The 278,087-nt window shown below is 39.8% G+C and overlaps 3 protein-coding genes and 2 pseudogenes across 8 annotated transcripts; 2 read left to right on the top strand and 3 right to left on the bottom strand.

The window, feature by feature from the left end:
- Positions 1–104,442: 104,442 nt before the first annotated feature.
- LOC118604922 lies at positions 104,443–104,561 on the bottom strand (annotated as a pseudogene).
- Positions 104,562–113,668: 9,107 nt separating this feature from the next.
- NHSL1 (NHS like 1) lies at positions 113,669–240,049 on the top strand. Of its 6 annotated transcripts, none has more exons than XM_036222087.1 (8): positions 113,669–119,799; positions 183,910–184,062; positions 201,082–201,209; positions 218,835–219,024; positions 223,236–223,367; positions 229,035–232,283; positions 232,799–232,931; positions 237,252–240,049. In XM_036222087.1, exons 1-8 carry the CDS (start codon positions 119,598–119,600, stop codon positions 237,970–237,972), a joined length of 4,908 nt encoding a protein of 1,635 aa, XP_036077980.1. In that variant the 5' UTR covers positions 113,669–119,597; the 3' UTR covers positions 237,973–240,049. The 6 variants fall into 6 exon arrangements, with proteins under 6 accessions (XP_036077980.1, XP_036077988.1, XP_036077999.1 ...); XM_036222106.1 differs by lacking the exon at positions 113,669–119,799 and adding an exon at positions 140,626–144,443; XM_016132681.2 differs by lacking the exon at positions 113,669–119,799 and adding an exon at positions 167,134–181,112 and having other exon boundaries at positions 229,065–232,283.
- On the top strand, positions 209,069–209,187 carry LOC118605219 (annotated as a pseudogene).
- A 9,528-nt stretch (positions 240,050–249,577) lies between the features above and the next one.
- HEBP2 (heme binding protein 2) lies at positions 249,578–253,356 on the bottom strand. The gene is made up of 4 exons (XM_016132684.2): positions 253,180–253,356; positions 252,476–252,611; positions 251,587–251,767; positions 249,578–250,147 (listed from the first exon to the last, which is right to left on the bottom strand). The coding sequence occupies exons 1-4, from the start codon at positions 253,279–253,281 to the stop codon at positions 249,949–249,951; spliced, it is 618 nt and encodes a 205-aa protein (XP_015988170.1). The 5' UTR covers positions 253,282–253,356; the 3' UTR covers positions 249,578–249,948.
- Positions 253,357–263,614: 10,258 nt separating this feature from the next.
- Positions 263,615–267,945, bottom strand: SMIM28 (small integral membrane protein 28). The gene is made up of 2 exons (XM_036222081.1): positions 267,734–267,945; positions 263,615–264,247 (listed from the first exon to the last, which is right to left on the bottom strand). The coding sequence occupies exons 1-2, from the start codon at positions 267,842–267,844 to the stop codon at positions 263,864–263,866; spliced, it is 495 nt and encodes a 164-aa protein (XP_036077974.1). The 5' UTR covers positions 267,845–267,945; the 3' UTR covers positions 263,615–263,863.
- Positions 267,946–278,087: the final 10,142 nt, after the last annotated feature.

Raw genomic sequence — 278,087 nt, 5'->3', positions numbered from 1 at the left:
ATGATTAAATGTAAAAATGCATATTATTTTATAGTTCATTGTGCTTTCATAAAGTGTTGTACATCATCTGGAAAAGAGCATATTGATATATTGATACATTTCTCTGTTTGATACAGTTTGTATGGTAAACTCGTAGATATGTTATTGTTCTAAATAATTTCCCTTCCCGCAAAAGGATTATGCATCCCTGCCCGTTACAATTTGCAGTGCCTTCTGTGGCGGGAGTACACATCCTTGCTCCTTTGATGTTGATCTTAACCGTATGGCTTGTTTGGGCTAGTGGCATGTGAGCAGACATGACTTACAGTAGGTCTAAATGGGAGTGTTGCTTATCGTTATTGTTTCTGCCACCCTCTCTCGCTGTTCCCTTTGCTGCGAGAATAGCATGTCTCAGACATTGAAGGCGCATGTAGCAGGAGAGGAGCCGCCATCAACCCAGGGCTGATGAGCAACGTGAGTGAGAAATTTTGTTTTAAGCCACTGTGATTTGGGGGTTGTTACTGAAGCTTTACTAGTAAAAGCTGACTAATATACCTGTCGTGCTGACTGTCGGTAATCCCGTTTTGACTGCAGTTATCAGTTGGGTAGATCTAGTTCAGAAAGATATCTTTTTATAATAACCCGAATAGTTTTTTAACTCAGGAGTCTTTATAGAGCAAAAAGGTTAATTAAAATAACTGGGACCTCACTATGGATGTGTACCACATCCATTTTACTCAGCAACTGTCTTAATTACAGTCAAGATATAAAGCTCTTAAGACATCTTTCAGCAAAGTCTAATAATGATGATAGTTATAAAGATATCTTTGGCAAAAAGAGAGATAGAGAATCAAGACCAACAGATAACTTAAAATCTGACACACATCTGAAGCAATACAGGGACAGTTAGGCGTGGTTACTCAGTGCTCTGATATTAACAGGACTGTGATACTCTTGCCCTGTTTCTTTTAATGTCTTTCCGCCACTCTTTTTGCCACCATCTGGCTTCCCTAAAGTCTATTCTGTACTTTTTCTCTTCTTCATTTCTTCTCCATCTACGATCTCTGGTTTTTCATGCCTTCATTTTGCTCACAAGTTTGGTTTGTTCCTGGCTCCTTCTGGGATACCTTTGAAACCTCAGCTCCCAATATTAGTTGCCTCATCTATACTGTCCCATTTCAAATTCCTGAGAGGATGATTTTGTTTGACCCGGCTTAGTAAAGAGTGTCCCCCCAAATTCATGTCCACTCAGTACCTCAGAATGTGGCCTTATTTGGAATAAACATTTTTGCAGATGTAATTAAGGTATAGATAGTGAGATGAGATCATCTGAGAGTAAGGTGAGCGCTGAATTCAATGATGACTGTCCTTACAAGAGCCAAAAAAAAAAAAAAAAAGACATAGAGACACAGGGAAGTAAAGATAGACATAGAAATTAGAGGACAGCGACAAGCCAAGGAATGCCAAGGATTGTCAGCCACCAGAAGCTAGGAGAGAGGCATGGAATAGACTCCCCCTTCAGAGCCTCCAGAAGGAACCAGCCCTGCCGGCACCTTGGTTCCAGACTTCTGGTTTCCAGAACTGTGAGGAAATACATTTCCGTTGTTTTACGTCTTTCAGTTTGTAGGAATGTGCGACGGCAGCTGTAGTAGTTCCCCTCCTCATCTGTGATTTCACTTCCTGCGGCTTCAGTTACCTACAGGCAACTGCAGTCTGAAAACATTAAGTGGAAAATTCCAGAAATAAACAATTCATAAGTTTAAAATCGCGCGCTGTTCTGAGAAGCTTGATGAAATCTCACGCTGTCCTTCTCCATCCTGCCCGGGAAGTGAATCACCCCTTTGTGCAGCATCTCCAATGCTATACATGCTCCCCGCCCCTTAGTCACTGAAGAGCCACCTTGGTTATCAGATCAAATGCCACCATGTAGCAGTGTTTGTGTTCAGTTAACCCTTATTTAACTTAAGAATGACCCCAAAACACAAGAGTGGTGATGCTGGCAATTCAAATATGCTGAAGAGAAGCCATACAGGGCTTCCTTTAAATAAAAAAGTATGTGTAAGAGAAATATAGTATTTACAGAGTTTGGTACTAGTCTCAGTTTCAAGCATCCTCTGGGGATCTTGGGGACCCTGCACATAAGGGGGCACAACTGCATAGGAAACTAATACTTCCAGCTCCTCTCTGATGGCGTTTAATGTTCATAGGCCATTTGTTAGGCTGTGTATTGCCCACCTGTTGGTGATGTGCTTAGAGGTGGATCATCAGCAGGGCTGTGGACAGGGTGATTTTCTTTGAAAAGACAGTGAACATGAGAGACATGTAACTTGATATGTCAAAAACAATTTAATGCTTGGCTGCCAGGCATCCATAACTCTTCTTCCTTTATGGATCAAAATGTCTCACCTGATGTCATTCAGCTCTTCTACATAGAACTGCATATGTCCAATGGGATGAATATCTGGAGATGTCACATAGGCATTTCAAAATTTATTTGTCATCAGAACCTGCATTTTTCTGGGCAATGTCCATTTCTTCTTTCTTTAATTGAAATCCAGCTTGGTGCTACATCTTTGCTATTCAGTATCCTATAGATGAAATGGAAGTTTTCAAATATGAGTGTGATCTACTTTAAAAGGACAAGCACTGCTGGAGACCCTAAGTTTTGACTTAAATCATTTTAACAATGCTACTTTAAATATAAAACTAAAACTGTAGGTATAAACCTTGAAAGCAGAGTTGGCGAAGTTTTTGTCAACGGATCAGATAGCAAATATTTTAGGCTTTGTGGGCCATATTTTCTGTTATAACTATTATAGCATGAAAGCAACTATAGACAGTATATAAATGAATGCATGTGGCTGCTCCTCAAACTGATTTATTGGGGATGCTGAAATTTGTATCTCTATAACTTTGACATCATAAAACATTCTCCTTCTTTTAATCCCCCCCCCACACTATTTAAAAAATACAAAAAATATTCTTTGCTAATGGGTTATATAAAAACAGGCAATGGAACATATTTGGCTCATGGGCCATAGTTTGCAGATCCCTGCCATAGAAAATGCTCAATGTCCCCTGTTCACTCAAAGTCACCCCTTGTTTTGGTAATCGGACCCTAATTTTATTTTGAGAATCTTTTCTCCACCCCCACCTCTCATTGGAAACTGTTGGTGTATGCTTCGAGTTGTTCTGTAGGAGCATGTGGCCTTGGTTACAGTGACTGGTTCAGTCAGACTGAACACTACAGTCATATGGCAGTCTCCATTCTTTCCTTTTTCCATGGGACCTTATAGCAATGAGGAAGATGTGAGCGTGCAGACGCCAGAGGCTGCCACATGAATCTTAAGAATGAAGCTGACACGGCAGGAGGCCGAGCCAAGAAGCTAAGAGAAACTGAATTTTGATTACATTTTTGAATCTTCTGGATCAAGCCACTCATGACACTAAACAACCCCAAGCTTTTCCAATCCATAAATAAATAAATTTCCTTACTAGTGAGTTTGAGTTTGGGTTCTCTGGCACAACAAGATGCTGAGGTGAAACCTCTTACCTCTGAAGTTTATTACAACTATAAAATGAAAAATTTAAAATTAGATGCCAATATAACTACTAAACCAGAAAAGTTCAAATCAACAATGTTATTTTTTATTTTACTGAAACTAAATTCCTTCTCCTAATGTGAATATGGCATTGGCTAACAGGTTGTGGGTTTTTCTGAGTTTTGCATACCTACGTGCCCTACACATATGGTGTGTGCTATGCATTGAATTATGTCTTCATTGCTTTTCTCTATTTGAACTATTGCAAAATCTTCATTCACAGAGCTTGCTGTGAGAACATTCAGCCTTCTCTTGATATAAATATTTAATTTACATAAGTCTGCCTCTATACTTTCCTTAGTCGCTAAAACAAAGATCATCATTGTGCTTGCTTTCAAATTATATTGATGCCAAACTTAAGTTTCATTTTATTAAATTACTTAAGCCAAAGACTTTAATCTATGAAAATATGTTTCAATTATTAATTGAAAAGAGAAGTTTTGTATTTTTAATAGGACATGAATTCAGCTGTGGCGATTGCGTCAATTTGGCCATTGGGACATAACTCTCAGTAATTAGGCAAACCTGTGATATCCACACCTACATTATTTATTTTTGGCCCTGACTCTATACCTTTCACTGACTCCCACCTGTGTCTCATAATGCCTCTTACTGGTGTGGTCTGTTACTTCTGTTGGGGATTTTTAATTAATTGCATATTTTTTTAGAGTCTTGTCTACAATTGTGCTAGAGTCTCCATACTGTTTTTTAGTTTGAATACTATAATCTGTACATGTACTGCTTATTTTAAGTAGGAATGTGAATTAGTCACCTATTGGTTCAAAAATCTGGTGAGGAGATCTCAAAAACACTGTGGCTTATAACATGACGCATTTATATTCTTGTTCACAAGTCTGAGGGTTAGCAGACTGCAGGTCAGCTTGGCTTGGTTCTTGTAGGACAGCCCATGGCCCAGACTGAAGAGAGAGGAAGTAGCTGGCACGTGCCCTCTTAATGGCAGTCACAGGAGTGCTAAAGATTGAGCCAAAGGATGTAAGAACATTTAAGTCCTTCGTGCATGTCATGTTCACCGACATCCCATTGACCAGAATAAGTCACATGGTGCAACATCAATAGAATGGGGGAATACACCCACCCACTCTAGCATGCTGTAGGTTTACATGGCTGAGGGAGGGAGGGAAGAATTGTGAGCAATCCAATCTAGTACATATGGCTTCACTTTGTGTGAACTCTGCCTCTGCTCCTCCAAACCTCTGATCTCAGTTTCTATTGCTAATATGCCCTGTGGGAGTGAGAGGGCTTTCTATAGCTAGTTTGCATTTGAAAGAAAGAATGGTTTCCAGATAGCTTATTGGCCATAAATCCAGTAGCTGTTGCAGCTGAGTTACCTTTTTGGCTCAACCTTCTGACTTCTTCGTTGCTTAATTTTTTTGATAAAATATTTTAAATATAGTAAGCTTTAATTTTGTGTTTTAATGCAGTAAAAAAATGTACATAATTCTATCATATGATGTATACTTTATATAAAGTAACTAGTAAGAGGTAAGGGTCTCATTCACTAAGATAGTACTGGACATATAGCATATGCTTAATAAATATCTGTTGATTGAAGTACATCATTTTCTTATTCACTAAGCTAATGATTATTACTGATCCACAGATAGTAACTATTGCCTGAATAGACATTTTCTTTTTAAATATAATGATGTGTTTGTGTGTGTATATATATATATATGTATATATATATATATACATATATATAATCAATATTCTGCAACTTTATTAGTGTCTGTTACCCACACCAAAAAGATTTTGTTAAATATAATTTGATGCATAAACAAGTGATAAGTTAAGTTGGCGTTTGCTCTTTTCAGGAAAAATACAGATTTTTGGTTGCCATTTTTTTCAGGTTTGTTTTTAAAATTATTGCTTTACATATGCTTTTAATGTGCTAAGGGTCCTTAGAAGAACATCTAGTTAGAAATGTGTATCAGCATAGGCAAAATCTAATTATCAAGTTTCAGTCAGTGAAAATGCCATTTAAAGTTACTTTTAAAAGCATTTAAAATTAAAATTATGTATGATATAGATATAAAAGGATTATAATGCATGAAAAAGGTAGTAAAAAAGAGTGCTATTTGAAAGATTATTTCCTCCTTAGAAGGAAGTAAGTTAATTCCTAGAGTTGATTTTATGAAAACTAGCATTCAGGCTATTTCCTTTGCTTTCTTATGGGAAACATTTATTATAGCTTAAACATGTACTAATGTCTTAAGTTCTAATCATCTTGCCAGAGATACTTAAGAAAGGAAGGAAACTAATATTCATGAAGTCTCTATTCTATGCCTGGTAAGGTGCTAGAAGCAAAGACTTGTTGAGATGAGAAATATTCTCATTTCAGGAACTAGGCTTAGAAAATTTCAGTGACAGGTTTTTGGCTCCAAAATCATGTTCTTTGGCATGCGTCAACCCCTCCCACCCTCCCCCCCCAAAAAAAACCTGTTCATTTGATAGTGTAGTAAACTGGCATGAACTCTACTTGCAAGTTCAATAATTACAGTGTAGTAAAACCAAGTTTTATTTAGAGAAAAATAAACAACGACTATGTACATGTGTTTTGCAATAGGCAAATCACAGTGGTCCAAAGTCCTACAGTGGATATTCCCCAATGCCACAGAAGAGGCCCCCAGGAATGTTCAAATATGCTCTACCCCCTAGATGCTCCCCAGTCTCAGGCTCGCATTGACACGTTGACTCCTCCTGGCTGTAATTTCTCCCTGTGGCCATTCCTGTAGTGTGTGCAGCACTGACCTATCCCTAGCCTCTAAGTCCACTTCCTCTTCTGGTGGCATCCTGTTTTTCTCATGCTTCTAAGCCTACTTTCCTAGTCTGGTGACACCTCCAGACATTATTCTTTGACATTTTTTCTTCTATTCTTTTTTTTTTTTTTAAGAAATAATTTTATTTGGAATTTATTTTTCATTATTGCAGTATTGATTTTTCCTTTCATAGGAGCATGTGAAAGGAAGTATTTCATACAGATTTCAAGTTCTAAAATAGTGTAAGGAATTGTAATAAACAACTTATATACTATCAAATTATAAATTGTATAGATTACAGGAAACTCATTTCCCTAGAACGTCGTATTTTAACATTTCAGAATGATACATTGTTTAAAAAACTTTTTATTACGTATATTGTCACATAATCCATAATCCATGAGGTCGGAAAGAATAATGTAACAAACCCACATGTACTTATCCCTCAGCTTCAACAGTTAACAGTGCTTCGGCATGAAGAACATTTGACAGTGTCAGGTAACTAAGAGGTAAAGAAACTCCAATAAAGATATTCTTGTTATTAAAATACATCCAAATAATACGAGATTGTGTAAAGTACAAATGGAATACCCATATTTCCAATCATTTGTCGGTAATCTTTTTAGTAAGGATGCTGTTATCAGTCAGGGCTTATAAAGTCACATGGTGTCAATTTAATGAATGATGGCTAAAAATTCTGGTCATTTGCTCACTGGACATGGTTCTGACATATCAGTTACACAGAAAATCCCATCTTTTCCAAGTGAAACCCTTTAGCCATTATTCTATTTTAGATGATCGTAATTTACTTGGTTTTTTTTTGATAGAAACGGATTACAAATTTTACAAGTTTCTGTAGTTGTTTTCATAGCTACAGAGGGAAATAAAAACATGCATAAATATCTAAATAAATGACTATACCTGTGTTATGAGATGTTTGTATTCTAATGATGATTTGGGTGAGGGATTACAAATGTGACAAAAAGAAACCTCATTATCTCCTAGTTAGGTTCAAGGACACCATCTTTCTGGATGAAAAGTGATTCTGATATACACATTTAGTACATTTCTTGATTTATAAGAAGGCATCCAAATTCCTTCTAAATTAGGCAGGAGTTATCTCTTTCACCAAATACTTACCCCAAATAAGAGGATCCTCCTTCTGAGTATCAATCATAAACATTTAATACGTGTTTGTTGTCTTTACAATCTGCTGCTTATCTGTCCATCCTGTTCTCAAAGAACTTATAATCTACCTAAGGAGAAAAGCAATTCCCATAAAAATAAAAGCAGCCAAATGAGAGCTACAGAATAGAAGAGTGAGCGTTGCAAGACTTCATAGACAGGACGGATGAACATGGCCTCTGGGGTTCTGAGGGAGTTGAGACCTGAGGAGGCCTTGGAAACTGGTGTTGACCACAGGTCCTCCACCACCCAATCTAACATTCTGCTCTGGCCAGCGTTAAAGGACACACCAAAGATGCGAGGAGCGCAGTGGGGTCGCCATTCTGGGGGAAAAAGGTCATCAATATACTCTTTCTCCGATGCTGAGTCGTCTTCCCTCTTCCCTGAAAAATTTTCTTCTTGGCCCATGACTTCACTCTGAGAGCCCTGAGCTTATGAGAAAAGAGGGGTTGGCTGTGCTCTGTGCCTAAATGGGAGACATGCCTGTGCTTTCTGTCTTCTTTGGGCCAACTCACAGAGGAGAAACCCTGGTCATAGGAATAACAAATGTGCTGTGTCATCCCTAGAGATCCTTACGCTATGCTGAGGCAGTATGTATAGCAATTAAAAAAGATAGCTAAGGGCTGACATTTGGGGATAAAAAAATGTTGTCTCTATAATAACTGTTCCAAGTACAGCAGTAAGAGTTGGGAGAGGTTCAGAGGACTTCAACAGAGCTAAACACACAATTTGGAAAAATACCAGGTTTCTCCAGGATTAAGTTGATGGCGCGCTCAGTGCTCAGCATACCTGGGATCAGAGGTTTCCGTGCTTCTAGGTGCTTCACACATGTTCTTGGGAACGAACACCTGGTGATGAGGTAGCTCTATTATAACAGGCTAGAGAAGTTAATTTGCCCACATTTATGAAACTATTAAACACTTGTCAGGATGTGAACATATTTTCATGGATTGCACTAACTTTTTTTTAATGCAATTGAAGAATAACAACCTGAGAGTCAAACAAATAGTTCCAGACAGCTCCACTGCTCCAGTTTACTAACTTAGCTAAATTTGAATGTGTACAGGGAGGCAGATGAATTAATGTTACCCCTCTGGTAATATATTTGCATTTATAATTGGCATTAAGATGTGCCGTAATCCAGTTATTTTTTTAAAAAACATAAACTTTCATTTAAAGCCACAATTGAAAACTTACTTTGAAGATTTTTTTTTTTTTAAGGTGAGGCAACCCTTGGTTGACCTCACAGATTGCAAGGACCTTGTCAGTTTATGATCCCTTATTTATTTATTTTTAAAATTTTTTTACGCCTATAGCATCTGGTCCTCCTTTGGGGTCTCCCATCCAAATACTTAGTTTAGCTTCCGAGATCAGATGGGATCGGGCTTGTTCAGGGTGGCATGGCCGTAGACCAAAGCTTCTTTAATAGAAGTTCCCAAAACATAGATGCTCTGGCTCAAACGTGATAGGGTGGGGGAGGTGGTGGACTTACATGGTCTTTACTTCCTCCACTTTTTCCCCCAAGGTAGACCCTGAGCAACCCCATTAAAACCCTGTGTTCTAAATTATACATGTGATGACCGACCATTCACTTAATCCCAGGGGGATGAGAAATCCGAACCGGAAGATCTAAAGAGGTTTTCGAGTAACACCCACAGGTAGCCACCAAGCCCTTTCATGGCAGCTAACCTTTGCCTATACCTCCGAAACTGTTTCCTTCCTTTTGAAGAGATTGACCGAATCTAGATAGCAGGAATTTTCCTTCAGTTTAAGATCCAATTATGTCATTTTGATTATAAAAATTAGAAATAACTAAGACATGTCTCTAAAATTCACATCATCCCATGGGTAGGGGATTGGAGAAGGGAGTGGTCGAGGTTGAATAATATATTTGTTTTTGAGAGTTGTGCATGTTTACTTCATCTACCCCACCCCACTCCCAAAATGAAAAACATTATGTAATTGTTTTGTTGTGATCTCAACTTAGTAATGAAAAAAGTTTTAAAACATTTTCAGGAAAAGAGAACTGAAAAGATGACTCTACTATATGTCCACAAGTTAGAATTTCATTGGTATTCTTTAAATTATATATCTATTCTCTATGAAAATGAAACTTGAAAAATGTTTACTTTTTTTTTTTTTTTTCAGTAAGTCGATCCCGGTAATAATCACAGGGAAGTGAAATTCACATTGCACATCAAGTAAATCAATTTCTCAGATATTCCTAATGCAATTTGATAAGACGTCTTTTCTGAGGTACTTTTGTAAGTCATAAATGTGTTTGCCTACAGGCAACTGAGAGCCCAAGCAGGAGAGGTGTAAAGGAGTAAGGGATTTACTCACTTTGAACAATAAGCTATCTGGAGACAAGCTTCCAAAGCTGGGATAGTGGCTTAGAAACATCTTCATGGGGCTCTCATTTTTGTGGTTGAAAGATAGCTTCACGTTGGGCATCATGTTAGTGTTAATGTTAGGGAAGGGGAGGAGGAAGAGGAAAGGCAAAGTATAAAGGATGTTGGCAGCCAGGCATCCATTTATTTATTTATTTATTTATTTATTTATTTATTTATTTATTTATTTAGGCAATCCTTGGTTGACCTCACAGATTGCAAGGACCTTGTCAGCGTACAATCCTTTATTTTTATTTTATTTATTTATTTTATACCTATAGCACCTGGTCTTCCTAGGCGGTCTTCTATCCAAGTACTAACCAGGCCCAACAGATCAACACACTTTCTTAAGCACCAACACGAGGCAGGCTGTGCACCAGCCAACATGGAGATGTTGGGCAGCCAGGTCTTGTAAAAAATCTTTTTTAGAAGCCTCAAGTAGTAGACTTCTGTTGACACTGTATTGGCCAGAACTAGACGAGATGCTTGTCCCAGTTCCATCCAACGAGTCTAGGAAAGCAAGTATCTCATTTTCCAACCTGCCTACTACAGTAGAGGAGGCTGGTTGGAGAGGGGAGGTGGGTGGGGAGGAATCCATTGTGTAACATCTGCCACCACTAACTGGGAATCTCTCTCTCTCTCTGAAAATTCCTTGTCATGTGGAATATTTTCAACAAACAAAAAGTGTTCAGTTCAGAAGTTCTAGTTTAAGAATACAATGTCCTCACCACTTATTTCCTCTTTAAAATGATAGATTTGGGCTGTCCTGTCTCTAAATAGCTACTTATTGTAGCTTGTGTTTTGAGAACAGCATATCTAAGATCAAATGTCAAAATGAAGGGAAACATCTTGTGACCTTTTTGGTTTTAGTCATTTGGGATGTATTTATTGCCAGGACAGACAGTTCAGCATTTTAAAATATTTTGGTGTTTATTTGTTCAAGACCAAGACAGAACCATCATGAATAATGAATATGTAAAAAGAGAGCCAAACCATGAGATACACACTTTTGAAATTTACTTGCGTCTACTGAACTAAGGCAGTTCCCATTAAAAAACGAATATCGTTTTCTTTGGCAGCAAAAATTTTAATTTACATGGGTGAAGTTCTTAAACTCTATTAAGGACAGCTAAACATTATTGATCATTAAAATATCTAATCTTAGTAGCAGACCCTTCTATAATTCTAGTCATCAGATTATTGCAACTCAGAGCTTTAAAAATATTTCTTACAATTAGAATAAAATACTCTCAGAGAAACTGTAAAACTAGAGAAAATCCCTTTATTCATTCACTATTACAAATAATTAACATTTGATGTATTTGTTTATGAATAGTAAATAGCAACAGCCAATATTAATTGAATACATAGTTTATGCCAATAATTTTAAGTATATTATTTAACTTAATACTCTCAAAAACTCTAGGAGCTAGGTACAGTTTTATCCCCATGGTGACAGATTAAGATAGATAGTTATGGTTAAGTAACTCGCCCAAAGTCACATGGAAAGTAAGTAGCACAGTTGGAATATGAACTCTGAACGTCTACAAAACTTCAAAACTCTCAGGACCGGAACAGGCAGGGTCCAGTATCTAGGAGGCCAAAACAGAAAGATTCCAGGGCTTGCTGGTGCTTTTCTGTCCTTTTATCACATGATTCAAGATTCTGACTTCCAGGAAAGACTGATGATGGCTCAATTGTCTGTCTCTAGCCTAGATCCAAGAGCCACCTTGGTTCTTGTTCTTCCTGGGGGCTGAAATTTCATGTCTCTTTAGATTCTGTGAGCCCCTCTGTAGCATTCAATAACTTTTTGCCTAATTTCCAGAGTATTTCTGATGCTTCCTAACAAAGAACACTGATACAACAGTGTTTTGACTTAACTAGGAAATCTAAACACTTTTTTTCCATGGGAAAGTGCACTGAGTTTCCAATAAGAAACCTATAGACGAACTTAAAACTGAGCCATTAGAGTGTCAGATATTATGTTCCTTCTATCCTAATCAACTTTTTTAAAAAAGGTCTCTTTCTTAGTACTACTTGGTCATTTTGTTATTGTAAATTATATACATAGGCCCCTAATATGTTGACCCTAAAATTGTGTACATTTAGCCATTTCTATTTGGCAGAGGCCTTACCTATTTTACATAACAGCTAATACATTGTTTATGCTCAGTAAAAATTCTTCATACGTTTTCATTTGTTTTAGATAAACAAGTTCTAGTAAGTTTCTTCATGTGTAAAAACTTCAAGCAAAACCAAGTGAAAGGCTCCTTTTAACTCCTCCCAATCCTCATCCCCTCTCTGGAAATGAACTCGATTATCAGTTGGAAGTGGAACCTTCCAGTTTTTTCTATGCATTTACTTATATCCATGTCCACATATAGAAATATAGAGGTTTGTGTTGTGTGTTTTATTTTTAAAAACTTAAATATGCTCATGAATGAAAATGATTTTCTTGTTTCACTTAATAATATGTCTTAAGAGTTCAGTACGAATAGATCCATCTTATTCTTTAAAACTAATGCCAGTTATTCCATGCTATGGATCTACAATGGATTATTTAACTATTCCTCCTCTGGTGGACAATTAAGTTGTTTGCAATTGGTTATTATTACAATGAAGCTGTGGTGGATATTCTTTTAATTATTTATTTGTTTTCATTATTCTTGTGGTGGATAGTCTTATACATTTCTCCTTGTGCACATGTGCCAATATTTCTCTAGGGTAGACGTTCAGTAGTCAGTTTCTAGAGTTAAAGTATTTGCGCTTTAAACGTTTTGATAGTAAAATGTGATCTCATAGCCAAATACATGATTGTGTACCACTAGTTCCTTGTGATCACACCACTCTTTTGTTTCTTAATAGCTACTTTTGCAGAAAATCATGTTTACATCCCCACTTTCGATTTCTTTCTCTCACACTTCCGTTCCTTTAAATGACTCATATTAAAGATGTATTTTTGGTTGCAAGTAACAGAAAACCTAATCGAATCAGCTTAGACAGAAAAGGTAACTAATTGGTTCATGTAACCAAACTACGGGGAAGGGCCCAGTCTAGCTGTATCGCAGAACGACCAGCGCTTGAAGCCAGAACACTGCCGGGACTCATTTCACTTCTCAATTTCACTCTTTTACTGCAGAACTTCTTCTTTAAGAGTTCTCTATATTTCGATAGATGTACTTTGTTAGATATATGCTTTGCAAATATTTCAACCCATCCATATCTTATCTTTTAATTCTCTTACCAATATCCTTCAAAGAGCAGAAGTTTTAAATTTTGATTAAGTCCAATTTATTAATATTTTTCTTCTGTGAATTCTGATTTTGGTGTCTGGCTAAGAAATCTTTGCCTAACCCAATGTCCCAAAGGTTTTGTTCTATGTTATTTTCTAGAAGGTTTGTAGTTTTAGGTTTTACATTTAGGTCAGTGATCAATTTTGAGTTAATTTTTTGTATATGGTGCAAGTTAAGTATGGAAGCTTACTATTAATAATTTTTTTTTGCATATGGGTATCTGATTATTCCAGCACCGTTTGTTAAGAAATGATCCTTTCTCTGCTAAGTTGCCTTTGCACCTTTGTTGAAAATCAGTTGTCCGTTTCTGTGTTGGTCTATTTCTGCCCTCCCTATTCCGTTCCACTTCAATACCACACTGTCTGGAATATTGTACCTTTATAGTTAAGCGTTGAAGTCAGGTAGGGTTAGCTCTCCAAATTTGTTCTGCTTTTTTAGAATGTTTCAGCTATGTCAGGTATTTGGAATTCTCTTGTAAATTTTAGAATCAACTTGTCCATCGTGACAAAAATAACTGCTGGGATTTTTTTAAGTAGATTTTTTTAATTGAGATAAAATTCATATCACATAAAATTTGTTTTAGGCATTCTAAAGTGTATAAGAAAAGGCTTTTAGTGTAGTCACAAGGTTGCACAACTATCGCCACAATTTAATTCCATATTTTTATCACCTCAGAAAGAAACCTTGTATCCATTAGTAATTGCTTCTCATTACCCTGCCACCCCTTCCTTTCTATGGATTTGCCTCTTATGGAATTTCATATAAGTGAAATTGTACAATATTTGACTTTTTGTGGCTATCTTCTTTCATCTGGCATAATGTGTTCAAAGTTCATCCATGTTGTAGCATGTATCACCTGCTGGGATTTTGATTTGGATTGCACTGAATTCATATACCAATTTGGGGGGACTTGGCATTTTAACAATATTAAGTGTTTGGTATCTGTCCATTTATTTAGGTCTTCTTTAACTTCTCTCAGCAGAGTTTTGTAGTTTTTAGTGTAGAAGCCTTCCGCATATTTTGTCAGATTTATCTGACAATATTTTATATGTTTTTGATGCTATTGTACATTTATAAAATTTCAGTATCCAATTGCTTGTTGTTGATATATAGAAATACAATTGATTTTTATATGTGAATTTTTTTGATTTTTCTCCATTGTATTTATGCTTCCTATTTCTTTTATTTCCTCTTTAATCTTAATTATTTTCTACCTTCTTCTTCTATCTGCTTTTGATTTGGTTTTCTTTTTCTAATTCTTTAAGGCAGAAACTGGATGAGTGATTCAATACCGTTTCTTTTTTTTACTATAGGGGCTAGTGCTATGAATTTCCCACTAAATTGTGTTTTAATTTTCGTTCAGTTAAAAATATTTTCCAATTTCCCCTTTGATTTCTTGTTTTACCCATGGATTATTTAAAAGATTTAAATATAATGACAGAAAAATTATATAATTTACCCGTGTAGTTACTATCTGCAGTGTTCTTTATTCCTTTGTTTCGATCCATTTTCCCATCTGGTATCATTTTTCTTCTGCCTGAATGACTTCCTTTAATATTTCTTAAAGCGTGGGTCAGCTGGTGATGAATTCTTTCAACATTTGTAAGTTTCAATAACAACGAAGTTTGTGGTTAAAATTATTTAGTCTTTTTAATTAGTCTTTCAAAATTTAGTTCGAAGAATTTATATAGCTCGCTTAGTGACAAGGATTATTTTGCCAGTCAGGGTTAGTTAACAATTTATTATGGGTTCTAATGAGGAATAGAAACTTATTTATGTTTATATTTGTATTTTTCAGCATAATAATGTTTTACTTTTCACTTGGAATTTTTTCGTTTATTTTCGTGCCTTCAATGGGCCAGGCTCTGTTCCTGGGTAGAAGGCCTGTCTCAGAGCACTGGGAACAAACACCACCAGTTTCTGGCTGTAATCCAGCCACAGAATTTCACATTCGATGCATCCAGCTCCCAACCACCATTTTATAATAATTATGCCTAGATTCCCCCAAGGTAACATTTTTCATTTACATGCTGAGAAACCCACATGAAGTTATTTTCAACTTTTCTCCATTCTTTTCTTGAAATTTGGTATTATTGAATTGTTATTTCAGTATTCATATAAACTCTTTTGAATTCCTAAGGTGAAAAGCTCTTGAACAAAAAACATCGGAAAAACAGAAACATGTCAGTCTTCGCAGCGCAGCCTTTTGAGGTGTCGCGGTGATTATGCAGTCCAGTCTGTTCTGAGCCGTCAGCTGACAGCAGCTAGGTCTTCATGGAACTTTGTTTTAGCAGAGCAGCTCATGGTTGTTAATCTGACTTACTGTCAGAATTTCAGAAACTCGAAAGAGTTTATATGGCTCACTTAGGGACGATTATTTTGCCAATCAGATTACCTAGTACTAATTGAATAAGTGAAAGTTATTTGAAAATATATACTAAGCAATCCAGTTTGCCCATGTTACCTATCGGAAGTAAATATACAGCTTTGTTTTACATTTGCTCAGTTAGCTAATACAATTTTTAAAACATTTTATTAAAATATAAAAGCATCAACATTAAGCATATTATAAAACTTTTTAAAAGTTGTTCCATTAAAAATGGAGATTTTATTTTAAAAGTCCATTTCATTGCTGGATTTTGGGTACCTGTGGCTCAGGGTACTGGGTGAGTGAGAACCGTGACCTCGGGTCTGAAAGCTAGACTGGAAATGCAGGCTTGGATAGAATTAGGGCTGGACAAGAGCAGGACAGAGTTAAAAGATACAGAATTTTGTAATAAAGCAATCAAAAGGGAAAAATGGAATGGGCTACTGTGTGAAGCACCGAGTTTCACTAGACGTGTTCAGCAGAAGCCGGGCAATAAGAAATGTCATCGGATATAATGGCATTAAGGAAATGTGACTTCTGAGATCCCTCCCCATTTTAAGATTCTTTTATTTTAGTGGTACTACATGTTATAGCAAAAAGCTAGAAATAATACAAATGCCCAGCATCAAGGAATATACTATACAATGATTTATGTGCATTTTAGAAAATATAAATTTACAAGTCTACAGGCTAAAGCATTAATGACAAGTTCTGCAAAAATTATCTTTAAAAAGCAACCAAAATCACAAGTTTATATTGATCATAGTAGTATAAAATATATTTATTAAGTATTATTTAAAGAGACTATGAAGTAATAAAAATTGATAACTAGGTGAGTTCTTTGATTTTAAATAACATCCTTTAGAGTTTTAGAAATTTCATTTTAAAGGAGAATCTATGTATTTTCTTTGACAAACCATCATTTAGTGCCCAGGTATGGACTAAGGATTAACTCAATAATCATTCCAACAATGCTAAGAAGTATTATTATTACTATATGTTTTAAGCAAAAAAAAAAAAAAAAAAAAAAAAGGTGGAGAACGCTACTACTGTTAAAGAGTATGACACAGATATAACCTTGTATGTGTTCCAAAAGAAAAATTCTGTCTTTGTCTCTTTCATCCTTTCTCTCTCTCTCTCTCTCTCTCTCTCTCTCTCTCTCTCTCTCTCTCTCTCTCTCACACACACACACACACACACACACACACTCACACACACAGACGCACCTGCCTCTAGAGAAGGGAACTGGGATTCAAGATGAGTTTAAATTTTTTTTTTGTACTATGTAATTAAAAAAACAAACAAACATTCATATGAATTACTTTAAAATACTATATGAAAAACAAAAAACCTTTGGTTCTGAACTTGAAGTCCAGGAAAAGGGTCTAGTAGCATGACCAGAAGTCGGTGCCCGAGATAGGTGAAACCACATACTTGAGCAATGTTGTAAGGTTCAAATAACAATTGAAGATGCAGACAATGAAACTAGCAACTAGATAATGAAACAGATTAGGACGAAATAAGAAGTTTTAATTAAATTAAAAGTCAAAAATCAGAAAGGAGAACAATTTCTAGGTAAATGCTGTATCAGACTTATAACCCCTGGGTGGTTGGACCTAAAGATGGTTAGGAATTTCACAACCACCAAAGAACAGAGCGTCAAGAGGACTGGAAGTTGATATCTGTAGAGCATTTCATGCAGAAGCAGCAAACCTTTGGTCCTTAGACTGGTTCCTAATGGAGACTCAGGAAACCATTGCCTTTTCTTATTGAGGCAAATGGCCATCCCCACTTGGCAGACACACGGCCTTGCGAGGGACAACAAGTCCCAAAGCATGTTCACAGGGAACACCCTTCATCATCCATCCACTCTCCAGATGTGTACTGAGCACCTACTATGGACCACCAACATTTAAACAGGCAAGGGCTAGCTTATTTCAAAATGGAGGAAAAAGAGTGCTGCTAGTCTAACTCGTTTTATAAGCAGTCTGAACCTTGGGTTTCTAGGCAGATGTTGTAACAGTCCCATTTGCCTTACCTGTCATTTGTGGCCTAGCAAACATCATAGGTAAATGTGTTAGTTTCCTGTTGCCACTGTAACGAAGTGCTGCAAACTTAGTGACTTAAAAAAACATAAATTTATCCTCTTACAATTTTGGAGGTCAGAAGTCCAAAGTCAGTTTCAGAGCCTAAAGGCAAGGTGTCCACAAGGAGCCTTGTGAGAGCGACCCTTGGAAGCCTCTAGGAGAGAGTCCATTCCCCGGCCTTTTCTCCTCCTAGTCGCTGCCACATTCTTTGGCTTGTGGGTACATCACACTGACCTCTGCTTCTGTTCTCACATCTTCTCTGACGCTCTTTTCTCTTACAAGGACCCTTGTGAGTACATTGTGCCCATTCAGCAAATGCAGGATAATCTCTCTAGTTTAAATTCAAGTGATTAGGGACTTTAGTCACATCTACAAAATACCTTCACAGAAACACCCAGATTAGAGTTTGATGGCATAAGTACTGACGATAGCCTAGCCATAAAGCTCATCATCACATTTACTTAGTATTTTTCTTTAAATATACTCGCTACTTAAGTGTATATACTGAAAAAGAAAAAATTGTTTTATGACATAATGAAAACCCCATTAAAAAAGTATATGAAAATAAATACCCTGAAGATATTGTTAAATTGCAGCTAGATACCACTGCCTGCCCCAGCCGAGCTTGCCCTTGGTCTCACTGTTTACACAAGGGGACCAGCCAGGGTTAGAGAGCTGTCGAAGATTTAGCACCAAACCGAGTCTTTCTCCTTTACAGGAAAAGGATTGAAAGACCTTCAAAAGAGCATGACTTTCTCAATATTTAATGAAGCATCTGTGCACCAAATAAAATTCTATTTGCCAGAGATCCTGTTTCAAACTCTGGGAAACACTGGCATAATGTTTCCAAATGCAAGCGCTCGAGTCACGCAGGCTGAGTTTAAAGCCAGAGTCTCTCCTTCCCTCACTAGTTCTTCACTGCTACGGCAACTCTGTTTCCGTACATGTCAAACAGCAGTAGTAATGAAACGTCATTCATAGGCGTGTTTGTAAATGCTTAAATGAGATAATTCGTGTACAGGCCTCGGCATAATGCCCAGCACATGATATCTACCTTGAAAATGTCAATCAGTTTTAAAGCAGGAAGTTACTGTTGTAACTCCAACATCAGGACACAGTCTGCTGTTTTCAGCTCTCAGCTCCCCCCTCTCCCTCCCTACCCTGAACTTGAGACACTGGGCCTTGACTTAATCTCTTCAATCTCTTGGTGCAGGAAACAAACCACTGAAACTTTTATTTCGACTTCGGAATCAGTGGCCACAATTCAAGTCTAAGTGACTTTGTGGAAGGGGCACAGAAGTTGATCCTGGTGGGGACTGTGGGCAGGGTCACCTGAGCAAGAGATAGTTAGTACTGGTTTGCCGTAATCATCATGGCGCCTTCCCAGCAGATACTTAGGGGTGAGCACCTACTGTGAGGTGAAACTCCATGACAGCTTCAGTTGTATTATGCTAGGTGGCTTTTGTGAGTTTTAGGTGTCTGTCTGCAGCATACTCTGAGGGGCCACCTGTAAGCTGCGCATCATGCACAGACGAGCCCCTTTACAGCCAAAAGGTACGAGCCACAAGGAATGAAATTATAGCTTTTTCACAATTGTACTGTACATTTCCCTTTGGCTGCTTGTTTGGTTCTCAGTATAATTTGAGGTGTTGACTATGGACCAGAAAAATCTAGGTGGTTTTGGGTACCGAGCCCTTTTATAAATTACCTTTCTTCCTGATGCTTGCCAAGATTAGCAAGCATCATTTAGAGTTATAATTGCTGGATTTAAACTAAAGAAAGAATGTTCTTTGATGTAAGATGCTCATATTTAGTAAATGTTCTGACTTGATAAAACTATAGTCTCCTTACCAATGGGTCATAATGGATATGTAATTTTTATGGTTGTAATGTTTTTGTTTTTGTTTTTGTTTTTTAATATACTTTGGCTGGAAGGAGAAATGCTAGGAGAGACACTATTTTGACTTTTTATGGGCACAGATTCTTAAAAATCTGGTCATGTCTATGAAACCTTAATTGAATGTTGATTTATTGCCAAGTTCTCCAGTTTATTTGGAAATGTGTTATGATTACATTATGAATAGACATTAAAAGCAAATAATTGAAATTATAGTTGGACTTATTTGAATATTTAGAAAGCCATTTTTTTCCAAATCGTATTTCCATTTTACTTTTAAAACAACCTAATATAAATGATCTACATAGACATACATTCTTTCTCGGTCTTATGCAATTAAAACAGTATCTTACAGAAGAGCTAGTTTGCTGTAGTTAATCTTACTTTATAGAAAAATAAGCTGCTAAATTGCTTTTCATTGAGATGAGGCATAGGTCCAGGTTTCATGAAGCATAGGTCTGCTTATGCAATTTTGGAGTCCCTCTTTGAGAAAAAAGGATATCGAACAATTGACTTTTGGAAAACTTTACAAAAATACGTGACCCTATGAACATAATATTATATACATATATTAGGTTTAACTAGTGGTTGAAAATGAAGAAATTAGAGAGAGTAAATGAAGGAGCCTAACTTAAAATAACTTCTTCATGACCAAGAAAGAACAATTTTCCTCACCACACCTTTCTTAGATCTTCATGATCAAAAAGAAGTGGACAATTTAGACACTTACTGTACAAAATACAATCTCTGTAGATACTTCTAGAAAAAATTTTTTTCTCTTCAGAGCTTCCTGAAATAAGAAAAGAATGTCCTTAGTTTTCCATTGATACTGTAGAGAATTGGTCTTTGAATTATTTCTCGTCTCAGGTAGTACAATTTTAAAATAGCCTCGTAGTAGTTGCCATGTTTTCTCCATTTCTTCTTTTTGAAGACGAAGAATGAAATAAATGGCCAGCAGAGGGAGGAAGGAGAGGAAAGAGGCATAGAATTAAGATCCTTAATTTGAAATTGGAGAAGAAAAATAATATGAATTTATTGAAAATTCATCTGGCCCACCTCATCATCTCATGGAACTGTGTTTAGAGCATAACACTGGCAAAGAGAAAGGCCTACGGTTTGAGATGATGTGACACAGCCAGGTGGGGCAGGACTTCCTTGGTCTACCCAGTCTGGGCAGGAGGGTGGTCACTGTAACTGTCATGTGGGCTCACTCCATTCAGGTGCCTCCCCTTGATTATGCGTAAACTATGTGTGACCTTAGAACATAAAAAATAATAAGAAGAATTAATTGGGAATGATGGCACCCATGTTAAATAATTAATTCACTAATAATTTAAATTTAATGCATACCTCACCTTTTTCAACCAAGGACTTGAGGCAGCTCACTAGATGTAAAAATATTTACACGCAAACACAATTACATTAAAAAAACTATGGCCATGGAAAATAGAGTAGAAGTTTAACCACTGTAGCAGTCATATTGGGTGGAAATAGAACACGTACATCCTGGCCAGGAGGCCAGCACAGACACTGCAATAGGACAACAAATTTGTCTTTAAGCTTCATAGAAACCAAAGTGAAAAGGGAACTATAGTCAGGTAAAAAATTTTGATTTATCATGAGAGAAAAAAAAACATACTCTTCTGGGAAGCAAAGCTTTTCCTAACATAAGTTTTAAAAGGGGTTTCTCAAATGAAGCTGCAGTTACCAATCTTCACAGCAAACAAAATAATGGGTTTCCAAGCTCTTTCTTGTATTGTCAGTTGATGAAGGTCAGCTGGGTTTTCAAAAAGCTGCTGGGTAAAAACAGCTCTGCAGAGAGTAGTCCAAACTATGGAAAGAACCGGATACGGTTTACTAAATAGTTAACCAAAGTATAAATATGCAAACAACAAGGTAAAAATACTATGTAGAAGAGGAGTGTTTCTGAATCAGGTTTTCTCTTATCTTTGCCTTTGTTCTTTGCAAACTTCATATGTTATAGTTGAATAACTATAAAGAATTTGTACCTGCTTTGGTTGAGATTTTAATAGATATTTATTTCCTGCATTTTATTCTCGATAGCTATTTTCTCTCTCTGAAACAGAGATACTTTTTGTTGTTGTTGTTGTTAAAATAGTTACTTGTAGAACAGAAGAATGGAAGCATGATTTCAGTAAGGCATTTGTTAGACTCCCATGATATCCTTATCGAAAAGATGGAGGAATATAATTTGGGTGGTGGATTTATAGCCAAGTGAATAATTATATCCCAAGGATGTTGACAGATAGATGGCTGACATTCTGGAGGGAGGATTTTGTGTCATGCCTTACAGCCAGGTAGAAGATTAGTCCAGGTGTAAGAAATGTGGAAGGAAGAACAGCTTAGGATGGTAAGGAAAATGAGCTCAGTTTTGGACATTTTTGTGGGACCTTCGGGTTGAAATGTCTTTTATCAGTTTAGTAAATTGACTTAAGGGAGGGAGAAAGAGGTGGAGGGGGCAGGCGGGGCGGGGGAGAGAGAGAGAGAGAGAAAGAGAGAGAGAGAGAGAGAGAGAGAGAGATCCAGTTATATAACAAATATGTATTAAGTACTAACCTACTATGTACCAGGCAATGTCTAAGCACTTTACATGTAATTCATGTGAGTCTCACAACTATATAAGAATTAATTATCTTATTATGATCTCCATTTTACAGGTGAGGAACTGCGATCAGAAATTTGAGAGGGGAACTACTTGTCCCAAAGCCACACAGCTGGTGTGTGGTAAGGGCTGAGATGTGAACCCTGATTAAAGACATAGAGTTGGGGCTTTAACCAATAGCTAAAGTCATAGGCATGGTTGAGTTGCTCAGGGAGCCTGTGTGAACTGAGTTACATCGATTCTTCAAGGATCTATGTGTTGGCTTAGAGGTTCAGGAAAATAAGTCACACTTTCTGTGTATGCACATGTTGGATATGGCCACCTGGATTATCTGCCAGGAGGTATTATTATTTTATTTCTAACTTGATATATTCACAACTCATCTATGATGTCTTCCACATCTTAGATCATTGGCGAGCCCCTCCTCCTACGCCCCATTTTCCCTGGTGGCAGTCACTTCTTTTTCTCCTCATCTGTGGTGGTTATTTTCTATTTGCTATGTATCTCTCCCCTCCATCCTTCATGCCCCAGAGGGCCGATTCCTATGCAGCACCTCTCAGTCTTCCTTGTTAACTGAATTGTCAATGGAAGTCCTTGTCCACAAGGGGGGAAAGAGTCCTCTGCTAGAGAACACAGCCATGGTTTCATTAACTTGGGAGCTAAGACTACTACTTTCTTGGTTATTTGGGGCTCCTCTTGCCACTGCGTGTATTGGCCGCTTACTAAGGGGAATTTTGTTGTTGCTACACAAGTCAATGGAACATTGTTGTCCTCAGGACTCAGATCTTGGAGGAATGAAGGCTCGTTTCACCCCAAAAGATGCTGACTGAAGGTGAAGAGAACGTGGAGTAGGTGGTAGGAGAAGGGAACTGTGGTTATGAGCTTTGACGAGTTATAGAGGTGGGTGCGTGACTTAAGCTAATTGATTTTTTCTTTAACCTCCCACTTTTCTGCTATCTTCTACGAAGTTCCAAAGGTAGTTAACATTACCATTTAGGTCCTGCTCAGAATATGACTGAATCGACATCACCCCGTGGCCGACAGTAGCCAGCATGTTGGGAGGCAGAGTTTCTTTATCTGAGGTAAGAGCAAAATGGATGCTAAGGGGCGAAATGTGTGGACTGCTCTGAGCAGTCTCCACTTGTCTCTAGTCCCCTCTCCTCACCACATCTATTCTCTAATCTGTTCTACCCAGGATGCTGTGGCTCACACCACCCAGTGGCTTTTACCAATGGGAAGCACCGGCGGGGGATCAAGAGGTGGGAGAGGGAGGTTTGGGCATTTCTTCTCCACTCCCTCCCTGCTCAAGTGCTACCTACATATTTGGCAGTGAATGTGCTTCTTTGTGCTTACAGGTAACCTCCTTCTCCACTGGCTCCAGCTCTTATGGTGCTTAAGTAAAACTTTCTTCCCCTTGGCCCTTTTTCCAGGTCAGGTTCTGTGGGAACAGACTTGTGTACTGTGCCTGTAGGAGCTCCGGGGAGTGCTCTGGGGTCACTACTTGGGCCAAGGAGGTGCAGGAAGCAGGACTGGGCAGAGAGAGCTGGGACTGCAGTTAGCTGGTGCTTGGGGAAGGTGTTTTGGACCTTTATACCTACTAGACCAGTTACTGGATGCAGTTGCTACTGAGAAGAGGATGTCTTTGGTGAGGAAGTTCCCTTCCCTTCAGTGGAGGACAAGAGAGAGTTAATTAATACTTGTAGGCCACCAGCACCCCCAGCTGCGGGTGGTCGAGTTCAGTTCTGGAGGAGATTGACGTGTGGCTCCCCTTACGCCCTTCACACTGAGGGGTCCTCAAAGCTTCCCACTGCTGCCAGTGTGTCTCCGCATCCATTGTTGGTTCTCTTAACCTGCTCACACCTCTGTACACAGCTGACCCTTTACCAGCACGGTTTGAATTACACAGATCTACTTATATATGGATTTTTTTCAATGAACACCTGTATTGTTTTTGACCTGCAGCTAGGAGTCCATGGGTATGAAGGACCGACTATGTACATTGATCTACACCATTTTATACGAGACTTGAGCATCTACAGATTTTGGTATCTGCGGGAGTCCTGAAACCAATCAACCACAGATACCAGTGAGAACTTAAATTTTTGGGGGGGTAAAAAGTTAGATGTGGATTTTTCAACTGCATGGGGAGGTGATCGGTGCCCCAGCCCACTGTGTCATGCAAGGGTCAGGTGTGTTGTCTCTTTGTTAAATTCTCTTAATGGAACCAACTGAGTGAATTTGTTTCTTTCCAGGGCCCTGACTAATATAGTATTAATTTAAAAATCATATAAATATATAAATGTAAACTCAAATCCTCATATGTTCAAGAAGAAGAAGTACAATCAGTGTTTAATAACAGGGAGACCCAATCTGGCTGGGGAGGTAAGGCCAGGTTTTGTCAAGGAAGTGACATTTGAATCAGAACCTGAAGGGGGAGCCAAATTAATTATGAAGTGTTGAGGGGAGAGAGATTGGGACAGAGAGAGAGAAGAGGCAAGGACGGGAGGGGAGGGGAGAGGAGGAGAGGAGAGGAGGGGAGGGGAGGGGAGGGGAAGAGAGGAGAGGGGAGGGAAGGGGAGGGGAGGGGAGGGGAGGGGAGGAGAGGAGGCAGGAAATGGGCTGGAGAGAAAGGCAGGGACCACACCCTCTGAGTTTATGGACCGTCAGCTAAAGGGAATGGAAAAGCCTTAAGGTTTTTGACCTGAGGAGGGACACAATCAGATTTGCATTTACAGATCTCCCTGGCTAATCAAAGACCAGTGTTATTTTTAATTTGGGGAAAGTTGCCACTTGCCTGTCTGTTTATTAGAAGCCAAAAAGACTCTGGTTTACAGAAATCTCAAGTCCAGCTAGATACAGGTTTCCATCACTTAGCAAATTCCACGTGCAAGCTCTAGTGTTTCGTGGGCAGAAGTGTTGTGCTGCACCCCACAGTACCTGTTGCATCTTTTTCAGGTCATGATAATTTGCTGCTTCCCCCCACCCCGCCCCCCACCTCATTCCATACTGGGTAGGATAATAATAACAATGCATATGTATATATAATATATCAAAAAGTTGGAAATGCTATACTTTATCAAGGCTTCTTTTTTTACTTCCTACTCGTTTTTGGATCTTTACAAAATATGTAAACTTCTACAACTGGGGTCTTGGAACTGATTAACTAGAATTTCCCTTTATTGTCTCTTCAAGTATGCTCAGGAAAGAGTGGGAATGGGGGGTGCTGGTCATCATTCATATGCAGATGCAGCCTAGGACCTCAGGCTTCCTTTCTTGCCTTCTCAGTTCTCGATGACTATTGAAGAGATTAACAGAGTGGAGGGGACGGAGCCCAGCCACTTCCTGAATTAATGAAATGTGGAGGAGCAACTCTCAGGAGTGACAGGACCGGAGCCCAGAACACGCGCATCACCCAGTGTTTCTGCCCCGGCACTCACACCCCAGCACCCCCTTGCCTAACCCAAAAAGGTCCAAAACCAGGACCAGGGAGTAATATGCCATTGTTTTTTCGCCTTTAGTAATTTGAGCACGTAGAGTCTCTTGATCTAAAGTAATTAACCTAAAACAGTTTGTTTCTGTCGTCTCATTGGGTTGGCATTGTTGGTTGAATAGTGGTTCCCAGAAGGTATGTTGAAGTCCTATCCCCCTGTAATTAGAATGTGACCTTATTTAGAAATAGGATTTTGGTGGATTTAGTAAGTTAAGATGAAATCTTACTGGAGTTCTTATAAAAAGTGGAGAGACAGAGACACATAGGGAGAAGGTGGTGTGTGACAATGGAGGCCGAGATTGGAATGATGCATCTTTCTTTAAGCCAAGGAACAACAATGCCTGTCAGCAAATATCAGAAGCTAGAAGAAGCAGGTTTTGGAGGGAGCGTGGTCCTGCTGACACCTTGATTTTAGACTTCTGTTCTCCAGAACAATGAGACAACACATTTCTGTTGTTTTAAACCACTCAGTTTAAATTGCTAGGGCAGCCTGAGGAATATAGTTGGCTTCAATTTTTATCATAAGCCCTTGATAAGCCCTATTATCATTCAAAGTTTTAGTCATTTTTTTTAAATGATGATTATCGAGTACTAGAAGAAAAAAAAAAGATGTATTGAACACTAAAAAAAGTATTTTGTTTCAAATGGAATGAAATGTTTTATTTCTTTTAAAGATAGATTTTAATTTTTACCTTTTGGATAACTATCAAGAATACGTCAACTATACATCTCCTGGCTAGTCGATGTAGTTTGCTTTCCTTTCTCATTAAGAATATTTCTTTTTTCAACTCGCATAACCATAAGTCATTGTTCTGAGATTTCAGATTTGGTGCCCCCTTTTCTAATCACTACGTTCTTGCCGATTTTTTCGTTTATTTCTCTACAGCTGCTAAATGTCTGTTTTCTTGGGCCTTCTCAGGACTGCAGGCTTGGAACTCTCCCACTCTGCTCATGCCATTGACTCACTTCTGTTCCCTGTATTCTTTAATGCCCCTCATACTCCCCAGTTAGCCTTTGCGGGTTGGTCTTAATCATGACCTCGATCCACCCTGAAGTTCCCACTGTGTTAATGTGCCACCATTTGCTATCTCTATTCTGGGGCTTTTAGGGTACAAGAGAAGTTAGATCAATGGCCATCTGGCCCCCTCCTTACTCAAGTTGTCCAACTTACTCGAACCCTTCTTATTCAGTAATTCTTTTATTCACCAGTTATTGAGTAGCTGAGAAATTCCTCACCGTTTTCCTTTTCTTATATTCACTCCACACAGATTTTGCTCTCTCCTTGCTGCGGCCAGGGCCACCTGACAGCTTCGGTTGTGTTCTCTGTCTCATCCTTCTGCATTCGTTTAATTCTCTCCAGAATCTCCCAATCCCTCCATCACTTACTGCTTCTTATCCTCATAAATTCCTATGTGTTTAACTATAAATAACAGAAAAGCTCAACTAACAGGAGTTTAAACTAGTGCTTCTCAAACTGTAAAATAAATATGAATTAGTTGGGGCGCTTTTAAGACTAGCGGTCCCCAACCTTTTCGGCACCAGGCATAGCTACTCCTATAAGAATCTAATTCTTGATGCCTGAGCTGGAGCTGAGGCGGTGATGCTAGCGCTGGGGAGCAACTGCAAATACAGATGAAGCCTCACTTGCTCTCCTGCTGTGTGGTCGCATTCCTAAGAGGCCACAGACCAGTACTGTCCACAGCCCAGAGATTGGGGACCCCTGTTTTAGAATATAGATCCACATTCAGTAGGTGTATGGCGGGGCAGGGGCTGAGAGTCTGCATTTCTAACAAGCTCCCAGGTGATGCTAACATTTCTGGTCCTAGACCACAGGATTTACCCCTTAAGTACATGTGGAGTTATCCTTATGGGGTAAGTTCAGCGTTTACGTGCTGCCTTGATTCTCCTGGTCTGCCCCTCTTGGTCTCAAGATCCTGGCGTAGCTCCAGATGTCCCATCCTTACCCCGAGTGCATCCAAAGGCAGGAGGAAGGAGTCTGACCAGAGATATGGGAATGAGGGAGCCTTTCTCCTCCCTTTCTCCCCTCATCAGAGAGGTGAACGTTTCTTAGAAGCCTCCTGTGTCCCTTTACAATTTCATTGGCTTAGAACTGGATTACACCTGACCCAACACTGTCAGAACAGAGTGAGATAGAGGAATGGTGATGTATCTCAAGAGGCTAGACATACTGCTAAACAAATTGAGTTCTGTCAGCAGAAAGAGGGAGGATGGCCCAATAGGGTAGGCAGTTTCAACCATATCTGGTTTTCAAGCACTCTCTTGAGGAAAAAAAATATGTTTATAATATTCCTTCACCTAACCAGTTTTTGAGCTTCTTTTTATGGCAGTTTTTCTATGAATGTTCCAGTTCTATTATCTGTATATCCTCTCTGTTCATTTCACTGAAATCTGGCTTCTGCCCCTACTGTCATAATGCAGTTGCTCTTTTGAAGGTTGCCAGTAACCCCTTCGCTGCTTGCTTCTGTCTGCTTCTATTGGCCACTTTCTCCATCTTGAGGCTCTCTACCCCTCAAAATGATGAAACTCACCACTCAGATTTCCTCCTCCTCTGTTTTCTTCAATGCTCTTTTCTTCTCTTGCTCCCTGGCTGGGGGCTTTCCCTCACTTGAGCCTCAGCTGTCTGCTCATCCACCCTTATACTCATCTATTGTATTAGTTCCTAGGATATCTGTACTCATGGCTTTAAGTATCACATCTATGGCTCCCAATGCCAACCTGAATATCACTCTCAGATCTTTACCTGCCCATCAGACAGTTCCAACTGCATGTCACACCAAACCTCTTCTCTCCCAAACTAGTTTCTTTTCCCCTCCCCTTAACTAAGTAGGTGGCATTAAATTTCTCCTTGGAATCTTAACATGTTTAGTTCTGTTTTATATATTATTCCACAGGATGTTAAATGGGAACTTGTGACTGATGCGCCAAGGACAGATACCAGATACCAGAATTAGTTGTGATGAAGACTACAGTGTGGAAGTTTCAAAGTGAATGGTCAAGGACTGGTTAGATACTCATTTATTCAGAGCATACAAAAGAGTCAGGTAACAGTCAAGAGGGCTTTGGGAGGAGGATTTTTAGATAGAGCTGCACTGGGAGTCCTGCCCTCACCCCACAATGGGCAGAGGCACTTGGCATCTAATACCAAGCCGAGTGAGAAGGGCTCCTCCAGGACCTCTCAGAGAGCTTGGTGCATGCTCCTGCTGACAGTGGATGATGCCAGACTCCCACCTGAGGAAGGTATTGCAACCTATGACATCAGAGTAGAGGGCTATGCCTGGGAGGAAATTCTTCTCCCTTCCAACCATGAGCTTTTAAAAGATGTGCGAAATTCAGAGACCACATGTGAAAGTCTACAGCAGGAAAGTTGGCCCTGAATCATTTCAGAAGGGATTTTGCCTAAGAGGTCTCACCAGGAAAGTTGATGGGACCCCCAACAGCGAGTCTGTATGAAGTGGGCAGAAAGAAAACCAAGACTGAAGTAGAATAAGTGGTTAGAGAGTGTTGCCTGTGTCTCACGAAGTACGGTCAAACATCCTCAGTAAGGGGCCACAAGCGTTTCTGAGTCAACTTCAAATATCTCCAGGCCCAGGGAGTGTGATGCCACTTTATCAGAGTACCAGTGCGGTACCTCCCTGCCATCTCCGTTCCTCCCTCCCCATAGTATGGTTAAGCAAGCTCCTCCTTCCCCATAGTATGGTTAGCAAGCTGGTGGGGAGGGTGAGATGGAGTGGGACCAAAGTCTTTTGCCTTGACTTCTAACCACAGAAAGCCCCTGCTGAGAAAGGGGCCAAGGTTTATTTACAGATCGTCCTGTACTTAGGATTTTTCAACTATACAATGATTTGAAAGCAATATACTTTCAGTAGAAACCATACTTCAAATTTTGAATTTTGATCTTTTCCTAGGCCAGCAATATGCAGTATACTCTCTCCTGATGCTGGGCAGTGGCAGTGAGCCATGGCTCCCAGTAAGCCATGTGATCAGGAGGGTAAGCAACCGATACTCTACAGTGTAGTATGAAATGCATTTTTGACTGATATTTTCAATTTATGATGGGTTTATAGAGAGATGTTATTATCCCATTTAAGGTGGGGAGCATCTGTACTAAATTGAGAGCATGTCTTACCTCTTAAAGTAGCAGTGGGGTTTCTACTACCTGAGAGAACAAAATAGTTATAAGACTGCTTGAGTTGTCATTCAGTGGAAGAGGAAGAACAACCTCATCAAAGAGGTTCTTAACAGGACAGTAGGAAACAAAAATTAAGTTGCTTTTACAGGTATACTCCATGAATCCTATTATCCAATGTTCTGGTTACGTATAGAGTTTAAATTCAGCTTCTGCAGCAGTGAAATCATTTTATCAAAAAATTCTGTTTGTATTGCCCCAGAATTACAAATTTACAAAAAGTCCTTGCTCTCCTTTTACTGTATTTATTTTTAGACCAGAAGACAGTCTCAAGGGATGAGGATGAATCCATAAACTAAAGAACAATGCTTAACCACAGCAGACTGTTGAAGCAGTTAGTAATTGTTATGCATGATAAGACATGTATGTAGTATAAAGACCTATTATTTTAATCAAAAGCCAGTAATATAATTAGAAAAAGGGCAAAGGATCTGAACAGACATTTCTCCAAATGTATGCCATGTTCTTCCAAAAAAGTACACAAATAGCAGATAAGTACATGAAAAGATGCTCAACATCATTGCTATCAGGGAAATATAAATCAAAACCACAATGAGATATCACTTTACAACCATTGAGATAGCTATAATCAAAAAGACAGATAACATGTATCAGTGAGGACATGGAGCAGTTAAAACCCTTACATATTGCTGGTGGGAATGTAAAATGTACAGGTGCTTTAGAAAACAGTATGGAAGTTTGTCAAAAAGTTTAACACAGTTGCAATATGATACAGCAATTCTCCTAAGTGTATACTCAAGAGAAATGAAAATATGTCCACACAAAAACTTGTACATGAATGTTCACAACAGCAATATTCCTAATAGCCCAAAAGTGTAAACCCTAATATCTATCAATGGATGGAGGAACGGATATACAAAAGTGGTATATCCATACAGGGTAATATTATTCAGTCATAAAAAGGAATCGAAGTACTAACATATGGTACAACATGGGTGAACCTTATGCTAAGTGAAAGAAGATAGACACAAAAAGGCACATATTTATATGAAGTATCCAGAAGAGGCAGATACATTGAAACAAAAAGATGAATGAGTACTAAACTTTTTTAAAATTTTTATTGGGGATTGTAGGGGAGGGGGTGATTGAAACGTTCTAAAACTGATTATATAACACTGTGACTACACTAAACACTGAAATGTATCCTTTAAATAGGTGAATTGCATAGTACATGAATTAAAGATGTTTTGTGTGGTCCACTAGACTCGGAGCCCCATGCTGGCAGGGATGGACCCAGCTTTGCACATTATTTTCGGCCACTGCCTCACACACAGGTACTCAACAAATATTTGAGGGAACAGCACCGTTTTATACTGTACCTGATGTTTATACAGTGCTTCATTAATGTCAAAGCATTTTTTCATTGATAGCAGCAGGTCCTTCGTGCCTTGTAACAATCACTCTGAAGATGGTCCTCGGAGTGATTATGAGAGATATTTGCTCATATTGTGAAAAATGATTGGCTGTGAAACGGGGGAAAGACCAAAAAAACCATTTCTGGCTAAATTTTGTCCTGAGATGCTCACTCGGGTCTCTTTGTCTTGCATTTCTCCTGCCTCCCCGAGAGAGGGAATCCACCTTGTAGCACAATCAGCTCAGCTTTGGGAGACCGATTCCCAAACTACAACCCAACAGTACAGCAGTTCAGGTCACTTGGGGGGCAGAAAGCAAAGAACTGAGAGATTCCTTTTCTGAGCAAACATAGCAATGAGGTCAGTGGGACTCTGGCTTCGGGATATTGGACTCAGTCTCCTCAAATACTCCTAACCAGAAGGTTTGAGTTACGGGGGTGTCGTGACCATGCATTTAGCTTAAACGTCTCGCAGCACCGAATTCAGGGTTCTAGGTACAGGTTCCACCCCCTCGCCCCACTCACATGCTTGGAGTTGGGGTGGGGAGAAACAGATTCGGCACATTTTGGCCGGCGGTTTCCAGTTGGCGGGGAAGGGAGCCACTTCGTTAAGGAAGAATTCTCCTCTCCCCCCAAAAGAGGTACTTAAAGGTTTCTCCGATTGGGACGAAGACTCCCAGTCGGCTACGAAACCCCTTGGCAACGGAACGGTTTAATGTCCTCTTTTAGGTCCACCGAAGCGGCCCGGAAGTCTTGGCCGCTTTCCAAAGTGGCACTGGGATAGACCCGGGGGACACACCGAGGCCCCCGCACCCCCGCCGGCGGTTCCCGTGGGGCGGGGCGCGCCTGACTCACGGCCCAGCGGGCCAGAGCGCAGGTGAGCGACCCCGCGGCCCCCTCGCTGCGTCCCGCCCCGGCCCGGGGAGCGGGCGAGGGCTCGGCCCGCCAGCTGGTGGGCTTGGAGGGCGAGCGGGGGCGGCGACGCGGGAGCCCCGAGACCGTGCGGCCGAGCCCGCCCCGGCAGGGTGCGCTGAGGCGCTGGGCGCGGCGGCCGCGGGAGCCGCAGGTGGTTCCCGGGGCCGGCCCTTTTCTCCTCCCCCTTTCCTTTCTTTCGCCTCCCCTCCCTCTCGCCCGGTGTCGGCGGCACTTCCCCCGCTTCCTCCTCCCTCTCCAATCGGGAGGGAGGGAAGGAGCCGCCGGCTCTTTCCTGCCTCCCTGCAAAACTTCAGCGGGACGCGCGTCTCCACTCGCCGCCGCGCGCCGCGCCCCCCGCCCGGGAGCTGCTCCTTGAACTTCCTCCCGCCGCGCGGCCCGGGCCCCTCGCGGGCACTCGGGCGCGCTGCTCGGCCGGCCCGGAGCGCTGCCCCGGCTGCGGGCTGCGGGCTGCGGGCTGCGGGCTGCGGCTGGCTCCCCTCCTCGCCGCCCGCCCGCCGCCGCCGGTCCGTCCTTCCTGGCCGCAGGCACCAGCTCCCCCTCGGCGCCCCGCCGCTGCCCGGACTGCTCTTTGTGTTGGATGCGGACTCGCGCCCCGCGCCGACGGGGGGCGGCTTGAGGGCTCCGCCGGCCCGCGCGGCCCGCGCCGCGCCATGCCCTTCCACCAGAGGACCGTGGAGCCCGCGCGGCTGCGCGGGTCCGGGGCGGCCGCGGGCGCCGACGCGCCGCTCTTCCGCTCGCTGGAGCAGGTCAGCTCGCACACGCTGGTCTGCCTGCTGGCGCAGCTCGCCGACCTGTCGCGCTGTGCCGGCGACGTCTTCGGCCAGCTCGAGGGCCAGGCGGCCGCGCTGGGCCGCCGCACCGCCGCGCTGCACCGCCGCCTCGACGCCCTGCACGCCGCCGCCGCGCGCCTCGACCACCGGCGAGTGAAAATCCGTGAGTGGCCGGCGGGTCGGGGGAGGGGAAGCCGGCGGGAGGCGCCCGGCGAGCTGCTCCCTCCCGCCCCCTGGCGGCCCCGGGCCGGCTCTCGGGCCGCCGCGCGGAGCAGCCCGCGCCGCGCGAGTGTGTCGGGCTCTCGGGTGGGTCACCCCGGTCCCCACCGTGCAGGTGGCAGGAGCGTGCGGCGCTCTCTGACTCTCGGATCCGGGAGATTCTTGGCCGCGTCCATGCAGTGGGCGCGGAGGGTGGGAATTGGGCTGCCCCGTCCCACTGCCCGATCCTTCCCTCTGTGTGTGTGGGAGGCTGAGAGGAGACCCCGGGGCGCCGTAGACAGAGGAGGAGCCAAGGTCCTGGGCAAAAGGTCAGGAGAAGGTAGCTTGTTTCAGATATGAGTATATAATGATTACAGTTCTTGAGACTTCGGGAGGATCTGTTTGTAAAAGTCTCTGGGGATCTCAGCGAGCGTTGGGGCTGCTCGCCACCTCCCTGCCCACTGGGTGCCTGTGCTCTTACCTACGAACAGAAGCCTGCAGACTTACTTCAGGGTTTTCTTTACTGGCGCTAATTTTTGTCTCTCTTCCCCTGCTCCCCGCTGACCCAGCTCTTTGAGATTCAGAGGGCCTTGACCTTGAGCTGACTCTCGAGTCCCATCCATCTTTGTCCGACCTCCTCCAACCCTGAAAATCAAGTCTCTGCCCTGACGTGCTGATCTTCTCCAAGCACCCATTTCATTTCAGCAGCTTAACTAGCTCCAGTGAATGAAGTAACTGGAATTTCCTGCTGGCCCAAAGCAGAGAAACTTTCGCCGTGATGTTTGTGTGGCTTCTCGCCTTTTTAGAACATGGACTTGATCATAATCCTAAGTGTAAAGGGTGAATTGGAGGTGGTTAACAGATTGCAGGGTGGGAGGGAGGTGGTGTAACACACGGAGATTTCAGTAGCTCTGGATGAAATACTCTCTTAGAATCACTTTATGTGCACTCGAATAGCTGGTTTTCCATGTTTTTCCTTGCTAGAAAAACAGCTATACTGTACCTTACATTCGGAAGAGTTCAAGTTTTCAGTGCTTTAATACCAGTGACATTGCTTGCTGTAATACCTTGTTCTTCAAGTTGCGAAGTTATCATGTGATGGTTTTACATTTTACAGTTCATCTATTTGATCGTGCTGTCAACACTTCCTTATAAGTTGTGGACAGTTCCCAACCAGGGAGAGTCTCCCTGCCCCCAACATCAACCAAAAAAAAAAAAAAAAAAAAAAAAGTCTGGAAAAAATCAAAGTGATCTCATAAAGTTATTGGACACAAACAAACAAAATATAACTGATTAATGTGACTATTGACTTCATGCATCAAAATGGTCTGTCCTAATCGAATGTCACAGTCGTCTAGGTAATGGCAAGTTGCTTCTTTACCTTTTCTATGTAGAGTATTTCTGTGTGGGTGAAGGAGAATTTCACCCTTGAGGAATGATGTGATGAGCTGATCTGCTAGGTGAACTGATTTATTGTGCGAATTAAGGAAAAAGAAAAAAAAAACTCCCTGAAGGTCAAGAACTCCTTCTTTTGCTAGTTTTGTTTTACATTTAAACATATCACTTTTCTCTCTTTGTATACATATGCACCAATAGGCTAATGTCAGTCCAGATTCCCCAAATTCCCCTAAATTAACTAAGGTTGTCCTAATGAGTGACTGCAATAACTTTTTAAACTTTTCACAAGTTGTAAAATCTTTTGAATCTTAAATGGCTTTGGTTTTGTACCAGAAAACCTGGCTCATCATTTTCTTTTTTATGATTGAGAAAGAAGGTTTTATTGAATATAATTACTTCTGAGTGTAGAAGTGCACATATAGAGGAGAAAGTTGAACTATAAAGACAGTTTTTGTGGTTTTTCACTTTCACACACTTTTTTATATGCTAAGAAGCAAAAAACACTTTGTATTCATTTTATTTAGTTCCCGCTAGGATTCTTTTTTAAAAAAGATGTGTCAAACCTTGTTCCTGGGTAAGAGCTACATTTTGAAGTGATTCTGGTACCTTTTTAGGCAGGTCTTCAGAATAACACTCCATTGGAATGGACGTGCAGACTTTTAGTCTTGGAGTTGACTATAAAGGCCCTCTATTTCATTAACTCTTAACAAGAGGGAAAATCGAGTCAGAGAGTTGAAGCGATTTACTCCAGGTGATGTGGTAAGACAATGTCACAGCCAGACCTAGAGCCCAGACGTCTGATTGGCTTACCTGCTGTTCCACTGCGTATATCCCTTCCTTTAGGATGGCTTTGGAAATGGAAAACGAAATTCCAATGTATTCCAGAAACAGTCCCAAGGAGTCTCCTGAGGAGCAAGTAACAAAACTGAGCAGCTTACAGAAGTTGTTCAGTGGCAGACTGCATATTTCATTGTCCGATGAGTCTCTACCAATAATAGAGAGTGTGATTGGAGCTCTTTAAAAAACCCAAAGACTCTCTCTTTGCACTTCAGAAACAGCATTTTCGTCCTGTGGGCCAGCCCTGCTGGTGTCAGTGATTCTAAGAAGTGTTTCATTGTTTGCCATTCTTCAAAATCTTGTAGATAGAAAGTCACTCAAAATAATTTTTTTTTGTCATAAGTTGGGGAGAATGCACATTACTATTTTTCTCCTACTCATCCTTAAATGCTTCTCTCCCTTCATGCTTTCCCTGACACTCCCAGGTTGGAGAGAATGCTCCAATGGCATCCAGGATGGGCATCAGGTACGCCTCCATCACTGCATTCACCAGTGTAGACCAAAATTGTGTATTCACTTCTGCTCCCCTCTGCTAAATAGCAAGCTCCTTGAGGTCAGCGATGGCTGCATCTCTGTTTCACCAAAGCTCACAACAGTGCCTGGAATGTGATAGCTCAATAAATATTTGAACTGAACTAATATGTAGTTTTTTAGTGCTCAGTGTCAGGAAGAAGAACTACAAAAATTTGGGGGAAAGGTCTGCTATACTGAGTGCTTGCTGCAAATCTAAATGAGCAAGACAATTACTTTAAAAACACATGAAAAATACAACTTTTAACTTTTTAAAGATTTTTTGCTTAACCACTAGTCTACTCCTTTCTATAAAAGTCAAACTTCATTTATTTTATTGACACAATAAGTTCTCACTGAAAATAGTGACAGTAGCCAGAAATGTGGATAATTACATCTCAGCTCTGTAAACAGTCAAAACAGACTTTGTTTTGCAGAAATCAATAGATACCCAACCCAATAGCCCTGTTTGATTTTTAAGCACATGTTGATTTGCTTCTTTTTGTAATTAGTAATAACACTATACTTATGTAGTGCTTTTACGATCGAAAAAATATTTTCCATATTTGTTATTTGACACAAAAACCTTGTGAGGTAGTAACGCCAGGTCGTATTATGTCCACTTTACCGACAAAGAAATGAAAGTTCTTGGACTAGGAAGAGGCACACAGACAGACATTGAGTCTTCTGATTTCAAGGCCAAAACTCTTTCCACTTTACCTTAAAAGTACTTCCTGGAAGAATATGAAATGTAATTGTTGAAACAGTATATTTATAGGAGCAAAGATGACCTGCTAGCTCTTTTCCTTATGGTTCCAGAAAAGCAGATTTTTCCCCCCCTTAGATTCTTGAAGTGTTCCAAGCGTAGCAAGGTTCGTTGTGTCGCACAACTGTAGGGGGCGCCATTCACTGTTTAGTGTGTGTTAACAGTGCTTGCATAGAGTTGATGTGTTCAGCCTGTGTACCTGTACGTGATGGCCTTATTAGAAGGTGAACAGTTTTTATAGGTGAGGTAAATGGTGTTCAGGATAGCTGATTGGCGGAAAGATTGTATGGGCACCATCTTTGCATAAATAAGGAATGAGTTTATAGTGTCTGTTTAGGCAGAGAATATAGCCTTATACTTTCTGGGTGGTGCTCAAGCTTCATTGTTCTACCTCACAAGGGACTCTCTCTTGACCCATCCAGAGGGCTGGCTGCTGTTAGAGTATTTTTGCTTCTTCCTCAGAATGAACCCTTTATGCAAGTGCTTGTCAGAGTTCTAAAGACAGAGTGACAGAGTAGAGATCACTACACTTCTAAGAACAGGTTGTGTTTGTTTTCTGTGCCTGCCCGCCTGCTGATAAATGTTTGTATTTCTGGTGGAATTGGCCTAAGACTTGCTTTCATTGAACCATACCACATACTAGGGAGGATGTTGGCGTGGGGATTTGGTCTCCACCCATCTCCAACCCCTGAAGGTCCCTAAGGGTATTGACAGAAACTGACAGCTGTGGGGCCAGATCACACCTCAGGTCAAGAGGCCCTGTGAGATGAAGCAGTGTTTCCCATACTTGCTTGACCTTAAGAGTTGCCTGGACCTCTGTTAAAGTTACAGATTCCCAGACCCTTCCTAAGCCCCGTTGAGCCAAGTCTCCAGTCCCTTTAACCAGTGCCACCACCGTGTCCTTGAGCACTCTGTGGAGCATTGGATCAGACAGGAAAGCTCACCCGATTCAGAGTGAGGAGCCTTGAGTCTGGCTTGACCTCTGCCATTTTCTAACACAGATTTTGAGTAATTTATTCAACACCTGCAGGCCTCAGTTTCCTTATCTGTAAAAGAGAGACTTGGACTAAATTAACCTCTATTGGCCTTTCCAGTTTGGGCATTTTGTAATTCTGATGAGGGGTTACTACTGTTTCATAATAGCAGTAGCTCAGATGACCTTGTAAATATAACTTCGATCAATAATCCTCAGATTATTATTATTAGGGATAAAAAAAAAGTTTCGGGTCTGAAATAAACTCGTCATGACTGTATGGTCTCTTTCTACTCACTTTTTACTGACATGGAGTGCATGGAGCTTCATGTCTTAGTCACTTTCCAAACAGATCAGGCAGGTACTTGTTTCAGGTTTATGTATATCCTGCCCACAGTCCATTCATACCTTCCTCTTTATCTTTAAAAAAGTGCAAACATCTATGGAAAGAAAATCATTTAAATGTACTTGCTATGTGTCAGATTTCCAAAAAATTGAAAGTTATTGTTTTAAATTTTGAGGGTGTATCATTTGCGCCAAAACAACAAGTTACTCATTGACTCTTGGGTATTGAAAATATAATTACTTGGTTTATAAAGCTACATTTAGGTTGAAATGATTTATCTAGCAATAATCTAGTTTTCCTCTATATTAGAGGAAAATTTCAACTGTTCGTATTGTTTTAGGATTGAGACTAGCAAATGAAAAAAAATTTAATGAGAGAGAAATAGTTGAAATTATTAATATTTTGGAAGAAAATTCAGGATCAGTAAAATAGTGCAGTATTTTTCTCTGGCTATCATTTTAATTTCTTTAAAAATCAAGTTTCAAGTATAAATAAAATAAAGTGGTTTGCATCTAAGCAGGCACCTAGTAGTTGATTTACTTATTTAATTCTGTGTCTCCTCAAATAGATTCCTGGAATGAATGAATTCTGTAGGGTTCGAAGTTCAAAATCAATAAGAAAGATAGTGTCGATGGCCGTCTTCCTTTCACGGGTTACATTTGTTAGCAGCACTTGAGACAAATGTAACAAAAGAGGTGGAGCTTCTGTTTTTGAATTAGGGCTCTTCTGAGAAAAGGCCCTGGAGGGCCCAGCCATAGTCCCTTGCCTTGTGGATTAAATGACATATCTGTGAAAGCATTTAGTGTCACTCAAACAATTATTGACATTACCGATATCAATATCTAGGCCGCAGTCAATTTCTGTTTCTGGTATTGGGCTTTCTTTGGTGACTTTTTATTCCCTGATAATATGAACAGCTAATGTTGACATGTTTGCTATAGGCTAGATACTTTAATACCTACAACAGACTACATGAGATGGATACTGTTATTATTTCTGTTTGACAGATGATGCAACTGAGGCACAAATAATGTGTTTGCCCACATTCACAGCTAGTGAGTGACGGAGCTGGGATGTGAACCCAGGTAGTCTTATCTCCAGAGCATGTCTTGATGGTTCTATGGTACTGTCTCTCTTCGAATTATGTACTCAGATGAGGAAAACCAATGCCAAGAAAATATGGTGAAAACCTGTTAAATATCTGAAAGAAAAAAACCCTATGTCTTTTAGTCTTTTTCCTTTTTCTTCTCTTTTTTTTGGTTTTGAAACCTCTCAAACTACTAGCAGATTGCCAAGAAATTTGTTGAGACATGCATTTAAAGTACTTAGTATAGTGCCTGGCACCTAACTATCATTCATTTAACATTTACTGTTGTTGTTTAGTTGACAGAGAAGGCTGAGTTAACATCTGTGTGTACGTTGATGTCCATGTATTACCACAGATGGCCCAGTCTGTGTAAGACTGCCCAGCTGAAGCCTGGGAAATGAAAGCTGACCAAACGCAGAGGGAGAGCTATGTCAGAGATAAACATTCTTATTTGAAAACCAGAGAGTCCTGTCCAAGGACTCTAAAGTATATCCATAAAGTGTATGTAGTTCCTGACAGGAATGTGTGAAGAGTGGTTATTTCTTTCTACCTCACAGAGGTTCGGCTTGTGGGGGTTGGGAGAGCCAGCCCTTCTCCTAGGGCCTTTATGTAGGTAGATGTCCCCTTTCGCCTCCATTTCCTCCAGGAACTGCAGACCTGGCTCACTTGCTCACCTTTTTCCTCAGGTACCCAGGGGGCTGTCAGAGCCTAAACCCCCTCCTGCCCGATTCCACGTTCCCACGTGGAACCTGAATGGCTCAGCTTAACCTCTGCTTTCCCTGGGCATCTTGGGACATTGATCACACTCTTTCATTCACCTTGTGTTTCCCACAGTTTCTGAATCATCAGATGCACCAGGCGCTCGGTTAGAAACAGATTCCCAGAGCTTCTGGAGATTCTGAGTCAGCAAGTCTGGGGTGAGGCCAGGAACAGGCCTGGCTAACAAGTATCTCAGGTGATCTGATTAACCGAGGTTTGGAAACACCAGGGCATTGTGTGTTTGGTATCTTGTCCACTAAGGGCGGCAGGATCTTCCTCTGTTCATGAGGTATACTTTGAGTTATTCTGCTGGTGTTGAGTTGTAGGGATTACAAACCGAGTAAGACAGGGTCCTTTCTTCAGATATTTTACAGTTTTGAGTGGATGATTAGATATGTAACTAAACATCAAGGAATAGAATTAACCATTGTTTATAACGTTATTTCTAGGAGGAATTCTGTTCTGAATTCCAACTTGCCAATTTAAATCGAGTTTTTAGAAGATATCTAATGCTTAAGTTCCGTCTATGTATTTGTGGGACAGTGGCAGTCCTACACTGATTTCAAATGTTTATAGCATATTTTATCTAAAAATTTTATTCTAAAAAACAAACACTTTTGGCATAAGATTTTTTTTTCCCTCCTGTGGGATCGTGGAAATTTCCTTCGGTTAGTACTGCTTTATTTTCGCTTATTCTTCTGACTTGTTTTACAAGAAATTCACCCCATGTAGAAAAGCAATGTCTTGCTTTGGGAGGACAGACAGTTGTTTCAGGTTGTTCCTGTAGGAAATCCCCTATTAATGCTTGCTTCTGACCACCCCCCCCCCAACCCCCGCCCGCCACCTTCTGATTCAAAGCTGGTAAACGTGTTATCAGTAAAATGTAAAGAACTGTGTAGTAATTGGTTGATTTAAATTTCAGTGACACGTGGTAAAATATAATGGGAGCTTTCTCTCTGACACTATTAGATATCTGATAAAATGTTCTGAAGACTCAGATGTGGAGCAAAGGAAATTGAATTAAGCAGGGGTTCTGCTATCTGTGCATAATCAAATTATGCCTGACTGTGTTGGCATCTGAGAATTACCATGGAGATGCTCTGTGGTTTTTTTCCACCAGTGGTCTGGCTGCTGTGACCACCATGTAGACAAGGACCCTGTCTTCCGTCTCTCAGAATGTAACAGTTGCACTCATTAGCTAGCTGGTGGCATCTCAACACCAGGCAGCCTGACTACACAGCCTGGGTTCTTTTACCTCTACATGATGGTGCAGCCTTAACAATCTTACATAAATTTTCATTTCATTTATTGGCAGTGCATTTACATTGTTGGAAAAAAAATTATAAAAAGCTATGCAGCAATGTCTCACTTCTGCTCTGTCCCTATATGCATTGCCCTACCCTCATCCCCAGAATAACCACTTTTAATAGTTTCTCCTCATTCTTCCAAAGTGCCTTCATACAAACATAAAAGCATTAATTTGTGTTTTTTTCCATCCATTTGTTGGACACATATAATTTCTGGATTATCCTGTTGCTCTTCTTTATTGGGATATGTAGTCCAGAGTGGTTATTTTCATGATTTTTCTATATGTCTTTTAGCTGATTTCTTTTTTTATTTGTGAAATCCCAGTAAAATATGTGTGTGTGAGAGAGAATGCAATCGATTTGGGAAAAATAAAATTAATTTTGAAGTGGATTGTTAAGTACTTTTCTTAATTTTTTTTACTGACTATGTTTTGATTTAGCTTTATTTTAAATCATCTCTTGAGCTTCCCAAGAGATGATTAAACTTTTCCTGTATTAAGAAAGGAAAAGGGAGGAGGAACTTCTGTTAAATGTCTGTAACAACACTGTGTAAGTTGAGTTTATTTAAAAGCTGGCATTTTCTGCCTTTTATCTGAATATCCTGCATGCTGAATGTGAATTACTTCCTGACTTGGGAGAGGTCTATTATGGATACAGGGCTGCATTTGAATTTCAGTGTGGAATGTTTTACTCAGATAGTGACTTCATTAGCTAGCTGGATGAATATATTTGATCATGAGGACTGCTTGATATTTTAATTTCACTGGGTTGGTCACTACTACTTTGACTGGTACCAGGTATGGTTTGGGAGTGCAGTAACATTGACAGACAATTAAATGAAGCAGCTGTCATTTGAGTTATTTTTTTCCTGTTTGCTGCTACCTTGCTTAAGACCACAGGTTGGTACTGAATTAGTATGGAAATGACTAATTAAAGCACTATTCATGAATGTAGACTCAGAAACGTAATCATTGAATTACACAGCCTACATTATAAGTTTTGTGTAAATAAAAGTATATTAAACGTTTTCAGCCTTACAAAGTATGTTATAAAATCGTTCTGATGATAAAATTAATGTACGTTCATCATAGTTTTTGAACTCGTCAAGTGCATAAAAAAGACAAAGTGCCATGACCTAGAGAGTGTCCGTTTCCTCTTTTTATTTTGGTTGCTATGTTGATATATATGGATCCGTGTATATGTAACGATAGCAATCGATAGAAATTTTAACCGAATGGGGGACATCCCTCTCTGTATATAGTTTTGTGTCCTGATTTTTAAAACTTAGTTTATATCCAGAGGCTGTTTTAAAGAGGAGAGGCATTGGGTGCATTACCCCGACAGGCTCTTATTTTGCTGCGGCTCCCAAGTGAAGTCCTTTTGATGTTCTCAGTAGCCTGTGTGTGTACGCAAGAGTTAATAAGTGGACACAAATTTGTTAATTCTTCTGGAGCTTCCTTCCCCGAGGTTCCTACCCCGAGTTTAGTTATTTGTGAACTTTTCAGTTGTGCTTGTGAGGTAGCCTTGGAGAAGATGTGTTGGAGGTCTGCCCGGTAGTTCAGTAGATTGCTAAGCCTTTGATGTTATCTCTGTCTTCTGGAAAAATGAACCATATTTTATATCCAAGATTGTTTACCCACAGTGACAGTTCTCTGTATCTTTACAGCAAACTGATCATTGACTCAGAAGATAGTGGTCACCTTCCTTCCTTATTGAGTCCTTAGTTGAGCAGTGTGTGTTGTACTAACTGTGTTGCTTTTTACCCTCTGAAGTTACATTTCTTTTTTTTTTTTTTTTTTTTTGCCACTTAAAAAAACACACAAAACAAATAAACCCTTCCCATCTCCCTTCATCAAAATGGCAATCAGACATCTGTCTCAAGGTTTCTCACCTTGACTGGTGCCTGCTCTTGGCAACATATGGGTTTGTTTAGATTGAGCGCAACAAGATTTAAAAACAGAGGTGTGTTAACTATCTCTTGCTGCAACTTTTGTTCTTGTTTTGTGGAAACAGGAACATGATCATGAGGACTGCTTGATATGTTACTTTTATTCTGAATGTTGGATGGTTTAATTGAAAATATATAGTCCATAGAAAAATTGGGGGACTGAGCAAATTCATCCATGATAATGGCGATGGGGGATGAAGGTGTTAAATGGGGGGAAGGGGAATGTCTTTTTGAGTGCCATGAGTACTTTTTACGTAGTCTAAATATGTTGTTTGCAAATTGCAAGGTCTGCTCAATAATAATCTTAATAATAATTTATACTAACATTTATGGGATATTTATAGCTAACATTTATAGACTACTTACTATGTGCCAGTTTCATTTAATCCTCATAAAAACTGTATAAGAGAGACATATTGTCACTCCCATTTTGCTGATTTTTACTGAGTGGCACAGAGAGGTAATTTACCCAAGGTCACACAACTGGTAAGCGGTAGAGCAAAATATGATACAGGTGAGTGCTGTGTTTAAACACTTTATTTGAATAATTGTAATTTTTGTGAACTTTGAAGTTTGTTTTAATATTGAACAATTTCTGAGTTTGGTTAGGGGTTGATAGGTGTTTTCTATTTTATTCTGGTCATTTTAAAAACATTGTGCTGCTAGCCCAATGGAATGACATTGTCTGGTTCTTCAAGATGCACTGATTAAAGGTACCTTAGTCTCTAAATACAAAATCTTTTTGTTAGCATTTGCCATCATTCTGGCCTCTTTTCAGTGTCGTAAGTTAGATGATATATGAACAAATCGAACTTCTGGCTTACTTTTATTTGCTTTGTCAGAGGAAATTTTCTTCTTTCCTTTTCCCTCGCTCCCCAAGCTTGCTATATTTAAATACTGGGACATTGTGAAATGCCATCTCAAGCCTGTACCTGCTGGACCTTGCTTAGGTAGTGATGGAGGATGAGAAGCAGTGATGAGCCTCGCTGGCTGATATTCTACTCTCTGGGACATTTTTACCTTTATTGTTAGAAAATACCTTTTATTACTGGTGCTGGCTGGAGGCACTAGCCAAGGGAATTGTGACTCATCACCATTAACTTATATCAGCAGTTCTCAAAGTGTGTGATTCCTGGGCTGGGAGCATCAGCAAATCCTGGAAACTAGCTAGAAATGCAGAATCTTGGCCCCTCCCCAGACCTCCTCAATTGAAGACTGCTTGTTAACAGCGCCCCCAGGTGATTCTGAAGCTGAAGTTCGAGAGTCCGTATTATCAGCCGGCTGGGGGCCAGAGGAGTGAATCTGCTTAGGGACCTGTAGCCTGTGCTGTGCCTCAGGTGGTGACCGGGGCTGCCAAAACTAAATTCCCAGAGGGTTCTTTAAAAAGCTTCTGCCTCTGGTCCAAGACAGTACAGGTTTAGGAACTAATGCTTCGTTACCGCACAACAATGAGAGACGGGCTGTAAGGGCCTCTGAGCCCCTACCAGTTTGTGCTTTAGAAGCACACTTGCTAGTGGGCCTTCACTGGTTGGAGGTTAGGAATCTGGCCCCTGGAATTGTTCGTTGTCCTCAGGGCTAAGAACAGCCTCTCCGATTTCCCTTTTCCCAGGAACTTTAAACAGCATCCAGAGAGCAGAGAGGTGGACTCACCACAATCATAGGGTAGGGACATACTTTCTAAACAAACTTCGAGGAGAAAGGATTGTTTTTTCTAAATACTGATTACATAAAACCCCCACTTCTATATTTTAGTGAGTGCCTCCTGGAAAACGTAACTAGGAAAACTTGAGGCAGACATGGGAAATTTTACTTGTGGATGGGACATAAACGTTTGTATAAACATGAGAAAAATGTGCTAGCGTGAACGTACTGAGCAGTTGGTGTTCTGTTGCTGGTAGCAGCATCCTGCTTTGCTTTACCCAGTATAATTCAGTGTTTCAATTGATTACTTTCTTATTTATGTAATCTGTCCATAAAGTAGCTGTTGGTACAGTATAATCCACTATAATTTGGAGGAGTCAAAGACAATTGAAGCAGTTTGATAAAAGGAGGCCAAGATTTATTAGCTATGTGACCTCGAATAAATTACTTAATCTCTCTGTGCTTAAGTTTTCTCCTGCTGTAAAATGGGCAGATCAAATGTGGTATATAGAACAGTGCCTGTCCCATAATGAGCAATAAATTAGTTGATACATACTTTGGAATGGCCCTTACTAATTTTTAAACTTGTTTTTACTTTTTTCCCTGGGTGTATTATACAATCTAAATGTAAATGAAGTTAAGACATTGGAATAAAGGATTGGACTTAATCATTTGATTGGACTCTAACAGTGTAAAGTTCCCAATGAGGGTGCTTGTATTCTGGTTAATTGAGTTTTCTAGATAGCCGATGGTTAGATTTCATAATTGGGTTTATTATGGGACTTCATTCAGGTCATCGTTTTGAACATCATGCTAATTCAGTTCTGAAGGTCTAGAATATTGGATTAATTTTTTTCAGCATGTTCTCTAAAAACAGTGTTTTGATTCCATCTCTGATAATAACTTTGTTTTGATGTCATTTTCCTCTTTTAGAATTGAGATCAGATAAAATTAAGTTAGTTACGGGTTTTAGTTTGTTGAGTTCCAATCAGTTGGTTTTGTCACACATGTAATTTCTAATTTAGAAATCCATCAAGTTATAATAGTTAATTTGTAAGTCATTTGGAACTTGCAATACATTTTCTCTTCTAAATCATGCTTCAAAAGCATGACCAGGCACAGGGCAGCCCCCTAAAAACTGAAGTAGAGATACCCAGACCTATGGGGCCACAGGGTCTAACCATCATATAAGAATTTTCTGTTGGAAAATGGTTGATACATGACAACCAGGATACAGGGTCACATTTTTCTGCTCTCTCAACCCCTTCCCTAAGTCGTGTGACCCTGGCTTCATCTATAACACGAATGATTTGGATCAGGCTTCCACGTTCCCATTTTTTGGGAGGAAAGGGGTGTGGACTTTGATTTCATGATAGCAGAATGTGAAAGTGGAAAGTTTTGAAGTAAGGCATAGGATAGTCTTCAGGGTGCTTGGGCGTATGAGATGGAGCACTTTTAGGCCCTGTGCTCAACAGAATCTTGGCTGAGGATATTCATTGCAGGCGAGCGTTCCAGGCCAGGTGAGGGGATGTGAGCCACCAGCACCCTGCAGGTTCATGAGGGGCAACTGGCAACTTGTATGCAAAGTATTTATATCTGTTCGTAAGTAGGGGGCTGCTCGTGGTGCATCTAAATTTTTTTCTAGGAGAGTTTAGGTGGCTGAAGATCTGTTTTATCAGTTTTAAAAGCCCACTTAATTTTTCCTTTTTTACTTTTACTTATGTCTCTTTTGTATGGGCATGTATTTGCATTTGATTTCTCTTTTGCAGTTTTTATTAAACAAACAATATGTAAAGCATTAAAGATCCTTTCCACTTCCCCTGTGTATTCTCTGTAAAAGGATCTGAACTGTTTATGAAATCCAACAAGCTTTTGGTCAAGTACATGTTTTTAGATCGTGTTGAACATGTAAAGAAAAGACAGACTTGAGCTTGTTAAAAATTGTTCCTGTCAAGTCCCATGTAGCTTCACTTGTCAAACATGACTTGAAAATGTTTTCCCCAAGTGTCCATGTCTTAACAATTTATGTTCTTGAGGGAGTTCCTTGGAAGGCATTAAATTCTGGGAGGTCACATTTTTCTTTCAAGTTTGATTTCCAAAGTGAAAATGAACTTCTGTTTTTTAACTTCAGCCTTGAAAAAAATTCAGCGAAGAGCTTTTAGAACTGTGCAATGATTGTGTTATATGGAACTGGGCTTCCCCATCTTTGTAGCCAGAAATGAATCTTGACAGTTTTCTTTGTAGCTATAAAAATGGAGAGAAAGGGAAGAGGAGGTAAAAATGCTGAGTGTGGGAAAATGTTTTAGTCGCTTAAATCTTAGTGACATAAATGTTTGTTTATATTAATAGGGCAGGACCAAGTAACAATAGTCTTTTTTTCTAGTGAAATATTTCCCCCCATGGGAAATGACTTTGCAAATGCTTCAGACTTTCTCATGTGAATGGCAAAAATGTAATATTTAGCATAATTAGGAAATATACAGTTTTTACAGTGAATTTGCAGTCAGAGTGGTATATTTAGTTAATCATTTTTTTCTTGATTATTTGGGCTAATGGAAAGAGGCAGTAGGAACAATCTAGAAATATTTTTACTGTACTAAGTTTTTAAAGGGAATAAATTTCATGTTTTGAGTCATAATGTAGTACTTTAAGTTGATCCATGGTGAATATCTGTTTTAAAAAGGATTGGAAAGTGTGTTCTGAATTACCTATTATGTCCCTTTGGTTAAAGTATATCTTATACCCTGTTTCATATTAGAAATAGACCGTACCTCCTCTCAGGTGGCATTGTGGATCCTAGACCAAGGTGAAGTGTTCTTTTAATATACTGTGGTTTTTATTTTCCTGTGTTAGAGATAATATAAAATACTTTTAATTTTTAAGTGTTATTGTTGAGTGGTAGGTGATAAGAGGAAAAACTGTGAAGGGGGAAGAAAATCATTAGGAGGTGGCACCGATAAAACTCTTTATTGACTAATAGTCATTGCAGCACCTTGAAAAGTAATGTATTGTCCTAAGTATTCAAAGAAGTAACTACTAGGGGACTGTTAAACTACCTTTTTTGACTTTTCTTTGATGTCTGTAGAGGATTTATGGTGATTCACGTCATGCTGTATACATTTTCCTGGACGATGAGCTGGCTTAATGGCCATAGAAATGAGCCATATGGATTGGCTCATGTGAAAAACCTATGGACATGGTTAGTCATTTATAATTTTTAGCTCATTTTTAAGAAATTTACTTTCATATCTCTAAACATCATGCTGGTTTTGCTATTCTTTTTTTTTTTTTAGGTTTAAAGTATTATTTATTGTTTCTTAAGGTGAGGATTTAACTCTTTATCCTTAGCCCCTTCGAACCCCCACAATCCACATTGACCTCCCAGCCCACATTGTTTAGTTCAGCATTCAGTTTTTACATTGACAGTAGACGCCGTTCAGAGCAGGGCCGTATCATCAAACGTGAGTATTTTTCCTTTACTATATACACTTTCTGTTTTCCCTGGCAGTAGCAGTCCTTTTTGATATATGTTTTTTAATGTGTTTGTTTTTATCTCAACTTCAAACTTTGCCCTATCAGTATTTTCTTTTTACCTTAAGATTTAAACCAATTTCATCTGGTTTTTAAGAGGTTTCTCCCAGAGCTGTCCGATCTAATCTCATCTAGGCTGGTTTTTCTTTGTGGCTAGTGTGTGGCTGTGCCTCTGTGATCTCCCTTACCATCACTCTGGAAATTTCCTCTCTTCTGATGTCTGTCTTCTCTGATACCTTCTTGATTTACTCGCTTTGGGTGGAGCTCTGCCTCTGGTCTGCTTTTAGGGTCAGCTTTTTAATCCCAGTGTTCTGAAATTTCACATTTCCAATGGCGTGTTTGGTGTCTGTGTGTGTTTTAATTAATATTGTTGGGTATTTGATGAACTGTTTGAATCTAGAACTAGAAACTCTTTAGTTCTGACAAAGTTTTTGAATTAATTCTTAACGTTGGATCTTCTGGACCGATCGTTAAACGTTTTATCTTTTCTCTGTGCTTTTTCACGTCATTGTCTTGCGTTACTTTCTGGGATATTTCTTATTCTTTCTCTTCCCGTCCTACAGAGCGTTTCATTTCTTCCAACAGGTCTTTAGTTTCCAAGAGCTCTTTTGTTGTTGTTCTGAGTGCTTTTTTATGTAATACCCTGCTCTTAGTCCATCACTGTCTCCTCTCATCTCTTTGAGAGTATTAGTTTTATAAGTTTTCTTCACCTTAAATAATGTTTCTTCCAAGTTGGGTTTTTTTTTTTTTTTCTGTTTTGGTTTATGTTTTCGTGATTTTTCTGAGGTGTTTGGTAGTCTTTGGTTGTCTACTGTTTTCTAAATGGGGGAACAAAAAGGCTGATGGGAAGATCTGAGAGTTGGTGAGCTTGTCAAGGGGGTGGGCAGACTTTGTGGAGGGAACCCTGCTGTTAGGTCATGGAGGGCTGGTCACATTCTCCAGAGAAAACTCTTCTAATCTCTTAGCTGGAGGGTGCCCTGGCTGTCAGCTTTCCTGGGGCTGTGTGAAAGGAGGCTGGGGGTCTGAGCATTCGGAATGCATCAGTTTACTTAATCCTTCTACTTTTGGTAGGTTCCCAAGATGCCTTGTAGTCTCAAGCCAGAAACTCTCTTTTAACCTCTTCTGAGAATTAACCTCTAGTTTCCTGCCAGGGCAGGCGAGGGATGGTCACTGGTGGCTTGGAGAGTAGGGTGGGGGAATGCAGGGTTCAGACTGCTTCAGCAGTTTCCAGCCAATCCTTATTTTATCTGTTCTCCCGTTTCCAAGACAATTGGTTCACCTCCACGGCAGAAGTGTTCGTTAGCTCCATTGCCTGAGCGTTGGGAACTCTGCGGTGTAGACGGTGTCGGTTCTTAGCTTTCCTCCAAGCCGCTTTAGGATCGGCTTCTCCAGTCTCCCGGCCCGTGTTGTTAAATCTTTGAACTATTCCAGCTTCTAAAAATGTTCTCGTTACCTTTTCTCCCATTCTCCCCATCTTCTTAAAATTCCTTTGTCGTAGTTTTAGTGGGACTTTGAGAGCGTTCTGGATTTGATGCTTGTGTTCAGTTCTCCCCCTTTGCCTAGAATCCCTGGACATTTTTTACATGTATGTCTTTCTCAAACAGAACACCTTTCCCCTACTGCTTCCTGTACCTCCCGTGCCCTGTTAGGAATCCTTTTAGCCATCAGGACAGAATGTAAGGGTCAGCTTTGACTTTTCCTTTTCCTATGCTTCCCGCCTTTTATATCCAACCAGTGAACAATTTCTTCCTGAACATGATGGTCTCTCTTATTCTGTAGTATGTGTCACAGGGCCACTGTGTTCCCGGAAAAACTATAAAACTAGCAGGCTGGACAGGGGCTGGATTAACATCCTGTCCTCATGAGCCTCGATCCATTCTTAAACAAGATACCTTATTTGGAGTGCCCTGTCTGGTCCCAGGAGAAGAAACAGAAGCTGGGTCTTCAGGTTCTCTCATTTTTTCTCTCAGGGCTGGATGAAATGGACTCCATTGAGGGCTGATAGAAGGGAGAAAAACTCCTGTTTTTTTTTTTTTTTTTTTTTTTAATGTCACCACCAAGACTAGCATACCACTCACAACGTTTCTGAAACCAAATGCGTGGGTTAAGCAGTTCTGCCACGGACTACCTGGAGATGGTAAAGACCCCACAGGACTGGCTCAGTCCCTCAAGGCTGCCTCCCCACTTCAGATGGCTGTAAATCGGGGTTTCTCACAGCTCTCTCCTCAAGTTTGAAAATTTGCTATAAGCTCACGGAATTCGGGGAAATGCTTACTTAACATTTATCGATCTATTATAAAGGGTATAATAAGAAGTAGAGATAAAGAGGTGCACATGGTCCCAAGCGCTGGAGCCCCTGCCCCTGCGGAGTTAGGGTGAGCTATCCTCCCAGCGTGTGGATGCGTTCACCAACCAGAAACCGTCCAAACCCCATCGTTTAGGGTTTTTAATGGAGGTGTCATTACATTGGCACAGGCGATTAAATCATTGGCAGTTGTTAATTGACCCAAGCTCTGGCCCCTCTGTTTTTCCCGGAGGTTGGGGTTAGAGGTAAGAGGAGTGTGGTGGGGCTGAAAGTTCCTGTCCTCTAATCTTGTAGTTGGTTCCTCCGGTAGCCAGTTACCTCATTAATATAAATTCAGATATGATTGAAAGGGGCTCGCTATGAATAACAAAAGATGCTGCTCTCACCTTTATCACTCAAGAAGTTCCAAAGGTCCTGGAAGCTCTGTACCAGGAAGCCAAACCCAATATACGGATATTCCTTAATCATCATGTCAGAACCAGACACAGGCCTCAGTATTATACTTAGCCTAGGCTTTGTCATTTGGGGACCCCATCCTTTCAGTGGTCTTTCAAGAATTTTCTCTCTTCAAGCATGTCTTGGTTCATCAAATTAATCTTGCACTTTGCTTCCACAATGTTCCTGAAACACTCTTCCATCTGTCACTTCCCTAGTTGGAAACTTATGACCTGCGAAATAAAATCTAGAGTCTTGACATACAAGGCACTTTCTAATCTGATATACGACCGTTCGTGCACAGCAGCTAGGCTTCTCGGTCCCATCCCTTTGCTGACTGTGTGACTGGGGCTGGGTCCCTCACCTGTCCTGATTTCCTGCTCTGCAACATGGGAGGATTGTTATTTCCAGCTTCCAGAGCTGGGTGATGATCAATTGAGCTAAATCTTATCAAAAAATTTTATGAGCTGAAAGTCTTAGAGAGCTAACTTATTTTTTATTCATATTACTAAATGTATGAGTTTGTCTCTTTCTCTAGCATTAACCCTTTTTTCTCCCTAGCTAGGCTAGTTTGTGACACTTCTCTGACTATAACTTGCTCATTTTTGCGCCCATACTTTCTCTTTACGCACTATTTAGAACTGATAAACAGCTGGATTAGTGATCGATTATTTAAGACTGACATTTGCTCTGATCGGTTAGGGCTTCGAGCTTGGTGCCTGTGCTGAGAGTATTATTGAATGTTAGAATGATGATTTTGCTTATATTCTATCTTAGAACGATCTGCCCTTTCTATACTTTGTGTCTAAAATGGTACCTGTATTTCTGGGCAGAGTTCAAAATCCCTTTATTTCCAAATGTCTTTCTTTTCTACTTGAGTAATAATAAAAATTAGAAAATGGTTTACTTTTCATGTTATATATATATCTCTGAGTTCTAGCTAAAATAAAATACAGACTCCTTAAGAATGAGAGCTGCCTTACACTTAAAATTCTTTATGTGCACACACTTACCAGTGTTCAGAGAGAGATACAAATGTAGTGACAGTGAAGGAAGTTGAGAAGTGTTAGAGTTTTGAAGATTTTACATTCTAGTGTTTGACACTATGACACTTGGATAAATTGTATCACCTCTCTAGGCCTCTGTTTCCTCATTTGAAAAGTGCGTAAATGAGATAACATGATATCTAGAACCCAAAGTGAAAAAAGAGGGGTTTTGTTTGTTTTTAAATTCTTAAGCAGCTACCCAAGATGTGATAGTATGAATTGACCTTAGACAGACTGGATGAATAGGGTAGGAACTGAATTTCTGGTGATTTCATTCTATAGTTTGGTTTCATTATATATGACTTTGGTTATGGAACACAGCCGACATTTCTTTATTTTGGGTAATAAAAGGAATTATATTTTCCTTGGAGTCCTGCTTAAAGTCTAGACTGTCCACGCTGCTTTAATATTTGCCATACATGTCCATTTAATGAGTTCTTTCTGAGTGGTCCTAAGTTTTTCAAGTTTTTCACACAGTCTATAACAAAGATATTAGAATTTTTTTTTTCTGGTTTCAGAGGAAGAGTTAAATTTTAACAGTTAAAATTGTAGAACTAGAAGTAATGAACTTCAAAGTCCTTTTTCACAGATATAACTAGTTTTGACAGTTGATATATAACAAAAGGATTTGAAAATCATAGGTGCTTGCCAGTTATCAATACCTCATTTGACATTTTCCTTTCTAAATAATTATTAATGAGTATGCGGAAAAAATGTGAAAGTAGAGGAGATAACGAATAAAATAAAGATAACATTCCTTGAACAGGCAATTGAAGGGTCTAAAAATCTTTCTGTTAGCTGTTTTGCATTTTGACTTACTTGGGATTTGGTGAGTGAATGAAATTCTAGACAAGAACTGAAAACATTGTGGTTGACCAAACACAGACATTTTATCTGCCTTCCCCCCTGCCCCCCCCATTCTTCAGACTAATGTCTGAAATATATGCATTTCCATTCAGTTCTTTCTAAGAGAAATTATGTGGTGTTGAGTGGTGTTCATGCTCTCCTCTTTAAATTTGTATGTGCATTCACCTGGATGTTTTCTGCATATTTCAAGTTATGATATAACATGAAAATCCAGAATATTAGTGTAGACTAGAAAGAAATTCTTGGTGTTGAAGTTCTGTGTTATTTCAAGCTGTCTTTTAACAGTGCCAAAGTTGTTTCATTGTTTTATTATTTTTCCCCCCTTCCTTTTACCTCCTATGCACATCATTAGAAAGGAATATTTTTAATTTCTCTGAAAAGGACATTGTTATATGGTAGGATATTCCTTTTACTGTCCTAGAAAAAGCCTTCAACTAAAGCATTTATGTTCTAAATTGTTACTGGGCTTTGAACTCTGAAACAGCCCAGGAATAGGCATTTTAAAATTCTACTTTGGTTTTTCTTGTTATGCTTGTGCTATTAATTAAGTTCAGAGATGGGACTCTGCTTGCCTGATCCTGCATATTACCTCTGCCTGGGGTTTAACTTCTAGTTCTTTGCCTTTGCTAAGGAACTGTATTAAAGGGATGTTGACAGCAGTAGTAATGAGGGCCCCAAAGCTTCCCATGGGACTCAGCTCGGAACCCTAATGGTTACAAATAGAAAGATGCATTTGGCGTTAAAAAAACAACCAACAAAACGAAAAACCTGACATAAATATTTTCTATACATTTCAGTGAAAGTATTCTTTTTGAAATAGTCATGTTGAGAGAGTATGTGTTTAATCCAGTGTTGCTGATGTTGCTAAAAACATTGCTGAATTTTTTAAAAAACTGAATCTGGATTCTGTTAGCACATTTATGTTTTTGGTTTGTATTCATGTATTAGCTATGTGATTAAATTTGCCTTGAAAAGATTCCAATGTTACAGATTTTTATTCTCCACAGTTACCAGACCTACTCCCCTCTTCAGAGTTAATCACAGTCAACATTCAACGTTTTGTTATCTGTCCTCACAGCCTCTGTCACATTGTTTAGTCATCCTATTGATAGACATTTGGGTTGTTTTTCAGTTTTTACTGGTATATTCTAATTTTGACATAGAGTCTCCAGACTTATTCCTGGAATAAATGCCTCAAGATTATCAAGTTGAGAGATGGTATTGATCTATTGACATATCAGTTGACATGTATCGATATATAGGTGGTGCCTACGTGTTTAATTCATCTTCTTATTTTATAATTGACCATTATAGTAGCTATGGCTTTTGAATTGTGTTTAGTCTTAACAAATGATTTTTCTGAACTTTTAGTTAAATAAACATACTTTGATTCCTCATTTTCCTCATTGTTTCCTACAGCTTGTTTTACTAACCGAATCTACCGGCTCTTCTAGGGCAGTGGCATTTGGCAATGTTGTGAACTATTCTGGCTGCCCTGCGCCTTACCATTCTCCTGTGTTCTCGAGAGACCCTGTACCTGCCCATCTCTGAGCATCTATACATCATGTCCGTTCATACTTTATGGTGTATGTCCTTGCAGATCAAGTGCCTTCAGAGCTGACAGCTTCAGGGTTTTACAGCTCATTTCATCCCCAGGGAGACACAGTGTGTGTCAAATACATGACAGAGTACTATAGTGACTATAGTGAAGATAACTGCAAAGAGCCTGGGGCTTAAACTGGGAGGGACTTGGTCACTAGGTAGAAAAGCCTGGTACTGAATTTAGTAGGCAGTGGGAAACTAAAGCTGTTTAAATAGAAGGGTGATTAGGATTATATCTCTAATTAAGAAGATTAAGCGGCAGTAATATAAGGGATGAAATGGGAAACTGAGGCAGGAGTTGAAAAATAAGGAAATGATTAAAGCGATTTGGCTTGTCATTGATGATAATAGAAAAAGAAAGGAAGTAGTGTTTTGGAATGGAATTTACCACTCATTTGACAGCTCATTTAGGTCAACATTCACTTATTCATTCAGCTAACTTCTTGCATAGCACTGGGTTCCAGGCATTGATGGTAAAAGGTACAAAGGACTCCAGAAGTCAAGGGTGCTGAACGTGTTTGGAGAGTAGGTGACCTGCAGAATGATGGTGGCGGTTACAGATGTTGTAAAGCCAGGAAGGAGAAACGATTTCTTTGGATGGTTTTGTTAGCCTTTGGACCCCTAGAGTTTGGGCTGCCAGGGGATACTCAACAGAATGTTGGCAGTGTGAAGTCTTCGGAAGTAGAGTTTGGATTCGATCTGTGTGGAGGTTATCACAGAAGTGAAATATTACAAAGAATTAGATTTTGAGTCGTTAGGAAGTGAAGTTGATCTAGGTTATGGCTCGGCGTAGAAGCCAAGAATTTCCGAAAGCCCTCCTTCACTAACAGAAAGGTCAGCAGACACGAGGACTGAGAGGTGAACACTGAATTTATGTGGAGGAAACAGAAGATGGAAAATAGGCAAAACGAAGACGAAGGGCTGAAGAACTCCCAATTTTATTGCATCTGTCTCTTATTCCACTTTTCTGACTTGGCTTTGTGATGGTTAAGTTTATGTGACGACTTGGTTAGGCTATGGTGCCCAGATGTTTGGTTAAACTCCAGTCTGGATATGGCTGTGAAGGTATTATTATTATTTTTTTTTGATGTGGATAACATTTAAATCAGTAGGCTTTGAGTAAAGCTGGTTACCTTCCCTAACGTAAGTTGGTAGGTCTCATCCTATCAGTTATAGTTCTTAAGAATAAAAGACTGAGGTCCCCTGAGGAGGAGATTCTGCCTCTCTACTGCCTTCAGACTCGAGCTGCAGTATTACTTCCTCCCTGGGTCTCCAGCCTGCCCGCCTGCCCTGCACATTTCAGACTTGCCAGCCTTCTCAGTGCATGAGCCAATTTCTTAAAATCAGTCTCTCTGTCTATAAAGTGACACACACACACACACACACACACACACACACACACTCACACTCTTACACTTGGTTCTGTATCTCTGGAGAAGCCTGACGTAATATAGGTTTCTCTGGAGTCAAGTTGTATTTTCTATTTACTGAACTCGTTCTTCAGCACTGAGCTTCATCTAGCTTCTTTGAGTCTTTTGACAGACAGTTCTCCTCTTGTCAGGCAGTTATTTGATTCTCTTTTGCTCAGTAAGTTCCCTGTACGTACCTCTCTTGTGCCATTATATTATTATAATGGCTTGTGTGCCTGTTTCCCCCAAATGACTCTGTGAGCGTCTTGCAACCGAGGACTTGCTCCTACTTAGCTTGTATAGCTTGGGTAACCAGCCTGGTTAGCATGGAAGAATTTGTCATTATGTGTCTATTGAGTGAGAGTTTAGTTCTGATCCAGTACTGGAAAGAAGTTGAAAGAAGTACTAAATGGAAAGTGTGACCCAAAAACACCAGAAGAGATTGGCAGCATCTTCGTACTCGTGGTTGGCAGTGGTGAAATATATTATGGTGGTTTGGACAGCACAGTGAACCATTATCTAATTCGTGTTTGTTTGTTTTTAAATTTGTCAAACATTTATTCAGATATGACTTCACTAGTCATGCCCAGATAAAGCTAGTCTTTAAAATATTCCATAGAGATGCTTTCAAGAAAACAGACATGTATCAAAAAGGAAAAAGAAATGCTTGTAATCTCATTTCCCACAGGTAACTATGAATATTTTTTTGGTAATGATCAACCTAGAATTTTTAATATATTCAAACATATACAATAATAGCATATGGTATATGCTGTTTTATTACTTGCTTCTTTCAAGTAAACATGTCATGACATCTTTTGCTATTATTAATTGTATATTATTTTTAATACTTGTATAGTATTCCATTACAGGGAAAGCTATATTATTTAATTAGTCCTCTTATATTTGAACATTTAATTTCTCTCTCTCTTTTGCTATTTTAAATGTGGGTTCAATGAACATATTTGCACATGTGTCTTTATGTACTTGGCTATTATATCCTGAGAATAAATTGTTAGAAGTAGAATGTCTGGGTCACAGGTAGCCGACTTTATTTTTAAAGGCAGTTTTTGCTATATGTTACCTAAGTGCCCTCCATAAATGTTTTACCAATAAATCTTAATGCCAGCGGTGTACGAGAGTTCCGTGAAATGTGTTTTTAAAACATGTACAGGTATATGACTGATTGATTTTTTTTTTCTAGGCCAGATTGCTTTTTCTTAAGTCTTGAATATTCTGCAAAAAATCTTGTTCAACCTGTTAAACCTTTTAGTGATTCTACCAGGATAAATTAATAGTCATCATGTATCTATGCTTGTTTGAACAAAATGCTCAAGCATCCAAAATATGAGTAGCTAGTCTTGCAGCATTCATCAGTGACTCATTTGTTTGTTTGAAATGAGAAAGATGGGAGGAGGTAAGTCAAATGACTGTGAATCTTCTTTAAAGGAACCGTAGTATAGAATGAAAGACCAAAGGAGTATCCCCAGTCTTAACTCTTGGGAGGTAGAATATATAGTACATTAAATCATGGTAGAGCATCTTAAAATTTCGAACTACATCAGGCAATATAACTGTCAATTAAAAACAATGGTTTCCCAAAGACCAGATCATAACATTTCATTTCATATCTTAATGTGTCTTTGGCAAGAAATGTTAAAAAAGTAATATTGTAGCCTTAAACTTTTTTTCGTGTAGGTCATAATTAGGCTACACTTATAACATTATTTAATGATAATCCAGGAATCTTTTAGAGCAAAAAGGAATCTATGAAAGCTATGGTGCTTATTTTTGTTTGTTGTTTGTTTGTTTGCTCATAAAGCTAATTTTATTTAGCATAAAGGATTATCGTTTATTCTAAGATCATTTTACTGAAAAAAAGATTTATTCTAGGAATAAATTTGTTTTCTCATATGAAATTATTCAAGACTCTTTTTTTTTCTACCTAGATTTAATTTATTCTCAATTTAGCTCAGAGATATTCTAGGAACTTCAAATTTCTAGCCAGAAAATGAAGACATGGTTTCATGAGTCAGTCCTGGGATTTATCTCTGTGTACTGCTGCTAACTAATGGAATAAAAGGTAAATCTGATAAATTGGGAAATGAAATGTAAATTTTTCTCATAGTTAAACATTTTCATTTTTGATTAAATATTATTAAACAATTATTGGAATTTTGAAAAAGTATGGATAAACTTAAAGTAGTTCCCACGGCATCTATAAATTAAGGAAACCTGTGAGAATGAATAAATTTGTCTTTCCGTGTCTTTGGTTTGGTCACAGTTCTCTCCTGGAATCCAAGGGAGGAGTACTTTCATGAAAACATTTCTGTGTAACCAAGCTTGTGAGTTCGATTCCTTAAATATGCAAATGGAAGTACTAAGATACACGCTAACCTAAAATTTAGACTGTGCTTAGACTCAAGTTATAGATCATTGAAACCTTAGATGTTCCAGTGTAGACTAAGAGGAAGAAGAAGTGTAAAAAATGAACAAGTGAATCTAAAACATAGTACTGATGCTGGATGTGCTTGTGCAGAAGGGGAATTACGTGGGTGTGGTTCCTACTGTTGGTTGGAGTTAAAACTGCTGTGTTAAAACCCCTGGGGCTCCTGGATCTTCAGTTGTGCAGACTTTTTACAAAAGATGTAGTATTTTGAATCGGCAAAAAAATAAAGAATGCCAGGTGTTATGTGAAGGAAGGACGTTATACAAGTTATATAGTTTAGAAAGGGTGTGGTCGGGGAAAATAACTCTCAGTCTTGTAATTATTAGCTTGTTATGTTAGTTGCCTGACTTCAGATTATATTCAATTAGCACATTAAGTCAAAATGACATGTGTGTAAATGTGAGTGCATGTTTCAACCCTACCTTGGGACAAGTATAGCTCAGTTTGCTATGCTCCAGACATCATATGTATGGGAGGACAAAGGTATAAATGTAATCTTAAACAAAACATTTTGAAATTTTTTTCTTCCTGCTCCTCCAAGAGGAATCCCTTCATCATTAGAGTGGATTTTGTCCAAAATTAAAAATCTTTGAATTCCAATTGAAATTTAGAAGACGACCCTGTTACAGCTCAGTGATAGCTAGAGGCTTCAGTTTTAGGAGATGACCGTATATAGCAAAAGATTTTTGACAAGGTAGTTTTATGATTTCCTCATCAGATACTCTTTCTTAAACCATTTGTTCAAGAACTTTTTTCTTTTAACATTTCTAAATATATCTCAGAACTTTTTTTCCCCCTTGAAGTTTTCTCATTGAAATTTTTTATGGACTTTTTTTCTTACTTAGATTTTAGTTCATTTTCCCACATAGTTCAGGGACATTCTAGAAACTTCCACCTTCCACATAGAAATTGAATACATGCTTTCGGAAACAGAGTGGATCAGCTGTGGTGTTCCTTATCTCTCTCCTCCTCTTAACTAATGTAATAAAAGTTAAGTCCTTTTGTAATACAAATATGAGAAACGAAGTTAAATTTTTCTCATGTTTGATAACTTGTATGATTTTGAACATTGGTTTTAGTGCTGACATTATGCCAGGAGTTTTGCATCTTCTAACCTGCTTGGGAATTGGCTTTGGTTGGTTGGAATGATTTTCCTTGGAGGAGTAGGCTCCTCTTTACACAAGAAACTTTGTCCTTGAGTTTCCAGCGTCATCCAAGGCCTCAGACAATTTGCTTATAAAACGTTTCTGAAAACGTATATGAATTCTTTTAAAATTATAGAATAGATGACTAAAATATAAATTAAAAACTCAATAACCTAATTTTATAAACTTCGGTTTTCTGACAGAACAAAACCTGTGTTGATTTTTCAGGTACCTTGATATAAATATCTTCCCGTTGTTGTTTTGGTAGTAATTCATGCAAGTTTCTCAGAGTGACTCATTAGCGAGTGTGGTTGACCAATTATGCATTGGTGTGGTCAGCATGGAAATCCAGTCCAAATAGTAGAAGAACATGAACTATGAGTTGAAATTGAAATGTAAACGTGTGTGTGTGTGTGTGTGTGTGTGTGTGTGAGATGGGGGCAGGAAGGAAGGAGGTGAGGAGGGCAGGAGAGAGAGACGGACACATATATACACAGACTGTGTGTATGGGGTGGAGGACAAGGCTTACAGATTAAAGCAATACTAAGGCTGAGATTCTCTATAAGTGAGAATTGATTATTGCAGCTGATAAATGTGGAAATGGGTAATTAAAACATGGTATGTAAGGAAACAAAGTTTTCTTCATAGGTGTCCTCTTTGGATAATTTGCGGTATTGGGAACGTGCCTCAGGTTTCTTAATAATATATTCTTAACTGGCTAATTAGAATGTGTTACTGATGTGATCCAAAAAGTGTTCAGCTCCAAAACAGTTTGCCAAATGAGGGGAAGCCTAGGTCTACACAAATCTGGAAATGGAATGCTGATTTTATTTTGGGGTGAATGGCAAAAGTTGATCGCTGGCGTACCTGTGTGCAGCATCACAGTGTGCATCAGCAGCTTTGTCTCCTCTTGTTTATATGTGGTTTTGTCCCCCAGGAGATCAGATCTTCCATTTCACCATATTATTCCAGATCCTGTTGCAGTCTCAGGACAGGATTCAGTGCCGAATGTGGTGCTAATCGCCCCTGCTCTCCCCCACCCCCTTAGATAATATATCACTAGGAATGCTTTTGTCTTTAACGGAAAATCCCTGCACTGGGGTAAACAGACATCTATTTTTCTCAAGTAACAGAAGGTCTGGCAGGTAGGCAGCCCAAGGTCATGTAACTGCTCAGCAGTGTTGTTAAGTAAGCACCAGAGGTCTCTTGGTGGGGGTGGGGGTGGGGGTGGGGGAGCGTCTTTGTCATGTAGGTTCCTTCTCAGAGTCACCAGTTGGCTGCAGCATCTCCAGGACTTATTCACAGAAAGAAAGGGAAAGAGGGAGGGCTTTCTCCCTGATGAGGCTTTTCTGGGAGATAATCTCTCTCTGGTCACTTCTTGCCTATGTTACATTGGAAGACCTGCGTATATTTACCAGTAGCTGCAAGGGGGTCTTGGTCTTGTGTTTTCATTTGGGCACATGACTGACTTGGAAAGTAACTGGTGTTGTGTTGATAAGAAAGGGAGGATGGGCACTGGCAGTGGGTGCCACAGATGCTGTTATTATCCCGTTGATTTTATTTGGGTTTAATCCTTTTAATCGTTCACGCAAAATGGGTACTTCATGGGGCTTTGCTTAATTCTTTTAGTTTCAAAGTAATTAAAAATGCAAAAAAGCCCTTAGTATTCATTATGTTAGAAAGACTCATTGTAATTTCATAATCGTTTTCATCTATTGCTATTGACCACGATCTACTTTTTTTTCCGACTCATGTCAATAGTATAAACTAGTGAAAAGTCATGCCACGTTAGGTATTTGTTTCACAGATTTTTTAAAAAACCACATTCAATAGCCTCTTCGTGAGAAGCAATTCTTAGAGGTAGATTGGAAGGTGGTCATGGATGGGACCAGACCTTTGACCTCAGAGAACTTCTGATCTGCGGGGGTGGCCAGGTAAACCAGCTTCTAACTCCAACAAGAGGGAGCATTGAATACAACTGGATATGGAGTTAGAGGTCATATTTTTCCATGTATAATGGAAAGAGGGTGACAGTGGGGACTTAAAAAACATAAGTAGCGTTACTATTTAATTTGCACATTTTAAATTGTCTTTTTATGGGTGTTTAATTAGTAATTAAATAAAGATCTTATCATTTTTAATAAGGAAGGAAAAGGACTCTTATGACTCAAGCATGTCATTAGAAACGTGCTCTTTCCTCTTATTCCCTGTCTCTCTTCGTTTTATAGCTTTTTCATAGGCACTACCCAATCACAATCCTCAAAATAACCTTTTAAGTTTGTGAACATATCGTGGATTTAATTTTCCCAAATAAATATTGTTAACCTAATAAAATGAAAGCACGAGTACAGATTTTTTTTTTTTTTAAATCAAATAGTATCAGAGCTTATAGAGCAGAACTTGTAAACCTCTCTTCACATGCCGCCCAATTCACTACATTCACAAGCACATACACCAGAGTGTGGTTGATTTATGTTCACATAATCACAGTCATACTGTATGCATTGTTCTGCAACTTGCTGTTTTTCCCCTGTAACATCTTTTTTTGATTTTTTTTTTTCTTCACAGTACACATGGAATAGTGGTTTTTTCAATCAAGGATGGTACCGCCCTACCCCAGGGAGTATTTTTAAATATGTGGGGCCATTTTATGAAGAAAGAATAGCCTGCCCAGAATGCCGGTAGCCTCCCACTGAGAAACAATGATATAGAAATATTTTGTCTTTTAAACATTTTTATATATAATTGAAAAAATGTGATTATACTGTAAATAAATATTTGCTCATCGATGGTCAGCATCTTTAAACATATATCTGTGCATCTGTAAAAGCCTAGCGTAAATTACTAGAAGAATCGCTGGGTCAAAGGATATGCACACTTAAAATGTAGTTACATGCTCTCGAATCACCCTCCAAATAGGCTCTATAGAATTACAGTCCTAATAGCATTGCATACATTTCCCCACATCATTTTCAACACTAGAGAGTATCAGTTAAAAGAATTTTGCCTACATAATAAGAAAAAATAAAGTGTTATTTAACTTTCTGTTTTTCTGTCCAAAAAGTCCTGTTATTAAGTACTTTAGTATAGTGATAGGTAAGCACTTCGCTTTTAGAGATGAGCAGTTAGTAGGCATCTGCTCTGGATATCCTGCTGCCTATTTTATTCATGTTTCAGGCACAGTCCTGTTTCCAAGTCAGTCACCTCTTCGGAGTGTCTCTTCAGTCTCATCTGCAGGGAATGTCATATCAATACCGATTGGCAGGGGTGATTTTATGACGAACTATGAATTGGTATTTATGTGGAGGGAGCTGTGCTTTTCAAACTCTGGAGGCTGCCCAATTAGAGGGTTGGTAAAACCAAATTAGGGATCATGAGCAGCTCAAAAGAGAAATAGCACAAAAAATATTGGAGCATCTCACGTATAGTAAAGGTAAGACATAGTTTATGAAACTTATTTTGTATGCATTTTCATGTGTTTTGAATATGTCTCTCTGGATGTGTATGTTTTCGTGCATATATAATGTGTTGGAGTGCTGCATTGTGATGTAAAATATATCTCTGTGGGTTGAGGATTGCTGGTACGGAGAATAGTAGCTTTACAAATTTATTCAAAGCATAGTTTATTGCTGTCCTAACTGAGGCAGCAGTTTCACACTTGGTTGCAGCATTAAAAAAAAAAAATGGATTGCCAAGAGTGTCAATATGTGGCAAAATGTTAAAGACTAAGGCTTTCAGACAGCTTAAATGCTTAAGGATAGATGTCACCTAATTGGACTTGGAGGTATAGTGGTGTGAAAGCCAGTTGGCTTGGGAGCAGGATGAAGAAATGATGAGTTACACCCTAACTAAATGTAATTTCTCTGAGCAGCATAATTTATCTGTGTTCTAGTGCAGTTCCCACACTTGACTGTAGTAGCTTTGTCTCTGCCCAGGCAAGAGAATGCAGAGGCAATCTCGACGCCCAACGGTTTCTCTCTGCGGGTAGGCGCATGTACAAATGATCATCCAAGATTGGTGGCTTGAACTAATTTCGACTATTTAGCTCTCCTCAGTTCCAATGCTGATCTTACATTGCTTAGAAAATTACCTGTTGGTGATTATAATAAATGGTGGTAATTAAAAAGAAAAAGCCATGGAACACTCTGCATGTGGGTGTATTTAATTACCTGGCAGGTGTTCATATTTCTAGAGTGTGGAACTTATGGGTAAACAATGGTCTTTCTGTTAGAAATTATACCCACACTTTTGTGTTTCTTCCCTTTTATAGTTGGGTATTTTTCATCACTTAGAGAGCGGTAGTGATGATTCCTCTAATTTGTGTTGTACTGTATGTTTCCCAAAGGTCTGTTTTTTATTTGTTTTCCCTCAACTAATGCTATTTTTTATTTGAATTATTCTAATTCAATAATTACATCTTCATAAAAATGAATGGAAACATAATCTTCTGAATTTGTAAATAACGATGTTCTTTTAAAGTTTTGCGATGTAACTATAAATTAACCATAAATTAATTTCTTTCAGATTTTATGAGGTTTATGAGGAGGTATTACCGATAAAGTGTTGGCAAGTATAAAAACTAAATAGTAAATATTACTTCACAGACCAAAGAAGATGGAACTGAAAGTTTTTTAAAGACTGTCAACAACTACATAATATTATTGGATGCTAATATTCTATATTGTTAATATGAAGCAGAAAGAGGCAGTGTTGACATTGAGTATACTTATTGTGTTACTTTAAGTATAGGTGAAACCATTTAACCTCCCCCAATTTTATACATATTCTTATTCAGTCTCATCCTGTCTATGAGATGGCATTCTGGGGACCGAGCATGAGTTTCTCTGTCCATCTCAGTGTTTGCTCAGTGGTACCATGGTATCTGATAAACTGTTATGATTTGGGATCAGCATCTCCTATACACAAAACAAAGAGCTAGCTTTGCAAGTCTTTTGTGTTCTTTGCCAGTGGTGAATATAATAACTGGCATTTCTGCCAAGTGTCTTATGAAAGTTTGTTAAGTAAGGAGATCTTTCGGGCGAGTTTATAATTATTCTCTAGATCCATGTTATTTTTACTCTTCCTCCTCTTTAAAAAAACACCCTTTCCAGTCACCTTTTCATCCAAACAAGCTGTAGCCTCAGGAAAGAGAAGATAAGGTTAGATAATTTCTGATTGAGTGCTGACCTTTCATTGTTCCTACTTCAGGCCTTCTACTTAGTAAACTTGTGTCATAACTTAAAATGTAAATGCTGATTCAACCAATTGGCTTGATGAAAGAATCTTGCACACTGAAGAAAATATTATTAGTGGATGTTTAGAAATAAAAATGAAAGCTAATGTTGTAATGTGCTATGCTCCATATGTTAAATTGAGGAAAACATATTTTGTGAGTTTCTTTGAATAGAATTATTTGTGTTCCTCAACAACCTTTTAACTTTTTCTCTTCTTTTTCTATGATAGGCCCTCTCCAAATTTAAATAACAGATTAAAAGAAACATTTCAACAATTAGAAAAACTGAAGAAGTGCCAGTAAAAGTCAGTTGTGATATATATGATTTTTTTCTTTGAATATATTAGATACTAAATTAAATTGGTTGGCATGTGTCATTGTTTAGGCTTAACAGATGCATTTTATGGCATGTTATCAAAATATGAGGCAATTAAAAGAACTGTGCTACAAATCTGACGTGCACTAATTATGTAAGACCTACACAAAGCCTTTCGGAAATAGAATTCCATGGTTCCTTTCAATGGCCTTATAGAAGGAAACGATGATCTATATCATATGTAGGCCTGATTTACGTACAATCCATACAGAATCAAGTTTCAGAATGGGTTCATTGACTTGAGAAAGTAAAGCTACTAAATAGAAATAGTGTGTGGACTGAGGGTATTCTCTGCCTTTCCCAGCGAAGGACTATATCTATATGAAGCCTCCAGAAGCCACACCCTCCCAGGGTACGAGCCAGTGATATAAAGGCCGAGCCACTGTTTGCTGTTGTTTCTCCACTGATTCTGGTTGTTAGCCTTACGTTCACCCTAATGGCCAAAGAGGGCGTAGTGTATATATTTTCCGGTAATAACTTGATGTGTCATTCTCCTTGTTCAGCTAGTTGAGGATTAGCTATGTGATGCATAATAAAATAATGGTTATGCTTCTATGTGCAATTCCTTAATGTTAACAGTTTAGCAATTTAAAAATATATTTAGGTACAGATTTTTATACCAAATCAGTTCAGTTATGCTATTTTGTAGTTGGCAGTAAGGATTTTCACCTTCCCTTCTAACCCTTCCGGCACCCCAAAATATCTTTCAAATTCTTTGCCTGAAAACTCTTTTTATTATTTCTTCTTCCACGGCACTGACCCCAAGAAATACAGTATTAAGTTTGGATGGAGGACTACAAATTGCCCGTCCTGTCTGTTACATTGGGGAGCTCCAATAAACTGTTCCTCCCCATATTCCCATCATTGCGTGGGCCCCCCTTCCTCTGAATGCAATGTGGGTTGGACAGAATCAGCAAAAATGGCACTGCACGTTCTAGGCCTAAGCCTTACGAAGTCTAGACATGGCGAGAAGTCCTAGGACTACTGTATGGAGAGAGAGCAGTCTTGTCCCTTGAGTGCCCCAGCTGGTTCCTGCCAGCTCAGGGTAGCCTCGTGACAACTGGCAGAATGAGCCAAAGGGAAGAGCTGCCTCGCTGAGCCTAGCCTAGATTGCAGAATTGTGAACAAACAAAAACGATTGTTTTTAAAGCCACGAAGCTTTCAGGTGGTTTGTTATGCAGCAATAGATAAACGAAAATACCCCTAGATGTACATTGAAAAATGCTTTTTAATTACTACTTAGCAATAATTTGTACTTACGTGCTATGACATTAAAGTATAAATGTTTGCAAATTAGCTATTAAAATCAATTTATCAGTGTATTATGTGCGTTTACCAATGTGGTTATATCAAGAGGAAAATAGCCATCGAAAAGATTTCAATGTCACTTGGTTCTGTTATTAAATATAAGCTTTCCCATCACAACTTTATAAAGTGGTGATGACTTTGAACATTTTGGCAACATTTTATTTTATTTTTTTAGATGAGTCAACCCTTGCTTGACCTCACAGACTACAAGGACCTTGTCAGTTTACAATCGCTTATTTTTTTATTTTATTTTTTACACCTACACAGCACCTGGTCTTCCTAGGTGGTCTCCCATCCAAGTACTAACCAGGCCTGACCCTCCTTCGCTTCCAAGATCAGACAGGATCAGCCTTGTTCAGGGTGGCATGGCCATAGACATCTTGACAACATTTTAGATTACAGAGTTGGAAGAGAAATGTATATAAGAAAATTAAAAATATTACATTTTGATAGGATTAGTTTTTAAGTTCTCTTTTGTCCCAGAATTTTTTTTTTTTCAATTGATGTTTCAAGCTAAATGCCTCTGTAGGTCGACTGATTACAAATGTTTTCACTCAAGCACACTGGCTTCTAAATCTGTCTATACGCTGCTTTCTTAAAAAAGTGAATAAGCTTAGGAAATAATTATTTCTCAAAGTGCACAAAACTCCCGAGCAAGCTTTTGTTCTGTAGACAGATCTGATTCATTGAGAAACATCAAGATAATTGTCACGATTTAAATTTTTAAAAGAAACCAAGAAGCCTTTGGCTCAAGTATAAAACTTTCTGCTGCTTTCTTGGCATGATGCCTTGAGTTGAATATTTTATGCTGTATGTTGCTCCATTTTTTTTGTTTTGTATATTTGCCCCTGGGACAGGAAACTGCAGAACAAAATACATTCATTTCGGTAACCAATGCTGGTCCTTTGGTGACTTGCTATGCTTGAGTGATTACTACAGAAAGGAGAGGCTGACACTTGAATGCTGCTCCCTAGTGGATGCCGATGATGAGCCAAGATTTTATTCTTTCATCACTGGTGTTTTGTAAAACTGGGAATCACTGTTGTGACATAAGAACAACATTCGCATTAAAGTATTCCATGGTTCCTTTTCTGTCTCATAAAGTATTTCTTTCGGGCGATAGTGTGTTCTGTTTAAATGAAAATTCTTAATGGGTTCAGGTAGTTTACATTTAAATACATCAGTGTTCCCCCTCATTTGGGATTAATCTATGTGATTGTGTAAAAGTAATTTTATTAGAGTAATGTTTTCTTACAAGATCATAAGCATCACAAGGACAGAATCATGTCTGTCTTGCGCGAAACTAAAACCCAGAATCTAGGACACGTGTTAGCATTAAAAGTCTACACTCAGATTAGTTTTTGAATTAATACATTTAGCTTTTAAATCCGCTCCCCCTGCCCCCCGTAGTTGCTGGTTAAACAGAATGGTAACAATTCCGGATTGCCAGATTATGCTGAGAGGAGTCATGTTTTCCAACTACTTCCTCAGTGGATAGGCACTGATCCTTGTCTACCTCAATTCTATAAAATATTGATAATTTTAAATTCAAGTATCTATAATATGCTGTTTCTTTTCAATATATTATTTCTGATCCTTACACCAGATTATTTGGATTTACGAGTTTAAACTAGTGGTATAGTTGATTTCCTTATAATTGTCTATTGAAAACCTCTATAACAAGGGATTTATGTGGTATGTTTAGAATGTTTAGATGTTTCTGGAATTACCGAGTTGGAAGATGCTTGAGTAAGAGATGCAGTGGAAGGGCTTTTATACCCTTATAAATATATGACGAGAGAAAGTTCTTGGGAACTTTACTAAGATTCTGTGGTAACTGCTTGTATTTAAATTTTCCCCAACCTAAAAAAATATAAAGAAATTTTGGTTCTAAGTTTATCTTTTTGCTCAGATTGTGTCATATTCTATATTATTCATTTTTTTTTTTTTAAAATTTAAGTACAGGTTTCCCCTGCTATCCGTAAGTAGAACATTTCTATAAAACCTTTCATAAGGCAAAATGCAGTAAAGCCAAGAAGCAGTTACCATTAATTTATGTGGAAAAAGTTTTTGAGTGTTCCCAGACTCAGAAAATAACGCACAAAAGGATACCAAATAAGACATAAAACCTAAAATAACACTAACATACAATAAAAACAGTGCCACTCTCACCGCTTGGGGTGCCCAAAACAAACGCTGAACACTGTTTTTGTATTTTACCTGTTTCCTTAAGAGCAGAAATCCTCTTGGGATTTCTTTCAGTTAGCAAGAACAGGTACTAATGTGGGTCTTTTGTAAAAGCGAAGTAGCGTAATGCGCACTTTTGAAAAGCGGGGGATATCTGTCATATGTATTGAACACTTATGTCAGATACCCCTTAAATTCTTGAGGTACCTCGGTGAACAAAAAGACCAAAATTCCACTTTGGGGAAGTTTGCATTGTAGCACAAGGAACTGATAATAAAAATAACAATAAAAATTAGGTATTATAGTAGATTATGAAGAGAATCCGATGGCAAAAATAAATCAGGGTAATGGAAATCAAGGAGAGAGTGAGTTATAAGTTTAAGTAGGCCGCACAGTCTTCATTAAGCAAAGCTGGAGGAGGTGCCGGAGTGTCAGGAGGGTGCTTGGTGGGAGAGCCTTCCTGGCAGAGGGAAGGATGGGGAAGCAGGGAGAGGGGCAAGGAAGGGCCAGGGTCCGGCCCAGGCTGTCTGATGCCTCTGAGGAGGTTTTGGTGGTTATACTTGGTCCGAACTGCTGCCAGACCTTGGTGGTATTTATGAACCTTATTGAAAATCATCATTGTCTATCACTGTATTACCCTATCATCAAATCATAAAATAACACCCAAAAGAGAAATTACTAGACTAGAACAACATAGTAAAGTGTGATCTTGAAACATTTCTGTTGTCCTTTATGGTTTTGAGGGCCCACATAAATCATAAAATGCCTTAGTGACAAGTAACTATTCTAGAATTTCTAATCAGGCCATAGAGGCCTTGAGATGTTTAGGGTTCAAAACTGTTAACTTTGTATTTAAGGTTAGAAACCATATAAATCAGATAGCTAGAATGAAAGGAGTTGGACTATGTAAAATTCCTTAAATCTGTGCTTATACATGTTGAGTACTCTACAAATATCAATTGAATCTAGAACCAGAATTTTAAACTAGAAGATAAATTATAACATTTACATACCTATATAGAAAACATGTCAATTTTTAAGTTAGATTTTAAGTTAAAAAGTACTATCTTTTAGCTGTATTTTTTCTTATCACCTATTTCCTTATCTTACAGTCCTTGCTCCTCCAAATCAAAATCAGATTTTGAAATAATAACAATAATAATAACAATAATACCTGTGTCTTCTTTTTGAAAATATTGTTTTATTTTTGTGTTACATATTTTTTGGCTTTTCAGTACAAGTGGATTTTCAAATTAGCAACCTGATACTTTTGGGGGAATTGCTTCTCATTGAATATTATAATAAGAAAATAAGTGTTTTTGAGAAATTTTTGCTCTTGTTCTATGATTTCCTTTTAAAAATGATTAATACCTGTAACTTGAAAAATAAGTTTTATCTTTTATCAAAAGTGTAAAATTTCTGATTGTTAAAATAGTACCTAATGATACCATAATTAGGTACTATGACAGATATTTATTTAATACAGATATATCCCCATCTTATGCACTCCATGCGGTTTTTATTTTTTATTTTTATTTTTTATGGTGACAGTGGTTAGCGAAATCTAATAAATTTCAGCTGTATGCTTTAACAGTAAGGCATGTATATATATATATTTACACTGTGTGTTCACCTCCCATAGTTAGACTATGTAGTTTTTAAACATATGTAAATGAGCATGGGTTTGCATATTGGCCCTACCAATTTTAAAGATGCCCTTATTCAGGTTATTTACTTAATTCCGAGGGCCTCAGTTTCCTCATTAGAAAAAATAGAAGTGCCACATAGGTGCTAGAGTAATGGGATCACTTCGTGGATTGTATAAATGTCAAATATTAAAAATTAATATTTAATAAAAATAAATTAAAATAGAACTAATAATATCTGCATCTTCAGAATCGTGAGGAATACGGATGATGTCTGCAGAATGGCCAGTGTTATACTTGAAACATAACAAGCCCTTAATAAATGGTTGCTGCTGTTAATTTTTTAAAAAGTCATCATCTCATTTACTAGCTTTTAGTTTGGCTTGATTTTTTTTTTTTCATTTTTGAGATACCATCTACCTAAAATTTTAAGCTTACCTATCCCTACTCTGTTCTTCAGCCTTTTGAAAATAACCACTTAAGTGTTTGATGCGTATGTTTATGAAGCGGGTCCAATACTTAAAAGAATCTGAGAGCAAAATAGTTTGAGAATGATTACTCTTTAATTATACTGTGTGTCTTTGAACTCTTGAGTTTCCTTTTTATCATCTTTTTTCCTCTGTGACCCACAACCCTTATCTCCTTGTGCTTGGCCTCTTCTTCCATCTCCCCTCTAATTACTACCTCCCTCCTCACTTCTATTTTACTCTCTACAGTGTTGCCAGACTAAATTTTCTAAAATACCACTGTACCCCTTCTTTTATTTTCAAAATTTTTACATTGGCCATTTGCGTGTCTTTTTTAGAGGAGAGTCTGTTCAAGCCTTCTGCCTGTATTTATTGGGCTGTCTTTTTTTTTTACTGCATGGTAGAAATTCTTTCTGTTTTCTGGATATAAGCCTTTTGTCAGTCAGTCATATGATTAGGGATATTAGCTCATATTGGTTTTTTGTTCCTAACTCAGAGGCAACAATTCTAGAGAGCTGCTACAGCTTCAGACACTATATCTTTAAGGAACTGTGTAAAGGCAGAAATCTGGGTGGAGGGTTAGAGGCCAGGCAGCAAGAGAGAATGTACATGTTCTCTCCTTTTATCTTCTGAGAAATAGTTCTTTCTTTCCCAAAGACCTTTGCCCATGGTCCCCTAGAAGTCTTCTGTTTTATTGATAAGAATTGGCTTACTTGCCTATCCCTAGCAGCAAGAAAGGCTGAGAAAGTGTCTTTTTTTTTTTTTTTTTAATAAGGTATCTATGGTGGTAGATGATTGAGTGAGAAGGGGGTTAAGAATGCTTATAGTATGACATATCTACATGTCAAAGTCAGAGTATCTCAGGAATACATATTAAGCCCTCATATATACTCCAATATACTAGGTCTTCAAGGGTGTGAGAGCATAGCCTGTCCAGGGCGCTGGTGCTATTTTGAGAGAAAAATGAGTTTATTGTTTGAAGAGCCTTCGTGGGTGTCTGTTTGAATGTGCTGGTAGTGGTCAGTGGCCAGGACATCTGAGTTGGAAATTCGATTTGGAAGCACTCAGTAGATGGTACTCAAAGCTATGGTGATGCTAAGATTGCTCAGTGAGAGCTGATAAAACACAAAGAAATGGTGGAATCCGGGCCCTGGGGAGAAGTTACTTTCAGGGGCATTCGAAGGAAATCGATCTCCAAAAGTTGACTGAGAGCAACTGGCAGAAGAGGGGATTGTGTTAATGGGCCATAGGAGGAGTTTCAGGAAGGAGAGAGTGGTCAGCGGAGTGGAAAGTCCCGGAGAAGCCACGGCTAAGGTGTCAGAGATGTCCGCTTGGGTTTGGCAGTTAGGAAGATAATTATGGATCTTCTCACAAGCAGTTATTTGGAGTGAAGGAAGTAGACACCAATTGGAAAATGGGAGGTGAGAAGGTGATGACATTGAGTTACATCACTTAAGCTTAGCTGTAATTTCCTTTTTAAAAAAAACTTTTATATGGAAGGAAGGAACATTGAAATGGTTATAGAGGATGTTCATACAGGAGAAAGGGAGGAGGTGATGGCCCACGCCCCTGAGGAGGTGGGAGCGAAGAGTGAGGGGTTGCCTTTTGGGATGCGGTAGGAAGGGGCTTCGCTTCTCACAGCCTAGAGGAATTTGGCAATAAATAAGAGACACTACATCTTTAAAGGAAGGATGGATGCAAGTATTGGGGGAAGGTGGTGATGGGTAGTGGGTGGCTCGGCTGGGCACGCTGGATGCAGAAGGTGTCCCCTGACTGCCACTGTTTTCTTTCTAGTAAGGACAGGAGAGTGCTCTTCAGCCGAGAATTGGGTTTGGGATAGATAGGAAAACTGTTTTATTTTCCTTTTGCTTTTCAATTCTACTTTTGACCAGTCTGTAATATTTTGGACACGTCACTTACCAAATGGAAACATTGCGCATTGATGTCAGCAAAGCTGATGGTTTGTATGTTCGGAGAGTTTAGTCTGTTAATTCACATATCATCCCATTTGTGTGGATGGGCTCGAGATTGAAGGTGGCTTTGGTTTTATCAACCAACAAATATTTTTTACAAGTCTATTATATGCTTGACGTTTTGCTAGGTGCTGTGAAAATACTAAGGAATACTAAGTTATTACAGAATAAATTTTGTTGTTCTGTTATTCTATTCTATTCTTTAATTCTGTATTCTCTTCCCTAGCCTGAAAGTCAGTACTAGGTCCCTTTCACTAATTAGCTATGACACTTTGTAATGTAAGGGAACATTTGGGCCTCAGAATTTCCTTATCTGTATAACGAAGGGTGTGGACTAGATGAGCACTAAGATGCCATAAGTAGTGAAAAACAAGTAATAGATATTTGATATAGACCTATTAAGAGAATAATAGATACTTGATAGAGACATTAGGAGATAGTAAGAAGGGGAAAATATAACAAAAGTGCCTGGCTTACCATTTGCGTGGCAATACAAAATGTTCAAAGATTGGGCTGTTTAGAGTTCTCCATGAAATTACAGTCTGTGTAATACAATGAGTCTGACTGATGAGAACTTTGAAATGCTAATAGAACTTTATCCAATATTTATGATAAAATAGAGCATTCTGGACAAAAAGTTGAGTTTCTTCAAAAAAAGTTGGTAAATTAAAAAAAAATTCATTTGTATATAAGGATAAGAAGATTGTATACATCAGTATCTTAAGCAGATAATGAGTAAAAGTTATTACATGGCAATTATCTTGTGGTGAATGAAGTATATGTGTCAAATTCTCAAGTTTTCGTATGATTTTTACCCTGAAGATATTTCCAGGGAATGTCCTTAGCTGCTCCTGGGAGTAGGTGGAGAAAAGAAGTAATTTGACAGTTTCCAGATGGCCATTAAAAAAATAATAAATTTCCTTCGAATTCCTGATTATGAACACTGTGAATATTGTTGTATGTCCTCTCCAGACAAATCAAGTAATTCTGATTGAGTATGAATCGGCTGTAACCCAGATTTAACTTTATGAAAACAGATGGTACAAAAGAAGAAGAAAAGTCTTTTACCATCCCCTATGGGCAAAGCTCAAACTTATTTATCCTCATCCAAGGGCAGCTTCTCTCTGTTTTGGCCTGACTTCTGGGAGCCCAGAACTCTTAAAAGATGTTTTCTTGAAATAGTGAGCTCTTTTCTTGTCTGTCCTAGTATTCTTGGCTGAGCTTCCTATATTCCGGCTGCTTTTACTCATTAATATTCAGCTTGATCCATAGTGACTGAGAAGGCTGTAAAGGGCTGGAAGTTAGTGAAAGGTCCTATGAGGGCTTTCTGAGGAAAGATGCAAATGTCCCCAGGAATAGTGTAACCAAGTTTCATTTTCTCAAGTCAGTTAAATGCTTAAGGCTTTCAACTGATTTAAATAGGAAGGTTTTTTTTTTTTCCTTTTTCTTTTGATGTAGTTTCAATTAGGATTTAACTTTTCTGCCTTCTTTACTGTAAGTATGCTTTGCTTGTTGAAGATAAAGTAATAAATCAGGTTTAGGTAAGCATAACATGTTTCTTAGCTTAAGCATATTTATGTAGATTGACAAACATTAAATTGTTTAGGAATTGCTGTCAGCAGTATGGCTGAGATGAAATCGATTATAAAAAATGGAAACTGAATAACTTCAGAATGAGTTGTTTCCCTTTCAGCATATTGAAAAAAACACATTTAGCTCCTAATCCAAGGATATAATTATTTCTTTCAACGATGACTTTGAAAAGAGTAATCAACAGATATCATTTATAAGGTTTTACAGTGTAGAATCTTTCAAGAGAAATTTGATTTGTTTATTTTTCAGGAGAAATTGATTACGTTCTGTTGAGGAAAATCTGAAAAATACTTAATGAAAGAGTATGTTCATTATTTTCCCAAACTAGACTACCTTTTTATGAAGCCTGCTTTCATAGAAATCAAATTCTAATTATTGTCTGTTTGCTTATGAAGGCTTGACACTTTGTATAAAGTTAGAAGGAAATCCTATTTAACCACAGATACATTTGTAACAATTGCCTCCACAACTAAATCTGTAAACCTGTGCATTAAAAAAAAAAAAAAAAAAAAGTTCTGGCAGTCCTCTTGTTTTAATGTAATAGTGATAAAAGAAGTTATTGGACAACAAATAAATTTGGTACTTTCAAGTTATAATGGGGAATTGGCATTTGAAATAATTAAGGGCGAAGATGTGCTACATCATTTTCAGATTGTTCAGTTGTCCAACGCTAGCAGCTTCTGGGCAGGGCTGACGGGGAGGGAAGTAAAAACCATTCTATCTCCTATGGAGCCTTTTATTCAGTCACTTTATTAAGAGAATATTCCTCCATGTATAGGCAGTGATACTTCTTAAGGTTATGGCAATATTGAACTTTTTTTGAGGTTGCCATCAAAGATAACTGTTTTATCACTGCAATTCTGCCAGTGCCTCTCAGAGGCCGATTTGGGCTGATTGGAGGTGGTTAAGCTCTGTAATTGTGTGTCTAATGTTGTCTTCTCACACCTGTCAGTGTTTGAGAAAATGTTGATTTTATTGAGCATTCATTCATCCATAAATATTACTAAGCACTCAATTATGTGCTGGGGGCAAAAATTTCTTGCAGTTATTTGACTTCTGTAGTAACAGTTTCTACTAACTAGTATGGCTTCAGTTGACTTCCTTCTTGGTCACTGGCAACTGCGGAAAAGAATGGAGGAACATTCTTTACACAGAAATAAATAATTCAGAAACAGTATTTTGAGTTATATATTAAATAATTCTTCTTGGGGTAGTCAGGGGAAATTAAAATTTTGAAATGGGACTTAGCCTAAGCGGGGTAGGATGTAGTATTACAAAGTGTGAGGATAAAACTATCAGTCATCAGCTCCCCATAGCAACTCATGTATGCCTTGCTATTTATAATGCTGAACATTAAAATGCTCTGTAATATACACATACCAAGGTTAGGGTATAGTGAATTAATATTGATCATTACAAGTCATTGTATAGATGTTTATATCTTTGTATGTGTGTATATTTAAAATCTTAAAGTAACTTTAAGCTCTTCCAGATAAAATATGTTGACAAAAATATTTTAAATAAGTATTAGAATGCATATAAGTGAATTTCATTTATTTAGTATATTACTGATATATTCTGATAAATGCTATGAAAATTAAGACTTTTTTCCTCTCTGATGAAGTGCTCATTCAGTTTATATATTACGTCCTAGTAAAAAGTCAACTGTATTAATAGTCAAACCACTACCATATAGTAGTCTAAGATGATATAGAGTGGGCTGTGTTGGTATAACTTGTTATTAACGGCTTTTAGTGTCCCATGTATAGAGAACCCAGAGGAAGCAATTGGGAAGAAATTGACAGACTGCACAGGGAGTAGTTTGAGAACTGAATATTCTAGATGTAGAGTTTTATGGCCCTGTGTTCCTCCTGGGAGAAGATTGCCTATTAGTTTGGTAATTTTGCAACTACGAAGGTTGAGTAGAGGACTTTCTCATCAACATCTCGTTAATCCCAATATTGCCCTTAGAAGGAAAGAAATAGCAAATCTTCCTCATTTCTCTATGGCAAAGGTAGACTTCATATTGTTATAGGTATTTTATGTGGAACAGAAATTTAGATTTTCAGAAGTATACTGATGGAGTAAGACTATATATCATACACACTAATGTTTTCATTTAGTTTTGATTATTAAAAGTGATAATTTAAAAAGTATGTTTATTTGATTATATAAATATTATTTGCTAATATTGAAAATTGGGAAAATACAGTAACCTATCCCATGGAGTTGGTGTATTCTGTTATGTTTTGCCTTTTTTCTAATGTTACTTTAGATTTTGAGGGGTAGTTGAGATTTACATGTCTAGACTATTATGCATTAATGTCTAGACTATTATAGTTCGATTTTTTTCCTCCTGTTTACCATTATCATGAACATTTCCTCATCTGTTTTTATTGTATTTGTCAATGGAAACATAATATTCTATCATATGTATGTACTATAATTCAACCATTTGCCTGTTGGTGAACATTAGGTTTTCTTTAAGATTTTTGTATTATTAATTTGCTATAGTTTGTCATAATCTTTAGTGGGCACAGTTGCTTAATTCTTTGATAGAGAGTAATTTTGTTGTATTTGTCTATTGTGGTAAAGTTTGTACATGAAATATGTATTTAACTTACCATTGTTTAATTGAAATTTTAATGTGTGTATATACACACACACGTTCACCACATGGTTAATGTATTTATTTATTTTTTGAAATTGTGACTTTATTCTGAAAAAATACTACTTTGAGCAGAGTAAAAGATTTGCTAGGTACCATTTTGCATTGTTTTATTTAACTATTTAATTTTTTTATTAGATGTAGCATTAGATATGATTGTCATTATTTTACAAAATAAATATTTCGAGATGTCTAAGTTGCTGAGAGTAGGAGTATACAAGGAGAACATTGAGGGGATAAGTTTCATAGTAGGAATATAAGAATGGGAAATAGTGTCTGATGAACCCAGGAAATGGGGAAGGTGGGTCCTCAGTGTTCTCATTCCCGTGTTTGGCAAGTTTGTAACTTGGCAGAAGCAAACATTTAAATTGAATATTGAAACCCTATGTGTCAGTTAATGAATCTTTAACACAGGGTCTTTAATGCAACATTCAGTTCCAACACTGAACAATTAGCTGTCTTAAATTCTCTGGCAGCAGGGAGCCATCTCTTTATTCTTCTCTTTATATCACCAGTATATACCATATTATTTTCTTTGAAAAAAAAAACCTCTTATGTTTCAAATTATTTTTTATTTAAAAAGTTTGTTGGACATGCTTCCTGTGCAATGATTTTTAAATACGCCCTCCCCATACCCCGGCCCCAGCTGCGTCATTACTGTGTGAGAATGTAGTTGATCTTTGGGTTATTTTTTTCTATTTCAGGTAACATTGCTGCTTACTTGTCATGCTTGGGGCAAGCAAAGCACAACTCTAGAGAGGAAATTTGGGATAATGGGCCAAGAAGGGCTAAGAATAGCTCAAATAGCTCCACAGGGGTAGAGAGGGAATATTTATTACATAGAGTTAAATTGCCAAGACTAGAGACTAGGAGATAGAGCCAAGAGCAGGGATGCTTCACTGATTTCTGGTCCCTCCCGAGACACACACACACACGCACACGCACACGCACACGCACACGCACGCACGCACACACAGAAACACAGACCCTGGGATGGAGAGACATTTGGAGAATAGAAGGAGTATTCTCAACATCTAGCTGCCCCTCATCCTATTGAGTTGTCAAGTGCAGTAGGGAAAAGAGGAGTATTTTTCTCAAGTGGTTCCTTTTCTCCCAGGGTCACAGAGAAGAGAAGATGAGCTGAAACCCCAGAGGACTGCTTGTTGCAAAAAGGCCTCGGTTTACCATTTAAATGTGCCCTTGATCCTAGGGGGCTTGGACAGGAGTTGTTAATTTTTAACACTTAGTTAAAGCCTTGTCTTCACAGGTATGTCTTGTATGTCAGTGATGTGGCAAAATTTATAGATGACAGAATCAACCCATCTGTGGACCTAAACTGTAAGAAAATGATTTTAGCTTTTTTGAGACTCTACCTTCAGGAGGAAGAGATCTCTGCAGTAACAGCCTACCTAAAAGAGTTGGTTCTAAACATTGAGTAAAAGTCTTTAGATTAAAATAAGTGGACCGATTAGGCAGGACTGGGTGGTTATTTCCAGATCTTTCTTTCCCAGATCAACATTGATGTGTTAGCTAAGAAGTCACATGGAGTAATTTGGACACCTCAGTGCCAGGGCCATTTGATAAAATTAAAAGCAGGCTGCGTGGAGACAGCCTTCTTGATTCTAACGATGGATTGCTGTAGCCGCTTGTGCCCCCATGCAGGGACAAGAAGCTGAACTGATGCCGAAGGCAGGGGAAAGCTCCCTACCACTCCACAGTAATTTTCCATGGAGATAAGCTAAGGAAAAACAACATTCATTCAACAAATATTTTTGAGCTTATACTGTATTCAATGGCACTGTCTTCTTTCCCAGGAATATGGAGAGGGAAAAAGGAAAATCCTACTCTTAGGGGTTACAGAGCAGTTATATTCAAAGTCGTAGACTACAAGTGTGAAAAAGATATGGACTCTGGAAAAGAAATGTCTGGCCATTCTTCTGGTCATTTATTCATGTTTACCTGTGAGAAGAAAACCTGTAATTCAAAATAGGAGAGACAGTAAAGATATTTTAGAAATTTGGTCCTAGGGGCTTGCCAGAGTTTTTGCGAAAGCCCTTCTGCTGTCAGGCATGGTGATAAGCAAGTTCTTTACTAATTTTTTCAATCCTCCCAGGAACCTCATAAAGTAAACAATACCTTAAAATTCTCCCTTTTCTCTACACAGTTTGAAGGCAACAAGGACTATCCTTAACTGGAAGTGATGACACCTTATTGCTGTTTCATTTTTCTTTATAAATGGCTCAAAGTATTTCGCCAGAAGGCACGAGGTTAAGTTGTGGTTTTAAGTATATGATCATTAGCACTTTTAGACAGACACTTGCCTCACTGCATCACAGTTTTCCTCCAGTGGGGTTTATAGTTAGAAAGGCTAATGTTTACAGCCTTCTTGCCATCTACTAAGCTAAATATTGTATGATATAGAATCTCCCCTGTGAATCTGAGAAATCATGATTGTTTTTCCTTATGTGAAGTCCTATTGAGTTTCTGATTTTATGTCAAAATCGAATATGGTTCATAATTTTTCTTCAGTATTTGGGATCGAAATAATATTTTCTCTAAATTAACATTTCAGCTTTATCTATATTTTGTAATTATGATAGGTAGAGTGATTATATTAAGTGAATTAAATATAGAATGGGATCTGAAAAAGTGTGCTGTTATCATGTTGGGACTGACTTTGAAATTAGAACTGTAAACATGATGCTGCATTGGTCACCTTAATTATAGGGATGGTTTGTTTTTTAAATAGTGTCACATTTTTCCAGTTAATTCACTTGAATTTTTCTTGGGAAATGGAATGTCTTAAGTTTTGCAATTTCTTCTTTATAATATAGATTTTCTTTCCATTTATAGAAATTAGTGATATATTTCCAGTTCTTATATCTTTACAGTTTTATTCCTTCTTTCTAATTTTATTTTGTTCATCCTTCTTAGTTTGAAAGTTATTATTTATGAATCGATTGTTAATTTTCTAAAGCTTCATCTACTGGTTGTAAATTTCATTGCATTTTCTTTCTCTGCTATGTTTGTTTATTGGGTTTTTATTTTGGTTTGTGTCTTTGTTCCTCTTCTAAGTTCTTTATCAAGAGGCTTGGTTTATTATGCTTCTCTTTATTCTTTTAATTTTGTTACCAAAATAATCACTTAGTCTTAGAGCAGGAAATACCTGTACCTCAGTACTGCTTAGCAGGTTTTCATGCATTTTGTTTCGTTATGTCATTTATTAAAGAATATTTTATTCTGAATTTCTTCTCAAATTCAGTCTTTAAGATATTTTGGTTTTTAGTTTGCATATATTTGAACATTATTCAAGACTGATTTTTAAAAATGTCATAATAACTACTAATGTAGGTCACATTTTTTTTTATTAGTGCATGATCGATTTTTATAAGTGATTTGGTTACAACGAAGATAAAGTATGTTCTCTTTGTCTTTGTTCATTTATCGCTATGTGGCAGATTATTCAAGGCGAATTTCATTGTCTGCGTGAGTTGTCTTGTTCTGGCAGTGGCCTTTCAAGTCTCAATTTACAATTGTAGTTCTCTCTGGCCACATCTCCCTTGCGTTTACATTGCTGTTAGCTTTTTATTCATGTTTACTTATTTGCTGGTAGACCAGAACATTTAAAATAGATTTATTTTAAAACACTTCTAGGTGCTTTGTTTGATTCCCTAATAGCTAGCGTGGTTTGAGCATCTGTTGCGCACTACAAAGTCACTTTTACATGCCTTATCTCATTCAGTCTTCACAAGATCCCTGCAAGTTAGATGGCGTGATTGCATAGGAAGCCGCTGAGGCATTCAGAGGCAGGACATGTTTCTGCAAGTCATATGCCTGGTATGAGAAGGACCCAGCAGACCCTCGGCCGTCTCCTATGCATGGCTTTGCTGTGAGAAGGGATTGTTGTTCCTCTGATCTGCTTTTCGTGTACACTGGGTACCTCGGAGAATATCCCCTAACTTTTAGTCCGCATGCATTTTTTGGTAGGTAATCAATTACATTTAAAAATTCAATGGTACTTTAAAAAATAGGGAGTTCATTTTACATGTATTTTCTTTTGTATTTGAAACATTTCATGAGAAAAGCCACCAGATGTAACTGAGACATCTGTGCTATTCTCTACCATTTTTATATGTTGTTGTTGTTATTATTATCATTTTGCTTTTGTCCTTCCGGAATAGACTTGAAATTTTGATTTTTCCAAGGAAGTAAATCGGGAGATGATGATACATACTTATTAAATACATAGGCAACTTCAAACTCTCCACATATTTGACTTGTGTATCATTGTACTGTACTTAACCCTTCTTAGCAATCTCTTTATTCAGGATTCGTTTTTCAGATGTCTTATCTTTGATGTTAGTTTATCAGCAGTGACTCTAGGGGGAAGCGGCAGAGGGTGGGGGCCGTGCATGTTGGTGCTACTACGGCCTCATCTGCCCCACACTCCCCCTCCCCCCACCCCCAAAACAAGCTCCTTGGGCTAGTCGGGAAGGGCTGCTCCTACAGTGATATCCCCTGCTCAACCCATCTGTCCTCCCTAGCCATGGCTCGTGCATGGAACCAGGTGGAGTTGTCCTTAGGTCTCCCACCGCTGCTCCCTACTTCCGCTCTAGATACCCAGCACATCCGATGATACATGAGAATTGGAGATTGGTTCACAGGGTCATGAAGAGGAGGGCACCTGGGAGATTGACCTGCTTTTCTCTGAGACACTAGTCAACGTTGCCATGAACTGCCCAGGCTGAAGGAGGCTGTGCTTGGTGGAGCAGTAATTAGGAATACTGTTACTTTTTTCTTTTGGTTGTGGAATGCATTCTTCTCAAAATTCAAACGTATATTAGTTCTAATGTTAGATGTTTGTGTTTCAACATGCTTTTAGAATAAATAGCATTATAGACAAAAAAAAGATCCTTAGATATGCACTTTTCCATTAGCATTTGTAGTAATATTGTTTAAATTTGTTCCACCTTTTTATATTAGCAACTACCATCTTGATCTCTTTTCTAGAACTGATACGGAGTTTAGCTTTTCGAGTAAGTCATATTCCATCATTACTGTAATGGACTCCTTCGCGAAGGTCTATTGTTACTCCTTGCTCTTCTCAAAAACAATCTGCTGATGTTATCAGCAATTATATGCTAACACTAAATTCTTGGAGGGTGGGGGACGGGAACGTGAGTGTCTTTCATAAACTCTCCTACTCTATTGCTTTTGTTGTGAGTGTCTCAAGTGTTGGGCTTGGGGATGATTGTTTCAGATCATTTAGGTCATACAGCACTTTCCTCTATCTTAAAAAAACCCTAGGGTTGTGCCTCATTTCTGAGCCTGTGCTGATAATGTCTTTTTGCAGATTTTCTTTCAAGCTCTTCTTTCTCTTCACCTAAATCTGAAGGTTTCTTTTCTTTGCATCTTAAATGTTATCTCATCTTCTTTCTTGGCAGCTACTAAGGAGTATCTTGTTTTGTATTTGTGTGTGTGTGTGTGTGTGTGTGTTTTAATACAGTTTAAAAACTTGACCATTACGTTATGGTGGTTTTTGTTTGGGTAGCTTTGACTTGAAGATTGCTTCTTAATAATTTATGTACTGGTACTCTTTAATTCTTAGAAACTAAAAAAATTATTTCCGTGGTTTTGGTTCCTATCGTTCAGTATCTTACACCTTTCTGATCGGTGTTTTTTTTTTTTTTTTTTTTGGCCCATGAAGTTTTCTTGCATGGTTATCGTTGAATTCGTACGCATTATACTAGTATATTTTCATATCATTTAATTCTTTTCTTTTTTAAAATTTTATTTATTTTATTATTTATTTTCAAATTTATTTTACTATTTTTTAAAATTTAATTCTTTAATGTCGCCACATATTTGACCACTTTTACCCCATCTACCTCCCTCCTCCCACAACTCCCTCTACCCTGGTTCATTTAATTCTTTGCAATGGGATATGATTTTGATTTTTTTCAGCTCATTTATACCTTTAGTTTCTCTCTAGAGAAGTAGTTCTTAAACTTTTTGAAATAGTGGACTCCTTCCTGTGCGTGGACACAATTACCGATGAGTGTCTTACAGAAAAATTGAACCCCTTCCTCAGAAAAAGGGGAATATGTAACTTTAGAGCTTCATGGACCCCAAGTTTTTACATGATTCTCTCCACCTTTTAAAACACTCCACAGAGAACATAGTACATATACAGTGCTTGAATTTGGTTTTTCACTTAAACATGTATTATTTTTGGCAAGTTCTTTAATTAGGTGGGAATGGCAAGTACGAAAAGTAACAGCGGATCAGCCCCTCCCGTAACTGCTGGAGTCAGTGATTTTTATTCTACTCGTGATTAAACTCGCTTTTAATAATCACAGTATTATGTTCTTCTCTCTGTGAAATAGATGCTTACCTTGGGGGAAATTTTGATGGGCCATTTGGTATCTACACATTCTTCATTTTATTTTCTTAAGTAACCTGTGTCTTCCTTTCTCACTCTTTCTTATAGACCTGGGCAATGCAGAGAAAGTGGTAGGGTCTCCTGAGGTAGGTGTGGTAGGGACACCCAGACCCAGAGGCTAATAAGGCAAAGGACTCCGGAGGTTGAGAGGGTCATGACCCATGGACACTGGCTTCTGAGGTGGTAATTTATATGCATTTTTATAATTCGTTATTTAAAAAGTACCCCCTCAGGTTCCCCCCAGCTTTATTGAGATATAATTTACACACGACACTGTGTATATGGATTTTTACTATCAAGCATTAACAATGAGACTTAACACACAACTATTGCTCAACTCTCCACCAGGTGTCAAACAGGCCTCCTGTTTTGTCCAGATGTGATTGGAATGGTCCTTCCTTACTGGCAGGTCACTCTGTGCAGGTCATTATTTCTTCTCTGCAAAAGTGTTTTAGAAGAGCATATAGTTCTGTAGAGGGCGAAGAAAGGAGGAAAAATAGTCTTCCCTGCCCTAGTGGTGTTTCTTCAGTTCCCTCTACGCTTACTTTTTCTGAATATTATAGTTAATGTGTTAGAATGATTTTATATCTTGTTAAGATAGTTTATGCCTCTCAGGCCATAGTAAGCAGGTGAGTGGTTTTTCTGCAGTGATCCAAACAGCTAGTCAGCAGATGTGTCCAGGCAATGCTTTGCTCTCAGCTCGGTGCGTTTGTTCTTTGAAAAGTGCTTCATCTTTTGAATTGGGCAGGACTTGAACACGACTGCTGTTGGGGGGTCCTGCAGATTGCCCAGAGTGTTCTAAGTCATTCAAGACCACGGTTTCAAATTAGGGATTACTTATGTGCTGGAACCAGGCAGAGGAACTGTTTTAAAATATACATGCCTGAGCATCACTCTCATCCCAGTGCGTCAAAACCAGGCTTTGAGGCCCAGGCATGTTGCTCTGAGCAAAATGCCCTTGGGTGGCTGATGGATGGCCTTGACTAAGAAATACTTTGCACCTAGGAGAGCAGGAAGATCTCACAGGTGTTCTTCCTCTAGCATAACCAAGAACGTCTGCATACCTTTTCCCTATAGGAAGAAGTCTCTGTTATCAGTTTTATAAATTAGCACTTTTAAATAGTGGCATACAAAATCATATCCATATAAAAGTACCCCTAAACCCTTAATTAATGAATTTTCTAATGGATATTTTTTATTAGGGGGAACCTCTCGTTAGCTCTGTCTCTATATCTACATAGTTTTTGTCAAAACCCCAGAGTGGGCACAGAGATTGACCAGCAGCGTTTGGTGGTCAGAGTGCAAACTTGTGCAGCATGACAGCCACAGATGCGCGTGTGAAGCTGTCGTCACCTGCAGTTTACTGTGCTCCACCGGGCGCGAGGCAGCTCGAACAGCGTCAGACTATGCTGAGATCTGATAGGGAAGGGGGTGCACACCTTTCACGTTACTTGGCCGGTCCTCCAGGAGTAATGTGAAGATGGTACCTGCACTTCTGGCGCGTTCCCGACATACTCAGAAGCTCTGTAAAGCTCTGGTATCTTAATTTTAAAAAAACTTGTTCTGTTTTTCATTCTCTAATTGTTTCACCAGCATGACCTTCTCTTCTTAATTGTTCTCAACATGGCAGACCAGTGTCCGAGGGAGTAGTGTTTTCTCTATTAACAAATGGTGGGAGGAGGGTGGAAGGAAGAGACAAGTAGGTGGAGGAGTGAATGAAAGGTGTGCTTGATGTCCGAATGGAGAGGAGGGTGGGTCGTAGATGGTAGGGGGTGGAAGAAAGAGAGCAATCGACCTATCGTTAATCTTTCCAGTGCGTTTAGGAGGTGAATGGATTTCATTAGGGTGGGAGTTGGTAGTTGATCTTGTTTCCTGTGAAGTTCTTGTAAGAAGCCAGAACACTAACCTGACTTCATAAACGCGTCGCCTGCGTGTCTTCCCTGGGTCTGAAGAGATCTCCCTCCTGCTCTGGTTAGCCAGCGGTTTCCATCGTATGTCAGTCTCGCCATCACCACGTGCTCAGCCCTTTCTCTGGATTCTCTAGTCTTCCTCCTCTCCCGAGGTACCCTGGTATTTGAGAGGTCCTGCCCACTTTTGCATTTAATTATGGTCTCCTTGTTTCTTTATGCGAGCGAGGTAACTTATCTTCCCCCCAAAATGGTAACCTTGTGAAGAGCCGCGCTGAATTGTGGGTCACTTCTGCATCCCTGCCGCACCTGGGAGAGCAGTGCTAGTGCTTGCAGGCCCTGCACAGACCCGCCCCAGGAACTCCCGGGACCGCTTCCTTTCTGCTTGCGGCTCGGTGGACGGTGGACGGATTCACACCTCTGCTCTCCAGACTGGATCAACCCTAAGAACAGTGACTTGTGTGACTTGAATTCATTGTGTTCTTTTGACCTCATTCTAGCTGACTAGGCTGTTTTCCTAGACATTTTACTCCCACTGCTAATAGTCTTGGTGGGAGGAGGGGCAAAGAGACTGGTTTCAAATTTCCGGAAGAGCTAGAAGGACCTGTTCTGGGTTCCACCCCTGGGGTTCAGGTTGTGAAGTGAGCCCTGTGGTCTGGTTTATCCAGACCTGCAGGAGCACCCCTGCCCTGGCTAAACATTGACCCACATACTTGGGTGGGAAGGTACACTCAATGAACTTTCTCCTCCGATGTCTCTCTGTGTCTCTTCTTCCCTACTCCCTCCTTCTTTCTCTCCCTTGTCCCCAAACCTCTCTCACGAAAGAAGTTGTAATATCAAGAGTCGGCTTGGGCTACCTCTGCTATAAGTTGTACTACTCAGTAGAGTGGCTATTCTTAAATTAACTGTTGTTCATTGACTGGTATCTTTGTGTTCAAGAAATGTTAGAGCTAAGTATCTAATACTTATGAAGTCACACTTGCAACTGTTTTTTAACTTTAGTTAGCCAACCGAACAATAGTGGTAGTATCTGTGCTACAGTGTATAGAGTCTGTACAAGTCTCTTCACGTATTTCAGAAACAACATTGATGAGAAATCAGACTTGTGTATGAATTTATTTGCTCTGCTTCAGAAAACAGCAAATCAGTTTTTAGGTTCATGATTTCGGGGACTTTGCTAAATTTGATTAGAGCAGATATTTTGAAATAGTCTGCTTCGACATCAGTAGAGACAACCAGGAGTCGTAGGTGTTGGCATAACCTTGGGCACTGCACTTCCAGTCAGTGGACATTAGCTTGGATTTGCACACTCCTCCTCTTCTTACTATTATTTTTTAATTCCATTGTTATTTTTTAAGGGCCTGGCTTGCTTGCTTCAGTTATTTCTATATCAAAAAGTTTTCTTAAACTGGCCACCTCCACTCATATGTAACTTGAATGTCTTTCCATAGTTAAAGATGGTGGTTGGGAGTATGTGTATGAATAGAAACATCCTTTTCACCAACAAAGTAGCTACATTGACAAGAAAGGACTAGAAGGCAACATTTTAAACATATAGTACAAAGGCTTTGATCCATGCAACAACACAGTTTTTGTCGGGTTGCTGCCTGGAGGGAATGAGTGGGCCGGAAAGCTCTCTCGGTTGTGGAGAGAAGGTGTGAATGAATTGCAGTTACCTGGCTTACACTCTGCAGCAACCGGCTGGGGTCTGGGGGCAGAGGCTGAGACTTGGGGAGTGCTGGGCTTTCTCGCTCTCTCCCAGAGCCCTGGAGCTATTCTGTCTAAACTCAAATCCCAGCTTTGCCATTTTCTAGGTTTTTAAATCTAAGGTGTATTATTTAAATTTGCTGTGTCCCAGTTTCCTCAGCCGCAGTGGCGATGTGGATAGATAGTAGCTACTTTGTGTGGGTATTGAGAGAATTCAGTGAGTAACTCACTTCAGAACAAGTCCTGCTGTATAGCAAGCACTCATTTCATTTAGTCATCAGGTAGCTACAAGTAACAGATCCCGAATAATGGTGATTAACAGATGTGAATGTTTATTATTTTTCTCATGTAATGAGAAGCTCATAAGTGGCAGCCCAGGGTTTATATGGCGGTTTTATGAGGCCATCATCACTCTCCACTGTGGTAAACTTAGTGTGTGTGTCTGTCACCTCATAGTCTATCATGGCTGCCTCATCTCAGCATCTTTCTTAGGCTCCAAGCAGGAAAAAGAAGAAGGGCAAAGGGCAAAAGGTGGGCACCAGCTGAATCGTCTCATCTTATAAAAAGACTTTTCCAGGACCCTGACCCATCAATTTCTACTCATATCCTATTGGCCAAAATTATACAAATAGCCTTATCTGTAAGGGAGGAGAGGGAATGTAGTTTTTAAAATTGGGTGCATCGTCATCCCCAGCAACACCGGGGTTGCTATTGCGAGGAAAGAAGATGTAGGAAATGGATGTTGGGTAGGCAAACCAGCAGCATCTGTCTACAAACAGGAACCTTGAAGGGGAAAGGTTTCAGGATCCTGCCTAGGAATTATGGAAAGATGCAGGCCGCATGCAGCGAGGCAGCAGATACATTTCAGCCAGTCCCCGATGGGAGGCTCGCACCGACCCATCCGACGTCTTCCTCCTGCTTTCCCAGCCTTGCCTGCCTCCCTCCTCCATTACCTGCCCAGGGACTTCAACGCCCTTACCAGGCATTTCCCCATTATTCTGTTACCCACACATTCCAGGGTCCTTTGGGGGAGCACCTGGAGGCAAGAGCAATTTGGAAGTCCCGCCAGTGCGGAAGCCAAGGCGCAGGGCAGCTGGTCATCCACAAGGGGATGGGGGCCGGCAAGGAGCATGCCTTTGGGGAATTTCCCAGTGTCCAGCTCTGCTTGCTGTGCATTTTTCCTCCTCTAATACAATTCGTAGGCCTACGTACTTCCTCAGTTTTATTGACATTCCATTCCCATGCTGAGTGTTGATGAAATGGAAAAAGAGCTTTGGCCTGAATTTGTCAGCAGGGGAAAACTTGGCTCCGGCTCTTGGACCCAGGCATGGTGTTTCCCATCTGTGGTGGCCGTCACCGAAGTGACTTGCTTACAGCGCACATCAATCAGTGGTTCTGAGTACGGGGAAGGGCAAGAGGCCAGATGTCATCATCTAAAACTCTGCCTCAATCAGAAATAATAGAAGATGTCTCAGCATGGGAACCACTACTTAAAGCGTAGTCGTGGGCTTTGTTGCAGGCTGTTTTGTTAATAGCCAGCACTTTGGCCCGCATTGTGTTCAGCGCGCAGTACCAGCCAGCATTTGCGCAGCTTTCTGTACCTGTTTGCCGCAGTCTCACTTCCCTCCAGAACCAGCAAACTTTTCCTTTAAAAAAAAAGGAGTTCGAGCTGGTGTGGTGGTTTCTCTGGATTCGCTTTAAACCTGCTTATAATTCCGTTCGCTCTCAGTAAAGAGCCAATGCAAATGCAGTTAAGGACAGTTCATTGTGGAGGCATAAATCTGCCGTGTAGTCAGGCTGAAACTGAAAGTGGCATCTCCAGTGCCCTCTGCTTTAAAAAAAAGGCGTCCCCTCCCCTCCCTTAGTCAAGTGGCTTGTAAATACAGCGGATCAGCGAGGGACGTTAATTTTTCAAAAGTGTGTATTTAATTTGTTTAATGCCGTTTAAATTCTGCAAACCCGCTCATTTAGTACAGTGAGGATAGCTCTAAAGCCCGTTAGTAAAAGATAAATGCTACTGTGTCAGACTAGTTAGTTACAAAGGAAGATGGCTGAAAGACTTGTATGTCAATTCCATTTATATATATATGTTTACATATAAATATATATATTTCAATTCAATTTATACATGGAAACCTCTTAGCAAATTATTCAAACATTATAATTCTCCTTGACGCCCTCCCTTTCCTCAGAGGTAACCAATGTTTTCGCTCCCACAGAACCTTTTATTCTGTCACTTTATTAAGAGAATGGATATTCCTCCATGTATAGGCAGTGGTACTTCTGAAGGTTATTGCAGTACTGAACGCTTGTTTTGAGGTTTTATTACAATTCTGCCAACACCCCTCAGAGGCTGATGTGGGCTGACTGGAGGTGGTTAAGCTCCGTAATCATGCGTCTAATGTCGTCTTCTCACACCTGTCAGCGTTTGAGAAAATGTTGAGTTTATCGAGCATTCATTCGTCCCATAAATATTACTACGCACCCAATTATGTGCCGGGGGCAAAAATTTCTTGCGGTTATTGTTTCTTTAATGAGACCTAAGAATTCTATTAGAGGAGGAAAAACCAACGGTTTCGCTCTGTTGTATATCTTTCCAGACTTTTTTGTACGCATTTACATTTATTTACCCATGGAAATGATCCTTAAAACTGCAGTTAGTAGTGCAGTGTAAGTTAATACAGCTTTCTGCTTTTTTTCAGAACAATGTATCTTTTTAAATTGAAATATATTTGACATATGACATGTTATTTTGATACTTTTATACAGATATATATATAATAATATCATGTCATTGTAGCAATAATTAGCACCTGTCTCACATTACATAATTATCATTTCTTTTTAGTGGCTACAATAATTAAGTTCTAGTCTCATAGTAAGTTTGATCAGAACACTATATCTCGAATATTATTATATTCTAGTACCTTTATACTTGTCTCATTCTTTTTTTTTTTTTTTTAGATGTACCATAGTTTCAGTCATTCCTGAGTGATTGGACATCTAGGTTGTCGCCAATATTTTTGTTTTTAGCTTTGGGTGTGATAGACTATGATGCAGTTCTTATATCTGTCTTCCTGTACATATATGCCAGGGCTTTGCCAGGACAGATACTGAGAAGTAAGATATTTGAGGCATAGAGCGTGTGCATTTAAAATATTAACGGATCCTTCAGAGTTGCCTTCTAAAGCGGCTGTACTAATGACCCCTCCCAGCAGCATATGATAGTTTAAACATTATTACATGGCACTTCTTTTCTGTTTTTAGGCAGTCTTTAGTGTTTGGCTTTTGTACACATTTTTTTCATATGACATGTTCTGGGGCTACATTTAGTACATATGTATATTTAGTGATGCTTTTAATTAGAAATGATGGAGAATATGAAATCACTCTTACTCCAGTGACGCAGCAGCAGGACACTGAGAAATCGTGTTGCTCTTAACTCCCTCTGCTTTAGTAAGGTGTGTATGTATAAACAACATGTTAAAATGTACCTGTCGATTGCTATGTACGGTTGGCATTGTTAGTTACTTAACCAAGCATCTGTCCTCCTTATACTTTTCTTATTAGCAGAATCTCTTTTCTTCTTCTTCAGAAAAGTGGCCCCAATTCAAGAGTAAATCACTGAAATTCTATTCTTGCCACTTGAGTTTAGGTGTAAGCTCACAAGATAAGGTGAGACACCAGTTGAGGGCCTTCTGAGAAGGATTTCTTCTTTTAAAAGGGAAGACACAGGAAGAGGAGAACTCTTATTTCATGTGCCTTATTCCTCACTGTGACACCTACGACAGTTGCCACCACCTCCCAATCAGAGCAACGTGCTGAGGCAGGGAAGAAATTGGGTCCTCGCTCTGCCAGATCAGTTAGGAAGGCCGTCAGCTGCATATGACACAACTTCAGCTCAAGTGGTTTAAATAGGAGTTTTATTTTCCTCCTTTATCTTGGCTCAGCGTCTCAGCGATGCCATCAAGGCTGAGGTTACCTTCCATATGCTGACTCTTCCCCTGAAGCTGTTATTTCCTGGTCACAAGTTGGCTGTCTCGGCTCTAGGCAGGAGGCACCCCCATTTAGTAGGAAGCAAGGGTCTCTCAGAGGACTGGCTCTCCCCATTATTGCCAGCCCTAGGTCAGTGGCTGTCTACCCCACATGCTAACTGGGAAGTCAGATATCAAGTAAGTATAGGGAAAAACAGTTTTTGTGATTTGCCTGTTAGATCAGGCTTGATTGATCTCCTAGTGCAGTTTTGCACTAGTCATATAACAAATAAATTATCTTTCTGTTTGAGCCATTTTGGATTGGGGTTTTGCCGTGTGTAGCCAAAACAGTTCTAACAGATACAATTCAATGGGACCGTAATGCCAGAATTACTGTGCTGCTTCTTTAAGGCATGAATCTAGTTATGTGTTCCTTTGATGGATATGTGTTATTTGTGCCTTTTTCTACATTTTCTGTTAATAACATCTTTATTTTCTTTTGGGAGACCGCCTGTCACATTCTTGGTTTCTGTGGCTTTGGGGGCAGTTGAGTATGTGGGCCCTTGCCCCAGGCCAAGAACAGAATTATCATCTGAGGTTCACTGATCCAGCCAGAATCAACCACTGAGTCTTTAGCTGGAACCATGAAGGGAGGATGAGACACAAAGGAAATCGGAGCTGAGAGGAGACGGAAAGAGTCCTCTTTCAATCAGTTTATTCCTGGGCACTTCACTTTTTTCTTTGAGTTGTGTTTTTAGTCATCGCTACTGAATGCCTAACTAATCTCATCTCCAGACCTAACTTTTGTTTTTTCTTAAGTCTTAGTCGTCTCGAAAATTTGTTTCGGGCCCTTTGGGAGGAGACATTGGTAGAGTCCTGTGGGAGAAACATCTCAACTTGTCTCTCGTTGTCCAAGTCGAAGCAGGTGGGAATGGCATGGGGGAGAAAGCCGGGGATGTCCTGGTGAGTCCTCAGGTCACATATATGATGGGGGGAGAGAGACAGGATGCCAGGTGCCTAAGATACGTTGTGCAGCTGAGCATATCTCTTTCTTACAAGGGCCGTTCCTGGGGGTGCTGCAGGGGTGTATGGCAATACCCATGGTAGTGATGACGATTATAATTCCTGATATGCATGTAAATTCGCATACTTTCATGAGTTCATAAATTTTCTGAAAACCATCATTTCTCTTTACATGCCTGGCATCTTGTAGTCACTGACAAAGTGGATTCGCAGTGCAGTGGGGTTGAACAAAATGTACCTGTCATGCAGTTATCCTTTCCTGTGTTTAAGATTTCTTCCTAACCCCCTGGAAGGCAGGGATAGTCTCAGTATCCTACTAAATGTATATTATGATGTAACTGACACAGTTATTTATCTTATCAATTGTAGTTTTGTTAATAGCGGCAGTTGGGGGAGACCCCTCTTGCTTTATTTTTTGCCAAATTATCCTTGTTCTGAGTGGTGACTGTGGTCTGTAGTCCATAGTAAGAGACCAGGAATTTTCTTTATGGAAAGTTAACAGGAATAAGAAAAGTTAGTAGAAATAAAACTTTCAGTATGCGTACCAAGTTTTATCAAATTTAATAGGCTTGAGAAATGAGTTTGTCCTACAGACGTATCACAGTATAACAATGATGCCTTTTTAAAAGAGAAAACAGGAATCTTGGATTGAAACTTGTATAAAATTTCCAGTTCTGCTCTTATCAGTTTGAGTTGACTTGCATTTATGGAACGTGCAAATGAGCTAGTTTTTTGAAAAACTGCTAAAATTCTGTTACATGTATGAATTATAGCTTTTGTGTTTGGATTATTTGTGCTAAGTTTATAAAACCTTGAGACCATTTTGCTGTTGAAAACTGACTTCCTTTATCCCAGAAATTATTCGGGATGAAAAACACATCATTGAAACTAGTTTCCATGATCTTCTGACAGACATGTGAGCGTACCTTTCAAACAAACAAAAGCCTTCACTTAATATGATTTCTGCTCTTGTGAACTAAAATATGTGTTTGGACAAAGCAGCATCTTTGGTCTAGAATTCTTTTGTTGGGGCTCACTGTTGTAGAACAGATTTCCCTGCTGAGCGGCTGCTGCTTTGCCCTGTGGCCGAATCCTCTGTAAAGCTGGCGGGGTTAAAGGTCATTGTGGGAGGGCTGGAGAGGCAGCAGCTCTTCTGTTAGGATGTTTAGGTCAAACCACAGCCTCTCCCAAGAGGACCTCCAAGGTGCAAAAGAGGCATACAGTGTTCCTCATTATCCAAGGTTTCACTTTCTGCGGTCCAAACGTGGTCCAAAAATATTAAATGGAAAATTTCGGAAATAAACAATTCATTAGTTTGAAATTGCGTGCTACGTGCTGTTCTGAGTAGCGTAATGAAATCTTACATTGTCCTTCGCTGTATTGCCAGGGAGGTGAGTCACCCTTTTGTCCAGTGTCCTCACCCACCCCTTAGTCAGTTTGTAGCCATCTCCATTCTCAGATCGACCGTAAGTGGTATCGTAGCGCTTGTGTTCAAGTAACCCTTATTTTCCTCAGTAATGGCCTCGGAGCGCAAGTGTAGTCATACGGGCAAGCCAAATGTGCCAAAGGGAAGTTGTAAGTGGTTCCTTTAAGTAAAAAGATGTGTATGTGTAGGAAGACACACGGTATATATAGGGTTCGGTGCTGTCTGCAGTTTCAGTCATCCACTGGGGGACGCATCCTCCATGGATAATAGACTGATGTACTGCCTCCTCTTGCAGTCACTTACTGTCAGAGTCTAGACTGAGGGACTTTTAATTTTAATTTATAGTAGGCATGAGTTTAAAGGCATTACAAAGCATCTGTTTGATCTCCCAGAGTATGTTTCCTTTGAATACTTGTCCTTCAGAAACAGTCGTTAGCATTCAACTTTAAAGCCATGTGGGATGCAGGGAGGCGGACGGGGCACTCCGCTCTGTGGTCATGACTGCTGACGCTCCTTGCGTTGATGAGGCATTCATCACCGCTTTTGTTCTGTGCAAAGCACTTTGTTTTTCTGGAGTTCCCCAAGCTTTTGTATACTAAAGAAAAAAAAAACAGAGCATCAAAGTTTTAATCCTGATGATATCCCATCTTATTTCCAACTCAACTTCAAAGAAACTTGCATGATTTTAAGGAGTAATATGTAAATCGAAAACCATATTGCTGTAAGATTCTTGGCTTTTTTTTTGCTTATGGACCAGATGAGGTGTTTTTGCCTTTAGAGCTGTTTCAGGGCTGACCTGTATGAACATATCTTTTTTCTTTTTTTGTGGTTTGTTGTATTAGATGATGGTATATTTAGAAATAATGTTCATTTTAACAATGTCATGAACTTAGAAAAAGGGAGACTATGGCTGATTCATCTCTTTGTTCAAAACGTTAACACTGTGGCTGGGGTTCAGTGAATGGATGAATTTAATGCTTTGGTGCTTACCACAGGTCAAGCATGATGCTCATTTCCGGGGATACAAAGTTAATAAGGTACCGCTGTTCTTTATGAGATGGAAGAGAGAGGTGAAGAAGAGGACGTAATTTCTAAACAGCGTGGAGCTCTACAGGTAGGTGCACAGGGTGTATGGTAGCACCGGACAGCACTTTATCCCACTCTGGGCACCGCCTCTGTGTGGACGTCCTACCTTAGCTGTTAAGGAAGTAGCACAGGTAAGCAAGAGGAAGGTGAGCAGGGGCGTGAGTCACAGAACCCAGAGGGGCAACAAACAGCATGACTTGTGAAGACGGTGTGGGGCTCACTGTCTGGAAGCAAAATCATTTTGGTTATATGATACCTCACTTTCATGGGCGATTTTCCTTTGTGGTTGTGCTCATTGTCTTAGAAATATCCTTCAGCTCAAATAATAAAGCCGTAGTGGGAAGGTAGAGTGAATGGAACTAGAACACCGCTGAGAGAACTAACACCTTTGTCCTTTTCCTGCTCAGTAGCTACTTGCCACATCTATTAATATAAAGGGCTGATAAAAATCCGTTCCGTTTTTGACTGCTGCAGTATTTTAATTCTGGCAAAGTCTTTTTGAGGCGCGAATGTGTTTATATTTTTATTTGTTTACATACAAAGGTAATTGGAAGAGCACATACCAAAAAAATGGTGATATCCAAGTTAGGTCTGCGGTCTTGTTAATTGTGTTGAGCCCATCGGTTTCCTGTTTCTTGTAATGTGCTATAGTTACGTAAGATCTCACCACTGGGGGAAGGTTGGGTGATGGGTACGCTGGTCTCGTTACTATCTTTGCGAGTTCTTATGGGTCTATAATTATTTTAAAAGTTTTAAAAAAGATAGAGAGGATGTGTCCGTAAAGTTAATATTAAGAAAGTCGGGTAGTTTCCTTACGTTTGAAACATTGGGTACATACAACCAGATCATAGCACAAATAACATTCTTGTAATTCATCCATTCACCGGTTCTTTACTGAGTTCTTTACTTAGTGTCAAGCATTATCCTAGGTGCTGAATAATGGAGACGCATCCTTCTGCAGAGGGTTAGCTAGGAGGAGCCACAGAGCCCTTTGGTTTCTGCATAGTGGAGCTGGGGTTCTAAACCTGAGGCCCATGGATTTCAGGGGTAACATTTGCATCATGTCCTTCCTGCAAAAAGTGTCCTTAGTGCTCATCAGATTTTCAAAGTTTAAGGACTGCTGCCTTGGATAAGTCTCTTGTGCGGATTTCGAAAAGAAATTTCGATAGACAGGAAAATCCTGAATGTAGTCGGCCTCTTGCTTAGTTGTCTTTGGGGAGCTTCAGCTCCGTAAGGGTTCTAACAAACTCCCCTATGTTTCTCTTTAGTTGACTAATAGGGAAAGTGTCAGATTCTTAGAAAAAGATGATCCCCTAACTAAACTATTTAGAGCTGTTGAATGAGCTGTTGAATTGATCATCTTGACTGTGAGTCTTGGGGTGGTCAACTCATTTCACAAAGCCTATTTAAATAAAGGAACTTCCGAAGTGTTTCTGAAGGAGCTTTGGTGTGCCACCTAATCCTGAACACGGTGTTGGCTCTGAATACCTTTCTGTTGCCCTCTTGTTCCAAGTAGCCAACTTCCTACATATCTCTGCTATTCAGGATCTGTGTGGGCTTTTAAATTAGTTCCAGGTAATGCTTAAAATATTCACAATATATTTTACACGTTCACTCTTCTGCAGTCGTGTGATCGGTACAGTCGTGTGGTTTTCCTCTCACAAGTTAAAATCGATCTGGAATTTACGTTGAACTATATTGCCCTCCAACCAGCTCTGGCCATGCTCCTGGGTAGCACTTAGTGTGAATGACATGTTCCCATTTTAAAAGGGGTGAGATGTTCTTAAAATGAGAAATTCAAAGTGGGGGAAGGGGATTTTGGACTTAAATAGGTCTGCTTATACCTGTAAGAATTTATAAAGGTAACCCTTAAGCCAGCCTCCTGTCTTTAAACCGTCTTTAAACTTGAGGGCAGAGGTCGAGCTCAATCATGTTGGTTCCTCAGCTCCCCATGTGGGCTCTGGCACACAGTAGGTGTCCAGTAATTGTTTGATAAAAGACCTTCTCACTTCAGCACCATTTCTACTGTGCAGGTGCCACAAAGAAGCTTGGGAGCGCTTCCACAGGATACAGAGGAAGGCTGTACACTGGCCACAGCATTCTAGGGCTGGGGCACCGAGTGGTGTTTAGTTTTTTAAATGTTCAAAATCCTCAAGTGGTTTTCCCCAGAGGTGTATAAATTGTTATTCTTTTCTCAGCAAACGATTTCATTTTAAAAGCCTAAAGCTAATAGTTACATTTTAGCCAGTTGCTGAAGTAACTAATTTTGAGAGAATAAGGCCTCTTTCTTCTTTCCATAAAAGGAAACTGAAGCCAGAAAATAACAATGCGAGCTGAGTTAATTTTTGTTGATGTTGGCAGTTTCTCTTAGTTTTTGGAGAAATTTCTCTGTGGGTGCTTCACTGTGCTTTACTATGATGATGTCCATTGTAGATTTATGAACTGTCTAGGAAGGAATTCTGTTTTAATTTCTCACAGCATAGCAGTGTCTTAAATGCATGGATTCTCAATGCATCCGATGATGAGGGTGTATTTCTAAACATTTTCATCTGCCGATGATGAAAAGGACAAAAAGCATGTCACATTCAGTTTAAATGAATTCCTTTTGAACTGCTGTATTCATGGGAAATGATTAATGCCCCAAATTGATGGAAAGATTTAAGATTAAAATGAATAAATATTTAAAAACCTATCAACATGGAGAAATCATTTCCCCTTCTATGGAAATTGAAATTTAAAATGCAATACCTTTATTTGCCCAGAAGAAAATAAAATAATAAATGTAAACATGTGCATGATCTCTATGCTGAAGATTACAAAATGCTGATGAAAGAAACGAAGACGTAAATACCTAGCGAGACATACTATGTCCATGGACTAGGATAGTCACATAATAAAGATGTCAGTTCTCCTCCAAATTGATCTTAGATTTAATGTAATTTTTATCAGCGTTTAAGCAATGTTTTTGTAGAAAGGTACAAAGTTATTCTAAAATTCATACAGAGAAAGCCCATCAAATAGTCAAAAGAACTTTGAAAACCAAAAAAAAAAAATGGGTCTAATTACTTTTCCTGATGTTAAGGCCTGCTACGTAGCTACCGTAATCAGTGCATTGTGGTATTGGGGTTGGGTAGAGAGTAGATCAGTGGAACAGAATAGAGAGCTTAGGAGGAAATCCACATACATATGCTCGCTTTCTGACAAAGGAGAAAAACAATTCAAATGAGGGGGAATAGTTTTTCAAGAAATGCACTGTACCTCCGCAGGCAAAAAAAAAAAATTGCCCTGTGACCTAAGCCTTACACCTTATACAAAAATTAACTCAAAATGGATCATAGACTTAAGTGTAAAACATAAAACTATAAAACTTCTAGAGAAAAAAAAACAGCAAAAAATTTTTGGGACCTAAAAGTAGGCAAAGATATGCACAGACATTTCACTGAATAGGATATAGAGGTGATAATAAGCATATGAAAAGATGTCCAACATCATTAGCGAAACACAAATTAAAACCATAATGAGCTACCACTATATACCGCTCAGAGTGGCTGAAATAATAACACGAAATGCTAGTGAGGATATGGAGGAACTAGATCACTCCTGTTTTGCTGACATAGCCCCTTTGGAAAATAGTTTGCCATTTCCATTTAAAACTAAAAGGGACTTGCTATATGACCCAACAGTTGCACTTGTATATCCCAGAGAGATGAAAACTTGTGCATGATTGTTAATAGCAGCTTTACTTGTAATAGCCCCAAACTAGAAAGTACCCTTCAGTGCTTGAACAAACTGTGGTATATCCACACCATGGCATTGATACTCAGGAATAAAAAGGAATGAACTACTGATACACACACAAAATCTTGGCTGAACCTCAAGGAATTATGCTGAGTGAAAAAAAAATTCTCAAATAGCATAATTATAGAGATGGGGAACAGATTCATGGTTGTCAGGCATCAGGGATGGGGTAGGTGTGGCTGGCTATAAAGGGGTAGCAGGAGGGTGCCTTCAGGGCTGTTATACTGATTGCGGTGGTAGTTTTACAAAGTGACGTATAGTAAAATTGCATGACATCGCGCGCACACACACAACAACAACAACTCCATATATAACTGGTGGAGTCTGAATAAGATGTATGAATTGTACCAGTGTCACTTTCCTGGTTTTAATATTGTACTATAGTTATGTAAGATGCTAATGTTAGGAGAGGCTTGGTGAATGGTGCATGGGATTTTCCTGGACATTTCTTTGTACCTTCTCATCGATCGATAAACACATTCAAAATAAGTTTTAAAAAATAAACCTGATGCTTCACTTTCACATCCCAAACAAAACAAAACAAAACAAAACAAAAGCATCTAGTTTAATTCTTAGTCATCATTTTTTAGTATATGCATGGCACTGTCTCGTTGTCCTAGGAATATTGATATACTTATTGTGCTTTAGTGGTTTGTAATTTGATAGATCTAATGGAAAAGTTAAAGCATATATATTTCCTTATTCTTTAACATTGGTTTTTGTTTCAGTTGTTAAAATAAATGAATTCCTGAGTTTTTAGAGTGCCTTTGACTGATTTGAGAAGAATGTCGATGGTCGGTCCTAGTCGTCATTTCACGTTTATCGAAGAGTAATTTTTTTAAAGAAGAGTCTTCCTCATGTCTTTTTTCTGCGTGACAGGTGCAGTTGAGCAGTAGCGACACGTGTCCAGGGATGGAACTGGATGTGCGACTAAAGGTTAAAGTGTTTTCCAACAGACTACGAAGAATGTCTTACATTTCCTTAATGACCTAGGTGTTGGTTTTGTTTGACATTGGGTGTACAGAAAACTGGAGAACACAACAGAATTTTAAAATAACAGTGGATACAGTTGCCGTGTTAGAATGAAAGAGTTAAAAATCAGGCCAAGGAGTATAATCAAAAGATGCCTAACAATCCTGGTGAAGTTTACTTTAGATCAAAGTTACAGGATAAATCGTTTAGATTTATAGTGGAACCAGATTTAATAGTCATTCTTTTCCAGTTAATCTAAATTCTATCATGTACATTTAATATCTTTTAATGTAAACGAAGACACATAATAATGAAATAGAATCTTTTGTCCTCTATTGAATTTAACATTTTCATAATTATCATACCAAAATACTTTCAGATGGTTACAAAGACTTAAAAATGAAGGCAGCTTTTTCCAAGTAGATATTATATTCTGATGCACAGTGACACATGTACACATATCATGTTGCAGAATGTAGTGGCCGTTTTTGTGGGATGAATTTTCTAAACACATTTTGAAATATCGAAGGTTAGGATTATTATAAAACATAATTTTCCCTTTCATAAGTTAAAAGCTTTTGGTCCCTAGAATTGCCAAACATGAATTCTAACGAGGATATTAAGGTCTAAGTGTCTGAATTATTTTCTTTTTACTAAAAACATTAAGAAATTTTTAGTAAAAATCTGGATTTTAAAAAACACCAAAAATTATTTTTCCATTTAAATTCACTGTAATTTAAGAAGAAACAAATAGTCTGAGCCCAAGAAAGCATGGATTGCAATTGATTTTGCTTATCAGTATTCTCTTTTAATTAAAACGTAAAAGTTTAAAAACATTTGGAAAGAAAGTTCTTAGATTTTTTCACTCAGTAACCTAGAGCTTAATGACCCTGTTTAGTCTTGATAAACAGTCTTGCAGTAGGTTTTGCTAATTCAAGTTGGAGGAAGGCAGCAAGAGGACATCAAGACACCTCTGTATTGCTTCACTTAAAATTGACTACATTTTTGTCTGGGTATTGAGAGTATTATTTCCTGAAAATTTTCAGCACTAATCAACAGAGGGGACACATAAGATACACTGGAGTTACTTTCTCGTTTCTTCTAGAGGTGCCACTATCCTAACCCAACCCGAGGCCTTGCCTTGAAATCAGATTGGACCAAGCTGAACATCTGTCATTTGATAATCTCACGGTATCTCAAGCACTCATCGAGAAAGTAGAGGTTTCTAGGGTATCTGGGTTACATACTGGTTAGATAAGCAAATTGGAACTTCATTCGCACCATTATTTGTGCATATATTATACCAGAAAAAAGAAGAATTTAAAGAGTTCCAAATCTCTTTCATATAGTACAGGTTACCGAAAAACATCATGTTGTGTAGAATTTGTTTTGAAAACTATATGACAGAATTCAAAACAATTCGGTAGCTTAGAATGGTTCTTTTTTTAGATTATAACATACGAGTCCCTGTGTTGAGAAGTAAACAAATCTGATCCTAATTTTACAGCTGGATAAACTTGAACACACACTGAGTAGGTGATCTGCTGATGATCAAATGAGATCTGACGCAAAGCCGGACTCTGAGCTCTGAACTTTGACTCCTGCACCTTTTGCAATCTAATGATGGAAAACACGAGTGACCTGAATTAAAAAAAAAATGTGCATAAGGTCATTTACTGTAACTTCATCTTCATTGTGGCGCTTAGAGCGTGAGGATGCTGTCCTCCTAAAATGAACCAGGGGCAGGATTGAGCATCGGTAGAATCCCAGGTTTTCCCACCGTACTGCAAGGAGAAGCTGCCGTCCTTTTAGTCCGCTCAAACAAATCTGAATTTGTGAGCGCTGTCAAGAAGGGCCCCTGCTCTCAGGGGTTTTGAAAGTAGTGCTTAGAAGAAAGACATGATCTTTATGAAGGTGGCAGATAATATTGCCCTGTGATTCTTTTTTAGGAATCATCAGGAAGGTTTGGAAGAGTAGGACAGGCAGCCAGCTACACTGAAGTGTTAAGAAAATGAAGAGATGATGGTTTTCATTTGATAATTTTAGGTACTTGATCAATGATTCACTAGCTCAATAAACACACTCTATTTTGTTTCTATATCTGGAGTTGGAAAGCTGAGGAATAGGGAATCTTAAGTTTGTATTAGATTTTCACATTATTAGAAATGATGTCTGTTATCTCTTGACTTTAGGTTACAAATCTGTATTTCTCTTCATTATTTTACTTGTAACCCAAGACGACCTATTGGAAAACCTTTATATTTAAGTGTCACTTTGTCAAATTGATACAAGACTGCACCGTATGTTACATAAGAGAACACTGTTATGTATTTTACAAATTTATTTTTAACTTTTAATCAAAGGATAACACACATACAGGGAAGTATACATATTTAATTGCTTTTGAACTTGTGGATGTCTTTGGTCTTTTGAACCGTTTCACGGTAGAGTTGGTTTGTCCTGCTTCTTGTGCTCCCTTTAATGGGTCACAATGTTCATTTCTGGGTCTCCCTAATGGGCAGTTGCAAGCAGGGCAATTTTAATATTAAAATAACAACACAAAAAGGGAACGTCGTTGACGTAGGGCCCGGTAGAAAGAGGGCACCTTAGTCCTTTATAGTCTCAGTATTTGGAGATCTTAACTTTTTTATTGCAAGGTGGGAATCCTGTGCACTCGAAACTTCCCTTGAGAGAGTTTTTGTTTTTGTTTTGTTTAGTCAAACTGAACTCATGCAAGGTAGGGATAATTTGCTGGTGCTGCCTGTACAGCACCAGCTGTTTTAAAGAGTTATCTCATTAAAACTTTGAGCACCCCCATTGCCCCCCTCCCACCCCCCACCGCCTTGAATCTGGGACCCTTGGGAGCAGCTCTGCTAAAATAAATTAACTGCAACAAGCTCCTCAGGATGTCCTTTTGTGGTGCTGCTAATTCTTTCAAGAACCTTGGACATTCTGCCAAATGTCTATTACCTCTTTATAATCATAAGCATTTTAACAAATGAAATACTGTGCAGTTTCTTTACTTGCTTTTAAATGTGTCATGATAGTTCAGCAATCAACTTAGCCCATCAAAATCCTATTTTTGCTTGTCTATGTAATCCTTTTAGTCTATTTTTAGATTTATTACATGCTTTTCATGTAGTTGATGAAAAAGCTTTCATTTAAAAAATTATTTCCACATGACCCTGGCGGCCTCCCGTTGTAGTTTAACAATAGTTGGGATGTTGCATTGTCTGTTAAAACTGCGAAGTAGAGTCAATGCTGGGATATCAAGGAACCCTAGGCTCAGAGCTAGGAGAGCCTCAGGGGTGGTAACTTAACCTCTTCATTTTACAGTCAGATGCCCAGAGTTTCACCAACTTATCCAGGCTTCCTCCACTGGTCAGAAAATGTCAGTTCTAACTCCTAGGTCCTGTTCTTTTGCCTACATCAGTCAGATTGACCCTTGACTCCCTGAAGACTTTCAGATTTTTGCCAAAGAAATGGCCTTCTACTTGCTTTGCATAAGAACTGCAAAGGAAGAGGTACTTCTGATGTGAATATGTTTGGTTTAAGCTTTCCAAGAGAGGCAGTATATGACCTTACCCCCCACCCTGGGGTTGGGAAGAAGACAGTATTAAAGAGGAAGGAGACCCAGAAATGCCACCATGCAATTGATAGGGAGTAGGAAGGCAGACCATATTGGAACTATGTCAGTTACACACATCCTGTAGCTCGTGCGCGTGCACAGATGGTGTGGCAGCCAGGAGCCTTGGCAGCCTCTGGGTGCCTCCCTTTCTCTTACCATCTCCATCAGGACTCAGGGTTTTGTTTCCTAACCATTTCTCAACTCTGCCTTTATGTTGGACTATTCCTACCCATTCGATGTGCATAGGTAACTTTTTTTGTGCTAATTAAAGACATTCAGAAAAGAAAGAGGGAAAAATTCTTTTTATAATCTCTTCCAGGGTCCCCTATTGTATTGAAATTGATTCTTTTTTCAAAGAAAATTTTCTGTCTTTAATTTTAACTCTCTTTCCTTTCTTCCCTATTCTGACATACTCTGCTTAAGGCCAGTATGTATAAGATAGGTTAAGTAAATGTAATGTAGGAAGAAAACTTTTTTTTAAAAAACTGCCTTCAATCTCACATAGGTGACCACCCACTTATGAGATCCCCACCAGAGGCCCACGCCCTGTGCTGTGTATCATACAGTAGTCTTGGCTTTATTTAGCACGATGAACATTTCTGGTTTTGAATTTCTCAGGTGACCTCCAGAGATTCAAGCCATGTAATGAAATGTTGAGCCTCAAATTAGGGTCATATGATGGATAGGCTGTGTAGGGGAACTTAAACTCATGTGTGAACCAGCAGACACCCAGCTGTAATCATTGCACTTGAACGAGCTTTGTGGAACACTTTGTTCTAAGCACTGTAGCTCCTCTCAAAGTAATACATTTTTGTGAAAACAGCCCACGAGAAAAAAGGCCACCTGCAAATGCTATTGATTTGTCTGTAAACTTGGGGACTCATTAAAATCTTTTTCTGTAGCCCTTCCCTTTTTTATATCAATGTGCCCAGTTTATGATACATGCACAATCAATTATTTGTCTATTGACCTCATCTTCCTAGGAAGCAGAACAATGGTTTTTCAGCTCCGGCGGCTGCTCCTTGAGAATCATGTTGGATTCTGTGGATTTGGCATCAGGCCCAACATCTGTAGAGATAAGCACTCCCTAGGTGATTCTGAAGTACAACCATGGTTACAAACCATTGAAACAGACTAGAGCACGCAGATCAGAGTTCAGGGAACAGAACGCAGCTCCTCTGAGTCATTCTGCAGGAGCAGGTATAGGGACTGTTTTTGCTTAGAGCCAGGGGGAAATTGGCAGTCCTGTTGGCCTTGAGAAGCTCTCAGGGATTTAGCTCGGTGGAGGGCTCCTCCTCCCAAGTCCCATTTGAACTAATAGAGACTCCACCTTATCCTGAAATTGTCCTGAAACTAAAGGTCCGAGAATACAAGGTGAATTCATTCATTCATTCATTCATTCATTCATGGCGAGGCAACCCTTGGTTGACCTCACAGATTGCAAGAACCTTGTCAGCTTACAGTCCTTTATTTTTTATATTATTTTTTATTGCCTACAGCACTGGGTCTTCCTAGGTGGTCTCCCATCCAAATACTAACCAGGCCCGACCCTGCTTAGCTTCCAAGATCAGACGAAATTGTACTTATTCAGGGTAGCATGGCTGTAGACCAAGGTGAACTTAGAAAAGCCCTTTCTCCACTCTGTCGTTTGGAAGCCACTGAACCAGCCTAGTGTGTTGCTCGCATTTTATTCCCAGCCCTGGTCCCAGATGATAAATGTGATCAAATAAACTGAGATGCCCGTCCTTGGAAATTTACATCATCATTAGCATATCAAAGTCTGGGAAAGTCCTGTGGTTACCAAAACACACACACACACACACACACACACACACACACACACACACACACAAACCCTTTAGAAACTTTAAGTTAAACATTTGCATAGGAAGAGACTTTTTGCTCCCATACCTACAACTGAGCAGTTTTTCCCTGACATCATTTTGGGAAAGACTGGCCAAGTCACTTTTTGATTTGGTAATTTTCTTAGGGTTAATTTCTGACAGCTGAACCCCCTTTTAAAAATCCTCTTTGAAGTTGGACTGAATTAACAAATGGAAGCCTTGGCAGAGCAGTTTACTAATTCATAACTACATCCCTCTGCTTTCTTTGTGTTGCTAAGTACTATAATCTTTGACCCGAGAGGAAGAATACTGCTAACAAGTAAATATTTAAAAGGCCCCATGAAGTATAATGTTCATGAGTTTGTGCCTGGGGAGCCTGTCCACTGGATGAAAGAAATGACTCACTTTTCATCTCCTAAATAGGCTGCTGTTTTACAGTAGGTTGAAAGGAAGTACTTTAAGTGCTAAGGGTCAGATTTCTTTTTATTTTTAGATTTAGTTAGCCATTGGCTTCACTGATTCGAAGGTGGCGTGGAAAGTCGTAATTCCCAAGTGTGTCAGTGCTCTGGACGAGTGAGTGAGCGGTACTGTGAATGAATGAACTCTTGCTACCAAAGATGACTTGGAACAGTGCGAGGAAACGGAAACATGACTCACTGATGTACTTGAAGAGGATCAAGGGGCCTCGCTCAGTTCAGAGCCAGCCCTGACGTGTGATAGAGCAGGCGGAGCCCGGAAGGGACCCCGGAGATGAGGGTTCTAGTCCCCAGGGCGCCACCGACCCCCCTAGGTGACAGCGGTCTCATCACTAAACTTCTCTGCCTTTCTCTGCGTAATGGGAGGTGTGAATTATTTCTTGCTAGGATAACTTCCAGATTGAAGATTAGATGAGTCTTTGAATTCTGCTGATTTTTCTGGTTTCCGTGGAAGTGGGCGTGTGTTTTAATGGCCTTCAGATGGGATTCATCAAGGCTCCAAGAAAATTTTAAAATTTGAAGGGAATCGCTATGACAGAGTTTGACTAGGGGAGTCCATAACAGAAAATGAGGAAACAAGTAAAATTTGTAAGCCTGTGGGGAACTGATTTCATGTGGCTAAGGCAGTTGGCATCTGTGGTGCTGCTGGAGAAAGGTTCATGATTGTCTGCAGGCCAAAGTCTTGCTCTATCTGGATTTCTTTTCGAAAGCTATAAAATAGCTCCTAGATTCCATGCTTGACATACTCTACTATGTTCTTAGAAAATATTTAGATCATCCTACTGAAATATACTAACAGACATTTTTCCTTAAGAATACCAACTTACATACATACCTGCTACCTTCCAATTTTTAGTGTTTGTAGTCAGTCTTGTGTAAGAATAATCTGTGTTCTGTTATCTTCATTCAGCGGTCTTTTTTCATGCAGGCTAGATTGACAGGTACCTTAAAATATCGATGCCGTGCCTATTAGAAACTGCTTGTGTATTCTTTGAAAGTGATAATCTGGCTTATTTACTTTAATGTTTTGGGGAGCAGGGAGTAACGAGGATCATGACTAATTCTCTTTAGTGTTATGGCTATGGGACTACATTATCACAAAGTAATTATGCAGAAAATCTCCAAAAACATTTTCAAATGGTCACTTTCAAAGTTAAATCATATTTGAAAGTTTCTGTAATTTTATCCTTTTATCCCCCCTGTGGCTTATGCCACAGTGTAACATTTACTACCGGTGTTTTTTTTTTTTCCCCTTGAAAAACTGGTAGCAGAAGTCTCTTACCTATTCCTTTTTCTAATTATATTTTGCAAATTCTTAGGTTCAAAAAGATATGTCTGACAATGATTACATATCGAGAGCCTCCTACAGTGTTATGGGCTTGACCCACTAGGTGGCGGTATTGCTATTCTTGTTTTGTGTGTGTGCGTTTTTTATTTCTGTGGGGAACTGGGTTCAGAAGCTTGACCAGGATCAAAGTGTCAATAAATATGTGTTGAAATCAAGACTGCAATCCAGCTCTGCCTGATTCAAATTTTGTGCTTTTCTCTATGTTTTACCAGCATGTTTTTTTGGGCGGAGTGGGGAGAGGAAAGTGATAAAGCCTTATTTTTACATTATCAAATAAGTTTTTACCTAACACCCGCAGTATTAAACTTTTCCTTCTCAAGGAATTTGGCCATCATTGGTGGGCAGGAGAAGGGATACTGTGGGGTGGCTAGATAGATATTACTTACCTAAGTAAGGCAAAATAAGGAATCCTATGTGACCAGCTTCATGGTGTCGCGAGAGTTCTCAGGATGGAGGGAATAAGTAAACATGTGGAAAGTCAGGAATGATGCTTCAGGGCAGGGGTTCTGAGATGAGGCCAGAAGGGCAGGTTGGACTCTATTGTGGGGGCTGAGAAGCCTGAGTTTGATTAGCAATGGTGGCTGGTGAGCCGGTGGACAGGATCAGGGCTGTGGTTGGAGGGCGATGTGGCAAGGTGTTTAGGCCAGGTGAGGTGCAGAGATGGGTCAGTCTGAGTCTGGGTGCTGTTAGCACTTTCTATAGAAGGAAAAGGGAGAAACGGGGAGGGATGTTTTGATCTCAGGCTTGTTCAAAGTAGGGTTACCTTTGAGCTTGGACGTGAAGGTGGCCGTAAACCTGAAGGTTTAGACCAGCCAGGAAGGGAAGAATAGAAACCTATAGAACAATGAGGGCAGAGTTGGGGCGGACAATGAAATGGGTGGTTTGGCTATTTTCAACTTTTAGGAGGAGGTTAGGATTTAATAGAAGGATTAGAGCCAACGTCAAGTTGCAAGGAAGAAGAAATGCTGAGCCTGGACTGTCTCGACTCCTGACAGAATTTGTACTGAGGAGCGGAGTGATTGGCAGGAAACATTTCATTATTTGAAGTAGAAAGGATCAGAGGGAAAGGGATTGCCAATACAAAGTAGGAAGCACATGCATTCATACTGCAGACAGCCATCAGGAAGCAGGAATGAACCAGGAGAGGGACGATAGGAGAAATGGGGTTTCCAGGTAAAAAGGAAAAGTAGGGGTGCAGGTGGGGTGCCTGGCAGGTTCCCCAGCTGAACAGATATCCTGGTGGGCAGCGGCAGGTCCCTACCCTATGTCAAACAGCAGGAGGTTGGTTAGTGCTGCTTGTTGCTCACCTGACCAAGTCTTGGGAATCAGTTCCTGGCATGTGGGCAAGCTATGATGGTGCCCACCTCAGGACTGGCCACAGGTGAGCTTGTTGAGTACCTGCAGGACCACACAGTGTCTGACGAGCCCCCTCGGCGACTGATTTCCTGTTCCTTTTTTCAGACATTTCGTGCATCTGGGGTGGGGCCCTGGGGTCTGTATTTTAATGGTCACCCCCAGGACATGTTGATGTTCTGGAAAGTTTATGAAACACTGATGTTGGTGCCTTTGGTGCCCTGAAGTCTGGACACTGCCCTCTGATGCTTCTTCAGCACCTCACCCACGCTAGCCAGTGCAAGTACAAAAGACGCTTCTGAATTTTAACATGTGGGTTATTGCAGTGGGTGGATACCTGACTTTCTCTTTTATAAGATACCTTTCAGGCTCTCATGCTAGTCCCTAATCCAGTTGTGGCCAGTGTTCGAATGCAAATATTCCTTCCAGGGCACTCCACTGTCTCTCCTGTCTGGGGCTTTACTACGGAGGATGAATTGTTCTGTTCTGCCACCTGCTGGTCAACTGCAGGCGAGCCAGGTCATGTTTTGAGGATGGCCCGTATGAGACATGATTTCACACACCATTTTCAATGAGGCAGTGAGGCAAACCTCTTATTTCTAATAGAGCCATCTACTCTATTAGAAAGTGCAAAACAAACCTTTTACACTTAATGTTGCAAATCTGACAAAGTCAGTTTTCTCCTCTCTCGAGCGTTTTTCCAGCCCAGGGCTTAAAATGCGAATAACGACACATTCTGAGAGAGGAGTTTGCCCTGTCAGTCTCAGAAAGAATGTATTCTATATGCCACATGCCACGTGTCTGTTCTATGGACAAATGATTCTGGTGATTCCCACCAGTGATGAAGACAGGAGGGATTCAAACTCGAGAGAAGAAGAGTGATCTCGGAAAATTGGTTTACTTCTCTTAGGATCCATTAATTTCATTAATTTCCAATGTGGTTACATCATCATTATTACTTTAAACCGTGCCTGGCTCCAGGTCCCAACTTTGGCAGTAACTTAGGCCTGACAATTTCTAAAAATTTTATGGAGTGTCTGTTAGGCGTTGGGCACACAGAGGTAAACTACCGATATATGGTTCCTGCAGCCACGGAGCTAGCATCATAGTGTTACACACAGGCTCTCAGAGTCTATTCATCTGTAAACTGAGATTATGTGACGAGATAACCTCTAGGATCGCCATTGGTCCCAAGCTTCTGGGACATAAATAATCAGCATGAAGTGTGGGACTTAATTTTCCTAGTGACAGTGGGAGACACTATCTGTTCTGGGTCCTCTGGGTGAGCACCAGCCTTTGAGTCCTCACCTGGGCCCCACTGGCACCCATGTGTTGTATAGAAAGCTTCCGAGGAAGCTAATTTCATGCTTGGCATCTGGTGCTCTTTTTAAAACAGTTTTGAAGATTAGAATTGGAAACATGATAGACTTCTTCGTTTTCTTTTTCTCTTAAATATTGTTGATTGAAACAGAGCTAGCATTTAACTTAGCTCTAACTATAAACAAAATGTAGACACTCTCAAAAGATGAGTGGTTCTTAATTGGGGGAAAGGGACCTGCCTTACCTGAAGCTTTTAAAAAAATCAAATAAAGACCTTTTATAAAAGATGATTCTGATGTTCGCCCATGGTTGAGAATCAGGGTACGAATATAGTTGCAGTTGGGCCTGACTTGTTCTGTGCCTCTGAGCAGTGCTAGACCGTCAAATATTTGGCGACTCACAGTGTCCCAGGTACTATGCTCGGCTCTGGACTGTGGACTCTGACGAATGCTTACTGAACATCTCTGTCCCCATCACACTCTCCTACCTTTACTAGGCTGGTGGCAAAACATTTTTTTTTTGGATTATTTATTGATTTCTTCAGTTATACGTTAGTATGAGGCTATCCCCTATATTGGCAAATTAGACTTGGAACTTTACTCAGACTTCACTGTCATCATTTTGTAGAGGGCTTCTCTTCTGGAAATGGCTGAGCCTTTGCGTATGTATTAATTCCTAAGTGACTTCGGGCATGAGAGTCAGAAATAGGAACGTTCTCCCTCTCACTTGCTTGGACGAGGGGAGGTCTTGCCCTGCCCCAATCACATTGGGCGTGACCACGTGACTTGCTTTGGCCAGTGAAATGTTAGCAGCTGTGATGCAGAAGAAGCCGTGCAGGTGAACTTTGCATTTTGGTGCCATCGCCATGAGAAGGATAAGCTTGGACTGGCCTGCGGGTGCTAGGAAGGGGAGAAGAAGCACCTAGTGGTCATCCGCAGGGTAACCAACCATCGTGGTCCTCCCAGGACTTTCCCTAGTTTAAATAATTTCCATGTCCTGGGAAATTGCTCAGTCTCAAGTGTACTGGGACAGACATTTTGGAGCACAGCCACCCCAAGCTGAGTCCAGCCTAGATTAGCTGACCTTCAGATGAGCCACAGACTTGTGAGTCATCACAAATGCCTTTTGTTTTAAGCCACTAAGTTCGGGGTGGTTTCTTATGCAGCAATAGTTAAATGACATAGTTTCCAATAAACATTTGCTTATTTGAAGTGAGACAGCTCCTGGTAGTTTCGAAGGGTGAGTAAGAGCTAAATAAGTGAAGAAGATGCGAAGTGTTCCAGCAGATGCAGGAGTATGAGAGTCAAGGGCCTAGGTGCTTAGGGTATGGTGTGGCCTGGCATGTGGGGGACAGATTTGGGGAGCACACAGCTGAAAGCAGGGTGGCCCACTGCTCAGGTATTGCAGTAGCCCAGGTGAGACAGACCTGAAGGCTGTGGCTGTCAGTGGTTGAAGGGGAGGCCAAGGTTTGGGAGACTTTCGTTCACATCTCAATTCTGCTACCTAATAACTTCCGGGAACTTAGGCAAGCTTCTTTATCACCTTGATACTTAGTGTCTGTATCTATAAAATGTGTACTATGATACGTATCTCACAGGGATTTTGTTAGAGGGAAGAAACTAACAGGAAAGCTCATGGTTTCTTCATTCTGACTCTACAGGTACCTACCAAGATAAGGGGGCAATGATCTGGATAGCAAGTTGGACATTATGACTGTTGGCTCGCTTCATGAGTTTTCAGTTTTCTTCCCCTCACTTTTTTTTTTTTTAATGTTTAAATTTCTCATTCATTTTCACTCATTTGTTCCCCAAGGGAAAAGAGATACTTGGGCTTGAGGAGGTAGAATACTCTGAAATAAAGATTACTTATTACGTTCATCTACATAGTCTCAATAAATTAAATATTGCTTTTCAAATTAATGTCACTTTGGCAAAAAAAAAAAAATAGCACTTTTAATCACGTCATGATCTACCTCACACAAAACTAAAAAATATTTTCATGTGTGAGGACAGGGGTATATGGGAAATCTCTGTACCTGTCAATTTTGTTGTGAACCTAAAGCTGCTCTAAGAAGAATAAAATTTCAAAAAAAAAAAAGAAAGAAAGAAAGAAAAGAGAAAGGGAGAACTGAAAGTAATTTCAAAACTTAATTTTTTTTCCCCCAGACAACCAGAACAGACACCATTGGCTAAAACTGAACTTTTATAAAAATCTTTTAACCTTTTGAATCTTTTTTTTTTCTTATTATGAAAGCAAGGCATGCTAATATGACAGACTAAAAGATTCATAAAGTAAGAGCATAAAGTCACACCGTAAGTCTCCAACTGAGTGCCAGTTACTCAGTCAAATTATTTCTGTAAGTTGCCAATTCACGGCAATTTAGGCTACTTCAGTGAATCCCTGATTAGGCCAGGTTTTTCTAACTTTTGCTCTTATAAACAACACAATAAATGAAAAGGAATTCAAAATTTTGAAAATTGTAAGATTGAAAAAAACTCAGAATTCTTACAAAATGAACTGAAATGCTTAAAGATTGCAAAACTCTCCCTTGGTGCCCCCCTGAATTGTATTCCTATGGCTACTGTAAAATATGACCAGAAACATTGAAAATTTACTTTTTCACTGTTTTGGAGGCCCGGAGTCTACAATCAAGGTGCTGGCAGGGCTGTAGGGAAGGTCCTGCTCCTAGCCTCAGCCTCTGGCGGATGCTGACTTTTCTTGGCTTGTGGCTGTCTCTTTTTGGTCTCTGGTCACATTGCCTTTTCCTCTTCTGTCTCACATCTCCTTCTGCCTCTGTCTGATAAAGGGCATTTATAAGATGCAATAAGAGCCCTCCTAGGTGTTTCAGTATAATCTCCTGTCTTAAAGACCCTTAATCACATCTCCATACCCTTTGTCCATGTAAGATAACATTTACAGGTTCTTCCTCATTTTCATTATTAATACTTAAACAAAAAAAGAAAAGAAAAAAAAGAAGAAGCAGCAGTTGTGGAGCTATTAATTTTCTACCAAGTTTTTTTTTTTTTTTTTTTTTTGCCAAATTATCATGTTGGCCAAATTCAGTGGTATACTGCAGTTAGTGTGTATAGGCTTGAGAATCAATTCTTAAAATTTTAAGATTTTAGGAGGCTGCTCGTGAAATTGTTGGTAGCTTGAAAATGGCCTCGGTGGGTGTCTTTACACCATGGAAATACTATAAATCAGAGGTTGCCATACCACCCCCACCCCACCCCAGGGAGCTGGTTCACCAAGGTACCCCCCGGTTGGCTAAATTCTCCTGAGGTCTAGGAAATTCACCTCAGAGTTTTTTTTACCCTGAAGACTCAGAGGCATGCATCAAGGCCCCTTCTTCTTCTGTTTCCTTTTTTGTACTATCTTAAAAGTAGCTGTGTGCATATCTGTGTCCTACAATAAATTTAAATTTCTCGAGGGCAGGGCCCTATCATCTGTGCTTTAGTATCAGCATGCCTGGCCGATGATCTGGGTCAATAACTATTTGAACTAATTTCTTTATTTGGGCTCCTTCCTAACTCTGGGGATGCCTAGGAGGAATTCCATCCATCCATCCATCCATCCATCCATCCATCCATCCATTCATCTATCTATATCTAATCTCTTTGCAATTCTCTTTCCTTGTTTGGGGACATACTTGAATTGGGCTACTGGGTACCACAATACATGAATTTTAAGTACTTTATGCCCAATTCTGTTTACTCATATCTTCAGACCTAAGGTTCGGTGGAATCGTTGCTGGTATCAGCAATATTTTACATGTGTTTAGCATGGAATAACAGTTTCATAAAGGCTGGCTGAATTAATAAAATGTCTGTTAAAAGAACAGATATATTCAGTGTGCTCCATAGAGCCATAGTGAATATAGTTTTAAAGAGAGCTACATAGAATAAACCCTTTGGAAGGTCACTTAAGGTTGACTGGAAAATTCTTGGTCTTTAACATGTACCAGGAAAAACTGATATAAAAAAAAAAGTTACCCACATTGCCATAGAGCAGCTAAATTCACATGGCAGAACCCAGGTAGATCCAGCCCATTTGCATGGATTACCAGGTAGAATGTGGGCTGCTTTTCTGATGCTAGGTTCAGTGTTGATTGCCCTGCATCGTGGGCTGCATCACTGACTGGGTTCTGGATTTTCAGTGGGTGGAAGCAGCTCTGACGTCGTATATGCAGCCTAGCAGTTAATAACCCTCTTCTCAGAGTGAAGTGGCGTAGCTCTGTGAAGAGTGGAATTTGATTATGAACCCTTTAAATCAGATTTTATTTCTGTGTGTGAGTGTGTGTGTGTGTGTGTGTGTGTGTGTGTGTGTACGTACGTACGTGTGTGTGTATTTATTTATTTATTTATTTATTTATTTATTTATTTATTTATTTATTTTTAGTTTACAAATTTTACTCTCTCTTCCCTTGGCACCCCACAAATTTTATCTTTCGGAATTTGGTGATAAATGATCGCCATAAAAGTCTAGTTATTTCTTTGTGCAGGAACGTGTTAAGATCAAAAGAAAGAGGTAACATGGAAGTTAGGGGATGATTCTGTTGTTCGCTCTTTTGACCAACATTTGTTAAATGCTAGTCGTGTGTAAGGCACTACTATTAAGGGACCTAAAGGTGAAAAGATGAGGCCCCTGACCTCGAGGAGCTATAGCCCAGTACTGTGCTAACTCAAAGGTGGCCTGGGGGCTGATGTCACTCTGTCCCTTTTAAGTCTGTAGAATTTCAGGCCCCTCACAGACCTGAGTCAGACTCTGCATTTTAATAAGACCCATGATTCATATGCATAATGAAGTTTGCAAAGGACTGGTTGAGTAAGTAGAAAAAAAATAATTTCAAGGATCACTGGAGAGGCCTCGAGTACAAAGGAGATCATGATTAAAATACGTTTTTGTAATTTGGAATTTTAATCTGAGAGTAAGTTCATTTTGGTCTTCTTATATCAGAAGAATCTCAAAGTCAATGCTCAGTTTTAAGGGACCTTCTCATCTGAAAGTCCTTGGATGGGGACGTTTTCTTGGTTAAGGTTGGGACAGAGTTTGCACACTTGGTCGATGACTGTTCACTGAGCCTCTGACAGCCCACCATATCCATCAGCGCCGGCTTCTGTTCCCGGGGCGGCCTTCATGCCCTTGCAGTGCACCCTGCCCCAGGGGCCTGACAGCAGTAGTGTGCTGCCATATTGCTTCCATATCAAGTGATCCCATGGGAACAATGCGGCTAAGGCTTTAGCACATCGCATCTGTTTAGGAGTCCTTTTCAAACATGAAGACATTAAAAGGTGGGATTTAGGCTTGTGATGATGCAGAAATACATACGTATGTGTTTAACCTTTCCATTTAGGGAAACAACGCTATTAATTCCACAAAAAGGAACCTCGAAACTAGAGCTCAGTGAAAGGGCAGTGTTTTTCTTTCTTTTAAATATGGAAGCAGTGGTAGGTGAGGGGAACCCCCAAAATAGGCCCTTCCCTCACTAGGAAATTGGGGGATTGTGTGTTGTCTTCCATGCCTTCTTTCTTGAGTCAGTCAGTTGTTTAATTCCTTAGTGGGTGGGAGGTAGACGAGGAAATAGAATTTTAGTGTACTGTGGGAGTTGGCTTACTGTGGCCTTGAGGATAATTTTTTTTCTTTCTCTCTCTCTCTTTTTAGTTATAAACGTCTGGCTCAAACTGTTGACTTCTGGATGTTGAGATAAGCTTTCATTATTAGTATGTACAAATTACCTCAGAGAAAGATTGCCATTTAAACTTGCTCTTAAATTATTTATAAGCGATGACAGTTGGAAAACCTACTGTACTCTGTCCTAGAAGCTAAAGGTCCCTGTGGATCCTCTGGGTGATTCATGTGGTGATCTGATAAGGGGCACACTTGACTGCTCTTACCCGGTCTGGGCCGCTTTAGGACAGGACGCGGTTTAGAATGACTCTCCTCACCGCTGTATATATGTTTTTTTAACCTTTGCCTCTGTTGGTAAGCATTCTGTTTGTGGGTCCCGCCTGCAGCCACACCAGCCACCCCCACTGGCTTTAACTGTGCAGCATTGTTTTCCGTTGGTTTCTAACTTCAGGGTTCTGCCTCTCCTCTTCTTTCCAGACTTGAAGAGCAGGGAGGGTTAGGGCAGAAAAGGCACACATGGATATTAAGTCACAGTGTTCAACTGTGGCCTTTGAGGCCAAAAAGCTGATGGCACTTGAAATTAGTTCCCACTCTTGGCTGGCATTTTACGCAGATGGCAGGTGGAGCAATTACACGCCTGAGTGGGCCGAGGGGTTTATCTAATCCTCTATCCTGTCATGTTTAACTATTTTTATTAAATCAAAAACTTTCATTTGAGCTAAACCCTTTTTAAAGATGCAAGTATATATTAAAACATGAAATACTGTATCTTTTGGCAAGGACCTTCTAAATGCATTCAATCTATCCCTTTGACTCTTGGTAGAAACACGAATAAATCTTTCCAGATTAATGGGCATTTGACTCAGTAATTCCCAAAGAAGAAGATTCTAGAACTTCCCTTAGTAATGTATTCTGGTTCCTCCTAGTTCTTATAGTTAACTTTTCTTTAAATCATTACTTAAATCATTCCTGGAATAATACACAGTAATTTCTCGTCCTTTTGTCGGTAGTGATGGATAAGTTTCTCATGACCCTTAAATGCTAAGAACTTAATATAAAAGAGGCAATAAATCATAAGGCTGGTATAGATCCACCTGGGCGGTGTTATCCAGAGGCTGCTCCTCCAGCCACGTTAACCCTTGGGCTTCCGTCCCATAAGTTAAAGGACAGGGGTGCTGGCTGGGAGGCAACTGTGACAAAGCCCTGCTCCTAAGGCTATGTAAAATTTCACTCTGTAAGGCTTCACAGACCTCTGCGAAACATCATTTAAGCAGGATGATTTATCCGATCTCCTGATGCCGAACCTCAGATGCAGCAGAGTGGGAGGAGGGGGCAGTTATTGGCATATGTGATGGCAACAGAAGTTTCAGTTTGACAGGCTGGCAGTGAGCGGGGAGACGGGAAAGCACTACACAGGCAGGAATGCGGGCAGTCTGTTCGGCACGTCTGTGTAAGAGGTCTGGGGAGTGTATTCCATTGTAGATTTTCATAGGAAAATGGTTAAATTAAGATGTTTTATTACATTGTAGATTATAGCTGAAGCTATTTGAAAAAAAAAGAAGCCTAAGATTATATTCAAAAATAGGGATCTTCCATTGCAGGGTTAGTGTGAAGATGAGCTGTGTATATATGATGTGCACGGCACAGGTAGCCATGACTCTGCTGCTGGGAGGGGCAGGTATGTAGGGCTCTTCGGTTCATAGTCCAGGTAATTAAAATGTACGGTTCATCTTGGTTACCAAATAAATATACTTTGAATGAATGTAATGGGTTTTCAAGTAGCCCACTTACGATTTGCTAAGCTAGTTGGAATGTATATCTAACATGGATAGTTAAAATCTAAATGTTTCCTCCAAAGCTGATTTAAAATATTCTATCTTGTCCACATAGGAACTTGGATCCATTCGTGACAGTAGTTAATTTATTTGACCTTTTACATAAATGGAGAGATTAATAATCATGGCCCAATATAACAGAAACATGGAATAGCTCATACATGGAGAATCGGTTATCGTGCAAATGTACCCACAGATCTTGCGTATAATGGAGATTCGTTTTTTTTGGAAATTCGGCGTTAAGTGTTTACTTAACTTTGAGGGAGAGTTGTGAGTCTAGTCCCTGAGTTAACAGTTTCCCTTCTTGGTTGCTCGGCAGTAAATGTTCTTCCAGCCCCTCCTCTCAGCTCTTCCCCAGACTGAAGGAACAGGAGGTACCACAGAAAAACACACGAGTTATGAATGCCACCAATTCATCTGTGCCGTTGTGTGTGCCTGTGTGCACACTCTGAGCAGGCTGAGCTGGGAAAAGCATCAAACAGCTCTGACTGTAAAGAACAGCGCGAGGTTTATGTCAGAGCTTGGATATTTCCAAATTCAAAATGGAGCCGCGGCATGGGGACATCAGGAGGAGACCATTGTGTTCCTTGTTTGGGGTCCGTGGGGTGCCATGAACTTCTGAAATGGTAAGCAGCGTTTGAGATGTTTATTTTCTGGCACGATGGGCCTTTTTTACTGTTTATATTTTGATTCTCATGTGTCTTTGGCTCAAAGCATACTGGATGTTTGAACTTTGATGTTAGTCACTGGCGCCGAACATAATTCGTACCATTTTGTCCTTAGAACAGGGATCCAGGTTGAGGTATCATTCCAGCGTTACAGCTGAAGCAGATCCAGGGTGTTTGGTGATATAACTAGCATCCCCAGCAAGTGAGGCTTTCAACCCAGTGGTGTCTGGCACGACCTGGCTCGGTCACTGACTCCTCTGTGTGAGACTGGGTATGTCACACACCTTCTCCGGGCCTGAATTTCCCCATGTGGAAATTGAGGGGTTTAACTACCTGATCTCTTGAGGGCCCTTTTAGCTTTTTAAACCGAGTCCATATGTGCATGACCTGGACTGTCGTTGTGGCTTGTCCTTCAGTCCTAGTGCCTGTCCTCTGTCATGGTGTCTGTAGTAGTATGAACTATGCGTCTGAGGAACCCTTTGCAGCAGCTCTGCGTTTTTCTCCAAACGCCCCAGCCCTGGTAAGTTCATAGAGCCCTTTTCTTAAAAACCTCAGTGAATTGCAGTTGACGTATGATGCAGAATCTTGCTTTTATTATTTTTAATCAAAGTTTAAGTTTGAACATACACAGTCAGTCAATGCTGAATAAAGGAAAGCGAGATGGTCCCAGTTCTCTCCTTGTTGCTTATTCACCTTATTCTGACTAACATCTGGGGAGGGGAGGTCGATGCAAGTCCCTGTGATGGAAAGTTGCAGGGACTTTTAACACCCCTCAGATCATGGAGTCATGTTGGCCTTGGGTGCAGTGCTGCACCCAAATGCATTACAACCTGTGGCTGTAGGTAGTTTGCATGTCATGATTAAGGATTTACATAGGAGTCTGGGGAGTAGGTCCTGCAGCTAATTGCTAGTAGCATAGTTCTGAGATGATGATTCTCCCTGAGAAAATGGTCATTCAGAGCTAGAGAAGAATGAGGGGGCGGAGGCTGCCAGGGGGGTCCTCAGTCCCATCCCCCGGCTGCTGGTAGAAGACAGGAGAAGCGATGACAGGTGCAAGAATGGCTGCATTTCACCTTTGCTGAGAGCTGAGAGCGAAGTGTTATTTTCTTTGAAAAGTACATTTCCGTAGATGATGAGATTACTGAATCCACCTAGGAATGCTGGGAGTGTCTATCACCATATACTCTTTTAAAACCCCTTCTCAGAATCCCACCTTCAGAAGCGTGAGCTGACAATTAATAATTAAGTCATCGTTATCTTGTATCCCCAGAAGTCTGCGTACTGGACAGACTTGCATTTCCGTAGCTGTGCTGGAGTTGAGAAGTTTGAGCTGCCCCTGAAGTATTGACTCTGGAGGGGCGGGGCTTTCTGCCTCCAATGAGGTGCCGCCGGCGTGGGGAAAGCCTATCGGCTTTCACAGGAGTGCTCACTGTGTAATCCAAGCACTAGCCACGCAGCCTGTTTTATTGTTTGTGGAGTCCCGTGGATCCTGAGCAGCTGAGCCGGGAAAGAGGGCAAGTGGGTGGTTTAGGATTCTGCGCTGTGCTGTGTGACAAGTGAGCTGAACTCTTTGATTCCTCCCAAGTCACCTGTGCGGGTGAACTTTAAACTGGCGCCTGGGTTGACTGACGCCGAATCTCCTTCTGCAGCCTGAGCAGTTCCTTCTGTCTTCCGCAAAGGCTGGCTTTCTGCCCCTGTGGAAAAAAGATGCCTGGGAGAGGAGTAGGATTACAGTTTGGGATGCTAGGTACACATCAAAGAGTCGGAGTGCCTTGGTTCTGTTCTTCGCAAAGTCCGGACAAGTGTTCCTGAAATGAACGCCCTGCTTCCTTTTTTAAATTTTACTTGTATTTATTTTTATTTTGTGTGTGGGGCTGTGGTGATTCCCGTCCTAGAAACCAAGTACCACGATGTGGTTAGAATAAAAAAGAAAAAAAAATTTTTTTTTTTTTTGGTTTGTTAACCCCTCATTTTCCTTTTCTTCGTAATTGGGTGACATAGATGCAATCTTTTTGCATAAAGCTGTGCCCGACTCTCAACATTGTCTGAGTAAGTGGGAAGGAGCAGGCTCGTTTAAAGGACCTGGATCAAGTTAAAAAAAACAAAAACAAAAAACGATCGTTTCGTTTGCCGGGCTGTCCTTTGTCTGTAGTGGATTTTGATGTGAAAGAAGATGAAAAAGGAAAGCTCTTCAGGTTCCTTCAGACTCAAGTCAAATTCAGGTTCTCTCTCACGTGCTGCGAGTTGGATAAATTTCTCCTCCTTGTCCAGGCAGACAAAGAGGCTGTTTCGCAGTGACGGGGAGCTCTCGGTTTGTGGGCAGCAGGTGGAAGCGGACGATGAAAACTGGACATACAGAACTCAGCCCAGGAAAGGTGACTTGATCTTTTTTTTTTTTAACTTAAACATTTTTAGCAGTTTGCCATGTAGAATTCTTTGTTTCTAGCAGTTATTTCCCTTCGTGATTTTTGGAGTTTTTGTTTGTTTTTATATTGGAATTCACTGTCATTCATTCGTTTACTTGTCTCAAGTAAAAGTGCTCTTCCAGCTAGATTCAGGTTGAGATTGTGTCCTTCGGAGAAGGGTAAAATAGCTGTTGTGTGTCCTCAGCACTCTGTCTGACCCCGCATCAGATCCGCAGACAGACGCATGTGACTTATGAAAAGTTCAATGGTGAGCCACCATCAGAGAAGGAAGCTTCTGCTCACAGTTCGAGGTTAGGACGTGGAGCCTCTTTCTTAAAACAGAGCAGTGAGAAAACTTCGGCTAGTCGCCCTGCGCCTTTCCATAAGAAGATTGATGGATTACACGAACATTTGACTTACGCAGGTGTCGGGGTAACAAAGTGAAGGGGTAGCCCTTGATATCTCAGCCAAAAGGAGCTTTTGGATTTCTTTCAAGTTCCTTTTCAGGCCAGTGTTGATCTCTGCGTTTTCAGGTTTAGCATGTTTTGCCTGCCTTACAATGAAGAAAAATATCAGTCCTGGTGGGAGAGGGGGAACTATTTTCGATATTTCTTAACCTCTTTTTTACATTTAGAATTTCTGAGTTGTTGCTCTTAGAGTGTTTGCTGTAGGGATTGGATTGTTAAGCTCTAAAATGGTTTCTCCACTCTGTGCTGTGGCCAAGCCCAGCAGGGGTGCACTATTTAAATATTACAAAGGGACCCAGTCCAGACATTCCGCGTGATTGTGTTTCCTCTGTTTATCACATTTTCCCCTGCCAAAGGAAATCTCTCTAGAACCTTTCAGGGACCTTTTCTTTCCCTTCTTTGAGGGAGGTGGGGGGAAGAAAAATACTGCTCAAATGTGAGATAATGAGCTAAGCTAAATATGTACAGTAATTATATTCCATGGGCTGAGAATTAAATGCAGCCCTTCCTCATGGATCATGTGTGTTAATCGATTTGTTCTTGTCTATTCAACTGTGGCATCAGAGGGACTAGTTAATGCTCTTTGAAGATGTCAGTTGTTTATTGTGTCAAGAAGGTGGTCAATAGTGGTCCGCTGAAACCGAGCTCAAAAATGCAGGTTTTCAGTACAGATGCTGTATAATTGCCAGGCGTAGACAAGGCATTTGCGCCTTCTGGCTGGAGTTGTGTAGTTTAGTAAGTCCATGAACTTTACTTTTCTAAATCAGGCATAAGCTGTGGTTTTGGTAAATGGATGGGTTGTAATGTTTGAAGCAAACATGTTTGAAGGGTGGATACAGTAGTGCTGCGGTTGCAAGAGAGTGTAGTTTTGATTCCTTTAGGCTTTGCCAAAGGTTGTTTTGTTTTTTTTTTATTGTTTTGTTTTAAATCCACCACTGTCAGGGTTTTGTTGGGTATGTGGCTTCAGGATTTCTATGTAGATACTTCATCTAAGTTAACATTAAGGGGAAAGAGACTGTGAATTTGCATGTGTTCATTTTAGTTGGGAAATGAAGCAAATATTGTACACTTGACTTGTGAAAAATAAAGAAGTCATTGTAAAGAACGGGGGTGACTCGTAAAGGGAGGAGAGGACTTGTTTATGCAACAATACAAAAGGTTGTGCCCTTTATCTCTTAATGTAATAGGGAATACAGTAGCCTCATGAAGATAAATGGAGTCATGCATAATAAAGTGTATGCATTTATGTGATTCCTAGAAATAATTGGTCATGGATATATTATCATTTTTGACATATGGAGTTGGGGGAAGTCCTTAAAAAGCTGCCTATAGATCAAAAATTAATGGTATTATTTTATGTTTTCACATTTAGCTTACAAAAGAAAATCGACTCCCAGCTTTGACATATTGTCTCAGAGGCGTGTTGTAACAGTTGATTTTATTATCCATAATTCTTTCCTTCAGAGAAATACAGAAGTGACATTTGTTTATACTTGCAGATCAAAAGTGGAAAAATCTTTAAGAAAAATTATGTAGGATTAGAGTTTTTTCTTATGAGCATCAAATAAGCTAAACCTGTAGCAAGGATTAGCAGTCAGTGCTAAGAATGCCCAATGGCCGTTTTAGGATTTGGTCACAAATAAATGTGCATTGAGGACATATTGGTCTGATGGGAATTGTGCAGCATCTTTTTTTCTCTTATATCTCTGCCCAGACCACGTGCATCTGAATCCATTTCCTGTCAGCCTACTCCCCAATTCCTGTACCCTATATGAACATTTTTTTATTTACACAGGTTTCTGAAAACCTGCTCCCTTTCCTCCTCTCCCCCACATATAGTACCCATAAACACTACCTCAACAGGCGGCAGCCACAGGTAGGACAGTGTGACCTAACAAGTCAACTGCACTTCAGCAGTTGGTCTCCCGTGTCGTGTTCCCACCTCCCCCTGACCATGGGATCTTTCTCCCTCTCACTGCCCCATCTAGCAGCTGCTGTAAGGCCAGAATGCTTGCCTGCTCCCTGCCCACTGTGTCCAGGTCACATTGCTTTGCTCACAGTGCTTTACACAGTTAACCCACTGAATCCCTATTATGTGTGGATATTATGTTCTGTCGGATGCACGATCACTTTATGAAACAGTTCTTTCAAGTTTTGTTAAAACTAAAGAAATTCTTTTTACAGTGGCTCTCCATGCTAGATTGCTCATCAGTAGTAACATTAAAATAAAGGTTTTAAGTGGTTACACTAATGAATATCTGTCAGTACACAAACCTGTAGCTTTATATTTAATGTTGTTACTTATACTTAAGAAGCTAAAGATTAAAAAAAAAAGATGCTAAGGATAAAATTACAGTACTTTTTATAAGATTAAGATGCTACCAATAGGCTTGTTTCCAATTACATTACTTTTCCTGAATCTAAAAAGTAATTGGAAGATACATATTGATTGATATATCCAAAGCAATCACAAGTAAGCACCTGTTTGTCTTATTTTCTTTCAGCACATGGCAAGTTTCAAAACTGTCTAGTATTGACATTTGTACTCAGGAATGTGAAAACGAATTGAGTAACAGCAATGATCAATTCTTAGTGTGATAGGACTCACTATAATAGCAGGTGAGGTTTTGACTTAATTAGCATAAACATCAAAAGTTTCCTCTTGAGTATTAAATTTAGTGACTCATGAGTTGTTTTATTAGATGTCTATGTAGTAAAAAAGTAGAAGTCAGTCGTAGATGAGATGATGTGTAACTTTTCACAAGGAGTTGCGAGAGGATGTATTAAAGGAATTTTTATCGTACTGTGTGTGGGATACACAGAAACATAGCACACAGACGCAGAAGTTGTGGAGTTCATCCTTCAGTGGAGAAGTAGATAAGATATCTGAGGAGGACTTAGAAAATGTAGGATAATTGTGAAAAAACATAAAGTGAATGGCTTATGAGACAGTCTAGATAAAGATACTATATATGGAGCGTGTTCACGTTTTGCATGGTCTTCTGGCTGTTAGCGTTGATTTAAACAATATTTCATGAGCTTCTGCTTTGTTTCCAGCACTGTGGAATGTTTTCAAGGGAAACCAGTGAGTCATAGTATTTATTCCGTACTCTCCCTATCTTGCTCACTTCCCCTTCTCTTGTCAAATAAAACCAAAGGAGGTGGAATAATAATGGGGTATCCTCTTATTAGGCAGAGCATGTTTTTTGTTGTATTCCCAGCCCGCTTTTCAGCTGGGCAGAGACGTGATTGATGATCTTGGTATTGGCAGGTCAGCACATAGGGTAATTGACATGCAAAGCCTTGATTTAAACAGTGCTTTCATTCTTTTTTTTTTCCTACACTTTATGAAATGTATTTATAACATTACCAGATTTGAATCATTTGAATTTCAGTTCCTTCCCTTCCCAGGGACTACAGGGCCAGAGAATGGCCTTACTAGGTAGGTATCAAGGGTAATGGATAATCCATACGTGAGATAATCAATTGTTGAGGGTAGGATTTGGCTCTAGTTAATGTAATTTCATCCCAATGTTCTCCCTAATAAAATAGTTGCAGAAAGTAGGATCCATGTGGATAATTAAATTAGCAATGACTTCAGATATTACGATGGAGAAAAATGGCATGGAAGATGAAAAGCAGCAAGGTCAAGATCCTGTTTCCATATAAATAGCTGTGATTTATTTTTGATCATAAAAATCTTCAAAATTATGGTATTTAAGAATACTTTTTTTTTTTTTTACCTGAAACAAACGAACAAAAACTATAGCAGTAAAGAAACCTAAAACATATTGGCAAATATTTTTGAAGTTGCATCCCCAATTTGTGAGTAAAACTAGATAAATAATATTTATTTTGAGGGTTACTTTGCACATTGGAAAGATAGCTAAATGGAGTTTATTTCAGTGTCTTAATAAAAGACAGAAGATGATTCTCCATGTAGTGAATGTAATGTTTTCTTGCTTTCTTTCTACTGAAGTTGACATTCTGTGAAAGAGGCAAGCAGCGAGTGCCACTTAATAGTTTACCTGGTTCATTGAGACTGCATTATTTTGACCTTTGATTATTTTTCTTTTGAAGTTGAGAATCTGTTGTCTCACAGCCTTGTTGTACTGCAAAACTGATTTTATTATTACATTAATGAAGCCCTAGTAATGTTTTATGTAATACTCTGAGTTTACTGACATTTTTTAAAAGTTTGTGGATTCGTTTTGAGAATTATAGCTATACTTAGATTACTAGAAATATCTTAGAGTGATAAAAGCAGTAACTTATTGTCAGAGATTGTCAGAGCTTAGTTTTGGAAGTGAGTAACTTATGTTCTTTTCCATTGAAATGTCTTTACTGGGTTTTGGAAACCTTTTTGAAATCTTCTTTTCAAACAGTTATTTTTAAAGTAATGTAAAAATACCCTGCATCTTAATTAGGGTTAATTTTTATAAGTCTCTTGGAGTTACTATAGAATGTGTTATATTTTCATGTAATTTCAAGGGTTTGGGGTTTAACTAATGTTTTTTTTTTTTTTTTTAATCAAATGAAAGTTTTTTAAACTATAATATTTTCTGTGAAACACTTCAGTTGACTTCAGTTTTGTCAGCTTTATCTCCTCAAGGTCTGTTGGGTCTGCATCCACTTGTCCGTCCAAACCATGGTTCAGGCCCTTCTCAGCTCTTACCTGGCCTTCTGAATGGTCTTCCACTCTTTCTTGTTATCTTCGCCCTTGTTCCCCTTTGAGCGGTCCTTGGGTCCACACTGCAGTCACAGTAATCTGCCTAAAATACTAACACAATTGGGCCACTCTTCTGTGCATCCCCATTGTGTACAGAATGAAGCTCATGCCACTTCACATAGCATAAGGTTCTGCGCCGTCACCCCCCTCCTGTTCGCTGTCCTTTTTAACTCCAGAATAGCAAGAGGACCTATTGCTCTTTCACAACCCTAGAACTCTGCATCTCGCATTCCCTGCCATCCCCATCCGCATCCCCAGGGCCAGGTTGCCCCAGTCCCCTCCTCTACCTGTCGACTTCCTGCTCTGCCTTCTAGACTCTCTTTAAAGCTCTGAGAAGTTTTCCCTAGTACCCCAAGGACAGAGCTGATTACTCTCTTCTCCACCTTCTTCATGCCTCAGTAATTACTTTTATCATACACTGGATTATACTTATTTGTTTACTTGTCTGTGTCTTTAACTAGACTGTGAACTCTTTTAGGAGACAGACCAAGGCTTATTTATCTTTTTTATCCCCAAGGCTAAGTGCTCAATAAATGCTTGCTGACTGAGTGAACATAACTCATCTAGGACATTGTTAATAGTGCTGTTTACACTGGCCAACATGCCAAACAAATATTCTCTGAATTTGCATAAAGTGTCTGGGTTCTAGGTAGCACTGTGTGCTTACTTTGTCCATTATACTGATGAATGTAATCTACAAGTGCTCCCAACTCTGAACTTTTTTGCGTGTAGCAAAAGATAAGGTTCAGTTTGTGGGAACATAATTTTGGTGGCAGTCTGCCCTCTCCTGTCGCTCCACTCAAGCATGGCAGTGCATGTATCATGGTTTGTAGCAACATTTGATTGTGACCGTTTTGACCATTAGTAGAGTTGACTTGGTGAACAGAGATGAGGTATGGGATGGATCACGCCATTGCCTGATCAGGAGAGGCTGTGCTGTGCTATTGCAACCTTTTTAACCGGTTTCTCCGCTTTTACCTCTGTTCTTCCCCATTCCCCCCCACCCCCACCCCAAGTCAGGCTGATCTTAACACAGCAGCTTCAGAGAGCCTATAAAGCATAACCCGTAAGTCGTGTCATGTGACTTCACTACTTAAAACCCTTCGGCGGCTTTCCTTCCCAGTTTGAGAACCGGTCTTCCCGATGTTCCGTAAGGCCCTGTGTGTTCACCTCGCTCACCCCGCTGCTTCCACTTCCACATCCTCTCCACCTTTGCTTTCCCCTTGCTGTCCTCTAAGTCACACCGGGCTCTTCGCTGTTTTTAGAACGTGCTCTGCAACTTGACCTTCCTCTCCACCGAGAATCCCAGCTGTGCACATGGTTCCTCCCTGTCTCGCTTCTTTCAGACCTTTGCTCAAAAGCCATCTCAGTGACCCTGTTTAAAATGGTCACATCTTACCCTCATCCTGACCTTTTTCTCCCCGTCTCTATTTTTCTCCAAATCACTTACTGACATCTAATATACTGTATGCATTATGTTTTTATTTTTGGTGCTGCCTGTCTCCTCGAGCTAGAATTTAACCTCTAAGACAGGAGAGATTTTTTTTTTTTTTGGTATGTTTGGATAACTGATGTTTCCCCAGACTAGCCCCTAGTAAGTGTTCAGTAAATTTTAGTTGAAAGAGAATGAATGATGCAAAGAACACTAGGTCAGGAAATCTGAACGTTTCACCTCTGTCACCTGCTAATTGTGTGATCGGGAACAAGTCACATAATCTGTTTAAGTTCTAGTTTTATTTTCTGTAAAATGGGATAACTATTCATCATACCTCTGAGTATGGTAGCATATGGGTAGTAGGTACAAGTTACTCATCGAATATGAGTATATGTTTTATAGATACTGCATTAGCCTATAAATTGGATCTGGCTCTATTTAATGGAACTGTCTGTGGGGATGTCAGTCTCTTCACTGTGAAGTCAAAGATGACTTTATCTTAATATAGAATATGCTATTTTGTAGAATTTTCATTATAGAAGTAAGTGCTTTTGGAATATTTGTATAACTGAAGCAACCCAAGTGGTCCTTCAAGTAGTTTCCACCTACGTTTTTATGTGAAATTCTGAAATGATTAAAATACCAAACCGAAAGTCATGTCGGAAAATCAGTCAACCCACCCGTAAGTATTAATAATAGCTAACATGTAATGAGTACTTGTCATGGCCAGACACTATTAATAACACATTACATGAATTAACTCATTTAATAAATATTGTCTGGATACTATAATTATTCTATAAAAATAATAGTTAGTTTGATAAGCAAGGAGGGATTAGATCATCAGGGAGAACTGAGAACTAGGCAGAGACACTTAGATGAGAAGACACAGGGAACCCAGTCTAATTCTTCAGAAAGAGAAATGACACCGAAAGCACTCAGGGCATGTTGGGGCATGGACTCAGTCACTTCCGGTTTAAGGGCAGATGCTCTGCTTTGAGACTATTTGGGTATGTGCTTCGTACCTCTCCTGGGTTGAAAGTTTTTGAAGTGTAGCCTGCGTCTTATCCAGTGTCCTGCACTTGCAGAGAATAAGTAAATATTTGCTGTGTGAACACGTGATCAAGGCAACGCTGAGGGGAGACGGCACGCAGAATGGATTGGAGCATCTGGTTCTGGCACGCAGAATGGATTGGAGCATCAGGGACAAGAACCGGGAGCAGAACGTGAACGGGGCTGCCTTCATTGAGAAGAGACCATGTGCTAGGTGAAGCGGTGATACAGGCACATGAGGAAGAGCAGTTATGAAATTCCAGATTTCCACGTTAGGGTGTCTTTATGAAGAGGAGTCACAGGTTTTAATAATTACCTGTTCCTGTAGCAAGGGCACCTGTGATTTTCAAAGGTATAGTTACATTTTTTCTAGCTTTATGAAATGTGTGTAGCCTTCACCTTATATTTCTAATCTTCCTAGTTAAAGATGATATTTATGGTGATCACTGTGTTAATAAATGTGATTGGAAAACTTAGGTATAATCAACGTACATATTGTTCACATACAGAGATGTGTGTGACGTGAGGCTGGAGGAGCCGTAAGCTGGTTGCAGTGGTATCTCTGTCATCTGCCCCTCCACGGCCCTTATAGTACCTCTTCTCTCTGTACCTTCAAATTCGGCATCACAGAGTCTTCTCTGTAATTTATGGCTGACATTTGATGACTGACTAGTCATCGGAGACATTAAACCAACAATTATTTATTTAGCTCTTGCCCAACCCACCACTGTGGATGCTTCACACTTTGGCTATTTAACATGTAGGCTACGTGGTGAGTGCTTGTCTAGCCAACCAGTTGTCTAAGACCATTTCTCTGGGGTTGTCAGCTGTTGCTCTCCCTGCCAGTTCCACTCTGTACTAGATTCTTTCCCAGGATTTGGGTGCATTTCATGGGTTCTTGTCTTTTGAGAGCTCGTAAGGTACAGTAAACTCGGTATAAAGAACACCTTGAGAAAGCTACATGGGTGAGCAAGGCTCTCTCTGATTCAGAGTGAAAATGGCTTGAGTTGTGAATGACCTGGAGTGACCTGGTACACAGGACTTTCCCCAGAACAGGTACTCATTAAGGGTGCTGGAATGAAGAGTGACTACCCTGCCATTTTAATGACCTCCTATTTTTTGAAAAAGGCCATGTAAAAGGGAGTAATGAATGAAAGAAGAATGGAAGAAGGTGGCAATAGACTTGGAGAAGAAGGGATAAGATATAAAAGGAGAAATAATGAGTCTCCATCTCTCTCTCTTTTGCCTTCCCTCTGCTAACAGTTTTTTAATTCCGTCTCCTAAATCAATAAAGTAGTGGTAGTCTACTGGGATTTGGTCAAGTTTCTGAATCTGCTACTTGCATGGCTAGGTACACTTGTAATAGTTTTGGTTTGCTTGTTTTTAAGACACAGCTAACTAACGAAAGTTCCTGTGCATGATTGGAAAAGGCATGGAACAAGAATAAAGACTATTCACTGGTTAAAATAATTTTAGTGGCATAAACAAATCATCAGATTTGCATTTGATACATATTTATCTTTCTCTAAGGAAAGTTCATGTATAGATAAAAGGTGCAAGCAGTTGAGATTTCAGTAAACTGTATCGCTTGATTTTTGTCTTTTCATTAAACTGTCGAAGAGAAAGTGAGAATGAATTCTCTTCTATTCCTGAAGATTCTATTTCACCTTGTAATTAGAAACGCCTCAGCTAAAGTAGAAACTGGGTATCTGGTGTTTCTGGATTACATTTGGAGATAAATTAGAGTTCCTACCTGAACAGGTGTGCATTGCTTCAGTCTGGATTGGTTGGGGATTCTTTTACAAAGCATGCAAAAGAAAACTTGTGAATTTTCCTTGGTGACCGGTTGTGGCTGGTGCTTGGCGTGGTTACTGTGGTCATCTTGACTGGTAGTTATTTATTTACATAATCTTTTCACCAATAGAAAGTACATTGGGTGCTTTGACTTCCTGGAAAAAGAACTTTAATTTTTACTTTAAGGTAATTTTAATGCAGAATTAACATACTGTTCCTACTATAAAAATCTTTTCAGTACTTTTTTCCCTTGCTAGCTCTTAAGTCCAGTGTTTTGTTCTTAAGTATGAAAGCCTGAATGTTGTTCTGTTCTAAGGATTCTAGTTCTGTTTGAATTATAAGCAATTTTTGACACACCTGTTGCATTTGGGGCATCCTTATGTATTCCTAATGTTTTTATGAAGCTGGAGAGTGTGAGATTTCTCTCCTTCAGTATCTCTTTAGATCATCAGACCTTGGTTACATGCTGGGATATAGGTTAGTTGATCCAGTTGATTGTAACCAGGATAGGGTTAGGTAACTGCCATTAGAAATCTTAAAGGTTATGTTTCAACTCCAACTAATAAAGATTCGAACAAAAATTCAATTAGTAGATTTTCCTCTAGTTTCTGAGAAAGTTGAGCTAAGTTTCTCTACAACAAATTCTTTGAAATGGGAGAATGAGTCTTTTACAGTGGATCTATGGTGTGAATATTTTGAGTTTTTTCGTGCCTGAGGAGTTTAATTATAGTTTTTTTTTTTTTTAAAGTCAGTGACTTTCAAAAGTTTTGCCTATGTCCAGAGTAATTAATAAAGAAGGCTACATTTGTTCATAGCCCACACAGTGCTTATACACACACATGTGCACACACTTACACGTGTACACATATATGTGTAGACACATTCGCACATACAGTAAGCCCTCATTTAATGTCGTTGACAGATTCTTGGAGACTGAGACTTCAGGTGAAACAACATGTAATGAAACCATTTTCATTCACCATAGGCTAATTGATATAAACAAGAGTTAAGTCCCTACGGCATATTTGTGGTCACAAAAACATCACCAGATTTCTATTAAATAAAGACCTCAAAATCTTCTAATATAAAACATTGAAATAAATATGAGCTATACATTTAAGAAAGAGGAGTTAAAACGAGGAAGAGAATGATTTTTCCAACCTGCCGATTCCGGCTCAGGGCACAAGGTGGGCACCCCCCTTGCCGGATGGGCACCCTTCCATCACAGGGCAGATCACACGCACACTCATTCATTCAGACTGGGATGATGTAGAGACGCCAATTCACCTCACGCTCACAGCTCGGGGATGTGGGAAGAAACCGGAACACCCAGAGAAAACCCACGCAGACATGGGGAGAATGTGCGAACTCCAGGCAGACAGTGGCCCTGGCCAAGAGCTGTTTTTTTTTTTTTTTTTCTTATCAGTGTTGTAACAAAATGACATTGAACGAAATGACATTATTTGAGGACCTGCTGTATATAAAAGGAAACAAAAGCTTTGTGAAAATAATTACTTTTATTGCACGTCTGCATGTGATAATTCTGTTTTGTCTCGTTTTATTCTGTTCTGTTTTATTAGACAGAAAATGTCAGTCCTGACGTACAAAAGTGGTTTTATAACCGCCTATTAGGTCACAGCCTTCAGTTGACAAAATGGTGCTTTCAATAGACTTCACTTCTCTCAGTAGGGTTTTGTTATGCTGTGTACCAGATAGCTCCTTCACAGCGCTTAGAAGCTGCAAACTCTGGTGGCGTTTCTGCAGACGGTCTGCTGTCGCATCAGTTGTAGAAAGGCCTCCCACCAGACGTACCTGAGATGCAACGTGGATTAGTGGTGCATCTCAGAAAATCATCTGGCCTGAGGACCGTGATACGTGCGCCTAAGCATTCATTCACCGTAGTCATTCCTCTTCTAGGTTTCCCTCTGAGCCCTTAGCCCAGAACCGTGTTGATGAATAAAGCGAGATGCTTGGAAATAAGCAGACAGGACTGAGCGATTTTCCAGCATGACCCTTGTCCCCTGCTGGAGCAGTGTCACAGAACCCTGCTAAGGCCCTTGGCAGACTACTTGCACCTGCTAACCGACCCGAGGGGAAGCTCATGAGTAGCAGTGTCTGACAAATTTCTGCCCTGTTCTGGAGATTTCTCTGTCATCCTTACTGATTTACTGTTCATTCCCCATAGGGAAAATAAGTTGAGAAGTTCCATCCATTTAACTTAACGTTTGAATTGTTGGACTTTAGCCCATATGTATCAGAGAGCCTGTCTGAACTGGGAGAAAAACTGCATTTGCTGTGAAATGTAAAGTTATTGTAAAAAAATCCTGATGATTGGTTAGAGATTCTTTTCGAAATTGCGATTGTATAGACTACATATTAGTGTATATAAAATGTTAGAGGAATATGCTTTTCATTCATTTCATCCATATAAAAGAATCTTGCCTCATTTAAAATCCTCATTTTAGGATTTTGAGACAATTCAAAATGTTTTTTAAATAATTTTTTTTTTATTTTTCACAGTTGACATACAATGTTATATTAGTTTCAAGTATACAACATAGTGATTAGACAGTCACATAACTTATGAAGTGATCACCCCAATAAATCTAGTACCCATCTAAAACCATACATCATTATTAAAATATTATTGACTATATTCCTTATACTATACTTTAAATCCCCCCAAATATTTTGTAACTACTAATTTGTACTTCTTAATCTTTTCCTCTCTTTCATCCAACCCCAAACCCCCTCCCATCTGGCAGTCTCCAGTTTGTTCTCTGTATCTGTGACTTTGTTTTTTGTTTGTTTATTTATTTTGTTCTTTAGAGTCTACATAGAAGTGAAATCATATGGCATTTGTCTTTGTCTGACTTGCTTCACTCTGCATAATACCTCCTAGGTCCATCTATGTTGTTGCAAATGGCAAGATTTCATTCTTTCTTAGTGGCTGAGTAATATTACATTGTATATATGTCTAATATGTCTCGCCTCTTTATCCATTCCTCCATCGATGGACACCTGGTTGCTTCCATATCTTGGCTATTGTAAATAATGCTGCAGTGAACATAGAGATTCATATTTTCCTTCAAAAGTAGTGTTTTGGGTTTCTTCAGATAAATACCCAAAAGTGGGATTACTGGGTTATTGTGTTCTTCATTTCTGAATTTTTTTTTTAATGTTTTCTAGTTTCATTTTTATGTTTCCTATCTCTTCTGAAATTCTTGCTGAGCTTATTGAACACTTTTATAACCAATATTTTGAACTTTACATCTGGTGGATTGCTTGTCTCCATTTTGTTTGGTTCTTTTTCTGGAGCTTTGTTCTGTTCTTTCATTTGGGACATGTTTTTTTCTCCCCATTTCGGCCGCTTCCCTCTGTTTGTTTCTCTGCATTAGGTAGAGCTGCTACATCTCTCGGTCTTAGTAGAGTGGCCTTATGTAGTAGGTGGCATGTGTGGCCCAGTGGCACAGCCCTCTGGTTACCTGGGCTGGGTGGTGCAGGTGTCTTCCTTGTGTGGGTTGTTTGCCCTCCTGTTCTAGTTGAGCTCTGGTTGCTAGTATTTGCACATTAGTGGGAGAGATTGGCCCTTAGGCTGATTGGTTGTGAGGGCTGGCCACGCGGCAGTGTAGGAGCCATTGTTCGGGGGATTACTCTTACAGAGCACGATTTGCTTTAGCAGGATGCTGGTGCCTGCCTAGTCCGCCTTTTGGGCGTGTCTTCTGTGGAAGGGCTTGGGCGGTGCTCTGGTGCAGTCTGATGCCACTGGGTGTGCGGGCCCCAGGGATTCCTGGCCAAGTTCAGCCACAGCCTGTACCCTGCCCTGTACCCCAGGGATCACCTGACTTTAGTCAGAAAGTGGTCCGCAGATGTTTTTCACTCACACTAAGCGCAGAGGTGCCTGGGAGAGGCCAAGCTGCAGAATGGGGCTGGCTGCTGCTAGTGCTGGGCTTGGAGCTGCTTAGCGAGAGGTACAGGGCATGTTGAGGCCAGTTGCTGCTCGTTTGGGGTTTGTGAACCTTTGAGAGATTTTAGGAAAGTCTGTAGCATAAGCCAAGACAGCCTGTTTATATGGAAAAGCCCCTGGAAATGGCTCAAGTGGGCCCACGAGTTGGGCGGGGTCATGGTCTCAGGGGATCCCCAGGGTGGGGAATCGTTAGCCGGGTCAGTGGAGACTGATATGGCGCCTGCCTGCATCTGCATCCAGGGATTGGGGGGCAGGATGCTCAACAAAGGAATGATGGCTTCTGCCAGCACCTCTGGGAGAAAGCTGCCCCTGCAGCCCTTGCCCTGAAGCCAAACAATTCATTTCCTCTCTGTGTATGTCCCTGGTGCCTTTTGAGCTGCTGCCCCAGCACTGGCTCGGAGTGCGTCTGTCAGCGAGCATGTCCACATGTGAGCCCTTCCAGAGGAGTACCTGGGACCTCCACAGCCCTTCACTTCACTCAGCCACAACCTTCGCTGTTATTCACAGCCAGAAGTTATGGGGACGTCTCTCCGTGGCACTGAACCCCTGGGCTGGGGAGCCTGGTGTGGGGCTGGGACCCCTCACTCCTCAGGGGGACCTCTGCAGCCGAGATACCCCCTCCTGGTGTTTAGCCACCTCACGTGAGTATGGGGTCCAGCCCGTTCCCCATCTTTTTCCCTCCTACCAGTCTTCTGACTTTTTCTGTATATAAATCTTTAGTTATAGGACTTAGGTTCAGCTAGATGTTAGGTGATTCTCAATGCTGGCTGTTCTGTAATTTAGTTGTAATTTTGATGATTGTGAGACGATATAAGCACAATGTTTACCTACTCCTCCATCTTGACTATCCACATACGTATTTTTTTAATAAAAAATTTTTCTGAAGTATACTCTGCAGGTAAGAGTCTTGCTTGCAGATATTGGTTTGCCTAGTACTCACACAGGCATGGTCTCGTTTCATTGCTACGACAGCGCTACGAGATGGGCAGGATAGGTGACATTACCCTCTTGTGGCAAGAAACAGTCCCTGAAAGATGAAGTGACTTGCCTGGAGCCATATCGATACTAATGGTATAGATTGGATTTGAATCCACTTTTTGTGACTCAATCCCCCACTCTTTGTCGGCCACTGTGCAGCCTCTCTCCTCAATCCTCAGAGTACAGTTGAACCTTGTTTTGATGCCTTGGTGTCATTATGAATAGTCGTTGAACCTTGTGATACCTCGGCGATGTCCTGGTGGCCGTTGACGTCTGTAGGGATCTGTGCTTTGAGCGAAGTGGTCTGCACTGCCTGCCTCTTGCTCCGCTTGTGCGGTGAGGCCGTGAGCTGGCTCTTTTCCCTTGTGTGTCTGCAGCTGCCTCTTGTGGTCCCCACCACTCTCTGCTTTGGAGTTTCTCATTTTCTACCTTGTGTGAAGGGTCTGGGCAATCCAGTTGATTACAACAGTATTGACCAGAAGATTATAATGAGATTCTGAGCCACGAGCCTGTGAGTGGTGCCATCTGGTCAGAACCATTCTGACTTCTTGGCCATAATCTGAGTGGTTGAGTTTGTCAGAAAAGTGGTAAATGAGACGTTACTGTACTGCGTAAATATATTTTTTACGTGTTTATCTTCTATTGGCCTTTTTTTTTTTTTTAGGACATTTGAATAAAGGACATGTTCACATTAATGTTATGGAATTGTGACTATATTTGGGCATTTCAGTTCTTTTCGTAAACGTTAACTTTTAAACATTTTTATAACAAGTAAGATTACTGCATCATTTCACTTAATAAGCCAGTACAGCTTTTAAGCTTCGGTTTTACCATTAATCGTTTTCTCTAATAACACGTTGAGTTCTCACAACCCCCCTTCTCCCTCCTCTCTCTTCTCTCCCTCTGATATTTGGACACCCAATATATTTTCTTGTTTTTCACATGGGTTAAAATGCCTCATCGTTTATTCAATTTCATATCTTTTTTCCACATCATCTGCTTATAGAAACGTCAAAAAAAATTTATGAACCTAAGACATATTTCTCTAAGTAAGTCATGTTATCTAAGACCAAACTCCACTAAACATTATTGGCCAAATACTTCAAATGCTATCTGATCCTCATTAATACAAATGAGAATTATGTAACATGTGACTGGAAAAGCCGATTTGACTCTGCCTTTTCTGTGAATTTCTTAATAAACCACTAATTTCCTAATACTCAGAATTAACATGACCTTGTAATAATCTGTGTTGAAATGCTACAATTGCCGTTTTGTATCCTAGGCCCACAGTAGTTACCCAATGAATGCTTTGATTTATACTTAGGAGAGCTACAAAAAATGTTTGGATGCAATTAGAATAAATTGAAAGTACAGATTTAAAAAAATATATTTTTTTCTAGGATGACTCAAGAAATGAGGTTCGGAGAAAAGCAATGTTTTAAACAAGTACAGTTATCCTTTCTCTCATTCTCCAAACATTAGAAAATTGATAAAAGATGCTCACTCCTAATATCAAAACCTTTGGATACCCAATGTGTACTCTGTGCTTTGGTTGTAAAATCTCAGAGGTGATGACAATTGTAAAGATGTTTTTCTTTTCAGATGAAGTGTAATTTGGAAGAATTCTGACTGTTTTGTGTAGACCTAATTAGGGAAACCAGCTGTAGCAGTTATTTAGCGAGAGAGCTTGTGGAAGCAATGACCACATATTTTCCTCTCTCAGTCCCGTTTGAGAACACATGAGTAAATATTCAGATATAGTTCCTAAGTTGGAACTGTGAAGGGATCCAAGTGGCGTTACCTGATCAAAGCAAGGGTGACTCGTTAGGGCTGGAAAGAACCTCAGAGGTTAGCCTTGTCTGATCTCCTGTGTGACAAATAAGGAGTGAAGATTCAGGAAGGTGAATTAGCTTGCTTAAGACCTCACGACTGACAGTGGCCCAGTTAGGCTGTGCCCTTATGTTCCTTTCTCCTCTCTTGAATGGTATTGAGATTGTGTTCTTTTCTATTAGTTTCTTTAATTTTGACATTCCTAGCTGCTCAGTGATGTTCAAGGGACAGATTCCTTTGCTGACCTTTCAGAGCAGGTTTGAGAAGCTTTTCATTCCCTGTGTATCATAGAGAAGTTTTCTAAATAGATGTGCCTAAGACAAGCAACTTACAAGTGAGAGCAAAGGCAAAGAGGGACATGAACCCTGAAAACAGGCTCTCTGATGTCACATTATTCCACTTTGAAAAACCAAATTTATTCAGCTTTTAAAGAATTAAAGGAAAAAAACAAAATCTCTGTCCCCCCCTCCCCGGGCCCCACCCCTGAATAAAAAGCCTTAGAGCCCCAGGCAGCAACCTTTCTTTTGTATGAACTGAAGCCCTTAGAGACACTGGAATAACTTACTAGATGTATCAGAAGCACACCTGCCTCAAAAGAAGTAAGTGCATTTTAAAACTTTAAACTTAGTATTCTATTTTTGACATATAGCTTTTTTTTTTTTTTTTTATCTTTCGAGGGGCTGTAGATTTATCGTCGTTAATAGCTGAATATGCAGAGATGTGAAACGGAAATAGAACACAAAGTAAATTCTAGCCATTATTATCGACAGAATTGTAGACTTCTATTAGAACTTAACTTTACTGATATTAATTTAAGCAAGGATGAGAGGGAGAGAGAGGGCAGAGAGAGAGAAGGAGAAAAAGAAAGAAATGAGAGAGGAGGAGAGAGGGAGGACAGAGGGAAGGAAGAAGGAAGAGAGGAAGAGGTAAAACAAAAATAAAAAAGGAAAAGGCTCAGATCTGTTTGGCATGATCAAAGAGGAGGATCATAAAAGAGCTGTTTCTGTGGGAAGTTCTGTTCTCTGTGGACCTTGTAACTCTGTGATTATCATGTACCGTGGCAAGATGCCTCCCTGAAATTGGTCTGCCAATTTGAAGAATCATTTTCTTGCTTATTTTTAAACTCCTAAGAACAGGGAAATAGACTGAATGAGCCTAAACGCTGTGGTTTCCTCAAGCCATTATTGTTGTAAATCTATGGGTCCTGAAATAACTCGTTATTCCTGAAGTTTCAAACTGCCTGACAGCTCAGAGACTTGGCAGTTGAAAGGGAAATGATTAGCTCCTTCCTTTAAGCATTGTCACCAAAGTTGAAGTGGGTCAAAAGTTGGAAAATGAGGTGATTTCAGAAATAAAATACCTTTTTATGGAAATTCTCGAAGACTTTAGGGCACTTTGAGTTTTTCAAATATAGAATTGGCTTCAAAATAAAATAGTTTAAAATAGAATAACAAAAAAAAAAGTTATCAGGAACCTGGGCATTTTAACGTGATATGTCTTTCTTTTAATTTTTGTCTTTTTGCTTGATGATTAAAAGTAATTTTAGTTTGGTTATTGTCTCTGGTTATGGGCTTATGTTTTGTTAACAAGTAAATCTTGGCAGAACTTTTGTTCTTCCTGGTTGGCTGGTTCATGGTCTGAAATGATTTTGATTTGTGAGAACTGACTTCTCTTTAGAATGATTTAGGTTGATGATTTTGTGGGTGGAAGAATTACACCTGTTTCTGTAGTTTGAAGGTTGGTTATTGTCTTAACTTCCTCAGATTACTCAGATGTTTAGGAGAAAATAATACAGATGACCTCTTTATTTTAGGTGAGTTATGTTTTTTTGGGGGGGGGATGGAGAGGTGGAATTCCACTGATATGTGTATTTTAGGAGTCAGTCTCTCAGAGTGCATTGATGAAATATACAGCATGAAAGGATATAAGATTATTTTTATGTGCTTCAACCTAGACTCTCCAAAATATACAAATATTAGGCACACTGACAATGACAGAGCTTTAAGAGAATTAAATTTAGACTCTAGTGGTTTTGTTTTTCTCTTATAACACATTTCATTATGAGATCACTGAGAAAGGGGATTTGGGGTCATAATGACGTCTTTGGTATCCTCCCTCCAGCTGGACACACTGACTGCAACATTCTTGTATGGATATTTTCAGAAAAATTCTCCATCATCCTTCAAACATTTAATATAGGCTGAATAAGAGTAGGAAAAGCTGCTTTCTGAGTTTGATCTGGAGAACTTGCCTTGGGAGAGAATGGCATCTGTGTTTGTAGGCTCTTTAGGCTATTAATTTTTTAATGATGTATTTTTTTTTTTTATTGAGAAATCATTGTCATATAACCTTAGTTTCAGGCATACAACATAATGATTCAATATTTGTATATATTGTGAAAGACTTAATCTTTAAAGAAATAATGACATAAACATTCCACTATACGTTTATTAATCATCAGTAATAATGAGTTTCAGTACAATTTTATGTAGGAAAAAATAGTATCTGTTTATTTAATTTTAAGGAATCTGTTATATATTTTTATGACTTTTCATAGGAATTATTATGCTATTGGATAGATAGGTTTTATATACTTTCTATTCACTATTTGCTTTTGGATGAAATATTAAAGTGATAATAATTCTAGTTTATATTAAGAACATTGATTGTCTATTATGTTCCAGGAACCCCAAAGGGTGTTAACTATGAATGAGCAAATTCCTGCTCTGAGGAACTCCCATTTAGGTGGGCAAATAGAATTCTGACGCTATGATAGCTGCGAAAGGACCATGGAGAGATCGATCCTGCTGGGGAGAGGAGCATGGTCCAAGGAGGCTTAAGAGCAGTAAAAAAAAAAAAAAAAAAAAACCCAAAAAACAAAAAACTGGTTGTGGGGTGGAGGCTGCATTCCAGACAAAGGAAATAATAGCCTGATCAAGGATAGTGGAGGTGCAAGGCCATACGGAATATGGCACAAAGCCTATTGACGAGGCTGCGTAAGGGGATATGGCCAGAAAATTTTGGGTAAAGAACTGAGTCCAAGTCCAGAAGGGCCTTTATTACTGGATAGGGAGTTATGGATTTATCCTGACCTTGTGTATTTTACATAAGTTGGAAACATGATTTTTTTTTTTTTTTCCTTAGGTGAGAGAACAGAGTAATTGGAGCAGTTCTTTTGGGAAAATGTAGTATGTATGAAGGTGGATTAAGAGATCAAACTTGGAAAGGAAAGATAAACTACTAGAAGGTATAAAGGAGTACTGCAGCTGAAAGAAGCATCTCAGCCAGAGGCACTGCCTTTTGACGCTGCGTCAGGGCGGGGTGAATGGAGCAAGGCTGCACATGCACAGTGGAGACTCCTTCCTGCTGCTGTCGCTCCGCGGTGTGCTGTGCTCCTAAGCAAGCGGGTGGAGTTACAGACTGGAGCCCGGTGTCCTTACTGCAGTGGCGTTAAGGCAACTCTATAGTCTGCGCAAGATCAGGAAGAGCCTGTGAGATTATCTCAGCTAAGAGCTCAGGTCAGCTTGGAAACCCAATATTATATTCCCTGGGATACTAGAACCAGAGGGGTCCCAGGGTTCTTTAAAAATTACCAGATCATTTGGGTGTTGGGGGAATTAATGTGCCTTGAATGAGACTAGAGACAGTTCTCATGATAAGGGGCTTAGTGAGGGCTGCTTTCTTGGTTGTGGTGTCAAAAAGTCCAGAGTTGGCTGTGAAAGAAAAAAAAAAAATTGAAATAACCCTGAGAACTGGCTCAGGAGAGCACATTTAAAAACAGCAGAACTGCCATGATTCTGGGAAGGAAGGTAATGATGGGAATGAGGCTCCCTGAGGCCAGAAGCCATTGAATGACCCCAGTCAAGTATTTGCCCGTTACCTTAGAGTGATGTAGTTGGTTTGTGTCCAGCACAAAACGACCTGTTTCTTTAACAGGCCGGGATTCAGATGTCTCCTAAAAGAAAAGTGACTACAAAGAGAATGAAGGTTGCCCTTGGGTTCAGGTAGGTCAGCCCGGGCTCCAGGGCACAGAAAAGTCAAACAGGATACAGGGTCAGATGGTGACAGCAGGAGGAAGTGTCTAGAACAAAGACCTGTTCCACATTTCCCAATGACGGACTAAAAGCTGCCTGCAGAGATGGCCAGACTGGAGCACTAGAACCAGGATCGGTTTTAAAGTCGCCAAGGAAACTGTGAGATTAGCCAGTGTAAAGCTATAATGCTATAATGTTTCGCCTTCTTTCTCTTAGGCCCATGGTAGTAAAAATACACACACACACACACACACACCAAAAACAAACAAACCGAATCTCTCTTTTTTTCCTGAGAAATTCAGAATATTGATTAAAAAACCAACATATTTTAAAACAGTTCAGAAAATTGAAATATTCTAAAACTTTGGTAAGATGTTCAGATGGTCACGGGTGCCATTTAGCCTTTGCCACCAGAATGGCTTCTTTTCCAGAGAACTGACTTAACCTGGTCCTTCTAATCTTAAAAGGAGTGGGGATTGGGGGGCAGGCGCAGGGGGAAGGGGGTCAGCACCTCCAGTCTCTTGCAGTAAGGGAAAATGGTGATTGGGAATATGTCTTCAGTCTCCTCTGACTTGTAAAGAAGCACTGAGATACACGCCCAGAGACAGGGGTATGGAAACAGGCCTTGCCTGAAGAAATACTTTTCTAGTTGATGCAAAACATATCCTCGCATGGTATGGAAAAGGTTTTTCCATTTTTGCTTGGCCTTTTTTTTTTTTTTTTTTGCTAAGAGTCAGGATGCATAGGGAGAAAATACAGTTTGCTTATTTTTCTTGTATAATTTTGTTTTGTCTTTTACTAGGAACTAAGTAGAATTTTGAGCCCTCTAGACTCACTAATCCTATGCATCGTGTGAATCAATTCCTAATTTACCTATACTCCCACTATTTTATTGGAAAAAAAAAATTTTTTTTAGCACAGGAATTTAAAAGTACTGGAGTGGTTTGGAAGACACAAGTATCTACGAATTTGGCTGTGTGTGTGGCTACCCCTCCCTCTGGCTAAGGTAATAATGTTAAACTTTAACATGATGCTGGATGTCGTAATCCTGTGAGGGAGAAAAGCGCTTGCTGCTCTAAGGTCATCGTTGGCAAAGACGAGACAGACCTCTGCCCCGTCCAGACGCCTGTGAATTCTGCGAGTGTTCACCATCCTGGGCCCGCTCCCTTCACACGGGCTTCTCGGGTGTTTATTTTTCAAACTCAGTAGCAGTGATCAGTGGTAGCAGACAATAGGAATTTTAATGGATGGTTCTCGCCAGTTCGAAAGGTGTGCCTTCTCATGTTGTATTTCCCAGATGTTTTCACACTTGTTTGACAGTGAAAATAAGGGATTTTAAAAATAATCTCATATTTGATATTAGTAAAAGCCTATTCTACATCTACTGCTTGAGTTTAATGCTGTGAACTTTTCACATGGTGATACTTGTAATTTCACTCATTTAATAGAAGATAGTAGTTGTGTTCTTTAGAAGTGCTTTGTTAGAAGGTGCTCCCCCTCTCCCCCGCCCCATGGACAGTTTAGCCACAGTGGAGTAGAGCAGTATGGAAAATATAGGTTTTAAAACCCATGTAATCCTAAATTAAAGTTAGTTTTTAAAAGAAAAAACATCGTGCCCCACTCCTATAATTGTTACCTTGCTAAATGTAGGAGTTCCTGAGGCTGCTCTTAACAAATTAGCACAAATGGGGTGGCTTGAAACAACAAAAATTTATTCTCACAAATAAGTGAAAAAATTCCTGATGTCAGAGGCCAGAAGTCGGAAATCAGGGTGTCAGTCCGGGCCCACGCGCTCCTAAGGCTCTAGAGGACGGTCCTTCCTTGCCTTCTCCGGCTTCTGGTGGCTCCAGGTGTTCCTTGCCTTGTGACCACATTACTCCACCTTCACACAGCGATCTCTATGTCTCTGTGTGTCCTTTCCTGTCTCTTAGAAGGGCACTCTACTGTCCTTAACACCGCCCTAATCCATGACCATCTCATTTTGATCCACACTCACAGTGCATTTGCAAAGACCCTGTTTTCAAATAAGGTCACATCCTGAGCTTGTGGGTAGACAGGAGCTTTGGGGCTGCTGTTCAGCCCATGACATTAAACTATAGATGTTTTCACCTGGTTGGGAAGAGCAGCTCAATTAGACGTTAATAGGCAAGAAGCTATTGTTAATCATTATTAATTTTGTATATTCTGTTACATAACTTATCACATTGTATTATAGTTGTTTATTCACCCACCTACCTCTTGCACTAAACTGAGAAGCCAAAGATTGTTTTGCTGACAAAATGCACCTAACAAAATGCTTATATATATTATACTAATATATATATCTACATATGTCACAGCAAAAAATTAATGGAATAGTCTAGAAGGATAGAGTCCCCACATTTATAAGTCATGAACTGGTATAGAGACCTGCTAGATAATGCTACAGATGCTGCTGAAATCAGGTTCTCTTTACTTTCCATTCATTGTTCTTTCCAGCATATAGAGTTGTCTTTGTATTAAAAAGTTAGACCGTGAGTGTTCATAGAGTGCTATTAAAAGCATGCAACCACCCTAAACCCTGTGTACTAACCTATGTTCAGAAGTCTTAACTCTCCAAGGTGCAGAGTTTCTCTCTGAGCAATTTATGTGCAATTTAAGAAGTCGTATCTAACCTACAAGAATTTTTTAGGAATACCTTTGCAATTCATAAATGGCATAGAAGCCCACTCAAGACAGGAAAGGACAAGGAATGACTCTAGCCATCTGTGGGGAGGGTCATGTGATGAGATAAAAATGGCTGAGTCAGGTGGTTTGGCTTTTCTCTTGATGGGGCCATTAGTTACTTGGGCAAGACACCTCATCTCTGAACCAGTCAACTTGTACCAAATGAGGTGATCTGTGAGGCTCCTTCTACTTCTGTTCTGGGGGCTAATATCACTGTTTGTCATTACGCATGCAGAGTTTTTTTCTTTTCCATTCCATTGAGCTTCTGGCGAGGGACCTCTGATATTTCTTTGTGATCATAGCAGCTAGGACCATGACTTCCTCATGGTAGGGAACTTATTAACCAGGCACTGCTGGAGAAACTGGGAGACGAGGGAGAGAAACCCAGCCTTGGGTGTACTCAACGGTATGTTGAAATCCAAAACAGAGCAGTAGTGGTAAGGGCTGCAGCCAGCACCCCAGGACACAGACAGATAGATTGGTTCTGTGAGTCAGTTTCCTGCATCCTGTGGAGTCAAAAGGAAGACCTGCACACAGCAACTGGCCTTGTGAACAATGGCCACTTCCTGTGACCAGGACACTGGAGAGTCTGAGGGCTGTGGGACCACTCACTGTCATTCTGCACTTCCAAGCACTGTGCTCTTGAGGCCACATTCGTAGACCATTTGTCTTCAGATCCACAATAAAATTACTTCTTTTGCGTTTTAACCTCTGTTAAAGAGTTTATACAGTAAAGTTGTCCTCAACTTGCCAGAGTGAATTTCGCTTTCCAGTGGAGGGGGAGAGGTGTCGTGATCTGGTTATGGCTGCAGTGGAGTTAGAAGTTCACATACTCCATGCCAGCTTAAAGCTCTTCATCTTTGCTTCCTCTTCTGAAAACTGGCAGCGCCATAGGACTGTAACACACTTCACATTTTTATCCCAACGTTCAAGTTTATTAACGGCAGTAGTGATGATAATGGCAGTCAACACTTCCGTAGTGCTTGCTGTGTGTCCGGCACTGTTAGGAGCACTTCACATATATTCACTCATTTCTGGAGACCCAGACGACTGTGCACCAAGTTTCATATCATTATGTGTGGTGCTGATGATGCACCAGTATGTGGGTTGTTCCGTGTCAGAAAAAAAAAGAAGGCAAGTAGCAAGGGAATGGTGAAGTCAAAGAATAGCCATAATTAATAGCAAACAGTTAAACAGAATCCAGCGATTTCTTTTCTTTTTTCATCGTTGATCACATGAGGCGCTCCATCTGCTGCAGTGGAAAACACTGATAAGACCAACAAGTGGGCCTGCCTTTGCGCTGTTCTCCACTGGACGTTATGAACAGCGACTGCCCACTCCCCCTCCCCTGACTTTCCAAGATGATCCTGGCTGATTCTGTGGTGTGAAACAACATATGAGAGATAGGGAGGTGTCAGCAGCTCAGCCCAGAAAGCTAGGGATTGGGCAGTGGCTTCCTGTAATCACAGGCGCTGGCTGGCTGCCCCGCTGGCTCGCGCTCTGGCAGTGAGTGCTGGGGAGGTGGGCTGGGAGACAGCTGTGCCTAGCACTGCAGCCACATCCGACTGCAGATCACCAGCCCGTCCATGGAACTGCTTCAGAATGTTCTGCCTGAAAGGTGAGGGGGCTTTGGGTCCATTGGGGTGGTGACGTTACGGTTAGAAAAATTGTCATTTAGCATCAGAGCCTAAATCACAGTTCTAGGTCTATTAAAATCAAAGTTTAGGAGGGTTTTTTAAGGATGAAAGTGGAAAGGTCATTGTTCTTTTTTGTTGTTGTTGTTGCAAACAGGAAGAAAGACCTCTTGCTGGGGAGATGGAATTTTCTTTTAGACAGAAAGGATAGTTCTCTGTTTGGATGTGTTTCACATGTGTTTTGCCATATACAAAAGTAGTTAAAAGTTTAGAATTAAAGGAAACTTAATAAAAGTAGGAATAGTTTACAGTTGTAGTATAATCCTGTTGGAATTTTCATGTGATGAGCTGCTCATGTAAAGGATTAGAGTGACTAGAATTGAGGAGCAGTTCTATTGCTTTAAGCTTTAGTGTGTGAATTCAGGAATGAAATTAATTTTACTTTAGATATAGTTCTTGTTCTAGCTATGTATGGATGATAACACTTCCCAAGTACTAGAAGATGGTGAATATATGAGGGCATGTAGTGATTTCCTGATTAGTTGGGAAGTATTTTCTCTTTATAGGCAATTATTTTTTTCTTCAATTCTGTTTTCTCCAACTCTTTTCATAACGTAGTTAACTTAGGCATTTGAGAGTGTGTTTGTCTATGAGATTGCTGGAATTGGGAGAGTTAAAATGAATTTCCTTGGAACTGGAGTAGACTGTTTTGTTCATTTCTTTCAGTGTGTGTCATTCTGTGGATGTGAAATTCTTGACAGCTTTTCAATTTTTAGAAATAAAGTGGTCCTGGCTTGCTTTGTTGATTGCTCTTTTGTCCTCAGCCTATTAATGAGGTACAGACATGAGTTCCCTAGTCTTAACTTTTACAATTTTTTTTTGGATTAACTTTTACAATTTTAACTCTAATTTGACTGCTTGAAAAACCACCAAAGTCTTTAATATTAAACTTTGAGTTTGAGATATTTGTTGATCCAGTTGGAACAAATATGACAAAATCAAGGGGGTTAAGAACAAAAAAGAACATCCCATTTTTCTCTCCCTAAGAATTTAATTAATTCAAACTAGAGAGAATAGTTGCAGTGAATTTCTAAGGCGCTCCATAAGGCTGAAATGAATTTGAATATTTCTAAAAAAACGATGTTAGATAAAGTGTGTTATGAGCTCTTATGATGCTGTTTCTTAAAAAGTTGTCTCGAAAAAGAAATAGTGTAGCTATGAAGAGCCAACATTCAGTCTTATTGGATTGAGGGTGCATGCTAACCGTGTAATTTCCACAAAGTCGTTGAAATCCTTATGATCTAATGATAGCTAAAGTTTAGATTTTTTTAATTGAGTGCAGGTGTGGAGTTGCAGGGTCGGACTTTGCAGCTTCAACATATTTGTCTCCACCCATTCCCATAACAGCAATTTCATTTTATTAAAGAATCTGTCAATTTCACGGACTCTTAGTTTCCGTGGTAACTTAGGACATTTTAGAAAGTCAAGTGAATGGCATGTGATGACAACTGAGTGCTTTTATGCTGAAGTGTGTGTTCTAATCAGGAATCCACAATCCCTTGTAAGCCTACTTTCTGATCTCCCAGCAGCCAGGACAAACAGTTGACATTTTACACTCTTCCTGCGATTTATAACCTCTTGATTTACAGTCATGATTCTTAGGTTGTCCTTTGTGCTACATATGGGCAACCCCTTTAAGTAATGGTGAGTGAGATGCAACATGGGAATGTTAAGGCTCTTTGTGATGCTTCATTTCCTTACTGTGTGTGTGTTTTTTTCTCTGATGGAAGCGTTTTCAAAGATTTTGTTAATTGACCTGTTTATACGGATAACCGAAGTTCTAGGGGCCGTGGAGGCCATGGTTATGATTCACCTTGACTTTAAAGGGAACACGGTTGTTAAATCACGTTCCAATGTATTTCTTTTTAACTGCTGAAAGAAAACAGTCGCATCAGACAGACTTCCGTGTCAATGCAGGGTATCCTTATCTCCATTTAGACTATTTTTTTCTGAGGTCATGTCTACTCAACTTTTGGCTGATTTGGTGCTGGAAAAATGCCTTCTTGTAGGAGAGATGTCATCTTTGTCATTGCTCTCAGCTCTAAGAGCTCGTGTAGTTACAGTCGCTCTCTACTTTTTGCCATCGAAGTAGCTCAGGTATGCCTAAGTTTGTTTTGCATGAGCAATGTCTGAGCTCCCAGTCTCTGCGAAGATGTTCTCTCAAGTTCTGCCGAGGTCCCTGTGGTTAACAAAGCCATGGTATGTTTTTCCTTCATGGTGTGATCAGTGACCCACCGTGGTCTCGGAAGCGAGTTTCTGGCTAATCAAATAATATGATTAACAGCAAACTACCATGCATATTTTGTTTACCATTCATGGATTACTTTCCTCAGAAAATTAGAATAAAGTATTTTTACCACTAAAACTGCATGGAACCTAATTTTCCCTGAGACGATTCGGAATGCAAATTTCTTAATTGCAGTACACCAGCTTCATCTTTATAAATATTAATTATCTTTGTAGTACGTCTCTTACTGTGAAGACTGTTTTTTCCTTTTAATTTCCAATCTAGTGCAGACAGATTTTGTAAAACATAAAATCACGTGCTGTGGGATATTGCTACATTGTCAAACAGCTATATACAAGTTCTTAAAAATCTAATCTCTTTTCCTGGAGTAATCTTGTTGTAGACTGGTAAGCAACGCATTGGCCAACTGGCACTGCTTAGTAGACAAATCTGTATTAGCTTCCTAGAGCTGCAGTAGCACATTACCTCTAAGTGAGTGGCTGAAAACAGAAATTTCTTCTCTCACAGTTCTAGAGGCCAGACTCCAAAATCATGATGTCGGCAGGGTCATGCTCTGTCTTAAGCCTTTAGAGGAGAATCTTTTTTTTTTGCCTCTTCCGATTTCTTGTGGCCCGTGGTCGCATCTGCGCCTCTGCCATCACATGGCCTTCTCCCCTAGGAGTCTCCGGGTCGCTCTGTGTCACACGGTTTTCTTATAAGGACACCAGCCATGCTAAGCCAGTTTATGACCCCATTTCAACTGATTACATCTTTAAAGACCCTGTTTCCAAATAAGGTCACATTCTGAGGTTTCTAGTAGACATGGATTGTGGGGGGACACTTCACCCCATCGGGAATGGACCGTGCGAAAATCACACTGATCGAGGGTGGCATGATAAACATTGTATTGAATGGAAAGCTGTAAAGACAACTGTCCAGCATGGCTACTTTGGTGATGCATTTGAAACTTATGGCAATGCAAGTTTAAGACAAGGTTGTATGTATAGGTACAAATATTGAAAATGCACTCGCTATGATCAGTCATGCAAAAGAAGAAAATGTTGCCTTTTTATTTCCTATAAACAATCCAGTTTCCTTCATGAACGCTTATCCTGCTGAGAAGGGGAAAAACAAACAAAAAACAAAATTGAACTCAATTCACTGCAGTCAACTCAGTGTGGGCCCCAAATTTAAACAGTTGCATTAGCTAGCTCAGTCTGTTGGATGACTCAGTCTTTCAGAATTCTCCTATGATCCTTTTGTCCAAAGTGGATTGTGTTGCTGAGTCTCCCCCTTATTAATAACAGAAGTGATACATGGTAAATTACACCCTCTTGAAACATAGATTTAAAAATTGTAAAGCAAGGTACCTGTGTGGACTTAGTCTAAAAATAAGGTATTTTTAAAATGTCATTGCTCCTACGAAAGGATTAATAAATACATATATCCTTTTGTGCTCTTAATAATTCTAGCTTGTTTTATGAGTGTCACGAACTTCAGGTTTCTGAATTTAATATTGGATTTTTTTTTTTTTTTCTGGTCAGCATTCCCTCCAGAGATTTCAGCCTGGCTTTGGTGTGAGACTAAATTCTTTCCCTTTCTCAGCTCATATGTGTCGTCCAAGATCTTGAAATCTAGTCTCATGGGATGAAAAAGTGCTAAATTCTGTGGAGTGGGTGTATCGCAGCTGTCTGCATGCTCGGCGTGGTAGGGTCCCGTCTACGTCCTCTTCTGCTTCACAAGTTACAGATTTAGGAAAGCCTTTAGGTTGTCTAATAATAGCAGAGAGTTATGTCGGAGATTACGGTTCTGAACTATCTCAGGCATGCGCTCCTGCTCCCATGAGGGCAGTTCATGCTAGGAGCTCACTCAGCTCTCTCCTTCCTCATGGCGAACCCCGAAGCAGATCACAGGCCTCTTTCCAGTTGTCTCGTGTATGTTGTGTATGGAAGAGAATTCCTTGGATTCTTCTTTTCTTGGCAGCATTTGGAAAATAATGTCTAGAATCAGAAACAGATTTGTTATTTCTGTGCTGAAACAAGTGCATTTTTCAAGTTAGCGAGCAAGCAACCATTTGCTCGGGCAGGTTCCCCACCCCGTCTTAAATCCGGTAATAAACTGTCAAGTGAGCACTGAGCAAAGTTTATGCTATTTTATTCCGATCCTGAGCATCATTTCGAGAGACTTTAATAATTCAAATGCAAAGCGACCTTGAAAATGCTGCGCCTGTGTGAATCTGGACATTTTACTATCATACGTACAGATTTCGAGTTTTACTTGAATTAGCAGCAGCTTTTAGAAACATAATCCTGCAAGTCTTCTCTAATTCTTTTTCCTTCTTTTCATTGAAAAATTGAATATAATTGTTAGTCAATAACCTACAGCTACCAAGGGGAATTCACACTTGCTCGATCTGCAATTTAAAGTAGCACTTTTAATAAACACACTGGTGATATCATGCATTTTTCAAACTGGCAGGCAAAGCCCTTGAAATTTAATAAACCAAACCAAGCTAACCCTTTCTTTCCTTTGTGTTTCCCTTGAAAACTTTGTCATGCGTTCCAGTTCTCTTTTCTTCCTCTCACTCCTAATCGGGATCTTGCTTTTAAATATGCTGCAGTAGAAGCCAGATCGCCCTGCTGAATAGGTGATTTAATATAAACGACGAGATGCTGTCCTTAAGGAATGAAAGAGCAGCAAACAGAGCTTTGCCGCCTGAAGCGCACAGAGCTGGGGGGCTGCTCATTTCCGGAGCATGCTCCGTGCAAGGATAGTGCTCGGGTAATTTGGTGGAACCGAATCAAATGGCTTGACTCACCAAAAGCATCAGCAACAATTTCAGTTAAATTCTTCATTTTAACATCTCCTGTCCTGTTTTTACCTTTTCTTGTTTCCTTTATTTGCTGATTTTCATGTCCTTTTTCCCCCTAGTGTTTTTCTTTCCCTCTCATCTTCCTCTGATTGCCAGTTGGGGGAGCTGTATCATACCTAACCTGGATCGAACTCCCTCTGGTTACGAAGGTGTGATCAGTAGTCTGCACACGCGTTAGTAAAGGTGATAGTTAATAGACGAAGGCAGATGGATCAGTGTGATAAAGGCAGTTTACCACTCAGGACATCATGTCACCACCATCAGCCAGGCACACAGGTATGCACGGGTAGGTATTTTTCTATTTTAAACATCAGAAGAAAATACTGCTGAAAGCAACCTAAGGGTCTTTAAGCAATTAATAGCTTTTGCATGATTAAACAGCTTGGCGAGATTTTGTACTGGGGGCTCCAGGTAGGACTATCTATAGTCTTAAACTGAAACATGTCAATTGTTTTATAAAATCATAGCACTTGAATTTGAAATCAGGAGGTCTTAATTTGACAGGCAGTATAACGACAAACTATTTGTTCTAACGTTAGCAGTATTCATCCTTCATCTGCTGACTACATGACGTTTATCAGGTTTGTTAACTTAGATTGGGCTTAGAATTTTTATTGTCAAAATGTGACTAATACTGAGAGCCACTGAGACTAAAAATCATGCATACTTGAACTTGGGTTAATTGGTTGGGGGTTGTGGGGGGGTGGGGGGGTGGTTCTACGTGATAAGAAAATATGAGCACTCATGGCTACTCTTTGGAATGTCTTCGTATAACAAAAAGATATAAATAGCATGAAGCGAGCTTTAGGAACCATGGGGTGAAATGTAATTTAAGCGAATTTATAGTTAAGTGGAGAATGGTTTTCCAAGGCCAGATTATATATTCTGTGTTTGTTCTTGAGAAATTTTACAAGACAGCATTTGAAAACAAATGAGAAAATCTCTTTTTCGACGACTAGAAGAGGACATCTATGTCTTTTATTGTTTTATTTCAGAGTGAAACTCTGCGAGGTTCATTGTTACAGAAACTTTTAGTTGTAACAGTTGCCTGTGCTTTTCCAGGGGGGCTGCTGTTTGGAGTAGGATGAGGGAAGGATGGACCGTGACTTCGGAGGGGTGTTCTTAGGAAGGGGAGGCCGAGGGCATCTAGACTGGGAGGAAGGAGTCCAGGAGATGCCAGAGATGCTAGAAGATTGGCTAGGGAAACTGATTTACACCAAAAGTTAAAAGTAGTGACTTTTCTAACTCAGTGAATGAAAAGGAGACCTTGGACAATGTCTTGAGACAAGATGGCAAAAGACACTATGGCACATGGAAGCACCTAGCGCCCAGCGGTACACCATCTCTTCTTCCTTAGCCATCTCCTGCAGTGTTGGAGTTTTGCTTTATCCCAAGCCTTTCCCAGTTTTAAGTGGACAAAGGAAGCTTTTGTCCCTTCTTTTCTCCTGGAAAAGTATTGCTTTGACAGAATACCCAGTCTTATGGAGAAAAAACAAACAAACAAACAAAAAAACCCAGTATTACCCCAGAGGTGGCTAATTTACCTGTCTAGATTCATCCAAAAATACTTCTGAAGTTCACCAAATCTGACCAAAAGCTTTGATAGAATTTCGTGTGCTGTGTCCGTTCATCAGATATCGATGGGCATTTACCGTGTGCCAGGCACAGTCCCTAACCCCCAAAAGCCTTCCATCGCCGCTGCTGCTGCACTTCTCCCAGGCCTGGGGCTCTTCTGAACCCAAAGCCTCCAGCTGCGTTCCTGCCCACTTGGGCCCACATCTCGGTTCCCCAAGATTGACTTTGAGAACAAAGCAAGGCCAGAGGCTTGTAAAAAGCATTTTCCTGTTAACCATGACCCTACTAGCAAAAATAGTTGACAGGTTACTGAAGAAGATTCAGTAAATCCCAATCCTGTCCATTAATAATGCACGCTTGAGGAAAGCTCCTTAGCTGTGAGAAGAGAATCTATCCGTTAAAATATAGAAGACTGAATAATAATTTACAGAAGACGCTGGGCATTTTCTGACAAGTATATAGCAATGCTATTTAAATTTGACCTCTCTAAGTGCTTCATGAAGTTACTGATTAGACTTACTTAAGCTCAGGCTTGTGAAGTAAAGACTGATTTGTACCATAATTTGCAAGTATGGTGTAACTCTACAGTGAGAAAGGCAAGGAGACTTCTGGCTTTCCATTGCAGCGTATTTACACCAACTTCTGTAAGGTTTTCTGGAATCACAATTGTTTGAATACACCCAGATGAATACAGAGTATTATAAGTCGTGTACACTGGCAAATGAACGGTGTAGCAACACAAATGTTTTGAAAGCTGTGGAAGCCAGTGAGAGTATCCTGACACTGTTCTAACTGCTCCAGCGGAAGTGTTTGCTGCCACAGCAATTGAGACAAAACCTTTCCTTTTTGGAAATGTTTCCTGGCAGAACAAATGCTTGATAAAAATTTGAAACAAGATTAGGATTTCTCATATGGTGCCTTTTGAAAATGGTTTTATTTTCATAAAATCTCTCCCTAGCTACATAAGAGGTATGGGTGCGTGGACAGTGTAATCCTTATGTAGGGGGGAAAGTCCTTATTTGAGGTTGACTGCTGAGGAATTGGTAGTGAACTCTCCTTAATGACTAGGCTATTTCTCTTCTCACTTTATTCCTCCTGCTATGAGTACTTGGCAGCCCCTTTTCCACCTCAGAGAGAACAGGTTAGCCAGTGGAAGTGTGGTCCAGCTGAGTTATCAGTTAGTTACAATGGAAGTTTAAAAAAGTAGCGTACTTGAAAGATGACACCGTATGTTGGTCTCTCCAGAAATTCAGAGCCCATAAATTCCCAAAGGACTCAAATGCAGATGAGTGAATTTTTGACGACTTCAAGCATGATTTGCATATAAAACTTTAGTTCGATATTTGCCATCACTTTTGAGTTTGGGTTTACAAGATTCCTTCTGGAAAGACTGCCTGTTTTTAATATCCCATTGAGAACAGCTAGAGCTTTACCATCTAGTGCCTTACCCACTTCCCACAGAAAGTTAATGTCGTCGGTACAGCAAATATTATAAATATTTATGTTATGCTTTTGGCTTGTGATAACAAATTTGGCTGACAATGAATTTGTGTTGCCCCCCGCCTCTCGCTCACCTTCATTAAACTGGTGAATAGATCCATTGTTGGTGTGTTATCTGCAAAAGATAAAGTGTCTGTGAACTGAGGGGAAAACAGGAGCCCCTGAAATAGATGAGATTCCTCAGGCACATGGTATCCCGAAGGGTTCTCCCCGGCTGCTCTTTTGGGCTATATTTCACCAGACTTTCCTTATTCTAATTTCCTTTTCCCTCATTTCACCGTTGGAAAGTGACCTTCATGCTCTGTGGGTGAAGAGCAGCTACCTTTCTCTGTCTGCTGCTTGATGTTGGCCCCTCGCCACTGGGTGTGATGTCTAAAATTAGGTCAGTCTGTATGGGATGCTCTGTGGAGAAATGGGAGAACAGGCCCCTCTCTTCCAGAGCAGTGCTTCTCTCACTGCACAAGGAGAATTCTCACTTTAAAGCTAAGATAATTCTCTAGTCGATGTCAAGAGTCCTTTGCTGTTTTCCAGTAGGGGAATCTGATATTTGTGATATACTGATAACTCCTGAAGTTCTCTCTCCAGCCAGGATCTCTCCCTGAAACTTCAAGTAGGAATCTCCAGCTGTCTACTGCACATCTCCAATGTGATGTTAAGAGACTTTATGAGCCTATCGAAGCTCCCGCCCCCTCACCTTTGCCCCCACACCTGTTCTACTGCAGTCTTCTCATTTCAGTAGGTGTCAAATCCACCTTTACAGTTGCTTAAAACAAAAGCCTCGAAGTCATATGGCTCTCTTTCCCCCCCACACCCCACATTCAGTGTGTCAGAAAATCCGATCGACTCTTAAAAATCGTTTCCAGAATCCGACTACTTCTCACCGCTCCCACTGCCACTTCCTGCCTGGGTCTTCCCAGGACTGCGAGATAGCTTCCCTGTACAGCCCGTTTTCAGCCCAGTAGCCAGAGTGAGCCTTTAAAAACACAAGCGAGATCATGCCACTCCTTTGCTCAAAACTCCATTTCACTCACAGTAAAAGTGCAAGTCTTGGCAATTTCTTTTTTATTTTGGAGGTGGCAATCGCAGGCCAAAACTAAACCATAGAGGAGAGAAATTGTTGTCTAAGCTACAGTACTTGCAGCTGTGTCAAATCCTTTAGTCTGGCAGAAAAGCAAGACTTCCCTGTGAAACTCCAGTCCCAGGTGAGTCGTGTTCTCATCCGATGCTCATAAAAGGTTTGGTCTTTAATGAGACTCCTCCATCTTTCCTATGAGGAGAATAAAGACTGTTCTACCTTATCTTATTTTTCATTAAAGGTAGCAATCTTTGTACTTAATGCAACTACCATGATGTGCCTTTAGTCTTCATTAAATAAGTTTGATAAGAGTATTTCTGTTGGAATTTGGGGAAATTGATTCCCATGGCTTTTTTTTTTGGTAGGGATTAAGTGAGAACAAAACAGTAGGGAGCCTATGCAAATTAGAAAGCCAGCTAAATGTTTAATAAGCAGCTCAGTTTTCATTCGTATGCATGTGTTTGTTTCGCCGAGCTTTGATGTATCATAAGGAATATAAAAATATCCTCCTGTGATAAGTGCAAGATATTTTATTCTTTCCTAGTACCCCAACATTTTCTTTCAATGGCATTAAAATGGAGGGCAAGATCGGACCCCCTCATTCGGTGGGAGATGCATGTTCTTTGGGACATGTGCCACCTACTTGCATGTGGTAATGACAGCTGCCAGTAGAGTTTAAGCTCCTGGAGGGTTAGCCCATTATTAACCTCACCAAGAAGGAATTCCAGTCAATATGTGTGGATTAAAGGAATGAAATGCAATATTTAAGCTAGTTCCAATGAAAAGGACTTTAGCCATCAGCCTCCATGAAAATAAGTGGACTTTTCGAAAATAGCTTAAAATATAAAAGTGGGTTTTTCTACTTTCTTACTCTGCTTATTGCCTGAAAATATGCAGGCAATAAGCAGAGTAAGAAAGATTTTTAACTTTTGGAGTTCTATTTTCAATAGCAACTGCATAAAAAAAAAATCTAATGCAACGATTTCAATCATTAATGGCCTATAAGAGGGGAAGCTGATCACAGAGGAGGAGGAAAGTTAATGTGTTTCTAGAAATTCAAACACTCAGAACAAATAAGTCTAGGCTTTGTGGTGACTGGGAGTGGGGGAGGTATGTCCCAGGTACCTTCTTGTTCTTTGAAGTGACAGGTCACCATCAGGGAAATGGCTAGATCCCTGCGGGCTCCTCTCAAGCACCTTTCTGAAGTGGTTTCATTTCTCTTGACTAAAGGATTGAGGATTTACTCACCAAGGAGAAACATACTCTTTATCTAAATACTTTCTTCCCTCTTGAGTTTTCAATTAAATCGATCAATCAGTCTCTCTCACTCACATTCCCCCACTCCTCTCCAGTATATAGTTTGGTGAATGGTTAATTGAGCATAGACCCCAAAAAAAAAAAGAAAAGTAGTAAAATTATCTTCAGAAATATGGGATGATTCTCTCTTAGCAAACCATTATTTAAGTATGTGAGGTTTTCCATTCCTATTTAAATATTTCTATAGAAAACTTATTTTATTTGGTCTTCCCATCCCTACTTCTAAATTTTCGGATCCACTGGATTATTTTCTAGAGTTCCGTTGTATGCATTTCATTCTTTTTCCATTACAACCTTTGTTCCCCATGTTCCCTGTAAATATGCTTACAGAGTTTGGTCCCTGTGTTTTTCTGTATGTATTAGGTACTATGAGAACATGCTGGTTATTATTGAAGACCTTATGTCCGAGTGCACCCAGAGGTGACCCACTAATACTTGTTGAGTGATTAAACTCTTAGCTGCAGTAGGGACTTTATTCTCCCCCCTTTATCTCTGTGAACTGTTATCATTATTAAAAGTTATAGGAACTTTGACCTATAGGTTGCTTTTTCAACTCGAAAAATGCAAATGGTGGACCTATCATTTAATGACCAGTTGAGGCCTTACTAAAATGTACACTCAGGATGATGAGCCTGAAATCTTCATAACGTGATCAACCATGAGTAAAATTTCTGCATGTGAAGCCTAAAGACCCTTCGCATAGGAATCAGAGAGTTTCTGATCCTGGGTCTGTCATTTACTAAGTCTGAGGAAGGCGTTGTACAGCTCTGAGCCATTTTCTCCATCTACTAAATAGACGTGACTGCCCTGCCTACTTGAGAGTGATTTTGTGGCAATTGAAGGAGAGAAGATACCCCGAATATAGCCCGGGAAACTGGCAATCTGGCAATCGTCGTTATCTCCCATTTCCCTATGCTGCTTATCAACTTCACCTCTTTAACACATTTTAGAGGCCCTGTTTTCTCTCCATCTTCTGAGCCAGCACTGCCTCAGCCTGGTGACTATTAGCATTTCATGACTTTTTTTTTTGGCTTATCAGACTCCTAACTCCCAGATTCTAGGCTAATTGCTTTCTAATCCTTTCTCCAAACTCTATCCAGCATGCACTTAATGGACTTCATCCACTTTCTTTGATTAGCACCACCAGCCTCTCCATCCCATCCCATTGCCTTCAGGATAAAGTTAACTTCCCTAACTTGACCGAGAGGAGGACATCACAAAGGAATCCTTTCCTAACTTCTTCAGCCTCAGTTCTCACTAGCCTTTTGCCCCATTCGTATTCTCCTCTTTCGTTTTTGCTTGTACTAGGACCCTCAGCTTAGAACAGGTGTCTGTTTCTCCCATTTCTTCTGCCCAACATTTAGATTGGAGCGACGTGACTCAGTTCACATGTTTCTCTTCTTGGGAGCCCTCCATCAAAAACATTTCATAGCCGGTTTTGAGCCCCAACTCTGTGCCCTGTATCACAGTGTCCCACAACGGTCTGTTTTCTTGTGCCAGGCAGAAAGAATCTAGAAAGCAGGGAATGTGTATTTATTTCATGATGCAAAGAATCACATAAATATTGGTTGTATTTTTCATTAATATTTGAAAATCCTTAAAAATATGAGGACAAATTTTGGTGTATTATCCAGTTTAGTATTAGAGACAAAATAGAAAGCATTACTTGGCCCTTCTATAAAGTTATAAACTGTTCACACACCTGGGATAACATGGCTCATTCCAGCTGTCTTGCTAAATGATTTCTAACCAGCTGAAATGCACAGAGAATTTCAAGTAAGATTATTTGTCTTGGAAAGAGAAATAACTGTGCCAAGAGATCCTAAAATTAGATTTTACCTGGGAAAACTGTGTTTGGGATGCAGTACCACAGTATTCTGTAGGAGTAAATGACATGGTGTTGTCAACCAAAGCCAGGTATTCAGGATAAGGGCTTGTAGTATTTAGTAGTATTTATTACCTGGAATGGTTGGAGCAAACGAAAAATAATAACCCATTCGAGAAAAGCACAGGTAAACAATTTAATGATTGATCCATAATTGATTACCAAGGTAAAACCGTTTGAGTTTCTGGAATTGAGGAATCCAAATAAGGGAAAACTGCTTCTCCACTCTACCGTCGGAGACAGTCAAAGTTTCGGCTCCCATCACTTTCGTCCCCTGGTGTCATGCCTGTCAGTGTGTTACATGTGGCAAAAGGACTTCGCTGATGTAATTAAGGTTACTACTCAGCGAACTTAATAAAGGGGGATTAGCCTGGATGGTCCAGGTGGATTTAACATAATCACACAAGTCTTTAAAAGCTGAGCTTTCTCCTGGCTGATGGCAGAGGGGAAGTCGGAGAGATTCTAAGTGTGAGAAGGATTCAGTGCTGGCTCGAAGGTGGAGGAAGCCACTAGGAAACTGAGAAGGAACTGAATCCTGCCAACAACCTGAACGAGCTCAGAAGCAGATTTTCCTCCACAGCCTCTAGATAAGAGCCCAGGCTAGCCAGACACCTTGATTGAGAGGCCTGTGGGACCCTAAATAGAGAACCCAGCCAACCCTGATGGACTTTGGACCTACACACCTGTGAGAGGATAAATGGGTATTGTTTTAAGATGCCGAATTCATGGTATTTTTTTTGCAACAGTGGTAGAAAAGTACTGCACCAACACAACAAAAGAGAACAAAACAAAAATAGGATTGGGGTACAGAAAACTTTTGGTTTGGGAACCTTTCTGTTAGGAAGACTTGATTTCCAGTAGACCTTAATATTGCATGCACTGTGTCTAACAGACACTAAAATTGAATGCCCTTTCCGACAGCTGTGAGGGGTCTTTATTTCTGGCTGATCCAAGATCTTTTCCTGACCTCTGGAACATCATAGTTGACCCAAGGCATGCCTCTGCATGTGTCTCAGACTTCTAAGGACTCCAGTGGAAAAATCAACCAAGGAGATCTTACATTATTATATGCTGACTTTGTGCAGGAAAGGTTAACAATAATAAGTTGGAGGAATGAAGGTTGTTTTTGGAAGTAGAATATCAAAGGTTCATTCTCACTTTTTCCAAGTGTTGTGTAAAAGTAGGACATTTGAGATGCCGACTTCTTTTTAGCACTGTTTTTCTAACATTGCCATTATGAGAGCCATTCTCATTGTCAAAGGCCCCCTGAAACCCCAAATGCTCAAAATACACTAATCTTTTATTAACGAAGAGAGGATTTGATTTTGACTTCATTTAAGAAGTGTTATACTTTCATATTGTAATTCTAAAAGCCATTCATTTTAGTTGTGATGTACAGGACAAGCAAAGACTTAACACTGGGTTTTGCCAGTGTGGTAAATTTGTCCATATTAAATATTAAAGCAGTCGACTTAGTGTCAAAGTAGAGAACAGTTTTGTCTGCGTAGGATCATAATAGTGGAGTCATAAATAAACAGTCGATAACCTACTTGGTCACTTAACTTTGTAGAAATTGACTATTGCCTACATCTTTCTAGAGGACAAATCATGGATTATACGTTTTTCCCTCGAAACAGCAAATAATATTCTCATAGATAACTCTTTGAAGGACTAGTTAAAGAATGAAAGTTAAAAAAGACAGGCTACTGATTTGATGCACCACCACCGCCAACAAAGTTTAAAAACTCGACAAACATTCTTTTTGCTGCTTTGGTTATTTTGTGTGTGTAATGAATTTGAGATGTAATCCTCACTGTGGAAACGAGCGTTTTATTTGATCTACGACACCCATATTTCATTCAGATATTGTCTACATTTCTTGCTTCTTAACCAGTCTCTTCTCTTTGTCTCAACACATTTATTTTTTCAAAAGAAACATGTACAGTCTGAGCAAACCTACTGCACAGCGGTGTATCAAGGCCAAGGTGGCTACTAGATTGTCACTCTTTCCTTTCTTCCTTGACCCTAACGCCTGGCACAGTTGTTAATCCAGATCTGCTTCGTTGTTGTTTCTCCTTCTAAGCACGTTCTCATCCCTTCCTTCTGAACGGAAACTTTGGCTCCTCTTCTGCATTTTACCACTCTCCGCTATTACTTCAGTCATTTTCTAGGTATTAGGAATATAGTTTTAAAGTGATACAAGAAACAAAATCTTGATATTTTAGGCTTGTCATGTAACCATCTAACATTATATGTATTTTAAAAACCTTACAGTTATGTCAGATAACTTGCTTTCTCTTCATAATCCTCTCATCTGAGTCTTACATGCAATTTACCACTTCCCAGTAAATTACAAAATATAAATTGGAAAATGGCCCATGGACCTCGGAGGAGGAATACACGAGGAATAAATGAGGAAGGTTTGGCACCCCGTTCGCAGGCTTTTGTGTGGGGCTTTCAAATCGCTGTTGACTGTGTCTCTGCCGGTGGGACTGTGTGCCAGTAGGGCAAGTCGCTTAACTTCCATGGGTCTCAGCTCTTTCATCTCTAAAATGCAGATGGTAATTCCCTGACTCATAAGATTTTCATGAACTTTCGGTGGGATAACGTCTTGACTGGAACCTAGTGAGACCTGATAACTGTTAACAGCCATTTTTCTTTCTGTCACATGTGTGTGTGAAACGCTGCATAGCCTCTGCACATCTGACCGGCATTTGTCACACTGCAGCGTCACAGAGGATCTTTTCACTTTGGATTTTCAGTTTCCTAAGTGGGTTGCTCAGGGTCGCAGTAGGTACCCACTTTCTGCCGTTCCCATGTAAGTGCTGTCAGCCAGCGGCCGGACGCTGGTAATCCCACTTCACTCCGACTTGCCACTTATCGTGAGCTATAAATTCAGCCGCTATTCACGGATGTAAATGAGGGGATTTGTTTTCATGGTGCCACAAGCCTGATAAGCCTTATTACTGTTTTGTCACTTCAGATTAAGATTTTAAAAAAGGAAAGAAACTTTTTTTCCCCCACTTTCGCCTTTTCTGTTTCAATGTCCCTCCCAGACTGCTTGCCGTTGGTGAGCAAACTCAGAATGGTCGTCTAAATGTCTGTATGGTTTTTGGGGTTTCATAGTTCTTTGTTTCTCTGTAATTAATTGAAATTTTCAAAACATAATTACAAAAGAAATCCTTATCCGTACAAAATCCAGCGCAGCCTCACAGCACTGGTTCAACCTCGTACGTCAATAGGATAAAGAGAGGGAGACGAAGAGAGATGACAGGGATTTGAGCGCTGCTTATACAGCTGGCCCAATTTGCCTTCTTGTTTAAACACTGCAAAGCAAAGACAAGCTAATGTTGTACACGTGACAGGATGTATTACCTTTTAATAGCATGTCTAAGTGCAAAGAAGCAAGGATAGATTCTGGGAAACTTGCAAAAATGTACCAAGCACAACAAACTTTTTATAGATACTCTCAAGGTGGTTTTATTCAACTCAAGACCATGTGTCAGTTTATTTTAAAATTTATTAATTGGTATTGCAGCTAAAGCAATAGAAGGAAAAGAGGATATTTACCTACAAAAGCAGAGTCTTTAGAAAGTAGCGATGCAGAGAAAGTTAAATTTCAAAACCCATGGGATGTAGCCAAAACCGTACGCAGAGGAAAATTTGTAAACTTACACGTTTTTATTTTTAAACAAAAAAGAATAAAAGTCAAGCCTCTGACTCAAAGAAAGTATAAGGAGCATAGTTACTGAAAAACATAATAAAAAAAAGCGACAAATGGCAAACCCACTGGAATGTGTTCCATGTCTTATAGCTGTTCTGGGTACGAGAAGAGCGGGCAGGGAAGCGGAATCTGTAGGAAGGGAGGGAAGTGGGGGCCGCGCAGGACAAAGTCTGACGTTTTAGCTTTACGACTTGCGAACCCAAGAGACCATTTACATTTTCATTTTTATTCTTAAGATCATTTTGGCCAAATATTTGCAAATCATTTTTTTTTAAAAGATTTTTCTATCAGATCCCCAAATATTTCTCCGACACTTAAATTGCTTTTAGAGCTCCGCTGCATTCCCTCTTGTATCAGCCTAGCTAACCTCAAATTTTACTTTACTTTTTATTTTGTAATAAAAGTACATCTGTGGTTTTATACTTTCTAGCTTTGGGCGCATTAAATAGTGAGCGTATAGCACTGGGTCCTTGCTGTTTCTGACAGGCCAGAAGCAAACTCTTTTCTCTGTATCACATCATTTTGTGTCCAGAATAGATCTTAACACTTAACTAGTGTATGTCATTACAGGTGTGGAAAAACCAAGGCCCAGAGTAAGATTCCAAGTCTCCCATAGCCAGGTGAGGGCTAGAAACTGCAGTCCTCAGCCAGCGGCTGCTGTCTTCACCTTAGTGTGTAGCAAGTCCAGGTGCCACACGCACCAGCCCCTTCGCGACCCTTATAATCAATTTTTTCTTTACCTTTTATTACATGAAGCTTTGACAAACAGAGCTTCCATCATTCAGGCCCACTTTTTAGTTTATTTCTTATATTTAAGAATGGCCCTGTGATAATTTTTATGATCTCCTTCAATATTTAAAAATTCTGTTTTTACCTGAATGCCCATTTGCTTTGGAAGAAAACCTTGAAATCACTCCACTAGTCTTTCCTGTTTGGAAAACTTTTGGGCAGTATCTACTAACGCTGCGTGTTCGCATACCCTCTGAAGCAGCAAATTCCCCTTCCAGGAGTATACCAGGCGTAGAGGTATAAATCTGTTCAACAAATGAGGCATATGAGAATGTTCCTAACTGTATTAGAAAAGCCCCAAATTAGGGAAAAACCCCAAATGTCCATCAATAATGCAATGGATAAGCAGTTCTGTTACCATAAAGCAATAAGAATACACAAGCCACTGCTCCATGCAACCACATAGATGACTCTCACAAACATAACGTTGAGTGAAACCAGCCAAACACAGAAGATATGATTCTAAAAATATAATTCATAAAATTTAAAACCAGGCAGAAGCGATCTCTGGCGGTCGTGTCAGGGGAGTGGTTCCCTTTGGGGATGGAGGCATACAGGGAGTTCTGGGAGTTGGTGGCTGTCTGTATCTTGATCTGGGTGCTGGTTATATGGGTGTTCACTCTGTGGCATTTCACTGAGCTGCATGCACACTTATAATTTGTGCACTTTTCTGTACCCAATAAAAAGCGTACTTAAAATGCAGGCTTAATTTTAGCTTTATGTTCTCCTGCTTCATGCGAGTGTATGTGGTCTTGGCTCTCTCTCTCTCTGCGTAGCTAAGTCCTTAGTCCTGCTGTAGGTATTCTCAGAGGTCCTATGGAATGGTAGTTAGGAGGGAGTCTCCAGTGTTCCAGACCTTGTTTGAATTCACACCCCACTACTTGGCAAGCTTATGGCCTTTGAAGATTACTTAGCTTCATACTGAGCCTCCATTTTCTCAACTTGAAAAATGGGCATAACAGCTCAGCTCTCTCAAGGCTGTGATATGAGTGAAACAAATAATGGACATGAAATGCTCAGTTCTGAGTAAGCGCTATTAATTTCTAGCCATTATTTTAATTTTGTTTCCCTAAAGACTAGTCTGTGCTTATAAAATACAAAGCAGTCTTGCCATTTGGCACCAGACTGGACCTACAGCATAGACATGGGGTTGGGTTTCTTGTTCTTAAGTCCTCACAGAATATATTCATACTCTCAGTTACTCATCTATTCCAGGACTTCATATTCGTGATGATTCAATGTCGGTAAACCAATCAAGAATTCCCCTGTCTCAGTCCACTGTCTTTTATTCCTGGAGCTATTTATTTGCTCCAGCCTCTATCCTAAAACAGTTTCATTAATCCACTGCTTCCCCCAACCCCCTGGTTAATTTTTTCTTCGTAAATGCAAAAAATTCTGGGTGAGCTGCAAGGCTTTGTGGGCCACCTATGTCCTTTGTGAGCCCAAATGAGTGATTCTTCTCAGGAATGTTCTGGAACCTGAACCCAGCCATTGTTCATTGGCGGGAAGATGATGATTGCAAAAGTTGTACAGAGAGATTATGAAAGGGTGAAGATTGGGGGGGAGGGGGGAGGACCCTTTTTTGATTAATGAAACTCATTAATTCTGGATACAATTCCCAGCCTTTCTGCCTGAAGATTATTGTTATTCATTAACCCAGATTGTTGAATCTTGTTTTGTAATGTGAACCTAAAAAAAGGCTTTTCAGTGACCCGTGCACGCAGAAACAAATTAAGAGAGCTTGAAGAGAAACCAAAAGATTTTTGGAAAAGGAAGTTATAATGATCTATTTCAGCTTTTGAAATCACTTTCTTGATCTCACATGTCTTTCAATGCCCACCCATTTGCCTATTTATCTTCAGGGCAAAACTTATTGAACAAATAGCCTACATCTTATCTCCTCATGTTCTCACCTCTTTTTCACTTTGTCATCTACCTGAATCTGGATTCTGATCCTCAGGGATACTAACAGCTTCCACATGGCCAGATGGCAATGCTCACAGTTCTGTCTTTGCCTCATTTAATTTATTAGCATATTCTGTGGAGTTGACCTCTACTCCCCTGGCCCCCATTGAAACGGTTTTCTCTCTTGGATTTCGAGACAAAACTCCTGTGGGATATTTCTCGGCTCCATCAATGGCTCCCCCTCCTCCTCTTTCTGACCCAGAGCATTAGGATTCAGTCCTCTATTCTCTTCTGTATCTGCCTTCTTTTTCTAAATGTTTTCATTCAGTGGTTTTAAGTACCTTTTATTGCTTATTTACAAGTTGTTTTTGATCTCCAGCTCTGGCCTCTCCTCTGACCTTCAGACTCACATGCAACTGCCCCCTGTGAGATTCACCCCGGTAAGCCTAGTAGACAACCTCTTATAACGAGTCTCGATTCCTTTCCCCTCCATTTCTCCTCCATGTTCCCCATCTCAATAAAAGGCATCACCGGTCTCCAACCAGGCAGCTTAAGCGAAGAACAAGCTATCTTTGATTCCTCCCTTTCTTTGTCTTACAGCTAATCTTTCTGTTTTGTCTCCAAAACATTTCTCTTGCAACACTGGTTCAAGCCCATCATTTTGTGTTGAGTTCAGGACAGTGTCTTCGGGCTGTCACTCGCCCAATACACGAGCTGTTCTTCACAGTGGTCCCAGAGATCTTGTCGAAGCTCATGTACTTGCTGCAAAACACTGAACTCGAGGTTTAGAAATGGCCAACTTTTCACACAGATTCTGCATAGGCAGAGATGGCTCTGACATGTTTCTTTTTTAGAGATAGAACGTTTCAGTGATGCAAAGAAGTGCTAATCAATGCTATTTGAATCCTGAAATGGAGGCAATAGGAAATATGCCAATGTAAGTATTCCAGATTTTTCTTCAGCTATGCTGCTAGAAATCCCTAGCTGTGGGTGGAGGAGTATTTTCCTTCTGAATTGCTAGAAAAACTAGTACCAGACAACAGTCTGTGGATACTGTGCTTATTTTCAAAGATCGTTTACAAAATTTCCCCTGCTATCCTGCTGATCTTCTTTCGGGACCTATGTATCATGGACAATTAAAAAAACATCTTGTATAAATGTCATATTAGCCTTATAAAATTATTATCAGCCTTATTTATATATTGAGATGGCAGTAAATTACTTTCTTTGTCCAAGATGATAGCTCTGATTTTTGGAAAACTGGCTAGGAACGTAATATTTCATGCTTTACTATTATATCTGGGTGTTTATGAAGAAATAAATATTTTTGAGTAATGAGATAAATAGAAATTCCATTTGATTTTCATTTGTTTCTTGATAAAACTTTTTAAGGTCTTCACTTTATCAAAAAAATTGGATAGCAGAAGGGAATTTTTTTGAAGAATCGCTTTTTATTATTACCACAAATTATACTTTGAAAAATATTTTGAAGATATTACTATATACATGGTAAAGCATTTTTTTTTCCTGCCTCATGCAGAGCATGTTGATTTGTACATGTGTGCTCAGAAAAATTATATTTTCTCAGTAGATGCTTACCTGTGGAGTGTTTTATTCTTCAGTGGCATTTTAGAATGTCTAAGTAGGTGAGTGACTGTGTCATTGCTTAGATTGTTCACTGTCTTCTTCATAAGAGCACATTATACATTATGTAGTGGAGAATTAAGGCCAAACATAAACTTTTCTCATTTTTTCCCCTAGTTTTAATGGAGTATTCTGGTTTCCTGCAAATCATTCTTGTGAACCTTCTACCCTCACCTCTACTGCCACTATTTTTTAAATATACAATGTGAATTCGAACATCTCTTTAAGAAGAAAAAAACCTGCTATAATTTTGTTAGTTTTCAATAAAGAGAGTCCATGGAAAGAAACAACTCCTGCACTGTCCTGCGCTGAGTTGATAGTAGGTGACAGTGTGGAAAACTACTTGGTGAATTCCTGTGAGCCGCTGAGGCAATTTGAGTAAAAGAATTCTCTTTCTCAGCTTTTGATTCAGGAAGTTCAGATGTAAATAACCATATTTCTGGATTCGAATCAAAACTGAGTTAAGAGGCTACAAATCCCAATTGATTTTGGACCATATTAGTGCTTGTTCTTCTTAAAGAGCGTGGCCATAAATCCTGCAGCAGATTCTGCCATTGGCTCGCTAAACTCCCATCTCATTCTCTGTCTGGCCTGACTTCCTCTCCTATCATATTAGCTAAAGCTAATGCCTCTACCTTCCAGACTCCCTTGCAGCTAGAGTGCAACAGCACTCTTATTGAATTTGGATGCCAAAATGAGGAATGTTAGGCAGCACCTGCATAGGTTGTTTGGATCTACTAGTAAGCCCAGCAGCACTGGCCTCCTTTCTGGTACTGGTTTCTGTGGACACTTGGCATCCAGACTTGTACATGATCAGCGATGACCAGTGATGGCCAGCAGGTGGCAGCAATAGCAATGTTTCACAGCAACTAACAGTCCTGGCTGTGTGGCATGTAAACTTACCCTCTGACCTTCCTGGAGATTCTGAAAGCTCCTGAATATGCCTTAATAAATACTTTTTGCTTAATATAATGAGTAGATACTGTTGTTCGCATCTAAGTGTTCTAGTATTTCCTTCAGAGCTACTTTAATAAGGTGTTGGCTGTATTGTTTCAATCATCTGATGTTCTTTCCCTAAATACTGAGAATGGTTAGATGTTATTGTGTGTTCTTTATCAGAATTTATGCAGTATTTCAGAGTCATATTTTAATGAAGATTGGAGAAAAGGTAGCACTTTAAAAATAAATACAGAGAATATATTATTTTTTACTTATGACTTTGATTCTGACTATATAGTTAGTACAAACCCGTCTTAGAAAAAAAATCAGTCTGTCAAAGTAGGAAGTAATCAGGAACTAAAATATTCACTCATAATTGCCCAACAACATGAACTCAAAAGAGACAGTGGTGAGACTAGAGGCTAACCTGGTCAGTAGGTGGCCGACTGTATTTACCCCCTGCTCAGTGAGTGTCCTACCTGGACTAGATACACTCACTGAAGAGAGGCAGGAAGACTTATGATACCACCAGAGGTTTGGCGTGGGGGAAATCATTAGCATAAGGAGCGCAGACCATTTATCTCCCATCGACATTAGTTTACCTTGGATTTGTGGAATCTGTCTGCTTTTTAATTCAGTTTTCCTTTGTCTTTAAATTTTTTCTAAAACACGTCATCTTACATGAAAACTTTTGATGTTTAACCATTGCTCACTGCAGGAAGTCTGACCCCTTTGACTAGATAGGCCAGTTTCCTCACAACTGGTCCTGACTTCCGTTTCCAGCCATGTCACCCCTACAAACTCATTGGGCCAGCAAATTGCATCCCGTCGGGCCAGCAGGTCGTCTCAGGCAGTGATGTAAGCAGAAGGGGACTTAACGCATGGGTGTATGGTACTTACAAGATCATTGGAAAAGCTTGGGGAATAGGTCCAAGCTAAACTCCCAGAACCCCACCCTTCAGCCCCTCAGAACTGGCTCACCGAGGAAGCCGTCACCTCTGCTGCAGTCGGAAAGCTGGCTCCATTTTTAACTCCCAGACCGCATTGCCCCAGCTGTGTACCTTACTGACAAAATGAATGTCACCTACTCTGCTTACCATCCCCACGAAAGTAAGAAGTGGGCACTGAGGCCTCAATTACCGCTCCTACTGAAATACTGAAATGCCTGAGCAGTCAGACTCGGCAGCAGCAATAGCTGAAGCAGGAGTATGGACTCAAGTCCTCAGCCAGGTTCACCAGCTGCACCAACGTGCAGATCAGGAAGCCTAGGTGTAAGGGGGTCTTGGAAGTATAGTTTCCAGCTAATCGCCACTCCCGGGCAGTGCACTCTGCAAGGCGATTTGACTGGGGCTGTGAGAGGAAGGTGAACCATCGTCATACCCATGACTCAGTATTCTCGGCACACGGATGGCTTGTCCTTTTCTTTATGCCTTCGCCCTTGCTCTTTTATTTAGTTGGAATGTGTTTCATATCCTTCTCCATCTAGCGAACCTTATGCGCCTGTCAGGGTCTAGCTCACATGTCGTTTCCTTTATCATGTTTTCTGTAATATTCTTTCTTTCCAGCCCCCATTAGAAAGCACTTTCTATTTTATAATGTGTCTTATTGCCAATACTATGTGATTGTATCTGTCTTCTTCCATCCAGTGGAATTCTTTACTAACAAGAAATGGATCTTTTATTCATTCATTTTGTTATTCAATCAACTAGCTTGCTGGCATCTCTAAAGCCAGTAAAGGTGCAGTTCCTGTCTTCGAGGAGTGAAGGTCCTCGTAAGGGAGACAGATAAGCACAGTTATGGGTGGATAAGCCACAGAAAAGTGGATAGGGCTTTGGAGATGAAAAGATCGAAGAAGGCTTTCTAAGAGAGGGTTGTCTTCATCTTAATGTTTCCAGTGCCTGATGTAGTGCTTGGTGAGTAGTGTCTTTAGTGAACTAGTCAGGGCTAGAAACAGATGAAATGATTTTTTGAAATGACCTCTTCTCTCTTGTTAAAAGCTTTTTATCAGTATTATGATACTTCAACATGAGGGTTTTTTTTTTTTTTTTTTTTGTATCATAGAACAAGGCTAACTTCTCTACGCTCATTTTGTTTAAACTGTTTCTTTTCTTCCTATAATTCATTCCTATAATAAAATATCCATGAGATGCCCACTGTATATCAGATCTGGTGCTCAGGCCCGAGGCCCTCTGGATCCAGGGAGCCATGGCCTCTTTCTGTGGTCCGGATTATGTTCCTAGTGGTAGATACAGTCACAAACAAATAACTACACAAAAACAATTATTAGTGCTATAAAAGAAAAGTACCGGTGTCAACGAGAGTGAGTGCCAGGAGGTGTAAGAAATGGCGATTAATCCAAGACCCAAGGATGATGGGAAGAGAGCAGGTAAAAAGTAACCCACTGATTCTTACATAACAACCAAGAGTTTTTTCCTTTAACTCCTCCCTTTTGCCCACCCTCTTTTGTAATCATTTGATAGCCAATATACTCCATTTTTCAAGAAAATAAATTCCAATTTTAACACACAAGGAAGCTTTTCAAAAAATGACTTGCACTTATGAGATTGAAATAGCCATTATCTGTATGAAAATATTGTTTAGTATTTGTAAGCTATTAAGGGACATTTTCATAGCGGTAAGACAATTATGGCACTATAGAACAAATAGAACAAATGCTTTTAAATTCTCCAGCCTTTCCTTCCCTCGCCCATTTCACAGTGATAGCTGACTGATTATTCCCTTTCTTTGGTGCCTGTGAATGTTACATGTTATCATCTTGTATCAAATTGCAGAGCAGATGACTTTGCGTGAGCCCAAGTTTGGCTCTGTACAAAGTGCAAGGCTGGCTCTGGCCCTCCAGGAGCTTACGAAAATATCAGAGGGGCTGGCCTTGTGTAAACCGCATTAGGACTCACAATTTAAAAAACATTTTAATCAACCTAAGAGTGGATCATTGATTCGAGATCATGAATAGATGGAGGGTAGGTACATTTATTAGGAAAGCTGGAAGAAAAATTCCCCATGGAGAATGGAGGCAAGTTTGGGAAATGCCTTCTAGACAGGGCAGGCTGAGGGGGATTAGTTAATCTTCTTTTGATCACTGTGGGGATCTTCTGAAACCCATATTTTGCCATTTGCATAGACCTGAGAAGAATTTGCAGGCTACTGCTGAGAGCAGTCCTCCGCCCCAAGACTTCCAAATGATCCCCTTTGCCACTGTGATGTTTTTAGGACATTCTACACATTTTGGTTCTCTCTGAATGAAGCATTCACGTTGCCATTCAACACGTCTAGTTTGGGGCGCATTCTAAGTCAAATTATACAAGAAGCTATTTGTGGCATTCAGCAGCTGCAGTAAGAAGAGGCCGTTTTGCGGGGACGGGGGAGGGTGATGGTGTTAAACACAATTGAAATGAAGCTAGAAAGTTCAGAATATAGAGTTATCGTTGTTGATGGGCAGTTGCGATTGCACTGACAAGAGGAAGAGGGAGGAGACAGAGCGAAGAAGTGGGTTTTATCCTGTTTTGACTTGGGGTGTCCTGCTGGAAGGCGTTCTCTCTATAGATGCTCTGGGACTTATTTTGATAATGAATGTACTATATCGTCTGGAGTCTGTGGCTGATTCCTCTATCCAGTGGGGCGCAGTTGGTGAGTGTTTCTCTTTAGAAAACAGATCTAATAAAATAATTAAATTCTAGTCGGATGAGAGCTGATCGGGCATGAACATCAAGACAAATATGGGAAAGTGTAGATGTTTTAGGGCTGCCCTAGATAGCCTAAATGTATACTTAATTAAATACGGTTTGCTAATGAAAATTGATTGTGGCAGTTTCATTGTTTTATCATAGAATGACTTATGGATTGCCATTCACGAAGAGGTAGGTGTTTCAGATAAGATGATAAAAATGGATTGAGCTGACACTTCTGATACAGCTGCTATAAAAGTTGAGTTTTGAGAAAACTATTTGACATTTGAAGAACCAATTGGTTTTATTTTCTACCCCAAATATCTTATTATTATTATTTTTTTAATTCTGGTTCAGGGAAACATTGATTGCCTGTGTCTTCCTTGTCAGTCAAATTCCTATGTGACTTCTATCCCCTCCACCCATCACTTTTTTATTTTATTTTATTTTTAGTAAAAGCAACACTAAATTAAACAGTGGAGTGAATTATGAAATACTCTCACCTGTCATTACAATTCCAACCTTCATATATTTGACCGAATCTTAAAAATATTGTTAGGCACGTGAAGACGACTGCTGATCTCAATCCTTCCTAATGTTATTTGCTGAGATATCGAGAATTCCATTATTACTTTTTCTGGTTTCTGTTTCCAACCCTCGTGATGCTGACAGGGAGCTGCTAAGCGTATCATTTTTTTTACAGTTATTGTTTTGACGAGCATTTGATTTTCCTCGGATTCTGTGTGAGCCTAATTATGTTGGCTCTGCAATCAACATGCCTCCCTTCCTTCCAGCTGCGCCCTCGCTGTATTGCCCTCGAGAACCAGGAAATGCCAACAAGCATGGAGGCACTTCTGCCCTGTCAGTTCAGAAAGCGACCCTGTGAAATCCTTGCTTTAGAAAGATTAGGTTTCTAGAATTTAGAGATGCTGAGCAATATGTCTCCATACAATAATTGATGTTTTCATTCTTATCTCTTGTTCTCCTTTCTTGTTAACTTATTAAAAATACTCTTTTCTTTCTGAATTAAAGAAAAATTAATGCAAGAATATGAAAAACTGAGTTTATAAGAACGTTTTATTCATTTCAAAAGTTTTCAACTGCCTGACTTTAATGGAAGTTCGGTACTCTCTAGACCAATTCTGAACATCGTTTTATGACAGGCTGACCTTTCTTTGCTCCTCCTCCAGCGTAATTACAAAGCCTTTGCCGCACTCATGCTTCATAAGGGGCTATGGGTTTTCCGTTTGAAGAATTCTGCTGCTGTTTATTAAGTAGTTTAGGACAATGTGAATTTTTTTTTTTGAAAAAAATCTAACAGTAACCAGATAAATATTATCCTCACATAGCTCAACCTTTACCATTACTAGAAAACCAGGTAATAGTTGGAAATGTTTCTAAGTATTGCTGTCAGTTCATCAGCAAACCAAAGCAGTCTTTCTTAATTTGTCTAATTATCATTTTGCAATGTGAGCCAGCTGGCCCCTTAACAAAAGCAAGGGATAGCACAGCTTATTAATTATAACATTTATCTTAACCATATGTGAAACAATATAAGAAATCACAGGAAAGAGTAAAGAAAAACTGAGTTCATGAGATCGTTCCATTGCTTATTGATATAATTAGCTCAGATGATTCTTTTATTTAAATCTTTATACTTTATTGATCACTAATAGGAAAGAATTTAGGTGATAATCTGCTATCCCTTCAGTCATTTCAAATTAAATAAACTTTTTTTTTTTTTTAATATTCATGGACAATATGGTTTCAGAATCATCTCCTCCCGAAATGAAAACAGTCTCCTTTGGATTTCTTTATTGTTAAGATCTTACCTTTTGTTTGGAAATTAATGTGGACCTCTTTTTTTCTTAGCCTAGTTATTCAGTTACATATAACTACCTTCTGACTGATTCAGAAACGTTTTATATAACTCAGGGGTGTTTCTTCAATCTGAGCTTGGTTGCAGATACTAGGTAGTTTGTGAATATTTGCAAATTTTTCTGGAGGTATGAGATCAACTTTGTCTAAATTGAGGCTCAAGGGGGGGGGCACAGATTTATAGAGTATAATCCTTCTTTGGCGGAAGAAGATGAGAATATTCTTTTGGGGCATGAGAGTGAATGGAAGTGTGTCAAACCAGAGCCCTTCCAAGCTCTTCGGTCTGGAGACAGCAGCAGGAATCCTTCTCCAGTCAATGCTTCTTGCAGTGTACAGCGTCCCCCTGTAGGTGGCGCCCTTCCACTTCAGTTTGTCAGTTTTCTCCTGGTAGTCTGGATTTGGGAGTCTCCTTTGCTTCCAGTTTTTTTTTTCTAAGTAGAAGTCTCCTCAAGTGTGGATTCCTTGTAGATTTTGTAACACCATCAATAGAGCAGGTTCTTAATATTGTCCAATTTAAAAAGTACAAGAGAGCCCCAAATCTAAAGTACTTCAGCTAATCACATGACTCTCTTAAATTAGATTTCTAAGATTATCACATTATACTTTGGCTTTTAATTCCACAATGAGATTTTTTTTCTTCCCTGAAGGTCTTAGAAGAAAGGTTGCATTAACTCTTTTTCTTTTCAAATTTTGAGATTCATTTCCCTTTAAATTATTTTTATTATAAAGGGATATGATTATGTTAATTTAAATAGCACAGAAAATATATTTTAATTTTCAAGTGATTGAAAATTATTCTCTTCTCTAAGATGGGCTGGATCCTCAGTATGCATTCAGAAAATGTATTTTGAATGATATTTGAATTGGGAAAGGTAAAGCGAGTTAACTTTACAATTCAGCTAATTGATTTGTAGCTCTACTCATATACATTATTTCCCTCCTGAAATGAGCCTTTATATGCCTAATATAGGCTGAGTAGAATGAATTAAATGATGGATTAGGGCTGTACAACATGCTGTGAAGAATGATGGTTTCAAGTATAAGAGTTAATGAAATTATTCTCTTTCAGACAGGTAGAGTTCACTTTTGAGGAAGTTGTCCTTGAAGTAAAATGGCATTTATTTTTGAATTAAAGAATTACTAAAGCTTTGTCAAGGAATGCTTCTTAAGGAAGGTTAATATTTGCATTATCCCTTGAGAAATGAATAGGGGCATACCAAGTGGATATTAGGGATCAAGGGCAAAGACACAGATGCAGCAATCAGTGAAGGTCTCTGGAATCCTCTCCCCCCCAGCCCCCTGGCAGTGAAGGCAGAGGTATCATGGTGTATTGAAAACTGGAGCACAAGATGAATAATTAGCTTAGAAGTTGGGTAACTGTGGTCTACTGCAAGTTACTTATTTTTATAAAATAAATGGAGTGGATTTGGTACTTCGTACTCTTTTTCAGCTCCAAATTTCTAGGAACCTGCGAAATCCCCCTTTTCCAGCTTGCCCTTGCTGTACCCCTATTATTTCCGTTCACAAAGCTCTCCCCTGTCAGCCCCACCTCGTGCCCATCATCTCCAGACAGTCCCTGGACTGTCACATTCCCCGCGTTAGCGGGACAGTGCACCCTTCCATCCCTGCAGGCAGGGTGGAACTTTGAATGCTTTGTCAGCAGGGCTCCCTTTGTGTTCTGCGCTTTTGATTGGGGTTTCTTTTTCATAGCATGTTTTTTGTCTGCCTGGCCTTTCATTTGTTCAACATTTGTCACATGAATATTGTGGCTCGGCTAAACTAGTCACAGTGATAGCAGACGTTTTGAAATTGACGGAGCAGATGGTGGCAATGGTTTAGATTAAATTATTAACTAGGATCTACAGCAGAAGCCTTTAGCTTCAACACATGCAGAGTTAAGGGTGTTTCCTAGCATCAGAATTAACTGGCAAAGTGCATGTCAGATCAGGTTCCTTCTAAAGAAATGATACATTATCATCTCTTAAGGTTTCCCTTTCTACCCCCAGCCACTACCCCCACCAGATATTGATGAAGAGAGTGATTTCCATTTGTCTTGCTTTCAATATGCCATGTGATTCATGATTAAAGATTAATTCAGAAGCAAAAGAAAAGACCATTGTACCATTGAAGCTCTAGAACATTGGTGCTTTTTAATGTACTTTTGTGAAATAGCATGATTCACAGGCTAGTTAAAATAATTTTTCATGAGCATGTCTTGTCAGACACATGTTTTCATTCTGTGGAGATTATCTCTACAATATTTCTTTTTAAACCTTGTGTGTGTTTTTAAACCTCATTATGCAATTGAGAAAAGCATAAGAATGATACCTGTATATTCAAATTTCCCCACTTGTCTAAAAAAAGGCCTTTATAGCTGGTTTATCCAAAACTAGTATCCTGCCTGGGATCATGCATCTGGTTGTGGTGGTGTGATGTTCCTTAAATCTCTTTTAATCTGGCATGTTCCTATTATTATTATTTAATTGACGTATTGGAGAAGCCAGACCAGCAAAATGTTTCACTTTTAGTTTGATTATTTTCATTTTTTCCTCTAGGTCTCGTATTTTCTGTAGAGTGGAAAATTTTAACTTATCAAAAATGTCTCACTTGAATTTACCATAGATGAAATTTATACTTGTATTTCATCACAGCAGGGGTATGTAGTACCAGTTGTCCTGCTAATGTCTGCTGGATTAGGGAGATGGCAGTCTGGCCCTTCCACTGTGTGATGGCTCTAACATTCTTCTCACATGGCAGCTAACTGGCAAGTAAATCAAAGAAAAGTAGATGTTTTAAATGCTTAAGATCTTAGATTACTGAGAGATGAATATTATAATTTGTTGACTCTTGTCACAAGTGACCAACTGATCTTTCAGTTTGTTTCGAATCGATTAAATGCCAAACAAGAAGACTCTATATACAGTCAGTTCAATTCGTGTTGAATAATATAAAGTATATTTTTTCATCTATTGTGTCAAATACTTAAGGCTATTTTTTAAATATCATAAATTATAGTTGTATTAACAAATAAATTTTACTGTAGGCTAAACAAAATCCCTTAATAGTGAAATTTTGTCTATCTGAAATTTAGCTTTATCTAGGCATCCCATATTTTATCTGGCAGCCCTGTTTTTAAATTTTATTCCCTTATTTATGCATTTATTGATCATATTAATTTATCTGCCTGTATTATTGATTTGCTTTGCAGCTTCAATAATAATTATTATTTTGATAGATAAGTATTATAGGCTATATACAATTACTCTCAATGTAAAAACGTTTATAAAAACATGAAACAATTCTTTCCTCCAAAAGTTAAAGTTATAGGAAGACTTTTTCCTTAATAAATAGAAGATTGGCCTAAACTGTAAGTTTATCTACTACTAAAGTATTATTATAAATGTTTTTTTTTTAGTAGATTATATTGCTAGTTACGTTTTAGAAATTTCTAAAATCTCTTCCCACTGTTATACATTTTATTTTATAGGACCAGGGGCTTATATTGGATACTTTCTGTTATGATGTTTTCCAGTCCTCCAATGAGTCTGCAAAGTACAAGACAGAATGAGTGTGTTTGAAGATTTAAAAATTTTATTTCAAATATTTTAACCATACATAAAGATTATGAGCACACCTAAATTAACTTAGTTATATAGAGTCTTCTATTTCAGATGTTGTTTGATTTTAAAAACTAGCCTAAAATAAATTGACAGTCAGTAGAAGCATTATTTATAGATTATGTTGGGCTGAGACATTTTCTGTTTTTGAAGAGTTAAAATTCCTTTGAGAAATGCTTAAAATTATCATTTAGTGCATGACCCTAACCAGAAAAGAACTCCATTATGTCGGATTTTTCTTTTCTCTTCCCTCTCCTTCCAACTTAGAAGACCATAGTGGTCTTATCGATTATATATTCCATTTTCAATTGATGTAGAATTCAATTTTGTGTAGTTCAAAATGTGTATATAATATGCTTTGTTTCTGCCTATAACTCCTGTGTACAGTATTCGAAAATGTTTCTTTTTAGTAAATACTGTTTAACAAAGTTTGTGAAGGTTTTTTGGATTCAAAATAAAAACTTAATGCCCTAACTGCATTTAATGCACCTAGGAGGACCTGAGGTTTTGTGTAAATGGACATGGGGAAGCGGGGAGGGGAAGAGAGGGATGGAAGCCTTATCTATGAGTCCTGGGAGCCTTAGACAGCTCTGCTCTTAAGAAGCTTTTAAGTTTCAACATATAATTTTTTTGTCCTTAATAAAAACAATAAGAGTATATTTAAAGGTCGCACTGTAATGAAAGTATGAATGGTAACAGAATCATTTATTAAATAGCTAGGGCTTTTACTCTTTAGACTATTATACCTTAAGTATATAATGGTTCCTGAAACATTACAAACTGGTAAATAAAGACTGGTAAATACAGGCTGATAAGACCAAGGGAGTTGTCAAACATAACGCTTAATAAGAACTGATTCTGAGCTCCTTACCTTAGGCGTGGATTGCTGCACCAGTTCCCCAGTTTCCCTCCCAGCCCCCAGTCAAGCCCATTCAAATATACACATTGTGCATCACTAGTGAGCTTTTAAAAGATGGCAGTTTTTAGAATGCCATACAGCTTTCCTGCTTGAATGCCTTTGGTGACTCCCGGGCCCACCAACTAAAACCCACCCCGTATGGCAAGCAGTGCCCTTCGAGGTCTGGCTCCCGCCCCCTCTCTCTGCCTCCCTTGCCACTTCTGCCCACCTCAGTCTCCTGTAAGGTTACAGACCTTCGCGCGCGCGCATGTGTGCGCGTGAGTGAGAATGTGCGCGTGCGCAGGCATGCACCATGACTGTGCTTTACCTGAGCATCCCCCCTTCTGTTCTGTAACAGCTGTTTGCTTTCTGAACGAGGGACATGCCCTTTGTCATCTTTACCAGTAACAGCATGGCCTTATCTCTCTCTCTGTGCTTATTCATTATTTTATTGTACTTATCTGTTTGGGCGATGTCTCCACTGGACTATGTGACTTTCCTAAGGTCAGTGACTATGTTTGATTTACTTTTAACCCATATGCCTGACACAAGCCAGCTAATAAATGCTCAATCTAAAGTTGCATGTACTAACTAAAGATGGCTTTTCAAAACTTAGTGCTCGGGAAAGAGAACAGATCAAGACACCCAGATTCTCCTCCCAGCGGGGACATACATTAACTTCTAGATCTCAGTTTTCTCATTTTTAACTAAACATTAAATTTACCTGTCTGGTTCATTGAAAAATTGACCGTAGATCTAATAGAAATGAGAACATTCTTGATAAGCAGCTAGGGTTTGGGGGAAAAGCAAATCGTCCTAAATTGGACATTGAGTTTGAGATAATGTAAAATTCTATTAGAGGTTAGCGATATGGAACTAGAGGACAGAGAAATGAAAGGTGATAGACGGAGATGAGGATTGAACAGGGGTGTTTAAAGGCAGGAGCTTAATCCATGGGTCAGCAGCCTTTTTCCGTGAAGGTCCAGACAGTAGATGTTTTTGCGGACCGTACAGTCTTTGCCACCACTTCTCAGTTCCGCTGTCGCCTGCAGACCGGGAGCAGCCGTGGACGATACGGAAGCAAATGGGTGCATGCCGTTCCATCGCCACTTTATCATTGGACACAGAAATTGGAATGCAACGTAATTTTCACGTGTATGAAATATCCTTCTTTTAGTTTTCTTTTTCAACCATTTAAAAAAGGGGCCTGCAGGATTTGGCCCAAGGGCTGTAATTGGCCGACTCCTGCCTTACACCTGCAGAATCATTAAGGTTTCAAGGGGGAGTAAGTAAGTAACACAGGACAGAGATTTAAGGACTGGCTCTTTGATGTGTTAGGAGTTTGTCAGAATCCAGAGAAGGAGCAGTCAGAGGTAGGAAAGGAACGCTGCTGATGCTTGAATAATGCAGGGCGGGGGCGCCAGTCCCTGTGCAGTTGCAAATTCGTGTCTAACTCTTGACTCATCCAAAACTCGACTACTTACTACTAGCCAAATGTTGACCGAAAGCCTTACAGATAACAAATAGTTAATCAACACCTATTTCGTATCTTATATGTATAATATACTGTGTTCTTACAATAAAGTAAGCTAGGGAAAGCAAATGTTGTTAAGAAAATTATAAGAAAAAACACATTCACGTATTTATTGAAAAAAATCCACGTGTAAGTGGACTCGTGCAGTTCAAACCCATGTTGTTTAAAGGCCAACTGTCGTGTGCTGCAGCGTCTGTGAAGAATAGCTCAAAAATTGGGTTGTTAGCAGTACGTGATTAAAAAGATAATTAGAAAACTGAGGAGAGAAAAAAGGCCATTGGTACTAGTTAGAAGTTCGCTAGGTACTAGTTAGAAGTTAGAATTAATGCCAGAGTCTCACTGGGAATTTAAAAAAAGTGATTAGAGGAAGAATCTTTGGCTGTAGAAAAAAGATAAATGTGCGTAAAAACTGGAAGTGACGGGTTTAGAGCGGTCACTCATGGAGCTGGCAGTTGGACTCCGAGACAAGCAGAAAGACAACCGTGAGGTCTGAAGTGGACCTTCCTTCTGTTAAAACATGACTGACCCTTTATTAAGCTTAGGGCAGTTTAGCTCTCTCTTAAGATTTTATTCGTCTATCTAACAAATACTTAGCATATATATGCTTACCACATACCGGGTACCGTTCTAACAACTTGATGACGGAATATAAATATTGTTATTACTTCCACTTTACAGATGAAGAAAGCAAGGTGTGGCAAGGCGGCTCCGCACTTGGGCTCTTCACTCCTGTGCTACACTGTCGAGTTTTCCGTGTTTGGGATATTAATCAGGACTTTTAAAAACACTGTTGCTGCTGTTATAGCAAATAGGAAGTACCATGGGTTTATTTTCGGTCCAATGTGCAAACTGAGCAGTTAAAAAACGCTGGGCACTTTCATAAAAACATGGCTCTTCAGTAACCTGCGACATCGAGGCAGTGCAAATTTTAAGATGAAAACACTTCCCTGTTCTCAAGCTTATAGGCAGGATATGAAGAGATGATAAAATTACTGGGAAGAATCTTTGTAATCAATCAGCTCTTACAGAACTTAGTATGTAACACAATAAGTGCCATGATGTAGTTGGTTGCTCCCTGAAGCTCTGGCATGGAAGGAAGCCTCCTTTCTACCCCTAGACTCACCCCTGACCAGTGGTGACCAGACAGTGGCATTATCTGTACACAACTGTGGCCACTTAATTTCAAGTTTAGCATCGGATGAGAAAGGAAGTTACTCCATGCATGACTCTTACTACTGTTCATTTTCTTAGACTTCTCTAACTAGTCCTGGTGGATCAGAAAAGTCTCACTATCCAGTGAATGAATCGCCCTGTTTAAAATGAGAGCCAGTGAAATTCACTGTACAGATTTTTGTTTTATTGCCATTGCCTCAAAGTTTTTACTTTTCAGTGAGGTGTATCCTGACTCCTACTTAATAGTGCAAGCTGGCACCTCCAACTCCCATAACCCTTCTTATTCAGCATTTTCTTGTGTCCATTGCACTTACAACCTTCTAATACACCATAGAATTGTAGTTTATTGTTAAATGATGTAAGCTCCATGAGGGCAGGGACCTCACTGATGTATCCCAAATGAGTGACGCTTAGCATGCATGTGCTCAGAATTTACCTTTTTAATGGATGAATCAAAGTTTGGATCTCAGTTCTTGTACACATGAAAAGCTACATGCTGTTTTCATTCGCAGGTGTGGCATGGTGACATTTAACTTTAGAAACTTGTAGATTGTGAATAGGAGTGCTTCTGTCCAGAGCATGCTACTACCTGCACCTCTGGAAGCAGAGAGAGGTCACTCTTGCTTATAAATTTGTTTTCCTAGGGGGAACTTTGCTCACTAATTAGAGACAGCTATATCATTTAATTTACAGCCTCGGTCATTTGTTATTTGCCATCTGGCCATATAATTACTTTTAAGTAAAGCTATGTTACGTATAGGATAAAAGAACGCAAATTGGAAATCTGTGATAATATGCGTGTTAATATGATAATATGGGTTTTATTTTTTTGTTGTTGTTTACTTTTGTTGCTCAAAAAAAAAATAAGATTATTGGGGTGTGTAGGGGAGGGGGGAGATTTTAGAAGGAATCATTCCAAAGCTTTCCCTGGAGGGAGCCTCTTCTATAAATTTTATTCTTTGACTAAAAGCTTTTGTTACAAACTAAATGTTTTGAATTAGTGGGTTATTACATTTTTCCATTCAGTTATAAGTCTGGCTCAAAGCTACGAAATAAGAGGTTGTCTAATGTGTTTCAAACATTGTTTTGCCATGGAGTGGAGTTGGGAAGAGGCAGGGACCATTCTTTTCCTTTGTCCTTCTTTATACTATTAACGGATCTGTATTCTTTTCCTTTTTGTTCCCTGTTCCTTTACCCCGGAATATATTTTTCTAGTACCAGCTTATACCCCATTTCTGATTCTTCTCTCTCTATTTGTGTTTCCCCAGTTCTCTCAGGTTAATTGCAAATGAACAAAAGAACCGAAACTCAATACAGTATAATATTTGCATTAAAGAGAAACAACTAACAGGAGTGGGAGAGGGGAAGGTTGTGCAATTTTTTTATACCGAGTATTTAGATGATAAACTTAAAATACAGATTTAATTTCTTCCTCGAGACAGGGAAGTTAGCAGGCTTTGAGGTGTTGGGGGAGTTGTGACAACTAGATGCAAATAAGATCACACTTTGGAACAATTACAATGCTGGTTCTCAATCACTGGCAAAAAAAAAAAAAAAAAAAAAACCTGGGTGAAAAGACGTGGAGTACTAATTTGCACGAAAATGCAAGGAAGTCATCACGGCTCCTTGGAGACTTGTTCTATTGTAAAGTTTTACTGCTTATAAACGTTCCTTTGGTGTGGGAGGCAGAGCCTGGGGGCGTGGTTGGGGAAACAATAGTTTGGCTCTTTTTTTCCTCCCTAAATCAGTTCCAATGCTTGAATTAACTGGAGAGTCAAAGAGAACCAACAGACTTGCTTTAAGACTTGTTGGCTCCAGTAAAAAGATACGGACGTTCATTGTGGCCTGGTGAGAATGGGGAACATGTTTGCTTCACCTTGACTCCATAGAGGAAATCTGTACTACTCTGTGGACTCCAGAGAGGAGAAACTTCTGATCTGCTGTAGAGAAAACTGAATAAGTGAGCCCTGAGGCGGAAAGACTGATGTGGCTATCATGCAAATAAGAACTGTGATTGGCTTTCTCTTTCTGCACATGTTGTCACTGGCGGCTCTCAGCCTTAAAGATTAGGTTTCAGTGGGAGATTTTCAGGTCCAAGGACTGTTAATAGTTTGTAACTACCTGACAATAAGCTCAACCTCCAAGTTACATCATCCCGGGCAGATGTCTAATGATTTGAGAACAGAGGAAGAAGTTAGAATCCAAGTTAGAATCCGGAGCAGAAGCTTGCCACCTGCCTGCTGGACTGAGTTTTTAATGTGATTTAAATTTATAAGTCCTATGTAGGCATTCTGGAAATGGTGGTCTTCATTAATACAAAGATCAAGTCTTTAATTAAACTTTTTAAGAAGAAAAGTAAGTAGTTTCTTTTCTCCCTACTGTGTGTGTGTGCGTGCGTGTGTGTTTTATGTAGTATTTCATCCTTTTGAGTGACAGAATCAGAGTGTGAAACAGCATAATTGACACGAGTTAAGCTCCATTCTATACCAGGGTGTTCAAATACCTCAGACATCTGTAACTCTAGGGCAGAATTATGTGATCTCAGCATGTCTTATGTATTTATGGTTGAGATTTTAAGTGAATTTCCTTCTTTGTGCTTCTCAAAAAAAGCCTTTTGAAAAGGGTTGGGGAAAAAAAAACAACCTCGTATTTACTTTATGTCCTCCCTGATGTATGGCTTTTTGATTCTTTGCCTTACTATGCAGGGGACCTCTGTGTGATGTGTCACATATTTTTGGTGGTGATGATCTTCTGAAGCTCCCTGGTACTCTGTGTTTTGTGTTTCAGAGCTGGAGGACAAATTCAGTCTAGACTGGTCAGCCATTGTTGTAAAGTACACAGCTTTGGTGGTGTGGCTTCATTGTATATACTTACTACTGGTTTCAATTTCTTTAATCCAGGTTGTCTTCATTCCCTAGAAGTTTAATTTTTACAAATACATGATTTTGTTTTTACAAAAACAGGAACGTCCTGTGTGCTGGTTGATAGTTTATTGATTTTAGTTTAGTTTTTAGTTTTGGGACCCATGATTTAAACTGGATAAATGCGCATGAGTAGAAGCCTTTGGTAAGAGAAACTCTGAGGAAAGCAACAAAGAACCGCACTCTGGGGTCGCTTTCTGCAGCTCCCTTGCTCGAAGGCTGTCCTTAGACGGACTGATTAAATGCAGATCAAGATCCACCAGGAAAAGAGACAACGGCTCTTCTGGGCAGCCGGTCGGTAGCTGTACAGTGGGGCAGTGCACAGGCTCGAATACCATTGCTTGGATTCCATCTGTCATGGGCACATAGAGAGTTTCAATTTTCAATATTTTGCAACCCTGAAGTATGGTAATGCAATCTTTCAAATAAATGGACATCAGCACAAAACATTGTCATTAACTAGGGCTCCTCTTCGGAGGACGTAAGGTGAGCTCCGCCCTGCGCAGATTCTCAGATATATAAATAAAAGCTAAGTCAGGTCTTTGTGGATTTTATGTATTAAGATTGATAGTTACATGTACCATGCAAAACATTTGTGCAACGAGAGGGTCTGTGAAATACCAGGTGCCTGATTTACATGCTGCTTTGGTCAAACACTAAACGCAGAATGCGCACAGGACATTTCCGTTTTTACCTTGAGATCTAGTTCTCAATGTTTATTTTCCCATTTTATTCTTTGATGGAGAATTTATTCAATTGATGGAGAATGTGGGATCATTTAAGAAACGAATTATTTGGATGCAAGACTTGTAGAATTTACTAGCAGTAGAAAAGATGGTTTATAGTTTGAGGGCTAACCTGTGGCTCAGGTTCCCAGGGGTGCTCAGAAAGGCCCAGTTCCTCCTTAATGATGGTTCAAAAGTCAGGGGCTCCTTTAGAGTAATTTCACTGCTCCTACCACAACCATGCTGTAGGTGAGTTATGTTATGAGCTAAGACTTCACAAACATTAGTTCACTTGACCTTTATAATAATAGCTCTGGTAGTTGTGCTATGAGGTACATTGAATTAATTTCAAATACGTTCAGATAGAAAGGTTCAATAGGTCATGAATGCCTGTTCATTTTATTTTTAGAATCTATTATGTGGTCTAGTTACCAGAGACATATAATGTTGTAGAAATGGGTATGTGCAGTGTACACTCTATAGTACAGATAACAGTTTGGGAAGAATTGCCCCTGACTCACAATTTTAGCATCTGCTGATTTTACAGGCCTTAGACTTATCATCCCCCGTAAATGACTCAGCAGAGGGTCTTTCTCTGATGCTCCTCTCGTCTCCCCTGCCTGGCTCACGGCGGCAGATATACAGAAAGCATTACAAAGTTGTTTCATGGTGGGCTCCACTTAGTTTGTGTTTTCATGAAAAAAAAAAAAAAATGAAATAGACAAAGAGGTCTCAAGCCCTGGGGAGAATAAAGGAAAATTGTTATACAGATTTAGTGTTCACTCATGACTACCTGTCATTTTTCCCCTCTAACGTTTTCAATCTCTTTTGTGCCGGGAAAATTCAGTTGGATTGATTATGTTGGGAAAAGTCAATTACCTTGGAATGTTTAAAAAGACATTTTAATATAAAAATGTTCCATGAAAGCAAGCAATACAGGGAAAATTTTGTAGCACAAATGGTTTTCTACTCCTATTAGATATGCTATTTAAATATATTACATTGAATGTTTATGCTTAATTTTTTTAAAGTGAGTTTATGACAGTGACATTTTAAAATAATGCTTTAGAGAGGAAAGATTCGGTCTTGACCTATCAGTAAAAAAATAGTTTCTGTCTTGATAATCTAACATTTACTGATGCAATGGCATTTTACCATTGAGTGCAGATGTCTGTCATGGTGGGCTTAAGTAGGAATTGGAGTCTCTATCAGTTTTGTCAGTCCTTTTCTAACATTGGAGTAGAGGGAGGGCTTAAAAATCTGGGAAAGGTTAAGTGAGCAAACACTTCTACTAAAACATGGTGGGGGATGATGGACAGTTTCACCCATCCCTTTAGAGATAAAACACTTTGGAAAGGACCCCTGGAGTCTTAAGAATTTACTCCATTTCCCCCTCGCTGGCCCTGACCCGTGGAAGTGGTAGGCACCAAGAACTCATCTTGATGCAATACATTTGGAGCCAGAGAAGCTTAATTCGACACCTGGATTCCTTCTCTCTCTCCACAGCGGTATCCACCCTAGATGAGGAAAGTCGGTGGACCGTCCACTACACTGCTCCGTGGCACCAGCAGGAGAACGTGTTCCTTCCCTCCACGAGACCCCCTTGCGTGGAGGACCTGCACCGGCAAGCCAAGCTCAACCTCAAATCCGTCCTGAGGGGTAAGACTGCTACCTGCAAGCGCGTTGTTCTCGCATCGCTGACAGTTGGAATTGAACGCATACATCTGATTGTTATTTGTGAAGGAAGACCTGTTTATAATGAACACATAGTATGCTGTGTCTTTATGAGATGGCATAAATACTCGTAACCTAATTCATGCCTAATATGTTGGGGTAGAAACCTGCCTGTTTACAGGTATGCAGAGCCCACCCCTGTGTAGAAACCCTTTAGTGAGTTTAAACCACCAGTACTGATTTAATCCAAATACACCCCTGCTGACATGGGGAATTTTGCCACTGCCTTTTTGAAACCACTGTCTGTATTCAAAACAGATTTGTTAAGGCTGATACTTTCTAATGGTTTGTTCTGGTTAGTTCAAGTTGAGAGGAAAAGGGACCTGCATGTAGACTTTGAAGGACTGCAAATTGTTTGATTTATCAGAACTTGGGCGGCACCCAGCTGGGCTCCTGTAAGGGCGGCTCTGTCAGCTAACTGATGGATAGAGTACATTGTGCTCAAGAAGTTCTTTAAAAGAGAAAGGAGTGACTTTTAATATTTCAGACTTTTTTCTTAAAACAGCAAGCCAATGTTTTTATTCTCCCAGATGCTGCTTCTACCTGTTCCCTCCTACCGTGAAATTGGGACATAATTATACTTAAAAAAGTACTTGTTGTTTATCTAAAATTTAATTTAACTGGGGGTCCTGTATTTTATCTCTAATTGTGAAAGAGTTAAATCTGGGAGGAATGCTGTTATTGACTCAAAGGAAACCCAGTAATATTTATCACAGTTTTTACTTGTGTACATCAGTCATTAATGTACTGTTACTGTGACTAGTGACGACTAGCTAATGCTCATTAAACACTGTATGCCAAGTACCATTCTAAGCCTGTTACATGTATCATTCAGTCCTCACAATAACCATACTACTTACTATTACTGTGCCAGTTTTACAGATGAGAAAGTGGAGACGCAGAGATTGAAAGCTTTCCTATGGTCTTAAAGTTAGTAGTAGAACCAGGATTTAAACTTGGACAGTCTGAGCCTGCAGAGCTCATATTCTTAACTGCAGCATTATCTTGCCTTTAGCAACCATTTGTTAGAAATCTGTTCTTCTGGCAGAAGTGCAGAGTACAAAGTCAGAATCTTAGCTCTCAAGGAATTTATACTTTTATTTATAGTGCAAATCACAGTGTGAAAAATACCTAAGAGATAGGCCAAAAGTTGCAGTATGGGAGTTAAAGCAGATAATTTCTATGTACAGAGAAAAGGAATAGCTATCAAAGGACTCATAAAATTATATAAACATTTTAGTTTAGAAAAAACATAGTCTTGTTTTTTTCTTCCTTAAGTCTTTTATGATGCTTAGATTATCTCATATTTTATTACTGTTGTCTTACAGCCTTGACATTAGACTTCCTGAAATGAGGACATTATTGGGTTCCCTTTCTCATTAACCTGGGAACCTATATATTCTTAGTCACTGCAAGCTTAATAGGAAAAAATGGCATTAGTCAGGTGCTCTCGTGTGGCTTTAGAGTTGTCCTTTGACCTTTGCCTTCGTGGTGTTGGTTACTCCTTGTACCTAAATCCAACCAAAATTTCTTCTAGATCTCTTCCGTTCTTAGTGATTATCTTTAGTGAATTTTGACCAGGAGTTTCTCTACTTATAGCTCACCTTCATCTCCCAAATGATTCGTAAGAATATTAAATGGCACCCGTCCCAGGACAAACCCCCGAGGCAGTGCTGTTGTTAACGTTTCTCTCAGAGATCAGCACTGAGCCCTGCATGTCTGGCTTGCAGAGGACGCTCCCAAGAAGGTATGTGTGAGTTTGAATATTCAGGCCCAGTTCTTTTTGATCAGTCTCCAGGAGACTGGGCTTCCCTGCCTCTGTCATGTATTCTCAAGTATCAGATCAGAGCTTCTCTTTCCTTCCCTTAGAAAATTAAACATCTGTATACAGATTTTTCCGATTTTATTTTCCTTTTGACTATTTAGTAGATTCATATGAAATATCACCGCTGGTCTTGCCCACACTTGGATTTAATTTTGAAAAGGTGAATGCTTCGGTAATTGCTTTAATGCCCTAAAGTGGTTCATTGAAGAGATTTACCATTACTAAAATTACTAACTTTGGTGGAAAATGCTTTGAAATCTGGATTTAAATACTCCTTAAGAGATTTAAGATAAATAATAACTTTAAGAACAGCATTGAGAAAGATGAAATGAGGAAGAGCATCTGAGTTTTTTCTTCGTTTTTTTCACTTTTAATCACATACCACTTCCCCTCCACCCTGTTAGCGACTTGAGATAAACAGAACATGAGTGCAGAGTACTTATTGCCTCATAACCAATGAAGATTAAAAAGAAAAAAAAAAAATCCACGACTACATATACTAGTAAAGTTTGATGTTATATAAGGTTATTATTCTAAGTTCATTTGACCCAGCGTTCTTTGCTTAAAAATACAGAAAGGTAGCTAGTTATTCACAATGATTAATCTGTTTTCTTCCTCCTATTCTTACTTGACCTTCTCTATAATTTTAAGGAAGGAATACTATTCTTTATTGTTAAACAGATCGGTGCTTTTTCATAATCATTAAATGCTCATTGTATGAACTATAGTGTCAGTTTTTATGGGGAGTTCAGATCTCCTCTTGAGGATCATAAAATATAAAAGGAAATGATACAGTGACTTCTTCCTTAAGAGCTAAGTTTGAGTTAGGACATAAAGGCAGATAATAGATACAATTTAATAAGTATTTGAGCCTCAGTTCTGTACTATGCCAGGAGTTTTTAAATGAGTGAATAAAAGTTTGTAGGTCCCTAACTTTAAATGGCTGCCCTTTCTGTCTTGTGTCAAGACTAAAGTAAATGACAGTAGTGTACTGGGAATGTGTATGAGGTACGGTGGGCACACAGGGAGAGTGAGCTCAGTCAGCTGGGAGAGAAAAGCACTGGGACACCCCCCACTGCCCAGATCACCCATCCCCCATTGGAGAGGAGAGGGGCTTTCGCCGCGTGTAGGATGGCACGTGGAATGCCTGGAGCACGTATCTTCCATGTGCAGTTTCACTCTATTCTGGTCCAAAAAGAGCAGAGATCTTTTGTATTTGTTGTTGGCTAGTCTCTGGAGAATTAGATAGGATTTGGTGGCCATGCTCTTAGATCAAAGATTTGGTTTTGTTGATTTATTTTGTTACTAGAGATTTTGGTAGTGATTTACAGCAAATGAGGATATAAACATGTACAGTAAATTCTCACTTAATGTCATCGATAGAGTCTTGGTACTGCAGCAAAATGACATATAATGAAACCAGTGTTACCATAGACTTATTGGTATAAACAAGACAACAGAATCTACTCATAAACGTTACAATGAAATGATGTTATTGGAGGACCTGCTGTACCTAGATTTAAAACCAGTATTTTAATATTTGGTTCAACAGGACATCTGACTAGCAATGAATAGTGAATTTCTAAAGATAGATCCTATTATCCATAAAGAATTCACTCAGCTTTTTACTGAATTTCCAGAAGAATTCTACCCATTTAATCTCCATAGCTGTTTGAACCCTTCATGAACTTCGTCAGAGTTAACTGTGGTGATGAGTAACCTTTATCTAACTAAATTTTTATCTGGATAATTTTTAGGTTTATTATAAGAGCCACAGTTAAGTGGGAAATGGGGAATTAGGGGGTGGGAGTGGGTATGCTCAGGCTACTGAGAGGTTCAGATTTTATTTCTTTACAACCCGTAGACTTCATTTAAAAATTAAGAGCACAATAAAGGCTTAAATAAAGACATGTTGTTTTTAAGGCCCCATCCCCCAAATTCTAACTTGGGAGAGAGATAAACATACTTTCTCACAGTATGTTTAACAGGCAGTTTAGTTACTGTATCTGTCTGTGTACACTCCTGCCTGAATTAGTTCCCAGAGCATCTGTTGTTGGTATCAGGAATGTTCTTTAATCACAGCCCTCTTTCTTGAAGAAATTTGTTTTAGCAGGTCAGCTTGCTCTTTGCTTCTAGAATTAGAAGTGTGAGCAGAGGGAGGAATGTTGAATCTGGCCTTTGTGAATTCACAGTGAGAGGGTTACATTTACTGTATCTGGAGAGATAGCAGTTAAGGGTTTACAATGTGAAGAAATGACTGTACCAGGTGATTAAAAACAGTGTGTGTGTACGTGCGTGCATATGCACGTGTGTGTGACTGTATACCAACCTGCTCACCATCAGAGAATGGACACAACAAGTAGTGTCAGCCAGGGTTCTCTGACAATTCATGACACACACAGACTGTAAGGGTCACTGCATCTACTTTTCATTGTCAAGAAGCCACCTAGTTCCCTTTTGACTTAGACAGATATTTCTGTTCTAAGAAAGGCTGTGGGGTTCTCTGGATTTGATCGGGAGCCTTGGCTGTCTTATCTGTCTGTACTGGGCACATGGGCCCCTAGGGTATCCCAGGAGTCCTGTGGCTTTGGCTGTAGATTCTCCTCTTGGGGCCCTGTGGTGCTTTACACAGGACCGTCTGGGAGATCCCTTTCTAGGTATGGTCTCATAGATGTTAACTGAGAGCTCTGTCTCCTGGAACCGTACGTCTGCTCACCATGTCACACAGACTCAAGGGAAAGTCTGCTTTGCCCAGCCCACCTTGTACTAAAGACATTGAATTCTTCGTCTTTTTTTTTTTCCTGTCACTTTTTAAAAAATGACATATAGCACAGACAAATACATAAAACATGTACAGTTTAATAAATAATTATGAAGCAAATGTCTAAGTAACCATTACCATTACTGGTCAAAAATGGAACATGACCAGGGTGGTCACTCTGTAAGGCATATAAAATCACTGTGTTGTACACCTGAAACTAAATACAATATTGTATACCAACTGTAATTGCAAAGTAAAATTTAAAAAAAAAGACTATAACCTAAATTCCGTAAACCTCCCGTTGTCCTCGCTTTCTAATAGGAAAAGCCCAGGTTTAATGAAAAGTGCATGAGTCACATCTAGGTTCAAATTCTGACTGTTATGTACTAAGGATTTGTGATTTGAGTTGAATTTTGAGTTTGTTTTTTCAACCATTCAAGCATGTTTTCTCAGCTATAAAATAAAGATCATACTACTTGTTTATATGGAAATAAAATTAACTTATTTATGTAAAGTATCTCAAAGCAGGTAAGTATTTTTGGAGGGAAGGGTGCATTTTAAGTGCAGTGGAAATGGCTGTTGTGAATTAGCTAGTGTCTTCTCCCCCATCCGTTATACTCCAGATACATGTTATGGGGAGGAGGGATCAAGGGAGAAAACAAGGAACTTTGTCAGATGACAGTGATAGTCGCAGACAGTTGATGTTTAGGGTCCTGTCATCCACATAAGCAAGGTGCCTTTCCCCTCACTCACCATCGACCTCTGAAAGATGCCTGGAATGCTAGAGCTAGCTGGCAGGGACCCTCCAGGTCTCCTGATGAATAAATCCTCTTTTTATTTTTTAGGTAAGTAAACCAAGACCTATAGAAGTTAAGGGTTTAGTTTATAGCTACTGGGCAGTTTATAGATGACTTGTTAGGATTCGAATTCAGCCCATGCTGGCCTCTTTTGCTCTCAGACTCTGAGGACACCGAGGAAGGCCTATCCCTTTAATGCCTCTTCAGCAGCCGTCAGCTTTCAAAAAGGTCATAGGAACAAGGCTCAATCTGGGACTCTAAAGGCCCAAGGAAGTTTGGGAATTTTAGCCAGTTAACTTAGGAAATGCAAAATAGCTCATGGATACTAAAGGTGATGGCCTCACAGTTGTTCAAGAAATCTTCTTTTCACTCATCTCTGATTTTATTAAAATTCAAATAAGTTTAAGAGAAATTTTAAAAAGGCAGCTTCATCTTGGGGCATCTTGTGTGACTAATACCTAGAACCGTGTTTCAGCCTAATGGCGTTTAGTGCTGCTTACTTTTAGGGTTATAATAAGTTATTGGTATCTCAGTGGATTTTTAGAAAAATGGGGACAGGTTATAGAAAGCAAGGGAAAGAAAGATATGGGTTTGGAAATATTAAATATACCAGGGATTTAGCACTTATGGCTGAGTTTACTCCTTTCCTAGTTCATTACTCATGTCCTTTCTGAAGAATCCTTTGATAAAAATTGATTCCTGAAAGGAGAAGGTGGAATATCACTGGTTAAAGAAAGAATCTTTCAAATTTTTTGTAAGTAAGGAACATTACGTTCCTTATTTATATAGAATTTTACGTTATTTTCTAGTTTTAAGAAAGATAGGCATAGAATTGGGGGTAAAGGAGTGCTATATTATTCTGAAAAAGCCACTGACACGATAAAATATACAGATGTCAAATTATAATGTACATCTGAGAATTATATAATTGTATTAACCAATGTTACCCCAATAAACTTAATTTTTTTAAAAAAGCCACTGAACGACATCAGAAATATAGTTGTCTCATCTTTCCCAAACCCCAGTGGCACTGACATCTTGTTCCGTTGCTATTAATTATTCTAGAAGATGAAATGGGAGACTAGAATTCTGATTTCAGTGCTACTAGTAGCCTCTGGGACATTGGAAAATCACATCCCATGTTTATACTTGGCTTCGTCCTTTGGAAAACAATTTATGATCTCTAAGTTTCCATCTGAGCTCTAAAATTCTGATTGACCTCTTAGTACTTAACTAAGGGTCATATATATGTAGTGTATTGACACAAAAATATAAATTACTGCTGAGCATAAGTCCTAACAGATTGGGTTGTCTAAAATCTAAGTTTGTGTGGACATAAAAATTTCTAAGTGCCCCCTACAAGTGAGGCACTGGGCTGGATATTTTGCTGTGTCAAAGATGAATGACGTCGCTTTCTGCCGGAAGCTTAAAAGTAGCCAGGGAGATAAAGTGTATGTATGAGTAACTCATGTACAGACAGGTTGATGATGGTGGTATCATCGAGCCTCACCTTTGTCCCTGGGTGTTGTCTTTAAAACATAAATCTGATCATTCTTCCCTTTTGTTAAAAATTATTTACCAGCTCCTTGTCACGGGACAGGATAAAACCTAACTTCCTCAGTACATGAGAATCTTCATGACCTGACTCCTGTTTGTCTAACCCCATCTGCCAGATCAGTTTCTCCCCCATGCTTCTCTGTCCCTCCACCCAAGTTCTTCACCCTGTGCCTTCTTCACATGCAAAGATAAAGCCCTTTGATTTGAGTGCTAGTCTTGTCCTTTCTTTGTCTCCACTGCATGTTCTAGCTCATTCCTTCTCCCTTCTGAACCATAACCTCTTAACACCTGGCTAATTCCTGGTTGCCTTTTAAGAATCATCTTGCGGGTGCCCAGGTCCCCACAGAGCTTTCCTGGACTCCCCAGGGCAGACCTTGGGGCGCCTTCTACACTTTCCACACATTCTCACAGAACCTTACGTCCCTCCATTAAACTGCGTATACTAAGCTACGTGATTGTGTTTGCACGTTTCTCTCCCCATCTTGACAGCAAGATCCTTGGGAGCAGGGCCTTTTCTTGTCATTTGTAGGGGCCCAGCACACAGTCCAGTGTGTCGTGTTATAAATTACTGTTAAGTTTATGCAGATCCTGGAAAGGTCAGCTAGAACTCAGGAATGGAGATGGGAGCCCACGCCACAGAACAACTGGTGAGAATGCTGGAGTGAGGAGGTTAGGTAGGGACGGAGAGAGCAGGAGGTCGAACCCGGAAGGCTTTATTTTAGGGAGTTGGGAGGAAGTCGGTAAAAGAGTAATTGGAGAGGAACAAATCATGATGGGGCAGTCATCCTTGTCCTCATGGGTGCAGAGAGAGTCTGAAGAAAGTATTGAATTGGTCATGAGGCGGCCATTGGTAACCTTCAGAAGAGCAGTTGCAAGGAGATCTTTGGATTTAAGAAGCCAGATTTCATGAGATAAAAATGATTTGTATAAGCAGAAAAATAAAACAAGCAATTTTAAAAGATATAAGTAAAAGATGTCAACAAAAAGGGAAAAGAGACAATATTTTGAGGTGGTGGCAGCGTAGAGGAATTATTGCTTGTTTTAAAAACTAGAGCCTTTAATTAATTACATGACTGTAGACAAAAGGAACCCACTGGAGAGGAAAAGGTTGCAGATGCAAAGAGAATGGGAGGATGTTCCCTGAGCTGGTGGTCGACAATGAACTTGGTACACAGGCAGAAGGCAGGTTTCAGTCTTGTCTCCTAGACCTGGGATTAAGAAAATTCTGTTTTGAGGTCAAGCAAGAGAATGCTGGAGTTGTTCATTAGGTGGTGTTGGAGGCTTTATAGAAATGTAGTCCTACTATATTGCTGGTTCTTTGGTGAGAATTACTTCATTTGATGCTCTTGTTCAGTGCTTATGAATTTAGTTAGGTTGACTTTTCAAAGACAAATGATAAGGTTATCGAAGGGTCGTAAATATGTAGGTTTGGTATTTCATTAGACATTTTTTAAAAAAATTTATGTCCATAGGCAAAGTTGCCCAACCTGATGAAATGATGGATTAAATTCTCTTTCGAGAGAAAAGACAAAATTAAGGAATTGACAGATTGGAAATGCTATACAAAAGGGGCTGTTTAGCGTCTCATGTTGGAATCAATGGCTCACAAAATTTTGTATAGTGCTAACTACTCTAAGCATGGTAACCCTGAAAGAGTAGTTTACCTGTGAGAGGGAAGTCAGATGCAAGACCAAAGGAAGAATGAACAATCATTGCTTTTTCAGCAGGTAAAGAGACAAGTTGTCTTTTTTTAATGGTAAGCAACGCACAAAAGACAGAATAGCAAAGACAGTCATTTAAATGATACGAGTCTTAACAAAGCACTATGGATCCTTTAAACAAAAGGCTTTTTGTTTTGTTTTTGTGTCTGTAGCCAGTCTGCTGTTTCAGCAATTCTATTTTAATTCCTGATAAAGTGAGTAACTTGAGTTGGCCTCTACATTTCGCTCAGTGCAGCATAAAAACGCTACATTGAAGGCACTGTGGATAAGGTCTGTTATCATTCAGTGTACAACTGAAGCCTCCAGTGTTGGTTTAGAGTCTTTGCAGGCCGTTTGATATTGAGTAACCTTGGTGATGCTCCACTCCTGCCAGTGAGAGGGCATTTGCATTCTAACGTGAAATGAGATCACCTCCAGTTGACTTTGCTCAGGTGGTGCTCCGCTGGGACATGGTTAATCGTGAACATCAGACAGCTTTCACCTTAATTTCAGTCGGTTTTAGTTCTTCAGGTCTTATCGAATGAATTTGTGTATACGAAGAGAAAAAATGTTAAAATTTAATTTTCTGCAATGGCAAATAACATCTTAAGAGTCATTCTTTCCATGGTTTGCAAGGAAACCTAAAGCTAACAGTTCTATCCAGCCCTTTAAGTTTTAACATTTAATTCCTAACTTTTTTTGGAGGATTTTTTTCCCACTTGAATAGGAATTAACCATAGAAGGAGAATATTAATCAAAATGACCTTTTTTTTTTTTTTTTAACCCTTCTATGTAAAATGAGATTGCCATGTGGTGTTTAATATCAGTGTCACTGGTCCCAGGCTATGGGGGGAAAAGACTCTTTCCCATGTGTTTATACATGAGTCAGCAAATTCTTTTCCTGTTTGTTGAGCTGATGACACAAGTAATGTTTATTTTTTTCTCTGTAATAATTCACCTTCCGTATCCTGATCACTTTATTTCGCCAAACACACCGTGGAACTGGAAAGAGAAGTCATTTGGAATGATGCTAAAATAACTGAGTCATTTGAATTTGGCAGTCAGGCATTCTGTTTTCCTCCCTTGGGACAGAAACCCATTTGTTTCAAAGGTTGGCATTCTGTCACCGTCTCCTCTCTTCCACCTTACTCCTCCCCAAAACTTTTCTGGGAGCTTTCTCTGTGAATGAAGCTTTCCTGTGACATCTGTCTGAACAGAAATCCTTTGGGAATTGCCCATGATGTAGTTAGTTTTGTGATGCTGGATTTGGTCAGTTTTCTTGAAATTCTACTGAAAGTCACATTCCTTGGATGCCTTGCTTGAGCACTAAGCATTATCTTCCCTGTCTCACCCTCTCCCACATGCTCTTTGCTCATCCTCTTATTTCTTGTACACGTCACTTCTCCTATTAAATTCTGCGCCGATGCTGGCCCCAGCCCACACTCCCCAGCTGTTACTAAGTAGACAGTAAATTATTTACTCTTCACAATGACCATAAGAGAATGGGTTTATAATTACCCACATTTTACATACAAAAACCTTGAGACGCTTAAAGCTTGCTCCAGGTGGTAGAGCCAACATTAGAATCCAGGCGCTCTGGCCCCAAAGCCCTATTCTTTCCCAAAGTAACTTGCAGACAATTACAGTGCTTGTGACAAAGAGCTACCTCCCTGCATATCTCTCTGTACCACAGTTACCAACGTCTAAAATGACACTAGCCTTTGTCTGGCAAATCGGCACGTTCAATTTCAGGTTTTCGCCCCACTGAACTCTTTCCTAGAATGATGTTAAACTAGTTCTATTAGAGATTTTCCCCTACAGTTAACGGTTTCATCAAAAATATATATTAAGTACAAGATGAAATAAGTAAATGTTCATCTTAAAAAATATTGGTATTTAAGGTCTGCTGAAATTACGTTTAGAGAAGGACTGTTCTCTCTTCCTCATAGGGAAGGCAGGTCTGCAGGCGAAAACACTTCGTGTCTCCTAGGAGGAATGAAAATGTTGGCAGATGCAGCATTTTAATGTAGAAAGAAAATCCTTTGATCTCTTTTGGAAATTATTTTATAAGTCCTCAAATTCATATTAGTTACACATAATAATATATGGCGTGTAGTCTGTCACCGCTTTCCATGTCCTCCTGCACATGGTCACGGCTGCCGCCATGCCTGCGGGATGCCCGACTCACGGTGCTGCTTCCACGCAGGCTAATCACAATGCCGCCCTCCTTTGAGCTTTGCCACAAATCCTGTCTTCCACAAAGCCTTCCCTCCCTAGTCACTCAAACCTTCCCTGCTAGCCTAAATTCTTCAATATTATGAACCGTATTGCATAATCCCTTTGATGCTCTACTGTGCCTCTCATATTGTGGAGGTTCGATTGATGTTTCTGATGGAAGACTTGCAAAAAAAAAAAAAAAAAAAAAGGAGTAAGGGTGTACAGGTAGCAACTACTGCCGCAGAGGCAGGATCATAGTTACAAGGAGTCTTTCTTTAGTCCCTAAGGTCATTCTCTTCCCTCAGTGAATCATTTATTGTGATCCCAGAGTAAAGCTTCCCATCCCACACTTCTCCATTAATTCACAAATATTTACGAAGCATCTACTAACTGCCAAGCACTGTTATACACACAGGAGATTCCACAGTGAGAAGAACAAATTTCTGTCCTCATAGAGCATAATGATGTTCTTACGAGGCCACAAGAAACAAACAGAAAAGCTAGTCAACTACATAGCATGTTAGAAGGTCCCAGGGGCTAAGGAAAATAAAGCCAGGAAGGGAACAAGGGCCTGATGGAACAGGCCTCACTGAGTGGTGACATCTGAGTGAAGAAAGGGGGTCCTGTCACCCTGAGAAAGAGCTGGAGGGAAGTGCGGTTTGGGTTGAGAGAAGAAGGGGAACAGTAGGAGATGTGTTTAGACAGGTAAAGTGGGGACGATCAGAGAGGGCCTTCCGGTTACTGTAAGGATTCTGGCTTTCACCAGGAGGCTGGGGGTGGAGGGCAGCTTCGGAGACTTTGAACAGAGAAGTGACATGATCTCACTTGCACCTCTCACCTTCCAGCCCATCCCCTTCCCCAAGATGCTAGGACTCAGCTCCTGCCTCCTCAAATGTAGAATTGACATTTTAACACTATTGTTATCTTTGAACACAGGATAGTTCTTGATTTATTCAGATCTTTTAAAATTTCCTCAGCAGAGTTTTTGTGGTTTTGCATGTGCAGGTCTTACACATTCTTTGTCAGATCTATGCCCAAGTATTTCATATTTCTGATGCTATTGTAAATGATATTACTTTTACAATTTTAATTTCTGATTGTTTATTGCTAAAATATAGAAATGCAATTGATTTGTGATTATTGATCTTCTATCGTGCCATCTTGCTGAACTCTAGAAGCTTATTTGTATGTTCCACACATTTAAAAATATTTCTTGGGGAAATCGAAGAATTCCTACCACATTTTAGCATTTCCGGGTTCTCTACTATATTATTTAATTTCCTAGAGCTGCCATGACAAAGTACCACAAACTGGGTGGCTTGAAACAACAGAAATGTATTGTTGTACAGTTCCGGAGGATGGACGTCCAAAACCAAGGTGTAGGCAGGAACCGTGCGCCCTCCGCCGCTAGGGCAGCGTCTCTCCCTTGGCCTCTGGCGCATGGCTCCGGCCTCGGCCTCCGTCTTCACGTGGCCATCTTCCCTCTGCGTCTGTGCGTCTCTGTGTCTCCACACCACCCCAGTGTCTCTGTTTTCTCTTCTCACATGGGCATCAGTCCTATTGGATTAGGGCCCATCCTAATGTCCTCACTTTTAACGCGATTACATCTGGAAGACACATCTTGGCAAATAACATCCCATTCACAGGTACCAGGGATTAGGGCTTCAACGTACCTTTTTGGGGGACACAAGTCAACCCATAACATACACTTTCAGATCAAAGAACTTCTGTCCTTTCTTCTCCTTGCTTTAGCAGTTAACAGTATATTAAATACATTTACCAAGCACCTGGCCGGTGGTACTCTACCTGTGTAAAAATGCCCCTAAGTATGAGTCTTCAAGTTATGTAAAACAAATTAGGTAATAACTTTATAAATTCAGAAGTTAGAGCGTTTGAAATGTTTGAGCTGTATTTTGGATTGAGAGGAGTTAGAAATAAATAATCAGGCCATTGAGAGTGAGAGAATCCCAGTCTGAGTATCATACTATATCCTTGGGGTGGGGGGGAACAGTCTTATGATATTTAGATAACGATGTAGCCAACAGCTTCGTAAAATGGTAGAATCTTAAAGAATTGTGCAGCCAAGCAAATGCTGTTATCGAGTTGCTTACTGGCTTTTAAAAGTGGAAAAGTTTGAGGTAGTTATAGTTTATGGGGTAAATTCTCACAGCAATGACCATTTTTGGAGCACCTGTCATACGGACAGTTCTGTGAAAAGTTCTGGCTGACATACCTTTACCTAGTCTCTTGCCTCGGAGAGCAGAGCCCTCTGAAGTACATGTTGAATGATTCTCACGGCAGCTCCCCAGGAGGAGTAATGTCCCAGCTTTACAGAGGTGGAATCTGAGTTTCCAGGAGCTTACAATGCTGCCCCCTGGGTCTCATAGGCAGGAAGTGATGCCAGGCCTGTCTGGGTCCCAGACACTCAGCTGCTCCTCCATGTAGAGTCCCTCCCATGGTTAACCTGTTCCTGGTCGCTTTTCATTGCTGTTGCATCTTTTACATCCACAGCTCTCAATTTAATTCAGGGATTGGAAGTAAACATTAAATACATATTGGGCGAATGGGAGCAGGAATCTGGAAAATCTTAGATTCAGTGTTACCCAGCTCTGTTTGGAAGTCATTTGAGCTGCTTTTCAGATATTCTCACTTCTCCACTTGCTCACGAGATGGGATTGCCATTGCCATTTCTTGTCCCCTTTAAAATTAGGTATGGCCACGTGGCTTGTTTTGTCCAAAGAAACAGGAGCGGAAGTAACCCCTGGGTGCTTCTGGCAGAAGTTCCGAGAGCCAGTGTGAAATGCGCCACATTCCTAGGTGCTGCCCTGTGATTGTGCAAGCACACGCTGAGGTAGAGCATCACGCTGCCTGGTCCCTGAGTGACCGTGCTGAGCACGGCCCCTGCCAGCCCTGCCTGGACGAGGAGAACATCCAGGAACCTTCTGGTTGTGTTCAGCCGCCGAGATGTTGGAACCATTTCCAACTGCTGCATATTCTCCCTCATTGTGGCTGATGTAGCAAATTTAGGAACAAAACATAGAAAGTGGACATTCATCAAGCGCCTAGGAACGTGGCGCAGTTCACATTGGCTCTCAGAACTTCTGCCAGAAGCACCCATGGGTTACTTCCGCTCCTGTTTCTTTGGACAAGACAAGCCACGTGGCCATACCTAATTTTAAAGGGGACAAGAAATGGCATCAAGGATTTCCAGTAGAGAAAATTATTTTGAAAATAACTCTTTAAAACTTTTTGTGGTAGACTCTCTTAACATGTCTAAAATATTAAAACGGAAAGTCGAAGGAATAGCTTTAATGGAGGTTTGAAGGCCGGAGCAGTATTAAATTCATGAGGTAGATAACTGTCTAGTTCTATGATATTATTTTACTTTTTATATTTAAAACTTTGGTCTAACAAGAAATGTTTGTCCATTGTTCTTGCACTAAAGAAAATAATAGTTCGACATGAAAAGAGGAGGAGGAAATTTGTGGTTGGGAAACCAGAGGTCACAAGGAACAGTGACACCTTTATCCAGGCAGTACTGAGAACAATAATGGGGTTTTACTCGAAATTTCTGTGGCAAGAAGGGTATGTGTTAAAGCCAGATCTTCTGTTACATTTAGTGTCTCGTTTCTAGCCTGTAGTTGCTGGCATAACCTGGCTTTAAATTATGCTCCGCCTTGCAGTTACGAAGTTCAGTGTTTGAAAAGTCTTTGTCCATTCACGGCGGCGTGCACGCACTGATATCTCACTCTGCAGACAATAAACTCAGTTTTTAACGAACAAAGAAAGCCGTGGTTTTAGACACTGAGAGCTGTTGCAACTTGGCAAGAGACATTTTCCTAGATTTCACCTAGAGTTGGATGGAATAAGTGACAATGGATATTGATGAGTTTCCTGGATTTGAAAAATTTGATAGGTCAAAAATTGGTCCATCTGCCATAAATTTATACTGCCTAGTTTAATCTTAGACCCAGTCGTCATATTTCATTTGATATACTACTGTTCATTATACAACTATTTAAACACTTCTGTGACATAAACTTCCTTGTGGAACAACCAGGCATTGTCTGTTACACTAGGTGTAATAGGTGCACACACTACGAGTACTAACTATTGCCAGACTTTCATGCTTTTAATGTATATGGACAATAATTTTGCAATATTTTGGTCTTTTAAGATTTAACATCTATCAAGTCGTTTTAGCTATTTTTAATACTATTGTCAAGAATAACAGAACTAATATCACCTTTAAAAAGATGACCTAGTTCAGCAGTCTTTATTTTCTAGCAAAGGACTTTTCCAAATACAATCAGACGTGAAACCTAATACATAAAGTAGATTTTTAAAATTATAAAATTTTATAATTTCAAACTTAATATAAGGTAAATTAGTGAGGGGAAAAGACTATTTTGAACAGTAGATGGACTTAGTTTAAAAGGGCCTTGACCTTCACTTTGCATTTTGCTTTGTTTGGCAAGTATTTGAAAATACTGAATTACATGGTAAGTAGCTGCAAGTGGTAACAGTTTTTATTGGTTTGTTTTTCAAGGTTCACCCTGAATCTTTAGGAGCCTTCAGTTTTATTGGACCACAGAAAAGTTAATTTAGTAGCACAAGTTAATGAAATGTATAGCTATTGAGCTTGAGTGTTATTTTTTTAATCCGAGCTTTAAGGTAGTTAAAGAAAATCAAATAAAAAATTTACAGAATCCCAAACAGCTTTTGAAAACTACTACTAATCATGCTTTATTTAACAATATCTCTGTAGAGTGAGAGTATAGATTCTGATCGTACTATTTATTTTTTTTAGAGAAATAGTCAAATTTTGGAGAAAATGTGAAAATATCTTTCACTGAAAAGGGGTAGATGAGTATAAGTAAATCCTCATTGAAAAATAAATTGTATTCAAGAAGTTTCAGAATTTTTTTTTTAATTTCTATTTTACTCAATACTAAGAGTACCTGCCAGCCCAGCCTGCAAATTATTTAGCCTATAAGTGAAGTAATAATATTGAGATATCTTTTGATTGCACATGCATTTTTAAGTTAGTTTGGCATCCTAAAAGAACTTCATGACTATTTCCATGGGATTTAAAAAATCTAATTTCTGGTCCTGGTTTGAAAACTTTGTTCCACTGTGGAGTAGCAAAGGAGAGTGAGGGTTTTTATTCCCCAGTTGGAGAATTTTTATCCCTCCACTAAAGTAACTGCTGGTTTCCTCTTTGAAGACTAATCATAGATCCTGGTGTTAGAAAGGAATTCTGAAGATGCCCTACTTTGGTCCTGTGCCATTAGGTGCACGGTTTTATAAAGCTGTGCCAAGGGGAAACTTTTCCAAAAGCAAACACAATTTGCACTCCTTTGAGTAAGCCGGATATTTAAAGGAACCCTGTGGCGAATACTTTTGCAAGGCAGATGCTCCTTTAAGGTGGCGTCTGGGTAATCGGGAAGCTCCTAGGGCTTTAAAAAGCCATTAGAACCCTTCTTGCTGCACTTGGCCCCACCGATGAGAGTAATCAGTGCAGTGGTTCCTCCTCGAAGACAGCTCCTAGTCTTTAAGCAGCCAGTGACCCCGTTCCCCCTGTTACCCAAGGCACTGTACCCCCCAGGTAGCTTCCACTCAGTGGTACCAGGCATTTCTCTGGGGACTGGCAGGCGTCTCAGACTGCCACCCAGCTTCATATTAAATTCTGCACCCCTATTATAGGCTGTTTGTCATCAAAGTTAAATTGAGAACTAAAGATAAGAGCATCGAAAACCATGATTTCCCATGTCACTTCCAACTGATGAGTCTGGGAAACAAGCACAGCATAAGGATTGCTTGCGGTTTTGATGTGGAATTATATAATCAGTTGTATGCGTCAAAAATCATAGTAAGACCCTGGGTTCAAACGCTGAGTTCACCGCTTGCTCGCACAACATTACAGAGGGAATAATTTAATTACCCTAAGCTTGACTCAGAGGGTTGTTGTGAGGTCTGAAGGTGATCCCTTTGAAGTATATTAATATGGCATGTAAATGTGAAAAGATAAATAAAGAGGGGTGTTTTATAATGCCCTCTCTTCTCCCCCGCCTGTCCCCTCTGCAGAATGTGATAAGCTGCGGCGGGATGGCTACCGGAGTTCGCAGTACTACTCCCAGGGACCCACCTTTGCAGCCAACTCTGGTCCGCTCTATGATGACTATCAGGATGAGGATGAAGACACAGATCAAAAGGTAAGGCTTCTAAATTCAACACGAGATCCTGGATTGGATACCGGAACAGAAAAAGGACATAAGTAGAAAAAAATGATGAAATCAGAACAAAGTGCTTTTTTTTTTTTTTTTTTAGTTAATATTATTATCCCAAGTTAATTTCTTAGTACCGCATTTATGTAACATCAACCTTAGGGGAAACTAGGTGAAGGATACACACAAAGAATTCTCAGTACTATTTTTGTAACTTTTAAGTCGAAACTCAGTTTAAAAAAAAAAAATAATAATAATAATAATAATAATAAGGTAAGTTCCTGATCCAAGGAATTTATTAAAGGGGCATAATGAGTATATTTGTACATTTTGAATATTCTCTTTTGAGTAGAAGAAATAAAAGTCTTATTTCTGTTACTTTGTTTTCTCGTATGACCAAGACCCCAGGTAGATAAACAAGAACTATAAGTTTAACAGCAGAAAAATCACTGCTCCACAAGTGGTCAGTATTTTCACACAGATCAAATGCAGACTGCGCTTTACTTACTATTATAGCACTGGTCAGTCCACTTTCATGATGCCATTTCATATTTGTTTTCCTTTTTCTCCTGCCATCTATTATGATATGTGCAAACTATTTAAGACAAATATGTTTTCTCAGTGCTAAATGCATACGAAAGAATAAAAATGTATGGAGAGTTTTAACTTACATCGTTTTGTTTTTTTATTTTATTAAGTAATATTGACTTGACACCAATTGCTTAAATAATGAACAGTGGTTTAGAAAGCATTTTAAATTAATCTAAGAAATTTCAGTGGAATTAGTCAATATAGCAATATCTTATTGTTTGGAGAATGTTATTCCAAATGTATTCTCTTTCCTCAAATAGGTAATATCAGAGAAAAAAGTAGATAACAAACAGTTCATCAAAAATGGGAAATTACTATCTTAAAATTTTGGTGTTCCGATGAAGACTGGACCCAGGTTTTTATTACAGAATGTTTTTCCTATTTCTTTAAAGGTATTTTCACATGTTAGGTTAGTCCTTTGGGACTCCAAAATACACAATAATACACAAATAAGCAAATAAACAATAATAAGAAAAGCAGCTATATCCAACGTGAGTTGGTCTTTAACTTTTAAAACTTATTGTTTTTTTTCTCGTTGGCATGAGTAAGAGAAATAAAAATCAGAAAATGAATTATATAGTGAGGATTTTGCTTTGTCTTGATTTTAAAAGTTGTTCAGCTTTATCAAAGTATAATTGACAAATAAAAATTTATATATTTAAAATGTGATTACTTAACATATGTGTAACTTGTGAAATTATCATTCACATAATCAGCCTGATGACAACCAGGTTAATTGATATATCCATCACTGCACATAGTTAGTTACCTTGTATGTGTGTGCCTGTGTCTGTGTGTGTGTGGCGAGAATCCTTAAGGATTACTCTTAGCAAATTTCAGGTACACAGCACAGTATTGGTAAGTGGAGTCACCATGCTGTACCCCAGATCCCAAAGAGCTTAGTCATCTTAAAACTGAAGGCTTATATCCCCTTTAGTCAGCATCTCTTCATCTCCATTACCTGTGAGTCTGTCTGCCTGCCTTCCTTCCTTCCTTCCTTCCTTCCTTCCTTCCTTCCTTCCTTCCTTCCTTCCTTCCTTCCTTTTTTAAATCCAGATATACCTCAGCCTTTCACTGATGCTCAGAGAAGGAGGAGCATTCCATTTATAGGGGCACCTAGTGAGACAGAGGTGGTTTCTGGATCAGTGTGATTGTACAAGTTGTGAGTACCCAGGGTACACAGAGTCCTTTGGTGGCAAATTGGCATTACCAAGACACCATCCTAAGATCTTCTGGACAATGGAAGTGGAGTTTATAAATTCTTACATAGTCATTTACTCACCATGATGCTTAAATCTGAGGGAAGTGGAGTTTATAAATTCTTACATAGTCATTTACTCACCATGATGCTTAAATCTGAGAGAAGTTAAGTCTCTGGACCAGTTTCTACGCCTGCTTTGCCATGCAGCCCTCTCACAAACATGCGTGAGAGAGTGTAGACACATTACCCCTGAGAAAGCAAGGCTCCTGTCATGTTGAACATGAGCCAGCAGATAATGATGCTGTGTAAAGGAATATATATACATATAGGCACACACATATGAATGTCATCCTTTATGTGATGTGGCATAACATGTCTTAGGAAGCATAAGAAGTACCTTAGTGTGGTTTGGTAGCACTGAACCAGAGATGATAGTGAGATCTTAGACAGATCTTCTCTCGGGACCACGTGCTTGTTCTATAAAAGGGAGGCGCAGTGAGGGGCCCCCCATGGCATGTGTGCTAGCAGGGAGTACAGTTTCCTGGGCCCCCAAAGAGCCTCTCCGAGTCACAGTGGCTGGACTCGGGGCCCTCCTATGCTTGCACCCTCACAAAAGCACTTAGCTGCTTTCAAATCTTACTTTCCTTCACAGTTTTATATCCTTGGTTGAAAGTATTTTGAAATCCTTGGAATATACAGTTAGCAATATTTAAGGGGAACTATTTCTCTTCCTTAAACACGTAGAACCAAGTTGAATTATGCTCAAAAGTTTCTAAGTCGTTCAGTCCGAATGTCTTCTCAAGATAGTTTCTGTTAGGAAATTTGTTTCAGAATAAAATAAATATCACATCATATGGGTATTAATTACAAATATTATATATTAATTAAAAATCAACTAACAAATTATAGCATCATATTACCTAATTGTATTCACTTCCTTCCTTCTTCGTCTCCCTTCCTCCCTCCCAGTCTTAACGGCATGCATCTGTTATGCTACATCATTCAGTGTTGTATTAACTTCTGCAATTTCTTGGTTCCATGGAGCATCCAAAAACCCACTCACCATCCCACTGTTACATATCAAATTTGATGGTGTTAGAGCACATTCTTTATCTTTTTGTTTGTTCATAATTACTGGATTAATTACAGTGCTCTCTACCAGAGAATATGCTTTTTTTCCCCCCTTCTTAACTGCATAAAGTTAACAGAATTTAGTGCTGCTTTCAGTGACAAAGGTCCTGAAATTGATATGGAAATTAACCTTTGTATGTCCTTGTGGCTTCTCTCCTGCTTCCTGTGGGTCCCCCTCCCTAATTAGTGCCTGAATATCTTCAAGTCAAAGTGAGGATTCATTCTCGGTGCCCCCCACACAGTGCTTAGTGCATGATTGGCTGCTCAGCTGGCTCCTTCTTTCAACAATCATTTCCTGAACAGTTACTACTAAGTAAACAGTCATTACCAAGTGAATCAGAAGCTGTTATTAATCTTTGCGACCCTCACCAGCATCCACCGGATCGCCCTGTAGTGTTGATGCAGCCACCAGTGGTGGTCATCTGGAACTAGACACGTTCCTGTATCCCTCCTCAGTGTGTTCCTCAGCGGAGCTAGTTTAAGCACAGAATTATGGTTCATTTTTAAAACAAGTGTTTATTAAATACCTTCTTTGTGCCATGGACTATTCTAGATGATAACTATATAATTAACGAAACAAATAAAAGAAATCCTGGCCTTCACTGGGACTTGATTTGATGGTGAGACACTGAGAGTAAATAGGCAATGATGCTGTATTAGAAAGTAATGTGTTCGGCCGTGAAATAAAGCAGAATAAAGCAGAGGGGAGGTTGCAGTTTTAAATCAAAAGACTAGGCCTCCCTGAGCAAAGAGATGATTGCAACTAAAAGAGTGAGCCATACAGAAATCTTGGAGAATATTCCAGCCATCACTGCAATAAATATTTCTTAAGGATATATGCAGATACAGCAACATACAGAGATTAATAAAATATCTGGACTGGCCTCAAGGAACTTATAGGCCTCAGATAGGGAGAACTAATCAGAAAAAAAGTTATATATATATCATATGCTACAGTAAATATTTATCATATAGTAACATGTGAAAGAAAAATTCTTCTGGCTCAGGCAGTTGGAAATTGGGAGGGTTTAGGAGAAGATAGGTATGTAAGAAGAGTAATTACAGGGCTATTGCAAGAAGCAAGGTATACTAAGGACCTAGACCAAAAGAGTAGCTCTGTAGTTGGTAAGAAAAGGAGGGAAATTAAGAGATAAAGTTAAGAGTTGGTGGCATTCTAGGAGTTAGAAGACAGATTTTGAGTCAGCTCTGCCATTTGCTGTGTTTATTTGGATGTATCACTTGGCCCTTCAAGGAATTCATTTCCTTATCTAGAAAGGGGGAGTGGAATAAAAATTTCTCTCTGAGATCTTTTTGAATAGGCTCTTTATTCATTTACTCAATAAATATTTATTGAGCATCTCCAATATGCCAAGCATTGTTGTAGGTCCTGAGGACCCATTAGGTGAAAAATGACAAAGTCCCCGCCATCAGAGGGAACATGATAGTAAGCAAACAAGTATAACACCAAGTGGCGATGAACATTTTGAAGAAAAATAAAACAATGGTAAGGAGAGTTACAGAGCGACAGGGCTGTTATTTTAGGTTGATTTTTTTAAGAGACCCCTCTGAGGCTGCCATTAGGGCAGACCTCAGGATGAAGTGTAGGAAGCCACACATAAATATCTTTGGAGGAGTTTTCTAGAAAGACGAGATCTTACGTGCAAAGGCCTGGAGAGAGTGATATGGTTATTGTGTGGGAGGTGTAGCCCAGGACCTGAGTAGCATGCTGTAGACAAGGGGAAGAGAAGTGATAATGACTTTGGGGAGATAAGTAAGGGCCAGATCACAAAGGACCTAATCATCCGCAATAAAGACTTTGGATGTGTCGTTCCTGGGCTAGACGGAGAGACACTGGCAGAACTAAGGTGGGAAGTAACATGATTTGGCCACTGTATGGAGACAAGAGAGTTGAAGATGGACGCAGAGGCAAGTCTACAGGCTATGGCAGGAATCCAGGCAGGATACAGGTGGTGGGGGCTGGAACCAACGGGCAGTGGTGGAGGGTCTGGGTTTATTTTGAAAGTAGATCCTGCAAAATTCCCTGAAATTATGAGAGGAGAAGTCAAGGATGATTTCATCCATCTGTCCAGCTTAATCTCTCTAGAATCCCATTACAAAAATTATTTGACCCCATGTGAAATTCTCATCCGTCGACTCCACCTCCTTCGTGCCGTCATCCATTCTTCCCCAGCTTATGGGGCTTGGCCTACCTTTACGTTCCCTTCTTTGCGCACACATTCCTCTCTGCTGGCCTCTCTCTCCTGTCAGTTTCCTAGAGAAATCCCAGCATCAGCTTGATCCAACTCTCCCCCTGCCCTGCATTAAAGCCTTACAAACCAAACAAGGCCAGAGACAAACCCAAGGTTGTGTTAGCTAGTCTCACTAGAAATGTAGGACCTCGAACCTAAAGTGCTGCCCAGCAATCCTGTATTCACTCATCAGTTTACTCTTCCACTCTCTCCAATTATATTTTCCACTTTCTTCTGAAATCTTCAAACGATACTTTCTTCGCTTTAATCTCAGATACTGTCTTTGATACTTACTGCACTAGGGGTGGGAGGAAACAATTAGAAGGCATATTCTTTCATACCCAAACCTATTAAATTGCTTGCATCTGTTTCTACCAGCTAGTCATTCCTTCCTGCCATTACAGTGGACGAATGATCCTTGCTGCTTCTCTGCCCTTTTGCATCCCAAGTTCCTAGATGAGGTAGGACATGGCACATAGTAAGCCCTTGATATTTTTACAATGGAATGATTAAGGCCAGTCTGTCGAAGACTTCATACCTGTGATTTACCCCCTGTCTCTCTTGCTTCATCAATCCTCTCTCTTTGTTGCATCATAACTATCATTATATAAATATGCCATATTTTCTTTCATCTTAAAATAAACCTCCTTTGACATTTCGCCCCTCTCCAAATTCTGCCACATTTTTCAGTTTTTCTTCATAATAGAACTTCTCCAAAGAACTGTCTAGACTTGTTGTAACACTGCCTTTCGTCACAATCTCCTTTGAACCCCCTTCAAACAAACTTTTATCCCCAGCATGATACTGAAACTCCTCTTGTTAAGTCTATCCATCACCTCTACCTTGCCAAATCTAATAGTTAATTCTCAGAACTCCTCTTAACTTCTCAGCAGCATTTAATACAGTTTATTGTTCTTTATGGCTTAAAATACTTTTTTAATTTGTGTTTCATGAGGCCACACACCCCTGATTTTCCTTGTCTCTTGCCGGCTACTCATTTGCTTCTTGGTTATTTGCTGATGTTCTTCCATATATCAGACATTGTTATAACATTGTGCATCTGGAACAGACTCACCCCTTGGGTGATTTCATTGAGTCCTATGGTTTTAAATTCCACATCTGAAGTTTTCTAAATTTCTCTCTTTCGTCCAGACTCATGCATTTATCTGCTTACTAGCTATCTCTACTTAATGTCTGACAGGTATCTTGACATTATACAAACCCAAATAGGTGGCTATCCTTCTTCCAAAACAATTTTTCTTTTTATAGTTTTACCCACAACTTCAGTCAACAGCAGTAAACCACAACTTCATTCCAACAGATGCCTAAGTAAAGTACATTGGGTTAATTCTTGGTTCTTTTCTTTTTCTCTTACCTTCAGCAAATTCTATAGGATTACCAATTATTGAACCACTTCTAAAACCTCAGTTCAGACAGTACGTGATGATGAAGTCCAGGGTGTATTCCTGAGAGTGGGTGGCTGAGGCATATCGGAGGCGAGGCTGAGAAGCGCCAGAGCAGCTCTGTGGCTGTTGAGTTAACCAAGGATTCTAACAGGAGTAGCAGCGGAGGGAGGCTGAGGAGGGTCACAGAGGGACAACGCGAAGTGAAGGAGTTAGCTTTTATTGCATAACTAACAGGAAGTCAGTGACACATTTTTTAAGTACAGGATTTAAGATTAGGAAAAAAATTTATATATATCATCTTATGTTAGATGGAGATATTTAGATAATATTAAAACTGATTTTCTAATTTATGTAATATATCAAACTTGACTCGAACTCCTAGAGAGGGAAATTTTTTTTCTATTTAAATAGAGAAATTTCTATCAAAAATCACACCAAATTTACAAAAAAGTGGTAATTCTGTGAGGTGATGTAGGTATTAAATAACTTTATTGTGGTAATTGTGTCACAATTAATACATCAAATCATCACATTGTTCACCTTAAACTTACACAATGTTATATGTCAGTTATATCTCAGTGAAGCTGGGCAAAAAAAGTGAAATAGTAAAAAAAAAAAAAGAAGAAGAAGAAGTTGAGCCAAATTGAAGAAAACATCAAGCCCAGATGGTTTCACCAAGAGTTCTACTAAAATTTTTAAAGAGTAGGTTAATTCAGTGCTTAACTCCCAGAGCAAAAACAAAGAAGGAAAAGGTGTGATTTCTTCTTTAATAGTTTAACACTGCTGCCAAAACCTGACAAGACTGCACAAAACAGAAGATCAACTGGCCAGTCTCACTCATGAATATTGGCATTGGAAGTCAAAAATAAAATGCTAGGAAACATAAATCTAGCAGCTCATTACCAGACAAATTCTCCAAATCCACCTGGACTTAGTCTAATAGTAATGGTCAGTATTAGGTAATCCAGTCATATGCTTTATTATTTTTGAGGAGAAAAATCAGATCAAAACCATAGATATCAGCAAGGTAGTTAATATAATTTAACAGCCATTCTTGATAAATAACACTCAATAATATAGGAACAAGTGGATACTCATAACTTGACAAAATTTGCCTCATCACAGAATCCAACATAATTTTTAATGAGCCATTCTCATTATAATAAAGTATAATACAAAGACATTCACTGTTACTACATTATATAGGGAGACTAGCCAGCACAGTTAGAAAAGCTACAGAATATGGCATTCAAAAATAGGAAAGACTGAGTCTACAGTCATGGCACCCTGAACAAGCCTGATCCCATCTGATCTTGGAAGCTAAGCAGGGTCGGGCCTGGTTAGTACTTGGATGGGAGACTAGCTAGTAAGACCAAGTGCTGTAGGTGTAAAAAAATAAGGGATTGTAAGCTGACAAGGTCCTTGTAGTCTGTCAGGCCAACCAAGGTTGCCTAGCCTAAAAAAAAAAAAAAAAAATTAAAAAAAATAGGAAAGACTGAACTTATATTATCATTTTTTGTCCATGGTAAGTATATACTTGGTAAGTCCAAGAAAATAAAAATTTTAAACTATCAATAGTAGAATTTAATGACATAATAAGGTATGAAATTAATATATAGAAATCAATAATTTTCATTCTTACAAAGGCAAGTTAGAAGATATAATAAAAAAATCTGTTTAAAATATCTAAAGTTGACAAAGTAGAGGTAAATTGAATAAGGAAAGTATAAGATATATACGAAAAACATTTTAAATACTATAGAAGAACACAAATAAGATTTGAATAAGTCAAAAAAATGTGCTCTTAGGTTAGAGGACTCAACATCAAAAAGCTGTCAACGCTGCCCAAGTTAATTTATAAAATGAACACAATACCAATAAAACAAGTAGTCATTTAGTTTTGCTGTGGTGTGGAATTGTTTTGGGGGGATGCGAGGAGACGGGAGAGGAGTGGAGAAGCTGGGCCTGAGGTCCATAACCAGGCAGGTAGTGCGGTGAGGAGCAGGGAGGAAGACGACCTGGCCAGGCCCTAAAACAGAGAAAGTCAGGGATTACTGCAGTGTGATGCCTGATGTACAGACGAGGGGGACTGACTACTAAAAACACCACATGTAAAGTCCAGAAATAGGCCAAAACCTTCGTGGGATTTAGTGTATGATCAAGTCGACATTTGAAATCACATGGAAATCCGGTAACGGTAATGGGGCTCCATGTCAAGACTGGGACCTGTCGTTGCAATTCATGTTCTTAAAAGTCACTCTAACAGTTGGGGTCACTCTAAATACGGAGTATGCAGAAGTCAGGTTAGAGGGGAGTTTCTACTGGGAAAACCCTTTTCTTTGTATTTCCTAAGGTGGTGAGAATGAGGGAATGGCGAGGAAGAGGGTAGTGGTTTATATAGAAAAGGGACAAGTGAATAAATGCTTTGGCTACAAATGCTCTGAAATCAAAAAGGTATTTAGAATGAAAAGCCATCAAATTTGCATTCAACCAATATTAAATATCTGTTACGTGCTTAGGATAGAAGCACTGTCCTAAAATGAGAGTTGCTGCTAAGGCAAAGGTTAAGGACATGAATTAGATAGAATCAAGGGACATCTGTTCCTGGTTGTTTATTCTGGATAATTATTCTAGAATAATTGTGCAAATCGTGGGAAATATTTACCAAGTAAGACTCAAGTTTATAGTATGAAGAAAGGTATTTTGCTACTGATATTCACACATATCTTTTAAAGTGGTAGGATGGCAAGAAAAAAATTGTTTGAAATATTGCCAACTATATATGTTATGTATATCATCTAAATATTAAGCATGCTGCACATGAAATGCCGTCTGCAAAGGGATTTAGAAATTCCTCAGAATACTTTTTTATTCATCTGTAAAACCAAAGAATAAGTCATTGAAGTTTTCAGTGTGTGCCCGGTACTACCAAGAGATTATTCAGGTATTTGAAGGAAGCTCAGTCGTAGATGCCAGCATACTTCCTGTGAGTCGATAGGGCATTTCCATAACTGCCATTGTTGGAAGTTATATTTGATGATATTTTCACTCAGCCTTGGAAACATTCATAGAGGCCCCATTGTTTCAGCAAAAAGTATGTCAATCATGAATTACTCAATCTCTTGTATAAAATTCATCCTCAAACAGACAGATGAGATGGGATTATGGTAATAAATGGTTGGCTTTAATGGTATTGCTGGAAACTGAAATTTACTTTTCTATTTCCTGTTCTTTGAACTGTCATCATGAGTTCTGTTTTAGACTTTGTTGATAAGAGATATTTAAATCAAAGAAGGACTTTGAAGAAGACAAAAGGACAGTGGCCTTGCTCTGTAACTACAAATATCAGAGGCTTATATATAACATGACGCTTGAAAGCACTGGTTTGGAGCCACTTTTCCACCTGTCATACTGGGTGGCTTTAGGTAAATTGCTTCCCTCTGTGAGCTTCAGTTTCCTCAACTATAAAGCATGAAAAAGCACATGTTCTGTTTTGATCAGGACAGCACTGGCTTACAGCTGTTATCCTGTGTAATTATTAATAGCGCCCCTGCACTCTCCAAGGCATTCCGGTTTTGATAATAAATCACATGACTCAATCTTACCTACCTTGGAGGGATGTTGTGAAATTGAAGCAAATTAATGTTTGTAAAGTTCTTAGTGTGGTGCCTGGCACATAGTATATGTTCAAGTAATGATGATTAGTATTATTAAACTGTTTGGTGTTTTCAGACCTGACTTCAAGGAAAATGACTTAATGGATGTCTGTTTTTATGAAATTTGGCTACTCTCCCAATCTTTCTATAAGTCTTTTTTTCCACCCACATAGAATTTCCTGCCTAAAGCAATGAATTTGAGAGGTTTCAGCAACTACTAAAAAATTTTTGATTGTCGTATCTTCACAGGTTGCCTATATGTTGAACTGCCAGCAATTATACTAGTACTAACTTTATAATAATAGTAGAACACTGTGGAATATTTTCAGAACTTTTTCACAAATTATATCTCATTTTCCATGAGAACTGTACGAAATAGGTGTGTTAATAATTATTACTGGCATTTTAATGACCTGGAAACTGAGACTCAAAATTATAGAATAACTTTCCCCAAATCACAGAACTAGAATACATCATGGAGGACATAGACTTCTCACTTTTTTTTTTCATTTCTTTTCATTGCACATGTTGGTTAAATAAAAGGGCGAGATTACTAATTTACCCAAATTCCTTCTCATTATGCCTGCTTCTGTCATTTTTCACTCCATCTTTGCCTTGTCTGGTATTCATTCATTAATGACAATTTTTCAAAAACCATTTAAGTGTTGCTTGGTCTCAGTGTATAGACGCAGTCCCTAGTGTAGGGTAGCCAATGGTCTAGAAGACATTTATGGTGACTCTAGATGCAATCTTTTGTTACTCAGTCTCTCCATTTGAGTAATTTCAGGATACAATGGAAACACAGAGGAGCCAAAACTTCCCTGCGGTTTGTAGCACCTTGTCATTCTGTACAATCGCAGGAAAGGATCAGAAGATTGGGGCCTGTCATTTCCAGGCTGTTACACGTTCAAACCAGTGAGAGTGCCTCTAGTAACTTGTTCCAGTTTTTCTTGTTGCAAACATCCTGTTACACTGGAATAAGCCTCCATTTATGTCTGCCTTTCCTTCTAAATAGGGGGATAGCTTTCTTGTCTTGTTGATCTCTGAATTCTCAATGTGTAGCCAAGCACTTAGCACATAGAAAAGCTCAGGAGCCAGAGGCTGGGCTCAGTGCTGGATGTGAATCTATTTAATACTTATTGCAACCATGCCAGGTAGCTTGGATTGTGCCCATATCACAGATGAGGAAACCGTATCTTAGATTACATCACTTATTTAATATCACGTAGCTTTTAAATAATAAAACAGAGATTTTTCTCTGTTTTAAAACAGTGTTTTTGAGGTATAATTTGCATAAAGCAAATATTTAAATTATACAATTTAATAACTTTTGGCATATGTGTAGACACAAGAAGATCCCGTAACCGCAATCAAGATAGTGAACATATCCATCACCCCCGAAAATGGACCAGGATTTAAATCCAGAGCTGATTCCAGAGCCCTTGTTTTATCTCCAACAATTAGTGTATGGGAATTGAGCCATAGCTACAGCCCTTTCCTCCTAACTGCTCTCTTAGGAGGGTTTTAAATGGTCAAGATAACATAAAGCACATCTTTTGCAACACAATTTTTCATCAGTGAAAGAATGAATAAATAAACGTGGTATTGCAATGGAATGAATACCCCAGTGAAATCAATGAATTGCACTCTCACATAACAACATGGATGTGTCTTAGAAACATAACAGGTAAATAAGTGAATAACACTACAGAGATAATACAATTTTTATAAAAGTCAGAGCAAATCTAAACATGTAATTTAGGCATATTTATATACACACAAAAGTAAGAGTGATTGATACACAATTCAGGAGAGGGGTTACTTCTGAGAGAAGGAGGGAGGAGCATGAAGGTAGATGCAATATTGGTGATATTTCAGGCGTGGGTTTGTGATGAGTTCTTAAATAGTCATTATGTTATGTTGCATACTTTGTATCTTTGATTTAGTCTAATCAAAAGATCATTAAAAACAAGAAATTACTCTGTTAGTATAAACATGTACACTCTAATGAACTATTTTCATTATTTTGAGGAAAAGATGACTTAATATGGGGTAGTTTAAATCCAAACTACTTTAAATCAGTATGTAGTGAAAAAAAAAAAAAAAAGATTAGAGCCCTTGATAAAAGGGTCTAGGTTTGTGGTGAAGTGACTAATACACTGAATAAGAGAAAAGGAACAATTAGTTATTTAATAATGTGGACGAAAGCATGTTATCGTGAAACACATTATTGCATGAAAACCGCATCCTGGCCGTAATCATGGAGTCGCTGGTTGGGCCATAAACTATGCTTTTGTATGGATCCATTTCCACCACTCCTGGTTTTCTTTGTTGCTGTTGTGTCTGGCAGGGTTTGGTGGGGAGGGGGTAGATAGGAGAGTACAAATTAGGTCAGGATGTCTCATGTCTAAGTATATTGAAGGGAAAAGCAGTGTATAGCCAAATAACTGCAATAATTTTGCCACCTTATAAAACTATCTAAAATACTAACGATGAGCCAACCCAAAAGAGATTTAAGTCTGGGGGGAAGTAGCACCAAAGATAAGTGTCCTGCAGAAAGGACTGGAATGTATGTTGGTCTCTCCTTAAATAATGTTCCATGTAGTTTCATCTGTTCTACCTCTATTTTTATGGAATACTTGCTAAATGAATGCTAAGTTTAATTCTGGTTATGATTACATTTTCTAATTTTTAAAAGCATAGCAGATTTAAAAAGAAAAAAAAAGCCTGGGCTAATCTGTGTTCCACAGTTAAGTCCACTTTTTGGTAACTTGGCCATTTGCCAAACAGACCATATTTCAGGCTCTACTTTCCATCTGGCAGGAGCTTGTCTGATTTCCAGACAGGATCTAGTAGTCTCTGAAATGCAGGTCTTAACAGCATCCAATATCTACAAAACAACCGCTGGCATGGCAGGTGATCTTCCTTTCTGAATTAAGTAATTCAATACGAGGAACTGTGGTTTAAGTTTCATTTGTGACTGCATTCCCCCCAGGACCAGACTATGGGCTCTGGATGAACATTATTGAGCAATTAACAGGTTTAAGAACTGCATTTATGTTCTGTCAGCAAGGCAAATTTAAACTCAATGTTTGAAAAATAATTCACCGTGTACTGAGGGATTCCATGGACATGAAACATGCCTGTGCTATTGGAGGGCTCCTGTTCTCAGCACAGGGAGCTTGAGTTGCTCAAATCCTACAGCTAGTAAATGACAGAACCAGGATGTTGGTATTTACTGTTTTTTACTGCACAGTATTCCACCCACTATGCTACACTGCTGGCTTTTATAGATTTTCAAAAAAGTTTTGTTCTTACTTAGAAATGTAAATGAAGATTTTATTTTTAGGTCAGAAAACCTGGTAATTGGTTGCAAGTATTGCCAAATTGTTATTTTACACTATTTAACAGAGAGACTTTGGAGGCAGGTCTGAGTTCTAATTCCAGTTGCTTACTTGTGAACTTTCCGAAAGTAAAGTTACTTTACTCCGTTTATTTATAAAACAAAGCTAATGCTGTGAAAATTAAAGGAGGTATCATCAATTCCTATAAAGCCTGTAACCCAGGGCAAGGCATATACAAATCAATTAATAGATGGTAATCTCCTTTTTAGCTAAAATTCTGAAATAGCTCTCTAAACAATTCTGATTTAAAGCCTCCTGGAACTCACATTTTCGAGGGAGAGACAACCAAGATAACTAACTGAAAAATATGTGTGTATTAGTGATATGTACTAAAGAGAAAATAGAAAGCAAAGAAGGGGATTGTAAAATATTGGAAAGGAGTTGAAATTTTAGGTAGGGTGAGACCTCAAAAACAGGTAAGACCTCAAAAAGAAGAGGAGTTGACTAAACACCTGAAGAATAAGAGGGTTCTACCTGTGTGGATGTCTAAGGGAAGAGCATCTCCGGAGGTGGGAGCAGCAGTTGCAAAGGCCCCGAGGCAGGAGTGTGTCTGACACACTTAAGGAACTGCATGGAGGGTAGTATGGCTGGGGTAGAACAAATAAGGGATAGAATAGTAGGAGATGAGGTCTTTGGGCCACTTCATAGAGCATGTAGAGTTTTGTAGGTCATAGTAAGAATGTTGGAGATGTTAGGGGAGTTGAGCAGAAGTGCAACACGATCTGATTTACATTTTAAAAGGATCTCTCTGACTGCTGAATTGAGAAATAGAACTGTTGGAGGGATAAGGAGTAAGGGAAGGTAGTCGAAAGGGCAGAAGCATGGAGACCAGTTAAGAGGCTTATGTAATAATCCACAGCATTACAATACCTATCTTAATGGAGTAAGTATAATGTATTCTGCCATTGAGATGCAGGGTTTTTGTTTTTTTTTTTGTTTTTTTTCCTGTGCCCCTGCTGTATTTATAAATACTTGGCAGGATGGGAGTCAGGTCATTCTGGAAATCATACCATCCTGGTTTTTAATTTTTCTTTAGTAGATTGTGGCACTATATAAAAGTCACTTTGCATATGACTTGTCCGGGAAATTTTCTTCCAGATGAAGGGGGCACTTTATAAAATAGATGATCTTTGTCAGTTGTCATACTGGAGCTGTCCCTGGTGATCACCACATGGCAACGAGGCTAACAGAGGTGCTGTTCCATTGTGATAGGTATTGATTCTGACGACTAAAAGAAAAGTAGGTTACTAGGGCTGACGAGCAGCATTGAGACATGTGAAAACCACAGAACAGTGACTGCTTCTCCATCTCCCTCTGCAGACGTCACCTGGTAAAGGGAACCCTCTCTGCAGGATGTCACCGTGCTATTTATCCTTTTAAACCTTTTTGGTTAAGATTTGCTTCTTATGGCCTTTGAAATCTGTGCTATATTTCAAGGTTGCCTGAAAAATTATTTCTGTGTAAATATATCAGAAAATTGAGTGACTTTTTAATTTACTAGATTAAGATTCAACCTCAAATATGTGATCTTTACACAGATTGTCATGAAATTTTCAAATAAAATTTTTAATTTATATGTGTGTGTATCTGCATGTAAGGGTAGAGAATATGTATTATAATTCAAACTAACAAGAGTGCCACAACTACACAAGGGGCAGAAATAATTGATTTATATCAGTATGGCTTCGGGCTGCTGCTGACCCTAAAATTCCTTTGATTGTCTTTCAAAGATCTGTAAGAGTTGTAACCAGTATCGGCTCAAACATGAATGGATATGGTGTAATGTAGTATCATAATAAGATGTCAGTAACATATGCTCCTTATAAACTCAGTATGGTTATTTGTTCAGTTTATGTTTTCCTGAGGTGAAAAACTAGATTATCATTTCACATGTTTTATGTATTAATACTGTAAAGTCTAAAATACTAGTACAAGATGTCTATAATTTGATGTCTAATTTTATGATTTATATTTTTATTTCCACAATACCTTTGTTACTGTCAGTCTCCTTGCAACATAAGAAAAAAGTAGGAACTTGTTAATCCACGATTTTGCTTTTGTAAAGACGCATTTATATGGCCACTACCTCCATATCCATGATATTTAACAGTCATAGATATATAGCTATTATCTCATTATGTCCTAACAGTACCCCCAGTGGGATATAGAAGGTAGGCAAGATAGCTCCATTTTATAGCAAAGGACTTCAACATTGAGGAACACCCTCAAAGTCACTTGAGTGTAAGGCAATGGTCCCCAACCTGTTTGGCACCAGGAACCGGTGCTCCTATGAGAATCTAATGCCCAATGATCTGAGGTGGAGCTGAGGTGGTGATGCTAGCACTGGGGAGCGGCTGCGAATACATATGAAGCTTTGCTGGCTAGCCTGCTGCTCACCTCCTGCTGTGCAGCCCAGTTCCTAACAGGCCACAGACTGGCACTGGGTCCGTGGTCTAGGGGTTAGGGACCCCAGCTGTAAGATATATATGGACTCGAGTTTTTGGATTCTGGGCCTAGGACCTTATCCTTAACACCAGACCATTTTCATTTGCTCTGTGTAGTCTTTTTTTTAGATTTGTACAATGCTAGCAGTTGTAGAATAAATACAGATACTTTGCAGGAAGATTAATTCAATAGCAGTAAACAGCGATGACAGTGTTCTTCTAAGTGAAATTTCCAACTGATGGGTTTCTTACAGAAAGAGCACAAATAGTTGAAAGATAGCTCTATCATTTTCAAAATGTTTCTTGATGTCCTTTTAGAAACTTGCATTAAATCCAGAAAGGCATCAACACATGCTTTTAAAAATAGATAAATCCTCACGAATGGAATGTTGAGTGAAAAAGTGAGTGGAAGAAGAGAACTACGTCCCTTTATAGAAAGTTCCAGTACAGGCAAACAAAGCCGTGGTGTTAGAAGTCAGGATAGCAGTTCCCTTGTTTTGGGGATCGTGGGGGAGTGTTGAATTGACCTGGGTCCTGTTTATAGAAGTATTTCTTAGGGAGGGTTTCTTAACTTTTTGTTCTTAAGTTAAACTCTTAAATACATGCCTCATTTTCAAAGGTGGTAGTTAGTTTAAATCCTTTCAACCTGAGCGGTTCTTATACATTTTTTTATGATTATAAATTGCCATTTCCTAGCAAAAGTCAATTACCTTTTTATGTTCCTGAGCACATTGCATTTGGGGGTGGGGGGAGGAGGCAGTTCTTGGAGCCTCTTTGTCACAGAACCAGTTGCCATGGTAAAGTCCATTATAAGATGCTTGCCAAAATGACTTTCTTGCTTACACTTTTTAAGATATTATGGGAAGAAGGGCATTAAAGAAGGCTCCCCAGGTAGGATGTTAATCTGTATCAAAACAGACACCACTAGAAATGTTTTCATGGAATTCTGATAGGGTTTAGAGCAGAGCTTTAGTCAGCTTCTTATAATTTAACAATTTCACACTGATTTTTTTCCATATCAGTGGCTTCAGAAGAGCACAAATAGTTGAACAATAGCTCTATCATTTTTGAAATATTCCTTGAGGTCAGAGTCTAAAGGAAATGAGATTGAGGCTAGCAATTACTTTGAGCAAACCTAAATTTTAATAAAAATGGAAACTGATGGATGGTCACAGCCATGATGTTTCTCTGGGCCTCTAATGTTAAACTAAATCCATAAGCTTTCTGGCCACAGTAGACAGGAAGAACTTAAAAGACTCTATGGGTCAGCAAAAGCTTTTGCAGTCCAGGGCGTTAGAGACTCAGGCCTATGGGAATCATTATATTTTGGGTCACGCTCACGATGACGAACAATTTTCTTGCGAAGCATTGCTTCTGTTCCTAAATGTGTCCCGTGTTTGTTTGTTTGTTTGTTTTGGGGGCTCGTTTCAAATCACTTTAAATTGAAAGGAAGGACGGAGGAAAGGAGGAAATTTTAAATGCTTCTGTCAGCTACTTACACACTATGGCTTCTGTCTTTTCCCCGCTGCAGTGTTCTGTCTCATCGGAAGAGGAAAGACCTATTTCCATCAGGAGACCTAAAACACCAACCTCAAGTGACTTCTCTGACCTTAATACTCAAACGAACTGGACCAAGTCACTTCCCTTGCCAACCCCGGAAGAGAAGATGCGACAGCAAGCTCAAACAGTCCAGGCTGATGTGGTTCCTATTAACATAACTGGTATGCTTTGCTATGCAGACAAGGTTCAAATGTACTTGGGAAAATGACTATGGCTTTTCGTTTGTTACATGCTCTTAGCTTTTCATTTATACACCAAAGGTAAGTAGCTGTGGTCTGACTTCCTGATCTTTGTTTAATGAAGGGATACTAAAACATACATATGTGTATACATGTAAAATATCTATCGCTTTTAAGTTAGAAGACTGTGTCACCAGAGGTTGATGTCAAAGAACTCAGTGGTCCAGCCATTCCTCTAAAGTGTGTCTTTTTAAATTGAATTGCTTTTAAAAAACATTTTTGTTATACGGGGACATCTTCTAAATGTGATCTTGGATAAGAAAAAATTGTTTCCCTTCTAAAAGGCTATTTTATGTAATATTTATAGAAATAATGAAATTAGTTATTTTGTGATATTTCTTAATGATAGGTTTCCTTACCTTCTTAATTTCTCAAGTACAAAAAGGAAAAAATTACTTGAAATATCAAAGGAATTAATAATAACTATATACATTTTTTTAAAAACTCAATAGGGTGATAAAATTATATTTTGATCTCTAATTTAAATTTTATAATCTTTAAATAAAAATTCATTCCTTCTGAACATAAAATTTTAGAATATATCACAATAACCTGGAATATGAATATTGATTGCCAACTGTGAAATTTAAATTCTTTTAGAATATTATACTCAGGTTTTAATCATCTGTGGTAATTAAAGATTATGAATAAGATACATGAAGCTCAAAACAGTATTTCACAAACTTAGATGAGCTGTTAAAAAATATCAAAAGTTTTTCTGTTTTATCACTTCGGTGGCCTGCAAACAGCATAGGTCAGTAGATTGGGGCCTGTACACAGTGCTAAATAGATAATTAAGAGTTAATAGCTTCAGCCTTTGGGCTGTGTGTTCAAGAGAAATAGATAACTAATATCATTGATAACCAGTTCATTCAAAGCATGGCCAATAATACTACAAACTTTAAAAAAAATCACGTGACCAATAAGGATGCGTTTTTATAAAATATTAGGTGAAAACCCATAGCCACTCTCTGTGCTACTGAGGCTACTGTTGTTCACTGCTGTTAGAAAGATTTTTACAATGGCACTGATGGACTTTTAAGGGACTAATAACATTTTGATAGTTATTGAAGAATTTTTAAAAACTTTACAGGACATTTAAAATTACATTTAGAACTGTATTTCTAATTCCAGAGAAATTTAATAAGTGCATGAATTATTTTAAATTCCATGTGCATTTTCCCACATTTATTATAAGCCTTAAAGGAATAGCATGGGCATTTTAATCCATTTTCTTTGCAATAACATCTTCATCTTTCTAAAAGTGATTCTCATTCACCTAGATTATATTTTTTAAAGATTATTTTTATAAGAAGCTATGTTTCAGGACAAAGCATAATGTTTATTGCTCAATGAAATACATGGATGCATATTTTCTATAAGAAAATGTATTACATTGTTGATTAAATGCAGCAGAAATGTAATTACATTATATATGCTTAAATGCCTCAGGAAATAATATTATAAGATGATTGTGCTATGAAATATGACAACCTTTAATGGAATTAGGATAAAATATGTTATCATGAGATTAGCACATTTAAAACTGAGTAACTAGAGTTTTAGGAGTAAAGAATTATTTGCCATGAAATACATTGTCATGTCAGTGGACAGCATCCTTCCTTTGGAGCTTTAATTCACTCCTGTTTGATGACTAAATAGATATGAATTACACAGAGTTTAAAAGGAGGCCTTCAGAATGCCACACAGGAAGGGTGAATGACAATAAGGAAATGAGCACTGTGAGCTATGTCAAAATGCAATGTACTTTTAACTGAGCGATTAACGTTTATAGAAATGTAGAAGTTAAACATAATAATTACATATTTATTGCTTCATTTTCTGGATATATGTGTTCACATACACACACATATTTCATAAGGGGAGTGGTTTTTCTAATCTGGTATAAAGAAGTATTAAATTAAAAATTTTCACTTTTAGTGGTTGAATTGATATAGGTTATACAGTTTCCTGCACTTCAAATGATATATTTCTAAGGCCCTAGAAGACTTCTGAGATAAATCTGTAGCTTTCTAAAGGGAATTATGTGCTCATTTATTTGGGTGAACAGTGATGCTCTAGTTTGATTTTCAGTGAGGTTCAGCTGTGGGAAAAGTGCCAACAAATATATTATTTCAGATCCAAAGTGAAGCCCACCAGGCATAAAGGTAACACATTAGTACAATGAGCTGCCAGCTTGAAATTGATTTAATCCCTTTAGTCTTCATTCTGTGGGAACTCAGCATGTTCCAAATGTTGAAGAGAAAAAAAAAATGTTTAAAATAAAATGTACATAAGAGTATGTTTCATAATCTATTGTGTGGAATAACAACTCTTCCACCTGGAAGTTAAATAGAGTAGGTAGATATACTTAAACAGTTTTTACAAACTGGTTTTGTACTGATGTTTGAGCTAGCTAAGTTTATTTCTAAGTATAGTAACCATAACTGACTAATGCTATTTTTCAATGAAAGGGAATGATTCAGTTCCTCTCCACTCAACAGATACTTACTGAATAACTACTTTTGTGGCAGGCACTGAGCTGAATGCCACAAAGATGCTGAGGTACATGAATCATGGTCCCTACCCTCAAGAAATGTATAGTGCAGCAGGGGACACCGTCCTTTTAGGTCACAATGCAAGATGGAGAGTTTGGTGCCTTTCATGGTGATGTTCATCCTCATGGTTTGTTTCTTAATTTCCTTGGAGCTTGAGTGGTTTATCTTTTGCTTTTGTTTAGGAAGCAAAATTGAAGACTAAATGCAACTATCTGTTAATGCTTTGTCCATTCTTAATGCCTTAATACAAGGAAATTTTTTTCCTCTGCTGCAGGGAACTAATGGACCATTGAAGTCATGACACGCCACTTACAAACGCATATATGCTATTGCACATAGCGATCCATTTATTACAGCGATGGTACCTTCTGGTGCTTCCGGGTCTTCTCTTAGTCATTTCTGTTTTTCTCCATTAGGAACAAAGTTGCACACATTTTCAAGTTTGCAAGCATTTATTTAAGTTTATTGCTTTGTAGGTGAAATGTGTTTTGATCACTCTGATTAGGTAAAATTCTATTCACAACTTACTCCTATTAAAATAGAAAGTACATTGTTCAAAGCATACCAACTTTGAATGTGTGTCAGTATTGCTAAAAAGAGTGAATATTTTTATACTTTTGTTCTAAGAATGATAAAAGTATATAATTTGTGTGTATATACGTATTTTTAAAATCTCTTTTTGAGGATATAATCATTTAACAAGGTCAATACTATAAAACTTTCTTTAATTCAACTCTGAAGTAATTAAAGTAGACCAACCAAAAACTTATACTTTATTTTTAATGTTTTCCCATTGTGTGTCAATCACACAAGATTATACACTCTAGAAAGAAAGAAAAGTCCTGTGGTTGTGGCAATCCGGGTTTGATTGCAACATTACCTGAAATGTCTAAATTCATATTAACTTTTAAAAATGATTATGAAATAGAGAAGTTCGGCTTTAACAACAACGGTGCTACTGGGTCTCATTGTGATAAAAGTACTTTATCATTATAAGGCTTTTTATTTTTCATTATGTTGTATCTCACACCATAGAAATTTCCACATTCTATCCAAATTGTGGGCCTCCTTGATTGAAAGAAAAAGCCCTTCATCCAAGAATTCTTGACTATTTGTTTCACCACATAGAATGAGACATTATAATGGTCTCTGGAGTTGACTAAATAATTAAAATATGTTTATTGCCATCATCGCATACACGGTGATGTAAAAAGTGATTTTGGTGACCAGAGGAGTTAAGCGAAACACTTTCAAAATAATCCATTTTTAAAATAATGAAGACTCACTCTTCTGCTGTGTTATTACCAAATTTGCATTTGCCACTCCAGCTCATTTGAAAATGAGATCCAGGTGCTTCCTTTGGAAGGACACACATAGAAATTGGAAAACAGCCTTATGATAATAATGTGCTTTCCTTCTTTTTTTGCCCTTCAGCGTTCATTCATCATCATATGACTGGCTAACATCATTATTAATACCTTCTTATCATTTTACAACAAGCTTCTGGAAGAAAGTGCATGGTGTCAGCTTGCTTGAAAATAACATTGCTTTGCTTGTTCTACTACTCTACATTAGGGGAGAATTTCGATCGCCAGGCCAGCCTTCGGCAGTCTCTAATTTACACAGACACTCTGGTAAGACGGCCGAAGAAAGTCAAAAGGAGAAAGACTATTACAGGAGTCCCTGACAACATACAGAAGGAGCTAGGTATGGCTCATCAGAACTGTATTCTATTGCCCTCATTGCTGCTCAGCATTACTATGCTAACCTCATCTGTGGTGCTTATGAAATCGACACATTCTGATAGCCGTTTGGTGCCCCAAAGGGCCAGCTTTTCTGAAGGATGCACTGGATACAAATTTTAACGCCCCATGCAGATGATGTATTGAATTTAGGTGAGAACATAAGAGGAGACGCTTATATAAAAAATATTAACTGGGATGATAGAAATCCACAGTTATGTCATCATCTCCACGTACCTTGAACAGTAGGGATTTCCACAATTAAATTTACTTTTAAGTCTTAAGTTTTCATAAAACCAAACAGTCATTCTAGGACTTCAAATTATGAATATGGACTTCATCAGTTATACTGGTAATATTGATGGCATTCGTCATCAAAGAGACAGCAGTGTGGGATAGTTAGTAAATACCAATACGATAGAAAATAGTCTTTTATGTTGGGTAGTGCATTTATGTACTTCCAATGAAACAACTTCAAACCTTTTGATTTGATATTTTTCAACCTGTGATGAAAAAAACAAAAATATATATATTTTTTTGGCCGACGGAGAGCATTTTTACTTCCTTGTTCACTTATTCATTTGTTGCTGCTTATCTTTGTACGTGCTGTGGATCATCCCTTCATTCTTCTCTCTCTATATTCACTTCCTGTCTCTGTTTTTTAATGGGCCTATTGGGAATATCTGCAGAAGCAGCATAGCATACTGGGTCAGGAGCTGGGACTCTGGGCCAGACTGCGTGGATTCGAATCCTAGCTCTGCCACTAACGCTGTAGGTGACTGTAAGATGGTTACTTCACCTTTCTGAGTCTACTTCCTCATTCAACAAATGGAGTTGGTGATGTTAATAGAACCTCCCTCATAAGGTCGTCTGAGGATTTAAGGAATTTGTACAGGTGAAGCATTTGGTGCCTGATACTACACAAACATAATAGCTGCTACTGTAATTATTGTAGGGAACTTACATAATACTGCCATTCTTGAAATTTGCTTCTTTCTCTTCTGTGGACTTATTTCACTTAATATTTTTACTTGTATTTAGTATTGAAGGTTATATACTCTAGAAACTCAGAATCATATTTCTGAGTTTCTGAACTTCCTATTGGTCTTTTAGTGAAAATGAATGTATCCTAGCAATAGTGCTGTATCTGTTACAGCACTTTGAAGTGGCATTTCAGCTTTAGGTACTGCAGATACTGTTCCTGTGTATTTCTTTCCCAACACTCCTGCTCATTCTTCTTTACCTGGCTGTCTTTTTTTTTTTTTTTAACTGCCATCTAATGTTACACTATGTGTGCTTTGCCTTCCAGACCGCAGCAACAATGGCACCAGAAAAGCAGTGCTTTGCCTCTGCTCTAGGTAGCTTCAGTGACACAGATGGCTTACGGGTGCTTGTTTTATCCCATAGCAGAAGTGTTCATTATAAGCAAAGGCCAGATCGAATCCGCAGGGTTTGTGAAGTCTGTATTCGGTTCCTGTTCCCACATGCTGCTTCTTTGAGTGGGCCAGTCTTCTTATGTCCTGTTCTTTCGGACTCTTTTTTTTTTCTTCTTCTTCTTTAGGTGACAGCCAACTGAATTGAGAAATAAATCTGGATGTGTATGTATGGTAGATGCTTAATGGGCTAATTTCTTACAGTGCTCAGGTAACATTTGTAATTCAACTGATCTTTTAGATGTGCCTTAACCAAAAGGAGTGACTTTAAAGAAGGCCCTTTATAGTAGGGGTTCCCAAGCCCCGGGCCATAGGCTGATATCAGTCCATGGCCTGTTAGGAACCTGACCGCACAGCAGGTGAGTGGCAGGGGAGCAAGCGAAGCTTCATCTATATTTGCAGCTGCTCCCCAGCGCTAGCATCACCGCCTTGGCTCCACCTCAGATCATCAGGCGTTAGATTCTCATAGGAGCACTGGACCCGAAATGGTTGGGAACTGCTGCTTTATAAAATAACAAGGTTGGTGTTTTGAGGTAGGCTACATTTTAAGTGGCTTTCCAACCAAAATAGGTAGGTTTTGAATAGTTTTGTGCAAAGGGTGTAAGAATAATTTGGCCCAGATAAAAGATACATATACACATAAGTATTCAATATTAATGGTTTATATATATACATAAATAGTTCTAGAATCTCAGACTTACAAACTTTTATCATTTTTATTACTCAGCCATCCAGTATGGAGCCAATCATTCATTTGCCTCTTCGACCTTACTGGAACGATCTGGCCAGCTTGATAAATTGCATCTTCTGTGATTTTAATATGTTTAAAATGAATGTTTGAGTCTCTGGAGCTCACATTTATTTCTCTCTTACATGTGGTATGGAACCACTACTAATGCTGGAGGAAAGAAAATAGCGTTCCCCATATGATCTGTGTTGCGATTGTTGATGTCATTGCATAGTCAGTGACATGACCTGGATCACAGCTGAAGGTCATCTGAGACAGCAGTACCTAAGTCGAGCTAGTTTTTTAAAAAGAAACAATTAGACAATTACTCTGGTTTTATAGAAAGGCTAGTTGGAAGGATTGATGGATAGAATAAGGGAAAATAACATTTGATTACAGTAAAATTTAGGGGAAAATTTGGATCACACGTTTTCTTAGTTCATTTTATGACTTGTGGTTGACATGGGCCTTTCTCCTAATATGTTTTAGTATAAAATAAGATGTCTCTTGGAAACTTCTTGCTGCTTAACTATTGAGTACCAAAAATAAATGCTTCATGTTTTCCTTAAAAATTAGTCTTCTCTAAATATAAAACATAGGATATAGTATGGCTGAGTCAAATAAATTAGATTTAAAAAAAGAAATAATTATCTACAAGGAAGACATTCACTTGGAAAGATGTACTCTGTCCACTAGACACTTCCCAAGTTGCCAGAGTTTTTGATTTTTAAAAACAACCAGAGGTGTTTCCAGAATTGGAGAGTTAGATTATGCTTCATTATAAGCATTTTTACTTCAAAATTCATAAATAAATAATGTACTCTAGAGATTAGCCAATATACAATGCTTTAAAATCAAGGTATAATCTTTACTGTCTACTTCCAAAGCATATTGGATTACTAATAATTTATTGCCTTCTATTTAAATGAATCAGACAAAATTTCAATTTTTTCCTTTAATCTTATTATCTTAAACATACATAGAAATATATTTGAATATCATTTCATGTTTTAGAATCAGATAGGATTATTTTGTTGATATATAATTATATTTGGCTCCTAAATAGTTAAGATACTCCTGGAACTTATCCCAATATTTATTTGTTCCCCAAGTAGAAAAAGCCTCATTCAGAAGGAATTCCCTTCTGAATAACTTTTGGTAGTTTGTACTAAGAACATTACTAAAGAACTGACAAGACTATTTAAAAATTCATATACTAAACCTTAAATAAACTAACTTGTAGATTTCCATCATGGTTGATTACATGCTTTTTTAAAAAAATGGACATCCCTTATATAATAATGAAAAGTATACACAATTATTTTCTTACATTGTATTTGAAAAATCAGATAAATCCCATCAAGATTTTAGCAGCACCTAAGTGGTTTACATTTGTTATTAGTTATCTTTTTTGTAGTCTGTTTTTGTTCTTTAGTTCTAATCAATATAGCATTCTGTATCTATAATGGCATGATACTTTTTATGCTGTAAAAATATTGAATTGTCTGTTTTGGGAATAGAAGTTTGGTGGTCCTTCTATTAAATGACATACAAGTGTTTAATATATTTTTAAAGGCCTTTAAAAAATATTGTTATTTTGATAAGAAAGTTGTACTGGTCTAAAGATGGTGAAGAAATGGCTGTATTCCCATTTACAGAAGCTTAGAATGGTCTCACATTCAAAATTGTTACCCAAAAGAATCAGGACTTTGTTTATGGCCCTTGAAGACAGACAAAAATTTACCACTGACGCCATGCAACAAGTACTACAGATTTAAAAGAAAAAGATATTAAAACCCATTGGTGAATAGAATGTTTGGAACCAAACTAGTGCAGAAACGATACACCATACATTCAACCCCCCACCTTCTTAAATGGCAGATGGCAAAAACTTGTACCTTTGGTTTCTCTTAAAGTGGATTTTTCTTCTGCTCCTGCCCTTTTGCCTACTTTCCCTCTCTGAGGAAGAACCCTGTGTGTATGTGTGTGTGTGTGTGTGTGTGTGTGTGTGTGTGTGTGTGTGTGTGTGTGTGTGAGAGAGAGAGAGAGAGAGAGAGAGAGAGAGAGTGTGTGTGTGTGTGTGTGTATGTATTTTAGTGAGTTGGTACTTGGTAGAGGGTAGGGGGAAGAAAATTGATTCTGTTGGCTAATGATACAAGTATAAAAACGATTCTCCATCATCACAGTGAGGAAAGGACTTTCACCTGAGAAATCTTCCTTTCCTCAGGGTGACATCTCCTTGTGGTTTATAACAAGAACATTGCTGCCATTTTTGTAATATGCTCTGCTCTTTGGATGAGCAATAATCGGCTTTACGTCCAGCAAGGTACACGTGGCATGCAGTGGTCGATTTATGTGGGGTAGAGAGGGACTTCTCTGGAATCCCATCATCATTAGTGTCCTTGCCAGGTGAACAGTGATGTCCTGCCAGCGTCGCTCAGCAAAGTCCATGCTTGAGACACTTCAGGTCCTTATTGGGTGATAACAGTGTAGAGAGAATTACGGTTTTGCTACTGTTTTTCATGACTTAATTTGCCCTAGTAATTACTGTGCATGGGCTGGTTTTTTTTTTTCCTCTGTATACTTTGGTTAAATTTTGGCTTCATGATGTTTTGGTTTTTTTTTTTTTTTTTCAGCTTCTGTTCTTTCCCAAGTAGCTTGAAATCTTAACTGTTTTCTACACTTGAGGTGTTTTCTCATCTACTTCCCTTCCATTTTCCACTCGGTCTTCCATGTCCTTTTTTTTTTTTTTTTTTTAAACACTCTGTTTAGTTGTAAGGCTCCAAGAAATAAATAACCCTAATTTGAGTAAATGTTCACTGGATCAGATCCTGCTGGTTGGTTCCCTACCAGAACACGACAGATTGCTGTAGAATTTTGAATGTCACTGACAGACAGATGATAATGGCTTGAGATGGATAATGAAATGTTTGCAACACAGATGGTCCTGTAAATCATTTTTCTTTTTCTTAGGATTTCCTTCTGACATAAAATTAATGTTATTAACTCCATTTTGTACTAATATCCCTCATAAATGGTATCTCTCTAGCCCTATTGTTGAACTACTGCTACATTCACCAGTCTTTGAGAAAGACAGGCCCTGCTTGAGCAATGCTCTGTGTGGTCACCTGGTGGGTGCCCGGCTACCTTGAAATCTTTTCTAAAAGGAGTTTATTTGAAAAGCAAACCTTCCACTGAGCAGTCAGCCTTGATCTCAGAGGACGTACCTGAGAATTCCATATGCAGCACTTAATCTGTGGGAGGATTTAAGGTATAAATTAAAAGAACTACATGACATTCGTAATAAGGGTTTTTATTTTAGGAGCTGTCGGTAACTAAACTCTCACTTAGGTGCCTACAAAAGAAAAGAAACTAGATCAAATAGAGAAGGTTTTGTTTGTTTTAAGGACAGCAGAGTGAGAAGGAGGTGTGGGTACAGGCGATGAACTAAGATGTTGGTTTTTATTTTTAGGTAACAGGCCTCTTTCTGCTTTATCTCCAGCATCAGGCATTGGCCAAGATGATGTTGGTGGTCACTCAGTGTACACCCCAGACCACTACTCGACACTAGGAAGGCTCGACAGCTCTCGGTCTGCCGGGCAGCGCTTGGAAACCAGGGACTCCAGCTGTCAGACCGAGGATGTGAAAGTCGTGCCGCCTTCCATGAGAAGAATCAGGGCACAGAAGGGGCAAGGCATTGCTGCCCAGCTGAGCCACTTCTCCGGCTCCTCTGGGAACATGTCTGTGCTGAGCGACTCTGCGGGCATTGTGTTCCCTTCTCGCCTCAACAGCGATGCTGGGTTCCACAGTCTGCCACGTTCCGGGGGGCGGGCCAGCCTTCAGTCCCTCGAGCCACAGGCGGGTGCCCTGAGCCCTGCGGATGACCTGGATGGCACTTTCCCCTGCCAGTTAGGGGGTGCTTCAAGGACTGGAGTACTTTTGAGGCCCAAGTCCCAGGAGCTGAGGTACTTTGAGAGTGAAAACGGAGCAGGCCCAGCGTGTGTGGTGTCGCCTCACGCGACCTACTCCACCAGCATCATCCCGAATGCCACCCTCTCCTCCTCCTCGGAAGTGGTGGTTATTCACACTGCTCAGAGCTCGGGGAAGCTGGACAATAAAATCACCAGCTCCCCTTCATACCCAAAAATAAAATCCAGAGACCGCCCCCTCTCCAGGCACGCGGGGAAAGATGACCGCCAGCCTCTCAGTGGAAACTGGGACGAGGGCCACAGCCCCGTCACTCCACGGGCCGTCGGCCCCCACTCCCCCAGTGCGAGCACGCTGTCATCCCTCTGTGATTCGGCAGTCTCTCTAAATGCCCCAGCAAATCGGGAGAACGGCTCCCATGCCGTGGCCTATAACTATAGAAACAACCCGAGCTTCCCAGTTCGGCCCCAGGATGGGGATGGCAAGAGTGACTCCAGTTATCCAGGAGGTAGGGGGCATGGTGGCTCGGAGCCCTGGGAGTACAGTTCCTCAGGGAGTGGGCGGGCGTCCCCACTGAAGCCCCATTTGGCAACCCCTGGTTACTCCACTCCGGGAAGTCACATGAGCAGCAGCAGTTTAGACCAGACGTCCAACAAAGACGATGCCAGGTCTCTGTATTCAGAGGACCACGACGCCTACTACCCACCTGTGCGCACCGGCTCTGGACACGGACCTGGGAACCGGTGCAGCAGCAGCAACGGCTTTGGGAACCCCAGGCACAGCGTGATCAATGTTTTCGATGGAAGAGCTCAGAAGAACCAAGAGGACCGGTCAAACTACCATGACAAATCCCTTTCGCGAAACATCTCTTTGAAGAAAGCAAAGAAGCCTCCTCTGCCACCCTCTCGGACGGACTCTCTGCGCAGGGTCCCCAAGAAGAACACCCAGACTAACGGGCAGGTGCTCAACGAGAGCCTGATCGCCTCGCTCCAGCACTCGCTGCAGCTGAACCTCCCCGGCAAGGGCGGCCTCTCGCCCTCCCAGAGCCCCTGCAGTGACCCGGAGGAGCCCTGGCTGCCGCGCTCCCGCAGCCAGAGCACGGTGAGTGCGGGCAGCAGCATGACCTCCGCCACCACCCCCAACGTCTCCTCCCTGTGCGGGGTCACTCCATCACAGAGTGACACGAGCAGCGTCAAGTCCGAGTACACAGACCCTTGGGGTTACTACATCGACTACACGGGCCTACAGGATGACTCGGGCAACCCCAGCGGGGCCTGTTCGGCCAGCAGTGGGGCACCAACTGGAAATGGGCCCGTCCACCCTGTCCAAGAGGGGTCCAGGGCCGCCGTGTCCCAAGTGCCCGGTGGCTCCGTCAAACCAAAGATCACATCACCGGAGAAGTCACATAGAGTCACTTCTCCATCCAGTGGGTATTCCAGCCAGTCGAATACACCCACAGCACTCACCCCCGTGCCTGTGTTTTTAAAATCAATGTCACCAGCAAATGGGAAAGGGAAGACCAAGCCCAGGGTTCCGGAGAGGAAGTCCTCTCTGATATCTTCGGTCTCCATCTCCTCCTCGTCCACGTCCCTTTCTTCTAACGCGTCTACCGAAGGGAGCGGAACGGTGAAGAAGCAGGACTCGGTGCCCGCCTCTCCCCTTGCTGTTCCTCCCCTCCATTCTCTCCCGTCCCCATGTCCTGCCGACAAGTCTCCTTTTCTCCCTCCTCCTCCGCCTTTAGCAGATTCTCCCGGGGGCTCTCCTCTGCCTCAGTCTCCCCTTTTCCCCCCTCCACCACCAGAAGTTCTTATGCCCTTCTGTCCTCCAGCCGATGCCTGCTCTCCTCCTCCCCCGACGGGTCGTAGCCCCCTTTTGCTGGACTCCTCTGCCTCGGTGCCACCCCCTCCACCGTCTTTACCCTCCTCGGTTCCACCACCCGCCCCACCTCTTGACCCCAAACTGATGAAAGATGCCAGGCCTTCCTTCAAGAAGTCTGGCCAGCCAGACTCCTCCCAGGAGGCCTTCAGACAGCCTGCTACCAAGGAGGAGGGTGGCAGACCCCCCATGCCCTTGATTACCACGGAAGCATTGCAGATGGTGCAGTTGAGGCCCGTGAAGAAGAACTCAGGAACCGAGGGAGCACTGTTATATGAACAAACATCTCAGGAAAAAGGAACTCCGATTGTGCCCCAGTATCATTTAAAGCCATCTGCTTTCCTGAAATCCCGAAATAGCATAAATGAAATGGAGAGTGAAAGCCAGCCTGCCTCCGTGACAAGCTCGCTTCCGACTCCTGCCAAGATCATGAGTCAGGGTCACCAGGATGGTGCAGCCGAGAGTGGCTGCCAGCGCCGCAGCCAGGGCAGTGCCGGAGAGGCAGAGGCTGGGCACGGCCCCGGGCACACTCCGCGCCAGGGGTCCCCCGGCCCATCGCCCAACAGGAAGCCACCCCCCATTTCCAAGAAGCCCAAACTGTTCCTGGTGGTGCCACCTCCGCAGAGAGATTTCACAGCAGAGCCAGCAGAGAACGTGAGCGAAGCAACACCGAGCCCCACGAGGGGAGAGGCCGGAGAGAGTTGTGCAGCTCGGGCTGGTTCCGATGAGACCGACTCCAGCAGCTCGGTTCTTGAGGGAGGAGCTGCCGGATCCGCATCTCCAGGCAGAGTGGCAGCCAATGTCCCCATGGTGCAGCCCGAGGCTTCGCCAGACCCCAAGCCGGAGGAGCCAGGCACCGAGAACAGTCCGGACAGAGGGGGCAACGTGGAGAGCTGTCTGTCTCTGCAGGACCCAGGGCGTGAGTCTGGTTTTCTCTCTCATTTCCCTCCAACCGTATGCAGCTGAGGCAGTAGGGCTGGTGGTGCGTGTTCCTGTTCAAGCAGGCACTGTGGGCTGACTCTTCCCTGCCTGTGCCGCTCACACTTAGGTGACCAACTTGGCGTTTTATGAATTTTTTAAAAAACCTAGATCTACAGGTAGAGCTTACAGAAGGGCAGAAGATAGAGGGGTGGGGCGCCCTACAGCAGCAAGCTGGGTCTTAAATAGCAGGGAGTAATCTCCCTTCTGGAGAGCTACAGAGAAATGTTACTACACAATTTAAGAGATACCCCAGCAGTTCTAGAACTTAAGAGAAAAGAATGTGCTTTAGCTACCATGCTCCCCGTCTTTGTAAAATATCCAGCTGCCGACCCACAGCCTTTCCCTGTGGTTCTCACATTGTCGAGAGTGATGGAGAGCATGCTTGGGAGCTTGGCTAAAGACTGAAATTCAAGTCACTGTGTGTCTCGTGTTTGCCTGCTTGCTTCTCCATAGCTGGGATGCTGGAGACCGACGCGGCGGATTCTTCCAGAGAGGTCTTTGACTTCCTTAAGGAAGAAGGGAGTGATGAAGTGATGGCCCCCAGTAGACCCCGGACCACAGAAGACCTCTTTGCAGCTATTCACAGGTATCCAGAACTACTCATAGTTTCATCTACTTTATGATTCCCGCCCCCCGCCCCCCCCCCCCGCCACCTTTCCACATGGTTCCTCAATTTATTTTTCTTTCTTAATGTTTCTTCTGTTACCCAATTAGATTTCATTAACTTGATTAGTGATCTTTTTTAGTGTGTTTCTATATTTTTGTTTCCTCCGACTTCAATTTCTGTTTTACTTTGTTCCACTGGTTTTTATGGTGACGTGGGGGGCAGAGGCTCATTGTGATGCCTTCTGGTCGGCACTGCTCTTGCTGGGAAGAAATGCAATGTGTTAGTCATGTGACAGAGAATTCAAGAGTTGGGTCAGAGCAGCCACGGTCCCATCCAGCGTGAGGGATACTGTGTTCTATGGACTTACGATGCACCGCCTAGCTCTATAGGACTCCTAAGAGTGTTTTATTATTGTTGTTATTTTCATATTATTACTATCATCATCATCATTATTATTATTATTTTCATTTTACAGAAAAACGAGGATTTTATAGTATAATTTCTTTGGTTAAATGTTTCAATAAAAGAGCACACCGTTTTTTTAAAGAAGGAGCAAAAGGCATTAAATGTGCTCGTTGCCATATGCCGCTAGTGCCATCTACTGGCATCAGAAATTATTGGGCTTAAAAATACAGAGTAAATTTTTCAAATTTACTGCCTGAACTGTTACACTTTTTAAGTGGTTACCTTCAAGAGTGAATATGGTTTAACACCAAAGTTTTATTTGTTGCCTCATTTTCCTGGTTGTAACTAGTTGAGTGCTCTCACAACAGTGTCATTGTAAAAATTGATAAGGTTGTATGTGTGCAAGTGCTTTACACCATCATTCTATATAAGACCTTCGCTTCCTTCTAGACTTCTTTACTACAGCATTTTCAGATAACTCTTATGGATGCCCTTATGCTTGCAACACCCTACTTTACCCTGAATCAAGGTCTTCTTTTTAACTCCTGAAACAAAAAAAAGCCTGTCAAATCATTGATTAGATGAATAACCTTGTGTCAGGACTAATTTTCCAATTCTTGGACTCTGACTGAAAAAACTATTGCATGAAATGAAAAGCATAATGCTGTCCCTACCTGAATTACTCATATAACATATATAAACATCTAACCTAGGGGGTGGGGGGTGGGTAAAAACCAAGCTGATGAGTTAAGGTGTTTGTCAAGAAATATGTTCTTTACTTCTTGGTTCTAGTATTAATATAATATTCCAAAAGACCCCCCCAAAGACCACCCCATTAACATTGTCTGACTAGTCTCTTCAATCTCCTTATAAATAAAAAAGTAGCTAGTTATCGAGCTATTTTCCCTAAGAGGGAAATGAAGAAATGTTCCATCCTTTGAAACCAACTTTAGTGACATTTCTAGAGATTTACACAGTTGTTTTTAACTCTAACCATGTTGGACACGTAATAAGTACTCAGTAAATATTTTCTGAATTAAGAGAAAGCAATTGGTATTTAACTGTTAGGAAGTTCTTCTAAGACTCAACATCTTTCATTCAGTGCGGTATGTACTAGGTCGCTAAATACGCCGGCCTACATATTTACAGTAGTAGTCCGCAGAGAAGATGTACTACTTGGTCGCTCTGTGTACTAAGTGCTTGGTCTCAGGGAGAAACCTAGCTGTTGTGGGGCCAAATGACTACATGCTTTTCATAAAAATATGCCAAAGGTCTCTTCTGTATTTTATTTCAGCAAACCCTCTTAAGGCACTGAAAAATTTGTGATTTCTCCTGCTAGGGAGTTATATCTACCGCAGATGTAGATATCTGCAGTCTGTATTATTCTGTGTACTCATGATAGCAGTAAAGGCAGAATAGAATAGGATTGCAAGAGAGAGCAAGGGCATGTGCTAGTTTTTATTTTAGCATTGATTCCATATTAGCAGACATAATAAAAATCCATTTAAAGTTTGTAGTTTTTAGGGCTTTATTGTATCTTCCCTTTATACCTTAGCTAATAATTTAAAATTAACAATGTCTAAATTGAAACACAACTTTCAGATTTTGTAATGCAAATTAATTCACTTCATATTTAAAGCCAGATGGAAAATGTAGAACAGCAGTTAAGGTGTGAAGTTTTTATATTTATTGAAGTAATTAGTTTTCAAGCCAGTGTTAACTGTTTAAGTACTTTTTATAGCCATCTTCTTTAAAAACGTACACACACGTGTGTGTACATACATACATACCTACATGCAGAGGATTAAAATGTTTAGATTTAATTGTCATCTTAGGGGGCAGCTGCTCTTGAAAAACAGTAATACTTTTGTAAAGCTCTTAATTCTAAATCTACAATTAAAGACCATAGCTTCCATCAAGGATACCTGTGGCGTGTTGCGTGGCTCTCAGCACACCCTCTTCACTGAAAATCTTATCACAAACTAATATCTGCAAAAATGAGAGGAGCAGGGTTGCTTTCGGGGAGCCGTCAGTATAAATTGTGAGGCCATGTGCGTAAGTGGAAAGCTACTGCGTCACGTCCTAGTTCTTGTATTCAGCAGTATGGCTTTATTCTTTAGACCTCAGTTACCTACTCTGGTCAGCCCAAAACATCTAAAGTCTATTCCAGCTCTAAAATTCTGGGATGTTATAATTTCTGTGGTTTCTGTCACTTGCTCATTAATTTATTCCAGAGCACTGCTTTTATTGATAACTGCGCAGGACCGCTGAACCAAAATATCATAGGCCAGGCTCTGCAGTGACTGGTGCCACATCAGGTCCCGCCACCATTCAGCCTCCACATTGGGTCCTTACCACTTCCTGTCTTCCACTTTGGTGGCTTCTCTTTGGCCAGACGCATGGAGAACACCCTGTGAGCACCACGCCCAGGGCAGCCATCATAGCCCACCCTCCCCTGCGCCTTGCTAAGCAGCCATGTGAAAACAGCACTGAAGACTGATCCGGTGCCAGGAAAAGAGAATTTATTTCTCTAAATGACATTCAGAGGTTTGATAAAGCACCTTCTCTGTGCCTGACACTTTGTGGCTGTTATTGCATTCATCTTTATTCAAAAACTGAGCTAGTTACTGTTTTTCCCCTTTTCCAGATGGGAAACAGGATCAGAAACTTGTAAGTTGCCCACAGTGACAGAGCGAGGACACTTTAGCAATGGGATTTAACCCAGGTCTGTGTGTCTTCAGGGCTTCTTTATCACACTGAATCCTCACGAATCTGTGAGGTTGATATCATCATCCCCATTTCACAGGTATGAAAACTGAGGTGCAGTATATAGATAAGTAACTGGTCCAAGGTCACAGCACTAGAAGTTGGTAGTGCTCAGACTCAACCCTGAATCAGAGGTTTGTTAAAGTGCCTGCGTCTTCTAGAATTTTACAGCAGAAGAAGAGACATACACACATCTTATTTTATTACATGTACCAAGTTTCCTTAAAGCAAGCCCACCTGTACTTTGCAAAGAGACTCCCTGCACACCGAGTTGTTGTTTTATAAAGACCATCAAAGGGGCCACTTGGCTCATCTGCTTTGTTGTCTCGGATTCACTCTCAGTAGAAAACACATTGAACAGGGAGGTTCTGAGAGACCGAAGACAAGAATTACCCAGGAAACATTTTATTCCCTTCCTCTTCCACACTCTGCTCACATCCCTCACATTTTCTCGATCAGCTAGAGGTTCTCTGATGTCAGTCAGGAAACAGGACCTGGTGTGGAAGGTTCACTCTTGTTCTCTAAGCTTGTTTGGACTTCCAAGAGGTGGCATACGGTCCAGTAACGGCCAAGAAAAAACTGGTTTTATGTCGAACTCAAGAAGGACTGAGGATGTAAGGCCGCAGAGTTGTTCTAGATCCTGAGAGGTGGGCCTCAGTGGAGGGGACATTCCGAGGGCTGGCGTACCTGGTAGGCCCGTTCAGGTGCCAGCACCAAACAAGAAAAGGAAGAGTAGAAAGAAAGACGGCCAGCACCGTGAAGTTTACTCGGGACTAGTCCAGTAAAGGAGAATAACATTTTTAAATGGCAGGTATTAAGACGTTAGAAATTGTCCTATCCAAAGTAAGTTCGTATGTCTGAGATTTGTTTCAAAATAATCCAGGGAGGGTAGAGATAAAAGAGGAATGGCTGTCAGTTAATAATTACCATAGCTGGGTCATGGGCACACATGGTAGTACAGTGAACTATTCTTTTTGAGCGGCTGTTTGGAAGTTTGGAAGTTTACACAGTAAAAATGATAGATTAATAGATGGTGGCCAGTATTTGCAGTAAAAAGCAGGGTGGTTGGGGCTGACACCCAGTGGCCCGCTGGGAATTAACCTTTATCTTAATGTTATTAAATCCCAGATCCAAGAGGAAAGTCCTTGGCCGTAAAGATTCAGACGACGATCACGCCCGAAACCATTCTCCTTCCCCACCAGTGACACCCACCGGTGCTGCCCCCAGCCTCGCCTCCCCAAAGCAGGTCGGATCCATTCAGAGAAGTGTCCGGAAGAGCAGCACCAGCAGTGACAATTTCAAAGCCCTGCTGCTCAAAAAGGGAAGTCGGTCAGACACCAGTGCCCGCATGTCTGCAGCCGAGATGCTCAAGAACACAGACCCTAGATTCCAGAGGTCAAGGTCGGAGCCTTCGCCAGATACTCCCGACAGCCCGTCAAGCTGCTCCCCGAGCAAGAACAGAAGGGCCCAGGAGGAGTGGGCCAAGAACGAAGGCTTGATGCCTCGGAGTCTGTCGTTCTCCGGCCCCAGGTACGGCCGCAGTCGAACGCCGCCTTCTGCAGCCAGCAGCAGGTACAGCATGCGGAACCGGATCCAGAGCAGCCCCATGACCGTCATCTCGGAGGGCGAAGGGGAAGCCACGGAGCCTGCAGACGCCAGGGCTCGCCGGGCCCTGGGCGCTGCCCGGGAATGCTCGCCGGATGGACTGGCGGGGGATGAAATGGGCGACGGCAGAGAGCCCGCCGCCTTGCTGCAGGCTCAGGCGTCTGGCCTCGCAGATGGGACCGCCGGTGCCGAGGGCAGGGACCCATTAGAACAGTGTGGAGGTCCTCGGAGGGAAGAGAGTTAGGGACAAGAACGGGAGACTCCCAGGTGAGGTGGGGGAGATGGCAGCACAGTGCTCTAGGAAGCGTGAGGGGCACCCTTCCCTGCCACGCCTGTGATCCTACTCGGAGTCTGCCTGCGCTGCGGCCCAGGTCCTGCCGGCCCTGCGGTGGAAGAGGGTTATTTAGGACTCACTTGGCACTTGCCCTGTGGCGTAAAAGCAAGTAGAAGCTTAACTTCTGAAAGTGCTTCCTGGGGAAGATTTTTCTTTTTTTAAACTAAATGCTGCGGGCGTGTAGACAGGTATGTGTGTGTGTGCATTCTGAACACTTTTTTTTGTTGTTGTTAAACACACACACCAAATGTATAGAAATATGGGAGGTAAAAATAGACAGTTAAGCTAGGTAGAGTGATGGAGGCTTCTGGACTAGGTGGTGATTGCTTTCAAAGCATGTTTATGGACATGGTTGAGTTCCAGAAGAGGAGAGGGGACCATTACTTCTAAGAATGAGGTGGTAGACCTGCTGGTTCTGAGTGCGCAGAACACGTGGGGATGTGCACAGGTGTGCTTTTGAGGTGAGCCGGGTCGTGGTTAACCCAAAAAGTCGGGAAAGGGCTAAGTAACTAATTGGTTCAGGTACTTTTTTCTGGGGGAAAAAAAAAAAAAAGCTTTGTTTCTTTTTTGTGAAAATGACAAACGTGGACGTGGCAACGCTGTAACTTGGAGCCTGCTGCTGTGCAGCCACAGACACACAACTGTTAGCCTGATTGTTAGAAATGTGGGTAATTTTTTAATGAATTTCCTCCTCGAGTAGCAGCCGTGACCCTCTTCGAGAACCGACGCGATGGTGTGCACATACAGGGAGGGCAGGAGAGGTGCGAGAAGGGGCGAGGAGTAAGTAAGTAAGTGATACACTGCTGGGATTCGTTTCCTGCTCATTAAATACAGTTATTTTTCAGAATTAAATTTGAAAACTTGCACTACAGAACTGTGGGTGGAGCTTTTCTTTTTACGACTGTTTTTTACCAGAGTTTAAACTTCCATTTGGCAATTTCTTACCACTGGAAATGTCAACATTTGCTAACTTTTGGATATCCTTTCGGTGATACCAAAGAAAAAATCGTGGCTATTTTTCCTTGAACTGCCTGCAGTATCATGTCCTCATTTAGAAAGTTTTGTCAAAATCTATTATATATTATCTTACTTTGAAGAAAATGCTGAATAGCTCTTGTTAGTCAAACTGATAAAAATTGGCAGGGCTTGGCTATTAGCCCCGGGAAATGAGTTTTTAGATTAAAAAGATTTTTTGCATCATTTGATTTGTGTGTTTTTATATTTTTTATAAATAATTGAGTTAGGTTAATTACCTTCTAATCTTCTCCAGTTAGAATTTTAACACTTTTAGACATGGGGAAAAGTATGTAAAGTATTTATTTTTATGTCATATTCTTGTGACTCCTTCCCCCACTCCCTCCCAACTGCCATGTACTTGATTTGTTGGTTAAATAAAATCAGAGTCTTGTCTGCATTAGAAGGATCTAAAATGACAATAGTGAGATTCTTGGATTAAATGCAATACAGCTGCCTGTTATCATCTTTTCCGATATGAAAATATCAACTAAAAGTTGGACTGCACAGGCCACATTACCATAAGGTTTATACAATAAAACTTTAGATACCCATTTTAGACACGTCTTGAGACAAAAACAAACCTAAAGAATTAAGGCTTTTTCCATTCTCTGAATAAAAGCAAAAATAAAAATTCCTTTTTTACACACAGCCAGATATCATGCCCTAACATTTGTCCAAAGGCAAAGGATTTTTGATCTTCTGAAGCAATAATCTACTACTTTGGGCACAAGGATAATTTTTCTTCTAAACTTTAGAAAAGTGGTTGTGGCTTTTGAATATGAAATCTTCTCATAGCTACCTAAAAATGATTAGAATGTGCGTGGATATCAGAAAACTTTAACTTAATATATATTGAAGGTAAGATAAGCAATATCAACACTAATTATAAAACTATTTAAAACCCCCCATTTTTAAAGGAAAAAATATATTAGGTTTAAATTTGCTTTGAATAAAACAATTGTAAAGTAAACATTTGAACCTTATTTCTTTTTGTTTGTACATGCATTTTTGAATAACGAGATAAGTCTTCTTGTACACAACTGTCGTGTGTTTTGCTGGATGCAAGTAGAACAGCAGTGAAGACCAGAAGGTGCCTGTGGGAGGTGGGACCCAACAGAGAGGACATAGAACATCACAGGCACTGTGGATGGTGCTGTCTAAAAGGACATATGGAAAAAGGACTCTAAATGATGTTGAATAAAATACGAATAATGTATCGAGTGTTGGTTCAGATGATGTGCCATGTGGAGAGATGCAAGAACTTTTCCCGAAGCCTGGATAAAATATGGAGAAACAAGTCTTTAGAGTCTCCTCGGCCATACGACATCTTTAGCTTTGCTGTCTGATTCTTCTGTGGAGGCTAGCTCCTGTTAATGCAGCATATCACACTTAAAAACTCAGTGTGGGTAAACTCGATAACCATTCCTTATTCCCCAAGACAGTAAGTGCCAGATAGTCATAGACAGAAGCCTCAGGCCTAAAATATTTCCACTTTATTTTTTTTATATAAGGATTGGGAAAGAAACATGCCCATTTGGTCTGTTGAAAGCAGCCTCAACTTCAATCTGATTTCTGCCCTCCACTTCTGAAGAATTTTGATTGAAACCGTTGCTCTTTGTGTGGGGATGAGAGTATGTTTGGAGAAACATAAGGACAGGAGAGGAGAGGAGGTATTTCTGGATATCTGTTTTAATCTCCACCCTCCAGCACCACACCTGTGGGGGCATCCTGGGAGAGTAGGTGAAGTGTGGGTTAGGCCTTATTGTTTCTGTCTTAATGTGTTTTCAGCACATTAATTGAATATACATAATTGAGATTCTATCATGAAATGAGCACACCAGAAGAATTTACTTGGACAGATATTATGACATTGTTGGAGGTTGGGACCTGATTCTTGAGGTCTGTTTTCCTGTAATAAGCTGTTCAGTTACTATAAATATAGATGTTTTGTTTGTTTTAGTGAGCTACTCTTTCTTGCACACAGGTCAGCCTTTATTCACAGGACAAGGACTAGAACAATATGTAGTCATTTTTCATGCAATGAAAAAAATCTTTATTAATTCTCATGTGCTAAGTTAGGATGAGGGTGTTCTAAGATAAAAAAAAAAATGTGGATGAGATATCATTAAGGAGCTTCAAGCCTAGTGAAAAAACACACCGAACTACCCTGTAAAACAGATTCGTGTCAGAGGAAAAGGAAGAGCGCTCTGAGCAAACCCTGCTAGGACCCCACCAAATAAGTATTCTCTTTTTAACAGAACACCTGAAAATAGTTCAGGCTGGCAGTACACCAGCCAAGACACTATCGCTCTCAGCCCCTCACCCCGTCAGGAGGGTCACGTGGCGTAGTTTTGGCCAATGAGACATGGGCTATAGTCAGAATTTTTCCAGGAAAGCTGCCTTCCTCATGCAGACGCTATCCCTCTTGTGGCTGCCTTCCTCCTCTTCTCCCTAGAATGGATGAGGAGCTGGAGAAGGAACAGCGGGTACTCTTGCAACCTTTGAAGCACCTATAAGGGTGGAAGCCACATGTCGTGGAAGGCAGAGGAGAAAGGAGCCTGGTCCACTGATAACATCTAGAGTCACTGCGCCAGCCTTGTGCTGTCCACCTCCAGACACTGGGTCGTCATCTTTCATTGACTTCGCAGTTGAGTGATGTGGTCCTCAGAGGAAGATGTCACCGATTCTGACTAGGTCGATGGGGGCGGGACTGGCTGTGTCGAACCTGAGCTGAGACTTCACAGATGTGGAAGATTTTACCAAGCTGGGGAATTTGGTCAAGGAAGATATTCCAGATGGAAGGAATAACATGAGCAAGGGCACAGAGGCCAAGTGTTTAGAGGAAGCCAGGCAGCCAAAAGAGGAAGTCCCTAGAAAAACCGCGGATCATGAAACTGGAATGGTCGTCTGGGGCAAGAATGTAGCTTCGGGAGTTTCGTTTTGTAGTGCTGGGGAACACTGAAGGTTGTTGAGGAGGTGAGTGACGTGCCCTGGCTTGGTTCCTAACATTCTTCAGCTGTGCTCTCACTTGGGACTACATCTAACCCCACAGTGTTAAATGAATGATACATATTGGTAACTCCTGAGAAGCTCCTGGCTTCCTCCATGAGCTCTAGATTAGCATATCAGCTGCCTACTCAGAATCTGCATTTAGAGGTGTTTTAACTTTAATATACGCAAACCCCACTTCTCCCCAAGTCTTTATCTTCTCAGTTAATGGCATTACCATACACACAATGAATGGCTCAGGCCTCACATCTAGGCTCATCCTAGTGGCCTTTCCTTTCCACCCCACATCTAAACCACAAGCCAGTCATGTCAACTATATTGTCAAAATGTTCCACACATCCAGTCCCTTCTAACCGGTTCCACCACTGTCTCTCTGGTCCAAACCACTATTTCCTGACCTGACTATTGGCCTCTCTACCTTTACTGCGCTTTTTTACCCACCATCAAGTTCTGTCACTTCCTGACTTGAAAACTCATAAAGACTGGACATTACAATTGGGATAGGATTCTAACTCCTTGTTGTGGCCTGCAAGACCTTCTATATCTGCCACTGTTCCACACACACACACACACACACACACACACACAATGGGCCTCATTCTCCTTTCTGTTCCTTAACAGACGTGACTTCCAGCCTCAGAGCCTTTATTTTAACTATTGAAAAGAAAAATTTCTGTATTTCCTCAGGAAGTAGCCACTGAGACAGGAATGCCAAAGGTTTTATTGGAGTGTAATACGTGTGAAAGGAAACGGGAGGAAGGAGGGTAAGGCAGGGAGAGCGGTCCTGAGCTTACAGGTCTGCCAGCGTGACAGAATTCTGGGCAAAAGGTCACTCACTGGAGTTCTGTGCTGGACAGAAACAGCTGGGTCCTTTACTGCTGTTTTCCTGGGTCTTTGGCTTGAAGCCACCCTCAGAAAATTGTCACCTCTATTTATTTCCACAGCTTAGTGAAACCAGTGGCCATCAACACTTCCTGCTTTGAGAATAACATGACCTCAGCTTGAAAGCTAAGGTGGATCCTGATGAAGTCAGTGGTTGGAGGCTGTCAGCTAACCATACTTCTTGCAGGTGGACAGCAAGTCTTTTCTTGAAGGGGAATCTAAGTGGCACATCTCCGTGCCTGCCACAGTCTACCTGTTGCACCACGTGGATCCACTTCCCTGTAAATGTGTGGAGGGCGATTTCTCCAGGGCTCTCGTGGACTCTCTTCCTGAGGAGAGACTTAAAAAGAACAGTTTAGTTGGGTTAACCACAGAGACTTCCTGCAATTGGTCTCCAGGCCACAAGTGTTATTTCTCACACCTCTCCTCCACTCTACATTCCTTTCACCCTCAACTGTCACCTGGACACAAGGAGACCAAAGTGCCCAGGTGGCAGCAGTAAGTTGAAGTTCAGTAGAATCCTCCTTGCTGGGTTGCCTAGGGAGGATGTACATACACCTTTGAGAACAAGGACCCCTGGCTCTGCAGAGCCCGGAGTTGTAGGGCGGAGTGTGCTACATCCCTCTGTGGTTCATTGGAAGTGACGGTAAGTGGAGTCACTCTGCCTTCCACCTGTTAGTGCCCAGATCCATGTGCCCTTCCTGTTGTGGACACAGCACCACACCGGTTCTCTGATTTAGTAAGTATACTGTGTCCAGGAAATGGTTCCCCGTCTTGGCAGCATATCGCCTCCAACCGTTGGGCACTAAAGGTTATTTCAATGTTCTGTCAGGCCAGCAGCTTCTAGGTGGTGCGCCGAGTGAGGAGAGCAGTAGATCCCATGGGCTAACTCATCCTGATTGGATGTTATGATGTGTAGCTCACACAGTCAGTGAATCCATGCCAGCTGGTTCAGAGATTTTGTAAGTTCCTAGACTGTGGTGCTGGCCAAGGCCCTGTTGGCAGGAAAGATCACTGCGTATCTAGGATAGGTATCCACCCTCATGCTAATAAACTGCTGGCCGTTCTAGGAAAGAACGGGCCTAATATAGTCAGTCTGGTGTCAAATGACTAGTTGGTCTTCTTACAGCCTCACCGGGGGCTCGGCACTTAGGTATCTATTGCTGGCAGGTTGGTCATTCAGAGTCAGCAGCATCTAGGTCTGCCTTGGTAAGTGGGAGTCCATGTTGTTGGGGGTTCGTGCGTCGCCTCCCTCTTTGCCACGACTGCCACTATATTTGTGAGTGCACGGTACCAGCCTTGGGTGGGCACCACAAAAGCTAACACCGATTGGCTGTCATTTCGTCTGCTTGGTTGTTTAGTGTCTCTTCTATTGAGTGCTTTCTGATGGGCATTTACATGTGATACAGTGTTTTTCAAATTCTGTGTCTGCTCCCATGTACCCATGCACATGCCTTTAACCCCAGACTTCCTTGTCTCAATTATCCACTCTTTTTTTTTTTCCAAACTCCTGACCAGTGGGCCAGGCCATGTGCCACAGCCGCGATTCCATATATTTTACCTTTCTTCCCTCACAAAGTGAATGACCAGGTCCGGCATCAAATCTTCTGCCTTTTTTTTTTTTTTTTTTGCAGAAAAATTGACGATTTTTTTTATTGAGGCTGTCTTTCAAGGTCACCCTCGAATAAGTGTATAATAATGCAGCTGCTGCCTTTTATCAGCTTGCACCCACACAGTAAGCCAGTTCATCCATAAACCTGGTTCAAGCTTCTCCCTCTTCAGCTAGTCACACAGGTCCTCCAAATACCACAGGGAGGGAAGGAGAGGTGTGGGTGCAACCATGTGCCTTGGGGTTTGGGCCACCTCTCACGCGGCTTGCTTACGTGTTCTGGTCCTGCTCGTAATTCCTCCTGGAGGTATCATCTCCATCTCAGGATGGACCACTGCTGGTCCCACCGCCTTTATGACTTGGTGGTTCCGATAGGACCTCGCTCAGATGGGCAGTTCTGCAGTTAGATCATCACTTTATGTTTCTTGGTTTCATCTTAAGCAGGGCTCAGTAGCACACGAAAAGCTGTTTTTCAAAAAGCATGTAATCCTCTCCTGCAATTAACATAGCCTTGTTTCAAGATCCCGAGGACCTTCATTGTGGTTCTCCCCTTGGATCTTGTCCTGATTTCCAACTGTATTTTTTTTTTTTCATCAACACCACCTCCGATACCATTGTGTTTGCCAGATCACGTGGTTGAAGTTACTAATTCCTTCATATTACTTTCGGGTCTGTTTCTAGTGATTGCTTCCCCCCCCCCCCCAATTATGGGTCATATTTTTCTGTTTCTTTGCATATTTTTCTAGTAAATTTTTATTAGATGTTGGGAATTGTGAATGTTGAATTGTTTGCTGATAGATTTTGCTATATTCCTTAAACAGTATTGGGCTTTATTCTGGTGCACAGCCAAGTTCCTTGGTCCTTTGGTCCTTTCAGGACTTGCTTTTAAGCTTTGTTAGGGGAGCTCCAGAGAAGCCTTTGGTGTGGAGACAGTTTAGTCTCACTACTAAGGCAATGCCTTTTTGAGGACTCTATCTGATGCCCCATGCAGTATCAGTTATTTCCACTCTTGCCAGTGGGAACAGAAACTATTCCCAGCTGCATATGTGATCTGCAAGTCACTTGTTCTACTGCTTTCTCGTTGTTCACTTCTTGGATTGTGTAGTTTCTTACACCTTCACAGATCAGTGCTCAGCCGAGGACTCAAGGGGACTCACTGCAGATCTACAGAGCTCTCTCTGCGTATGTTTCTTCCTTGTTTCCCTTACGCTGCCAACAAATTCACCCCACCTTGACCTCCTCTAATGCTGGTCTCTGTCTCGGCAACTCAGTGAGACCACTGCTCTCTGTTTGGATCCCCCTTCCCCGCTTTGCTGCCTAGAAACTGGCTCCACGCCATGAGCTTGAACAATCATCGAACTTACCTTTCTCCCCTTCGTTGTCTGGTTTCTATTTTACCTAATGACCAGCGGTGCCTTCCTCTCCACCAGTATACCATTGTATCCAAACTTTTAATAATTAGACAGCCTCCTTGTGCTAGGAGCTATCTGTGCATCACCTATCCACAAGGGATGGGAGCCTTATAACCAGCCTGGTAGTGAGTGACCCAGTCTCAAAATGCTTTCTTACTGCCCATGATCTTGAGCCACTCTGGTCCCAGTTGTGCTAGTTTGATGCTGAAGTGGAGTTAGAAGCATAAAACGTGTGGCCAAAGTTATACCTCTGAAAGGAAAAGGGAAAAGCGAGATTGGAGGGTGGAGGAGCTGTCAACTGCATTCTGCATTACAGATCTGATAGTCTCTGCCAGCTCACCAAGGAACTCCTGGGCAAATAATATTTATTAGAAGGGTCCTAGTTGAATAGAAATGGCTGCGTCCTTGTACCACCATCTTGCTGTTTTTGGCTAGAAAGTGCTAGAAAAAAGCTTGCTCTCATTGTCTTGCTCAGTCATAGGCCAGGTACCCCCTTGAGAATAGTGTGTCCTTATCTTGAAATCCACAGTGGACCTTGAAGGAAGTGACAGCTGGAGACATTAGCTAACCATACCTCTCAGAGCTGGGCAGCTGGTCCCGTCTTAAGGTGGGTCTGAGTGGCGCGCCCCCATGTGCTTGCCTGCCACAACTCCAAACCCCAGGAATGACTGCCTTTGGCCACAGTCACAAGTAAGTACCAGGAACGATCAGTGACCACTTCGCATCGGTAACCTCGCCTCTAAACCAGGCTCCTAAACCACGTTACCCTGCAGAGGCCTCACTCTGGCAACTGCACCTCCACAACCAAAACTCGAAATCAGTCCCTCAGTGCTTCTGAAAGTCCACTAATCCTTGACCTCTGTGCTTCCTAACCCCGTACAAGGTCAGCAGTTTTCATTGTTCAGGAAGATTGTGTTCTGTGAGCACGGCTCTTGCTCAGCAAGCAGTACTTGCTTTTTATTATGGGTTAACATGGCCTCTTCCTTTGACATTGTCACCTCTGGCCTAGATGCTCCCCGACCCAGGCTATCATCTGACTGGCTTCTTCTCAGCATTCAGGTCTCAAAATCTGGTCCACAGAGAGGCCTCACTATGCGACGTCCCCTGCACTCTGCCAACCACACTCCATCCCATTATCCCATTTCATTTGTATTTGAACTTCCTCACTCTCTAGAATGGAAATGCCATGAAAAGAGGAGCCTTGCCTGTCCTGTTTACTGAGCTGTTCTCAGCTGGGACGTGGACTACATAGAAGAGTGAAAGACAGTGGATTTGATCATTTCGAAGTCACAGATGAGGGAGCCTTTCTGCTCATCACCATATTCCAGCCCCTGAAACACAGTAAGGACTCCATAATGACTTATTTAAGAATGAATGAAAAGAAAGGACATTTCAATGAAATGTTTGGGAGAGGGGAAGCAAGATTTTTAGAGGGTTGATTGATGACTAGAAAGGAACGAATGAATACACTAAATTTAAACGAACTGTTTTCAAACTTTTTAAAACATAATCTTGTGGAAAACAGACACACTTAGACAAAGTGGATGGCTCTGTGGGAAGCACAGAGGTGTGTGGGGTTGCCCACTTCAATTCCCTGTCATGGACCCTGAGATGCTTCCTTACAACCTAGGACTGCAAGGAAGCCCTTGGACAACTCTTTCCAGAGAAATCAGATCATGAAAGCAAGGGAGAGATGGGAAGTACTGTCCTATACACAGGTCTAGGTAGCACTGGGATTTAATTTGGGGGGATGGGGGGTGGTCAGGCAGAACCTGAGCCTGTTGGTAAGCAGAGCGATCGCAGCATGTGGAGCGGGGCAGCCTGAAGACGAGAGGAGAGGAGCTAATTGGTACTGGAGGAATTAGACCAACAGCAAAGGTGGAAGTTTTAGCCTTAGAAAAGAGTCTAGATTTTTCTAAAGATAAGAAAAATCTCAAAGAAATGTTACTAAGGGACAATTTGTAATTGGTGCCAGCTACATCACTAAAATAACTGATTCAGTGCCATTGGAAATACCTTCTGGATTCATCACTTTGGGGATGAAAAATGTTTATGATTTTTGGAAGAGGGAAAAATAGGATTCCCTGGACTCGAATAGTACAAAATTGATTTTTTTTTTTTATTGAATGTGCTTCATATTACAACTAAATCTTGGTAATCAGAAATATGCTTCTCTCATTTAAAATAAGATTTATTATAAAAGAGATGCCTATTTTATATGATTATCGAAGAAACTTTAGTAATATTTACCTCATACCGGTAGAGGCTAGTACTGTGAACATTCATCAGAAGGGCTGGAAGTTGTCCTCCAGTTCATACTGATAAATGAGCTAAAAAAGAAATTTAATGCCCCTTTGGCAAGAATAAAACTACGAAGGGTCAATAAATAATCAATGCAAGTAGATACCTTTGGAGAGTAATTGCCTGGGATTTTAAATTTTATATCCATATTAATTCCAAAACCAGAGAATCTAGCTTGTTTTGTATCAAAAATTGCAGTCTAAAAGGTACCTCTGAGGTCATAATCTTATTAATTATGCATGTATGAGATGCAAGCTAAACACTTCTGCACAGTCCCAGCCCGTACTGTTCATGACTATCTTCGTAGTGGTTGACAGCATGGACCTAGGAGTCAGACCGCCTGGGCTCAAATTGGCCTGTCCTTAGTTTCATCTAGGGCAAGTGACTTAACACCTCTGTGCCTCAATGTCCTCATCTGGAAAATGGAGATGATACAAGCTGGCACATTTGAGTTGTTCTGAGGGTCGAATGTGGAAATTCAGGTGAAACAGTTGGAGTGGCGCACCTAAAAGGCAATCCGTATCGACTATGGAAACCATTAACTATAGGCCTACTAGTCCACTGTGTCTAGGTTAGGGAGATTAATTTTAAGAGATAATATGTAATGTTGGAGTCGAAGGGACCTTAAGCATCATCTGGTCCCATCCTCTTATCCATTGGATACTCAGATTTCTTATCTAAATGACCATGTGGTACCTGCTTAAAACAAAGTGATGGGAATTGGAAGTAGGGTCATGCATGGGCAGCTGTAATTGTTGTGAAGACACTAAGCTCCAACCTACTTTTCTTCTTCACTCCCACAACCATCGTCCTCTAGGAGTCCACAGTAAAGCTAACTGCTCTTTCCATGACAGGCTTCCAGGTATCTGAATGTGACTATCTTCTCCAGGACAAGCATTTTACAACATAACCACACGAGGGTTTCAACCTCTTTGATTTTGCAGCAACCCATTCTTTCAATAACTTAACTTTTTAATAACTTTTTTCAATCATTTTTATACAATCTCCAGAAATACTACATGCATTTTAGTGATCGTATACATTTCTTCATGAGAAAACATGGCTTTATGGAGTATCAAAATAGGATAAGAAGTTTCTAATTTCATAAATTTATTCTTTGTCATGGGATGTCAACACTTTTGGGTACTCTGAGTTTTTCTTGTGTGGCAGGGCAGTGGGCAGATGGGGACAAAGACTCAACAGAGACTGTAACAGTGGCAGCCACAAAATACAATGTGACTTTTGTGTCCAACTGAACTTCACTTCTCCAGAACTGACAGCCTAGTAGTTCCACACAGGATAAATCTTTTAGCATTTTTATTGATAATACCTGGAGGGGATAATATCCAACAGAAATCCAAGTAGAAAACGGAAATATGATTGTAATACACTGAAGGGGAAGTAATATGACATTTCCCTAGAGCCTCATAAAACTAAAGACTACCAAGGTTATGATCGATTTACACGTTAATAGAATACAGTCCCCCGTTATGTGTGTATCTAGATAAAACTTTAAAAAGGCACATTGGAAAAAGTTCAATCCAAAATAGTACTCTCAGGTAGAAGATACTAGACATACATTTTACTTTCAGGTGGCGCTGATATCTGCATTAAACAGAAGTTTACCCCTTGGTGATACAACTCCCTTTCGTTTTCTCATTCATTTTCTTTGGAGGGTTCATTTTTCTGAATCAGCCAAACTTCATTATTTCTATTAAGCAAGTTGAAAGGACTGTTGTAGCCAGCAGTGTAGTAAACCTTTTCATCAAAAACTTTTCCTTCTTCCCTCAAAACGCTTGCTAATGTCAAAAGTTGTTCTTGATTCTTTTGGGCACTAGAGAATCCATCGAAAGACCTACAGAGAAGAAAGTAAAGAACCATCAATGATTTTTAATAGCGATGCTAATGTCAGTCTGAAGAGAAAAGTGGGACCTGATACAATGAAGCCAGGTAAAGTGCAGTTTCCAGGGACCTCTCTCTCAGCCCCAGAGCGGTCCCTTCCTCCGGTTCTCGGTATCAGTGTGGCCTCAGCACACTGAGGAGAGCCAGGAGGAGGCATACGACCCATATGTTGGCAGGCAGATTTGGAACTTGTACCATCTCGTGCTCTAACTCGGTGCTTCTAAAATTTTGATGTGCATTGGAGTCACCTGGGAACTTTGCTAACACGCAGATTCAGGAGGCCTGGGAGGGGGCCTGACAGACTATCTCTAATAAGCTCCTGATAATGCTGACGCTGCTGGTCAGAGAACCACACTGATACCCTCTTAGAAGCCTCCCTTCCAGACTTTCAATTTTCTATGGAACATGGCCTTTTTCTTCCTCTCCTTAGGAAAAGAGTAGGCACTGATTTACAGATGAATATGATACAGTGTGACCCTATGAATTTATAATCTAAAAGGAGAGACGAACATTTTGGTAGCTCTCTATATATAGCTTGAGAAGAGATTTAGAGAGACAGGATCAAAGTGCTTAGGAACACTGAGGATATATGATTAAACAGGGGTAAGGGGTGTCACCTGAGTTAGATCTGGAATGGAAGGCAGGTGTGCTGGGCAGAGCAAAGGGAGGGATAAGAAAAAGAACGGAAGTTCAAAAATGTAAAGCATTTTCAGAGTGAGGCACAAAATGAGCTCACGAAGGTGAGTCAGAGCCAGAAAGAAACCTGTATATTATCATCCTAAGGCTTTTTCAGGTTATTCTCAAAATATCTGAACTTGAACAGAACTTGATTAGATCTGAGTGAGACAGATGGAAAATATATTGGAGGGAAAGAGCCAGTTAGGAGCTCTGCTATGTGATGGAGAAGAAAAGACAGTTAAAAGATTTAAATCAGAAGTCTGAAAAGGTAGAAGGAAATCAGTAAATTAACAGAGGCAATAATTACAGGAAGTAGTGGCCATCGCTTGGGCTGGGGAACAATGGGAAGAGTATGTGTTATCAGAATCTAGAAGTTGGTAGCAGGGGTACCACGGACTGCGTGTTAAGGCATTTTTGTTCAGGCTTAAGTAGATGGCAGGTAAGGGCAGTTTTTTGCTTTTGGGGAGAATAATTGGCATTCTGTATGATTTGTAGAAGGTATGCAGCAGACTCTGCATTAAATGAATTGATTCTATCTTTGCAACAGACCCTTGTTAACATATAAAACTGAGCTAGTAGGAAAACTCCACAAAATGCATTAGACCCGTTTTTACGGATGGCTGGAAAGCCTACTGAAATGGCACAGGAGCTCAACTGTGAGAGCAGGCAAACGAAACGAGCAGTCAGCAGGGCTATAAATTATCTACCACTTACCGTACAAACACAGTCATTTCAGCTCTGTCTTCAATGAAGACATCTGACTCTGAAGGCCTGGGTGGATCGGATTGCTGCTCAGAGGGGATGTACAGGGAAATGGTAATGGTAGACTCGCTGAAAGGACCTGAACCCGGCTTCACATGGCTTGTCACTGGAGCTGTCATCTTTATTTTCATCTCTGTGTCATGAAAACATATATTTTAAATACAAAGGAGACCATGAGAGCAGACATAGAATGTGCTTTCTCTTTATGACTACTCTTTAAACTTCACCTATTATTTTGTGATCTGAGTTTCTTGATTTACTTTATGCTATTGGCATATTTAACCGTTAAGATCATTTTCATGTTTAAAAAAATAAGGCCAAAATTATCCACTGCCCACATTAAACACTATTAATTTTTTTGGTTACTTAATTCTGTAGTTTTCGGGATAAGGAAAATTAGAGATCATACAGTCCAGTCCATTTTTCATTTTTACAATTATTCAGAAACAGGTCCCGTTGGCTAAAATAAATAGCATCAGAGCCAGAACCAGAAGTTAGTTTTAGGACTCTGGGTTTTGTGTTCTTTGTACCTTCCCGCCTCCTGTTATCTCTCACCCTACCAATCACTAAATTATCTCAATTAGCCATGAAAAGGACTTAACACTACAGAGGCTCAGGATAACCAGCAGAAACACAGAGAACGGAGGCTGAAAAGTACTACTCAGTACTGCTCTCGTCTAGATGCCGAGTCGTGAGCAGAGTCCTTGTTTTCAAACATTAAGTCCTTGATGACCTAGTTATTTTTCTATTCTAAAAGATATTTCTTTAATAAGCTAAAGCTCAGGAATAAGCCAGGGGACTCAACTACAGTACATATAATTACAGGGTAAATTGCTTTCACCTTTCTCGTTTTTGCCTTCGATGTAGCTGTTCAGCCTGGTAAAGCCGGTCTGGATGGCGGAATCCCAGTCCATTGACTCAACGGAGGTGCTGACCCACTTGGCCGGTCCATAGTGGCGGATCTCGTAACTTCCGGGCTAAAATGGAACAGAAAAAAACTTCAGGCAGCGATTCTAAAAAGGCAGGACGTGACGTGCAACCAAACAGGTGCCTTGATTTCGGGTCCACTTGGGTCTGGTCCCAGGTTCTGGGTGGGTTCTTAGGGCCGGGGAGGGTTCCTCCCGCGCAGCTCCCATCGCTTGGATTTGAAATGCCGGCGGCCTGCGCCCCACAAGCAGGGGGGTGTGCGTTGGGGGAGGCGGTGGCGAGGCGAGGCTCATTTCACGTTAAGAAGCAGCATCTGTTGCGTCCCCTCTGCCCCGAGTGTCCCACCGCGGGTTCTGAAACATGGTCTATTTTATTTCCCCCGCGGCAAAGAAAAAACAAAAACAAAAACTGAGATGCGGCTAGTATTCGGGGTAATGGCTCACCCACCGAATTTTCTGGTTTGTGCAGGAATGGAGGTAGGGGCTCAGACCACCCCTTGTACTTTTCACAGTGGAACCCTCCGGGAACACTGCAGATCGGCTGCAGGAGAGCCCCTCCCCTCCCCCACACCCGCCCACCTCGTCCCGCACCCTTCGCGTGCGCGCGGGAGGCTCCTACTTGGGGGTCCGCGTCCCCCGGGGTCTTCCAGCCCGGCGTCTCCAAGTCTTGGGCTGCTGCGCCCTCGGCTATGCCGGGCTCTGGCTCGAGCACCTCGGCCATGGGTGGCGCCGACGATCCAGGGAAAGAGCCTGGCGAGCGGCTCCAAGAAGGAGCCGCACCCCGGCCACCCCGGGCCGCCCCGCCTGCGTGTGCGCGCCGCGCCGGCCCGCCGAGGTCCCCAAATCCCCGCCCAGGCGCTGCCCCGCGCACGCCCGCGGCCCCGCAGACGCGCGTCTCTCCTCCCCGCAGTGCGGGAGACCCTAGTCCGTTGGACACCTCCCCGGCCTGGGCAGGAGGGGGCGCTGCGACCTCGAGGGACCCCGATTCTGACCCCAGGCCGCTGCAGCCCGGCCGCGGTCCTCTGCAGGGTCCCCTTCGCGGGAGTGAGGGCCGGAGACCACACTGCAGGGCCCGCCTGGGTCAGGCCTTTTGGAGGGTTCCCTGCAGGCCCCCGCCTTTGTTTTTGAAACAGGCACGCAGAAGTGTCCACTTCTGGGAGCCCGGGGTGGAGAAGGACAGAGCAGCTGGCTGGCGGGGTTTCTGGAGTAACCGGTTCGGGAACCTCTCCCGCGGCCTCGCCCGCGCTGGGAGCCGGTTCTGCCGACGGGTCTGCTCCCGGGAGCAGAGCGAGCGAGGGCCTCCACCTCGCGGGCGCACCCAGTAGAAGGGGGAGGGAGCCGGCACTCCGGGTGCGAGGGTGGGCACTGCACCTGCGACTCTGAACTTGGTCGTTCCTGCCGGGGCATCCCTGTTGGCGGAGGGCTCCATGCGAGGGGTGGATTCTAGGGTCCAGACAGGGGAGAGTGGCCTGAACAGCTAGACGGTGGCCTAGGGCCACTTTGGAGAGGAGGTGGATGAGACCGCAGTCGTGTTTGGAGAGAATCTTGACCTGTCCTCATTTCATGGCCGCCTCCGTCCCCCCAAATGGCCCCCCAGCCTCTGGAGCATTCCGTCAGGTCTAGCGGGGATAGGGAGAGAGAGGAGGAGTGGAAGGGGAGAAAGTTGAGAGGAGGGAAAGGGTAGGTACATAGGCTGGATCCTAGTGCTTTTAAAATTTCTTGTCTAGATTTATTCTTTATTTTTTTCTAAGAGATTTTCTGAGGTATAATTCACCCACTTAATGTGTACCATTCAGCGATGTTTTGAATATTCACAATTGTGTAACCATCGCCACAATTAATTTTAGAATACTGTCATCACCCCCCCCCCAAAAAAAAGAAACCCCATACCTGCTTAGCTATCACTTCTCAACTCCCCATCTCCCAGCCCTAAGCAACTACTAATCTGCCCTCTGTCTCTAGGTTTGCCTACTCTGGATATTTTATAGAAATGAAATCGCACAGTGTCTCAATTCGTTGAAGCTGCTATAACAAAATACCACAGACTAGTAGCTTATGAACAACAAAAATTTGTTTCTCACAGTTCTAGGGCCTGGGAGTCTGGGATGAGTGCCAGCAAGGTCAGGTGAGGGCCCTCTTCCTGGTGGCAGACCACTGGTGCTACCCTTTCATGGCGGAAGGCGTGAGGGAGCTCTCTGGTCTCTTTTAATAAGGCACAAATCCCATGATGGGAGGGGGAGGTCTGCCCTCATGACCTGATCACCTCCCAAAGGCCCCACCCCCTAATACCATCTTTTTGGGGATTAGATTTTTAACATATGAACTTGCAGGGGGGTCGGGGGAAGGAGGGATACAAACGTGCAGACCATGGTGTACAGCATGTGATCCTTTACTACTAGCAAAATATTTCAAGTTTCATCCATGTTGTAGCATGGATCAGTACTTTATTCCTTTTTATGGCTGAAAAATATTCCATGGGATAAATATTCTGTTTATTCATTTATCAGTTGATGGGCAGATGAGTTGTTTCAAAGTTTGGGCTATATTGAATAATGCTGCTACAAATATTTATGCACAGGTCTCTGCATGGACATATGCTTTCATTTCTTTTGGGTAAATACTTAGCGGTAGAAATGCTGAGTCAAATGGTAACTTCATATTTAACTTTTTAAGGAACTGCCAGACTTTTTTTCAAGTGGCTGTACCGTGTTACATTTTCACCAGCATTGTCTGAGCATTCTGTTTCTCCACATCCTCACCAACACTCGTTAATATCTGGCTCTTTGATTACAGCCATCCTAGTGGGTGTGCCTAGTGCTTAAAAATTTTATTTTGTTATAATGTTATGTTATTCACATAACGTTAAAGTCACCATTTTCAAGTGTACAGTTCAGTGGTGTTTACTATATTCACTATGTTGTACCAATCACTTATCTACTTTCTACCTCTGTGGCTTTGCCTATTATGGACCTTTCATATAAATGGAATCATAAAGTATGTGATCTTTTGTGATTGGCCTCTTTTGCTTAGTGTAATGGGTTCGAGAGTATTCCATGTTGTAGCATGGATCAGTACGTCATTTCTTTTTGTTGCCGAATAATATCTCTTTGTACGGACCTAGTGCTTTTCCTCCCCCTTCCCTACGCAAACAGGTGTGCAGCGGACACATGACACTTTCCAGTGCTTATATCAAGTCTATTATGAAGAGCTAACTGAATTATTTAGCAAGGACTAAATAATGAATTTTGACTTAAAAAAATAGGCTGCTTATTTTAACTTAAGTAACAGATGTGGTTCATTGCTTAGGTGACTTTGCAAAATTGGGAATATAATTTTTACTTTACAGTCCTTTTTTTAGAGAGGAAAAGGAGGTAATTTATATTGTTGTTTAAAAAATTTCTTGTTATTTTAATCTGCAGAGTACCTTTTACCGTTATCAATGCCTTTTTGGGAGGTGGCACATTTTATAGAAAAACTGAGGCTAAATTTGGAGACATTCATTTTACAGGGTGTGGAATATATAATTAATGAAGATAAGAGTAGGTGACTAAGATGAATTATCTATATTTACAAGGCGATAATTAGTCATAAAAGAACAGAAGGAAGGAAAGAAAAGGATTTATTTCAAAATCATAAGATTTGAGTTAGAACAAATTTAATGAAATGCAGAAGGCTCAAGTATTACACCCACACGTCAAAATAACCTAGTTAGTTTTCTTGTTGATTAATTATGGCAAAATTGTTCTATTACCTCATAGTTAATTAAAGTTTACACGACACTCTGAAGAAGATATTTAATTTAAGTTTTCCAGCACATGGGATGCAGCGTGGCACCTCCACATTCACCCCAGCGGGGGAGGGGAGCCCTCGAGTCCCGTGGCAGCAATTACAGGTGGTTCTCATTATTTGCAGCAGCTCGTTCTTTGAAGTCATAAACATTGGATTAGTGAACACTGAACAGTTGCTTCTAGAGGAAGTGCAGAGTTAGTGTCCTTTGAGCCTCTGGTCACATTTTCATCAACCAATGGATACATAAATTTGTGTTACATGTGTCATTGTATAAAGATACCTTATTGAATATATAATGTTGAATAACATTGTACTCACAGCCAACAACACTATAACTCGTGCTTTAAGGAGGCTTATCTAACACACATATCTTCTCCAAAAGGCACAGCACTTAACAGTAGACAGCACATCAGCACTATGCTTGGGGACATTTTAAACAGTAAAATCACCACCAAAAAAACAAAAATGTGGAAAATGTGGCATGAAATAGACTTCTAAAAGAACACTTTTTTTTTTTTTTTTTTTTTTTTTTTTACTGTATGAGAGTCGAAACCAGAAGGCAGAGCTTCATCATTTTCAACCTTAACTACAAATATGTGCATTTGGTATCTCAGACTTCTCTCCACTCTATGCATGCACATGTCTACCAGTAATCAGGAAAGTACTGTATTGCTTTTGGAATTATAAATATACATTAACAAGTAGGTGAATTTGCAAATACAGAATCTGTGAGTAATGAGGACCAACTGTCGGTGTTTCCTGCAGTAAGTTACGTAAGTCACTTCCATCCATATTTCATTGACCAAAGCAAGTCGCAGGGCCTTGAGGATGGGAAAGTGCAATCACACTGTGTTCTCAAAGAAGCAGCATTAATGTTTATTGCTGATGCCATTTAGTCATTCATTGGTTATTCGATACTTGTGGCACATTTGTTTCCCAAAGATAGTTGCAACATTATCTCCTATTCAACAAATTGTTCTTTTGTGACTTTGACACACTTTCCACTGAGAGGTGATCTTTGCTCCCTTTCCTTGAAAGGTGGCAGGTTTGTGACTACTGCAGAAGTAACATTGTGTGGCTTTGAGGCTAGATCATTAAAGACTTCCATCTAGTTTTCTTTGGGACACTTACTCTTAAAAACAACAGCCATGCTGAAGGGAAACCCAAGCAGCTCCATGGAGAGCCAGGTGTGAGTTCCCAGCTGAAGTCCTGCTTGACAGCTGGCATCAATGACCACTCATGTGAGTGACCAAGGGTTTAGGTGACTCCAGCCCCTGACCATTGAGTAATTTCCAGATATCCTCAATTCTAAGCCAAGGCCCCAGAGGTCATGGAACAGACACAAACTGTCTCCACAGAACCCATGAGTGTAACAAAATGGTTATTTTCTCAACACCGCTAACTTTGGGGTGATTAGTTTTTCAGGGCTGATAACCAGAAGAGTGTCTTCTATGTAGTGCCATAGTAGGTGTTCATGGGTTTAAGCAACGAATAAAATTTGGGGCTGGTCTTCACATACTTTTCTGTCAAGTCATTGTTTTCTCTGGGGTTATTTTTGCACCAACAATCTAATTCACTATTTGGTCTTTTTAAGTTAACCATTGTCTCAAATATGATAATTTAAAAATTGCTAACAACTTGGTATTCTAGAGGGAAATGTAATCTTTTGCCGGGTTTCTCCTTTAGTTTTGGTGTAAATTATAATATTCATTATTGAGACACAGAAGAGCCCAAGAAGCCCATTTTGTATTAAGCATTTTCCTCTGTGCCTGCCACATAATTGCTTGATAAATGATGAATGAATGCCAGTCAGAATTTATCAGACACATAGATGCAATTGAGTGTTTTTAGGAGCACCTGTGAACCACCTTTCTCATGGGCCACAGAAAATGAAAAGATACTTATTGAATGCAGAGTTGCAGGCAGGAAAGCTAAGGACTAAAGTGGGGATGTCTTTAAAAATTAAAACATCAATTCTAATGAATGTAAAACTGCTATAACTTCTGAGACTGGTGTTTGTTTAAAGGAGAGGCTATCCATATTGATTTTAAAAGGTTCATGCTTTGAAGTAAAAGGAGACAGCCCAATACCCCACAACTAGATCGCTCACAATTTCAAAAAGCTCTTAAAAGAAATAATCCTTGACTCAGCTAAGAAATGGTTCTACTAGATCATTTGATATAGGACCATTTCCTAAAAACTTAGGACAGCTAAAATGTTCCTTCTTTTGCTGTTGCCATAAATCATTGCATTATGTCTCAATTAGAACAAATTAAAGAATTGGTAAGAATTCAACTGTGCTACCCTAATGACATTTCTAATACATCGGTGTTTTCCACTTCTATGAGGAGCCACTCTGCCTGCATCTTTAACATATACCTGTGAACCAGTCAGTGCTCAGCCTGTTTACGGGTCCTGCCTAATTGTCTCCCCAGGCTGTTCCACACCTGAGTTATTTGGGTCTCAGATCATAATGAGCTCCAGGCATGGGGAAGGTCAGTGGCAGATTAAGAATTGACTCCAAGATGGAGGAAAAGTTTAGCAGTAATGACTAGGATAGGATGTCTCATCTTCAAAATCAGTGCTTCTCAAGCCATCTATAATGATGGAAACCCCACCCCATAAAGCTTGTCTTCTAGTTTATCATAAACCAATATGCGATGCTGTTGCACAAGACTATATTCAGCTCAGTCTGTGCTTCTCAACCCACAAGGTCAACAATAATTTAATCGGTCTATATTATGCACAGTGAGATAAGTCTACTACCCTGTGCATGGATTTTATAAAAATGTTAAATTCCTATGCAGTTTTTAAATACTTACTGTCAGTCTCTACAGGTATCTTATCTCAGACTGGTAAAAAGTTTGTGAGCAAGCACCACTTCATGGACCATGCTTTGAAGAACATTGATTTAGATGACCTTCCCAGTCTCCTGTCCAATTGAAACCTAATCTAGAGTTTCAGACCTATTCTGCCTTGCAACGTTTCTGGGTTTGACTCTGGAAAGCTGATTCACATTTATACTTAAGATTATTTGCATGTTATTTTTATTCTATATTCATAAATTTATATGAATGTGAGTTTTAGAGTATATTAAATTCATGTTTAAATACATTATGTACATTTGTGTTTTCATTTGGTTTTTATTATTTATTTACTTAATGTTTAGGAATATGGTTTTTTTTTTTTCGGGTTCATATTTATTGTACAAATGGAACATTCCATGATGAGTTGACATCAGCTTCTCCGGGCAAGAGAACATAATGGATGAGGGACAGACAGGTTGAAATCCGTTAATGTTGCTTTCACGAGTTCTTTTAGACCTTCTGGACCGTCAAAGCAATGCCTCTGTATGTGGCCAATACACAATGCATCCTACTTGTAAGAGTTGCAATATTTTTAAATCATAGTTACTTCTGTTTCTGGTCTGACAATTCTAACAACATTGCTGCCAAGTCTGAGTCTGGTTCTCATGCTTGCTCTGTGTCTTTAAAATGTGTTTTTTGCTTTTTAGTATGCTTTGCAATTTTTTTCTTGAAAGATGGACTTGATGTAAAAGGAACTGAAGCCAATAGGCCTTTCATAATGTGGTAGTTAGGTGTGGGGGGAAGGGACGTGTTCTATAGCCCTATGATTAGGTCTCAGTGCTTCAGTGAGCCTATGATGCTGCACCGAAAACTCCACAAGTGCTTCTGCTATGTTTTGTTTTGTTTCGACTCCCTTACGTGGAACAAGATGGTCAGAGGGACAGGAGCGGGGTATTTCTCTTCTCCAGAGTAAGGCGAGAGCCAGCTGGGGCTGGGTATTTCCCTTCCTCCCACATCATTAAGGTTCTGATAAAACCTGCGTGGGTTAGGCTCTGTTTAAATAGTTTCTCCTGCGGACAGGCTTTGTGAAGGAAAGCAGAATGCTCTGGCTTATTTCAAAATGGTTCTCCCCCCCCCCCCACCCTTGCTGGAAGCACCAGGGGATTTATCTTAGCTCTTCATTCTGAGCACCTGGTAGGGCTCCTGGAGGCAAAACTCCCAAAGCACGGGGCCCTCCAGAGTATTTAACCCCCAGATGCGTGCCCTCTGAGCTTCCAGCAGGCCGTCGGTTACAGTTTGGCTTTCTCTGCCCCGGCGCTGGTTCCTGAGGTTTCTGCTCCAGTGAGTTGTGATTCACTGTATCTGACTGTCTGTCCGTCTAAGTTTGGGGGCAATGGTTTATTACCTCAGTTCTCTAAGGGAGCTCAGGAGAGTGGTTGATTTTTCTGTTGGTTCAGCTTTTCCCTCTCTACCGTCCTCAGTGCCAGTCCTGGCTGCTGTCTTGCCTCATGGTTGCAAGATGGTTGTAGCAGCCCCAGGTATGCAGGGTGCAGTGGCGACTTCCAAGCTCTTTATGTGCCAGATCAGAAACTGGCCTCCATTCCCTTTTTATACAATGAGGATTTAATGTTTGTTGGTCCTATGTAGAATTTAGTGAAAATGTCCACATTCTAGTCACTGTTACTGTTACACTCCCATTCTTAATCTTTTCTAGCTACAGTCCTTCCAGAAATACTTAACTGTTAATCTAGCTTTTTCATTTGTGGATTTTCTTCATTTCTACTCTTTCTTGGATTGCTAACAACCAGCACTGCCTGTGTTTGGCAGTCGCGTCAACGTTTAAACACAGACGTACTGTTTACACTGTGGTTCCTAATCTTCTGCTTGCAAATCCTGGTTGGTGAATTGACTGCAGGTGCACGTTAGGCTGATGGCTTCAGGAAAGTTTACAGAGAAGGTTCAGCTATAAAACAATGGCTCAAATATAGTTTCCTCAAAACTTGTCTCCCTATGTCTGTCCACATTGAAGCTCACCTGGATTTTGTGGCCCAGTCACGTTACCTAGAAAAATGGCCTTCAGCTGTGCCTTCATGTTGGGCTCTGTTTCTGTTTAATTGGTTTGGGTGGGTCCTGGTGTCAGTGTCTCTTAAATTTCCTCGAGTAATTCTACCATGCAAATTGGGTTGAAATTCACTGGTCTTCAGCAAAGGTCAGCAAGCTTTTTCTTTAAAGGACCAGGTAGTAACTAATAGAGCAGCCACAGGCGCGTGGGCCTGGCTGCGTTACAGCATCATTTCTAGACAACAAAATTAGAAATCATATACTTCTCATGTGTCATGAAACCTTTTGATGTTTTATTTAACTACTTAAGAATGTGAAAACCATTTTTGTCTTGTACAATAACAGGTTGCAAATGAGATCTGGGCTATAGTTCGGCAATCTCTGGTTAATAGTTGATCTGCTTCACTGCTTTAGTTTGGTTCCATAAGAGAAAACATTTCCTTTCCTAGATCATGGGTATATATCTTAAATGAGTTTGAGCGTACTTGTTTTAAATAAGTTTTATCAGAACATTTTTAAACATGGCAATGCATTTCCTTAGTAGCCTTAGAAACAGTAGCATACTTTTGCCTATAAGTAGCTTAAAACAATAGGAAAGGTATTTCATTAAAATAGACAGTTTCAGGGTTAATTCAGCTGCTCTACAACCCAGGTGTTTTCCATCTTTCCACTCTACTACCCTCAATGCTAGTCCTGGCTGCTGTCTTGCCTCGTGGTTGCAAGATGGCTGTTGCAGCCCCAGGCATCACATGCAGACACATAACATCCAGCAAAGAGGCAGAGCATTTTCTTCCACGTATTTATTTTTCAAAAACAAGCCTCTTCTGTGTAGATCTCCCATTAGGTCCCAAAGACCAAATCAGTCCCTGGTGAAGGAACTGAGACCAGCATGGTTCTCAAGGTTCAGGAGGAAACTGGTCTGCCTCACGCAGGAGCCTCCGGATCCCAGGGCCAAATCAGACTTCTGTTAACAAGGAGAAGGAGGAAATGCAGTGGGGAAAGAAATGGCAGTCTCACACAGGACTAGGTTCTTAGGATTTAAAACAAACCCTGAAGGCTATCTGCTGAGTCTCATTTTCATTTATTTACTTAAAGACCATTAGAGAATTGTTTTGTACAATTTTCCTAAAGAACTTTTAATAATTTTCACTCAAACAGGTGACATTTTGCTTCAGTCCTCAAAGATATTTCTATCGGATTACATTTAAAAAATGTATCCTATTTTGGCTTTATTTTTCTAAAACTACCACATTGTATACCTAGCATAAAAATAGTCATGCTAAAAAGTTTTAAAAGAAAAAACACCCTTTTTTATTCATTTGGAACCATCAAAAGGTTGTCTAGTTTTGCATTTTGTATTGTGAAAACAATAAAGTTTTCCCCTCCAAAATTATAGCATGGGATAAGAATATAAAAACAATACATGTCACCCCCTGCCACCTCCCCAGCTCCATGGGTATTCTGATGGGCTTCCCAAATGGTACATGACCTGCCTCCACCCCTGCACATGAAAATCACAGAAGGAGATTTGCGTTCAGTGCAGACTCAGCCATGCTCATGCATTTGAGAGTACCTGGTCAGGAGCATGGACTGCAACTTAACATTTGGAGTTTTCTTAGGAGTTCGACCATCTGGCACCCAGGAAGGTGCTCCAGCCTGAGTCAGAGAGGCCATGCTTCTGGTCCCAGCTCTGCCTCTTCTGAGATTTGGCACAGGGGACAGCTCACTCGGCCTCTCTGATCTCTAGCTTTGACATCTGTAGAGCAAGAGTTTGAACTATGATTTATAAGGTCCCTGTTAGCGCTAACTGATGTTTCTCTTTACCATGTGTTTCAAATTTTTCACCTTTACTTTCCAATGTTAAACTGATCTCTACCCTGTTACCGCTGCTTGGTGAAGGCCATACCTTCAGTCTTAGTGTCCCCTAAGACACTGTTAGAGCAGCCACTCTTTGTCCCGCCGCAACAGTACTGCCAAACAACCCACGATAATCCAGTGTGGGACACTCCCATGTAACTCAGCCAGACCTTTTTTCCATTCTAGGAAGCAAGAGTGACACTAAGAAGGAAATAATTCTGGAGAGGTTGATTATTTTAACGAAAATGTGTACAAATGTCTGTACTTTAATTATTAATATTGAAGCATAGTTCGCCATTGTTTACAACTTAGCTGACCACTGCAGCTCTAGAGGTGTTTTTTTCTTCCTTCTAGAACTTTCTAGCCATCTTGAAGCCCTCACACAAAAGTGAAACCAGAAGGCCCTTAAAAAACTTGTATAGGAAGAAAAGTTTTATTTGGTGGCAAAAGCAGTTACCTTTGGCTTATCAGCGTTTTTCTGTTTTCTTTCTCTTCAGAGCTAGTTCCTATGCTCACTAGTAATTTTATTTTTCCCCTCCAACGTACATAGAACTTTCCTTTTTTCTTGGGAGTGTTATACAATTTAGAAGAGCCCAGTCGTCTTTAGAACAACGTGGGGAAATTTTTTCCTAAGGAACTCAAAGATGGGTGAACTTGCCTGACATTTGTCCAGTCTTTCCCCCAGCTCAAGGTGTCCCATTCATCAGCAGTCTGCCTGTGGATAGCAGTAGTTCATGTGGGCTTTATTAAGGGTTGAGCGCTGTGTTTTACATGTTTTCCAAGAGCAGGTTATATTGGCTCATCCAGTCCAGGTGAACCCTCTTCATGTTGACGGCCCCTGTCTGAGGCCTCCTCCTCAGGAAGATTCCTGGTGGCCTCTTCATAGGAGGGTGGTAAACACACCGAGAGGGGGGCTGCCTCCCCAGGCAGAGGCGAATAGGGAAAGTCCTGCTCACTGCTCCAGGGTAAGCCTGGCAGGAAGTCAGTCTCCTCTCCTGCTGGTGGGTGCTCTGAGAGGTCGATGCTGAAAACCTGGCCCTGGGGCCGTGGGGCTTTGCAGAGGCGATAGAGAAAGAGCAGCAGAAAAGCCAGGAAGAGTAGGATGGTGGCTGGAAGAAGGATGCACAGGAAGGGCTCCACATCGTCTTTGGTGGAACTTATTTTCTGGGCGCCCTGGAGTTAGGAAATGAAACTGAGTTATGAGATGGGAGAAAGATGACCCTTGCAATTCTAAGGTCCCTCTCTTCCTCTTTTACTCTCATCATTACCCACTCTAAAAATCTCTTAATCATTCATTGATATCAATGAGCTTGAGCCTCCATGAAATAAAGTGAATTTACAAGACAAAGCATGAATTCAGAATGTCAGTAGTACACATTGGTTATATCCTACACTATTTCCACTAAAGTACAAATATTAAATTTTAGTTGGTAGGTCCACCACTCAGCCTTTGAATGATAACTCTCACTATTTGTGTAGTAATGTAGAATTAGACTAATAATGTCTTATTGCCACAAAATATGGAATTTAGCTAGTTTCTTTAACTGTGGAACAAAATTTGTCATATGTTCTTATCATATGTAACTAACATTTGAAATCTGACTCGATAGTTGATTCTTATGATAACAGATTTTAAAATTTCTCTAATTTCTTCTCGCAATATTTGTAAGATAAATAAGGAAAAATTTTGAGCCCTTTAGAGTAAAAGAATTGTACATAAATTCTTAAGCAGCATAAAAGGTATTGATTTTAGTGTTAACTCACAAGATAATGACGAACCCTGATGGAGTAAATACTATAATAGGCATGAAATGATGCTTCAGCAGCAAGTAGAAAAGCAATATAAAAAAATACTGCTTCACATTTTACAGACATTCCTTTAAATAATGCTGCTAAAAATGAAACATTAAAAAGCTGCTTCATTATATACAGCATACAGCTATAAATGTAAATGTTTATAACCACTACTGAAGAGGAAAAGAAAAAAATTAAAGCCTTAAAATTGTGTTTAAGACAGACAAAATACTAAGCTCTTTAATTATGTACAATAAAACTATGAGAGCTGGGGTTCTCTCCTTGATTTTGGTGAAAAGGACTACTGTTTTGCTTGTCATGGCCTCTTAAGAGGTTGGCTTATCGAGTGTTGACCGTAAAATCCTTTTATTTTCTAAAGAATTTATAAGTATCTGTATTATTTTGACTGAAAATTAGGTGATTTATTTAATATTTATACGTCCACATATTTTGTTTTTGGTAAGATGAGTTAAGATATTAGCTTAAAATGCATAAAAATTAAAGGTGTTCTCATGAAGCCAAATGTTATCTTCGGGGTTTGTCAGCTCCAGCCTTGAATTCTAGTATGACTTAATACCAGTGTGACCATGGACCATTTACTTGTCAACTCGGTGCCTGGGTTTTTTCCTATGAAATGAAAATAATTAATTTGTGATTGTTTTACAAAGTTGGCATGAGAATTTAATGCATCAATATGTATAAAGCACTTGGTGAATACTAGGTATTAATACATGTTTCAGTCTTTCAAATGGTCAACTTTACTAGAAAATAAAATACTGAAAATATCCAGAAGTCATCTAGAAATTTATTGTTAAGGCTGGAAAATATAGTGAAGATAAAATCTGGCATTACTAAGTTTACATTTTAATGTATATTTTCAGAAAATATGTTTTAGCAGCATTAATATTTTTGTGCAAGATTCTTATATTTCTAAACCATGGATTCTTTTTACTTCATCATGCATAATCTAGTTTATTATCAGAACTATTCACTTAAATTTAGTCATAATATAATAAAGAACTTTAAAAGCTATGAGTAGATGAACTCATAAATAAATTTATAATAAGAAATCAAATTGGGTTCAAAAAGCAATTTAACTATGTTTATTTTCTCCCTCTGGGATGAATCATTAAAAATGTTAAAGCTTTTCTCATTTGATACTTAAAGTAATCACTCTTCAATCTTGATAAATGTAGACCATTTTGAATAACTTATTGTTCTTTATTATCCATCAATCATAAGGACACTAATTGTTTCTAAACAGTCATAGGCATCAAATTTTAAATACTCTGTGACACTCTGTAAGCTCAATATGCATAGAATATAAAGATAATGTTCCATTTAAAAGGTTTTATGTAATACACCCTATTCAAAATTATGCTACTTTTGGTATTATCAATATTAGCTGCAAAAATTTTAGGGGCGATGCCACAGTCTCCACCTGTAATCAGTAGTTCCATTAGTTGAGTTAAATTTGTCCAGAAACATGATATCACTTATATGTAGGGTATAAACCTAAAAGCGACAAATGAACAGGACAAACTCATAGACATGGACTATAGACTAGTGGTTACCACAGGGTAGGGGGTGGGGGAGGAGGGAGGAGGTAGACCCGATAAAGGGGTCAAATATAGGGGGCTAAGGGGAGGGTTAAGTAAAGGGGATCAAATATATGGTAGCTGAAGGAAACTGGACTTTGGGTGGTAAACACACAATAGAATATACAGATGTCAAATGATAATGTACACCTGAAAATTATATAATTGTATTAACCAATGTTACCCCAATAAACTTAATTTTTAAAAAGTTAAGAAACCAAAAAATTTGTCCAGAAACCTAGTGGTACCACTTATCTAATCAGCAGATTAGGACAATTTCTTGAGATAATTCTTTTTTCCAGTTAAGAGATGTATAGGGTTATAGACAAATCTATGTTGGTATCTTTAATTTGCTTATTTACTGATAGCATAATGGTTAAAATGGTTTTGAATTTGTTTGAATACCGAAAGGATGTCTTTTTTAGTCAAGTGTTCTAATTTGTTCACTCCCCTCATAATGCTTTCTTAACTTTTAATATTTCCCTCATAAATACATTGATTCAAGGGCTTTGTTCAGGGAATATTTTAAAGAAAGACCCAGTTAAAGTATAACTGCTGAAAAACATCCACACCTGTAATTTTTTTTTTCTATAAAAGGTGGTTTTGGAGAACTTAAATACCAATCTGATCATTTGGTTTTCCAGAAAACAAGAAAATAGGTGTGTTTCCCTTTTCCTTGAGGGAAAGCAGTGCCACTCATTTCCATGTTGATGATAAAATTAATTCTGAGTTTTTAGGTTTCTACCAATATTTTTCCTTAGCAATCTCAGATCGAGTCGTCTTTGATAATTTCCCAGACAAAGCAAAGCAGCTGGTGCATTTCTTAGTAGAGACAAAATGTTTAACCTGCCACCCTTCTAGAAGAAAGATCCTTGACTTCTTCTACCTCTTAGAAACAGTGGTCGTTATACAGTCAGAGAGCCAAAGGCAGTCTCATATTTTTGTCTCTGTATACATTGCTTATAGAACAAAGGACAAAGTTGAAAAACCAAGGCATAACATTTTGTTGACTCCTAACTTCAGGTATTCTTTGACATATTTGACATATCAGGTGTTCTTAGAATGTATTCGTGGCAAGTCTCACTTGAATTTATAATTGTCAAAAGAATATGGCTTTCAAATTATTTCAGTAAAATCATATTCTTGTTATCCTACAATGCAAAATGTTGCCACTAAGTTTTAAGATCCTAAAAATAGAGGCATGGTTGGTTTAAAAACTGACAAAGATACTTTAGGGAAGAAAAGGCATAAGGTCGAGGGTACAGACCTGCAGCTGGGTTTCCAGAAGAGGTACGCTTGGTTCGCTGGTTAACCACTCGTATGTCCCCCTGCCAGCATGTCCAAACTTCCTCCAGCTGCTGCCCAACAGTCCTCGCATGTTTTCATCCGACTGATGCTCCACTCACCCTTTCACCTCGCTGCCCGGTTTTCAATAATGCTGCTTGTCCTTGGCCTGAATCCAGCTGGGATGTGCTGGGCTGATGGCTGTTGGTAAACTGGTTCTCTAATGAGTGGCAACAGAGGAAAGAAACCAACCAGAAAGACCTCTCAGGACTATTTAAATTCAGTGCCTCTGAATTTGTTTCTGTGGCCTTTATCACTGTAAGGATTGTCATCAGATATGGAATAGATTTCAGATAGAGGAGTTCTCTGCAGTAGCATGATTACAGTGAATTAAAAACTGTTTATATTTAGATGTAAATAAGACCCTCTCCCTTCCCTTCCCACATCCCTCTCCAGAGATATAACTGAGCAAGAAAAACTACTCAAGTTGCATTTCCTTTAATTATTTCTAGATTCTATGGCACAGAGAAAAGGGGTATTTTGTAGGGAAGCAAGACTCATTAATAACACTTTAGTGAATTATTTATATGAAAGATGCTAATGACAAAGTTGCACAGAAGCCAGACAGACAGTAGCTCAGACAGTTCGGCTGGAATGTTTTTGCTGGTGTCAATTTTTAAAAAAAATCAAATTACCAATACCTGAATAGTCTTCCTTCTGATTATCTTGTGAACTGTATAAAATTATTTGTGTCAAGCTTAAAATAAGAAATTTTCGATTTAAAGATTCACTGAGGTAACTTTGGGATATTTCTACATATTTGAGAAATTACCATTTAAGACATGACAGTTGGATTCACTTTCCTTAAGCTTCAAATATTTACCCCAAATGTTAAACTCAATATTGTAACTACCCACATCCTATTTAAACATCCTTTCCATCCAAATGATTTTGATGAAGCTGAAATATTTTCTTACCTAGAATTTTTTTCTTAATTAGGTTTCGGGGATGGTGAACTCTAAACTTTGTAGATATACCCAGTTTTCTTGGGAGGATGTATCATTTTCATCCATTACCTTTTCAAAAATAGTTGCTCTCTCTGATACAACTAGGCACTTTGCCAAATGTCTCATTTACAATAAAAGTTTTCACTGTTTCCCAGTGCCTCCATTGGTATCCTAGTGTAGAATGCCTTTGTCATTCCATCCTTTTACTTCTTATTATGGAATAAGATTTTTTGTGCTTTCAGTTAAAATGTCCAGCATGTTTCTGTTTTAAGTCAATCCTATATCCCCACACTGATAACACCAGAAGCACCTGGTGACTAGTGCACTATTTTGCTCTTTTGCATGTCAGCAGCTTTGCTAATACCCTCCTTGACATGGAGCATCCTTCTCTACCTCATCTACTTATTTAAATATCTTCATTTCTTAAGAAGCAAATTAGAAGTGTGGATCAAAAGCATTAAATATGTATCTGTAATATTGACTCTCCTGAAGCACTGAATGAATAAGACAAAAATCCCTACATTTATGGATATGTTTTGGGGACCAAGGAAAAAAAAATTATACAAATAAAAAATAGAAGGTGATAAATGTTAGAGAAAAAGCGGAGAAGGAGCAAAGTAAATGCTGAAGGGAAGGGAAGGGAAGGGAATACTTTTAAAGGGGAAAATCAGGTAGGATCTCATAGAGAAAGCAATAGCAAAAAGCTTAAAGATACAGGGGACTGAACCATAAAGATATAAGAGAGGAGAGCATTGCAGACCAAGGGAGCAGCCAGTGCAAAGGCCCTGAGGTAGTTATGTGCCTAGTAAGTTCTCAGAATGGCTAGCAGGTCAGGGTGGCTGGAGCAGTGAGCCAATAAAATAGGAGATAAGGTCAGAGAGGATACAGAAGGTGGTAAGGCAGCACACAGTGCAGGGTTTATAAAATATTGTAGCATTTTTGGCTTTTACTCTACTAGAGGAGCCATGCAGAGTTTTGTGCAGAGGAGTGAGAAGATGTGACCTCTACTTTAAAAGAATCACTCAGGCCTCTATGTGAAACAGATATAGAGATTAAGGTTGAAAGCAGAGATCACTTAGGGGCTTTTAATAATTCAGGGGAGAAATAATGGACCAGAGTAGTAGCAGTGGAAGTGGTGAGATTCTAGATATATTTTAGGGACAGAGCCAAGAAGGTTTCTGGAACTGAAGGTAGTATAAGATGAAAAAATATCAAGAAGTATTCTGTTTTAGACTTGAGCAACTGGAAAGATGACTATTGTCATTTACAGAGAGGGAGAAAGGAGGGAGAGTGTTGATTTTTTTTTTTTTTTTTTTTTTTTTTTTTTAAGAGGAGTTGAGTTTCAGACCTGGTAAGTTTGCAATGAATTTGGATATTTGAAATTGGGATTTAGGAATAAAGACTAGACCATACAGGATAGTTGGAACTCAGTGGCAGGGAGGTGTATTTAAAAGTAGATGACTTAATGAGATCACTAAGAACAGAAGTGTCAAAGGATGAGGAGAGAGTGAATGGCCAGTGAGGTAGATAAGAAGCCAAGTGTGTCCAGAATCGAAGGGAAGAAACGTTTCTAGAAGGAGGGAATGATTACCTCAAAAGCTACTGTGTGATCAAGTGAGATGATGAATGAGATTTACTATTGGGTTTAACAAAATGCAGAGAAGGGGTGTCATTGATTATTTAGACAACAGCAATTTTGGTGGAGTGGTTGGAAAAAAACCTGAGTAGAATGTAAGAGAAAAGGGAGTGAAGAATTGGAGACAGTGAATGTGAACAACTTTTGAGTTATTTTGCTTGAAAGGGGAGCAAAGAAATTATGCAATAGCTGGACAGAAAGAGTCAAGAGTCAATATATTATAAAACAAAGCACATTAATAGATTATACAGGAAAGAGAACATTGGTATATGTCAACCCTCAGCAATTTCACTCTAGGAATTCCTCAAGGAAATAATCTAGACGCTCAAAGATACATATTGTTGAAAGATGTTTTAACACACCTTAAATGTCTATCATAACAACTAGAAATAAAATTCCACAAAAAGAAAATTGATTAATAAGTTAAGATTTACCTATGTAAAGAGATTATCATCTAAAAATAAATACCAGAAAGAGGTAAACATGTTTACCACATACTAAGAGAAACTTTTCAGAAAACCGCATGTTTTTTACAAATTTGTGTCTCTGCATATAGCAACAAGTCAATGTTAACAATGGTACTTTTCTGAAATGGTAAGATTGTGAGTTGTTTTTTATGGGACTATGGTTCTTCTGGTTACTGATCAACATTTTGTAATAGTTCTATGAATATGTGTTCCTAAGATTGGCGCATCCCGGAAGGCCCACATAAAAGCCACATTGTTATAACATTCTGCAGTTTCCTGCCCTTTATTCAAATTAGGAACAAATCACAATTTCCTGTGAATTCCCACAGCATGTTAAGTATTCTAATATTACAGCACTTACTTGAGTCACCTTTGTATTTTTTTTTTTTTAAAGTTAGGGGATTGTTAGTTGACTTAGAAAAGAACTTACTAAAGAAATGAAATGATCTCTGCTATGACTTCCAGTGTATTAGTATGTACTTAGCCTATTAAGCTAATAGCCTGAATGTTCTGTTCTTACAGAAACACTTTAACATTTCAACTCTAGAAACTTGCACCTGTGTAGATTTTAATAAAGTCTTTTTTTTTTTTTTTAAAGGCTGCCATGGTATATGCTCATCATTTCAGTATTTTTTCCCAACACTTCCATTATTCCCATGGCTTTTTAGTTATCTAAGATTCTCCTGTTTAGGACTTTTATAGCTTGATATTTATTACAAACACTAACTACAGTTAGTCTGAAAGTTTGATTAGATGTCTCTTGAACTTTAAGTATTTCAGAACTGAGAGAAAAGTTTTTCTATGTTCTACTTAATTCTCCTTCTCTTGCCTTTTTTAAAAGAAGTATATCAATTTGTCTTCACCCATTTGAGTGCTCCATTTTTTCCTAATTTCTTTGAATTCAACATTGTTAATTTGCTATTATATTTTCAGGAATTACAAAGATGTTTAGGTTTCCTGGTTCTACTGGTTTCTGGATGAGTTGGAGATAGGAAAGTTTGATTTTTGCTATGTTAAACATTTCATCTGAGTTAATATTAGAGAAAAATCCCTGAAAACTAACAGGGAAGCTCAAATAAACTAAAGATGCTGATAAAATAGTAACTTTTCACATTTATTTTCTAAACTAGTAAATATATCTGAATTTTAGCAAACCAATCAGTATGCTTTCTCAAGATGCTATTATAAGAATCAAATAAGCTTTATTTGATTAAGATGGCTGAAAACTAATCAGTGGGCTGGAGGCAGCTCTGTGACAAATCACTGCTAGAATCCGAGCTCCATGGAGACCCAGGGGTTCATGTGAGGGTCAGCAGATCCGGACTTGGTTTTTGTTCACCTTTGACCTAACACAAGATATAAAACATTTTCATCATTATCCTGGCAATTTCCCTTCTTCGGTCAACTTTTTTTTTTTTTTTTTTTTTTTTTTTTTTTGGATTTCCAGCTACAAGGGAAGAGGGTTTTTTAAAATCTCAATTATTCAGAAAAATCAGGGAGCAGGATGTGAAATTTATAAACTTATAGAGTTCTCTGGTTATGAACTTAGATATTTTTTAAACATTTGGCCTTTAGTTCTCCACATCAGAATTCAAGGGAAATCGAGGCATGTTTAAAATAGAATGATCATAAGTATTTGGGAATTAAATTGATTTTCTTGAATTTAAAACAGGAACTAGTAAGTAGATGTATTTAAACATCCTCATGTAAATTTGTATTATTTCTCTATTCATGTATGTGACAGAGTGGGTTCAGTGGGGTGAAGGACCACCATTATTTAAAACTTAAATTGTCATGTTATCTATTTTTTTTTTATAACAGTTCTGAGTTAAAGAATCATTCTTTTGCAGATTAGGGAGTTAGGGCTTGTATTAAATGATATTGGGACAAATTTTCCAAGATTTTCTGATTATACAGTTCCAGGAGCCAAGTCTAGATGTAACTACACCTCACTGTGAAACAAAAATTCAGATGACGGACAAGGCTGTTTCCCTTTTAATTGGTGTAACAGCCTTGTGTTTGGTGCATAAACCTAGAGAAGGCAAATATGTGACTTGAAACATGTAGCCTCATAGGGAAAATTAGTTGCCTCAGAACTTCTATTCTTTCTCTAGCATCATTTATTTTGTGACACCTCCCCTGATTCGCCTCTTGGCCCAGGTACAGGTATCCGCTCCTGTGCCACGTACATGCTTTCAGTAGTCCACATGTTATGTTTTGTGTTGCTATCGTCTGAAAGTCTTCCTTTATCCCACTAATAGAAGACAAAGAATTGTCTTTTAAAGTATATTCTCACAAAGCCCGGTCAGGGCCTGATTCCTGGTAGGCACTCAAATGGTTAGATGAAGTACTGGAGTCCCAATTTACATGTAAACTATATTACTCTTGAACGCTGCCAGGAACGACCTCACCAGAGGCTCTTATTGGATTGTATGGACCTGGAGTGGGTAAGGGAGTCCTGACAGCAGCTGGAACTACACCCAGACATGGCCGAGTTCCCTACTCTGTGGAGGTCTCTGCTCAAACTTGGCAGTTGCTGGCACTTGAGTCATTGGGCCTGTACACTGAGTTGCCATTAACTCAAGCTCATTAGAATCCCACAAAAGATATCCCCAGTAAAATACCTTTAAATAATGTCATGTAAAATATCCTAAATGCTTCTGGGAAAATTTTAACCTGAATGAGAAATAGAGCAAGTGATTTGGAATAAAACAAATACTATAACTGGCAGGTGTTGGGTATATATTACAATTCATGAACAAGCAGTAGCTAACGTCAGCCATAGAAAGGAACAAATAGAAGATCCAGTAACTCTGATTTAAGTACATGTTTTAAAGTCCTCATTCATATTGTCTTCTCCCTCCGATTAAAAATGTATAAAGATGCTTGATGGATTGATTTCATGATGTGAAAACAAAGAGAAATATATTCCAAATACTCTTGACTGTTTTCATGTGAAGTCTGATAGAAACACAAATCTCTTCAATGAACAAATTTTGAAATAGTAATATAAAGGCACAATTTATAGGTTTCCAATAATCTTTCCCCTATAGATGTCAGTCAATACTTCAGTTTGTCAAAACAAAATTAAACAAGTACCCCAGCCCCACTCCCAAACTCATATACTTATGCTAGCAGAACAAAATGTTTGGGTTTCTGATTACAAATAGAATTCTGAAAACCCCATTTCAGGGGAAATTAGTTGGAGGGACTTTTTGGATTATCTAAGAATCTTTGTACTCCATTCACTTTGTGGTTAATTAACCCATGGTAATATTCCCATTTGTTGTCTAATTTTAGGAACTTTTGTATGTGCAAAAAATAAGGGCCTTTAATTTCTACAAACAGCTGTCTAAAATGTTATTAATTCTAAGTAGTATTTGCTAGATAGATTTAAGCCAGAAACAACAAAGAAATATCCCGACCTTAACATGTTTATCTCTTTTTTGTTGTATTCTATCACAATTAATTTCAATCTGTCCTTTATAATCAAAATATAAATACAACAAAAATATAAACATAGGGAAACAGTCAAAATAGTGATGTTTCCCTCGAATCTCTTTAATCAGAAATGGATATAAATGACATCTGACCTGCCATCTCTGTGTGGCCAGCACATTATTCCCCCTTGCAGTGCTAATAAGGCCACAGCTTCCCAGAGCTTACACAGGGCCCACATTTCTCTTTCTGATGTTGCCCTCTCTATGAGGCTTTAACCAAAAGGCAAAAATAAACACTTAAAGGAATAACAGGATTTAAGTGATTAGAAATCTAGGTAATCAGCATCTGAATGACAATTGAAAAGTAATTTTCTTTTTGGATTTCATGAGAAATTATAGGGTTTGAAGCAATATAAATGCCCCTATGTAAAACAATGGTTAGATAAACTATGACGCATTCACACGAAAGGATGCTACACAGCTGTATAAAAGAATAAGGAGCAGGGGATGTGGTGACAGGAGCCAGAGGGAACAGTACTTGTCTGATGATACATTTGTACAGCTCTGACTTTTAGAACACGGGTAACATTTCACATATCCAAAAAGAGTATTTTTCTGTAAATTGGTCAGTTGCATGTTTTCAAATTTATTGCTGTCATGGATATTTTCTTTAAGTCTCCTCTCTATATAGTTTTTCCTTTTTTTCCATCCATGATTTTTTTTTCTTCTTTGAACAAGACTATAGATTTGTTAATTTTATTAATCTTTTCTAAAGACCACATTGATGTTATTAACAATATATTTTTCTATATTTCTACTCCATTTTTCATTTATACTTGAAGTTTATTTTGTTCTGATTAGTCTAACCTTCTTGAGATAAATGCTTAACTCTAGAAATTCATCATTTTTCTTTTTTAGTAGGAGTGTTTGGGGCTATAAATTACCCTCTAATTATTGCTTCAGCCGTATCCCAAAGATTTCTATATATAGAACTTTCATTATTTCTGAGTATTTAAAATTTTCAATTATTTTTACTTAAGACTTCTTTAGACATGCATTTAATTTCCACCTGTAAGAGGAATTTTCACTTATTTATTTTTGAATTATACTGTTTTCAGAGAACATAAGGCCGTAATATTAGTTCCTTAAAATTTTGTAGCTTAATAAAAATGTGTGTGTGTGTGTTTTTAAATCATTCTATGCGTGGTTGAAAATCATGATTGTTCTTTAATTGTTGGTTATAGAGTTCTGAATATGTTAACTAGATACTAATCTTTTTTCCAAAGAATAGAAAGAACTTGGGTCACCTTAGCACTACCCCTCCAACTTAAATGATCCGAATTTTAAGTTTTTTTTTTTCTTTTAAATTAATAGACTTTTTTTAAAAAATAGTTTTAGGTTTATAGGAAACATTGAGCAAAAAGTACAGAGTTCCCACATACCTCTTCACTCTACCCCCAATTTTCCCTATTTTTAACATCTTGTATTAGTGTAGTACATTTGATGAACTAATATTAATACATTATTAAAGTCCATAGTTTAACATTAGGGTTCACTCTATGCCATGCATTCTATGGATTTTGCCAAATATATAATGACTTGTAGGTTACCATTATAATATAATGCAGAATAATGTTTTCAATGCCTTAAAAATCCCCCTTACTACACTTATTCATCTCTCTCCTCCTCCCAAACACTGGTAACCAGTGATCTTTTTTATGTCTCCATAGTTTCGCCTTTTCTAGACGATCATATACAGTTTACCCTTGAGCAATATGGTTTAAACTACATGGGTCCACTTACACTGATATATATATTTTTTTTTTTCAGTAAAAATCAGTATTGTTTTTGATCTACAGTTAGGAGTCTGAGGATGTCGGAGGGCCGATTGTATGTATTGATCTATATAATTTTATATAGGGGGCTTGAGCATCCTTATATCTTGGTGTCCCGGAACCAATCTCCCATAGATACTGAGGGACAACTTAAAGTTTTTGGGAATCAAAAGTTATACCTGGATTTTCAACTGCACTAGGGTCGGTACCCCTCACCCCCACATTGTTCAAGGGTCAGCTTTAGTTAGAATTATATAGTATGTGACACTTTTAGATTAGCTTCTTTTAGTTAGCAACATGCATTTAAATGTTCCTCTGTGTCTTTTTGTGGCTTGATAGCTAATTTCAGTTGTGTTATTTTTTAAATCCCAAAATGATAACTTTTGGTGTATCAGGTAATATTTGTTTAGAATTATCTATACATTCACACATTTCTTGGCTTACTAGTCTCGTATCTTGGATCTTCCTTCGGCATTCATTTTCCATTTGCCTTTCATAGAGGAATAAAATTACTCCTTTAAAGAAATGAAATACTTTTATTTCACTCTTGTTCAAAGATAGCTTTCCTGAGGAAATATTTCCAGATCGATAGATATTTATACTATCTTGTGTGTCTCTTAACTTATCTTTCCATGTTCTATTTCATTTTTTTCAGGTTTATTGAGGCATCATTGACAAAATTGTTAAGACATTTCAAGTGTATATTGTGATGATTTGACACATATATACAATGTGAAAAGATTCCTCTCATCTAGTTAATTAACATACCCATTACCTCACATATGTATCTTTTCAGTGTGCGAACATTTAAGTTCTACTCTCTCAGCATATTTCAATTATATAATACAGTGTTATCAACTATAATCACTATGTTACACATTAGAGCACCTTTTCATTACCCACTGGCCATTCATGTCTTTGGAAAAATTTCTATCCATTTCCTCCATTCATGTTCCATCTCTTTTGACTCTGTGCTGCATTCTGCATTTATTGATTGACTGGTTAGTAATTTTTTTCTCTACTGAATCTTATCAGCTGTGAAGCACCTCTATTCTTGAGTTTTAATTTTAACAATGATATATTTTTTTTAGATGTTTCAGGGTTTTTTCCCCCTCAAGTGGTTGGTAATTTTTTGGTCTCTTATTCCTAGAATCCTACATTTTTTGGATTGTTATTTATTTAAGTATTTTATATAACATCATTTCTTTATCTGATCATTTAAATATCTGAGTCCTATAGAGTCAAAGTTTGTTTATTTTTGCTTAACATTTCTCAGGAGAGCGAGAGACATGTTTGGTAACTGTGTTTGGTAACTTCAAATTAGGAGTTCACGTTTAGTTGAATCTGATCTGTGGGAAGCCTGAGATCCAAGATCGAAGATGTTTTCCCTGGAGATGATTTGTACTCAGTGCTACTGGGGCCACCACCAACCTGGGGGCGCTTTAGTCACACTCGGGAATTCAGGGTTAAATGTGGGAATCACAGATTCAGCTTGTCCACCTTGTCGGAAGCCTCAGGCTCAGTCTGCGCCTCACTGCTCTCCACTCTGGTTTCAGCTTCACCTCACTCCGTGTGTCAAATTCTCACGTGCCTGCTGTGCATTGCTATCAGAGCATTTAAAAATATTATTTCATCATAAAGTTCCGCCCCCCCCCCCAAGGACTAATTTTAAGATCAAGTTTGCCAACAAACATTCCTCAAACAATGCTGTTCTAGTTCAGTCCCTTCATTGTATAGGTGGGAAAACGGAAGCCGTGTGACTGGTGCCGTATTTCATGACGAGCCCGTGTCGGAGCCAGGGAAAAATCCTTGACGTCATAAAACCAGTGTGCTTGCTAACCCTGGAAAGTTCCATAGGTGGAACTTTTTCTTCCCTGGAGAAAATGTTCCTTTATGTAATATGTCTCGGCATTAGAACTGATTATCATAGGGAAGATATTCATTAAAATATG

The sequence above is a fragment of the Rousettus aegyptiacus genome, unplaced genomic scaffold (genome assembly GCF_014176215.1).
Source record: "Rousettus aegyptiacus isolate mRouAeg1 unplaced genomic scaffold, mRouAeg1.p scaffold_m13_p_1, whole genome shotgun sequence".
NCBI classification, from domain to species: domain Eukaryota; kingdom Metazoa; phylum Chordata; class Mammalia; order Chiroptera; family Pteropodidae; genus Rousettus; species Rousettus aegyptiacus.
The sequence above is the reverse complement of the archived record's forward strand: the minus strand, read 5'-3'. Positions and strand labels throughout refer to the sequence as shown.

Coding starts and splice junctions, on each gene's coding strand:
- NHSL1 (XM_036222087.1), top strand. CDS start 119,598: ATGAAAAAGGAAAGCTCTTCAGGTTCCTTCAGACTCAAGTCAAATTCA. Junction 184,063..201,081: donor CCTCAAATCCGTCCTGAGGG/GTAAGACTGCTA, acceptor TCCCCTCTGCAG/AATGTGATAAGCTGCGGCGG. Junction 232,932..237,251: donor CTCTTTGCAGCTATTCACAG/GTATCCAGAACT, acceptor ATTAAATCCCAG/ATCCAAGAGGAAAGTCCTTG.
- SMIM28 (XM_036222081.1), bottom strand. CDS start 267,844: ATGCGAGGACTGTTGGGCAGCAGCTGGAGGAAGTTTGGACATGCTGGC. Junction 264,248..267,733: donor TTCTGGAAACCCAGCTGCAG/GTCTGTACCCTC, acceptor TCCTAACTCCAG/GGCGCCCAGAAAATAAGTTC.
- HEBP2 (XM_016132684.2), bottom strand. CDS start 253,281: ATGGCCGAGGTGCTCGAGCCAGAGCCCGGCATAGCCGAGGGCGCAGCA. Junction 251,768..252,475: donor CGAAGGCAAAAACGAGAAAG/GTGAAAGCAATT, acceptor TTCATGACACAG/AGATGAAAATAAAGATGACA. Junction 250,148..251,586: donor GAAATGACTGTGTTTGTACG/GTAAGTGGTAGA, acceptor TCTTCTCTGTAG/GTCTTTCGATGGATTCTCTA.